This window comes from Mobula birostris, chromosome 9, assembly GCF_030028105.1.
Source record: "Mobula birostris isolate sMobBir1 chromosome 9, sMobBir1.hap1, whole genome shotgun sequence".
Classification (NCBI taxonomy): domain Eukaryota; kingdom Metazoa; phylum Chordata; class Chondrichthyes; order Myliobatiformes; family Myliobatidae; genus Mobula; species Mobula birostris.
This window is the reverse complement of record NC_092378.1, coordinates 87,121,616-87,370,436: the sequence shown is the minus strand read 5'-3', so window position 1 is coordinate 87,370,436 and position 248,821 is coordinate 87,121,616. Positions and strand designations below refer to the sequence as shown.

General features: G+C 41.4%; 2 protein-coding genes across 8 annotated transcripts; one reads left to right on the top strand and one right to left on the bottom strand.

Moving 5' to 3' along the window:
* Nucleotides 1–17,586: 17,586 nt before the first annotated feature.
* LOC140202867 (TOM1-like protein 2) lies at nt 17,587–198,285 on the bottom strand. 7 transcript variants are annotated; one of them, XM_072268366.1, is made up of 17 exons: nt 198,196–198,268; nt 176,986–177,218; nt 175,471–175,555; nt 167,904–167,982; nt 125,339–125,488; nt 114,386–114,520; nt 113,483–113,593; nt 96,513–96,671; nt 93,999–94,115; nt 92,191–92,324; nt 82,985–83,033; nt 82,740–82,863; nt 78,731–78,860; nt 78,496–78,571; nt 34,710–34,766; nt 22,804–22,840; nt 17,587–22,391 (listed from the first exon to the last, which is right to left on the bottom strand). In XM_072268366.1, exons 3-17 carry the CDS (start codon nt 175,506–175,508, stop codon nt 22,240–22,242), a joined length of 1,548 nt encoding a protein of 515 aa, XP_072124467.1. In that variant the 5' UTR covers nt 175,509–175,555; nt 176,986–177,218; nt 198,196–198,268; the 3' UTR covers nt 17,587–22,239. The 7 variants fall into 7 exon arrangements, with proteins under 7 accessions (XP_072124467.1, XP_072124464.1, XP_072124465.1 ...); XM_072268363.1 differs by lacking the exon at nt 176,986–177,218 and having other exon boundaries at nt 198,196–198,285; XM_072268364.1 differs by lacking the exons at nt 34,710–34,766; nt 176,986–177,218 and having other exon boundaries at nt 198,196–198,285.
* An 85-nt stretch (nt 198,286–198,370) lies between these two features.
* On the top strand, nt 198,371–248,453 carry drc3 (dynein regulatory complex subunit 3). Its single transcript, XM_072269470.1, has 13 exons — nt 198,371–198,649; nt 203,409–203,577; nt 204,138–204,254; nt 209,577–209,743; nt 209,850–209,996; nt 213,676–213,795; nt 215,655–215,770; nt 216,495–216,666; nt 230,206–230,337; nt 237,006–237,076; nt 242,874–242,997; nt 246,016–246,147; nt 248,008–248,453. The coding sequence occupies exons 2-13, from the start codon at nt 203,418–203,420 to the stop codon at nt 248,113–248,115; spliced, it is 1,566 nt and encodes a 521-aa protein (XP_072125571.1). The 5' UTR covers nt 198,371–198,649; nt 203,409–203,417; the 3' UTR covers nt 248,116–248,453.
* The last annotated feature ends 368 nt before the right edge of the window (nt 248,454–248,821 follow it).

Below are 248,821 nucleotides of genomic sequence, written 5' to 3'. Positions count from 1 at the left end.
GGGAATATCCTGTCAGGACCCGGAGACTTATCCACTTTTATATTCCTTAAAAGCGCCAGTACTTCCTCTTTTTTAATCATCATAGTTTCCAAAACTTCCCTAATTGTTTCCCTTACCTTACACAATTCAATATCCTTCTCCTTAGTGAATACCGAAGAAAAGAAATTATTCAAAATCTCCCCCTTCTCTTTTAGCTCCACACATAGCTGTCCACTCTGATTCTCTAAGGGACTAATTTTATCCCTCACTATCCTTTTGCTATTAATATAACGGTAGAAGCCCTTTGGATTTGTTTTCACCTTACTTGCCAAAGCAACCTCGTATCTTCTTTTAGCTTTTCTAATTTCTTTCCTAAGATTCTTTTTACATTCATTATATTCCTTGAGCACCTCATTTACTCCATGCTGCCTGTATTTATTGTAGATCTCTCTCTTTTTCCAAACCAAGTTTCCAATATCCCTTGAAAACCATGGCTCTCTCAAACTTTTAACCTTTCTTTTCAATCTAACAGGAACATAAAGATTCTGTACCCTCAAAATTTCACCTTTAAATGACCTCCATTTCTCTACTACACCCTTCCCATAAAACAAGTTGTCCCAATCCACTCCTTCTAAATCCTTTTGCATCTCCTCAAAGTTAGCCTTTCTCCAATCAAAAATCTCAACCCTGGGTCCAGACCTATCCTTCTGAAGGAGCCATTTATATATTTTCTGTCCGTTGGTGCCATGTATCTACTCTCCGTCTGTATTGTATTTTGTAATATGTTTATTATGTTAATCTATCATGTGGGTTGGGGGCGATAGAAGGAAATGAGTATAGTTTAGTTGAGAGGGGTTAAGCCTCGCGGTGATTTTTTTGTTGACTATTGGCAGGCTTAGTTACACTATTCAAATGTTAATATTGTTATTAGACCGTAAGTTAGACTGGTACATCACTAATTTAGCTTTGTTAGTTTTTTATCGCTACAATATTGTTCGCCTCTGCTGATTTCACAATGAAGGATTGAACATACCTTTTTGGATTTTGGAACTTCATTATTTTGGAAGAACATCATACATGTCATTCTCCCGGCTTAGTCTGTCAGTGGTCTTAGTTTGTTTTAAAGTAACCACTGCAGGAGTAACAAAAAGGCATTTAGAGAGAATCAAGGGGTCACTGTGTTTTATATTAGGGAATGTGTGAGGATGTAACGAGTGCAGATATAACGGAACCAGCAGGTGTAGTGCATTTATACTTTGAGAAGACACTCTGCAAATTTCAAAGAAAAGGTTATTATACTGGAGGTAATATGTTGGCATGGTGCAGCACACAAAATGCTGGAGGAATTCAGCAGGTTAGGCCCCAGGCAGCATCTAGGAAAAGAGTACAGTCAACGTTCCGGGCCAAAATCCTTCAGCAGGACATAGAAGTTTGTCATGCATGAAGGATTGACTAACTAAAAGGCAACAGATAAATAGATCATTTAAAATTGGTAAGATACAGAAACGATAAAAATTATAGATGGGGTAAATAGATGGACAAAAAACTGGCAATGGGATAAAATGTAAAAAAAAACATGAGGTTATAGAAGGAACAAAAGTACAAACCTTAATGCATGAGATATCCAGAAAGTTAATATGAATCATAGAAACATAGAAAATCTACAGTACATTACAGGCCCTTCAGCCCACAATGTTGTACTGACCATGTAACCTTCTCTAGAAACTGCATAGAATTTCCCTATCACATAGCTCTCTATTTTTCTAAGCTCTATGTACCTATCTAAGAGTCTTTTAAAAGACCCTATTGTATCTGCCTTTACCACCTTTGCTGGCAGTGCATTCCACACACCTACCACTCCCTGTGTGGAAACACTTACCTCTGACATCCCCCTTGTGCATACTCCAAGCGTCTTAAACCTGTGCCCCCTCGTGTTAGCCATTTCAGCCCTGGGAAAGAGCCTCTGGTTATCCACATGATCAATGCCTCTCATCATCTTATACACCTCTATCGGGTCGCCTCTTGTCCTCAGTCACTCCAAGGAGAAAAGGCCAAGTTCACTCAACCTATTCTCATAAGGCACACTCTCCAATCCAGGCAACATCCTTGTAAATCTCCTCTGCACTCTCCCTATAGTACCCACATTCTTCCTGTAATGAGGCGACCAGAACTGAACACAGTACTTCAAGTGGGATCTATGTGAAGGTATAGCAGTAATTGGGAAGGCTGAAGGATGCTGAGTGGTTCTTTATTCCAAGAGTTATGAAGATAAAAGTGTAAAACTTTGATGTGACTATTTTGTAACTTAGTGAGACTGTATGCAGTTGTGATCTCCATATTTAAGAAACCATTAACTTCCATTTAAAACCGTGCAGAGAAGATTCACCAGGTTGATTTCCAGTTTAAGGGTGACTGAAAGATTTTCTTATTTGGTTTGGAAGGATGAGAGGTGGTCTTATGGAAACATATCAGATTCTACATAGTACTGACAGGGTGAATGCTGAGAGGATGGTTTCTCTTGTGGGAACATTTGAAATTTGGGTTATAGTTCAGAATAAATTATCCATTCAAGATGGAGATGAGGAAGAGTTTCTTCTCTCATAAGCTGTGATTTTTTTTTGAAATTCTCTGTCCCAGCGCACCTTGGAGTTGAAATCAATAAATATACAACATGGAAAATGACATGTATTTGAACAACAGTAAATTTCCATTAAACCAGATTGCTGTGGGTTTTGGTTCCAGACCAACAGATTTTCTGAGCTACTGGTATTTCAATACACTTGTAATTCACATTTTTAAAATAGTGTTACACAGTATCATTTCAGCGAACCGAGTAAGTTTAAAATGTTAGTGGGATACAGAACAGGTATGTTTACTTCATAATAGCAGCAAAATCATAGCCATTTATTTCTGCTGTTAATTTCTCAGTTTTAGTAATCTGTTCATTAACTCACAATACCTATAGACAATTTGCCTCTCCTCTTCTACTTTGCTTCTATCTTGTCTCTTTTCCAGACAAACTGAAAGACACGGGTGATGATGGTGCTGGCCGAGAGGATGGGGAAAGCTTGCTAATTGTTAATCACCTCTGAAGGCACAGTACTTTCACTATCTTCATCTCTATTTGCCTGTCTTCAGTCAAATGCTGACACTTTTAGCCTTTCTCTTGCCTATTACATGAAATGTTCTAGATTTCTAATTTCCTGGTTTGAGTAAAACTGGTTTTCTTTCCACAAATGTGGCCCGGCCTGCTGAGTGTTTCCAATCTTATCCATTTCATTATCACTATTAAATGACTATAGCTAAGACTAAATAGTGGTGGTGGGAGCTTGCCACACATAAATTATGTTGTGTTTTCTAAGTTCCATAGCAACTTCTTTACAGAGGTATTTAATTGGTTAGTGGATCACAGTACCTTGGGATAACCTGATATTGTGAAGCTATTACATAAATTCATTGTTTAGAAGGCAAGCCTTTTGGCCTGGTCACAGAGACATGGTAATGGTGGAGGGTGATTCTTTGACTGGAAATTTGCAAGAATCAGTGCAGGGACCTCTGTGGTCTCTAATATAAATCTGGATTAAAATGTCAGTGGTCTGATTAGTATAATTGCAGACAACACAGAAACTGAGGTCTTGCATTTTGGGAGCTCACATGCAAGAGAATTTTTTAAATATTAAACGGCAGGACCCTTGGGAGCATTGATGTAGAGAGGGATCTTGGGGTGCAAGTCTGTAGCTCTCTGGAAATGTCAGCTAAAGTGGACAGAATAGTCAAGGCGTGCATTGGTCAGGGCATTGAATATAAAAGTTGAGAAATCACATTGTAGCTGTATAAAACTTCAGTTAGGCCACATTTGGAGTATCGTATTTGGTTGGAATCACATCATAGAAGAATGTGGAGGCTTTGGAGAAGGTGCAGCAGAAGTTTGCCATGATGCTTGAATTGGAGTGTATTAACTAAAAGGGGAGGTTGAACAAACTTGGATTGTGTTCTCTGGAGTATCAGACCGAGGGACAAGCAGATAAAGTATGTACAGTTATGATACACATAACTGGGGTAGATTGCCAGAGTCTCTTTCCTTGGATAAAAACATCAAATAGGTTTAAAGTAAGAGGGGAAGAGTTTAAATAAGACAGGTAAGACATGCATTTTTATACTCAAGAAATCTTAATTAGAGAGGTTGTAGAAGCAACCGAGTCTGATGCAGTTGTTTGGCTCAGATACCTTCATTAGCAATGTTCTGCACATAGATCATATAAGAGGACAAGATAGTTGCCATTTTTAAAGCATAGGAAGGTATGGGGTGATCTAATGGACATATTTAAAATGGCTCAAGGAGTTGCGAGGGCAGACAGTGTGAAAACGCTAAACTGCTGGAGGAACTCACCAGCTCAGGTAGCATCTATGGAGGCAAAGGTATAGTCAGAGTTTTGGATGGAGACCCTGCTATAGGACATGACCTGAAATGCTGACTATGACTTTGCCTGCATAGATGCTGCTGGACTTGCTCAGATCCTCCAAGTTTGTTGTTTGCTCCAGATTCCTGCATCTGTGATCTCGTGTCTCAGATAGAAGTGAAATCTGTTCCTCTAGTGGGCCAAGCCCAGAGAGTGCAAATCTAGATTAAACTAGGTTAAGACAAGAGGTAGGGCCCTGAACTGAAAATTTTACAATTGTTGCTGATAATCAATGTTAAGTAATGATTTCAAGGGAAATTGGGAAAGCTGGCAAGTTGAAGTTAACATATAGAATTTAAATTTTTCATTTTTGTAGCAGAACAGGCTCAAGGGATTGAATAGTCTATTGTCCATAAAAAGTATACCAGATGACAGGAAGAAATGTCTCCTATCAGGGGTAAGGTTTAAAAATATATTTAAATACATTTTAAATAGATTAAAATAGTAACAAAAGAACAAGAGAGAGAAAGTATTTTATGATCTGATCATTTTGTTCTGATCCTGGATGAGTGATGGAACTGAGTCAATAAGGACTTTCAGAATTTAAAATCAATGGAAAAAATTGGAAATTGAGACTAATTGTGCAACTTTCAAAACTCTGGTACAGACAGACTGAATGGCCTCTGGTGTAAGATCCCTGTCCTTATGATAGTTCAGTAAAGACCAATGGAACACTTCTAAAAACACAAGGAGAACTGCACATATAGGTTTGAGTGTTATTCCCTACTCTTTTATTGAATTTATAATCTAAAAGGTGACAATTCAGCTCACTGTATCAAAGCAAGTTGAAAGGGTTAACCAGTGCTGAGACCTTGTAGGTGAGCTCATCAAGTGTCTTTAATTGTTAATCAGTTACCATTCCATATAGAAACATAGAAAATCTACAGCACAATACAGGCCCTTTGGCCCACAAAGCTCTGCTGAACATGTCCTTACCTTAGAAATTACCTAGGTTACCCAAAGTCCTCTATTTTTTCTAAGCTCAGCACCTCTGCTCCGTCCGCCACAACAGACAGGATCTCCCGGTTGCAACCCACTTCAACTCTGCTTCACATTCCCATTCGGATATGTCCATACATGGCCTCCTCTACTGCCATGATGAGGCCAAACTCAGGTTGGAGGAGCAACACCTCATATACTGTCTGGGTAGTCTCCAGCCCCTTGGCATGAACACTGAATTCCCCAACTTCGGTAATTCCCTCCCCCTCCCGCCCCCCATCCCAGTTTCACTCTGCCCCCTTCTCCAGCTGCCTATCACCTCCCTCATGGTTCCGCCTCCTTCTACTACCCATTGTGCTTTCTCCTATTCCTTCTTCACCTTTCCTGCCTATCCCCTCCCCCACCCCTTGATCTTTCCCCTTACTGGTTTTTCACCTGGCACCTACCAGCCTTCTCCTTCCCACCCTCCCCCCACCTTCTTTATAGGCCCCCTGCCCCCTCCCTCTTCAGTCCTGACTAAGAGTCTCAGCCCGAAACGTTGACTGTTCGTTTCCATGAATGCTGCCCGACCTGCTGAGTTCCACCAGCGTGTTGTGCATGTAACCTATTCTGGAGTTTCTTAAAAGACCCTATTGTATCCGCCTCCACCACTGTTGCCAGCAGCCCATTCCACGCACTCACTGTTCCACATAAAAAATATTACCCCTGACATCTCCTCTGTACCTACTTCCAAGCACCTTAAAACTGTGCCCTCTCATGTTAGCCATTTCAGCCCTGGGAAAAAGCCTCTGACTATCCACACGATCAATGCCTCTCGTCATCTTATACACCTCTATCAGGTCACCTCTCATCCTCCGTCGCTCCAAAGAGAAAAGGCCAAGTTCACTCAACCTATTCTCATAAGGCATGCTCACCAATCCAGGCAACATCCTTGTAAATCTCCCTTGCACCTTTTCTATGGTTTCCACATCCTTCCTGTAGTGAGATGACCAGAATTGAGCACGGTACTCCAAGTGGGGTCTGACCAGGGACCTATATAGCTGCAACATTACCTCTCTGCTCTTAAACTCAATCCCATGATTCATGAAGGCCAATGCACCAAATGCTTTCTTAAACACAGAGTCAACCTGTGCAGCAGCTTTGAGTGTCTCTATGGACTCGGACCCCAAGATCCCTCTGATCCTCCACACTGCCAAGAGTCTTACCATTAATACTATATTCTGCCATCATATTTGACCTACTAAAATGAACCACTTCACACTTATCTGGGTTGAAATCCATCTGCCACTTCCCAGCCCAGTTTTGCATCCTATCAATGTACCGCTGAACACCACTAACTTTTGTGTCATCAGCAAATTTACTAACCCATCCCTCCACTTCCTCATCCAGGTCATTTATAAAAATCACAAAGAGTAGGGGTCCCAGAACAGATCCCTGAGGCACACCACTTGTCACTGACCTCCATGCAGAATATGACCCATTCCATATGGTGATAGAACTTTCCTGCTCTTTTTGAACTCTGAACTTGTGAGTATAATTTAGATGGACAAGGGAAAGAATAAATAAAATTGCATCTTTTTTATAACCATTAATTCAATTTCCTCAGGGTGTAAATAAATCCAATTAATTTCATCTTTCTTTGTAAGTAAACCTCCAGTCCTGGTTATGTTTTTCTAAATCACTTCTCCATTCTCTGTAGTGTAACCAGATTCTTCCAGTAGTGTGGTGACCAGAACTGTAGACTGCACTCCATTTGTATCCTCCTACAGTTCCAACATGAGCTCCCTCCTCTTACAGTACATGCCTCAGCTAATGAAGGCAAGTCATGCATGTGCCTTCTTAACTACATTATCCATCTGTCAAGGGATAAATGGATTCCAATGCCCGTCTGTTCTCAACATCTCTCAGTAGTCAACCATTTATTGTGTATCCTTTTGCCTCATTTCTTCCATCCTCCGCAATGCAAAACTTGAGATTTCCTCAATTTTAATTCCTTCTGCTGTTACCTTTTTCCTTATGTGACTTGTACAGTTTGTGCTTTCTGTAGAGACAACAAATTTAGGAGATGCTGTTATTGTAATGAGGGCGGGTAATTGCAGTACAAGTATCATAATGCATGAAATTCAAATGACTATGAGTGTAATCTGTTTCATTTACTTGCAAAATATTAATGTCAAGACCAACATTCATTGTAACACACTGCAACATTTCTAAATTCAATCAGAATACAATCTGTATCTGTGATATATAATAATAGAGTGTGACAGCACAGAACAAGGCTTTTCAACCTATCAAGTTCACATTGACCATTAAGCACTCATTCACACTAGTCCTATTTAGGGAAGTGATGCAGAGACCAAAGCTAGAGTTAGTGAAGAAAAAAGTAAGATTAGAGTGCATAAAAGTAAAAAGCAAAAATCGCTAGGTCACTAGATTCTAAAAGGACAATGAGTATGAGGGCACCTTATCTAAATGCCCGTAGTATTAGAAACAAGGTTAGTGAACTTGTGGCACAGATCAGTACCAAGGCATATGATTTAGTGTCCATTACAGAAACCTGGTTGCAAGGTGGAGATGACTGGGAATTAAATATCCAAGGGTATCAGGTAATACGAAAAGATAGGCAGGAAGGCAAAGGAGGTGGGATGGCACTCTTAATTAAGGATGAGATCAGGGCGATTGTGAGAGACGATATAAGATCTATGGAGCAGAATGTTGAGTCGATCTGGGTAGAGACTAAGAATAGTAAAGAGAAAAAATCACTGGTGGGAGTTGTCTATGGGCCACCTAATAAAAATATTGCAGTGGCAGAAGTGATTATCAAGAAATAACTGAGGCTTGTAAGAACGGAACGGCAGTTGTTATGGGATTTTAACTTCCACATAGATTGGGTTAATCAGGTTGGTCAAGGAAGTCTTGAGGAGGATTTCATAGAATGCATCTATGAACAAAAGTATATTCAGTCAAAAGTAAGGACAGTAAGTGTGGGGACAGCCAGCCTTGGATAACTAAGGAAATAAAAAATAGTATCAAATTAAAAGCTCGTGTACAAAGTTGCAAAGAGTAGTGGGAGACTGAAGGATTGGGAAAACTTTAAAAAGCAACAAAGAAAAACTAAACAAGAAATAAGGAAAGGGAAGATAGAGTATGAAAGTAAATTAGCACAAAATATAAAAACAGCAGAAGTTTTTATAAATATATATGAAGCGGAAGAGGGTGGCTAAAGTCAACGTGGGTCCCTTGGAAGACGAGAAGTGGAAATTGATATTGGGTGACAAGGAAATGGCTGAGGCATTGAACAACTATTTTGTGTCAGTCTTCACGGTGAAGGACACATCTAATATGCCAAGGAAGGATGCTATGGATGAAATGGGAGGTGAGGACCTCGATAAAATCACTATCACTAAAGAGAGAGTAATGAGCAAACTAGATGGCCTAAAGGTAGATAAGTCCCCTGGTCCTGGTGGGATGCATCCCAGGGTGCTGAAGGAATTGGCAGAGGTTATAACAGATGCATTGGTAATCATTTATCAAAACTTTCTAGACTCTGGGCAGGTCCTGGCGGATTGAAAGACAGCAAATGTCACGCCACTTTTTAAAAAAGTTTGTAGGCAAAAGACGGGCAGTTAGCTTAACATCTGTCGTCGGGAAAACGCTTGAAGCTGTCATTAAGAAAGAAATAATGAAACGTTTAGAAAGGACTGGTTCCATTAGACAGACGCAGCATGGATTCAGAAAGGGCAGGTCCGGCTTGACAAAATTACTGGAGTTCTTTGAGGACATAATGAGTGCAGGGGATAGAGGGAAATAGGTGGATGTCATATTCTTGGATTTCCAGAAGGCGTTCGATAAGGTGCTGCACAAGAGACTTTTAAATAAGATATGGATGCATGGAGTTGGAGGAAGTGTATTGGCATGAATAGTGGATTGGTTAACCAATAGAAGGCAGAGAGTTGGTATAAGTGGGTGTTTCTCCGGTTCTCCAGTCAGTGGTGAGTGGGTGCCGCAGGGGTCGGTGCAGCTGTTTACCATTTACATTGAAGATTTGGAAGAGCGGACCGAGTGTAGTGTAGCAAAATTTGCTGATGACACTAAACTGAGTACTGCGTCTGTCTAATGGAACCAGTCCTTTCTAAGCAAAGGATGTGGAGAATCTGCAGAGGGATATAGATAGGTTAAGTGAGTGGGCCAAGGTCTGGCAGATGGAATACAACATTGGTAAATGCAAGATCATCCACTTTGGAAGGAATAATAGAAAAGCAGATTATTATTTAAATTGTGGAAGATTGCAGCATGCTGTTGTGCAGAGGGACTTGGGAGTGCTTGTTCATGAATTGCAAAAAGTTGGCTTGCAGGTACAACAGGTTATTAAGAAGGCAAACGGAATGTTGGCCTTCATTGCTAGAGGGATTGAATACAAGAGCAGGGAGGTCATGCTGCAACTATACAGGGTACTGGTGAGGTCGCACCTGGAGTACCGTGTGCAGTTCTGGTCTTCATACTTCAGGAAGGATATACTGGCTTTGGAGGCAGTGCAGAGGAGGTTCATCAGGTTGATTTCAGGAATGAAGGGGTTAACCTACAAGGAGGGATTGAGTCACCTGGGACTATACTCTCTGGAATTCAGAAGAATGAGAGGGGATCTTATAGAAACATACAAAATTTTGAAAGGGATAGATAAAATAGAAGTAGAAAAGTTGTTTACATTGGTAGGTGAGACTAGAACTAGGGGACATTGCCTCAAGATTCAGGGGAGAAGATTTAGGATGGAGATGAGGAGAAACTGTTTTTCCCAGAGAATGGTGAATCTGTGGAATTCTCTGCCCAGGGAAGCAGTTGAGGCTTGTTCACTAAATATATTTAAGATACAGTTAGATAGATTTCTACATAGTAGGGGAATTAAGGGTTATGGGGAAAAGGCAGGAAGATGGAGCTGAGTTTATGGACAGATCAGCCATGATCTTATTGAATGGCAGGGCAGGCCCGATGGGCCAGATGACCTCCTCCTGCTCCTATTTCTTCTGTTCTTATGTTTTTTGTTCATACTTAATGAATACTTTGCTTCAGTATTCACTACGGAAAAGGATCTTGGCAATTGTAGGGATGACTTACAGTGGATTGAAAAGCTTGAGCATACAGACATTAAGAAAGAGGATGTGCTGGAGCTTTTGGAAAGCATCAAGTTGGATAAGTCGCCGGGATCAGATGAGATGTGCCCCAGGCTACTGTGGGAGGTGAGGAAGGAGATTGCTGAGCCTCTGGCAATGATCTTTGCATCATCAATGGGGATGGGAGAGGTTCTGGAGGATTGGAGGGTTGTGGATGTTGTTCCCTTATTCAAGAAAGGGAGTGGAGATAGCCCAGGAAATTATGGACCAGTGAGTCTTACTTCAGTGGTTAGTAAGTTGATGGAAAATATCCTGAGAGGCAGGATTTATGAATATTTGAAGAGGCATAAAATGATTAGGAATAGTCAGCATGGTTTTGTCAAAGGCAGGTCGTGCCTTACGAGCCTGATTGAATTTTTTGAGGATGTGACAAAACACATTGATGAAGATAGAGCAGTAGATGTAGTGTATATGGATTTCAGCAAGGCATTTGATAAGGTACCACATGCAAGGCTTATTGAGAAAGTAAGGAGGCATGGGATCCAAGTGGACATTGCTTTGTGGATCCAGAATTGGTTTGCCCACAGAAGGAAAAGAGTGCTTGTAGGTGGGTCATATTCTGCATGGAGGTCGGTCACTAGTGGTATGCCTCAGGAATCTGTTCTGGGACCCCTACTCTTTGTGATTTTTATAAATAACCAGGATGAGGAAGTGGAGGGATGGGTTAGTATATTTGCTGATGACACAAAGGTTGGGTGTGTTGTGGATAGTGTGGAAGGCCGTCAGAGGTTACAGTGGGACATTGATAGGACGCAAAACTGAGCTGAGAAGTGGCAGATGGAGTTCAACCCAGTTAAGTGTGAGATGATTCATTTTGATAGGTCAAATATGATGGCAGAATATAGTATGAATGGTAAGACTCTTGGCAGTGTGAAGGATCAGAGGGATCTTGGGGTCAGAGTCCACAGGGCGCTCAAAGCTGCTGTGCAGGTTGACTCTGTGGTTAAGAAGGCATATGGTGCATTGGCATTCATCAACCGTGGGATTGAGTTTAAGAGCCGAGGGGTAATGTTACAAGTACATAGGATTCTGGTCAGACAACACTTGGAGAACTGTGCTCAGTTCTGGTCACCTCACTACAGGAAGGATGTAGTGCAAAGGAGATTTACAACAATGTTGCCTGGATTGGGGAGCTTGCCTTATGAGAATAGAATGGGGGAACTCAGTCCTTGGAGCGGTGGAGGATGAGAGGTGACCTGATAAGAGGTGTATAAGATGATGAGTGGCATTGATTGTGTGAATAGTCAGAGGCTTTTTCCCAGGGCTGAAATGGCTAACACCAGAGGGCGCAGTTTTAAGGTGCTTGGAAGTAGGTACAGAGGAGATGTCAGGGTAAGTTCTTTACGCAAAGAGTGGTGAGTGCGTGGAATGGGCTGCCGGCAACTGTGGTGGAGGTGGATATGATAGGGCCTTTTGAGAGACTCCTGGGTAGGTACATTGAGCTTAGTAAAATAGAGGGCTATGGGTAAACCTAGATAATTTCTAAAGTACGTACATGTTCGGCACAGCATTGTGTGCTGTAGATTTTCTATGTTTGTAAATTTGGGGAATTTGGGTGTGGGTGATGGAGCCAAGGTCAAAAAGGGTTTTCATTCCTGTTAGCCTAGCCAGTAATTCCCACCTATACTATATTCCCATGAGAAAGGATCCATAGAAACTCTTAAATCACCATCTAATCAAATAATCTGGTGCTTCGATATTGCTACTCACTACCATACTGATAACATTATCCCACCCCTTTTTCTTTTTGCCTATTCTTTTGGAATACTGAATCAGTAATATTTAATTTTCAGCCTTGCTCACTTGATGTATCCATGTCACTGTAACAGATTTTAGGTCAAACTCATTTGTTGTTATTTCTGCCATCAACTTGTCAATCTTGCTACAAGTGTTATTCGCTTTCAGAGAAAAAACCTCAAGCTTTGACCTTTTACAATTTTTATTTCCTCTGTATTCACTTTCTGCTACTCACTTTTACATGCAGTATTTTCCCACCTCTTCCTGTCACATTTTGATTTTTATTCCCTACTTCACTTCCTTGTGTTAATACACTCTTATTATTTATGATTTATTAAATTCTTCCCACTTGAAAACCTCACCTATCATAGTCCCTCTAATTGGTTTAAAGTTTTAACTTTAGTTATGTTCTTACTTGGACACTATTTCCCAATGGCATAGCTCTCTCTTGCCCCATTACTGGTGCCAGTGCCATATGAAATGGAACCAGTTTTTTCCTGCACAAACTTTAGGGCCGCCCTGTAGCATTGGTTTATCTTTCAGAAACCTGGAGGAAATAGGCTGAGATGAGTCGAAATCCTACTACAGCCACAGAGGAATTTAAATTGAGTTCATTACATAAATCAGTAATTACAAACAGCTTGGAAGTAAACATTAAACTAATTTTATTGACATTAGAAATATTCTGCTTCACTAGCCTTTCCAGCTTTCTACTCTGATTCCCTGAAGTAGCTTACCACATCACTTACAATATGGTAGGATGAACACTGCCAATATCCACAATCTGTGAACTAGTAAGTTACTATGTAAAACTTTAGACAACATCTTATGCAAATGGTGTTACTGATCACTCTGTTATTAGTTATCTGAGTGGTGTACAAACATTGTCTGCTTCATTGTTAATGGGCACATATTTGTATGACTGTAGAAAAAGGGCCTTAGTAAAATTGAAATATTAATTTACATATTTAATATACAAAACATGAAAGGCAGTTGCCTGCCCTATGATTGATTCATTCATTCTAAGACTAAGATGGTGCAACAAATTTATTTACATTTTGCTAAACAAATATTAAAGACAGCGTTCAATCAATTTCTAAAATGGTCAGGTCACCACTGACATCTGTGGATGCCAAATTAAACATGTTCCATTCCCACTGCAATGCCCTCATGATCCAAATACGTGTGTGTGTTTATTATTCTGATTTACACTTTAAGGACCTGTTACTGAACAAGGGTTGGTAGTGTCTTTGGAACCAGAGGTAGAAGGAATAAAGGTAGTTGGACACCAAAAGAGAGAATAACATTGCAACATAGTTCTGCTCCAGTTCTCATCTCCAACTCTGCCATCTTCTGCCTGCTGTCCTTACTGTGTTGAAAGCTGCTTATATGAAACAAATACCAGCCTCTCCTCTGCACCCCACAAAGCCACGACTCTTGATCCCAGTTTTGTGAAACTCCCTCGGAGGAACAAGAAGCTTGAATATCTGGAGAAGTATGCAGTAAAACATTAACCACTGGTCTGTGCCTTAGGTGCAGTGTAGAGAACATCAGGGGAGGAATAAAAACACATATTTATACATACATCAGGAGTGTTTATTTATAGCATGCAAGGGTCATGCAAAATTTAAGCAGTAGAGACAGTTCAGTACAAACCATATATTCACATCATTCTTATACATATGGCTGACAAATTACACGTCTGCAGAAACACAAAGCCAATGAAATGCCAGAATTATTGGTACACAAGGAGTTTTTGTATGTGGAACATAAAATTAAATACTAATAAATATTAAACCATTCCTGTTCTGATTATCTAACATTAGGTTTATAGCTTACAATATTATGTATAATGTTACTGAAGATAGCATACTGTTAAGCTGCATTATTCAGAATTGGTTATGTGCATACTAAACCTTTGTAAATAGCAAATCAGTCCCAGCAGCAGCAACCCACCCCGTTTAATGAGAAATTTTGTATTTTTACTCTTAACTCCTTCAAAAAAAAGCCCCGAGTCTAAATTATATTTTAGTTAATCTCCCTCCTCTTTCAGTTTAATAAAGACTAATAAATCGGATTAAATAAATTCATTTTAAAAGTTGATTGCTAATAATCTCTTACACAGATCAAGCACTGGAACAGTTTCATTTTGAAACACACAAGGTGCTACTTTGCAGCATTGCCTGGCAAAATTATGTCTGAATCCCAAGACCGACATTATATTGCAATGGTCAGAGATTGCGACCATTGGGATTTTAGCAAAGGAATCTCTGCTATATTTTCTGCTGTCCACAGAGGTGCTTAGTGAGTTTGAGGATTTTTCAAAATGCATAGAAGGGGGACTATAAGTTCTGACAAACCTGTACAAGAGAAAACTCTCAATTTAAACACTTTATATATTGCAATCTGCTGGATAAACTCTAAGTTATAGGGATAATTTACCTCTTAAAATACAGGAAAAGATCCATACCTATAACTTACCATTATTATAAAATCAAAATTACATGCATTAACTGTCAGTGAAAGGAGTTAACAATGATTTCTCAATGTTGGGCATGGAGAGGCAGTAGATTGGAGAGTTCACAAGGCAGTATGGGGAATGGGAGGGGAGTAGCAAGGGAAATTTCACATTCTTGTGACTCCTACGTATCCTCTAATCTCTTCCTAAAATAAGTGGAATAACATATCACAACATTCATGTTCTTTGGCTAATAAGTATTTGTAAATTTTAACACCCACATCTTAATTTTATATCTAATTTTTATACACTATTTTTAACATATCATGACCACCTGACCAGCACTTTCACATTGGACTCTGAGGCAACAAGCAGAGTTTTATCTAGATATCTAGTCATGGTCATAGTCATACTTTACTGATCCCGAGGGAAATTGGGTTTTGTTACAGTTGCACCAACCAAGGAGATTCTTTCTTGGAATTTAGTAATAACAAATACTTCCAATGGATTCAATATAATTCAAAATGTCATTAACCATATCTTACCAGTTTTAGAAAAACTATTACCAGCTAAGATTTCTAACCACCTCGCCCATAATTTGAGTGTTTCTTTCAGAGGTTAAGTGTGTAAGAAATGTACTAACCCTCAGGTAGCTAAGGAGATTGTGGAGGCATTAATGGTGATCTTTCAAGAATCACTACAGAACTGGAACATCACAAGTGTCACTCCACTCTTTAAGAAGGGAGGGAGGCAAAAAAGAGAAAGTTATAGGCCGGTAAGATGAGTCCATTATTAAGGATGAGGTTTCATGATACTTGGAGGAACACAATAAAATAGGCAGAAGTCAGCATGGCTTCTTTAAGAGTAAATCTTGCCTGACAAATCTATTGGAATTCTTTGAGGAAATAACAAGCAGAATAGGCAGAGGAGGGTCAGTGGATGTTATTAACTTGGATTTTCAGAAGGCCTTTAACAAGGTGCCACATATGAGGCTGCTAAATAAGATAAAAGCCCATGGTATTACAGGAAAGATACTAATAAGGATAGGAAATTTGCTGAATGGCAACAGACAAAGAGAGAGAGTAAAGGGGGCTTTTTCTGGTTGGTTGCCAGTGACTACTGGTGTTCTGCAGATTTCGGTGTTGTGTCCACTACTTTTCTCGTTATACATTAATGACTGGATGACAGAATTGATGATGTTGTGGCTAAGTTTGTGGATGAAACAAAAATTGGTGCAGGAGCTAATAGTGCTGAGGAAGCAGGGAGTCAGCAAAAGGTCAAATTAGGAGAGTGAACAAAGGAGTGGCAGATGGGATACAGTGTATGGTCATGCATTTTGGTAGAAGGACTAGACTATTTCCTAAATAGGGAGAAAATTCAGAAACTGGGGATACAAAGGGACTTGGGAGTCATAATACAGGATTCCTTAGCTCAAATAAAGGAAGATAAATGCAATGTTAGCGTACATTTTGAAAGGTCTAGAATATAAAAGGAAGGATGTAATGCTAGGGTTTTATCAGACCACATCTGGTGTATTGTGAACAATTTTGGGGTGCATGCCTATGAAACGATGTGCTGACACTGGACAGGGTCCAGGGGAGGTTGGCGAGGATAAATTTGGGAATTAAATTAGATTATTAGATTAGATTATGAGGACATGCAGTGTTAAATGGTTATCATACAAGAAGCTATTAATGGTTCTGTGCCTGTACTTATTAGAATTCATAAGAACAAGTGGGATCTCATTACAAACTACTAAATATTGAAAGGCCTAGACAGAGTGGATGTGGAGAGAATGTTTCCAATAGTGCGAGAGTCTAGGACTAGAAGTCATAGCATAGATTAGAAGGATATCCCTTTAGAATGGAGATGAGAAGGAATTTCTTAGGTGGTAAATCCGTGGAATTCATTACCATAGATGGCTGTGAAGGCCAAGTAATTGGGTATATTTAAAGCGGAGGTTGATAGGTTTTTTTTATGTGTGTCAAAGATTATGGGGAGAAGGATAGAGAATGGGGTTGAGGGGAAAAAATCAGCTTTGATGTGATGAATGGCCTAATTTTGCTCCCATGTTTTATGGTACTGTTGTCATGACTGTTTTAAATACTGACAGCATATACATATTTGCCTTGTTATCCCACCCGCATTCCACCCCAATGTCCATAGAAATCAAAGGGAAGAAACAGACTACCATTATCTAACTAGCAATATAAACTCTTTGGTCCCAGTTAACCTATATAATAATTAGATTGCATTTCAAAGGGAGACTGTATATGTAAATGATTTCTCTACCTATCCCACCCCTAAGGTGGTCACAAAATACAAGTGAATAGTCTTTCCACCCTTATAATATCTATCTGACATTCCCTGATTATTACGCACAATTCCTTTGTGGTTAGTGCCATTACCCGAAGTATCGGTAACTTTTGTATTTCAGTACTGGGTGACAATTTACAACAGACTTAATGAAAGATAAAAGGTACCAACTCCAAATAAATGCATCTTAACAGATAGAAGTGGGGAAACAACAAACCATCTCACCAGGTTTCCAAGCTGAATGGCTGGTATATAAAGCTCACAACTATTCTCAGATGAGGTTTGGTAACATTTTAACTGTATGAAATGATCAAATGAAACACAGAAATAGCATTATTTAAGCAACACACATAAAAGTTGCTGGTGAACGCAGCAGGCCAGGCAGCATCTCTAGGAAGAGGTGCAGTCGACGTTTCAGGCCGCGACCCTTCGTCAAGATGAAGGGTCTCGGCCTGAAACGTCGACTGTACCTCTTCCTAGAGATGCTGCCTGGCCTGCTGCGTTCACCAGCAACTTTTATGTGTGTTGCTTGAATTTCCAGCATCTGCAGAATTCCTGTTAATAGCATTATTTAGAATAGTTGAGGCTAAAATAGCAACCATTCATTTGCAGTCTTCAATTATTATTAAACCATTTGAGATCATTAATACAGTGGTGTCAAAGACCATTGATCATAAATTTACCGCTTCACATATTATTATACACTATACTCTTCCACAACAATATCTGAAAACACAGTATCTGCAGTCTATTGTTTCTAATTCTTTGTGCAAATCACCTATTTGTTATATTAGCAACAATGTCAGATTATCAAATAATATATACCTTACTACCAACAAACTAATCCTTTCATAAGTAGATATTCAGAACTGATTTTGTAACTGTTTTATTTTTACAATAAATCTGATGAACTGTACATTAATATTCTTATTAGTATTTCTATTAACCATTTTATACATTTTTGAATAACATTTCTCCAGGATACCATTATACTCTATCCAGATATGCCAGGGTAATTTTATCCAATTTCTTTCCATTATAAACATGTTTTTGCAGCATCTGAACCAAAAAATATTTTTCTTTAAGCTCCAGGGTGACACATTCATCTGTAAAACTTAAATTGCCAAGGGGCCATGGCAATTGCAGGCCAAACTAGCTTAATTAATCTTGTTGACTTCAAATGAAAGGCAGTTGTACATGGAAAGGAGTAGGAAACAGGTCTAATTTCTCGAGCACTCATCTCTAATGAAAGATGCAAGGCAAGAATCTGCACAGTTCAAATGACCTGTTTAATAGATATTTTCACCATTGAGGTTACTTATGGTGTTTTATTTACCTTGACTCCCTTTTACCCAAATTATATCACCCATGACCCTCATAAATTAAACAGCACACAAAAAAGCAACGTACAGTCAGACCCTACATAAAAAGAGCTTTCCCTATCAAGTCTATGTTTCTTCAATTAGAAAAAGATCTTTAAACTTGCAAATTCTGTGATTCTTTCACATTATAAAGATGCTAAAAAACTTTGGCAGTCTGATTTCTTGGTCTCTAACACAATTACACACAGCAACTAAGAGGGAAATTTCAGGGTTCAAGCACAAAGCAGGACCTTGTGCAAAGAGAAGAGCTTGAATCAGTGACTTTCAAAAGATACTGCAGCTGCAAGTAGAGATGAGTAGGTTCAATTTGCACCATGTGCCTGTACTCCTCTGTTGTATGAACATACGCCTCAGCAAAGGAGCTGACATATGCAGCAAGAACCAAAAGAGTCAGAGACCCTCCACCCTCATCCCGAAGATGCCTATCATGCAGGTAAGTGTATTCACTCAAATCTAACAATTCATCGTTTATTTGAAAAGGGAAAACACTGATTTTTTAAAATTTTGTGTTTTTTGCTGTTCAGAATATTCTTGCAATGCCAAAATACTTAAGTCATATAACAAAACAATAAAGCCCAATTTAAAGTGGTCTAGAAAATGAAACCTGGAAATATCAGCAGAAATAATGGAAATTTAAGGCAAGAACAAAAATGTTTCAAGAAGATGACCTTGTGAAGCTAAGTTCCTCTCTCCAAAACTCTTGCTTGATCTGCTGAGTGTTTTTAGCATTTGTTTTCATTTTATTTTGAGTTCTCATGTTTTGGAACTGCAGCAATTTAACTTTTTATTACTATAAAGATGAATTATCTGGCTGTCGGCTTCCCCCTTCCCTTCCAGTCCTGATGAAGGGTTTTTGGCCCAAAATTTTGATTGTTTAGATGCTGCCTGACCTGCTGAGTTACTCCAGCATTTAATGTGTGTTGCTTTCAATTTTAAAGAAAATATTAATCTGTTCTTCCAATCCCTGCAATCTCCTTGTGGCTTTGCCTTTCTCCTTCCGAATAACAAAATATTCAGATCCTCAAGTTCCAGCCTCTTGTTCATCCTAACATTTATTCTTCAGCTGTAAAGGCTGGAGAAATTGTCAGTCCTCTCCCAAACCCTTCCATCTCTCTATTTTCCTAAGCTATCTTTAAAATTCATACTGTTGACAAAACTTATAACCATCTGCTTAATAACAAGTCAGTTAGTTTTTGCTAGATAACACTTTTGTGAAGCTCTAAAGGAGAGAGTTGTTTCATCACAGCACAGAAAAGTTATTTTGTTTTTTTTAAAAAAAGACCAGGGCATTTAAGGTTCTTTGCTTCTCATTTTGTTGAAGCATTTGACAAACCTGGTTGTACACAAAAAATGCTCAAAATATAGTGAACGCAGTATTATATCAGTACTGATTATGATCATGAACTACTCATCTTTCCAGTAACGGCCATGTAGACCTTACTATGAACAAACACGAGAACTGCAAACAAAGAATGAACTGCTTTCTATATCTATGCATCACTCACCACACATCCCCAACAATATGCCAATGTGTCTCTCTAATTGATCTGTGGAAACCCTTCACCTCACCACTAGTGAACCCAAACCTTTGTATCTCTGGCAGTAACTGCAGCAGTGAATTACTTAACGATATAAATTATATTCTCTCACAGAAAAGGAAAAGCTTTAAAGGAAAGAATAGGGACATGGGTTAGAACTGAGAAAATTTACAAATCTATTCGACGTCTATACCGAATAAAATACTCTGGATTTATCTGAGAATAAATTTAGTGCCGAGGCAGTGTTACACACTATCTTGCAGTTATATAGCATCTGTAACATGGAAAGCTTAAGGCAAAACATGATGCTTAATCAAAGGAAATAATGTAATAGCATGATTAATTTTAAGGAGGCTCTTATGGAGGAAGTGGAGATGGACAACTTAGGGAAGAGGATTCTGGAGCTAAGGATCGAAACGATCTAAGGTATGGGCAACTGTTTGTCTTTCAAGATGGAGTTCACTGATACTAATATACTATTGGAAGGGAGAAGCCAGAAAACTAACATTCCAGGATTAAATTACCTCAAGAATATCTTTCTTAATGTGCTCAGTATGCTGCCACTAATAATGACCAATATTTAAATTTGTTGATGTTCAGTTCAAAAATATTTCTGCAGAAAAAAACCCCAAGTTTGGGAAAGAGAAAACTAAATGCTAAGTGTTTTCTAATATTTTCAATCGGTCTTGAGGAAAAATTTCATACCAATTGTTAATTTTTATTCAGATTCCTTTTTGGTAAGATACTCAGTTCTAGGCAAGGTGACAAAGGTGGATCAGAAAGGCAAAATACAACTTGAAAGAATGTAAAAACCTAAATGTATTCTGGGCACATTTGAAAGCAAACTACAATAGTTAATTCCTTATTTTACCACTTTTACATCACATGTTCTCCTTTCTATTATGAAGGTTTTACCATATGGTCAACTTGTGCAAGGCACAAATTTAAGTAGCCAAATCTTTAAGCTGTAAAAATGTGTATAGGTTTGACTCTGGTACCGAAGTGATGAATACAAGTAAACACACACATACTAAATGTCTGGAAGGAAGCAAAACAAAAGAGGGCACCTTGTAGTGAACAGTGAAAACAAATCAGAAGCACCATCAGAGACTGCTAGACAGGTATATGGAGGAATTTAAGGTGGGGGGTTATATGGGAGGCAGGGTTTAAGGGTCGGCACAACATTGTGGGCCAAAGGGGCTGTGCTGTACTGTGCTGTACTATTCTATGTTCTATAATGATGCATTCATACAGGGACATACAAAAACAAGCAGCTTCCCTCATCTTTAGATAAGCTTTTAAAATTTAAAATGTAATTTTACAGACCGAAATAAACATCTTCTGTCAGCCTGAAGCAAGCATTAATATTTATACAGACCTGATTTCACAGGAAATAGAATGCAATGCCAACTTCCTGTGAAAATATTTATCCCCCTCAATAAACTGTCCAGGTGCTAGCAAGTCATTTCAACACTACTGTCTACCTCTAGGCGGCATAAACATTTTCGAATTAAAACCAAAGGCACCAGCCACAAACCTGGACTCCAGGGTTTAAAGAAAAGAAAAAAGATCTTTCTGCACATATGAACCAGAAATTATTATTTACCACTGTGTGATATAAATCACAAAAGTGGCTAGTTGAACAATGGTCAGCATTTTAACTACATTAAAATTCATCCTGCAATTAATGGCATATTTTCAAGTGCAGTTCTAGCCACGATACACTGCCTTTAGTGTTATACTGTTATACAATTAGTTAAAACACATTAAGGTATAGCTTAGAACAAACCTGAATTTTCCTAATGTCCTTCATAACATTAATAACCTCTGTGGTATCTGTTAAATAGTACAAGGTGCTTTGAGTCTTCAGTATTGAAATCCAGTTAGAGGAAACAGTTTACTTTGACATTAAAATGTATCTTCCCAAGACATACTTAATAAAATGTTATTGTTTTAAGAATAGGTAACTGCCATCCAATGATGCAATGGGTCAAACTGTTTGGTACATATGATACATTTTAAAGTCTAATGGCATGTGTGAATAATATTTAATTCAGTGGCAGCATTTTAAAAAGATAGTGGTTTGAAAAAGACATTTGCCAGTTTTTAGCCAAAGTCCACAGCAACTAAGGCAGTTTGAGGAGACAAGAGCATTAAAGGGAATGCACAAAACCATTCAGTGCATCACCATAAACACAGCACCTTGCCCAGTAACAGATGAACCTCACGCATGTGAACACACACACACTAAAGCACAGTTATTTACAAAGCAAAGAGGGCATCCTTAGATCGGTCCTGTTTCTTCATATTTGCACCTGGCAGTGGTGAAGGAGAGTTGTTGCTGGAGGTAGAGGGTGGCAGACTTGGGACTCTCTCTGCTGCTTTTGCTCTTTCTTCCAAAAACTTGTCAAATTCTACAATGCAAAACACAAACAAGATATAACAAGCTCTTGAAGACAGCTTGCTCCTTATAGATTGAACCTACTGAAATTTGTCAGCCCCAGTTGAGACAATGAGCAAATAACATGATTCTACAGCAGTGTACCTTGAAGCACCATCCAGAAAATCAGGGACTTGGAGAAGTTACCCAAGTAACCTGCTCTTTGTCATAGTCTCCTCACCATCACCACAGGAGAAATAAGATATTGGTGCTTTAACCTTTCTGCTATCACTGCTTATTTCTGGGTTTTACAAACAGACAAAATGATAAGGTATCTTGAAGTAACATTTAAACACATTTTATGAGTTTAGTATTTCAAAGGCTGATCCAAGACAGTTAGCTTTGCTAAAAAACTATATAAAGAAGATGCTGTGAAGCAAACTCACCTTCACTTGTCACCCCTTCTTCCGCCTCATCACCTGTCTGAAATTAAAAGCAAAATGTCATTTTAACTTCAGTCCGCTACAGCTAGAAAATACCCCTTGCATATTAACATAATAAGTCAAATCTGGAACAATTTGTTCTATTCTCTCAATAAGAATCATTGCTTGAAAAGAAGGCATGGAATTTGGCCCATAATTTATCTTTCTTGATTACATTAAAAAAAAAATTTAGACAGTGCGTAACAGAAGAATATAATGCCACCAAATAATTAAAATGTTTAAAATCATGCAGAAGCACACTGTAAGAAAACCAGTTAAGATAAATTTGCAGAGTTGAGAGATTGAGAAGAAACTAATAATGGCATTAAACAAATAGTTCACTCTCCTCTCCCATGCACTGCTCCACTGAAAGTCAATGAAACACTGATAATATTTTTTATTAGCTAGAAGTTTCTGATTTTGAAACCAGATGGTTTTTCCCCTCCCATATTTTGAAGTGTTATTCAGAAACTAAGTTAACCATAATGTTTAGAACGTCCTACATTGGAAGTCTTGATGAAGGATTACGGCCCGAAGCATTGACTGCTTTTTTCCATAGATGCTGCCTGGCCTGCTGAGTTCCTCCAGCATTTTGTGTGTGTATGTTGGGTCAGCTTAGTTTTTCTAATATAAAACTAGATTAACCACATCTCATTTCAATTGACCATATATTGCTCCACAACGGATAATGCTCTTGTTTATTTCTGCAGTGAAAAATGGGGCAGGAAGCAGCAACATTTTCTGAACATTAAAATGCTGCCAATCATGAGTTGTTAATATAGTGTTTTCCCATAACCTTGCACTACCACTACACCATGGTAAAAAATCAGTTATCATAAACTTTCCCAAGTGAAGTTTCAAGAGTTCAACAAACTACATATGACTAGGTAAGTCATTTTGTGAATATTAAGTGCAGTGGGAAAAGGAATGGATTTATATTTGGATCTCATGCACACTTTGTCAAGATGTATGTGAAAGTGATTACTAGAATTTAGGAGGTATATAGCAACAAGATGATATAGATGTGACATACATTTTAAAAAAAAACTTCTAGGGCTGTCTTTTAAAAAGAGAAGTCATGAAATAAGATGAATATTTTGAACAATGGAGTATATGAGGAATGAGAGGAATAAATCGGGCATTATTGTTAAGACCATAAGACATAGGAGCAGAATTAGGCCATTTGGCCCATTGAGTCTGCTTTGTCTTTCAAACATGGCTGATCCTTTTTCCCCCTCCTCAGCTCCACTCCCCAGCCTTCTCTCTGTAATCTTTGATGCCTGTCATTCTCCGCCATAAATACACTCAACGACTTACTTGAATCCACAGCTGCCTGCGATAACAAATTCCACAAATTCACCACCCTTTGGCTAAAGAAAGTTCTCTGCATCTCTGTTTTATCCTGAGACTGTACCCTCTTGTTCTTGACTCTCCCACCAAAGGAAACATGCTTTCCACATCTACTCTGTCTAGGCTTTTCAACATTCGAAAGGTTTCAATAAGATCACCCCTCATCCACCTAAATTCCAGCGAGTACAGGGCCAGAGCCATCAAATATTCCTCATATGATACCACTTTAATTTCCAAAATCAACCTTGTGAACCTCCTCTGAACCCTCTCCAATGCCAGCACATCTTTTCTTAGATAAGGAGTCCAAAACTGTTCAGAATACTCAAGATGAGGCCTCACCAGTGCCTTATAAAGCCTCAGCATCATATCCCTGCTCTTATATTCTAGACCCCTTGAAATGAATGCTAATATTGCATTTGCCTTCCTCACCACTGACTCTACCTGCAAGTTAACCTTTAGGGTGTTCTGCACAAAGACTCCCAAGTCCCTTTGCAACCTCAGATTTGTTGATTTTCTCCCGGTTTGGAGAATAGTCTGCACATTTATTTCTTCTACCAAAATGCAGAACCATTCATTTTCCAACATTATATTTCATTTGCCACTTTCTTGCCCATTCTCCTAATCTAAGTCTTTCTGCAGCCTTCCTGTTTTCTCAACACTACCTGCTCCTCCACCAGACTTGGCAACAAAGCCATCTATACCATCATCTAAATCATTGATATACATTATTTTAAAAAAGCGGTCCCAACACTGACCCATGCGGAACACCACTAGTCACTGGCAGCCATCCTTTTATTCCCACTCGCTGCCTCCTACCAATCAGCCAATACGCTAACCATGCTAGTAACTTTCCCATAATACCATGGGTTCTTAACTTGGTAAGCACAGTCATGTGTGGCACCTTGTCAAAGGCTTTCTGAAAATCCAAATATAGAACATCCATTACATTCCCTTTATCTATCCTACTCGTAACCTCCTCAAAGATTTCCAGCAAGTTCTTCAGGCAAGATTTTCCCTTAAGGAAATGCTGACTTTGTCCTATCTTGTCCTGTGTCACCAAGTACTTGACTTCAACATCTTCCCATCCACTGAGGTCAAGCTAATTTCCTCTCCTCTGCCTCTCTCCTTCCTTAAAGAGTGGAGTGACATTTGCAATTTTCCAGTCCTCTGGAACCATGCCAGAGTCCAATGATTCTTGAAAGATCATCATTAATGCCTTCACAATCTCTACTTCTACCTCTTTCAGAACCCTAACGTGCAGTTCATCTGGTCCAGGTGACTCATGCACCTTTAGGTCTTTCAGTTTTTTGAGCCCCCTCTCCCTTGTAATAGTAACTGCACTCACTTATCTTCCCGCACACACTTTAACATCTGGCACACTGCTAGTGTCTTCCACAGTGAAGACTGTCGCAAAATACTCATTTAGTTCATCTGCCATCTCCTTGTCCCCCATTACTATTTCTCTGGTCTCATTTTTAGCGGTTCTATATCCACTCTCATTTCTCTTTTATTTTTTATATACTTGAAGAAAGCTTCTTCTATCCACCTTGATACTGTTTGCTAGCTAGCTTTCAAATGTCATCTTTTCCTCCTAATGACTCTCTTAGTTGTTTCCTGTAGGTTTTTTAAAAGCTTCCCAATCATCTATCTTCCCGCTAATTTTTACTTTGTTGTATGCCCTCTCTCTTGCTTTTACATTAGCTTTGACTTTCCCTGTCATCCACAGTTGTGCTGTTTTGCCATTTGAGTATTTCTTCATTTTTGGAATACATCTACCATGCACCTTCCTCATTTTCCCCAGATACTCGAGCCATTGTTGCTCCGCTGTCATCCCTGCAGCATCTCCTTCCAATTTACTTTGGTCAACTCTTCTCTCATATCACTATAATTTCCTTCACTCCACTGAAACATTGTAACACCAGACTTTAATTTCTCCCCAAATTTCAAGTTGAACTCAATCATATTGTGATCACTGGTCCTAAGGGTTCTTTTACCTTAAGCTCCCTAATCGTCTCCGGTTCATTACATAACACCCAATCCCCTAGTAGGCTCAACAACAAACTGCTCTAAAAAGCCATCTCGTAGGCATTCAACAAATTCATTCTCTTGGGATTCATTACCAACCTGATTTTCCCAATCGACCTCCATGTCAAAATCTCCCATGACTATCACAACATTGCCCTTTTGACATGCCTTTTCTATTTCCCATTGTAACCTTCAGTCTGCCTTCCAGCTACTGTTTGGAGGCCTGTATATAACTGCTATCAGGGTCCTTTTACCCTTGCAGTTTCTTAAACTCAAACCACAAGAATTCAACATCTTCTAACCCTATGTCATATCTTGTCTAATGATTTGATGCCATTCTTTACCAGCGGAGCCATGCCACCCCGTCTGTCTACTTTTCTATTCCTCCAATACAACATATAACTTTGAACATTCAGCTCTCAATTACAACCACCTTTCAGCCACGATTCAGTGATGCCCACAACATCATATCTGGCAATCTGTAATAGTGCAACAAGATCATCCACCTCATTTCTTATACTCCATGCATTGAGATATAACACTTTGAGTACTCTAACTGCCACCCTCTTTGTTGCTGCATCCCTAATGCACTGATACTTACCCTGCTGGCTGCAATTTTGTCCTATCATCTGTCTGCCCTTCCTGACAGTCTGACTGTGCACTATCTGTTTTTTTTTCCTCATCCGTCCTATCCTGAGTCCCTTCATTCTGGATCCCACCCCCCTGCCAAATTAGTTTAAACCCTCACCAAAAGCTCTAACAAACCTGCCCGTGAGAATATTGGTCCCCTCAGGTTCAGCTGCAACCTGTCCCTTTTGTGACTTGCCTAATATTGATTGGCACCTGATTAGTTCCAATGATTTAGACGGGGCAGAGTTTGTTAAGTGTGTCTAGGACGGATTCCTGTCACAGTATGTTGACAAGCCGACTAGGGGGAATGCCATACTAGATTTAGTATTAGGTAACAAACCGGGTCAGGTCACAAATCTCTCAGTGGGTGAGCATCTGGGGGACAGTGACCACCGCTCCCTGGCCTTTAACATTATTATGCAAAAGCATAGAATCAGAGAGGACAGGGAAATTTTTAATTGGGGAAGGGCAAATTATGAGGCTATAAGGCTAGCACTTGCGGGTGTGAATTGGGATGATGTTTTTGCAGAGAAATGTACTATGGACATGTGGTCGATGTTCAGGGATCTCTTGCACGATGTTAGGGATAAATCTGTCCCGGTGAGGAAGATAAAGAATGGTAGGATGAAGGAACCATGGGTGACAAGTGAGGTGTAAAATCTAGTCAGGTGGAAGAAGGCAGCATACATGAGGTTTAGGAAGCAAGGATCAGATGGGTCTATTGAGGAATATAGGGTAGCAAGAAAGAAGCTTAAGAAGGGGCTGAGGAGGGGAAGAAGGGGGCATGAGAAGGCTTTGGCGAGTAGGGTAAAGGAAAACCCCAAGGCATTATTCAATTATGTGAAGAACAAAAGGATGACAGGAGTGAAGGTAGGACTGATTAGAGATAAAGGAGGGAAGATGTGCCTGGAGGCTGTGGAAGTGAGTGAGGTCCTTAATGAATACTTCTCTTTGGTATTCACCAATGAGAGGGAACTTGATGACCGTGAGGACAATATGAGTGAGGTTGATGTTCTGGAGCATGTTTATATTGAGGGAGAGGAGGTGTTGGAGTTGTTAAAATACATTAGGACAGTTAAGTCCCCGGGGCCTGACGGAATATTCCCCAGGCTGCTCCACGAGGCGAGGGAAGAGGTTGCTGAGCCTCTGGCTAGGATCTTTATGTCCTCGTTGTCCATGGGAATGGTACCGGAGGATTGGAGGAAGGCAAATGCTGTCCCTTTGTTCAAAAAACGTAATAGGGATAGTCCAGATAATTATAGACCAGTGAGCCTTACGTCTGTGGTGGGAAAGCTGTTGGAAAAGATTCTTAGAGATAGGATCTATGGGTATTTAGAGAATCATGGTCTAATCAGGGACAGTCAGCATGGCTTTGTGAAGGGCAGATCGTGTCTAACAAGCCTGATAAAGTTCTTTGAGGAAGTGACCAGGAATACAGATGAGGGTAGTGCAGTGGATGTGATCTACATGGAATTTAGTAAGGCATTTGACAAGGTTCCACATGGTAGGCTTATTCAGAAAGTCAGAAGGCATGGGATCCAGGGAAGTTTGGCCAGGTGGATTCAGAATTGGCTTGCCTGCAGAAGGCAGAGGGACATGGTGGAGGGAGTACATTCAGATTGGAGGATTGTGACTAGTGGTGTCCCACAAGGATCGGTTCTGGGACCTCTACTTTTCGTGATTTTTATTAACGACCTGGATGTGGGGGCAGAAGGGTGGGTTGGCAAGTTTGCAGACGACAGAAAGGTTGGTGATGTTGTGGATAGTGTCGAGGGTTGTCGAAGATTGTAGAGAGACATTGATAGGATGCAGAAGTGGGCTGAGAAGTGGCAGGTGGAGTTCAACCTGGAGAAGTGTGAGGTGGTACACTTTGGAAGGACAAACTCCAAGGCAGAGTACAAAGTAAATGGCAGGATAGTTGGAAGTGTGGAGGAGCAGAGGGATCTGGGGGTACATGTCCACAGGTCCCTGAAAGTTGCCTCACAGGTAGGTAGGGTAGTTAAGAAAGCTTATGGAGTGTTAGCTTTCATAAGTCGAGGTATAGAGTTTAAGAGTCGTGGGGTAATGATGTAGCTCTATAAAACTCTGGTTAGGCCACACTTGGAGTACTGTGTCCAGTTCTGGTTGCCTCACTATAGGAAGGATGTGGAAGCATTGGAAAGGGTACAGAGGAGATTTACCAGGATGCTGCCTGGTTTAGAGAGTATGCATTATGATCAGAGATTAAGGGAGCTAGGGCTTTACTCTCCGGAGAGATGGAGGATCAGAGGAGACATGATAGAGGTATACAAGATATTAAGAGGAATAGATAGAGTGGACAGCCAGCGCCTCTTCCCCAGGGCACCACCGCTCAATACAAGAAGACATGGCTTTAAGGTAAGGGGTGGGAAGTTCAAGGGGGATATTAGAGGAAGGTTTTTTTACTCAGAGAGTGGTTGGCGCGTGGAATGCACCGCCTGAGTCAGTGGTAGAGGCAGATACACTAGCGAAATTTAAGAGACTACTAGACATGTATATGGAGGAATTTAAGGTGGGAGGGGGTTACATGGGAGGCAGGGTTTAAGGGTCAGGCCAACATTGTGGGCCAAAGGGCCTGTACTGTGCTGTACTGTTCTATGTTCTATAAGTCATACCTCTCCCAGAAGAGATTCTAATGATCCAAGAATCTGAAGCCCTGCACCCTGCCCCAGCTTCTCAGCCATGCATTTATTTGCCCAATCATCCTGATTCTATCCTCACTGGTGCAAGGTAGCAATCCAGAAATTACTTCCTGGGAGGTCCTGCTTCTCAGCTTTCTGCTAGGCTTTCTATAGTTTCTCTCTTCAGGACCTCATTGCTTTTCCTTCCTATGTCATATGTACCAAGACATCTAGCTGCTCTCAGCCCCTCTCCAAAATGCTTTGGATGCAATTCAGGATATCACTGACCCTGGAACGGGTGTTCCGTTCATGCCCAAAGAATCTCCTGTCTGTTCCTCTGACTATTGAGTCCCCTATCACTACCGCTCCTGTCTTCTCCCTCTTTCCCTTCTGCACCATGGACCTATGCTCAGTGCCACTAACCTGGTTTCTGTGGCGTTCCCCTGGGAGGTCATTCCCCACAACAGCATCCAAAACAGTATACTTATTTTAGAGGGGAATGGCCACAGGGGTGCTCTGCGCTAACCGCCTATTTGCCATCACATTTCTTCTCCTGACAGTCGCCCAGCAACCCGCCTCCTGCAACTTAGGAGTTACTTTCCTGTAACTCCAATCGATGATCTCCTCACTCTCCCATACATAGAAAACATAGAAACATAGAAAATAGGTGCAGGAGTAGGCCATTCGGCCCTTCGAGCCTGCACCGCCATTTATTATGATCATGGCTGATCATCCAACTCAGAACCCTACCCCAGCCTTCCCTCCATACCCCCTGACCCCCGTAGCCACAAGGGCCATATCTAACTCCCTCTTAAATATAGCCAATGAACTGGCCTCAACTGTTTCCTGTGGCAGAGAATTCCACAGATTCACCACTCTCTGTGTGAAGAAGTTTTTCCTAATCTCGGTCCTAAAAGGCTTCCCCTCTATCCTCAAACTGTGGCCCCTCGTTCTGGACTTCCCCAACATCGGGAACAATCTTCCTGCATCTAGCCTGTCCAATCCCTTTAGGATCTTATACGTTTCAATCAGATCCCCCCTCAATCTTCTAAATTCCAACGAGTACAAGCCCAGTTCATCCATTCTTTCATCATATGAAAGTCCTGCCATCCCAGGAATCAATCTGGTGAACCTCCTTTGTACTCCCTCTATGGCAAGGATGTCTTTCCTCAGATTAGGGGACCAAAACTGCACACAATACTCCAGGTGTGGTCTCACCAAGGCCTTGTACAACTGCAGTAGTACCTCCCTGCTCCTGTACTCGAATCCTCTCGCTATAAATGCCAGCATACCATTCGCCTTTTTCACCGCCTGCTGTACCTGCATGCCCACTTTCAATGATTGGTGTATAATGACACCCAGGTCTCGTTGCACCTCCCCTTTTCCTAATCGGCCACCATTCAGATAATAATCTGTTTTCCTATTTTTGCCACCAAAGTGGATAACTTCACATTTATCCACATTAAATTGCATCTGCCATGAATTTGTCCACTCACCCAACCTATCCAAGTCACCCTGCATCCTCTTAGCATCCTCCTCACAGCTAACACTGCCACCCAGCTTCGTGTCATCCGCAAACTTGGAGATGCTGCATTTAATTCCCTCATCCAAGTCATTAATATATATTGTAAACAACTGGGGTCCCAGCACTGAGCCTTGCGGTACCCCACTAGTCACCGCCTGCCATTCTGAAAAGGTCTCGTTTATTCCCACTCTTTGCTTCCTGTCTGCTAACCAACTCTCCACCCACACCAATACCTTACCCCCAATACCGTGTGCTTTAAGTTTGCACACTAATCTCCTGTGTGGGACCTTGTCAAAAGCCTTCTGAAAATCCAAATATATCACATCCACTGGTTCTCCCCTATCCACTCTACTAGTTACATCCTTAAAAAATTCTATGAGATTCGTCAGACATGATTTTCCTTTCACAAATCCATGCTGACTTTGTCCGATCATTTCACCGCTTTCCAAATGTGCTGTTATCACATCCTTGATAACTGACTCCAGCAGTTTCCCCACCACCGACGTTAGGCTAACCGGTCTATAATTCCCCGGTTTCTCTCTCCCTCCTTTTTTAAAAAGTGGAGTTACATTAGCCACCCTCCAAACCTCAGGAACTAGTCCAGAATCTAACGAGTTTTGAAAAATTATCACTAATGCATCCACTATTTCTTGGGCTACTTCCTTAAGCACTCTGGGATGCAGACCATCTGGCCCTGGGGATTTATCTGCCTTCAATCCCTTCAATTTACCTAACACCAATTCCCTACTAACATGTATTTCGCTCAGTTCCTCCATCTCACTGGACCCTCGGTCCCCTACTATTTCTGGAAGATTATTTATGTCCTCCTTAGTGAAGACAGAACCAAAGTAATTATTCAATTGGTCTGCCATGTCCTTGCTCCCCATAATCAATTCACCTGTTTCTGTCTGCAGGGGACCTACATTGGTCTTTACCAGTCTTTTCCTTTTTACATATCTATAAAAGCTTTTACAGTCAGTTTTTATGTTCCCTGCCAGTTTTCTCTCATAATCTTTTTTCCCCTTCCTAATTAAGCCCTTTGTCCTCCTCTGCTGAACTCTGAATTTCTCCCAGTTCTCAGGTGAGCCACCTTCTCTGGCTAATTTGTATGCTTCTTCTTTGGAATTGATACTATCCCTAATTTCTCTTGTCAGCCACGGGTGCACTACCTTCCTTGATTTATTCTTTTGCCAAACTGGGATGAACAATTGTTGTAGTTCATCCATGCAACCTTTAAATGCTTGCCATTGCATATCCACCGTCAATCCTTTAAGTGTCATTTGCCAGTCTATTTTAGCTAATTCACGTCTCATACCTTCAAAGTTACCCCTCTTTAAGTTCAGAACCTTTGTTTCTGAATTAACTATGTCACTCTCCATCTTAATGAAGAATTCCACCATATTATGGTCACTCTTACCCAAGGGGCCTCTCACGACAAGATTGCTAATTAACCCTTCCTCATTGCTCAAAACCCAGTCCAGAATAGCCTGCTCTCTAGTTGGTTCCTCGACATGTTGGTTCAAAAAACCATCCCGCATACATTCCAAGAAATCCTCTTCCTCAGCACCTTTACCAATTTGGTTCACCCAATCTACATGTAGATTGAAGTCACCCATTATAACTGCTGTTCCTTTATTGCACACATTTCTAATTTCCTGTTTAATACCATCTCCGACCTCACTACTACTGTTAGGTGGCCTGTACACAACTCCCACCAGCGTCTTCTGCCCCTTAGTGTTACGCAGCTCTACCCATATCGATTCCACATCTTCCTGGCTTATGTCCTTCCTTTCTATTGCGTTAATCTCTTCTTTAACCAGCAACGTCACCCCACCTCCCCTTCCTTCATGTCTATCCCTCCTGAATATTGAATATCCCTGAATGTTGAGCTCCCATCCCTGGTCACCCTGGAGCCATGTCTCTGTGATCCCAACTATATCATAATCACTAATAGCAATCTGCACTTTCAATTCATCCACCTTATTACGAATGCTCCTTGCATTGACACACAAAGCCTTCAGGCGCTCTTTTACAACTCTCTTAGCCCTTATACAATTATGCTGAAAAGTGGCCCTTTTTAATGCTTGCCCTGGATTTGTCGGCCTGCCACTTTTACTTTTCTCCATAGTACTTTTTGCTTCTACCCTCACTTTACACCCCTCTGCCTCTCTGCACTGGTTCCCATCCCCCTGTTGTGAACTAACCTCCTCACGCCTAGCCTCTTTAATTTGATTCCCACCCCTCAACCATTCTAGTTTAAGCCAAAGGTCATCCAGCTTCTGCTCCAGATCTATCCAGTTTAAGAAGCACCTTTTAGTTTTGTAAGAAATACAGAGAAGATGAATAGACACCCCTGTGAAAATGGATTCAACATAAAAATATTCATCAACTTGATCTGCTGTGATTTGTTCTGCTATTAATTGTTATATGCTTTTAATCTGGTTGAAATGTTGTGCTATTTAGTTCCCTGAAGGTCCTTTCCATGCCATACATTTTTTTTTGGTAAAGAAAGCAGATGGGTAGTTTGCTCCCAAGTCTGGTTAGGCTATTAATTCATCATCAACATGAATGCAATACAAGAATAGGCAGTGCATTGTTCCCAGGAACAGCTTCCCCACTTCTGCACACCAATTCTTCCCCAAAACAACAGAAATATATCTAGTCAACATTACAGATATATTACTCTCATGTACCTCATTATTCTGAGTCACAACTGTGTTGATGTTGGTATTAGCCAAAAGCAAACAGGAATTTATCCTGTAACTCGTCAATATGAGGGGCAAGTAGTTATCCTTTGTTACCACTGCCAAAAGAAGCGTTGATCATCAACTGCAAACTTTTCATAACTTAAAAGGTGTAAGTGAACTGGAGCATAATCTAACTTCTCTCCTCAACTCTGCTCTCTGCTACAATTTTTCTGAAAAAGTATCAAAAACATTATAAAAATGTGTATTTATGAAGGCAGATTTAGAAAGATATGGAGAAGATTGAGCAGGTTGGGAATTTTTACACTGGAGCATAGGAAAATGAAGGGTGATTTTATAGAGGTATATAAAATCATGAGGGCAGAGATAGGCAAATGCACAGTCTTTTTCTCAGAGCTGGGGAATCTAAAACCGGAGGACAGAGGTTTCAGATGAAAAGGGAATGATTTAATAGGAACCTGAGAAGCAACTTTCTTACCCAGAAGGTGGTCAATTTATAGAATGAGCTGCCAGAAAAAGTGTTTGAGTCAGGTACATTGACAACATTTTAAGATACTTGGACAGGTATATTGATATGAAAAGTTTAGGTTTAGAGAAACTCTGGCAAGCGCAAGTATTTCAGATGGAAATCCTGGTCGTCATGGACCAGTTGGTTCGAAGGGCCTGTTTCCATGCTGTGTGACTCTATGACTATCTCCCTTCCGCCAACAGAAATTGGGGCAATATTCCAACAAATGACCAGACATATTGTGCAAGCCAAGGGACAGGATGCAATTCACATTGATAGGACAATGTCATACACAACTTGGTGATTTTTTAAAAAATTTTAAAAAGTAAATAGAAAATATAATTTTACAACAAGCTTTACAGTCGCTTCAAATGTAAATAGTATGAGAAGGTAGGGTGCAGCAGCATGGTGGGAAAATATAAAAAGGAAAAAAAAACAGCAAGTAAAATCCAATCCAAAACAGAAGTAAAATAGCAAAAGGCTCTCACCACATCAGTGCTGAGCCATTCCTCAACGTCGTCCATGAGAGATTGTGCAACAGGAATCTATAAAGCGATGGAAAACCCAAACCAGACAACCAAAGTACAACACAAAATAAAATGAAGCTTATAATGGATATGTAATAATTAAAAATTTACAAAAGGAAATACCGCACTGAAATATAATCAGAGAAATAACATGATCACATTTAAAATGTATCAACACACACTTTAAAAGTAAATGTACATGAAGCAAATGATGGCATCTTTTTAAGGCTACCAAATTGCATTGGATAAAATTTTATTCATGGCCAATTTGAAAAACTTAGGAGACTATATTACTACCATCAGGATAAATGCTAAGCTGTAACATTGATTGAGACAATACACATCAAAGTTGCTGGTGAATGCAGCAGGCCAGGCAGCATCCCTAGGAAGAGGTACAGTCGACGGTTCGGGCTGAGACCCTTCGTTAGGACTAACTGAAAGAAGAGCTCGTAAGAGATTTGAAAGTGGGAGGGGTAGGGGGAGATCCTAAATGATAGGAGAAGACAGGAGGGGGAGGGATGGAGCCGAGAGCTGGACAGTTGATTGGCAAAAGGGATATGAGCAGATCATGGGACAGGAGGCCCAGAGAGAAAGAAAAGGGGGACGGAGGAAAAACCCAGAGGATGGGCAAGGGGTATAGTGAGAGGGACAGAAGGAGAAAAAGGAGAGAGAGAAAAAGAATGTGTGTATATAAATAAATAATGGATGGGGTTCGAGGGGGAGGTGGGGCATTAGCGGAAGTTAGAGAAGTCAATGTTCATGCCATCAGGTTGGAGGCTACCCAGACGGAATATAAGGTGTTGTTCCTCCAACCTGAATGTGGCTTCATCTTTACAGTAGAGGAGGCAGTGGATAGACATATCAGAATGGGAATGGGACATGGAATTGAAATGTGTGGCCACTGGGAGATCCTGCTTTCTCTGGCAGACAGAGTGTAGGTGTTCAGCGAAACGATCTCCCAGTCTGCGTCGGGTCTCGCCAATATACAGAAGGACACATCAGGAGCACCGGACGCAGTATATCACCCCAGTCGACTCACAGGTGAAGTGTCGCCTCACCTGAAAGGACTGTCTGGAGCCCTGAATGGTGGTAAGGGAGGAAGTGTAAGGGCATGTGTAGCACTTGTTCACTTACAAGGATAAGTGCCAGGAGGGAGATCAGTGGGGAGGGATGAATGGACAAGGGAGTTGCATAGGGAGCAATCCCTGTGGAAAGCGGGGGGGGGGGGAGGAAAGATGTGCTTAGTGGTGGGATCCCGTTGGAGGTGGTGGAAGTTACGGAGAATAATATGTTGGACCCGGAGGCTGGTGGGGTGGTAGGTGAGGACAAGGGGAACCCTATTCCTAGTGGGGTGGTGGGAGGATGGAGTGAGAGCAGATGTGTGTGAAATGGGGGAGATGCGTTTGAGAGCAAAGTTGATGGTGGAGAAAGGGAAGCCCCTTTCTTTAAAAAAGGAGGACATCTCCCTCATCCTGGAATGAAAAGCCTCATCCTGAGAGCAGATGCAGTGGAGACAGAGGAATTGTGAGAAGGGGATGGCATTTTTCCGAGAGACAGGGTGAGAAGAGGAATAGTCCAGATAGCTGTGAGAGTCAGTAGGCTTATAGTAGACATCAGTAGATAAGCTGTCTCCAGAGATAGAGACAGAAAGATCTTGAAAGGGGAGGGAGGTGTCGGAAATGGACCAGGTAAACTTGAGGGCAGGGTGAAAGTTGGAGGCAAAGTTAATGAAGTCAACGAGCTTAGCATGCGTGCAGGAAGCAGTGCCAATGCAGTCGTCGATGTAGCGAAGGAAAAGTGGGGGATAGATACCAGAATAGGTTTGGAACATAGATTGTTCCACAAAGCCAACAAAAAGGCAGGCATAGCTAGGACCCATACGGGTGCCCATAGCTACACCTTTAGTTTGGAGGAAGTGGGAGGAGCCAAAGGAGAAATTATTAAGAGTAAGGACTAATTCCGCCAGATGGAGCAGAGTAGTGGTAGAAGGGAACTGGTTAGGTCTGGAATCCAGAAAGAAGCTGAGAGCTTTGAGACCTTCCTGATGGGGGATGGAAGTATATAGGAACTGGACATCCATGCTAAAAATAAAGCGGTGGAGGCCAGGGAACTTAAAATCATTGAAAAGTTTAAGAGCGTGAGAAGTGTCACAAACATAGGTAGGAAGGGATTGAACATGGGGGGATAAAACCATGTTGAGATACGCAGAAATGAGTTCGGTGGGGCAGGAGCAAGCTGAGACAATAGGTCTGCCAGGACAGGCAAGTTTGTGGATCTTGGGTAGGAGGTAGAAATGGGAAGTGCAGGGTGTAGGAATTATAAGGCTGGTAGCAATGGATGGGAGATCCCCTGAGCGGATAAAATCAGTGATGGTGTGGGAGACAATAGCCTGGTGCTCCTTAGTGGGGTCACGATCGAGGGGTAAATAAGAGGAGGTATCTGCGAATTGTTGCTGTGCCTCGGCAAGGTAGAGGTCAGTACGCCAGACTACAACAGCACCCCACTTATCTGCGGGTTTTATAGTAAGGTTAGGATTAGTGCAGAGGGAGTGGAGAGCAGAGCGTTAGGACGGAGCGAGGTTGGAATGGGGACAAGGTGCGGAGAAGTCCAGATGGTTGATGTCCTGTCGGCAGTTAGCAATAAAGAGATTCAGAGCAGGCAGAAGACCAGAGTGGGGTGTCCATGAAGAGTTTGAATGCGAGTTTGATTGTAATCTATCGGGATTTAGCTGTGTGGAGCAACAGAGCCCTTTGCCTTCTAATAATGGGCCTTTTAGAGTGTGCCACTGTCCTCCATGTTACTGGGTATTTTTATTCTAGGGTAATGCATCAGTGCTTTGCGGAAATACCCTGCTTCCTTAAAATAGTTATGTGGTGGTTCCCTCAGCTACCAGCAGAGTGAGTGCTACAAACTCGAGAGTTGTTAAGCATAAAATGGGCATTTGCACAACAGAACTTCAGAATTGCAAAAAATCACACAAAAGAATTCTCAAAAGGGAGTTTCAAGTATCAGCCATTGTGTCAGGACACATGGAGAGATTCAAAGTACTTTCTGACTGAAAGGAGATAATTTTGATTTGGAGAAAGATCGAACTAAAAAGCGTTCAATCTCGATAGACTGGAGAACTCATCTAGTGAGGCTTTATGGGAGGAACTGAGGAATAAAAAAGATATGACCATGTTAATGGGGCTATATTACAGACCACTCAACTGTCTGTGGGATTTAGGAGAACAAATTTGTAGAGCGATTGTGGACTTGCAAGAAACAGTTGTGATAGTAGGTGCTTTAAACTTTCCACATATTGACTGGGACTCCCATACTATAAAAGGACTAGGTGGGCTAGAGCTTGTCAGATATGTTTACGAAAATTTCCTTCATCAGTATGTAGAAGTTCCAATGAGAGAGTATGCAATACTTGATCTCCTATTAGGGAATGAGACCGGGCGGGTGACAGAAGTTTGTGTAGGGGAACAGCCGGTGACCATAATGCCATTAGTTTCCAGGTAATTATGGAAAAGGATAGGTCTGATCCTCATGTTGAAAATTTCAATTTGAGGAAGTCCAATTTTGATGGAATCAGAAAGTAACTGAGAAGTGTGGATTGGGAAAGGCTGAATCCCCATAGATCACAAAGGTGTACATGGGAATTGGGAGGCCTTCAAAAGTGCAATTTTGAGAGTACAAAGCTAATATCCTGGCAGAAATATTTAAAATGGGGCCCTGGCAGAAATATTTAAAATGTCCTTAGCCATGGGTATTGTGATGGAGGATTGGAGTTGTTTAAAAAAGGCTCCAAAAGTAAACCAGGTAATTATAGGCTGGCGAGCCTGACATCAGTAGTAGGTAAATTATTGGAAGGTGTTCTGAGAGATCGGATATACAAGTATTTGGACAGCCAGCATGGCTTTGTGCGTGGTAGATTGTATTTAACGAATCTTGTAGAGTTTTTTGAGGAGGTTACCAAGAAAGTAGACGAAGGAAAGACTGTGGATGTTGTCTACATGAACTTTAGAAAGGCCTTTGACAAGGTCCCACATGGGAGGTTAGCTCAGAAGGTTCAGACACTAGGTATCCATGGAGAGGTTGTAAACTGGGTTCGAAATTGGCTGTGTGGGAGAAGACAGAGAGTGGTAGTCGATGATTGCTTATCAGACTGGAGGCCTGTGACTAGTGGTGTGCCTCCACGATCTGTGCTGGGACCATTGTTGTTTGTTGTCTATATCAATCATCTGGATAATAATGCGGTAAATTGGATCAGCAAGTTTGCTGATGACACTAAGATTGCAGGTGTTGTAGACAGCGAGGAAGGCTTTCGAAGCTTGTACAGGGATCTAGACCAATTGGAAAAATGGGCCAAAAAATGGCAGATAGAATTTAATGCAGACAAGTGTGAGGTGTTGCATTTTGGAAGGACAAATCAAGGTAGGACGTACACAGTAAATGGTAGGGCACTGAGGAGTGTGGAGGAACAAAGAGATCTGGGAGTTCAGATACATAATTTCCTGAAAGTGGCATCACAGGTAGACAGGGTTGTAAAGAAGGCTTTTGGCATCCTGGTATTCATAAACCAAAGTATTGAGTATAGGAGTTGGGAGGTTATGGGGAGGTTTTATAAGACATTGGTGAGGCCAAATTCAGAGTATTGTGTACAGTTCTGGTCACCTAACTATAGGACGGATATCAGTAAGATTTAAGGAGTGCAGAGAAGATTTACTAGGATGTTGCTGGGTCTTCAGGAGTTGAGTTACAGGGAAAGATTGAACAGGTTAGGACTTTATTCCTTGGAGCGTGGAAGAATGAGGGGAGATTTGATAGAGGTTTACAAAATTATGAAGGGTATAGACAGAGTAAATGTGAATAGCCTCTTTCCACTTAGATTAGGAGAGATAAATACGAGAGGACATGGCTTTAGGGTGAAAGGTTTGGGGGAACTTCTTCACTCAGAGAGTGCTGGGAGTGTGGAACGAGCTGCCATCTGACGTGGTAAATACGGGCTCACTCTCAAGTTTTGAGAATAAATTGGATAGGTACATGGATGGGAGAGGTCTGGAGGGTTATGGACTGGATGCAGGTCAATGGGACTACCAAAATAATGTTTCAGCACAGACTAGAAGGGCCAAATGGCCTGTTTTCTGTGCAAATAGACAGGTACAAATGAGGTACTTGAGGAGTATAGGAAATGCAAGAGAACACTTGAGAAAGAAATCAGGAGGGCTGAAAGAAAGCATGAAGTTGCTCTCGCAGACCAGGTGAAGGAGAATTCTAAGGGATTCCAGAAATATGTTAAGAACAAAAGAATTGCAAGGGACAAAATTGGTCCTATGGAAATCAGAATGGTAATCTATACGTGGAGCCAAAAGATATGGGAGAGGTGTTTTATATCTGTATTTACTCAGGAGACAGACACAGAGTCTATGGAAGCAAGGCAAAGCAGCAGTGAGGTCATGGACCCTGTACAGATTACAGAGGAGGAGGAGTTTGCCATCTTGAGGCAAATTAGGAAAAATCCCCTGGGCCTGACAAGGTGTTCCCTTGTGCCCTATGGGAGGCAAGTGCAGAAATTGCAGGGACCCCAAGAGATATTTAAATCATCCTTAGCAACAGGTGAAGTACTAGAGGATTGAAAGATAGTTAACATTGTTCCATTGTTTACGAAAGACTTTAAACATAAACCAGGAAATTACAAGTCAGTGAGCATGACATCAGTAGTGGGAAAAATATTGAAAGGCATTCTAAGGGACTGGATACATGAGAGTTTGGATAGATAGGAAATGATTAGGGATAGTGAGCATGGATTTGTGCATGGCAGGTCATGCCTAACCAATGCTATAGAGTTTTTTGAAGAAGTTACCAGGAAAGTTGATGAAGTGGATGTTGTCTACTTCAGCAAGGCACTTGACAAGGTCTCTCAAGGGAGGTTGGTCTGGAAGGTTCAGTCATTCATCATTTAAGACGAGGTAGTAAACTGAATTTGATATTGGCTTTGTCGGAGAAGCCAGAGTGTGGTAATAGATGGTTGCCTCTTTGACTGGAGGCCTGTGACTAGTGACTCAGGGATCAGTGCTGGGCCTGTTGTTGTTTGTCATCTATATCAATGATCTGGATGACAATGTGGTTAACTGGATCAGCAAATTTGTGGATGAAACCAAGATCGGTGGACAGTGAGACAGTGAGGAAGAATATCAAAGCTTGCAGCAGGATCTAGACCAGCTGGAAAAATAAGCTGAAAAATGGCAGGTGGAATTTAATGTAGACAAGAGTGAGGTGTCAAAACATGAGAAAATCTGCAGATGCTGCAAGTCCAAAGCACACACACATGCTGGAGGAACTCAGCAGGCCAGGCAGCATCTATGGAAAAGAGTAAACAGTCAATATATTGCTGAGACCCTTCTTCGAGACTGGAAAGGAAGAAGAAAAGTGTGAAGTGTTGCACTTTGGGAGGACCAACCAGGGTATTAGGCCTTACATAGTGAGCAGTAGGACACCAAGGAGTGTGGTAGAACAGAATACAGATACATAATTCATTGAAAGTGGCATTACAGGTAGACAGGTCATAAAGAAAACTTTTGCTATACTGGCCTTCATAGATCAAAGTAGTGAGTACAGGAGTTAGGATGTTATGTTGAAATTTTATAAGACGTTGGTGAGGCTCAGGAGTATTGTGTGCAGTTTTAGTCATCTACCTAGAGGAAAGACATAAATAAGATTGAAAGAATATAGAGAAAACGTACAGGGATATTGCTGGGACTGGAGGACCTCAGTTATAAGGTAAAATTGAATAGATTAGAACTTTATTCCCTAGAATGTAGAAGATGGAGGGGAGATTTGATAGAGGTATACAAAATTATGAGGGGTATAGACAGGGTAAATGCCAGTAGGCCTTTTCCACTGAGGTTGGGTGAGACTACAAATAGAGGTCATGGGCTCAAGGTGAAAGGTGAAAAGTTTAAGTGGAACATGAGGGGAAACTTCAGAGGGTTGTGAGAGTGCGAAATGAGGTACCAGTGTAAGTGGTGGATGCGATTTTGACTTCAATATTTAATAGTAGTTTGGATATGTACGTGGATGGGAGGGTTAAGGGAGGTCTATGGTCCAGGAGCAGGTTGACGTGACTAGGCAGTTTAGATGGTTTGGTATGCCTAGATGGACCAACGGGCCTGTTTCTCCACTGTAGTTTTTCCTTCTTCTACGGGTTTCAGTTACATACCTTTTCCCACGTTACTATTTATTTTGAAACTGAACATTCTCAGAATATGACTACTGTACTTTCAAGTGAATCATACCTCTCCAAAAATTCAACTGGGTATTTCTGATGTATTAACACTATTGTTCCCTTACTAACTCTTCAGCTTGTCGATCAAGCACCACAATTGCAAGCTACACCTTGCTTGTATATCTGACGCCAGACTTTGATCCATGGGTAGGCCCTGTCCCATCTCAGCTTTCACTCCCACCCATCCCAACCCCGTTCCAGTCTTAGGCTACAATTTTTGACAATTAAAAAGTGCAAAGCCTCAGGCATCATTGGGGGGTACAGTGGTGTGTCCACAGTCAGAGATTTTTGTAATTGCTAGTACCACCACCACCACTTGGGTGTCCATTAATTTCTAAACTCCGTCAGACTTTTTTAAAAGTATTATTAGGGATATAGAGATGTTTTCTCCAACTACTATTTTATCCAATTTTCAGAAGGCTTTAATTAATTAATGGCATCAAAGAGGTAGAGCTTATTTCAAAGACTTTAATAAGCTACTACTCACACATGAGTTCTACTCAAGAATTAAACCCCTGTTTAGCAGTAATAAGAAAGAAAATTAGAAAGATTTCACTGACATTTGCCTTACTAAATCAGTAAGCTAGGCAAATATCAAATAGTGAATAAATCTATTTTCATTATTCCACTGAGTGATTAAATCATTTAACATAATTGCTCTTGAGCATTTGCAAAATAATTCAATCATACATTACCACAGTGTGAATTATTATGGTTCTTCTTGCAGCTTTTCATTGATGAGATTTCAGAAAAACAAGGATTAAATGACCATCACAAAGCCAGTCACTTCTTTGTGGCATGATAGTAATCCTTATTCTGTTTATTTATTTCTGTACTGAGATACAGCACGGAATAGACCCTTCCAACCCTTCAAGCCTCACCACCCTGCAACCCCTGTTTTAACCCTATACTAATCCACGGGACAATTTACAATCACCAGTTAACCTTCTAACTGCTACATCTTTGCATTGTGGGAGGAAACCAGAGGATCCGGGGAAAACCCACACATCCCGGGGAAGGAAGTACAGACTCTTTAGAAGTTACTTTGGAACTGAACTCCAAACTCCTATGCCTCCAGCTGTAATATGGTGGCGCTCCACTACACAATAATGTGTTGCAGTTCCTTTTATATGGCTGCACACTGAGGCAAGAAAGGCAAGACTTCCTGTAAAGATGGTGTTGGTGAGACATGATGATGCTTTACAAGCAGCTAACAAAACTACTAACTATTCTTTTAATAACACTTTTTCTGGACTACACAGAATCCACAGCCTGTAACTTCTCTTTGGGAGTTATATTTTGAAGAGTCTGTACAACCTGGCATTTTGTGGTATCCTGAAGGATTCAGCGAGTTGCACTCTCAAGAATGCAGGTAAGGCCAAGGCAGCCATTACTGGAGTAGACTTGAGGCTAGATTGAAGCAGTGAGGTTCAGGCTCTAGAGCATATAATGAACCAATGTTTGGCCAATTTAAGCACTGAGCAAGATTTAAAAGATCAAGGCGTTGAGGCTGAGGATGAAGGATGACCCAGTGTTCAGCTACTCCTTGAGGTTTACTCGCCTCAGCGCTGAATGACTCTACAGCTGTGGCCTGCAACCATGGCCAGTTGCCTCAGTGCTGAACTTGCCCCATGGCTGTGGCCTGCAGCACTGGGCTCCTGGACTGGCTTCGCTTGTCTCAGTGCTAAACAGGCTCCAGGAGAGAAATGTGAGCACGAACTACCATGAAGAGAAGCTCAGAGATGAGACAAGGGGCTATGATCAACTATATTTCTCACTGATAAAAGCGTAGAGAAAGATTGAAATATCAAGGCAAATGCGGAGGCAAAGGAGAGTCAGTGGATGCTGATTACTTGGATTTTCACAGGGCCTTTGACAAGGTGCCACACATGAGACTGCTTAAGAAGATAACGGTCCATGGTATTACAGGAAAGATACTAGCATGCATAAAGAATTGGTTGCTGGCAAGAAGCAAAGAGTAGGAATAAAGGCAACCTATTCTGGTTGCCTGCTGGTGATTAGAGGTGTTCCACAGAGGTGGGACCACTTCTTTTCATGTTAATTGTCACCGATTTGGATAATAGAATTGATGGCTTTGCGCCAAGCTTGTAGACGTACAAAGGTAGGTGAAGGGGTAGGTAATGTTAAGGAAGCAGGGAGTCTGCAGATTGGAAGAATGGATAAAGAAGTGGCTGAAATATAGTATAAGGAAGTATATGGTTATGCACTTTGGTAAAAGGAATAAAGGCATAGACTATTTTCTAAGTGGGGGAGGGAGAAAATTCAAAAATCAGAGGTGCAAAGGGACTTGGGAGTCCTTGTGCAGGTTTCTCTAAAGGTTAACATGCAGGTTGAGTTAGTGGTAAGGAAGGCAAATGCAATGATAGCATTCACTTTGAAAAGATTAGAAGAAAAGAACAAGGATATGAGGCTGAGGCTTTATAAAGCATTGGTCAAACAACACAGAGTACTGTGGGCAGTTTTAGACCCCTTTTCTAAGAAAAGATTTGCTGGCATTGGAGAGCATCTAGAGGAGGTTCATGAGAATGATTCTGGGAATGAAAGGGTTAATGTATGTGCTGTGTTTGATGTACTCACTGGAGTTTAGAAGAATGAAGGGAGGATCTCATTGAAGCCTATTGAATATTGAAAGGCCTAGATAGAATGGATGTGGAGAAGATGATTCCTATAACCGTCGTCATCGTGGCTATCCCTCGAGGTCGAGGATGATGGTCTTCGTTCTGCTGATCTACTTATGGGCTCTTAAGTGGCTTACGAGTCCTATCTTGGCTTTGAAAGTTCTTCTGCATTCAGGACAGGTAGTTCCAGATGTCGGATCGGGCTTTGGTTGTTGCTGCCTCTCTTTCCATTTTCTTCTCTTTTCTTCTGATTCTGCATAACTGTTGGCTTCGAAAGTTGCTGCTCCTTCTTGATGATGGTTTGCCAGAGTTTCCTGTCCTTAGCATTGGTTTCCCAATTGTTGATGTCCATGTTACATTTCTTTATGTTGGCTTTCAAGACGTCTTTGAATCTCTTCTGTTGTCCGCCTCTTTTACGTTTGCCTTCTTTAAGCTGGGAGTAGAAGATTTGTTTCAGCAGACGTTCATCTTTCTCCCGAACAACATGACCACTCCATCTTAGTTGGTTCTTGATGACATAGGCTTCAATGCTTGTTGTTTTTGCTTCATTTAGCACACTGACGTTGGTTCTTCTATCTTCCCAGCTGATACTTAAGATGTTTCGAAGACAGCGTTGATGGAACTTTTCAAGTGCCTTCAGATGTCGTCGGTAAGTTGTCCAGGTTTCTGATACATACAGGAACGTTGGGATTACCGCTGCTTTGTACACTAACATTTTGGTGTCTGTTTGGATGTCACGATCATGAAAGACTCTTGTTCGGAGACGTCCAAAAGCTGATGCACATAAATAGGATTGATGTAGACTGGCAAATAGGACATGGCAAAAATCCCATTTCTGCACTGTACAATTAGACCATAAGACAAAGGAGCAGAACTAGGTTATTCAGCCCATCAAGTCCGCTCCACCATTCCATCATGGTTAATTTATTATCCCTATCAACCCCATTCTTCTGCCTTCTCTCCATAATCTTTCACACCCAGACTAATCAAGAAACAATCAAATTCTGCTTTAAATATATTCAACCGGTCCTCCACAGATGTCTGAGACAATGAATTCCATGGATTCACTACCCACTGGCTAAAGAAATTCTTCCTCATCTCTGTTCTAATTGGACGTCCCTCTATTCTCAGGCTGTGTCCTCAGGTCCTAGGCTCCCCCACTATAGAAAAAAACCTCTCTACATCCACTCTATCTAGGCCTTTCAATATTCAATAGGTTTCAATGAGATCCCCCCCTCATTCTTCTAAACTCCAGTGAGTACTGGTCCAGGACCATCAAACGTTCCCCATATGTTAACCGTTTCATTCCCAGAATCATTCTTATAGTCCTCCACTGGACCCTGTCCAATACGAGCACATATTTTCTTAGATAAGTAGCCTAAAACTGCTCACAATACTCAAGTTAATACTTAAGTTAACATAATACTTGAGTATTGTGGTCTGACCAATACTTCAGCATTACATCCTTGCTTTTATATTCTAGTCTTCTTGAAATAAATGCTAACATTGCATTTGTCTTCCTGACCGGTGACTCAATCTGCAAGTTGATCTTTAGAGAATCCTGAACGAGGTCTCCCAATTCCCTTCAGTACCTCTGATTTTTGAGTTTTCTCCCCACTTAGAAAATAGTCTACACCTTTATTGCTACCAAAGTGCATGACTATACACTTCCCTACATTATATTCCAACTGCCATTTCTTCGCCTATTCTCCCAATCTGTCGTAAAGTCCTCCTGCAGAATCTCTGCTTCCTCAACACTACTTGCCCCTCCACCTATTTTGTAATGTCCGCATACATGGCCACAAAACCATCAATTCCATCGTTTAAATCATTGACATATAATATAAAAAGAATTGGTCCTAACACAGACCCCTGTCAAACACCACTAGTCACTGGCAGCCAGCCAGAAAAGGCTCCCTTTATTCCCAGTCTCTGCCTCCTGTCAGTCAGCCAAACTCCTATCCATGCTAGTATCTTTCTTGTAATACCTTGGACTTTTATCTTGTCAAGCAGTCTCATGTGCAGCATTTTGTCAAAAGCCTTCTGATATTCCAAGTAAACAATATCCACTGACTTTCCTTTGTCTACCTTGCTTGTTATTTCCTCAAAGAATTCTAACAGATTTGTCTGACAAGGTTTCTCCTTGAGCAAACTGTTCTGTCTCTAGCCTATTTTATAAAATGCCTCCAAGTACTTTGAAACCTCACCCTTAATAATGGACTCCAATATCTTTCCAACCACTGAAGTCAGTCTAACTGCTTTAATTTCCTTTCTAATGCCTTCCTCCCTTCTTAAAGAGTAGGGTGACATGGCAATTTTCCAGTCCTCTGGAACCACTCCAGAATCTAGTGACTCTTTAAAATGCAGACCAGATCACATAAGGATAATGGAGTTCCTTCCTTGAAGGATATTAGGTTCATTGACATTACAGCAGCTTTGTGGTCATTATTATCAATGACTCATTTTTGTAAAATGCCAGATTACTGACTTAATTTAATTTGACAGCCCTCATAAATCTCTGGATTGTTAGTCCAGCCCTCTGGATTACACATACTCAGTAACTAAACACTTGGTTCTTGGTACATTATATTTGACAGAATTGGTGGAATTGCTTTCATATACAGGATTATTTCCTTCATCACTTCTGAAAAAGGGATTAATTGTTGCTGAAAATCAGAAGCACAGAGGGGACATCAAACTTGTATCACTTTGGTCTACGTGTTTTAGAGAATGAAGGTTGTTTCAGCTATTACTGACCCACTACATGCTGAAGAGACTTCGGTAATGCTTTCCAAATTAATTCAATATTATGAACTCCAGCACAATATTATAAACTGCATCACCACAGTTATCCCACATATTCATACACATCACAAGGCTCTGTTCATACAATTATTCCAATTCTATTAAGTTGAATTTTATTTATTGCAGACATCCCACCCTGCAAAAACTCATTTCAGGGAGGTAGCACCATCAATTTGTGGGAGACTCCCGGAACTTCCGGGAGAGGTGGGATGTCTGCTCCTTAGCAGCTAGCCAGCTAGTTTAAATAACGTTAGCTATGCCAATGAACGAATGACACCTGTTAAACACACCTCAACATGTCTTTTACAGTCTTTATCCACCATGGGCAATAGAAAAGTCACTGTGGCAAACAGTGCAGTGAGCAACATTGTCATTATTTTTGACCCCTATTAGGCAGGGGTACAGTTTAGGGTAGTCTGGAGTGACGTACGTTTTATATTTTCTTTTTTGGTACACTCTGCCATGGCGCGCGCTCTCTCTTGCGCTCTCGCGCGCGCTCTCTCTCTCTCTCGATCTCACGCTCTCTCGCTTGCTCTCAAAAAAAATTGATTTCCGGGATACTGTATATAAGTTGCGGGCATCAGGGAGCCGCTATCAATATGCGGGAGACTGCTGGAACTTCCGGGAGAGGTGGGATGTCTGTTATTGAGATACAGTGTGGAATAGGCCCTTCCAGCTCTTTGATCCACACCACCCAGCAATCCTCCAATTTAATCCTAGTTTAACCACGGCACAATTTACAATGCCCAATTAACCTACCGACTACAAGGGGACCAATATCCTTGCAGAGAGGTTTGTTAGTGCTTTTGGGGAGGGTTTAAACTAGATTTGCAGGGGGATGGGAACCAGATTGCCAGAGCAGATAGTGGAGCAGGGGTGAAAATAATGATGTTAAAAGTTCATGCAAAGTCACAACTGGAAGGGTTGTGTGTGGTGGTAATAATCTTCTGAGGTGTGTCTATTTCAATGCAAGGAGTATTGTGAAGGCTGACGAGCTGAGGGTGTGGATTGACACATGGAATTACAACATTGTAGCCATTAGTGAAACTTGGCTGCAGGAGGGGCAGGACTGGCAGCTTAATGTTCCAGGGTTCCGATGTTTCAGATGTGACAGAGGGAAAATGTTACAGCAGTGCTCAGGCAGGACAGATTAGAGGGCTTGTCTACCGAGGCCATATGGGTGGAGCTGAGAAACAGGAAAGGTATGACCACATTAATGGGGTTGTATTATAGACCACCCAATAGTCAGCGAGAATTGGAGGAGAAAATCTGCAGAGAGATAGCAGACAACTGCAGGAAACATAAAGTCGTGATAGCAGGGGATTTTAATTTTCCACATATTGATTGGGATTCCCATACTGTTAAAGGCCTAGATGGGTTAGAGTTTGTAAAATGTGTTCAGGAAAGTTTTCTAAATCAATATATAGAGGGGATGCAATATTAGATCTCCTATTAGGAAATGAGTTAGGACAGGTGACGGAAGTGTATGTAGGGTAACACCTTGGTTCCAGTGATCATAACACCATTATTTTCAACTTGATCATGGATAAAGATAGATCTGGTCCTCAGGTTCAGGTTCTAAACTGGAAAAGGGCCAAATTTGAAGAAATGAGAAAGGATCTAAAAAGCGTGGATTGGGACAGGTTGTTCTCTAGCAAGGATGTGATTGGTAAGTGGGAGGCCTTCAAAGAAGAAATTCTGAGAGTGCAGAGTTTGTATGTTCCTGTCAGGATTAAAGGCAAAGTGAATAAGAATAAGGAACCTTGGTTGTCAAGGGATATTGGAAATCTGATAAAGAAGAAGAGAGAGATGTATGACATGTATAGGAAACAGGGAGCAAATAAGGTGCTTGAGGCGTATAAAAAGTGCAAAAAAATACTTATGAAAGAAATCAGGAGGGCTAAAAGAAGACATGAGGTTGCTTTGGCAGTCAAGGTGAAGGATAATCCAAACAGCTTCTACAGGTATATTAAGAGCAAAAGGATAGTACGGGATAAAATTGGTCTTCTTGAAGATCAGAGTGGTCGGCTATGTATGGAACCAAATGAAATGGGGGAGATCTTAAATGGGTTTTTTGGCGTCTGTATTTACTAAGGAAACTGGCATGGAGTCAATGGAAATAAGGCAAACAAGTAGTGAGGTCATGGAACCTATACAGATTGAAGAGGAGGAGGTGCTTGCTATCTTGAGGCAAATCAGAGTAGATAAATCCCCAGCACCTGACAGGGTATTCCCTCGGACCTTGAAGGAGACTAGCATTGAAATTGCAGGGGCCCTGGCAGATATATTTAAAACGTCAGTGTCTGCGGGCGAGGTGCCGGAGGACTGGAGGATAGCTCACGTTGTTCTGTTATTTAAAAAAGGCTCTAAAAGTAATCTGGGAAATTATAGGCTGGCAAGTTTGATGTCAATAGCAGGTAAATTATTGGAAGGAGTACTGAGAGGCAGGACCTACAAGTATTTGGATAGACAGGGACTTATTAGGGAGAGTCAACATGGCTTTGTGCGTGGTAGGTCATGTTTAACCAACCTATTAGTCTTTTGAGGAGGTTACCAGGAAACTGGATGAAGGGAAGGCAGTGGATGTTGTCTACATGGACTTCAGTAAGGCCTTTGACAAGGTCCCGCATGGGAGGTTAGTTAGGAAGATTCAGTCGCAAGGTATACATGGAGAGGTAGTAAATTGGATCAGACATTGGCTCAATGGAAGAAGCCAGAGAGTGGTGGAGGATTGCTTCTCTAAGTGGAGGCCTGTGTGCCACAGGGATCAGTGCTGGATGCATTGTTATTTGTCATCTATATCAATGATCTGGATGATAATGTGGTAAATTGGATCAGCAAATTTGCTGATGATACAAAGATTGGAGGTGTAGTGGACAGTGAGGAAGGTTTTCAAAGCTTGCAGAGGGTTTTGGACCAGCTGGAAAAATGGGCTGAAAAATGGCAGATAGAGTTTAATACAGACAAGTGTGAGGTAATGCACGTTGGAAGGACAAACCAAGGTAGAACATACAAGGTAAATGGTAGGGCACTGAGGAATGTAGTAGAACAGAGGGATCTTGGAATACAAATACAAAATTCCCTAAAAGTGGTGTCACAGGTAGATAGGGTCGTAAAGACAGCTTTTGGTACATTAGCCTTTATAAATCAAAGTATTGAGTATAAGAGTTGGAATGTTATGGTGAGGTTGTATAAGGAATTGGTGAGGCCAAATTTGGAGTATTGTGTACAGTTCTGGTCACCAAATTACAGGAAGGATATTAATTAGGTTGAAAGAGTGCAGAGAAGGTTTACAAGGATGTTGCCGGGACTTGAGAAAGTGAGTTACAGAGAAAGGTTGAATAGGTTAGGACTTTATTCCCTGGAGCGTAGAAGAATGAGGGGAGATTTGATAGAGGTATATAAAATTATGATGGGTATAGATAGAGTGAATGCAAGCAGGCTTTTTCCACTGAGTCTAGGGGAGAAAAAAAAGAGGACATGGGTTAAAGGTGAAGTGGGAAAAGTTTAAAGGGAACATTGGGGGGGGCTTCTTCACACAGAGAGTATTGGGAGTGTGGAATGAGCTGCCAGATGAAGTGGTAAATGCCGGCTCACTTTTAACATTTAAGGAAAACTTGGACAGGTACATGGATGAGAGGTGTATGGAGAGATACGGTCCAGGTGCAGGTCATTGGGACTAGGCAGAAAAATGATTTGGCACAGCCAAGAAGGGCCAAAAGGCCTGTTTCTGTGCTGTAGTGTTTTATGGTTCTATGGTTCAACTGGTACATCTTTAACTGTGGGTGGAAACCTGAGCACCTGGAGGCAACTCATGCAGTCATGGGGTGAACATACAAACTCCTTACATACAGTGGCAGGAATTGAATCCAGGCCACTGGTACTGAAATCCAATCACAAACAAGAGAAAATCTGCAAATGTTGGAGGAACTCAGCAGGCCAGGTAGCATCTATGAAAAAGAGTACTGTCCACACTTTGGGCCCAGACCTGTCATCAGGACTCGAGAGAAAAAAAGATGAGGAGTGAGAGTAAGAAGCTGGGGGGAGGTGAGGAAGAAACACAAAATGATAGGTGAAACCTGGAAGGAGTGGGAGGGGTGAAGTAAAGAGCTGAGAAGTTGGTGAAAGAGATAGGGCTGGAGAAGGGGGAATCTGATAGGAGAAGACAGAAGGTCATGGAAGAAAGTAAAGGGAGAGGAGCACCAGAGGGAGGTGGTGGGCAGGTAAGGAGATAAGATGAGAGAGGGAAATGGGAATGGGGAATGATGAAGGATGAAGTGTGGGGGGGGGGAAGAGATTACTGGAAGTTCAAGAAATCGATGTTACCAGAAGTTCGCCTGGGTAGCCTCCAACCTGATGGCATGAATGTCAATTTCTTGAATTCGGTAATGACCCTTCCCCCTTCACCATTCCCCATTCCCTTTTCTCTTTCTCACCATGTCCCCTTACCTTTCTTCCTTCCATGGTCTTCTGTCTTCTCCTATCAGAATCTCCCCTCTCTAGCCCTGTATCCCTTTCACTAATCAACTTCCCAGCTCTTTACTTCACTGGTCCCCACCCCTTCTGGTTTCACCTATCATCTTGTTTCTTCCTCCCCTCCCTCCCCCCACCTTTTTACTCTGCCTCCTTATCTTTTTTTCTCCTGCCCTGATGAAGGGTCTCGGCCTGATATGCCAACTGTACTCTTTTTCATAGACGCTGCCTGGCTTGGTGCGTTCCTCCAGCATTTTCTGTGTGTTCGCTGATACTGTAAAGAATTGTGCTAACCACTACACTACTGTGCTGTCCCTACTGACTAATACTTCCAGCAAAGTTCTTGTTGATCAGCTTTTACTTTTTTGTACTTCCAATACAAAACCAATAGTGGGTGCACATTACTTTATTAGGACAGGTTTAAAATGTAGAAGCAATTCCAGTGGCATTAGCTTTCAGAAATCAAATTTAGGTAAAAAATCATTCATGCAAAGATAACACACAATTAAAATGCAAAGCTTGTGCCTAAGTACAAGAAAGAAAATAGATTCTAGATTAATCTTTCAAGAAGGAAACAAAAAAAAGTTTAATTACATTGCTGAGTTGTGATGAACACATTTTTGAACAAAGAACAGGAAAGGGACAGGGCAAGGAAAGTTTAGAAATGGGAATGGGGGAAAGAAACCATCAGGGTCATAGTCATACAATTTAGATTCCAAAGGGGCGGGGGGAAGGTAAATAAAAGACTGCATTGAGAAACATGATTTTTTTCCAGCCAAATTGAGAAGCTGCAATGTAAAATAAACTACAGTGCTTTGAAAAATGTACTCAGCCCCCACAATAATTTTCATACTTTACAGTCTAATTTTCTAAATCATATATTGAAGTAGGATTTTTTGAACTAATTTACAAAACATTGTGCATCATGTCAAATCAAAAGAAAAATTCCAAATTCTGCCAACAATTTACCAAAAATTAAAAACCAAAATTGTGAAGCTGAAAAGGTATTCATCCCCTTTCCAATTACAATACTAACTTTCTTATGTTACCAAATCAGCAATTTGTTGATGTAGAAAATTGGAGGCTCACCTGTTTGCAATTAATTCATAAGAATAAATACCCACTGTCTCTGTGAGGTCCAACAGTATGGTAAATTTTCAACAGCTCAAACCAAAATTAAGACAAAAGAGCATTCAAAGCAAGTCAGGAAAATGATAATAGAGAAGCACAAATCCGGGGAATGGTACAAGACCATCTCAAAGGCACTGAACATACCTCAGAGCTCAGTGCAGTCCATTATGAAAAAGTGAAAAAATATGAAACCGCAGCTAGACTGCCTAGGTCAGGCTGCTCATCTAAAAGTCACTGAGTGAGCTGCAACTGGAGATGAGGTTCATGACTCAGCAATCTAAGGCCTTGCACAAAAATGGTACTTATGAAAGAGTGGCAAGAAAAAAAGCCTTGACTAAGCTTGCCTGTAAAGACTTTGCAAAGCGACACTTAGAAGATACTGTAAAGGTGTGGAAGAGATCTTGTGGTTGGATGAGACTAAAATAGAACTTTTTGATCTCAACACGAAGTGGTATGTGTGCATAAATATAATACTGCGCATTAGCCAGCAACTCCATCCCTACTGTAAAGTTTGGTGGAGGTAGCATCATGCTATGGGGATGCTTTTCAGCAGCTGGGATGGGAAATCTGGTCAGGATTGATGGGAAGAAGAATGTTGCTAAATACAGACAGATCCTGGATAAAAACCTGCTAACCTCTGCCAGAAAGCTTAAACTGGTGAGGAAATTTGTCTTTTAGGAGGACAACAACCCAAAGTACACTGCCAGAGCAACAATGGAGTAGCTTAAAATGAAGACAATTGATCCTTGAGTGGCCCAGTCAGTCCAGACCTTAGCCTGATTGAACATCTCGGCCAAGACCTCAAGGTTGTTGTCCACTGCCACTCCCAAATAACCTGGCACAGCTTGAGCAATTTTACATGGAGGAACGGGCAAACCTTGCTCCATCACTTTGTGCAAAGTGAAAAGAGCCTTATCCAAAAAGACTATTGGCTATAATAGCTGTGAGAGGTGGTTCAACTTAGCACTGAGCAAAGGGGGATGATTACTTCTGAATTGCTGACATTTCATTTTTTTGAATTTTTAGTTTTCTGTGTTTTACGATTTTCCCTGTTTTTGGGCTCTACTATGAAAAAGGAGCATGTCATTCACAAATAAAAATTCTCGGTTAAATTGGTCAAAATTCCTAGTTGTAATACACATTTATGTGAACGAAGGGTTGGGGCTGAATACTTTTACAAGGCACTGTAATTTAACCATTTGCTCTAGGAATTAGAATTTATTAATTGTTAATCCTACTGTGATAAAAGGAATCTTACTGAATTTCATTCCAAAACTGCACTGTATGAGACCATAAGATCATAAAATAAAGGAGCAGAATTAGGCCATTCATCCCAACAAGTCTATTCTGTCATTCCATCACTGCTGGATCCATTATCCCTCTCAACCCCATTCTCCTGTAACCTTTCACGCCCTGACTAATCAATAACCTATCAACCTCTGCCTTATATAAGGGGCCCAAAAGTGCTCACAATACTCCAAGTGAGGCCTCACCAGCACCCTAAACACCCTCAGCATCACATCCTTGCTTTTAGTCCTCTTTAAATGAATGCTAACATTGCATTTGCCTTCCTCACCACAACTCAACTTGCAGGTTAACCTTCAGGGAATCCTACACAAGGACTCCCAAGTCCCTTTACACCTGGGATTTTTGAATTTTCTGCTTGCTTAGAAAATAGTCTACGCTTTTGTTCGTTCTACGAAAGTGCATGACCATACACTTCCCGACACTGTATTCCATTTGCCACTTCTTTGCCCACTCTCCTAATCTATCTAAGTCCTTCTGCAGACTCCCTGTTTCCTCAACACTACCTCCCCTTCCACCTATCTTCGCATCATCTGCAAATTGGCCACAAAGCCATCAATTCGTTCATACAAATCATTGACATATATTATGAAAAGCAGTCCCAACACTGACCAGTCACCAAGAAAAGGCTCCCTTTATTCCCACTCTTTGCTACCTTGCAATCAGTCCCTTCAATCCTCTATCCATGCTAGTGCCTTTCCTGTAATACCATGGGCTCTTGTTAAGTAGCCTCATGTGCAGCACCTTGTCAAAGGCCTTCTGAAAATCCAAGTACACAACATCCACCATTTCTCCTTTGTCTATCTTGCTTGTAATATCCTCAAAGAATTCCAATGTGGTAAACCATATATATACGTTGTGACTGGGTTAACTGTTTGGACACGCCCCTCTGCTGACTGCTCCTGTGGCTCCTCCCACAGAGTCCTGTATAAAGGTGTTTCGCCTTGCCCCTCCCCCCCAGTCCGGGGGCAGACACTCACCGTGGAAGTCGTATTGTACAGCGAATAAAAGCCTTTCAGTATTTTACCAAACCTCAGTTATTTGGAGTTCTTGAAGGTGCTTCAATTTTATTCGCTGTACGATACGACCTCCATGGTGAGTGTCTGCCCCCAGACTGAGGGGGAGGGGCAAGGCGAAACACCTTTATACAGGATTCTGTGGGAGGAGCCACAGGGGCAGTCAGTAGAGGGGCGTGTCCAGTTAACCCAGTCACAACATATATATATATATGGTTTACCACATTCACACCACTACCACTTCAGTTATAAAAGCCCTGCGCAAGCTCTTCACTCTGTTCTGATACCCATGCTAATATCCACAGTGACAGAGGGTCCTCGTTTATGAGTGACGAGCTGCGCCAATATCTACTGGCTAGGGCAATTGCAACTAGTAGGACCACGAGCTATAATCCCCAGGGGAATGGACAGGTAGAGAAGTAGAATGGCACAGTGTGGAAAGCCACACTCTTAGCCCTCAGGTCAAAGGGACTGCCAGTCTCCCACTGGCAGGAGGTCCTTCCCGAGGCACTCCACTCCATCCGCTCCCTGTTATGCACAGCCACCAATGCCACCCCTCATGAGTGGCTCTTTTCTTTTCTCAGAAGGTTGACCACTGGAACCACCCTACCAACTTGGTTGACGTCCCCGGGGCCAGTGCTGCTCCGGAAACATGTGAAGAGCAATAAATACTCCCCGATGGTCGAGAGGGTTCACTTACTTCATGCGAACCCTCAGTATGCCTACGTGGTTTTACCTGATGGGCGGGAGGACACGGTCTCCATCCGTGACCTGGCGCCCGCAGGAGGACCAGACCCCTACCCTGAACACTCCGTGGTGACTATTGACCCCATACCCACCGAAGTATGTACCCACGAGACACCGCGCACTCCAAACCCTACACAGACACCACACGACTCTCCCATACCAGGCGCGACGCACACGCACGAGGAATTAACAATGCCTAACGTGCTGGCACCTCAAGTCAGGCCGGAACCAGCACAAGTGCCATCGCCGACGCAATCACCACTGGTGCTACGTAGATCACAGCGACGGACTCGACCGCCTGATAGACTTAACCTGTAAATATACTTGCTGTAAATATTGTCAGTCACTTCACCCCACGGGACTCTTTTTAAAAAAAGGAGGGGTGAATGTGGTAAACCATATATATATATATATATATATATATATATATATATGTTGTAACTGGGTTAACTGTCTGGACACACCCCTCTGCTGACTGCCCCTGTGGCTCCTCCCACAGAGTCCTGTATAAAGGTGTTTCGCCTTGCCTCTCCCCCTCAGTCGGGGGGCAGACACTCACCATGGAGGTCGTATTGTACAGCGAATAAAAGTCTTTCAGTATTTTACCAAACCTCAGTCTTTTGGAGTTATTAAAGGTGCTTCATCCAACAGATTTTTCAGATAAGATTTTCCCTTATGGAATCCAGAATCAGAATCAAAATCAGGTTTATTATCACCGGCATGTGCCGTTAAATTTGTTAACTTTGCTGACTTTGCCATGCTGACTTTCACCCATTTTATCATGTGCCTCCAAGTACCATGAGACCTCATCCTTAACAATCTACTTTAACATCTTCCCAACCACTGAAGTCAGGCTAACTGTCCTATAATTTCCTTTGTTCTGTTTCTCTATCTTCTTGAAGAGAGGAATAACATTTAAAATTTCATGTCCTCTGGAACCATGCCAGAATTTAGTGATTCTTCAAAGATCATTACCAATGGCTCCACAATCTCCCCAGCCACCTCCTTCAGAGCCCTGTTATGACTCTTGGATTTACTGAGTATCCCCTCAAGAATATGAATCTCAGGGTTGTAAATGGTAACATATATGTTTTTTGATAATAAATTCACCTTGTACTTTGTTGGTTCTGAAAAGCTTCCCAATCCTCTAGCTTTCCATTAATTTTTGCTATATTATATGCTTACTGTTTGGCTTTTATGCTGTCTTTGACTTCCTTCGTCAGCCCTAGTTATGTTATCCTTCCTTCTTCATTTTTGGGATGTACCTATTCTGCTCCTGGTTTATTTTTAGAGCCAGGAAATTATAGGCCGGCAAGCCTGACATCAGTAGTGGGAAAGTTATTGGAAGTCATTCTAAGGGACCAGATATATGAATATTTGGAAAGACATGGACTGATTAGGGATAGTCAGCATGGTAGGTTGTGTCTAACCAACCTTACGGAGTTTTTCAAGAAACTTACCAGGAAAGTTGATGAAGGCAAGGTGGTGGACGTTATCTACATGGTCTACAGCAAGGCATATGACAAAGTCCGCATAGGAGGCTGTTCAGGAAGGTTCAGTCACTTGGTATTCCAGATGAGGTAGTAAATTGGATTAGACATTGGCTTTGCGGGAGAAGCCAGACAGTGGTAGCAGATGGTTGCCTTTCTGACTAGTGGAGGCCTGTGATTAGTGGATTGCCGCAGGGACAGATGGTGCGTCTGTTGTTATTTGTCATCTATATCAACAATCTGGATGATAATATGGTTAACTGGATCAGCAAATTTGCAGATGAAACCAAGATCGGGAGTGCAGTGGGCACCAAGGAGACTATTAAAACATGCACTGGGATCTGAACCAGCTGTAAAAATGGCAGATGGAATTTAATGCAGACAAGTGTGAGGTGTTGCTTTTCGATAGGACCAACCAGAGTAGGTTGTATACAGCGAACGGTAGGGCACTGAGGAGTGCAATGGTACAAAGGGATCTGGAAATACAGGTCTGGGGCGTCACAGGTGGATAGGAACATAAAGAAAGCTTTTGGCGCATTGGTCTTCCTAAACCAAAGTACTGAGTATAGGAGATATGATGATATGTTGAAGTTATATAAGACATTGGTGAGGCCTATTTTGCTGTATTCTGTGCAGTTTTGGTCACCTACCTACAAATAAGATTGAAAGAGTACAGAGAAAATTTACAAGGATGTTGCTGGGACTAGAGGACCTGAGTTATAAGGAAATACTGAATAGGTTAGAACTTTGTTCCTTGGAACATAGAAGATTAAGGGGGGATTTGATATAGGTGTACAAAATTATGAGGGGTATAGATCAGGAAAATGTAAGCGGGCTTTTTCCACTGAGGTTGGGTGAAACTACAACTAGAGGTCATGGATTAAGGGTGAAAAGTAAAAAGGTTAAGGGGAACATGAGGGGAAACACTCAGAGGGTCATGGGAGTGTAGAGCCAGTTGCAAACACAAGTGGTGCATGTGAGCTCAGTTTCAATGTTTAAGAGAAGTTTGGATAGGTACAATTGCAAGAAAAAGTTTGTGAACCCTTTGCAGTTACCTGGTTTTCTGCATTAAATCTCATTTAATTCACAGTAATAGACAAACATAATCTGTCTAAACTAGTAACACACTCACACACAATTGTACTTTTCACGTCTTTAATGAACACATTGTTTAAGTATGTGAACCCTTTTATTTAATAAGTGGTAGAACCTCCTTTAGCAGCAAACCACCACCAAACATTTCCTGTAGCTGCTAATCAGACTTGGACAATAGCGAGGAGGAATTTTAGACCATTCCTCCATATAAATCTGTTTCAGTTCATCCATATTTATGGGATATCTTGCATGAACAGCTCTCTTCAGGTCAAGGCACAGCATCTCAACTGGTTAAGGTGTAGCCTCTAACTTGGCCATTCCAAAACATGTACTTTCTTGTTTTTAAACCATTCAATTGTTCATTGTGCTTCAGATCAGTGTCTTATTGCATCATCCAACTTCTATTAAGCTTTAGTTAACAGACTGTTACCTTGACATTCTCCTGTAAAATGTCTTGATACAATTTTGAATTCATTGTTCCCTCAACAACTGCAAGCTGTCCAGGTCCTGAGGCAGCAAAGTAGCCCCAAACCATGATGCTCCTTCCACCATGCTTCACAGTGGGATGAGATTTTGGTGTTGGTGTGCAGTCCCTTTTTCCTCCAAACATAGCGGTGTGCATTTCCGCCAAAAGGTTCAACTTTTGTCTCATCTGTCCACAAAACATTGCCCTAGAAGCATTATGGAACATCCAGGTGGTCTTTTGAAAACTTGAGACATGCAGCAATGTTTTTTCAGAGAGCACTGGTTTCCTCTGTGGTGTCCTCCTATGAACACCATTTTTGTTCAGTGTTTTTCTTTTAGTGAACACATGAACAGAGACTTCAGCAAGTTCTAGAGAATTCTGCAGGTCTTTTGCTATTACCCTTGGGTTCTTTTTCACCTCCTCCAACATTGCACATTGTGCTCTTGGTGTAATCTTTGCAGGACGCCCACTGCTAAGGTGAGTAGTAACAATATTGAATTTCCTCCATTTGTAGACAATTTCTCTTACTGTGGACTGATGAACACTTAGGGCTTTAGAAGTGCCTTTTCCAGCTTCATGTATTTCTACAATTCTTCTGCTAAGTTCCTCTGGAAGTTGTTTTGTTTGCACATAAACAATTTTTTCCTGAGAAGAGCAGGCTCTGTCAGTAACCTGATTTTATGCGTCTTTTTTTATAGGGCAGGGCGCCTCTGCAACCCACACATCCAATCTCATCTCAATGATTGCAACACCTGACTCCAAACAGCTTTTGTAGAAGGCACTAAACTGTGATTGTTTAAATGATGTACTCAGTATTGATAAGAAGTACAATTGTTTGTGTGTTGATTAGTTCAGGCAGATTGTGTTTGTCTATTATTGTGACTTAGATGAAAATCAGGCCACATTTTATGAGTAATTAATACAGAAAATCAGATAATTGTAAAGGGTTCACAAACTTTTTCTTGCAACTGTACATGGATGGTAGGTGAATGGAGGGCTATGCAGGTTAATGGGAGTAGGTAGTTTAAATGGTTTCAGCATGGATTAGATGGGCCAGATGGCCTGTTTCTGTGCTGTTCTTTTCTATGACTCTATTACAATGACACAAATTCTTCCCATACCAGTACAATCTTCAATACCATCTGACTAAAAGTAGTTTTAAACTGATGGAAAACAGATTTAGATCTATATACAGTATGTTACACTGTAAGGATACATAATCTGGTACTATTGTAAACTTGGTCTTTTACAGTGCAGATTTAGATTAAGAAGGTTGTGGTTAATGAAGAGAAATTGTTTAGCAGGGTACAGCAAATCAATGCGGTGAAAGCTCACCAGTCCTTGTGTCATGAGCCACTTGTCTATAGGCTCGATGCCTGGATTGTCAACTCTAATGTTCAGCTGCATCAGTTACAGAACATTCCCATAGGCCCCGCGGTAACAAAAATTAGAACACAGCCAAGAAAGGAAAAGACAAATTAAAAAGAAATCCACATGAGATTACTGTATCTTTAAAACAATTTGTTGCATTGCTGCTAAACTTCTTTTGAATGAATAGCATTGCCCAAAGCTTAAAAAGTTTACGCCGAAATAATACAAATAATGGTCATACACGGATCCAAAAAAAGATAGTTGATTATAGTTCAATGTAATAACATTTTCTATCTATTTCTAACATTCAGTGTCCTTAAATTAGTTTACTGATTGGGATAATGAACAGGTTACATAAAACAATGAATAAATTTGCAAACAGATGCATGGAAACTTCCAAAATCCATTAAAATTGATGCATATTTTGACACTAAAAATGAAATTATTTCAATGTGCATTTAACTGGAATATTTTTACACTTTTATTAGCAGCAACAAAAATGAAATTATTAACTTAGTTTAATATGTACTTGAACAGACTTAAATGGTGTTTTTTTTTTCCTAAAAGGGATTCCATTATTCTCTTCTGATATAAATCATTCTGTCGAAGGCTTCTTTCTGAAAGTAGAAATGCTGGTACTCAGTCTCTACTAAGAGAAAATAACTGCAAAACTCAATGGCACACTGATAAAGCTGGCACTACAAATACACCACAGATCTCAGTCCATCCGTAATGTTATCAGGTCATATTTCCATACATCAACATTTTTAAAAATCATACTTGAATAGAGTACTGCAGCTCTATTAATCATTTCTGCACCCCTGTTCAGTTTGTTAACTTATTTGAGGATGATTGCAAACAGAACAAAATACAAAATTCATTTCTCAAATTACTAAGATTTACATCCCCTGTTACTTATTAGGTAAAAGCTAATCAAGCAAATTTTCTACAAGTCTGTGATTCAACTGGCAAAGCAGTTCTAACACTATAATGATGTCAAGTGTCCAGTGTGGTCCTGAGTTTTATGGGTTGAAAAGGGTGAAGTAAGTTAGGTATTGTTCTGTTCTACTGCAAACACAAATGCAAGTACAATCTTGGGCTCTTCTGGGCTGACTTCCCCTTCACACATCATTAGTCTGTCTGTGTTCAGTCTACATAATGAGAAAATTGCTACTTGAGTAAGAGAAGTGGCACTACCTAACCCAGCAACATTTGAAATGTTTAGGATCAATGGTGTGTGAGCAAAGGAAGAAAGAAAGGTCAATAGTCCCTGCAAACTAGAAAAAAAACTAATGAGAGATTGTTGAATAACAATATTCACTTCAAAACATAATAAAGCAGTTCTAGAGCTTTGGTAGAGTTCACTGAAAAAATAACTAATGGACATTGCAACACACCAAACAACCTCATAGTTCAGGTAGTTATGTTAATGCTGCAAAACAGATTTTGGTGCTTTCTTCTAATATACTCCATTGCCTCTCTAATCAAATTCCAAACATCATTCATAAAAGAAAAAAGTATTTGTGAATTAGTACAATTGTAGTTATTGAATAGAAAGTGAATCAGACTTTTCCCATTAGCTCAAGAATTGTAATTACAGCATTATCATCAAGATCACTTTGAAATATCTGTCAGCCAGTTCAAAGTGAAGTTAAAACAGCCTCAAATTCCAAACTGCATTAATTTGCCCACCAAACTTGGGTGCATTCTCCCCAGAAGGGTCTATTACCATGTTGTATTTCTAAAGACACCAGGATCGCCTCAGTAACTCTGGCCTCTACCTGTCAAAAGTATTCTCTTTGCCTCATCCATCCTCCCACTCACCATCTGCAACTTCTGATGATGGATCTTCAACTTGAATTGTCAATTGTTTTCTTTTGCACAGATACTGCCATAGCTACTGAATGGTTCCAGCATTTTCTGCTTTAACTTACAAAGAAGTCAATTTAAAAAATTGTGACAATCAGAAAGAGATGAAAATGTCTGGAAAGTGTTGGATTTGCCTGTTTAATTTTAATTGTAATTTTCTTTGTAGATTAATAATTCATTATCTGCTTGTATTTTAAGTAGCATTTATATGCATAAGTTTAATTTGCCTCTAGTGGCTATACAAAGTATAATTCTGAAAGCTTCTCTGTACTTTCTTCTCATTGGTAATTTTACTGCAGTATTGAATAAGTATTTTCTAATTGGTTGTCTTTTAGCTACAGCAGGGGTCCCTAACCTTTTTTGCACTGCGGACCGGTTTATTATTGACAATATTCTTGCAAACTGGCTGACCGGTGGGGGGGTGGGGGGGGGTGGGTTGGGTTGCCAAAAGACAAGAGTAGCAGTCAAATAGATTGTGTTTACCCCGAAAAGACTACAATGGCCATGAAGCCTTGCGCGGGCACCAGTGCGCACGCGTGTACGTAACGATTTTTTTCTACAAATCGCTTTTGGCGATTCTGTTCGGGGGGGGCGGGGAGCGTTAATCACGACCGAAATATAGGTGATAAGTGGCTAATACACTCAATTTCGTTTCTAAAAGGGTTTATCTAATGAATTTACTATTAAACACACAGCGTATACTTTCCTCGCATGAATATAGCGATAAGTCAATTATCAGGGGAAGATAGGGGAGCTTGAAGTAAGTGTTGAACGAACTCCAGTAGAAGTGGTGGAGGCAGGTTCCATATTATCATTTAAAGAAAAATTGGATAGGTATATGGACAGGAAAGGAATGGAGGGTTATGGGCTGAGTGCAGGTCGGTGGGACTAGGTGAGAGTAGCGTTCGGCACGGACTAGAAGGGGTGAGATCACCTGTTTCTGTGCTGTAATTGTTATATGGTTATATAAGTCAATAGCATCTTAACATTTTAAGTAACGTTTGGATATTAAACACACAGCACACATTTTCCCTGTATGAACATATAAAATCATTGCAACACACCAATATCGCTGAATCAGTGGGAGCCCTGGGCTTGTTTTCCTACAACAAGACCGTCCTAGTGAGGGGTGATGGGAGACAGCGATACTTGAAGGGGGTTCCTTATGTCCAGTCTATTCCGCAATTTAGTTTTTGTTGCATTCATTGCAGAGATATGTTGGTAATGGAAGCAACGTTTTCAGTGCTTTCGTGGCTCTCTCAGGATATTCAGCCTTGACTTTGATCCGGAATGACGGCAGAGGTGTTATGTCAAACATACTTTTCAGCCCGCCGTCATTTGCAAGCTCGAGGAGTTGATCTCCTTCCCACGCTGACATGGACGATGCACGGGTAATGACCTCGCGTGCGTTCAAGCTCAACAGTGCGCATGACAGGGAATGAGGAAAGGTGCGGCTGACTCATATTGCCAAATCATATCGTTTCCTCGCGGCCCAGTAACACATGCTTTGCGGCCCGGTACTGGTCCGTGGCTCGGTGGTTGGGGACCGCTGATCTACAGATTTGAATGGAATTTCTCTTATATCTGGGAATAAAATCAGCTGGTTTATGCTAGGTACCATCTTTAGCTTCTCCCTTCTTCAAATAGCAGTGACCCCCTGCTACTGTTCTTTTCCATTCCCTTTGTTCTATCAATTCTTAATAAAACAATTGTGAAGTAACAAGTTTTATGCCTTCTTCCCAACTTCTAAAGGAAATCTGGACTTAGACACCAGAAGCCAACAATTGGTGTAGTCAGCAAAGACATTACTAAGTTCTGGATTTGTTACACTCAAAGTCAAAAAGGGTAAGAACTTCCTCTTATGTTCCTCCATTGTCTGAGAGAAAAACATGTTCTGACTTTAAGCATCGGATAGGAGTCAGGATTGAGGACTGCAACATAGCTAACTTTTAAAAAAACAGATCTGCAAAAGAGAAATACAAACTGGTAGAGCATCAAAAATTAAATTTGCACAAGCAGTGGAGGATGGATAAAAATAATTAAATGCATGCAACCCAGTGGAGTATTTGAAGAAACTTAAATACATGAAAACTAACAGAGTAGGGGGAAAAGGAATTAAATTTGGGTTGCAGCACAACCTGTTAAAATTTCAGCTGCAAATTATTAAAATTTCAAGATCACAGTAATAAAAAGTACGTATGAATTAAGACTGAATTTAAACAATGACCGAAGTCATGAAACCTACTAAAAACTCTTACCTAAATGAAACATTTAAGTTTGATAAGATTATTGAGGAAGTCTGGACTAAGTATACCATCAATATTCAATGTAATGACATGTGGCTCCAAGATGATATTGTGAAAGTATGGGATAGGAATCAGAAAATAGATGCTACTGACTCAGAGGTAAGACTGTATGGTCAGTTTAATCAAATATGTGAACAATTGAAGGAGTTAACTGGATGAGTAAAGTCTTTTAATAATCAAAAGAAATGTGAAATCTGCGATAAACTACAAAAATAAGCATGAGACAGCAAAAAGTCTAAAGAGCAAATCTTTGCATTAATGTAAGTGTGAAAGAACAACATGGTAATTCAATCAATATGCATTGTAAGGAGTTTGAAGGTAAACTGAAGCAATGTAAGAAAGTGCAGCTGTGACTTCAGACGGGCAGTCCTGCTCATGATGCTTCCAGTGAGCTGCTAGATCATGTTACTCCTGGTACTCTACCCAAGGAACTACAGCTCACATTGAACAATCTCCCTACACAGTGCCACCATCCAAACTCAGGAGAATTACAGCCTACACAGTCAGACTCCAGGAACAGCAGCACCATCTGAATGCCGAGGAATTACAGGATGGATATGAGAAGGATTGTACAGTGGCCACTGGCCACACAAGTGAAGATAACAGTGATGAAACAATAAGATTGACAGCTTGACGCAGATTGATCCAATAAAGACCAAGACACTGAAGACACACAGGACTGAATATAAAACCATTGTTAATCAATATACTGACAAGCTAGTGGCAGATTCATTAACAATTGCTCAACCACTCAACAATCTGCTGAAGGGCAGCAATTGCTTAGACAACCCTGTGATTCTTAATGAAGAACAACTGAAAACATTTCAAACTTTAGAGGTGACATTGTGTACTGCACCTGCATTAAGTATCCCTGACACAGGTTAATCATTTACCCTGTATGTCAATGACAAACACATGATAGCAGTCTTAATTCAAGTACATGGAGATTGTCAGCATCCTGTTGGTTAACTCTACCAAAGTTCTGATTTTATACACTGATGGCTCCTCAACGATTGAAGGGGTAGTTTGAATGATCGTTTCTGGAAATGAAATACCTGCATCAGGAAGCATGGCTTCTGGTACCTCTGTGCCATAGGCAGAACTGAAAGCTTTGACTGAAGCCTGTTAAGTTGGCAGCTGGACGAACAGTATCTACATTGATTTGCAACATGCTTTTGGAATTGTTCATGAGTTTGGGAACTTACAGAGACAAAGAGGATTTCTTACAGCTGTAGGAACTCCAATCAAGAATGGCCAACTTATTGATGTCATACAACAACAGTCAGTAGTTGTCATCGTATTAAAATGTAAAAGTTACTCCAACATGACTACACTGGAAATGCATTCTCAGTTGGAATTGCAAAAAAGGCAGCATGGGAAAGAATAAATGAAATAAAAGAAGTACCAAGAACATATGCAGTGAGCCTGATGTCTGGAATTATGGAAACGAAGTTGAACTCTGTATCACAGACAAACACAAAAGATGTCTGAGAGATGCAAATTCAATGCCTCAGATGGGAAAAGTGGTTCCAGATGGAGAATGGTGGTAAGTTAAATAGTGATGGAGTATCGAATCCATAAAGACTTGTAGCCCCAACTATGTTGCTTCCTTATCTGGCACAGCAAATATACTCCATGGGACATCAGAGAGCAAGAGATTATTGATAGATTCTCCCAATGGTGATGGAATCCAAAGTTCAGGGCACAAGCTTGACCAACATTTGAAAGATGCGTAAAACCATAAGACCATAAGACATAGGAACAGAATTAGGCCATCTGGCCCATCAAGTCTACTCTGCCATTCAATCATGGCTGATCCTCCTTTCCCCTTAGCAGCCCCACTCTCTGGTCTTCTCCCTCTAACCTTAGTTGCAGTGTCTAATCAAAAATCTATCAAGCTCTGCCTTAAATACATCCAATGACCTGGCCTCCACAGCTTCCTGTGGTAATAAATTCCACAAATTCACCACCCTCTGGCTAAATAAATTTCTCCACATCTCTGTTTTAAATGGACATCCCTCTATCCTCCCAACCATCAGGGTCAGGCTAACTGGTCTATAATTTCCTTTCTGCTGCCTTCCTCCTTTCTTAAAGAGTGGAGTGACATTTGCAATTTTCCAGTCCACAGGCACCATGCACCACAGCACCAGGTCCAACGATTTTTTGAAAGATCATTACTAATGCTCCTATTTCAAATGGTCTTATGGCCTCCACAATCTCTACCACTACCTCTTCCAGAACCCTACAGTGCAGTTCATCTGGTCCGGGTGACTTATGCACCTTTAGGTCTTTCAGGTTTTGAGCATCTTCTCCCTTGTAATAGAACTGCACTCACTTTTCTTCCCTCAAAGCCTTCAACATTTGGTACACTGCTAGTGTCTTCCACAGTGAATACTGATGCAAAATAATCAATTAGTTCATTTGCCATCTCCTTGTCCCCCATTATTATTTTTTCCAGACACATTTTCTAGCGGTCCTATATCCACTCTCATATCTCTTATTTTTTTACATACTTGAAAAAGTTTTTATTATCCATTTTGACATTGTTTGCTAGCTTGCTTTCATATTTCATCTTTGATTCTTTCAGTTGCTCTCTGTAGGTTGCAAAAAGCTTCCCAATCTTCTGTCTTCCCACTGATTTTTACTTTGTTGTATGCCCTCCCTTTTGCCTGAAAATGCATCCTGGAGAAGCAGAAAAGCTGCTACAATTAAGTGCTCCTGCCCCACCTGGTCTATGTTTACACTTGCAAGTGGACTACATTACTTTGCTGAAGGGTCAAGGAAAAACAGACATATTGGGTACAGTGGACAAGTTTTCAAGACAGGTGGAAGTTATCCCAGCAAGGAAAACCACTGTGACAAATACAGCAAATGCTCTGATCAAGGACTACATTCCTAGATGGGGACTGCTATGTCACATCGACTCTGACCAAGAAAAATATTTCTCTGGAGTGTTTGTCAGGAACTATGCTGACTGATAAACATTGAATGGTCTTTTCATTGTCCTCATCACCCAGAACATCAGGGCAAGTTGAACAAATGAATGGAATCATTAAACAATGACAAACTAAGTATCATGAGGAAGGCATACAATGACCTATAGCTCTTCCTATAGCCTTGCGTTGTATCAGAGCAAACCAAACAGGACAACTAAGCTAAGTCTAATTAAGGTGGTAATAGGACATCCTACCTCACTGACGAGAGCCCTTGATCGAGGAACGACTATGCAGGCGTGTGGACATCAGTGAGTTAGACCATCGGGAAGAGTTTAAAAAGAAGACAGCTTTATAGAGCAGGCTTCAGAGGAGTGGACGATGTAATAGAGGGAGTCAGAGTAGGAGGACTTTGGCTCAATGGGGCTTCAGCGATAACAGGTCGAGGTGAGCTAAGTTACGTGTGAAGAATAGAAATAGTAAGTATCTCTGTGAGGCTGGTGTTCTGTACAAGGGTGTTGGATGTGGGATGTCCAGGAGACTCCCAGTCTCCTGGAGGGCCACATCTGCGCCAAGTGTATCAAGCTCCAGCTCCTTAGGGACTGGGTTAGGGAACTGAAGATGCTCGATGACCTTCATCTGGTCAGGGAAAGTGAGGAGGTGATAGAAAGGAGCTATAGGCAAGTAGTCACACCGAGCCTCAGGATACAGATAAGTGGATAACAGTCAGAAGAGGGAAAGGCAAGAATCAGATATTAGAAAGTACCCCAGTGGCTGTCCCCCTTAACAATAAGTAGTTTGAGTACTGTTGGGGGGGGGGGGGAATGACCTACCTGGGGGAAGCAACAGTGACCGTGCCTCTGGTAAAGAGTCTGGCCCTGTGGCTCAGAAGGGTAGGGAAAGGAAGAGGACAGCAGCAGTGATAAGGGTCTCTATAGTTAAGGGGTCAGACAGACAATTCTGTAGACGCAGGAAAGAAACATGGATAGCAGTTTGCCTCTCAGGTGCTAGGGTCCAGGACGTTTCTGATCGCGTCCATGATATCCTGAAGTGGGAAGGTGAACAGCCAGAGGTCATGGTACATGTTGGTACCAACGACATAGGTAGGAAAAGGGATGAGGTCCTGAAAACAGACAACAGGGAGTTACGAAGTTGAGAAGCAGGACCTCAAAGGTAGTAATCTCGGGATTATTGTGACAGTGAATATAGGAATAGGGTGAGGTGGAGGATAAATGCATGGCTGAGGGATTGGAGCAGGGGGCAAGGATCCAGATTTCTGGATCACTGGGACCTCTTTTGGGACAGGCGTGACCTGTACAAGGATGGGCTGCACTTGAATCCGAGGGGGGACCAATATCCTAGCAGAGAGGTTTGCAAAGGCTGTTAGGGAGAGTTTAAACTAGAATTGCTTGGGGGGGGGGCGCGGGGTGGTGGGAACTGAACTGAAGGGATGGAGGAAGGGGCAGTTGGCTCACAAATTGAGAAAGCTTGTAGACAGTGTGAGAGGGACGATAGGCAGGTGATAGAGAATGGATAAGCTCAGACTGATGGTTTGAGATGTGTCTATTTTACTGCAATGAAAATCATGAACAAAGCAGATGAACTTAAGCGTGGATCAGTACCTGGAGCTACGATGTTGTGGCCACTACAGAGACTTGAATGCTTCATGGGGCAGGAATGGCTACTTAGAGTGCCAGGCTTTAGATGTTTCAGAAAGGACAGGGAGGGAGGCAAAAGAGGTGGGGGTGTGGCACTGTTGATCAGAGATAGTGTCACGGCTGCAGAAAAGGAGGAAGTCATGGAGAGATTGTCTACTGAGTCTCTGTGGGTGGAAGTTAGGAACAGCAAGAGGTCAATAACTTGATTGGATGTTTTTTATAGACCACCCAATAGTAACCGGGACATCGAGGAGCAAATAGGGAGACAGATTCTAGAAAGGTGTAATAATAACAGGGTTGTTGTGGTGGGAAATTTCAATTTCCCAAATATTGATTGGCATCTTCCGCGAGCAAGGAGCTCAGATGGGGTGGAGTTTGTTAGGTGTGTTCAGGAAGGATTCCTGACACAATATATAGATAAGCCTACAAGAGGAGAGGCTGTACTTGATCTGGTATTGGGAAATGAACCTGGTCAGGTGTCAAGTTTCTCAGTGGGAGAGCATTTTGGAGATAATGATCACACTTCTATCTTTCTTACCATAGAATTGGAGAGGGATAGGAACAGACAAGTTAGGAAAGTGTTTAATTGGAGTAAGGGGAAATATGAAGCTATCAGGCAGGAACTTGGAAGCATAAATTGGGAACAGATGTTCTAAGGGAAATGTATCGCAGAAATGTGGCAAATGTTCAGGGGGTATTGGCGTGATGTTCTGCATAGGTATGTTCCAATGACACAGGGGAAGTATGGTAGGGTACAGGAACCATAGTGTACAAAGGCTATTGAAAATCTAGTCAACGAGAAAAGAAGAGCTTACGAAAGGTTCAAAAAACTAAGTAATGATCGAGAGCTAGAAAACTATTAAGGCTAGCAGGAAGGGGCTTAAGAATGAAATTAGGAGAGCCAGAAAGGGGCCATGAGAAGGCCTTGGCAAGCAGGATTAAGGAAAACCCCAAGGCATTCTACAAGTATGTGAAGACCAAGAGGATAAGATGTGAGAGAATAGGACCAATTAAGTGTGACAGCAAAAAAGTGTGTATGGAACCAGAGGAGATACCTGTAGCAGAAGTACTTAATGAATACTTTGCTTCAGTATTCACTACAGAAAAGGATCATTGCGATTGTAGGGATGACTTACAGCGGACTGAAAAGCTTGAATATATAGACATTAAGAAAGAGGATGAGCTGGAGCTTTTGGAAAGCATCAAGCTGGATAAGTCATTGGGACCAAATGAGATATACCCCGGCTACTGTGGGAGGCATGGGAGGAGATTGTTGAGGCTCTGGCAACAATCTTTGCATCATTAATGGGGCCAGGAGAGGTTCCGGAGGATTGGAGGGTTGCACATGTTGTTCTCTTATTCAAGAAACTGAGTAGAGATAGCCCAGGAAATTATAGACCAGTGAGTCTTACTTCAGTGGTTGGCAAGTTGATGGATAAGATCTTGAGAGGCAGGATTTATGAACATTTGGAGAGGCATAATATGATTAAGAATACTCGGCATAGCTTTGTCAAAGACAGGTTGTGCCTTATGAGCGTGACTGAATTTTTTGAGGATGTGACTAAACACATTGATGAAGGTAGAGCAGTAGATGTAGTGTATATGGATTTTAGCAAGGCATTTGACAAGGTACCCCATACAAGGCTTATTGAGAAAGTAAAGGAGGCATGGGACCCAAGGGGACATTGCTTTGTGGATCCAGAATTGGCTTGCCCACAGAAGGCAAAGAATGGTTGGAGACAGGTCATATTCTGTATGGAGGTTGGTGACCAGTGGTGTGCCATTAGGAATCTGTCTGGGACCCCTGCTATTTGTAATTTTTATAAATGACCTGGATTAGGAAGTGGAGGGATGGGTTAATAAATTTGCTGATGACACAAAGGTTTGGGGTGTTGTGGATAGTGTGGAGGGCTGTCAGAGGTCACAGTGGGACATTGATAGGATGCAAAACTGGGCTGAGAAGAGACAGATGGAGTTCAACCCAGATAAGTGTGAGGTAGTTCATTTTGGTAGGTCAAATATGATGGGAGAATTTAGTATTAATAGTAAGACTCTTAGCAGTGTAGAGGATAAGAGGGATCTTGGGATCCATGTCCATAGGACACTCAAAGCTGCTGTGCAGGTTGACTGTGTGGTTAAGAAGGCATACAGTACATTGGCCTTCATCAACCGTGGGACTGAGTTCATGAGCCGAGGGGTAATGATACAGCTGTATAGGACCTTGGTCAGACCCCACTTGGAGTACTGTGCTCAGTTCTCGTCACCTCACTACAGGAAGGATGTGGAAACTATAGAAAGGCTGCAGAGGAGATTTACAAGGACGTTGCCTGGATTGGGGAGCATGCCCTTTGAGAATAGGTTGAGTGAACTTGGCCTTTTCTCCTTGGAGCGACGGAGGATGAGAGGTGACCTCATAGAGGTGTATAAGATGATGAGAGGCATTGATTGTGTGGATAGTCAGAGGCTTTTTCCCAGGGCTGAAATAGCTAACACGAGAGAGCACAGTTTTAAACTGAGAACTGAAATATCCATCTTCTCTACAGTTGTAAAAGAAAATTCCAGTTGCCTCTCTAGTCAAGAGACACTTTTCGCAGCATTCCTTTACATCATAAGTCCTACAAGTGGGTCAGGGTTCCCAACGGACATATTGCATTCAGCTGAAACAGCAGATATCCATCGAGTTAGCTCAGCTTGAAGGCTTTTCACCTCAGTCCTCAAAAGCTCCATCTCTGTGGCATCAGTGGTTACTTTAGCAGCAGAGGCTATCACTGAAGACACTACTCCACTTTTGGAAATGTTCCACTTCTCAATCATGCTTTCCTCCTCTCTAACTTCTCTGAGTAACTCGATAAAAGAGGGCGCATCTTGTGGGTCATTTGAATACGTAAAGCAATCACGTTATGTGACAGCATGCCCTTCACAACTTGCTCCATCCTCAAGCAATTTTTCTCAGACAGCTGAATGACCCCTGGGTGGCACAAACAATGCAGCAGTTTCTCCAACTTGAAAAGGTAGGCAGGCAGCTCCTCTCCTTTCTCCTGGAATATGCGCCTAAATTTCATCAGAAGATCAGCTGAACTTTCAGTAGTGCCAAAAGCAACTTCCAGGGTTTGCAAGTAATTAGCTAACGTGGCTAATGGGTTTTCCGCCTTTAGGAACCTCACTACATCAGCTGCTGGACCCTTTCAGCTGTTTACCAGTCTCTGTTTTTTCATATTATCTGGTATCCAGTAACTGAGATGTCTGCTCAGTCCAAGCCTCATATTCTTCTTCCCCATCGGGTGTGGGCTTGACTCCAGAGAACACTCCCAGCCTATGATAACTTTGGCTCTCTGCAGGTACACTTTGGCAATTATCAACCAGTGATGTAGTCGCCAAAACCAGCTCAGAATCTACATAAATCAACCACTGAAGGACCTATTAGACCTTTCACATATGACTACTCCTTTCCCTCACTTCACAGAAACGAGAACAACTTGTCTTTAAAGCCTTCACCCTCAGCTACATTCCCCCCATTCTCTAGAGATATAAACTGGTCATGGCCCCAGCTCTCCAGGTGCCTTTATCCTATTGGGCAGCGTGACTTCAGTTACATTACTGGTAGCCTGGACTAACATGACATCCATACCAGCTGACTGGTCAAAATGCCATTCAATCAGTGTAACTTTTCCCAACACTTTCACAGAACTCAGCGCTCAAAGTAGCAGTTTATCAGGAATTTGGACATCCACTCCGCTTGGAACGTAAGTATTACTTATGGATATCCTCTTCAAACTCCACCAAAGCTTAATGCCCACAGCATCCATGATAAAGTACCCTAAATTACAATGAACCTCACTTTCCACAAACACGAGTTTAAACACTGGCTTAAACAAACAAATTAACTGCTTAATCAATCCTTAAACAGCATTCACACAGCAGCCAACCTCAGACATGACTCAGCGGTGAGAAGGTCACCTTTCATAAACAATACATGTCTAGGGTCGGTATGATTTGGGGTTCAACCAAACAGGAAAGTTAGGATGATCCAATTAAGGAACGTAGGTTGTAGTGAATGCTGTGTACCCATACATAGTTATCAGTATCCCAGAAATGACAGATCGTACACCAGCATAAAATTATAAGGCATGTATATTTAACAAATTTTCAACTTTAAGAAACAGTTACAGAAAAAGAAAAGGAAAATAAAAAGGACCCATAACAGTTAAACCAGTCCAATGTGCACATAAACATTGGGGCTCATTTCTGGAGTAGTTGGGGGTGTATCGCTTTACTTGTGCCGGACTCATGGGCTGCGTGAAAGCACACACCACATGCTGAACTTCCCTCGAAGACCTTCTCAAACAAATTGGCTCTTTCAGGAGTATTGGCCCATCATCCTTGGAGCTATTCATCTACACAAAGCACTTCTTGCAATGGAGACTCTCCTTCCAACGGTACTCTGTGGCATCTTCCTTTATGTTCTGTTCCACAGCTCCCGCCAGAAGACCCCAAACCAGACTATTGTCTTTCAGAAATCTGATCCCTCCTACTTTCCCAAATCTTCCACTGGGCAGAAAGTTACAATTGGCTGACACAACATTCCTAAATTGGACAACATGGCTCCTTGTCTTTAGCTGAAGCCAAAACACTTTTACCAGCAGGACATACTGCTTTTACAGAAAACTGCTAAAATAAAATACCTCACAGCATAGCAGTAAGAATCTTAACCAGGGCATTATAACTGGATAATTATAACTACACAGACAACCACAGGCACAGCAGCGGTTATTTGCTAAAATACAAAAAACACAAATGCAACCAAACATTTGCAATGTTTTAGCACGAACAGGAATCTACAAACACAGTAAATTGTTATCAATTCTCAAATACCATAATTATTCTGAAACAAGCATAAAGAATTCTGTGTAAATTTTGCAAGTTCTCCCTGTGGCTTGTGGGTTATGTTTCATGCTCCAGTTCTCACCAAAATCCCAAAGATTAATTGTTGGTTAACTGCCTATCAGTTAACTATCCCTTAATATTTTGATGTAACAAAAGAATCAAAGGGCAATGACTTGTGGTTGATGGCATATGTTAAGAGTGATTTTTGGGTTTAGCATATTTACATTTAGCAATTGACTTCTCAGCCACCAATCTTCAAATCTGAATGTAAATTGTACATTTAAAATGAACAATAGGTTCCTAAAAGCCATGAATCACACACCAGACAATTGATAAAAAATAATTTAGATGTCTGTGGCGTGGGTGCGAATCAGATGGTGTGAAGCTTGTGTGTAGTTTCAAACAAAGCATTGTAGATATGGAATTATCATTTGATGTTTAACACATAAAATATCGGGCCCCATATTGGGCCCCTGGGACCTTTACACCAAAAATGCCTTGCTTTGTTGAATAAAGAGGTTGCTTCAGAGCTGCCAGTACTTTTCTCCGGTGACTTCATTCATGCAGCAACAGCATGCAAGGGAAAATAAGTTGTGGAAGGGAAAGGGGAAGGTGATTGAGACTGACGGGATAGCTCTGTTGGCATTTAGTATGGGCCCACTGAGCAGAATATCCTCTCTTTGTGCCACAGAATTAGGTATTTTGCTTGAACTCTATTTAAGAAGTTCAAATCTACTTACACAATAGCTATGCTGAAAAGTACAGTACTGTGCAAAAGTCTTGGGCACCCTAGATTTTTTTATGTAAAAGCTGTTTCAGATATGTTTTTGTGTTCTGGATTAGTAAAGATCAAATTTAAGATTTCCAAACATTCATTTTCCAAAATATCAAATGTTGCAGATAATTTCTGTACTTCATTAAAGAAAGTAACATATTAAGTAACAGACCACTTTTCAAATAAAAGCTAAATTACTTTGTAGGTATCTTGCCCAGTGAATGATTAAACAGAAATAACAAACAGGTGCTAATCATCAATGACATGAGTTGAATGAACTAAACTGATTAACTGAAACAGAAATGGTGTACAGGTGTGCGCCGCTTAATGTCCATTTGGACAACGTCTGATCGCATATCCGTCCGTAGTCTCAATCGGAGAACGTGACGTAGCGGATATAACCAATCTCGTGTATCACGCGTCTCTTCAGTGTAGTACCGTTATCTCTCTGTTTTAATTTTCTTTCGAAAATATTACCGTAAAGTGCATCATGGCTTCCAAACGCAGGTTATTCGACCTGAAACTCTTCCAGTGGAACACTATGAGGAAGTTGAGAACAGTGATGTGGATGATCCTGACCATCTCTGATAAATTGTGTGTGATATAGGCTCAGAAAGTATTTACATAAAAGTTTAAAAAGTGAAAAAAATTAAAAAGGTTAAAATGAAATAAAAAATTATAGTGTATGTATGTATTATAGTGTACAGTACACAATTTTAGTGTAAATTCTTGGCTATTTAGTCAATACAGGTACACTACAGTACTCCATATAGGTTTTCTAAGTATATAATATGGTGTTCACACAATGTCCAAATCATATAATGTCCAATTTCACAGAACATATCATGGACATTAAGCAACGCATACCTGTACAAGGAATCAAACTGGAACAGAAATGGGTGTATAAGGAATCAAACTGAGTGAAGGACAACCAACTAAAAGGTGAGGGTGTGGCAGATGTGACTGTTTAACCTTCAAATCATCAATTCTGACAACACGGCAAGAGTAAGCACAGCAACAAGACACAAAGAGGTCATCCTGCATCAGCAAGATCTCTCCCAAGAAGAAATTTTGCTACAGACAGGAGTTCAAAATGTGCTGTCCAAGCTCTTCTGAAGAATCACAAAGTAACAGGCAAGATTGAAGACCAGAAACACAGTGGTCGGCCACAGAAACTGAGTGCAGCTGATGAGAGATACATCAAACTGACATCCCTTCTAAATCAGAAGTCGTCCCACACTGCTATCGGTTCTGAACTCATAGGAACAAATGGAACCTAAGTACACCCCTCTACAGTCTGGAGAAGTCTTATCAGAAGTGTTCTTCATGGAAGAGTTGCTGCCAAAAAGCTGTTCCTCTGGAGTGGAAACAAGCCAAGAAATTTACCTACACAGAAAAACACAAGGATTGGGTGCTGAACAGTGGCAGCAAGTGCTCTAGACAAGTCATAATTTGATTTTTTGTTGGCTCAAACAGGAGGCATTTTGTTCATAGAAGATCTGGAAAGCACTACATGGATGAGTGTCTGCTGCCAACCATGAACATGGCAGAGGTCCCCCTGGCTGTATTTGTGCAAATGAAGTTGGTGATCTGGTCAGAATAATGGAATTCTCAGTGCTGAGAAATAGAAGCAGATTCTCATCTGTCACGCAGTACCCATCAGAGAGGCTTCTGATCAGTCCCCACTTCATTCTGCCACAGGATAATGACCCCAAACACTCTTCCAAGGTCATAAAGAACTATCTTTAGCAAAAAGAAGAACAAGGGTTTCTGCAACAGATGGTACGGCTTCCACAGAGCCCTGTTCACATCATCGAGGCTGCCTGAGATTACCTGCAGGGACAGAAGCAATCGAGACAGCCAAAGTCTTGCACAAGAACTATGGAGGTTGTCTAAGAAGTTTGGAGCAACCTAGCAGCCGAGTTTCTTATAAAACTACATGACAGTGTACCTGAGAGGATGGATGCAGGTTTAAAGGCAAAGGGTGGTCACACCAAAAATTGATTTGATTTAGTTCTTTACTGTTCACTGTTCTTTACAGTAATTTTGATATTTAAGAATGGCAGGGATACAAGGAGATCTGCGCCAAGCTTCGACAGAAAGGGATCGACTCGTTCCTCATATACCCGGTGATTTTGAGAGTGACTATCAAGGGCATAAAGATGTCGTTTAACTCGGCAGAGGAAGCGAAAGAAGCTCTGAAATCATCGGTGCTGGGAGATATGGAAGAAGACCCTGGGCAAAGTCCACCCGCCCTTCAGGAGGAGATGGAACTGCGTTAAGAGCTCAGGCCAGCCTGTATGCGCAATCTAACAGGCACGGGCAAGTTAACGTCCTAGGTGTGAAGTTTTCTGGTTATTCTTTTATTGGAAAGTCATTCATTGCACTTTTGTATTTAGTTAATTAAGGGGCCAATTGTTTCTGAGTATTGCAGGTCAGAGTTTTAAGGTAATGGCTCAATTAACTTGTTAGTACAAGGATAACATGGTAAGGTGATATAAGTCCGCCCAGATTTACTTTTTATCTTTTTCTTTCTACGGTGATACTCAATACACCCAAATGTCATACTTCATCAAGAATGAAGCTGAAAAACAGCAGTTTGTTCTGAATAACTTTAGAACATTATGTCTCCAGTAGACTTGATTACGTTCCTGGCCGCTAGATAAGACTTCACTGGCGCCATCACTAAGCGACGGTCTATTAAAACAACAGTTTCTCGCAAGAGTTCTGTTGGGGGTCTTGATTATGTGTTATACTATATTTGAGACGGAAATAGTTTTAATTATATAGGTTAACGGGTTTGTCCAGGTTTTTTTTCTTGTCTCTTTGGTATGATTGTCTATGAGAACTGCTTTGCCTTTCTAATTTGTTGCTGCTAGAGGGGGGTGGTTAATGTTGATGTTCGGTGTCTGACATTGCTAAGTGACACTCACAGATGTTACAAAGTAAAGGGTTGAATGCGAGGGGTGATGGGAGGTGGGGTGGGAACTTACAACAACAGATCCAAGGGAAGATGAGCAACACAGATAAATTAGAAACATCTAAATGATGATTCCCACCTTTCCCTTACGGAAAAAACACGCAAAGTCTGGCTGGCAGGCCTGACTGCAGCTAAGAAGATTGTAGTCCAGTGTTGGAAACCTCCCCGTGATATTTCAAATACTCACTGGCTTCGGACCTTTTTGGACATTTCTTACCCGGAACTTTCATCAGCAAGAGTAAATGATGCCCGACCAAACACAATCTTAATGTGGACAAATTTGATATCTAACTTAAAAGACCTTTTGTTAAAATAGGAATGCTTTGTCTGTGTATGCACTACTATTCAGTTGGTTGGTGGAGGAGGAGGGATGGGGGGGAGAGAGGGGTGGAGGGGGGATGGTGATAAAGGCTGGGGGGGTGGCTGGGATAAACAGTCAAAATGTAATTGTCAATTGGTTGTATTGAATGTAATTTGTTGGTGTTGCAATAAAAAGTTAGTAATAAAAAAAAACAAAGTTGAAGTTCTTACCTCTGTTGCATTATTTTCCTGATCTTCAAGAGTAGTTGCCAATCCTCCAGCTGACTGTGAGTCTGTGTACATTACACTACAACCAAGAAAATTATTTCAAATATTCAAAGTAGATTTGGTATCCAGTGGATTAACTCTTCATTGTAAGTAATAAATCATTAACTCTGCATTGTAAGTACTGCATATATTCACAGTTAGATGTCAAAATGCTCAGATACTGAAGCAAAGGACTTACTTTTGGTGCTGATCAGCCAGGGAACAGCTTCTAGTTTGTGGAAACATATCAAAGTTAGCAGAGTCATGAGTGTCCAGATGGCAATTGGGCAAAGAACTTAGGGTTCCACTAACACTATCTGTACCCAGATCTGGAAGAAAAATTACAGAGGCAGTTATATTAACACAGGGAAGTTCAAGTTCCAAGTTTATTGTCATTCAACCGCATACATACATACATACATACTGCCAACTCAAACGACATTCCTCCAGACCAAGACACACAACACAGTATATATAACTCACACATGACATACAAGGTAATATAACCACAAATAAATTATCAAATAATGTGCATTTATGACACAAGTCAAAAATTAAACAGTATACACTACTGATGCTTCATGCATGAAGAGACCTGGACCTGGGTGGTGGCAAGAAGTTCTGTAACCTCAGGGCCTGGGAGAAGAAGCTGTTTCTCATCCTAAGTCTTTGCCCTAATACTCCGGTACCTCTTCCCTAATGTTAGGGGTTCAAAGAGTTTACGAGACAAATAGTAGGGAACACTGACAATGATAAGGGCCCTGTGTACACAATGCTCCTGATAAATATCTCGGATGTGTGGAAGAGAGCCCCCAATGATCCTCTCAGCAGTGGTTGCAAACCTTTCTAGGGTCTTGTAGTCAGATACCTTGCAATTCCTGTACCAGACTGTGATGCAGCTGGTCAAAACACTCATTTAGTGCTCTTATAAAAATTGGTTAGAATGTGGGAGGCAGCCTGCCTCAATCTGCTCAGGAAGTGAAGATGCTGCTGTGCTTTCTTGGCCTAAGAGGTGGTGTTGAGGGTTGAGGTGAGATCGTCCATTATGTGCACACCCAGAAACTTGGTGCTCTTAACTCTCTCCTGGAAGTAGCAGTTTATGTGCAGTGAGGAGTGGTCAGCCTGTACCTTCCTAAAGTTCACAACCATCCTTTTAGCCTTGTCCACATTAAGAATCAAGTTGTTGTGCTCGCACCATTCTACCAGCCATCCTACCTCCTCTCTGTATGCCGTTTTGTCATTATTGTTAATGAGGCTTATAGTAGACATCAGTAGATAAGCTGTCTCCAGAGATAGAGACAGAAAGATCTAGAAAGGGGGGGGAGGTGTCGGAAATGGACCAGGTAAACTTGAGGGCAGGGTGAAAGTTGGAGGCAAAGTTAATGAAGTCAACGAGTTCTGCATGCGTGCAGGAAGCAGCGCCAATGCAGTCATCGATGTAGCGAAGGAAAAGTGGGGGATAGATACCAGAATAGGCTTAGAACATAGATTGTTCCACAAAGCCAACAAAAAGGCAGGCATAGCTGGGACCCATACGGGTGCCCATGGCTACACCTTTAGTTTGGAGGAAGTGGGAAGAGCCAAAGGAGAAATTATTAAGAGTAAAGACTAATTCCGCTAGACGGAGCAGAGTGGTGGTAGAGGGGAACTGGTTAGGTCTGGAATCCAAAAAGAAGCGGACAGCTTTGAGACCTTCCTGATGGGGGATGGACGTATATAGGGACTGGACATCCATGGTGAAAATAAAGCGGTGGGGGCCGGGGAACTTAAAATCATCGAACAAGTGCTACACATGCCCTTACACTTCCTCCCTCACTACCATTCGGGGCCCCAGACAGTCCTTCCAGCTGAGGTGACACTTCACCTGTGAGTCGGCTGGGGTGATATACTGCGTCCGGTGCTCCTGATGCGGTCTTCTATATATTGGCGAGACCTGACGCAGACTGGGAGATCATTCTGCTGAACACCTACGCTCTGTCCGCCAGAGAAAGCAGGATCTCCCAGTGGCCATACATTTTAATTCCACATCCCATTCCCATTCTGATATGTCTATCCACGGCCTCCTCTGCTGTAAAAATGAAGCCGCACTCAGGTTGGAGGAACAACACCTTATATTCCGTCTGGGTAGCCTGCAACCTGATGGCACGAACATTGACTTCTCAAACTTCTGCTAATGCCCCACCTCCCCTTCATACCCCATCCGTTATTTATTTATTTATATATACACATTCTTCTTTTCTCTCTCCTTTTTCTCCCTCTGTCCTTCTCACTTTCCCCCTTGCCCATCCTCTGGGCTTCCCCCCTCCCCCTTTTCTTTCTCCCTAGGCCTCCTGTCCCATGATCCTCTCATATCCCTTTTGCCAATCAACTTTCCAGCTCTTGGCTCCATCCCTCCCCCTCCTGTCTTCTCCTATCATTTTGGATCTCCCCTCCCCCTCCCACTTTCAAATCTCTTACTAGCTCTTCTTTCAGTTAGTCCTGACGAAGGGTCTCAGCCCGAAACAGCAACTGTACCCCTTCCTAGAGATGCTGCCTGGCCTGCTGCGTTCACCAGCAACTTTTATGTGAGTTGCTCAGAACACATGTACTCTGTCATCAAAGAATTTGAGAAAAGATGCATCTTTGTCTTATCTATAGTATTTAATTTGAAAGCATAAAAAAATATAATAAGGAATAGTTGCCAATATCTTCAGGACTCAAATATTACAGAAACAAAAATACCTCATTTTACAGGACTGTGGAGATCTATTAACTCAGATAAGTAAGGTCTACTTTGTATATTACACTTTGTTGAAGATGTGTTGCAATTATTAATAATTGACGGAGGATGAGAGGTGACCTGATAGAGCTGTACAAGATGATGAGAGGCATTGATCGTGTGGATAGTCAGAAATTTTTTCCCAGGGCTGAAATGGCTAGCACGAGAGGGCACAGTTTTAAGGTGCTTGGAAGTAGGTACAGAGGAGATATCAGGGGTAAGTTTTTTATGCAGAGAGTGGTGAGTGTGCGGAATGGGCTGCTGGCGACGGTGGTGGAGGTAGATACGATAGGCTCTTTTAAGAGACTCCTGGACAGGTGTATGGAGCTCAGAAAAATAGAGGGCTATGGGTATTCCTAGGTAATTTCTAAGGACATGTTCAGCACAGCTTTGTGGGCCGAAGGACCTAATCATGCTGTAGGTTCTATGTTTCTAAATGTAAACCACATATCATAGTGAAAAACTATGCTCCCGAACTCAGCCAAAATGAACAGTAGCCCAGTTTACTTTATACTTTATTGTCGCCAAACAATTGATACTAGAACATACAATCATCACAGCGATATTTGATTCTGCGCTTGCCGTGCTCTGGATTACAAATATTAAATATTAAAAATAGTAAAATTAGTAAATATTAAAAATTTAAATTATAAATCATAAATAGAAAATAGAAACATGGAAAGTAAGGTAGTGCAAAAAACCGAGAGGCAGGTCCGGATATTTGGAGGGTACGGCCCAGATCCCGGTCAGGATCCATTCAGCAGTCTTATCACAGTTGGAAAGAAGCTGTTCCCAAATCTGGCCGTACGAGTCTTCAAGATTCTGAGCCTTCTCCCGGAGGGAAAAGGGACGAAAAGTGTGTTGGCTGGGTGGGTCATGTCCTTGATTATCCTGGCAGCACTGCTCCGACAGCGTGCGGTGTAAAGTGAGTCCAAGGACGGAAGATTGGTTTGTGTGATGTGCTGCGCCGTGTTCACGATCTCCTGAAGCTTCTTTCGGTCTTGGACAGGACAACTTCCATACCAGGTTGTGATGCACCCTAGAAGAATGCTTTTTACGGTGCATCTATAAAAATTAGTGAGGGTTTTAGGGGACAGCCCAAATTTCTTTAGTCTTCTCAGGAAGTAAAGGCACTGGTGGGCCTCCTTGACAGTGGACTCTGCTTGGTTGGACCAAGTTAGGTCATTTGTGATTTTGACCCCGAGGAACTTAAAGCTTTTGACCTGTTCCATTTGCGCACCACCGATGTAAATTGGTTTGAGTTTACTTTATCTGCAGTCACCAATAATGACACAATCTGTACTTCCCAGAGTCAAATTCTTTCCACTTGGTTAGTTAAGATTTCAATACTTTTAATACTGAGACTCTAAATAAGAATTAGCAAATCTGGTCAAATTTTGGTTGGTTTAGATAATCTGACTAAAAATATAAAACAAAATAGTTTATTTACCTAGACCAGCAAGCTGTGAAGACAGACTAGGTGCAGCCATGTTACCAACCATTGGGCTGACAACTGCAGGGGACCCTGGACCCAAGTCTATTAGATTATCTGTATCTGTAACCTCATTCAAGACCTGAGTAAATAGGAAGGAAAGAGAATGTATGAACTTGTTAGAATTTCTCAGCCCATGAAAGTGTTTGCAATTATTTTCTCAGAACAATTAAATTTCATTAATTTGCATAGTGAGCACTTACACTGTCTTCTGTATTTGGACTTACACATCCCGTCCTGCATCGCTCAAATCTGCACAGAAAACAAAAATTACAAAAAGTTTATGTTATCTTCAAAGGCTGGCGCATCTCAATAATGCGTGCTTAGCCAACTGCTCTACTCTCTCTACATCCAAAATTGTGTGGCTAGGCACAGCCACCTATAATTGCCAATGACACAACTATAGCTGACAGAATTTTAGATGGTGTTGAGGAGGTGTACAGGAGTGAGATACATCAGCTGTTTGAGTGGTATCACAGCAACAACTTTGCAACGTCAGTAAGATCAAAGAATTGATTGTGGACATTATGAAGGTGAAATTGAAAGAATACACACCAGACCTCATCGAGGGATCAGAAGTGGAAAGGGTGAGCAGATGGGAATCAACATCTCTGAGGATCTATTCTGGGCCTAATATATTAATGCAATTACAAGGAAGGCATAACAGTGGCTATATTTCATTAGGAGTTTGAAGAGAATCGGGATGTCACCAAAGACACTCGCAAATTTCAGAATCAGAATCAGGTTTATTATCACTGGCATGTGATATGAAATTTGTTAACTTAGCAGCAGCAGTTCAATGCAATACGTAATCTAGAAGAGAAAAAAATAATAAATTAAATTAAAAAAAAAATAATCAGGTAAATTAATTACAGTATATGTATATTGAATAAATTTTAAAAAGTGCAAAAAAAAACTAGAAATACTGTATATCAAAAAAAAGTGAGCTAGTGTCCAAGGGTTCCATGTCCATTTAAGAACCGGATGGCAGAGGGGAAGAAGCTGTTCCTGAATTTTACATGGAGAGGATTCTAACTGGTTGCATCACTATCTATTATGGAGGGGCCACTGCAAAGGATCGGAAAAAGATGTAGAAAATTGTAAACTCAGCTAGCTCCATCTGGGGCACTAGCCTCCCCAGTACTGAGGATGCCTTCAAAAAGACAGTATCTATCATTAAGGACCCCCATCACCCAGGACATGTTTTCTTCTCATTGTTACCACAAAGGAAGAGATACAGGAGCTTGAAGACCCACACTCAATGGTTCAGGAATAGCTTTTCTCCTTCGCTATCAAATTTCTGAATGAATAATGAACCCATGAACACATAGTTCAGTATTTTTCCCTCCTTAGCACTATTTATTTCATTTTATATATATACACACACATAATGTTGTATATATATTGAATCTGATTCTGATCATCTCCCACCACATTTCCTCCATTGTTCTGTCCTGAATTCTGTTATGAATATCTCCCCATTAAAAAGAAAACAACAACAAAGCCTGCAGCTGGCTTCTACCTAGATCTGGAGCATCATTTATAGATTTGGTCTAAGTAAGTATTATAACAGTGCATTCCATTTACCACTGTTCTTCCCTCTATATCATTGGGAGAAACATCCAACTTCAATTTCATTTTAAAATCTTTTTTATTAATTATTATTGAAAATCAACAAAAATACATTAAAGGAATCAAGTCAACATTTCAATATGTACAATAAGAATTAAATTATCAAATAACTGATTAACAAAGCTAAACAATATATCAATAATAATAAGAAAAAATAAAATGTTAAAACTTTTTTTTTGGAAAAAGAAAGAAGAGAAAAAGAACTCCTAATAACTAAAACCATAAACACCCTATTAACAGAAAAAAACCCCCAAAAAAACCCATTGGGAGCACAACCCCGGAGCTATACGCCATACAAGCTTCCATAAAAGAAAAACATCAATCCGCCAACTCAAATCCATTTAAACAAGAATCAGAAGGGGACCATCTTAATGAACTCAAATCAAATGATAGTTGTGGGCAAAAGAACCCCACCTTTTCTCAAAGTCAAATCAAGGATCAAAAGTTCAACTTCTGATTTGCTCCAAATTAAGAGATAACATCACCTGAGAGAACCATTGTATCAAGGTGGGAGCAGAGGCATCTTTCCATTTCAATAAAATAGCCCTTCTGGCCAATAATGTGACAAATACAATTACATGTTGATCTGATATAGAAATACCATGAATATATTGAAGGATTATACTGAATAAAACTGTCAATTTATTAGGTTGTAAATTAACTTTTAAAGCTTTAGAAATTGTAGAGAAAATAGATTTCCAATACTGTTTCAATACAAAACACGACCAAAACATATGTGTCAATGTAGCTGTCTCAGTTTTACATCTATCACACTGACTATCAACATTAGGAAATATTTTAGACAGTCTCTCCTTTGTCAAATAGTAACGATGTACAATTTTAAATTGAATTAAAGAGTGACTGGCACAAATCGAAGAAGAGTTAACCAACTTCAAATTCGCAACCAATCCTCTGTTACTATTCCAAACAGAAGATGAAATAATAGAATCAACCTGATCAAAAAACTTCTTAGTTTAAAAAAAAGTATTTTGAAATACATATAAAAATTTTGGTAAAATCATCATTTTAACTGCATGAATTCGACCAGCTAACGAAAGTGTAAGTGGATTCCATCTACAAAATAATTGCTTCATAAAATCACTAAAGGAACTAAATTAGTTCTATAAAGGTCTCCATAATTTTTAGTGATGATAATACCTAAATATTTAAAAGAATCCGTAACTTTAAAAGGAATGTCATCATATATAGAAGCAGAATCATTTAGAGGAAATAATTCACTTTTATAAATAATTATATATATAATTCACATACATGGCCTCCTCTACTGCCATGATGAGGCTAAACTCAGGTTGGAGGAGCAACACCGCATATGCCGTCTAGGTAGTCTCCAGCCCCTTGGTACGAACCTAGAATTCTCCAACTTCCGGTAATTCCCTCCCCCTCTCCCTATGTCACTCTGCCCCCTCCCCCAGCTGCCTACCACCTCCCTCTTGGTTCCGCCTCCTTCTACTACCCATTGTGTTTTCCCCTATTCTTTCTTCACCTTTCCTGCCTATCACCTCCCTGCCTCCCTTCCCCCACCCTTTTATCTTTCCCCTTACTGGTTCTTCTCCTGGAACCTACCAGCCTTCTCCTTCTCACCCTCCCCCCACCTTCTTTATAGGGCCTCTGCCCCTTCCCCCTACAGTCCTGACGAAGGGTTCCGGCCTGAAACGTCGACCGATCTTTTCCACTGATGCTGCCCGACCTGCTGAGTTCCTCCAGCATGTTGTGAATGTTGCTATGGCCCCAGCATCAGCAGATTATTTTGTGTTCACTTTTTAAAGGTTTAGTTTATATCCCAAAAACTTTCCAAATTCATTTAATAATTTCAATAAACTAGGAATGGATTCTTCAGGATTCGAAACATAAACTAAGAGATCATCAGCATAAAGGGAGATCTTATGAATAGTCCCATTTATGGAAATTCTTTGAATATTCTTTGAGCTTCAAGAAGTGCAATAGCCAAAGGTTCCAACACCAAATTAAATAACAGGACTTAATGGACATCCTTGTCTCGTACCCCGCGAAAGTCGAAAAAAAGATCTGCAATTATTAGTAATAACAGTAGCAATAGGGCTTTTATATATCATTCTAATCCACTTATTAAAATTAGTACCAAAGTTGAATTTCTCTAAAACGTTAAATAAGTAATTCCATTCAACCCTATCAAATGCCTTTTCAGCATCAAGAGAAACAACACATTGGGGAGTCTTAGAAAGGGATGAGTATATAACATTTAGGGTTATACGAAGGATCTCGGCCTGAAACGTCGACTGCACCTCTTCCTAGAGATGCTGCCTGGCCTGCTGCGTTCACCAGCAACTTTGATGTGTGTTGCTTGAATTTCCAGCATCTGCAGAATTCCTGTTGTTTGAGTATATAACATTTAACAGTCTCCGAGTATTAGAGAGGGAATAACGGACTTTTATAAAACCTGTTTGGTCCTGAGAATTAATTTTAACTAGAATATCCTCCAGTCGATTAGCCATTATTTTTGAAAGAATTTTAGCATCCACATTTAATAATGAAATAGGTCTATATATGAAGCGCAGTCAGTAGGGTCTTCATCTTTCTTAAGAACTAAAGAAATAGAAGCTTCATAAAATGTGGGAGGTAACTCTCTGAACAAAAAGGAATCTTTAAGCGTTTCCAACATATATGGAGAAAGCAATTTTTCAATTTTTTTATAAAATCCTACAGAAAAACCATCCAATCCAGGAGCTTTACCAGACTGTCCTGAATTCTGTTATGAATATATCTCCCCATTAAAAAGAAAACAACAACAAAGCCTGCAGCTGGCTTCTACCTAGATCTGGAGCATCATTTATAGATTTGGTCTAAGTAAGTATTATAACAGCGCATTCCATTTACCACTGTTCTTCCCTCTATATCATTGGGAGAAATATCCAACTTCAATTTCGTGGAAATCTTCTTTCGGAACTTTTCTCTAACATCAAGTAAATTGTGCACGTCCGTACTCTTAAGAGATAGAATTAAGTAGGCACACCTGCATCTTCTCTCTTCATGCAACAGTAACACAATGATTTTCAGAAATATCTGTGCAAATGATAAGCAACTAATTATGGTTCTTCGGTGACATATTAACAATAAATACACCTAGAAATAAGAACAAATTGAATCTCTTTGTTGGAGTAGAGAAATAAGGTAAACATTTAAATAGGCACCAACAGCAAATTCACATTTCTACATGTCACTGTTCTGCAAATAAATTGGAAAATATTTTGTCATGGTGTAACATCTATGCCTTTTCCTGCCCCACTGAACTTGTGTCCACATATCTTGACTCCATTTTGTCCTCCCTGGTTCAGTCCCATCCCATCTACATCCACATTTCACATGCTCTCTACCACTTCAACAACTTTTCATTCCCTTGCCCTGAATGCCTAAAATTATGGATGTCCAGTCTCTACATATTTTCAGCCCTATTAGGAAAGCCTTCAGGCTCTCTACTTTTTTCTGGACAACAGACCTGACCAGTTCCCCCCTCTTCATCTGTGGAACTTCTACTTGGCCTCATCAATTTCTTCTTCAGTTCCTCCCATGTACTAAGAACCAAACATGTAGCCATGGACACTCACACAGGCCCCAACTACATCTGCCTTTTTACTGGCAATGTGGAATAGTCCATGTTCCAAAATTATGCTGGTAATGATCCCCAACTCTTTCTCCATGACATGAATGCTGCTTCCTGCACCTATGATGAGCTTGTCAATTTCATCAACTTTGCTTCTGACTTCCATTCTGTCCTCAAATTTACTTGGTCCATCTCTGACATCTCTCTCCCCTTTCTTGACTTCTCAGTCTCCATCTCCAGAGACATACTATCTATCAACATCTTTTATAAGCCCGCTGATTCTCACATTTATTTTGACCATACCTTCTCCCACCCTGCCTTTCCCTTCTCTTATTTCCTCTGCTACATCTGTTCTCAGGTTGGAGCTTTCCATGCCAGAATATTCTTTCTTTCTTTTTAAATCTTTTTATTGAATTAGTACACAAAAGGTAAAACATATAGAAACTAATACACTGTTGCGATATAAATTTACAAGAGATATTAATACATAAAAAACAATACAAACAGTGCAGTTTAGTTATGAAATAACGAGGTAATATAGTAGTATACTAATTTTCCATATATATCAATAAAGAGAAGAAACCCCCCCCCCCCCCAAAAAAAATCCCACCGTGCAACTAACCTAAAAAGCAAAGCAAAGCTAGCTAGGTACCAAGTAGAGTTAAACAACTTAAACAATCACGTCCTCAAACCCGACCTCCATTAATAACAGTTAAAAACCAAGACGGGAATGTGAATATGGTCAAAGAGAAAAAAAGAAGTTACATTAAATGAAAATGTTGAATAAAAGATCTCCAGGTCTGTTCAAATGATGCCAGAATATTCAATTGTCAGAAAATGTATTTCCCTTCCACCACTATTGATGTTGCCCTCACCCATATCTCCTTCATTTCCTGTAAGTATGCTTCACCCCATCACCCCTCAACTTAACAGAAATAAGGTTTTTTTATCCTCTCCTATCACCTCACAAGCTTCTATATCCAACGTTGTTCTCCATTTCCAATGACATCCCCAACACACCCCCTCCCCGTCTTCTGCTCTCCTGACCTTATGATCTGTCCATCACCTCCTCCAGGATCCCCACCTCCTTCCCTTTATCAGATTCTTTCTTCTGCAGTCCTTTACTTCTTCCACCTATCACCTCCCAGCTTCACACATCATCCCCCCTCCTCCACCCACCCAATGTCCCCCTCATTGGTTCCACTTATCATCTGTCAGTATGTACTTCTCCATCACACCTAACCTTGTTATTCTGGCCTCTGCCCCCTTTCTTTCCAGTCCTGATAAAGGATCTCCACTCAAAATGTTGACTCTTTATTTCTCTCCATAGTGTTGAGTTCCTTTAGCATTTGGTGTGTATTGCCCACATACCCACCACTCTGTGTAAAAAGTTCCCCCTCATTCAACTTTAAAACTTCCCCTAACTTTAAAAGCATATTCTCTGGTGTTTGACGTTTCTACCTTAAGGGAAATGATTCTGTCTACTATGCTTCTCAATTTAAAAACCTCTTCCAGGTCCCCCCTCCGGCATGATTCCTATGAAAATCAACTCAAGTTTGTCCAACTTTTCCTTATAGTACATATCCTCTAAGCCAGGCAACATCCTGATAACTCAGCTCAACACTCTTTCCACAGTCTCCACACCCACCTTGTAATGGAGTGACCAGAACTGCACACTATTCTCCAATTGTGGTCTGGCTAAATTTTTAGGCACCTGAGCATGAATTTCTTATAGTCAACCACTGAGCAAAACCATGACAAATGCCTTCTTTACCACTTTATCCACTTACATAGCCACTTTCAGTAGACTCCAAGATACCTCTGGACTTCAGTGCTGTTTGGGACAGACCATAAACTGTATACCTTCTCCTTTCTTTGACCATCCTAAGTGCCACACCTCACAATTGCCCAGATTAAATTCCACCTGCCATTTCGCTGCACATTTCTGCAACTGATCTATATCCCTGCATTCGTTGATTTGTCGTTTACATTCTCCAGAACTCCATCATTCTTACTGTCACCCGCAAACTTCTTAATCCACCCATCTACAGTACTGTGCAAAGTCTTGTATATAGCTAGGATGCATTAAGACTTTTGCACAGTATTATTTATTATATCTTTCTAATTCCAAAATAACACAATTGAATTGAATTGACTTTATTACTTGCTTCCTTCATATACAGGAGGAGCAAAAATATTTACATTATGTCTCCGTCTAAATGAGCAATGTGGAATTTATAGTAACTTACAATAAATAGTATGTACAGCAGGACAGTCAATATAACATAGAAATACAATTGCATCAGCATGAATTAATCAGTTTGATGTCCTGGTGGAAGAAGCTGTCCTGGAATCTGTTGGTCCTGACTTTTATGCTGCGGTACCGTTTCCTGGCTGGTAGGAACTCAAACAGTTTGTGGCTGGGGTAACTTGGGTCCCCAATGATCCTTCGGGCCCTTTTTACACACCCGTCTTTGTAAATGTCCTGAATAGTGGTAAGTTCACATCTACAGATGCACTGGGCTGTCCGCACCACTTTCTGCAGAGTCCTGCAATTGAGGGAAGTACAGTTCCCATACCAGGCAGTGATGCAGCCAGTCAGGATGCTCTCAATTGTGCCTCTGTAGAAAGTTCTTAGGATTTGAGGGCTTATACCAAACTTCTTCAACTGTCTGAGGTGAAAGAAGTGCTGCTGTGCCTTTTTCACCACACAGCTGGTATGTACAGACAACGTGAGATCCTTGGTGATGTGTATGCCGAGGAACTTAAAGCTGTTCACCCTCTCAACCCCAGATCCATTGATATCAATGGGGGTTAGCCTGTCTCCATTCCTCCTGCTCCTTTGTTTCTGCAACATTGAGGGAGAGATTTTTTCTTGACACCACTGTGTTAGGGTGATGACTTCTTCTCTGTACGCTAATACAAACCTAAGTACTCTTATTTGTTTCCCAACTATCTTCCTATTTTAACCAATATAGAGTACTGTGCAAAAGTCTTAGGCACCCCTTAGCTATATATGTGTCCAAGCCATATGCTCAGTACTGTACATTTTCATTCAAATCACTGACATATAACAACAGCACCAATCCTTGAAGAAAACCACCAGTTACATAACTCCAATCTGAATTACAGCCTTCCACCTCTACTCTCTGTCTTCTATGGGTAATCCATCACGAATCCAAACTTGCAATTTACCTTGGATGCCATGGATCTTTATCTTCTGAATCAACCTATCATGACAGACCTTATGAAACATCTTACAAAAATCCATATGTGCAACATCCATGAGGATGTTGTCACCTCACTGAAAAACTTAATCAAGTTAGTAGGACATGACTTGTCCCACATAAATCCATGCTGACTGTCCCCCACCAAGGCCATGGTTTTCCAAATGCACATAAATCCTTCCTCTAAGAATTTTCTCCAATAGCTTCCCTACCACTGACCTGAGGTTCACTGGCCTATAGCTACCTGGATTATTCCAATTTCTCTTCTTGAGCAAAGGTGCAATGTTTGCTACTCTCCAGTCCACCAGAACCTTGCCTGTTGCTTGTAAGTTCACAAAGATCCTTTGTCAAAGCCTCAGCAATGTTCTCACTTACTTCTTTCAATATTCTGGGATATATTGAACATTTCTTATTTAAAGCAAAAATCAATAGTTTTGGAGGAACTCAGCAGATCAGCCAGCACCTGTGGAGGCAGAGGGATAAATGATGTTTTAGGTCAAGACTCTGCGTCAGGACCTGCAATCAGCAGCTTGTTTTTAGTTCCAAATTCCAGTTTCTGCATTTCTCTTGTGTTTCTATCTCGTATTTCAGCTTGATCTATCATGGAATTTCTGATCATCTCTGATTACATTATTTTGCATTAATAATTCCTGATCATAGATAACCAATCAAGGGAAGTAATATTTTCCTGTTCTACAAGTTTAAAATCCTAAGTCTCTACTTATCCCTCTCTGCTCCAGATTGAGTAAACCCATAGCTGCTGCTTCTCTTGTAAATCAGTCTTAAATTCAGAAAGCTCAGCAATTCTAATGTCTGTAGTTACAAACCACATGACAGAATCAGTTAGTAGTGTTCAAGAACCACGATGAAGATATGCAAATTTTGATATTTTGACATCATGCTCACCTTCTTACAAATAAGAAAATTCTTTTGTACAAAACTACTCATTCACCTTTCATATCGAAGGAAAACATTATTAAGATCATCATTGACATGCAAAAGTTCCTTGGTGATCTCTTCATTGGTTACATTGGACAGAAGTTCAACGATTCTTTGTTGCATCGCTCTGCAGGTACGATTTAGTTCCTTGTTCAAAGAGCAAAAATATGTTTAATATTTCATTGCTACTTGAAATACAGTAAAACATCTTTCTATTTCAAACAGTATTTTACTAAATGAAGATCATCAATAGGGATGGGGGGAGGAGGAGGGTTTGAAAAGAGGTTTTGCTTTTCCCTTTTCAGTATTACAGCAAACAGTTGTAGCCCAGATAATGACCAAGTACCAAAACATCCCTTCAGGTTGTACGAATCATTTTTTATTTCTCATGTGAATCATGTTTTGACTTTTCAGTTAACTTGTCAATTCAACAGTTGACCTGTGGTGAATTACAGTGTATCTTTGCACAACGGGGCTAGAGGTCAAGACTGCCTGGACGCAACACTATGGGACCACGTAGAAGGCTGGATAACGATTTGAAAAGGATTAAAGTAAATTATACAGGTAAAAATCAAGGGTATGAACTCTGCGTAGATGGTACTAATTTTAAAGTGAGCACAAGTATAAACGTTGATTCAAGTACAACATTTTAGAGGACTATTTACTTCTTATAGGGACTGTATCCAGGTTGTCACAGACTCAAAGAGAGGGAAGCAGGCCACTCAGCCCACCATGTCCATGCTAACAAGTGGGTACTTCGCCATATTAATCACATTTTCCAGTATATGGTCCATAATCTTCCATGCCTAGGTGAATCAAGTGCTTATCTAGACACCTCTTAAATGTCCTAGTGTCTTGGCTTCCATCACTCTAGCAATTCATTCTGGGTTCTCACCACTCTCTTTGTGCAAAAGTTCTACTTCAGGTCCCCTGCGAATCGCTTACCTCTTAACCTAAATCTCTATTTTGTTGTTTTATTCAGCTCTGATAAGGAAGAAAGGTTATCACATTCTAAAATACCTACGCCTCTCATAACTTGCATCTATCAATTATATCCCCTCTTAACCTCCTCTTTTCCAGGGAAAACAAACCTAGCCTCCCTAGTCTTTACTCATGTTTAAGATGCTCCCAAACAACATCCTGGTGTATTTCATGTGCACCTTCCCCAGCACTATCACATCCTTTCTATGGTGTGGTGACCAGAATTGCATGTAGTATTCCAGCAGAGGTCTGACCAATGTTTTATATTTTCTTTCCAATATCTCCCCTATTACTAATGTGAGGCTCACAGGTCTGTAATTATTAGACTTTACCCCATTGCCCTTCTTGATAAACGGGAGCACATTTACCATCCTCCAGTTATCTGGTACTTCACTTTTGACCAAAGTTCTAAAAATCTCAGGCAGAACCAATAACCTCTTCCCTTGTCCTCCACGGCAACCCAGATAATTTCATCTGGTTACAGAGAAAAATGCTAATCCGCTCAAATAACCTCAATCACATGTTCAATCACAAGATCAGTTGTGGTGAAAAGTTAGCTAGTACTCCTAATAAGTTTCAAACAATTGAGATTATGTCTGAACTTGAAAACTTAGAAACTGAAACATTCTTAAAAGTTAGAAGTACTTGGGGTTCCCAACCCTTTTTATGCCATGGAACCCAACATTAACCAAGGGGTCAGTAGACCCCAGGTTGGGAACCCCTAGTTTAGACAATTTGGCCTGGAGATGAATAAAAATGGTTGTAAACTTTAAGGAAAAAGACCATACATTGTGCCATACAGTGATGTAAATGCAACTAACAAAATTTTAGTAATCTCACCTGAAGCAGCTCCAAGTCCGATTGATTTTCCTCCCCAGGGACTGTTTCAGTCAACATCTCAGACATTACTTTTGTATTTCCACGGACAACATCCAACTCACTGCGTAACCTGGCAAGCTGCCATACATAAATTCAATTTAAACCTCTTAGATTAGCTCAATGCAGCAAACACTGCTATGCAGAAATAGACTCACCCTCAAATTGAAAACACATGAGAATACAGAACATAGAACAGTCTCTTCAGCCCATGATGTTCTGCTGACCATTCAACCTATTTCAACATCAATCTAACCCTTCCATCCCATACAGCCTCCATTTTTCTTTTATCCTTGTGCTTATCTAAGGGTCTCTTCAATGTTGCTAATATATCTGCCTATATCACCACCTCTGGCGATGCATTCCATGCACTTAAAACATCTGTATTTTAAGGCTTAAAGGTCTGTGTGAAATACCTACCTCTGGCATTCCCCGTATATGTTCCTCCAATCACCTTAAAATTATGCTCCTTTGTATTAGTTATTTTTGCCCTGGGAAAAAGTCTCTGGCAATCCACTTGATCCATGCCTCTTATCATCTTGTACACCTCTATCAAGTCACCTCTCATCCTCCTTCTCTCTAAAGAGAAAAGCTCTGGCTTACTCAGCCTTTCCTCCTAATCCAGGCGGCATTCTGGTAAATCTCCTTTACACTCTCTCTGAAGCTTCCACGTTCTTCCTATGAGGTGATCAGAACCGAACACAATACCCCAAGTGTGGTCTAACCAGTTTTATGAAGCTGTGGCTTTTGAACTCAATCTCCAACTAATGAAGGCCTACAAACCATATACCTTCTTAACCACCCTATCAACTTGAGAAGCAACTTTGAGGGCTCTATGGATGTGGACCCCAAAATCCTGCTGTTTCTCCATACTGCTAAGAATCCTGTCATTAATCTTGTACTGTCTTCGAGATTGACTTTCCAAACTTTATCACTTCACACTTCTCTGGATTGGACTCCATCTTGCACTGTTCAGCCCAGCTTTGCGTTTTATCAATGTCCTATTGTAACCTATGACAACCTTCTACATTGTCCACAACACTACGAACCTTTGAGTCATCTGCAAATTTACTAACCCACCCTTTCATTTCCTCATCTAAGTTATGCATAAAAATGATAAAGATTAGGGGTCCCAGAGTAGATCCCTGTGGGAAATCACTAGTCACAAACCTCTAGGCAGAATATGCTTCATCTACTACCACACTCTGCCTTCTGTGGGCAAGCCAATTACAAATTCACGCAGTCAAGTTTCCCCGGATCCCATGCTTCCTGGCTTTTTAAATGAGCCTACCATGGGGAACCTTGTTAAACGCTTTACATATAAGCAACACACAAAAATTGCTGGAGGAACTCAGCAGACCAAGCAGCACTTATGGAAAAGAGTACAGTTGTCGTTTTGGGCCAAGACCCTTCAGCGGTTCTGGAAAAGAAGATGAAGAGTCAGTATAAGAATGTGGGGGAGGGTGATGTAACGAACTGGAAAGTTGGTGAAAGAGATACAGGGCTGGAGAAGGGAGAATCTGATAGGAGAGGACAGAGGGCTATGCAAGAAAGAAAAGGGGGAGGAGTACCAGAGGAAGGTGATGATCAGGTAAGGAGATAGGGTGAGAGGGGGAAATGGGAATGGGGAATAGTGAAGGAGGGGCTGAATTATCGGAAGTTCGAGAAATTGATGTTCATGCCATCAGGTTGGAGGCTACATAGACAGAATATAATGTGTTGCTCCTCCAACCTGATGACATAAACATCCATTTCTCAAATTTCCAGTAACCCACCCCTCTCACCATTCCCCACTCTCATTTCTTTCTCTCACCCTATCTCCTTACCTGCCCATCACCTTCCTCTGGTGCTCCTCCTTTTTTTCTTTCTTCCATGGCCTTCTGTCCTCTTCTATCAGGTTCCCCCTTCTCCAGCCCTGTATCTCTTTCACCAATCTATTTCCCAGCTCTTTACCTCACCTGTCCCCCACTCCTGGTTTCACCTATCATCTTGTGTTTCTTCCTCCCCCCCCCCCACCCATCTTCTAACTCCCACTCCACTTCTTTTTCTCCAGTCCTGATGAAGGGTCTTTGCCTGAAAAGTCAACTGTACTCTTTTCCAAAGGTGCTACCTGGCCTGCTGAGTTCCTCTACCATTTTGTGTGTGTTACTTAGATTTCCAGTAACCGTAGATTTTCTCTTGTTTGTGATTGGCCTTAGCACATCCACTGCTCTAGCTTCATCAATATTTTTGTTTGGTCACTTCCTCAGCAAAACAACCATTCCACCACACTATTCATATCCATTTTTTTGGCAGGGCATCTTAAGATAGATATGATAGGTTCAGAATCACACTGGTAGTTAGCCATAAAAGGAACAAGAATTGATACGAAGTATTCCATTATTTATTCCTTGAAGTGCAATCACCACAGGTAAAAGGTGGGTTAAGCCCATGTAAGATGATTATTAACTATAAAAACATTTATATAGATTTTCATACCTGCTCAACATTTGCAGTGATAGGTCTAGATAAAAGGCTTTGAGGGACTGAATAGCCAGTCAGGGTGCTGGGTGCCAATAAGAAGTTTTTTGTGGAACTGGCTTTCTGCAAGGATTGAGGTACTGGTTTGTTCATTGCAGGATCAACCTCAGGAACACACTACAATAGAAAAACATTCAGAATAATATGTGACGATGCTTAGAGGTTAATAGCTTCTATTTCTGCATAAACATTTTGTAAGTTCTAATAACTGGATAGCAGTGAAAGAAGCAACAAAAGGAAAAAGCATAATTGACATCCTGACGAATTATCTGCTGCAATTACATTGATCAAGAACAAGATTGATTAGATAAACCTCTGTACAGTCCTCCTGCCTTCACAATGATGATGCCCTCCATGTTGTGGCAATACCAAGCTAAGTAAAAGAGATTCAGAACAGATCTGACTGAGACAAAGGTTCACAACCACATTCACCCAGTCCATCCATATTAATTCCAGCTTCCAGGACTTAGCCCCTAGTTTTCTGTGCCTAGGGGATTTAAATGCTCATCTAGAAACGTCTCAGAGACACAGTCATGGACGCTGATTCCAGCACTCGCTCAAAGCAGTACATTCTAGATACAGTATGTTCCACTTACTAGGCGAAAAAGGTCTCCATTCCAGATCTCCTCTAGATCTCTTATCCCTCACCTTCAATCTGCCATTCCTCAGCCCCTGTCACGAACACAACATCACTTTTAGCCAAGTCCACACTGTCAACTCCTCTACCAGTTTTAGACACAAGGGATTCTGTAGGTATTTGAGATATTGAGCAACACACTTGAAATGCTAGAGGAACTCAGCAGGTCAGGCAGCATCTATGGAAAGAAATAAACAGTGGTCATTTCAGGCTGACATTCCTGATAAAGGGTCTCGGACTGAAATGTCATTTGTTTTTTTCTCTTCATAGATGCTGTCTGATCTGCTGAGTTCCTCCAGCACTTTGTTAGTGTTGCTCCACCAGTCTGAGGGTCCTCTATAAACTTGTTGATAGTGCCTCTTACATCTGCATCCAAATCATTCACACAAATTACAATGAGCAAGAGTCCCAATTCTTGTGGAACACCACTGGCCACAGGATCCATGCACACAAAAAATCCTCCACCATTGTTTTCCTGTTAACAAACTTTCTCAAAAACTTCAATCATATTGGTCAGTCAAGATATGTTCTCGACAAAGCTATGCTGGTCATCTCTAATAAACCTTTCTAAATCATTACTAATCCTGACCCTCAAAATTTTTCCAATAGTTTTTGTTCTATTGACGTTGGGCTCATAGGCTTTTCCCTGGTGTCCTCCTGGAAAAGACGTATCAAATCTGTTGATCTCAAGCCATATGATACCTCATTTATGGCCTGCAAAGATTTAATTTGTAACTAGCAACACATAATTTCACATGTATGAGCAGTGCAAAACCGTAACCTCACTTCTCTTACAATCAAACCAAAGTATTGATGAGTGTAGAACACGCAGAGCAACACTACGATGATCTAGCTCATCAAAGAAGCCAGTCTTCAGACAGTTTAGTTCATTCTATATAACATCAAGAAATGGCTGAACACCCTGGATACAGCAAACACAACAGAGGCAACATCAAGCAACACACACAAAATGCTGGGGAAACTCAGCAGGCCAGACAGCATCTATGGAAAAGAACAACATCATCACTATATTGATGAAGACATACTCCAGAACTGGATATCTAGCAGTTACAATTAAAACAGTAGCATTTTTTTGACATGTGGAATGCTTTTCAGCTTGTCATTAACAAGTAGACATCAGGTTTCACCAAGACTTCTTTGCAGCCTTAAGCAAAAAAACTGAGTGTCTTAACATTAAGGAAATATTTGATTAAATTTGGCTTCATATGTATAAAAATGGTTGTGGATGCACAGCAATCTTCTCAACACCTCCGCACATTCCCCCAACTCCTGGATGTCCCTACAGGTGGTATTACCATCTTCAGTTGCTTCACCAAGAACCACACCCACATTATAATATCAGGGATTCTTGCAAAAACATTAATATTGCAACCTCAGGAAAAAAAAGTATGTTATTGTCTGAACTTCATAACAGGGAACAGCACATGTAAAGCACTGACCATCTAACAGGAGAGCTTATGCACCCTATTCTTGATGTTCAATGATACTCTACTAAACCCTGAAAATTAGGGTTGCTAATATTATGACACAAGAATAAGGGGCAGTTGTTGCAGGGTTTTTCCCTAGTTGTTTCTCTGTACCATGAAACAGATTGTCCAAGCTTGACAGTATTTATAACTATCAGTATTTATAACCTTCTCAAACTGGAAACTATCTGGAAAGCTGCAGGTGCCTACCTATAGCTCTTCATCCTTCTCCTAACACAACCCAAGTCAGAGATCTTCTTACATCAATGAGCTCTCCAAAGTCTGAAAGTCAGCAGGGTCTCCTAGCTACCAGTACAGATAATAAACACAAAGTCCTGCTGAAAATTCTTGACCCAAAACGTCAACTGTACTCTTTTCCATAGATGCCACCTGGCCTGCTGAGTTTCTCCAGCATTTTGTGTGTTGCTTGGATTTCCAGCATCTGCAGATTTTCTCATTTGTAATTGTAGTACAGATATCTGATGATTGGTAGAGGCATGCCTGTGTCTTTTAAAATGCAAGCAAAATAGTAGTCTCATCCTTACCCTCCTGGCTTTCAAATTTATGCAGTCTTTGTCTCAAAAGTCTGGTGGCAGATGAGGGCCTGGCCTCTAACTTCTGGAGTGACTTATATGGCAGATACACTAGTGAAATTTAAGAGACTACTAGACAGGTATATGGAGGAATTTAAGGTGGGGGGTTATATGGGAGGCAGGGTTTAAGGGTCGGCACAACATTGTGGGTCAAAGGGCCTGTACTGTGCTGTATGTTCTATGTTCTATAAAAAAACGTTAAAAGCTTATGTCGAAAAGCCAAAGAAGAATGGTTAAACCAGGAATGTGAGCAACTAGAAAGAATCCCTATTACTGATCCAAAAAGGGTACATCAACAAATCAAGAATATCACTGGTAAAAAACTCCTCTGTTCTTCAGGTGGATGTTTGATTTGGAAAAAGATAAGATTATGAACAGATGGACTGAGTATATTCAGGAATTGTTTGAAGATGATCGAGGCGAAAAACCAGAAATTAAGAAGAACATTGAAGGTCTAAGTATTTTAAAATCTGAAGTTTGTAATGCAATAACTAAGATGAAGAAAGGAAAGGCAGCAGGTCCTGATTAATTTGTAATAGAACAAATTATCGCCCTTGAAGATTATGGAATTGAAAAACTTACTGATGTAATCAATGACATTTATGAGACTGGAATAATACCAGAAGAGATGAAAAAATCAGTATCTATCACTCTTCCTAAGAAACCTGGAGCAAGAGAATGAGAATTACATAGGACCATAAGTTTAATGAGTCATATCACTAAGATACTTCTAAGAATTTTGATGACAAGAGCTAAAAGTAAGATACAAGCTGAAATAGGTAAAGAACAATGTGGTTTTGTGAAAGGCAAAGGTACAAGAAACACGAGATAATATCAGAACGAGCTATTCAAGTGCAAAAAGATTTGTTTGTTTTATCGACTACACAAAAGCATTTGATAAAGTGAAGCACAGTAAGTTATTCAAAATAAACAGGAAACTCTAGATCTAGATTCGAAAGACCTCCACCTAATCAGAAATCTGTACTGGGAACAAAATGCCGCTGTAAGAATAGATGGAGAAGGGAGTTAGTTTACGAAAATCAAGAGAGGCGTTAGACAAGGGTGTGTTTTCTCCCCTGATTTGTTTAATGTGCACTGTGAAACAATATTACAAAAAATAAAAGACATCTTGGGAATCAAAGTTGGTGGTGAAAACATCAATAATTTCAGATATGCTTATGACCCTGTGTTAATTGCAAGTACGGAAGAAGAACTACAAAACTTAATTGATATAGTTGTTGAAGGAAGTGCAAAAATGGGTCTATCTATCAACTGCAAAAAGACAGAATGTATGGTGATATTCAAAGAGAAGGAGAATCCTATCTGCAGGCTGAGAATAAACGGAGAAGACATAAAACAAGTACAGAAATTTTGCTACTTAGGAAGCTGGGTGACATCAGATGGCAGGTGCAACATGGACATCAAAAGAAGAATAGTGATGGCAAAAGACATCTTTACGAGAATGAAGAGTATACTGACCAATACTAAACTAGGCATGACAACCCGCCTCAGAGTACTGAAATGTTATGTTTATCCAGTTATATTATATGGATCAGAATGTTGGACAATATCTAGTAACATGAGGAAATGAGTTGAAGCAGCAGAGATGTGGTTTTTGAGGAAGATGCAAAGAATATCATGGATGAAATGAATATCTAATGAGGATGTCATGAACAGAGCAAGCACAAAAAGAGAAATAATATATGAGATCATGAAAAGGCAAGGTAACTTCATTGGACATGTGATTAGGAAAGAGGAGTTAGAATGCATGGTAATTATGGGAAAGGTTGAAGGGAAGAAAGCAAGAGGAAGGCAAAGACAAATGATGATGGAGACAGCAGCCAGAGAACTGGAAATGAATACCAATGAATTGATCCACTTGACCCGAAACAGGAATGTGTGGGCCATGGCAGTCAAAGCTCAGTCTGGGCATGGCACCTGATGATGATGATGATGATGATTTAACATAAATATAGTGACACATGTGGAAGGTAAACACCCAGTTAAATTCCTCTCACATGAATAAAGGGTTGTCAGCTGCGCTATTCTGTTTGGCTCAATAATGAGGGATGAGGTTCATATAGGTATACTCTGCAATTTTATAGTCATTTCTGTCCAGAGAATAAATAACTTGCCTGTAATATGCAGATCAGGCAGTTATCTGTGGAAAATGAAACACTGTGAAGCAGTCATTTACAAGTACTTCATGAAATTTAGTATGCTGATGTGGTTTTTTTCTACATTTGACTTTTGTATATAGTGAATGGCAGGACACTGTCGAGTGTTGTTGAACAGATAGACCTGGGAGTAAAAGTGCAGAGTTCGCTGAAAGTGACTGTGCAAGTAGACAGGGTGGTGAAGTAGGTATTTTGTTAACACGTTGGACTTTACTGGTCAAGACATCGATTTTGCGAGTTGTTAAGTTGCAGTTATATAAGACACTGGTGAAACCACACTTGGAATATCATATACAGTTTTGGTCACCCTGTTACAGGAAACACATTGTAGAGCTGGAGAGGGCTTATAGAGAGATTTTCGAGGATGCTTCCTCGACTAGAGGGCTTGTATAGGCCAAACAACAGGAATTCTGCAGATGCTAGAAATTCAAGCAACACACATCAAAGTTGCTGGTGGAACGCAGCAGGCCAGGCAGCATCTGTAGGAAGAGGTGCAGTCGACGTTTCAGGCCGAGACCCTTCGTCAGGCCATGCTGGATCTTTGTTCCCTGGACCACAAAATCAATGAGGGGCATGGATTAGGTGGGTGGTCATGATCTTTTCCCTAGGGTTAGGAGTCCAAATCCAGGGGACAAAGATACAAGATAAGAAAGGAGAGATTTAAAAAAGACCTGAAAGTTAACCTCTTTACAAAGAGGGCAATGAGTACCTGAAATGGCTGAGGCAGCTACAATTGTAACATTAAAGAGGCATTTGGATAGCCTTTTAATGGAGGGAAGAGGTTTCAAGGATTATAAAACCATAAAATATAGGAGCAGAATTAGGCCATTTGGCCCATAAAGTCTGCTCCGCCATTTTATTATGGCTGATCCAATTTTCCTCTCAGCCCCAATCTCCTGCCTTCTTCCCAAACCCCTTCATGCCCTGACCAATCAAGAATCTGTCAACCCCTGTCTTAAATATACATAAAGTCTTGGCCTCCACAACTGCCTGTGGCAAAGAGTTCTAGATTCACCACTCTCTGGCTAAAGAAATTCCTCCTCATCTCTATTCTAAAAGGACAGCCCTCTATTCTGAGGCTGTCCTCTGGTCTTAGACTCTCCCACCATAGGAAACATCCTCTCCACATCCAGTCTATCAAGGCCTTTCACCATTCAACGGGTTTCAATGAGGTCACCCCTCATTCTTCTGAACTCCGGTGAATACAGGCCCAGGTCCATCAAATGCTCTTCGTGTGACAAGCCATTCAATACTGGAATAATTTTAGTGAACTTCCTTTGAATCCACCCAGTTTCAGCACATCTTCTCTGAGATAAAAGGGCCAAACCTAGTGAATGTGGGCAACTGAGCCAGCATTGATTGGGAGGAGAAGAAGATGGCGGCGTGACGCAGCACGCGCGGCCACCCCGGTGAATGATATCTGTTATGTGTCAAGAAGGGTACAGTGCACAATTCTGATTCGATGGAGACAGACGTGAGAGTATGGAGGAACATCTGGAGAAACTTCTGAAATGCCCGTTTCGCTGCCGCTGCTACTGTGTGGTCCGGAATCTCCGGAGGAGAAGGCCCCGAATCCTCGACTTTGCTTGTTTCGGCGGCCGGGGCGAGGTCGAAAGCGCTCAGCAGAGGGTGGCGCTCGGGAGGCTGTATTGGAGGCTCAAAGTTTTCGGACGGACAGACTCAGTGTCGACTGTGGTCAGGTGCTTCCAATGCATCGGCAGTTGTCGGTGTCTGGAGGTTTATACCTTTTGCTGCCTGCTATTGGGGTCTATCGGGAGTCGATCAAGACTTTGAGACTTTTTTTTTTACCATGTCCATGGTCTGCTCTTTATCAAATTATGGTATTGCTTTGCACTGCTGTAACTATATGTTATAATTATGTGGTCCTGTCAGTGTTAGTCTTTGGTTTGTCCTGTTTTTCTGTGATATCACTCTGGAGGAACATTGTATCATTTCTTAATGCATGCATGCAATAAACGAGGACTGAGTGTCCTCATAATCTAAACTAATCTAATCTAACTGGGACTAGCAGAGAAGACGCTGTGGTCAGCATAGACCAGTTGAGCCCCTTTTCCATGCAGTATTACTCCATGACTCAGAGAAACTAAATGCAGATTGGGCAAGTGATGAAAACTTCTGTTCCAATTGCCTGAGCTTGACGCTGAGCTTCCAGATACCTGCAATTTAATTTTATCATGAGCTGATCCATTCTCCCATTTAGTCCCACTCCCCCGCCTTCTCACCATAACCTTTGATGCCCTGGCTACTCAGATACCTATCAATCTCTGCCTTAAATACACCCAATGACCTGGCCTCCACTGCTGCCCGTGGCAACAAATTCTGTGGCGACCCACTTCCTAGCACACACGAACCGGCTCACGAAACAGCGCACGCAGGCAGAGGGCCGGCCCCAAAAAGGGCGCCAGGCTATCTTCACCAGCAGGGGGAGAATCCCGTGCACGGAAAGGGTCCAGGAATATGCATTCCCCACAGCAGTCCCGCCCCAGGGAGGGCGGGAACGAGAAGGCTTTAAAGCAGGCTGCGAAGTTTGAATAAATCTCTTTATCGCAACTCCAACTCACCGACTCCATGTGGTTATTCTAGTGCCATGTATAGCACACCGCTACATTTGGTGACCCTGACGGCCCAAACGATATTTGGGCCAGAGATGACTGACGCCGCATCTGTTCACGCAGTTTCGTTACAACTGCCAACCTTTTGGCCGCTGAGACCCCGTCTGTGGTTCAAACAGGCAGAAGCACAATTCCACATTCGGCAGATAACCTCGGAGTCCACTCGCTACTACTACGTGCTGAGCTCCCTCGACCAAGAGACTGCTGCACAAGTTGAGGAGTTTATACAGTCGCCCCCGGAGAACGGAAAATACACAGCAAAGCCCTGCTCATAAGGACTTTCGGACTCTCACGGCGCGAACAAGCACGCCGCTTAATGCACCTGGATGGTTTGGGAGACAGGCCGCCGTCAGCATTAATGAACGAGATGCTGGCCCTGGCTGAAGGACACAAACCCTGCCTCATGTTTGAGCAGGCGTTCCTAGAGCAACTGCCCGAGGACATATGCCTGCTGCTGTCCGACACAGATTTCAGCGACCCCCGGGAGGTGGCGGCCCGGGCAGATGTGCTATGGAAGGCCAAGAAGGAGAGGGGGGCATCCGTTGCACAGATCACCAAGCTGCGTGCCCAACAACAGACCAGACCAGGCCCGGAAGCAGAGCCCAACGAACAATGGTGCTTCTACCACCAGCGTTGGGGCACAGAGGCCCGCTGCTGTAGACCACCCTGCAAATTCCCGGGAAATGCCAAGGCCCAGCCGCCGCTGATTGCTATGGCGGCTGGCCATCAGGACAGCCTCCTGTACGTCTGGGACAAGTAGTCGGGAAGCGATTTTTGGTCGACACCGGAGCAGAGATCAGCGTCTTACCTCCAACGAGTTATGATACCCGCAACAGAGAACCGGGACCCACCCTGAGGGCCACAAATGGCAGCACAATACCAACCAATGGCACCCGCACGGTGTGGCTACAGTTCAGCTCCAGCCGGTTCATGTGGGACTTCACACTGGCTGCCGTGGCCCAACCACTCCTGGGGGTGGATTTTCTGCGTGCTCACAGCCTGCTGGTCGACCTGCAAGGGAAGCAACTAGTCCACACCAAGACTTTTCAAACGTTCTCCCTGGGTGAAGCAAAGTTGCCAGCCCCACACCTGGACTCCATCATGCTGTCCAATGATGAATTCATCAGGGTCCTGGCGGATTTCCCATCAGTACTGACACCGCAGTTCATGGCAGCCACGCCCAGACACGGAGTACAGCACCACATCCCGACCTGGGGACCACCCCTCCACGCCTGTGCTCGAAGGCTTCCCCCGGACAAGCTCCGACTGGCGAGGGAGGAGTTCAAGAAGATGGAGGAATTGGGGATCATATGATGGTCCGACACCCATGGGCCTCCCCCCTGCACATAGTGTCCAAGGCAACGGGGGGCTGGAGACCATGCGCAGACTGAACGAGGCTACAACGCCAGACTGCTACCCTGTGCCGCACATTCAAGACTTTGCAGCAAACCTACATGGCGCAAGGATCTTTTCCAAGGTAGACCTCGGCCGGGGATACCATCAAATCCCGGTACATCTGGACGACATCCCCAAAACAGCACTCATCACCGTTCCGACTTTTCGAATTCCTCCAAATGCCGTTTGGTCTAAAGAATGCCGCACAGACGTTCCAGCGGCTAATGGACGCGGTGGGACGTGACCTGGACTTTGCATTCATCTATTTGGACCACATCCTCATAGCCAGCAGTAGTCGTCAAGAGCATCTGTCCCACCTCCGCCAGCTCTACTCCCGCCTGAGTAAATTCGGCCTTACAATCAACCCGACCAAATGCCAGTTTGGACTTGACACCATCGAATTCCTGGGCCACAGGATTACTAAAGACGGGGCAACCCCTCTGCCCGCCAAGGTAGACGTGGTCCGCCACTTCCCCCGACCCAACACAATCAAAAGCCTGCAGGAATTCGTGGGTATGGTGAATTTCTACCACCGTTTCCTCCCCTCAGCAGCCCGAACCATGCACCCCCTGTTCACTCTGATGTCGGGTAAGGGCAAGGACATTACCTGGGACGAAGAGGCCGTAGCCGCTTTCGTTAAAACCCGAGAACGGACGTTCCTACTGCCCTCAAGGTGGACGCATCCAACACAGCAGTCGGTGGAGTGCTGGAACAACTCGAGGGTTGCTGGCAACCCCTGGCGTTCTTCGGCAAACACCTACGACCACCTGAACTCCAGTACAGTGTTTTCGACCAGGAGCTATTGGCACTATACCTGGCAATCCGGCATTTCAGGTACTTCTTAGAAGGTAGGCCCTTCACCGCATTTACAGACCACAAACCGCTTACCTTTGTGTTCACGAAGGTGTCCGACCCCTGGTCGTCCCGCCAGCAGCGACATCTGTCCTACATCTCCGAGTACACAACGGACATCCGGCATGTCTCTGGAAAGGACAACGTCGTGGCCGACGCACTATCCCGACCGACCATACAGGCCCTGTCCCAGGGGGTGGACTATGCAGCGCTGGCAGAGGCACAGCAGGCAGACGCTGAGATCCCCAGTTACAGGACTGCAGTCTCCGGTTTGCATCTCCAAGACCTCCCCGAAGGCCCAGGTGAGAGGACCCTACTATGTGATGTAGCTACCGGCCAACCCCGCCCCGTCGTCCCGGCAGCCTGGCGCCGGCAGGTTTTCGAATCCGTTCACAACTTAGCGCACCCCTCCATCAGGACAACCGTCCGGATGGTCTCCAGCAGGTTCGTGTGGCATGGGCTGCGTAAACAGGTCAGTGAATGGGTCAAAACGTGCATGCAGTGCCAAACGGCCAAGGTGCAGTGGCACACCAAGGCTCCAATGCAGCAGTTCGAACCCACCCGCCGGAGGTTTGACCACATTCATGTGGATATCGTGGGGCCCCTGCCAGTGTCACGAGGAGCACGGTACCTCCTAACTATGATAGACCGCTTCACCAAATGGCCAGAGGAAGTCCCGCTCACCGACACCAACTCCGAATCCTGCACCCAAGCACTGATCGCAACCTGGGTAGCACGCTTCCGAGTACCGGCCCACATTACCTCCGACAGGGATGCCTAGTTCACCTCCAGCCTGGGGTCAGCTATGGCCAGCCTTTTAGGATCGCAGCTACACCACACAACTGCCTACCACCCACAGTCGAATGGACTAGTGGAGCGTTTCCACCGTCACCTGAAGTCGGCTCTCATGGCCCACCTGGAAGGGCCTAACTGGGTGGACGAACTTCCCTGGGTCCTGCTCGGAATCCGCATGGCGCCCAAGGAAGATCTGCACACCTCGTCGGCCGAGTTGGTGTACGGAGCACCCCTGGTCGTCCCAGGAGAGTTCATACCAGCCCCAAGGGGGCAAGAGGAAGAACCCACAGCAGTCCTGGACAGACTACGGGAGAGGCTCGGTAACCTGATCCCCATACCCACTTCACAGCACGGACAGAACCCAACCTGCCTACCCAAAGACCTGCAGAACTGTAAGTTTCTTTTTGTACGACAGGGCGGACTCTGGGCACTGCTACAGCGGCCCTACAAGGGGCCGTTTAAGGTGATCAGGAACAACGGGTCCACGTTCGTGCTGGACATTGGGGGGTTTTCACGGTGGACCGACTCAAACTGACCCATGTGGACTTGGCGCAGCCGGTCCAGGCTCAGGCACCGCGGCGCAGCAGCAGACCTCCCAAACAGAGGCCAATCCAGACTGTGGACACTGGGGGAGGTATCACTGGTTCTGGGGTGGTTATGTGGCGACCCACTTTCTAGCACACATGAACCGGCTCACAAAACAGCGCGCGCAGGCAGAGGGCTGGCCCCAAAAAGGGCGCCAGGCTATCTTCACCAGCAGGGGGAAAATCCCGCCTGCGGAATGGTTCTGGGAATATGCATTCCCCACAGCAGTCCCGCCCCAGGGAGGGTGGGAACAGGAAGGCTTTAAAGCAGGCCACGAAGTTTGAACAAATCTCTTTATCACAACTCCAACTCACCGACTCCGTGTGGTTATTCTAGCGCTGTGTGTAGCACACCGCTACAATTCCATAGATTCTCTACCCTCTGACTAAAAAAATTTCTTTGCATTTCTGTTCTGAATGGGCGCCCTACAATCCTTAAGTCATGCCCTCTCATACTAGACTCCCCCATCATGGGAAACAACTTTGCCACATCCACTCTGTCCATGCCTTTCAACATTCGAAATGTTTCCATGAGGTCTCCCCTCATTCTTCTAAACTCCAAGGAATACAGTCCAAGAGCAGACAAACGTTCCTCATATATTAACCTTCTCATTCCCGGAATCATTCTAGTGAATCTTCTCTGTACCCTCTCCAACATCAGCACATCCTTTCTTAAATAAGGAGACCAAAACTGCCCACAGTACTCCAAGTGAGGTCTCACCAGCGCCTTATAGAGCCTCAACATCACATCCCTGCTCCTATACTCTATTCCTCTAGAAAGGAATGCCAACATTGCATTCGCCTTCTTCACCACCGACTCAACCTGGAGGTTAACCTTAGGGGTATCCTATACAAGGACTCCCGTTGCATCTCAGAACTTTGAATTTTTTCCCCATTTAAATAATAGTCTGCCTGTTTATTTCTTCTGCCAAAGTGCATAACCATACACTTTCCAACATTGTATTTCATTTGCCACTTCTTTGCCCATTCTTCCAATCTATCCAAGTCTCTCTGCAGACTTTCCGTTTCCTCAGCACTACCGGCCCCTCCACCTATCTTCGTATCGTCAGCAAACTTAGCCACAAAGCCACCTATTCCATAATCCAAATTGTTGATGTACAATGTAAAAAGAAGCGGCCCTAACACGGACCCCTGTGGAACACCACTGGTAACCGGCAGCCAACCAGAATAGGATCCCTTTATTCCCACTCTCTGTTTCCTGCCAATTAGCCAATGCTCTATCCATGTATGTAACTTTCCCGTAATTCCATGGGCTCTTATCTTGTTAAGTAGCCTCATGTGTGGCACCTTGTCAAAGGCCTTCTGAAAATCCAAATATACAACATCTACTGCATCTCCCTTGTCTAGCCTACTTGTAATTTCCTCAAAAAATTGTAATAGATTTGTCAGGCAGGATTTTCCTTTAAGGAATCCATGCTGAGTTCTGCCTATCTTGTCATATGCCTCCAGGTACTCTGTAACCTCATCCTTGACAATCGACTCCAACAACTTCCCAACCACCGATGTCAAGCTAACAGATCTATAATTGCCTTCTTGCTTCCTTGCCCCCTTCTTAAATAGAACATAGAATAGTACAGCACATTACAGGCTCTTCGGCCCACAATGTTGTGCCGACCCTCAAACCCTGCCTCCCATATAAGCCCCCACTTTAGATTCTTCCATATATCTGTCTAGTAGTCTCTTAAACTTCCCTAGTGTATCTGCCTCCACCACTGCCTCAGGCAGTGCATTCCACGCACCAACCACTCTCTGAGTAAAAAACCTTCCTCTAATATCCCCCTTGAACTTCCCACCCCTTACCTTAAAGCCATGTCCTCTTGTATTGAGCAGTGGTGCCCTGGGGAAGAGGCGCTGGCTATCCACTCTATCTATTCCTCTTATTATCTTGTACACCTCTATCATGTCTCCTCTCATCCTCCTTCTCTCCAAAGAGTAAAGCCCTAGCTCCCTTAATCTCTGATCATAATGCATACTTTCTAAACCAGGCAGCATCCTGGTAAATCTCCTCTGTACCCTTTCCAATGCTTCCACATCCTTCCTATAGTGAGGCGACCAGAACTGGACACAGTACTCCAAGTGTGGCCTAATCAGAGTTTTATAGAGCTGCATCATTACGTCGCGACTCTTAAACTCTATCCCTCAACTCATGAAAGCTAACACCCCATTAGCTTACTTAACTACCCTATCCACCTGTGAGGCAACTTTCAGGGATCTGTGGACACGTACCCCGAGATCCCTCTGCTCCTCCACACTACCAAGTATCCTGCCATTTACTTTGTACTCTGCCTTGGAGTCTGTCCTTCCAAAGTGTACCACCTCACACTTCTCCGGGTTGAACTCCATCTGCCACTTCTCAGCCCACTTCTGCATCCTATCAATGTCTCTCTGCAATCTTTGACAATCCTCTACACTATCTACAACACCACCAACCTTTGTGTTGTCTGCAAACTTGCCAACCCACCCTTCTACCCCAACATCCAGGTCGTTAATAAAAATCACGAAAACGAGAGGTCCCAGAACAGATCCCTGTGGGACACCGCTAGTCACAATCCTCCAATCTGAATGTACTCCCTCCACCACCACCCTCTGCCTTCTGCAGGCAAGCCAATTCTGAATCCACCTGGCCAAACTTCCCTGGATCCCATGCCTTCTAACTTTCTGAATAAGCCTACTGTGTGGAACCTTGTCAAATGCCTTACTAAAATCCATATAGATCACATCCACTGCACTACCCTCATCTATATGCCTGGTCACCTCCTCAAAGAACACTATCAGGCTTGTTAGGCACGATCTGCCCTTCACAAAGCCATGCTGACTGTCCCTGATCAGACCATGATTCTCTAAATGCCTATAGATCCTATCGCTAAGAATCTTTTCCAACAGCTTTCCCACCACAGACGTAAGGCTCACTGGTCTATAATTACCCGGACTATCCCTACTACCTTTTTTGAACAAGGGAACAACATTCGCCTCCCTCCAATCCTCCGGTACCATTCCCGTGGACAACGAGGACATAAAAATCCTAGCCAGAGGCTCAGCAATCTCTTCTTCTCGCCTTGTGGAGCAGCCTGGGGAATATTCCATCAGGCCCCGGGGACTTATCTGTCCTAATGTATTTTAACAACTCCAACACCTCCTCTCCCTTAATATCAGCATGCTCCAGAACATCAACCTCACTCATATTGTCCTCACCATCAAGTTCCCTCTCATTGGTGAATACCGAAGAGAAGTATTCATTGAGGACCTCACTCACTTCCACAGCCTCCAGGCACATCTTCCCACCTTTATCTCTAATCGGTCGTACCTTTACTCCTGTCATCCTTTTTTTCTTCAGATAATTGAAGAATGCCTTGGAGTTTTCCTTTACCCTGCTCGCCAAGGCCTTCTCATGTCCCCTTCTTGCTCTTCTCAGCCCCTTCTTAAGCTCCTTTCTTGCTTCCCTATATTCCTCAATAGACCCATCTGATCCTTGCTTCCTAAACCTCATGTATGCTGCCTCCTTCCTCCTGACTAGATTTTCCACCTCACTTGTCACCCGTGGTTCCTTCACCCTACTATTCTTTATCTTCCTCACCAGGACAAATTTATCCCTTACATCCCGCAAGAGATCTCTAAACATCGACCACATGTCTATAGTACATTTCCCTGCAAAAACATCATCCCAATTCATACCCGCAAGTTCTAGCCTTATAGCCTCATAATTTGCCTTTCCCCAATTAAAAATTTTCCTGTCCTCTTTGATTCTATCCTTTTCCATGATAATTATAAAGGCCAGGGAGCGGTGGTCACTGTCCCCCAGATGCTCACCCACTGAGAGATCTGTGACCTGACCTGGTTCATTACCTAGTACTAGATCTAGTATGGCATTCCACATATTGTCGGCCTGGTCGGTCTGTCCACATACTGTGACAGGAATCCATCCTGGACACACTTAACAAATTCTGCCCCATCTAAACCCTGGAACTAATCAGGTGCCAATCAATATTACGGAAGTTAAAGTCACCCATGATAACAACCCTGTTATCTTTGCACCTTTCCAAAATCTGCCTCCCAATCTGCTCCTCTGTATCTCTGCTGCTACCAGGGGGCCTATAGGATACCCCCAGTAGAGTAACTGCTCCCTTCTTGTTCTTGACTTCCACCCATATTGACTCAAAAGAGGATCCTGCTACATTACCCACCCTTTCTGTAGCTGTAATAGTATCCCTGACCAGTAATGCCACCCCTCCTTCCCTTTTTCCGCCCTCTCTATCCCTTTTGAAGCACTGAAATCCAGGAATATTGAGAATCCATTCCTGCCCTGGTGCTCTGTAATGGTCACTACATCATAATTCCATGTATGTATCCAAGCTCTCAGTTCATCACCTTTGTTCCTGATGCTTCTTGCATTGAGGTACACACATTTCAGCCCTTCTACCTTACTATCCTTACACCGTTTATTCTGCTTCTCTTTCCTCAAAGCCTCTCTGTATGTTAGCGGAGTGACATTTGCAATCTTCCAGTCCTCCGGAACCATGCCAGAATCTATCGACTTTTGAAAGATCATCGCTAATGCCTCCGCAATCTCCACAGCTACTTCCTTCAGAACACACAGGTGCATTCTATCTGGTCCGGGAGATTTATCTACCTTTAGACTATTCAGCTTCCTGAGTACTTTCTCTGTCGTAATTGTGACTGCGCACACTTCTCTTCCCTGCCACCCTTGAGTGTCCGGTATACTGCTGATGTCCTCCTCAGTGAAGACTGATGCAAAATATTCCTTCAGTTCCTCTGCCATCTCCTTATCTCCCATTACAATTTCTCCAGCATCATTTTCTATCAGTCCTATATCTACTCTCACCTGTCTTTTACTCTTTATATACTTGAAAAAGCTTTTAGTATCCTCTTTGATATCATTTGCTAGCTTCCTTTCATAGTTAATCCTTTCCATCTTAATGACCTTCTTAGTTTCCTTTTGTAAGCTTTTAGAAACTTCCCAATCCTCTGTCTTCCCAATAATTTTTGCTTCCTTGTATGTGCTCTCCTTTGCTTTAACTTTGGCTTTGACTTCTCTTGTCAAGCACGGTTGTATCCTTTTTCCATTCGAAAATTTCTTCTTTTTTGGAATATACCTGTCTTGCACCTTCCTCACTTCTCACATAAACTCCAGCCACTGCTGCTCTGCCATCTTTCCCGCCAGCGTCCCTTTCCAGTCAACTTTGGCCAGTTCCTCTCTCATGCCACTGTAATTTCCTTTACTCCACTGAAATACCGACACATCAGATTTCGGCTTCTCTTTTTCAAATTTCACAGTGAACTCAATCATGTTATGATCACTGTCTCCTAAGGGTTCCTTCACCTCAATCTCTCTAATCACCTCCGGTTCATTACACAATACCCAATCCAGTACAGCCGATCCCCTAGTGGGCTCAACAACAAGCTGTTCTAAAAAGCTATCTCGCAGACATTCTACAAATTCTCTCTCTTGAGATCCAGTGCCGACCTGATTTTCCCAATCCACTCGCATGTTAAAATCCCCCACAATTATGATAACATTGCCCTTCTGACAAGCTTTTTCTATTTCCTGTTGTAATTTGTAGTCCACATCACTGCAGCTGTTTGGAGGCCTATAAATAACTGCCATCAGGGTCCTTTTACCCCTGCAATTTCTTAGCTCAACCCATAAAGATTCTGCACCTTCCGACCCTATATCACCTCTTTCTAATGATTTAATATCATTTCTTACCAATAAAGCATGCCTCCCCCTCTGCCTACCTTCCGTTCCTTCCGATACACCGTGTATCCTTGGACATTCAGCTCCCCGAGACATACATCCTTTAGCCAGGTCTCAGTGATGGCCACAATATCATACCTGCCAATCTGTAGCTGTACGACAAGATCATCCACCTTATTCCTTATGCTGCGTGCATTTAAGTATAATACCTTAAGACCAGTATTTGGTACTTTTTGCTTTGATTTCACTGCAACTTTATTGCACTGCAACTCATCCCAATGGCTACAAATTTGCCCCATCACCTGCCTGTCTTTCCTGACATCTTTACTGGTCACTATCTCAGATTTATTTCTGTTTTCCCCTTCCTCTGCTCTGTCATTCCAGTTCCCATCCCCCTGCCAAATTAGCTTAAACCCTCCCTAACAGCTCTATTAAACTTTCCCGCCAGGATATTGGTCCCCTTCGGTTTCAGGTGTAACCTGTCCTTTTTGAACAGGTCATACTTCCCCCAGAAGAGATCCCAATTACCCAATTATTTTACATTTCACTTTGATCTCTATTTCCTTCATGTTCTAACAAAGTTCAAAGCAAGCTTGTTTTCAACGATGATTTCAACTATTTCACATAATCAATATTTCCACTATTTGTATTTTTCCCCATTTACATTACCTCCAACTTGTCTCATCCCTTTACCTCTCTCTTCGGGTTGTCACCTAATCACTGCTGCCTTCAATCCCATAAAGGACCTTCCCATTCTCTGCATCATAGAACTTATTATATTTTAACATTTCCCAGAGCTGGTTGTTGACCTATATAGTTCCAGCACTTTAAGCTGCACATTTAACTTCAACAAATGATTTCATCACCTTCAGAAGTACAAAACACATACAAGTCAATATATTACTTGGAAGCACCTAATTAATACGTTAACATATCACACTTACTCTTCCTGGTGTGTGTATTGGAGACAGTGCATCTAGGTCTGCCATTGGAAACTCCATTCCTTTTCTCTTTAACTCTTCATAAATATGAACTACACCAGTCAGATCTGGACTGCTTCTGAAAGCATCAGCCCATGCCTAGAAATAAAGACATCAAACAATACAAGAGGATCTTGCTAATATACATGGAAAGCTTATAAAAGATGCTGCACATCATCATATAATGATTTCTCATAGTTCTCTGCTGTTTTAAGTAGCCATGGAATTACAAAGAGCAGGACAGGCCCAGACTTTGCAGTTAACATTTTCTAGTTAAAGCCTTAGTGTTCAAAAACTAAAAGCTAGCTAAGCAGTTAGCACTGTGACCAACAGCAAGTTTTAGGTATTGCTCATTTTGGACACAGCAACATGCTTACACTCCATATCCTACCTGTCTAATACCTACAGAGAGAAATGGATTGCCTCTGCAGATGCACACAATTGAGATATCAGATGAGAAGGTAATCAGTTCTGAATGCAAGATCTTTTAGAAATGACATACCCATATACCCACTAACTTTGTACCTAGCTGTTGATTTGCCACTTTGACCATTCACAATATTCACTGCACTCTGAAAAGTCAAACTAATAAGCTCATTGAATAATGAGCCATATTTAAACTATGCCCTATATGTGGTTGTATTTGCAAGTCACAAGTGATATCGGTTCTACTGATGAGTTTTATCCCTCCACATCATTCAGTCCCACCACCCCAAAAGCGACAGTGAAGGTTACGCACAAAGTTCATTAGTCTTATGATAATTGTGGGAGATTTGAACATGTGAGTGGATTGGGAAAATCAGGTCGGCACTGGATCTCAAGAGAGAGAATTTGTAGAATGTTTGCAAGATGGCTTTTCAGAACAGCTTGTTGTTGAGCCCACTAGGGGATCGGCTGTACTGGATTGGGTATTGTGTAATGAACCGGAGGTGATTAGAGAGATTGAGGTGAAGGAACCCTTAGGAGGCAGTGATCATAACATGATTGAGTTCACTGTGAAATTTGAAAAGAGAAGCCGAAATCTGATGTGTCGGTATTTCAGTGGAGTAAAGGAAATTACAGTGGCATGAGAGAGGAACTGGCCAAAGTTGACTGGAAAGGGACACTGGAGGGAAAGACAGCAGAGCAGCAGTGGCTGGAGTTTATGCGAGAAGTGAGGAAGGTGCAGGACAGATATATTCCATAAAAGAAGGAATTTTCGAATGGAAAAAGGACACAACCGTGGTTGACAGGAGAAGTCAAAGCCAAAGTTAAAGCAAAGGAGAGGGCATACAAGGAAGCAAAAATAAGTGGGAAGACAGAGGATTGGGAAGTTTTTAAAAGCTTACAGAAGGAAACTAAGAAGGTCATTAAGAGGGCAAAGATTAACTATGAAAGGAAGCTAGCAAATAATATCAAAGAGGATACTAAAAGCTTTTTCAAGTATATAAAGAGTAAAAGACAGGTGAGTGTAGATATAGGACCCATAGAAAATGATGCTGGAGATATTCTAATGGGAGATAAGGAGATGGCGGAGGAACTGAATGAGTATTTTGCCTCAGTCTTCATTGAGGAAGACATCAGCAGTATACCGGACACTCAAGAGTGGCAGGGAAGAGAAGTGTGCGCAGTCACAATTACGACAGAGAAAGTACTCAGGAAGCTGAATAGTCTAAAGGTAGATAAATCTCCTGGACCAGATGGAATGCACCCGCGTGTTCTGAAGGAAGTAGCTGTGGAGATTGCGGAGGCATTAGTGATGATCTTTCAAAAGTCGATAGATTCTGGCATGGTTCTGGAGGACTAGAAGATTGCAAATGTCACTCCGCTATTTAAGAAGGGGGCAAGGAAGCAAAAAGGAAATTATAGACCTGTTAGCTTGACATCGGTGGTTGGCAAGTTGTTGGAATCAATTGTCAAGGATGAGGTTTCAGAGTACCTGGAGGCATATGACAAGATAGGCAGAACTCAGCATGGATTCCTTAAAGGAAAATCCTGCCTGACAAATCTATTACAATTTTTTGAGGAAATTACAAGTAGGCTAGACAAGGGAGATGCAGTGGATGTTGTATATTTGGATTTTCAGAAGGCCTTTGACAAGGTGCCACACATGAGGCTACTTAACAAGATAAGAGCCCATGGAATTACGGGAAAGTTACATACATGGATAGAGTGTTGGCTAATTGGCAGGAAACAGAGAGTGGGAATAAAGGGATCCTATTCTGGTTGGCTGCCGGTTACCAGTAGTGTTCCACAGGGGTCCGTGTTAGGGCCGCTTCTTTTTACATTGTACATCAACAATTTGGATTATGGAATAGATGGCTTTGTGGCTAAGCTTGCTGACGATACGAAGATAGGTGGAGGGGCCGGTAGTGCTGAGGAAACGGAAAGTCTGCAGAGAGACTTGGATAGATTGGAAGAATGGGCAAAGAAGTGGCAAATGAAATACAATGTTGGAAAGTGTATGGTTATGCACTTTGGCAGAAGAAATAAACAGGCAGACTATTATTTAAATGGGGAAAAAATTCAAAGTGCTGAGATGCAATGGGACTTGGGAGTCCTTGTACAGGATACCCCTAAGGTTAACCTCCAGGCTGAGTCGGTGGTGAAGAAGGCGAATGCAATGTTGGCATTCATTTCTAGAGGAATAGAGTACAGGAGCAGGGATGTGATGTTGAGGCTCTATAAGGCGCTGGTGAGACCTCACTTGGAGTACTGTGGGCAGTTTTGGTTTCCTTATTTAAGAAAGGATGTGCTGATGTTGGAGAGGGCACAGAGAAGATTCACTGGAATGATTCCGGGAATTCCGGGAATATGAGGAACTTTTGTCCGCTGTTGGACTGTATTCCTTGGAGTTTAGAAGAATGAGGGGAGACCTCATAGAAACATTTCGAATGTTGAAAGGTATGGACAGAGTGGATCTGGCAAAGTTGTTTCCCAAGATGGGGGAGTCTAGTACGAGAGGGCATGACTTCAGGATTGAAGGGCGCCCTTTCAGAACAGAAATGCGAAGACATTTTTTTAGTCAGAGGGTGGAGAATCTTTGGAATTTGTTGCCACGGGCAGCAGTGGAGGCCAAGTCATTGGGTGTATTTAAGGCAGAGATTGATAGGTATCTGAGTAGCTAGGGCATCAAAGGTTATGGTGAGAAGGCGGGGGAGTGGGACTAAATGGGAGAATAGATCAGCTCATGATAAGATGGCGGAGCAGACCCGACGGGCCGAATGGCCGACTTCTGCTCCTTTGTCTTATGGTCTTATGGTCTTGGCCGTTGGCTCTCTGCTTGTTGTCTGAAGTTGACAGCAAGAGAAAAACAAGAGGAGTTCCGCCTGCAGCTCAATGGAGTAACACCTACATTTTGTGGCTGCCTTTAATTCCTCCTTTTCCCCAGTCTAAACTATTATTCAAAAATTATTCAATTTTTATTTTTTGGATCTTAGAGGGAAATAGTGGTCATTATGTCGTATCCTTTAAGAAGTGGAAAACAGCCTTTTGAACCCAGCAATAGAAAGGAAAAACCTTCGAAAGAAATATCAGAAGATATGCCTGTCTGGGCTGAGCGTTTGGAACGTATGTTGATGGCTCTCAATAACAAAATGGATAATAACAGTTCTGAGTTGAAGTCGTTCCGACAGAGTTTACAGACTATTGAGGAAAATATTCTTTCCTTGAATACTGAGTTTAAAGAATCGAAACGTCAGATTGCGGATATTTCAACCCGACTGGAACAGGCTCAACGCAAAATTGTTGATTTAGAGGCAAAGTCTCATCGAAATAACATTCGTATTTTAGGTCTTCCGGAACACTCTGAATCTGGGAATCTATTGGATTATTTCGCCAATCTATTTCAATCTCTGTTCCTGGATATGCTATCTCAGCCTCCCGAGACTGAAAGAGCTCACAGAATTTTTATTTCGTCAGGTAAAGCTCGACCAATTTTAGTCAACTTTCTTCGCTTTAAAGTTAAAGATCAAATCATAAAATGTGCAAGAAAACAAAGTTTTTAAATTTAACGGTTCCGAGATCCGTTTTTATGAAGATTATCCACAGGAAGTTATGGAACAACGGATCAAATTCATACCGGTCATGAAAATCGCTTACGAGAAAACTCTTTTTCCACCCTTGAGATATCCAGCGAGATTAAAGCTATTCCCTAAACACTCTACCCCTCGTGCCTTCTTGGATCCCCAAACCGCATTGGATTTTGTCAGTTCTATTGTGGAATCGGCTGAAGCATGAAGGATATTAGAGTCTCCGAATAATTTTCTGAAAGAAAATAGGTTTTGAAGATTTCGGTATGCTGAAGATATCTTTTGATTGATGGATTATTAAAGAAGAGATGGCCTTCTTGGTTTGATTAAAGAATGACTTTTTTTTTGAAGACTGTTTAGTATACGGAGTGAATTAATACAGCGGATAGACTGAACTGGTTTGATTATCTGTTTCTATTTTTCTTTTTCTTTATTAATTAAGTGTCAGTTTGCTTGCAGTTTATATAGATTTTTTTCCTTATATTATGGAGTGTTTAGTAATAGATAATTAGCTTTAATTCTTTTGTTAAATAAGGTAGTAAATTAAAGAATAATGGCGTTGATTTTCTCTCTTTAGAGATTAAACTGTTTGGGTTAATAGTATTGTTTTGGTGTTTTTGGAGACTGTCTCCACATTCCTTTAGCCTATTTTCAATGATTAAGTACAAACATTTTTTTCTTCGCTGGGCTTTCTTAGTTTAAGGTTACGTATTTTTGTTGTAAGCGGGAGGGGGGAATAGGGAGAAAAAACTTTTAATCATTATTTAAATTAAGCGGCACGCGGAATTCCGTTCTTATGTCTTTTCTTGGGGATGCGTTCTGGCCTTTCTTTCTTTTGCCGGATTTCCTTCTTTGGGGATGGTGGGAGATTTGGGGGTACTTTTGTATTTTGGGGTTTATTGTGGGATTTTTTTTTCCACACGCACTTTTTGTATTTTTTCCCATTATGGAGTTCCGGAGCATGCGCGTTTTCTATTTGGTTATATTCATCACCGCCATCTTTGATTAGCCCGCGATGGTATGCGTGTATTGTTGTGTTTAAGAATAATATCCAATGGTACTCAAACAGATAAACGTTATTAGTTGGAATGTACGTGACTGGAATCACCCTATTAAGCGAAAGAAGACATTTAAAGTTTTTAATCGATTCCAGCCCAATATAATTTTTGCTCAAGAAATGCATATCAGAACGGGCGATCAAAATAGGTTTTTTAAAACATGGAAGGGCCTTCAATACCATGCTACTTGTCAAAATAAAACAAAGGGAGTATCTATTTTTATTAAATCTAATATTTTATTTATTCAAGAAGATATTGTTTCAGATAATAATGGTAGATTTTTAATTATTAAAGGAACAATTTGTAATAGAAAAATTGTCCTGGTTAATCTCTACGGACCTAATGTAGATGATCTTTTTTTTAAAAACGTATTCGGTTTATTACCAGACTTAAATGAATATATGCTGCAGATGGGAGGTGACCTCAACTGTTGTTTAAACTCTTTGATTGACAAAAGTTCAACCAATCAGCAGCTTCCAAGTCGTTCGGCAACGCTTATTAATTCATTTTTAACTGATTATGGTTTGATAGAAATCTGGAGAAATTTACATCCTAATGACAGAGTTTATTCTTTTTATTCACATGTTCATAAAAATATTCGAGAATTGATTATTTTATAGCTGATTTCCGATTTTTGTCCAAAGTCCAGAAATGTGAATATGATTCTATTGCAGTCTCGGACCATGCGCCTTTAAGCTTAACTTTTGAGTTAAATGATGTTAGCAATGTAAACTTGCCTTGGCACTTCCCAGAAAATTTATTACAAAGTTCAGACTTTGTTAAATTTATAGAGATTCAGATAAAAGATATCTCTCTTTTTAATAATACGGGAGATGTTTCGAAATTGATTATATGGGATACACTCAAAACGTATTTGCGAGGTCAGATAATATCTTATTTGGCTAAACTTAAGAAACAGACAAAAATAGAGTTAGATAGAATTTTCAAACTCAAAAAAGATCTGGATAACACTTCTGCAGTTTCTCCTAATGTTGAATTATTTAAACAAAGGGTTGAACTTCAATCACAATATAATTTACTATTAACTTATCCTATTGAAAGAAATTTGCTTAAATTAAAAAGTCAATTTTATATGTTTGGAGATAAAAGTAACAAGCTAATAGCATCTCAACTAGATAGAGCTAAAAGACAAATTTTAAAAATTCGTAGGGAGATGGTAGTTTAGCTAGTAATTATGAAGATATTAATAACATTTTTCAAGACTATTACAGTGAACTCTATAAATCTCAGTTTCCAGCTGACCCTTCTAATATGTATGCCTTTTTACAAAAGATTGATTTTCGTAGAACAGCGGTCCCCAACCACCGGGCCACGAGGAAGCAATATGATTTGGCGATAGGAGTCAGCTGCACCTTTCCTCATTCCCTGTCACACCCACTGTTGAGCTTGAACGGATGCGAGGTCATTACCCGCAGGTCATCCATTTCAGCGCGGGAAGGAGATCAACTCCTCGAACTTGCAAATGACGACGGGCTGGAAAGTATATTTGACATAACATCTCTGCCAGCATTCTGGATCAAAGTCAAGGCTAAAAATCCTGAAAAAGCCACGAAAGCACTGAAAATGTTGCTTCCATTTCCAACATCATATCTCTGCAATGAATGCAACGAAAACTAAATTGTGGAATAGACTGGACACAAGGAACCCCTTTCGAGTATTGCTGTCTCCCATCACCCCTCGTTAGGACGGTCTCGTTGCAGGGAAACAAGCCCAGGGCTCCCACTGATTCAGCGATATTGGTGTGTTGCAATGATCTTATATGTTCATATGGGGAAAATATACGCTGCGTGTTTAATATCCAAACGTTATTTAAAATGTTATGATGCTATTGACTTATATAACCATATAACAATTACAGCATGGAAACAGGCCATCTCTCCCCTTCTAGTCTGTGCCGAATGCTACTCTCACCTAGTCCCACCGACCTGCATTCAGCCCATAACCCTCCATTTCTTTCCTGTCCATATACCTATCCAATTTTTCTTTAAATGATAATATCGAACCTGCCTCCACCACTTCTACTGGAAGTTCGTTCAACACTTACTTCAAGCTCCCCTGATAATTGACTTATCACCATATTCATGTGAGGAAAATATGCGCTGTGTGTTTAAAATTAAATTCGTTAGATAAACCCTTTTAGAAAGGAAATTGAGTGTATTAGCCACTTAGCACTGATATTCCGGTCATGATTAACACCCCCTTTCCCTCCCCCGAACAGAATCGCCAGAAACGATTTGTAGAAAAAAATTGTACACGCATGTGCGCTGGTGCCCGTGCAAGGCTTCGTGGTCATTGTAGTCTTTCTTGGGGTAAACCCAGTGTATTTGACTGCTACTCTTGTCCGTTGGTAACCCTACCACCACCCTGGTCGGCCGGTCCGCAAGAATATTGTCAATATGAAACCAGTCCACAGTGCGAAAAAGGTTGGGGACCCCTGTCCTAGAATATCTATTGAAGATCAGCAAATTCTTGATGCTCCTTTCACTGAAAGAGAAATTCAGAAAGCTATTCTTTCAATGCAACCTGGTAAAGCTCCTGGATTGGATGGTTTTACTGCAGGATTTTATAAAAAAAATTTGAACATTTGCTTACTCCTTATATGTTGGAAATGCTTAAAGATTCTTTTCTGTTAGGAGAGTTACCTTCCACATTTTATGAAGCTTCTATTTCTTTAATTCTTAAGAAAGATACAGATCCTACTGACTGTGCTTCATATAGACCTATTTCATTATTAAATGTGGATGCCAAAATTCTTTCAAAAATAATGGCTAATCGGATGGAGAATATACTAGCTAAAATTATTTCTCAGGATCAAACAGGTTTTATAAAAGGCCGTTATTCTTTTTTTAATACTCGGAGATTGTTAAATATTATATACTCATCCCTCTCTAAGATCCCCCAATGTGTTGTTTCTCTAGATGCTTAAAAGGCATTTGATACAGTTGAATGGAAATATCTATTTAAAGTTTTAGAGAAATTTAGCTTTGGTACTAATTTTAATAAATGGATTAGACTGATATATAAAAGCCCTATTGCCACTGTTATCACTAATAACCGTAGATCCCCCTTTTTCCAACTTTCCCAGGGTACGAGACAAGGCTGTCCATTAAGTCCTCCGTTATTTAACTTGATGTTGGAATCCCTGGCTATTGTACTTCGTGAAGCTAAAAATATTCAAGGAATTTCTATAAATGGGACTATTCATAAGATCTCCCTTGATGCGGATGATCTTTTGGTTTATATTTTGAATCCTGAAGAATCTATTACTAGCTTATTGAAATTATTAAATGAATTTGGATTGTTTTCAGGATATAAATTAAACCTGCATACAAATGAATTATTTGCTTTAAATGATTCTGCATCTATATATGGTAATATTCCTCTAAAAGTTACGGATTCTTTTAAATATTTAGGTATCATCATCACTAAAAACTACGGAGACCTTTATAGAGCTAATTTAGTTCCCTTAGTGGATTTTATGAAGCAATTTTTTTCTAGATGGAATCCACTTACACTTTTGTTAGTAGGTTGAATTCATGTAGTTAAAATGGTGATTTTACCAAAACTTTTATATGTATTTCAAAACATTCCTATTTTTCTAACTAAGAAGTTTTTTGATCAGGTTGACTCTATTATTTCATCTTTTGTTTGGAATAATAAAAGACCAAGAATTGGAAAATGTCATTTACAAAAATTAAAAAAGGATGGAGGTCTTACTTTGCCTAATTTAAGAATGTACTATTGGGCGGTTAATATATGTTATGCATGTTCTTGGTTATATTGGACTGATAAAAAGAAACAGCCATCTTGGGTTGATTTGGAATTGAAAATTGTGAAACAATTTCATTTAAGTTCATTATTAGGAGCTCCTTTACCTGTATAATTAGCCAAAATTTCTATTCTAAATATAAATCCTATGATTAATCAATCATTATGAATGGGGTACCAGTTTTGTAAGTTTTTTAATCTTAAAAAATTTAACCTTTTTAGTTTATTTTATCAAACTATTTATTTAAACCTTCACTTAGTGATCCTACCTTTTCTCTTTGGAGGAATAAAGGAATTTTTTCCTTTATGGACTTGTTTCAATAAGGTTGATTCATGTCCTTTGAGAAATTAGTAACTAAATACTCTCTCTCATACTCACATTTTTTGCAATATCTTCAGGTCAGACATTTCTTACAAAAATATTTAAGTAATTTTTCATATATACAAGACTCTGACCTGTTAGACATTATTTTAAAAATGAACACTTTAGTGAAAGGTTTTATTGGGAAAATTTATAATTTATTATTACAACAGGATAATTATCCTTTACTTAAGATTAAGCAAGATTGAGAAAGAAAGCTTAATATGACCTTGAAAACAGAGGATTGGTTGTGAATTTTGAAGCTGGTTAACTCTTCTTCGATTTGTGCCAGTCATTCTCTAATTCAATTTAAAATTGTACATCGTTATTATTTGACGAAGGAGAGATTGTCTAAAATATTTCCTAATGTAAATAGTCAGTGTGATAGATGCAAAACTGAGATAGCTACATTGACACATATGTTTTGGTCATGTCCGGTATTGAAACAATTTTGGTAATCTATTTTTTCTACAATCTCTAAAGCTTTAAAAATCAATGTACAACCTAATAAATTGACAGTTTTGTTTGGTATAATTCCTCAACATACTCACGGTATTTCTATATCTGACCAATACGTAATTGCATTTGTCACATTACTGGCTAGAAGGGGTATTTTATCAAAATGGAAAGATGCCTCTGCTCCCACTTTGATACAATGGTTCTCTCAGGTGATGTTATGTCTTAGTTTGGAAAAAATTAGAAGTCGAACTTTTGATCCCAAATTTGACTTCGAAAGAAAGTGGGGTTCTTTTGCCCGTTATTACCATTTGACTTGAGTTAATACAGATGGTCCTTCTCTGATGCTTGCTTATATGGGTTTGGTTGGCGGTTTGATGTCTTTTTTTAATGGAAGCTTGTATGGCGCATAGCTCCGGGTTTGTGCTCCAAATGTTTTTTTTTTCCTTTTTTTTAGATACTAGGAGGTTTCCTCTGTTTTAGTTAGTAAGGGTTCTTTTTTTCTTTCTTTCCTTTTTTCCATAAAAAAACCTTAATACTTTGTTTTTTGATTATTATTGATATATTGCTCGGCCTGGTCGATAGTTTAACTTTTACTTTACATATGGACATGTTATCTTGATTATTTTGATATATTTTTTTCTGTTGTTGATTTTCAATAATAATTAATAAAAAGATTTAAAGAAAGAAAAACAAATTTATCTTCATGCTGTTTATGTTCACTGTAATTTGCTGATGATTTATACTAAGAGCGCCCTGTCATATGGACTAGGGAGACCTTTTTAATGTTGGGATGAAAGTGGTGCCATGCCAGCACATGAAAGCTGCTGGACTTCTGTAGTGATGGCAATCTAACAGAATATTTATTTGCCATAACATTTGTAATTCCACTGTTCATACAAAACCCACAAGAACACTGAAGCTCAATATAACCAGAAAATAAGGCCTGCTTTTTCATTTGTTAAAAGCTGCTTTCCTTTGTCCTCTCCCTTGTACCTGGACAGTAACTGGATAACACCTTTTTTTAAAGAAATGGTGCTATCTCCATCCTTTGCAATGAAGGAGTTTGCAGAGGAAATGCATATTTATTATGCAAATCCCCTGGGGCTATGGGCTAAATTTGACCCAATTGCTACTGTTCATGTCTCAAACACAAAATGTAACATTTTGAAACTGAAGAATCTGAAAATTTTACAAGATATTTATAAAATTAAGCAGCAAAAGTTAGAAGAAATACACACACCTGTATCAGTCCAAGCACTTTATCCTGTACGATAGCTGGCGGGTTATTCTTGGGTAAGACAATTTTGACCAGAATGCCATCGATGAAGTCACGATTAGCTACCAGGACGTGGAAACGATGACCACAGTTCTTAACACAAGTCTCTAAAATCTAGTTATGAAAGTAAGACAAATTACTTTTTTTTTGTTGATTTAAGATGAGGTAAAACATGTTTCTTCCACTAACACTATATGACATGTAGTATTTTATATTCTGCTTCCAAAATGCTTCTGGGAGAATTGGCTAAATTAATACTAAAACAAAAACAGAAAGTGCTGGAGATATTCTGCCATTGAGCCAACTAGGGAGGGGGAAGAGGTAAAATGTTAACACTTCAAGCCAAATACTTTCCAACAAAATCAGAAGTGTGAACGTGTGTGTTAAAATTGGCGAGAACAGAAGTAATGCCTATGATAGAATGAAAACTGAGAATATTCAGTTAACGCAAATTTTGTTGAAGGCATCTAAGAGATGGTGTGAAAGCTTAATGATTGCAACTGATGTGTCAGGATCAGCATAAATGAGGGAGATTAATGAAATCAACAGAAAAATTGCTAGAACTGTGAAATATATTTCACAGAATAGGCTTAACACCGGAGGAGGTCATTCCTCCACTGTCAGTACTGGTGCCACAGAAGAACACTCCTGCTAGTTCACTCCATTATTGCTCTATGTTGAACTACAGCAATCTTTCTTTTCAGATGTTTTCAACACTGTAACTGAATTTGCCTTCAGTACCACCCCAACAATGCAGTGCAAACTCAAAGTATTCTCTGTATAAAATATTTTTCTTCCTGACATTTTATGTCCTTTTGCCAATCACCTCATTCTACATTCACTAGCTCTTGATTCTTCCATCCATGAGAACATCTTTCTTTGGAGAAATTGTTTTTGGAAACGTTCAGTAAATTTCTTCTGCACCCTCTGAAGCTTTTACCTTTTTCCTAACATGTGGCATTTAGAACTGGACAAAATGCTCAAATGTGACTACACCATTTTATAAAGGTACATCATGCTTTCGATGCTCTTGTATTCTGTACATCTACTTATAAAATCCGGGAAGCCATACTCCACTTTTAAGTGCATATCACCCCACTGACATTATGAAAAGCTGAGAGGAGTGAGGCAGGGGCTGTCAGGTGATAGGTAAAATTGGGGGAGGAGGAGAATAAGAGACAGGTGAAATCAGATGGCAGAGGGGTGGAGCTGAGATACTGCTGGTGGGTAACAAATAAGGAGGAAGGAAGGGAGAAAGGGAGACAGAGGTGGGGGAGGGAAGGTAGAGACAGAGGCTGGATGGTGATATGTCTAGACAAGAGACTGCAGATCCCGGAATCTGATAAGTAGGGAAAGTGATAAGTGGAACCATATAAGGGAGGAGGATGGGCAGATGTAACTAGTTGGAGGAGGGAACGGGAAACATAGTAGGTCAAGTGTGTGGGTGATACATAGGCGAACCAGTGAGACAGGGCAACTTGGTTATGGATTGATGCTGTAGCCACAAGTGTTCCTTCTCTTCTGGTTGCAGCAGAAAGTGTTTTGGGACAGCGAGGGGTGGGTGGAGAAGGATGAGACAACCATGTAGTCACTGAAAGCAAAGATGGGTTGGTGAGGGGAGGTGTAACTGGTGGTGGATCGTATCATAGTTGGCAGTAATGGTGAAGAATGATGCACTGAATGCAGAAGCTAAAACCGAGGGAACTCTTAACTCTGTCTAGGAGGGCTGTGGGGGAATATCTGAAAGCAAAAGTCTAGGAAAACTAGTGAGGAGTCCATCAGCCACAGTAGAGGGGAAGTCACATTTCCTGAAAAAGGACGCTTCAGATTACGTAGAACGGAAATGCTAATCTTGAGAAAAGATGCAGTTGAAACAAATAAACTGAGAAAAGTGATGTCATCATTTAAGAAATTCGGTGAGAAGGAGTGTAATTGAAGTACTGTAGCTGTAGAAGCAAGTGGCTTTGTAGTAAATGTCAATACATAGTTTGTCTTATGAGATGGAGACATAGAAATTCAGAAATAGGAGAGTGGTGTTGAAAATAGTCCAAGTGAATTTAGATTATGAGAACACTCAGTCCTCTTTTATTGTCATTTAGAAATGCATACATGCATTAGGAAATGATACAATGTTTCTCCGGAGTGATATCACAGAAAATTTCAGGGTGGGGTGGAAGTTAGTTGCAAAGATTATAAGATTGACAAGTTCCACATGAGTGCAAGAAACAACACCAATGTAATTATTGATGTAACAGAGTAACTGAAAGAGTTGCAGAGTTAGGTTTGGAACAAGGACTGTTCCACATAGGCAATGAAAAGACTGGCATGATTAGGAACCATGAGTGCCACTTGTGATTATAGATTTGTGAAGGAATTGGATCTAAACCAGATGAGGCAATTTAGAATGCATTTGCTTTCTCTTCTTTAAAAATCACACCAGTGTCTTTCGCTGTCTCCTGCTAACTGACAGTCACCTACCAAAAGACCGAAGGTTGTTAGAGGGATACAGAAGCTGATTGTCAAATAGTTTACCACAGAAAACCCTAAGAAACTTAAAAGGTTTATGTAGGTTGGTGAATTGTGGAAACTCCTCTTTGATACCGATCCAGAGGTGGACATCAGCAAAGACAAACACTGATCTTGCTCTTAAACCATAAGGCTATTCAGAAAGCAAGAGACATGTGCCCACTTATCAATCCTTGTTCCTGACAGCCCTGCTGGCAGCCGATGGGGTAACATCTTTTTGAACTTGCTCCTACCTTATCTAAATTTTTGTTTCCTGCCAGTTTTTTGAAACCTTATTACAAATCTCAATATTGCTCTATTATGTCTATGAGAAAGACCAGAGCCTCTGCAAAAGAAAAAGAAGATGATTCTCCAACCACTTTGGAATCAATTGGAGATTTCCTTAAAAAGCAAAGAACAGAACTTTCTGAGGAATTTCAACATCTTAATGTCAAGTTGGACACTATTCAACAAACTTTAATCAAACACGATAAGCGAATTAAGGAGAATAAAGAAACTTTGTCGATACTGGAAGCGGACTTAGAAGACATAAGTAAGCTCTGCAAAAAATTATCATTATCTAATGAAAAACTAGCAAAGAAGATTACCAACCTGGAAAGCAGAAGCAGAAGGAACAATCTACGTATTCTGGGTCTTGAAGAATCAAGTAAAGGTGCCTACCCCATGGAGTTCTTTGCAAGCTTTCCGAAGAAGCTATTCCCTGATTTACTGCCTTCTGTGCCTAAGCTGGACCGCACCTACCGGTCACTGGCCCCAAAACCAAAGTCAAGGGAGCGACCTAGGTCGGTTATTTTATGTTTTCATGAATTTCATTCTAAGGATCTTTTAATCTGTCATACCCGTCGAGTAGGAACGATTGATTACAACAGGAAGATGATCAGATTCGTGGAAGATTATACACCGAAGGTTATGGCTGAATGTGCCAAGTATAAAGAGGTTATGTCGCTGCTTTATAACAAAGGGTTTAAGCCCTCCCTTTGCTTCCCAGCACGTCTTAGAATCGTTCAGGAAAATAGTGTGCAGAAATGGCTGGGATTGGTTGAACATGTATAGAAGTTTTTGAAAGCAGAAGATTGATTGTGTTATATCTCTTATAAGAGCAATTATCATTTTAATGTTGGATAGAATAAGGTTTTAATAAACTTAAGTTTTGACCATTTATATATCTTGCTTTTTGATATTTTCTTTGCTATTTTTTATTACTTTACTCTTTTTTTGAGGTTTTTCTATATATATTTTTTGGAAATTGTTAAAATGAATCCTCTTATGTTTTGGATTTCTGATCTACGTTTATTTTGTCTGTTTTCTCTTGGTAGGAACAAGGTTATTACCTCGAATGATTGGAGTTTTACCAGCAGGATTTCTTTGGGAGGGTTGTCTTTAGGGTTTAGCATGCCGACTGTCCTTTGGCGGGCTTTTTGGCTTTGGAAGGGGGAGGGGGAGGGGGGTGGGGTTCCTTTTTTTTTCCCTGGAAGCTGGGTTGGGCTACCATCCAAATTTTCTGTTTGAGTACCTTATTTTATGGTTCTTTCTCTGATTCTAATAATGTATGGTCAGATTGTTTAACTCTTCTGTTAATTAATATTTAAAATGGATCAAAATATTAATTTACTTAGTTTTAATGTGAAAGGATTAAATCATCCTGTGAAACGGAATAAGATTTTTGCTTATATTAAAAAGGGCCCCCATTATTTTTCTACAAGAAACGCATGTACGTAGTTGTGACAACGCACGCCTTTTTAATCAGTGGAGGGATTTACAATTTTGTTCTTCATTCAGAGCAAAATCTCAAGGGGTCTCGATTTTTATAGACAATACAATTTCTTTTGTTCAACATAAAGTTGTCCCTAACCCTAATGGGCGATTTGTCATAGTGTCAGGGAAACTAGATAATAAATTAATTGTATTTGTTAATGTGTACGCCCCCAAAGTGGATGACCCAGGATTTTTTGAGTGTTTCTTTTCATTCCTGCCAGGTTTGAGTCTTTATTCCTTAGTGATGGAAGGAGATTTTAATTTTTGTGTAGACCCAGTATTAAATCATTCTTCCTCTAAATCAGCCACACCTAATAAATCAGCTTTATTTATTCCATCCTTTCTAATGAAATGTGATATTGTTGATGTCTGGCATTTTTTTCACCCGGCAGAAAGGGAGTATTCATTCTTCTCTCATGTCCATCATTCCTATACCAGGATTGATTTTTTTTAAATTGATAGTCAAATGATTCCATTAGTTCGATCCATTGAATATAAAGAAATAGCTATATCCAACTATTCTCCTGTATTTCTATCTTTAAATCTTCCTCGTTTTATTCATATGAACAGATCCTGGCATTTCAATTTAACTTTGTTATCTGATAAGGAACATTCTAAAATTTCTGGAGAATCAAATTACTCTTTTTTTTGAAGAAAATACGTTGGAAAAGACTTCTAGTCTTATCATTTGGGACGCTTTTAAGGCATATATTAGAGGACAAATTATCTCTTATACTGCATATGTTAAGAAAAAAGCTAATAAAGAGAGAGCTGACTTAGTTAATCAATTAAAACAATTAGACCAGAAATATGCTTTGGCACCAGACACTGAACTATACAAAAGACGTATTGAAATTAAAACTAAATATGATCTTCTTATAACGTATCCAATTGAAAGCCAACTTTTAAAAGATAGAAGCCAATTCTATATACATGGAGAAAAAACTGGTAAACTATTGGCTAATCAATTTAAGACCTTTATAGCTAAACAGCAAATTAAAGAAATTCGCAAAACCAATGGTGATTTGACAACTGACCATTTTGAAATAAATGACACTTCTAGAGAATTTTATTCTAAACTACAGTTCTGATTTTGTTAAAGATAATACTGCAATGAACAAATTTTTAGACCAATTAAATATTCCTGGACTTTCGGTTGATAATCAACCTATTTCTCAGGAGGAAATCACTGAGGCTATACGATCATTGCATTCTGGGAAATCTCCAGGACCTGATGGATTTTCTGGAGAATTTTATAAGGCTTTTTCTTCATCACTTATACCTTGTACCTTACTGATTCCTTCAAAGTGGGTAGGTTGCCACAGTCTTTTTATGAAGCTTCCATTTCACTTATTCTTAAAAAGAATAAGAATCCCAATGTTGATGCTAAGATCCTATCTAAAGTTTTGGCCCGTAGACTCGAGAATATTACACCTTCTATAATATCTGATGATCAGACAGGATTTATTAAAAATCGATATTCCCATTTTAATATACGGCAATCGTTAAATGTTATACATTCTCCATCCAAGGAAATATCCCATGTGTGATTTCTCTGGATGCGGAGAAGGCTTTTGACTGAGTTGAATGGAATTACCTATTTAAAACCTTAGAAAAATTTAATTTTGGGCCCAATTTTATTCTTTGGATTAAATTACTTTAGTTATCTCCATCCGCTCGGGTCCTTACTAACTTTCAGAATTCTAAACCAATTAAACTCCAATGTGGAACCAGACGAGGATGTCCGTTGAGCCCTCTGCTTTTTGATTTGGTATTAGAACCCTTAGCAATTGCCTTTTGAGAGCCTAAAGACATCACCGGTATCTTAAGGAAAGGTACTACTCATAAAGTTTCGCTTTACGCTGATGACCTATTGCTTTTTATATCTAATATTATAACTTCTTTACCCTCTATATTTCTTTTACTGACTAATTTTAGTCAGTTTTCAGGATATAAATTGAATTTACATAAGAATGAATTGTTTCCTTTAAATAATTTGATACCAACCTTCCTTTTAAAATTGTAAGAAAACAATTTACATATTTGGGTGTAATATTCACTATGAATTATAAAGACCTACTCAAAGAAAATTTTCTAACCTTAATGAATTATGTGAAAAAGACACTTTCTAATTGGATGCCTCTCTCTTTATCATTGATTAGTCAAATTAATTCTATTAAAATGAGTATTTAACCTAAATTTATATACCTTTTTCAAGCCGTACCTGTTTTTATTCCTAAGTCTTTTTTTGATTCTTTAGATTTGATTCTTTCTTCCTATATATGGAAGAACAGAAAACCCCGATTAAATAAAGCCCACCTTCAAAAAATTAAAAAGAATGGAGGCCTTGCTCTACCCAATTTTAGGTTATATTATTGGACAATTAACATATGAAATCTTACGTTCTGGATATATTATATTAATTGTGAGGATTGTCCAACACGGGGCTTTTTGGAAGCCAACTCAGTTACGAAATTTTCTATTATTTCTCTTCTCGAATCCTCTCTTCCTTTATCTTTAAATAAATTAACTGACAGTTTGGTGGTTAAACACACTTTGAGGATCTGGCTAGTTTAGAAAACATTTCGGTTTATTGAGATTTTCTCTTTCTAGTCCTATTTTTTCTAATTTTTTTTAAACCATCTACGACTCATCTGTTTTTCAGAGAATGGGATACATTAGGCAATAAACAATTTCAGGATCTGTTTGTTGGAGGGTTTCTTTCTTCTTTAGAGCAGCTCTCAAATACCCACTTCTTTCGATATCTACAGATTAGAGATTTTTTAAGATCTAAACTACATATATTTCCTACCAGCCCGGATAAGAACATAATAGATGTAATTTTTAATTTGAAACCTTTTGATAAGGGCTGAATATCTTACATTTATTGTGTGTTGTTGGGACTGAGAATGGCTCCTTTAGACAAAATTAAAAAAGACTGGGAAAAGGATTTACAGACTTCATTATCTGATGAGACCTGGAGGGCTATTTTCAAAATGGTTAATTCTTCATCATTATGTGCTCGTCATTCCCTCCTACAATTTAAAGTAGTACATAGGGCTCATATGTCTAAAGACAAGCTCTCTCATTTTTTTGCAGATATATCTCCTTATTGTGACAGATATAATAATGGAGAGGCTTCATTAATTCATATGCTTTGGTCATGTTCGAGCCTTGAAAAATATTGGAAAGATGTATTCCAAACTTTTTCTGTACTTTTTAAAGTTAATTTTAAGCCCAATCCTTTGACTGCCTTATTTGGTATTGTTGAGGAAAGAGCTATAATTTTGGAGCCTTTGGTACTGGATTTTATTTCTCTTATGGTTAGGAGGGTGATCTTGCTTAAATGGAAGGAGGTTGCCCCCCCCACACACACATGCTCAATGGTTATGCAATGTTATGTCATATTTAAATTTAGAGAAGATTCGTTGTTCGATTTCTGATTCTAATCAAGATTTTCAAACTATTTGACAATCTTTGAATTGTTACTGTTATTAAAATATAGATCTGGGCTATTATTATAAAACACTATATGGTAAAGTACTCTTTTTTTTCTTTTGTTTTTTTTACCAACCAGCTTTGTCTTGGAAGTGGGTGTAGATTTTAATAGTAATATAATTAACCATACTATTGTATTTCATAATTCAATTTATTTTATTTGATTGATCATGAATATGGGATACCGTGATTGTATCAGTGTGATTTATCTATAGTACACTTTGTGCTACCTTATTTTGATTTATAATAAGTATCCTTACAAATTCTGTATTTGTGTATATGAAATGTAATGAAAATATTGGAAAAAGAAAAAAAGAATCTTGTTCCTTGCCTCTGAATCCTTCAACATTATCTTTAGATCCAGTTTGTTCCACTGGAGCAGGGCAAGATAGGACTGTGCTGTTTCTACCAAGAGGAATGCAGAGTGAGCTAAGTGATAAGCAAGAGTAAAGGAGATGAATCAGTAGATTCCGAGCAGCCTGATATAGTAAGGATCTCCAATTTCTTGGGATGCTAATCTGCTTAATCTTAATCTCAACAATGCAGTTATCACAGACTTTAAAATTTCATTTTCTTTCTCAGAGATTTTTGGATAAGAGTTGGGAGGGTCTGAACTAACTGTTGATTCTAGGCAGGTTGTCAAATTCGGCATGCTCCTTTAAGCTAAGCAAAAGGTGAGGAAGCAACTATTGTCAGAGAAGTTCGTGTGGTCTTTACCAGCCCAGAACTATTGGAAGTACGTCTCTAGCTAACATCACCTTCGTCTACAATGTATGAAGGGGGGGAGGGGAGAAAGACGAATTGAGAAATTGGCAACCCTATTATGTATGGATTTAAAGGTTCTGCATGAAGATCCCCCTGAGTCTTGAAATGCTCAGAATACAAATCATCCAAATGGAAATCACTTACCCAGTTATCTTTGATAAGGTGGTCTTTGACAGAATATCACATCATGGTATACGCTCCAAATTGAGGTTTGATGAAAGAATATGTAATTAGTTATGAGTGCCCCACAGTACATGTCAATTTTTGAGGGGAAAAATCTTTTCCAATCCAGTCTGGTATTCTCTACTTTGTCTTGTTTGTGCGCTGTATTCAGCCATTAGCTGAGTCCATCAGGAAGAACGTGGACATTGGAGGCGGTGATGATTGCAGGTACTGGAGGAACTCAGACCAAACCATCTGTGTACAACGGATGACGGCCCTGTCTTCTGCTCAGGTTCATGTTGCGTATTGGTGACCAGTTTAAACAGGTTAAATGGGCTAAAATCAATCAAAACAAGGCGATATTCATCTGTATTTTTGCAGTGCTCCACCTGAAGCATTACTGCAGATGTTGCATCATTTCTCATCTACTAATATCTCTGGACATCAAAGATTTTGCTTCCTGAATAGTTTTGGGTGTATCTTATGGAGATTGGACTGCTGATTGTGAAAATTGTCATGAAATTTCCCTCTCATTATGGAAATCGTCTATATTTGTTATTTCAATTCTAAATTCAAGTCAATTAAAATGTTGCCCACAATGTAAGCTAAAAAGTTTTCTATCTTGTCCAAGCATCCCTACGCAGGGTGGATGCTGCATAGCAGGACAGGTTTTAGAAAGGCTATAAAATCATCATGCACACACTGTTCTATGCATTGTGTATACATGTATATCAGTTTGTGATCACGCTGATGCTCAGAGCATATTGTGTGTACTCATTGTAATAAAGTAATTGTATTTTCAGTAGTATATGGGATAGCAAAACGTTTGCCAATGTTGCAACAGCTGCGATACTCATATTCGTGATGAGTATATGCTTAAATCTCAAAGACACAGCATGGCTCCCCTTATTAAGAAAACCTATGAGCTCTACCTTGGTTGTAAAATTGGCAACTAAGACCAAGCCTGGACTCCTCACAATTTTTGCACAATATGCACTGTCAATCTTAGAGCTTGGCTCAGAGATACTCAGAAATCAATGCCATTCACTGTCCCAATGATACGGTGAGAGCAAAAGGGTCATGTGATAAACTGCTACTTCTGTCTGACCAGTGCGTCTGGTTTCTCTGCTAAAAACAAGAAATACATTGAATACCCCAATCTCCCTTCAGCCATGAGACCTGTGCACATGATGATAATCTTCCAGTACCAAAGCCACCAAAGACATGGGAGTCTAGAGAAGGCAGGCAAAGATGCCATGATGCACAAGCCAGGAATGGAAAACCATACTGATACTGATATTGAACCCTTTATATCAAGTGAGCCTCATCTGATAACTCTGTCTGAGTTAAATAATCTGGTCAGAGATATGGGTTTGTCAAAGGCAGAAGAAGAATTACTGGATTCACGTCTGCAAGGATGGAATCTGCTGTCACCAAGCACAAAAATTTCCATGAAAGATTTCAATATTTGAGACAGATGCTTCCCAGAATAACTGATGCCAAGGTTAAGCACAGCATTTTTGTTGGTCCACAAATCAAACAGGTCATCAATGCAAACACGAGGAAGTCTGCAGATGCTGGAAATTCAAGCAACACACACAAAAAATGCTGGTGAACGCAGCAGGCCAGGCAGCACCTCTAGGAAGAGGTACAGTCGGCGTTTCGGGCTGAGACCCTTCGTCAGGACTAACTCAAAGAAGAGATAGTAAGAGATTTGAAAGTGGGAGGGGGAGGGGGAGATCCAAAATGATAGGAGACAGGAGGGGGAGGGATGGAGCTAAGAGCTGAAAGTAGATTGGCAAAAGGGATACGAGGCTGGAGAAGGGCGAGGATCATGGGATGGGAGGCAGAGAGAGAAACAAAGGGGAAGGGGGGAAACCCAGAGGATGGGCAAAGAGTTATAGCGAGAGGGACAGAAGGAGAAAAAAAAAGGAAAAAAAAGAGGAAAAAAAGGTGTGTGTGTGGGGGGGGGGAATAAAAAATAAATAAATAAGGGATGGGGTACGAAGGGAGGTGGGGCATTAACGGAAGTTAGAGAAGTCAATGTTCATACCATCAGGTTGGAGGCTACCTAGATGGAATATAAGGTGTTGCTCCTCCAACCTGAGTGTGGCCTCATCTTGACAGCAGAGGAGGCCGTGGATAGACATATCAGAATGGGAATGGGATGATGGAATTAAAATATGTGGCCACTGGGAGATCCTGCTTTCTCTGGCGGACAGAGCGTAGGTGTTCAGCGAAACGGTCTCCCAGTCTCTGTCAGGTATTGCCAATATATAGAAGGCTGCATCGGGAACACCGGACGCAGTATATCGCCCCAGCTGACTCACAGGTGAAGTGTCGCCTCATCTGGAAGGACTGTCTGGGGCCCTGAATGGTGGTGAGGGAGGAAGTGTAAGGGCATGTGTCGTACTTGTTCCGCTTACAAGGATAAGTGCTGGGAGGGAGATCGGTGGGAAGGGATGGGGGGGGACGAATGGACAAGGGAGTCGTGTAGGGAGCGATCCCTGCAGAAAGCAGAAAGGGGTGGGGGGGAAGATGTGCTTGGTAGTGGGATCCCGTTGGAGGTGGTGGAAGTTACGGAGAATTATATGTTGGGCCCGGAGGCTGGTGGAGTGGTAGGTGAGGACCGGGGAACCCTATTCCTAGTGGGGTGGCAGGAGGATGGGGTGAGAGCAGATGTGTGTGAAATGGGAGAGATGCGTTTGAGAGCAGAGTTGATGGTGCAGGAAGGGAAGCCCCTTTCTTTAAAAAAGGAGGACATCTCCTTTGTCCTGGAATGAAAAGCCTCATCCTGAGAGCAGATGCAGCGGAGACGGAGGAAATGCGAGAAGGGGATGGCGTTTTTGCGAGAGACAGGGTGGGAAGAGGAATAGTCCAGGTAGCTGTGAGAGTCCATAGGCTTATAGTAGACATCAGTAGATAATCAATGGGTCATTAATGACAAGTTTTGGTGACATGCCAAATCTACGCAGATTTCTAAGAAAGTAGATACACCGTGTGCCTCCTTTGTGATGACATTTATATGCTTGCCCTAGGATAGATCCTCTGACATGTTGACACCAAGGACTTAAAATTCTCTACCTCCGTTCCTCTAATGAGGACTGGCTCTTGTATCTCCGGCTACTGTAATCAATAATCAGCACCTTGGCGTTGCTGATAGTGAGTGAAAAATTGTTGTTGTGGCACCACATAACAAGATTTTCAGTCTCCTTGCTATTTGTTCATTCATAATACCTTTGATTCAGTCAGCAACTGTGGTATCATCTGCAAACTTAACTATGGCACTGAAGCTATAGTTAGCTATGCAATCATAGGTATAAAGTGAGTAGAACAGAGGACGTATGTTCTTGGTGAGTGTGGAATGAATGCTGTTGCCAATCTTTCAGTGAGGAAATAGAGGATACAGTTACCAAGCGCTTAGCCTTAAAGCTTAATGATGAGTTTCAAGGGATGATAGCACTGAATGCTGGCTGTAGTCAATGAAGAGAATTGTGCAATGAACCAGAATTGATTAGAGAGCTTAAGGTAAAAGAACCCTTAGGGGAAATGCTCATAATATGATCGAATTCACCCTGAAATTTGAATAGGAGAAGCTGTCAGATGTATCAATATTACATTCAAGTAAAAGGAATAACAGAGGCATGAAAGAGGAGTTGGCCGAAATTGAATGGAAAAGAACACCGACAGGGATGACAGCAGAGCAGCAATGGCTGGAATTTCTGGAAGCAATTTGGTAGACACAGGATATACACATCCCAAAGAGGTAGAAGTATTCTAAAGGAAAGTTGACACCACCATGGCTAACAAGAGAAGTCAAAGCCAACATAAAAGCCAAAGTGAGGTCATATAATAGAGCAAAAATTAGTGAGAAGTTAGAGGATTGGGAAGCTTTTAAAACCCAACAGAAGGCAACTAAAAAAAGTCATTAAGCAAGTAAAGATAGAATATGAAAGTAAGCTGGCCAATAATATTAAAGAGGATACCAGAAGTTTCTTCAGATACATAAAGTGTAAAAGCGAGATGAGAGTGGATATCGAACCACTGGAAAACGATGCTGGAGAGGTAGTAATGGGGGCAAGAAAATGGTGGACACACTGAGTAAGAATTTTGCACCAATCTTCACTGTGGAAGACACCAGGAGTATGGTGGAAGTTCCAGTGTCAGGGGCATGATGTGTGTGAAGTTACTATTACTAGGGAGTAGGTTCTTGGGGAAACTGAAATGTCAGAAAGTAGATTAAGTCAGGGATCCCCAACCTTTTTTGCACTGTGGACCGGTTTAATATTGACAATATTCTTGCGGACTGGCCGACGGGGTGGGGGTGGGGGGGGTGTTAATCACGACCGGAATATAGGTGATAAGTCAACTATAAGTCACTTATCAGTGGCTAATACACTCAATTTTGTTTCTAAAAGGGTTTATCTAATGAATTTAATATTAAATATATATGATAGGAGATGCCAGAGAGTAGTGGTGGATAACTGTGGTCCAGATTGGAGGACAGTGTGTAGCAGTGTGCCACAAGGATCTGTACTGGGTCCAATGTTGTTTGTAATATATATTAATGTCTGGATGATGGGGTGGTAAATTGGATTAGTAACTATGCAGATGATACTAAGATAGGTGGTGTCGTGGATGATGAGGTAGGTTTTCAAAACTTGCAGAGATTTAGGACAGTAAGAAGAGTGGGCTGAAAGATGGCAGATGGAGTTTAATGCTGAAATATATGAGGTGCTACGTTTTGGTAGAACTAATAAAAATAGGACAATACATGGTAAATGGTAGGGCATTAAACAATGCTTTAGAACAGAGGGATCTAGGAATAATGGTGCATAGTTCCCTGAAGATGGAATCTCATGTGGACAGGATGGTGAAGAAAGCTTTTGGTTTGCTGGCCTTTATTAATCAGAGCATTGAGTATAGGAGTTAGGATGTAATGTTGAGTTTGTATAAGGCATTGGTAAGGCCAAATCTGGAATATTGTGTACAGTTCTGGTCACCGAATTATAGGAAGGATGTCAATAAAATTGAGAGAGTACAGAGGAGATTTACTAAAATGTTGCCTGGGTTTCATCTCCTAAGCTACAGAGAAAGGTTGAACAAGTTAGGTCTTTATTCTTTGGAGTGTAGAAGGTTGAGGGGAGACTTGATAGAGGTGTTTAAAATTATGAGGGGGATTGATAGAGTTGACGTGGTTAGACTTTTTCCATTGAGAGTGGGGAAGATTCAAACAAGAGGGCATGGGTTGAGAATTAGAGGACAAAAGTTTAGGGGTAACATGAGGGAGAACTTCTTTACTCAGAGAGTGGTAGCTGTGTGGAATGAGCTTCCAGCAGAAGTGGTTGAGGCAGGTCTATGTTGTCGTTTAAAGTTAAATCGGATAGATATATGGACAGGAAAGAAATGGAGGGTTATGGGCTGAGTGCAGGTCGGTGGGAATAGGATAGGGTAAGAGTTCGGCATGGACTAGAGGGGCCAAGATGGCCTGTTTCTGTGCTGTAATTGTTATAAGGTTATAAACACACAGTGCATATTTTCCTCACATGAATATAGTGATAAGTCAATCATAAGGGGGTTCCTTATGTCCGTCTATTCCGCAATTTACTTTTCGTTGCATTCATTGCAGAAAACTCCGCTTCGCAGAGATATGATGTTGGAAATGGAAGCAACGTTTTCAGTGCTTTTGTGGCTATCTCAGGACATTCAGCCTTGACTTTGATCTACAATGCCGGCAGAGATGCTATGTCAAATATACTTTTCAGTCCACCGTCATTTTTAAGCTCGAGGAGTTGATCTTCTTCCTGCACTGACATGGATGATTCACTGTGGACATTCACAAATGGGTCATGGACCCATTCCTTTGCACATCTTAGGTCATTAGCGGTTGGCAAGTAATGCTCGAATTCTGTCGACAGCGAAGATAGGTGATCGCACACCAGCTGTGAGAAGGACGGTGTAGCCTCAGTTTCTCCCAAAATCCCAGTTAATGTTGGGAACATGTCAAATATGCCCCTGTCCACTCGTCGTCCCCACAGTTCCAGTTTGGCTGTGAAAGCAGACATTTTATCTGCCAAGTTGAAGACATAGAAACATAGAAAATAGGTGGAGTAGGCCATTCGGCCCTTCAAGCCTGCACCGCCATTCAGTATGATTATGGTTGATCATCCAACTCAGAACCCTGTACCTGCCTTCTCTCCATGCCCCCGATCCCCTTAGCCACAAGGGCCATATCTAACTCCCTCTTAAATATAGCCAATGAACTGGCCTCAACTGTTTCCTGTGGCAGAGAATTCCACAGATTCACCACTCTCTGTGTGAAGAAGTTCTTCCTCATCTCGGTCCTAAAAGGCTTCCCCTTTATCCTCAAACTGTGACCCCTCATTCTGGACTTCCCCAACATCAGGAACAATCTTCCTGCATCTAGCCTGTCCAATCCCTTTAGAATTTTATACGTTTCAATAAGATCCCTCCTCAATCTTCCAAATTCCAGAGAGTATAAGCCTAGTCGATCCAGTCTTTCATCATCTGAAAGTCCTGCCATCCCAGGAATCAATCTGGTGAACCTTCTTTGTGCTCCCTCTATGGCAAGAATGTCTCTCCTCAGATTAGGGGACCAAAACTGCACACAATACTCCAGGTGTGGTCTCACCAAGGCCTTGTACAACTGCAGTAGTACCTCCCTACTCCTGTACTCGAATCCTCTTGCTATGAATGCCAGCATACCATTTGCCTTTTTCACCTTCTGCTGTATCTGTATGCCCACTTTCAATGACACACAGGTCTCCTTGCACCTCCCCTTTTCCTAATCAGCCACCATTCAGATAATAATCTGTTTTCCTGTTCCTGCCACCAAAGTGGATATCCACATTAAATTGCATCTGCCATGAATCTGCCCACTCACCTAACCTATCCAAGTCACCCTGCATCCTCTTAGCATCCTCCTCACAGCTAACACTGCCGCTCAGCTTCGTGTCATCCACAAACCTGGAGATACTGCATTTAATTCCCTCATCTAAGTCATTAATATATATTGTAAACAACTGGGGTCCCAGCACTGAGCATTGTGGTACCCCACTAGTCACTGCCTGCCTTTCTGAAAAGGTCCCGTTTATTCCCACTCTTTGCTTCCTGTCTGCCAACCAATTCTCTATCCACATCAATACCCTGTGCTTTAAGTTTGCACACTAATCTCCTGTGTGGGACCTTGTCAAAAGCCTTTTGAAAATCCAAATATATCACATCCACTGGTTCTCCCCTATCCACTCAACTAGTTACATCCTCAAAAAATTCTATGAGATTCGTCAGACATGATTTTCCTTTCAACAATCCATGCTTTGTCCGACCATTTCACCACTTTCCAAATGTGCCGTTATCACATCTTTGATAATTGACTCTAGCATTTTCCCCACCACCGATGTCAGGCTTACCGTTCTATAATTCCCCGGTTTCTCTCTCCCTCCTTTTTTAAAAAGCGGGGTTACATTAGCCACCCTCCAATCCTCAGGAACTAATCCAGAATCCAAAGAGTTTTGAAAAATCATCACTAATGCATCCACTATTTCTTAGGCTACTTCCTTAGGCATTCTGGGATGCAGACCATCTGGCCCTGGGGATTTATCTGCCTTTAATCCCTTCAATTTACCTAACACCACTTCCCTACTAACATGTATTTCCTTCAGTACCTCCATCTCACTAGACCCTCGGTCCCCTACTATTTCCGGAAGATTATTTATGTCCTCCTTAGTGAAGATGGAACCAAAGTAGTTATTCAATTGGTCTGCCATGTCCTTGCTCCCCATGATCAATTCACCTGTTTCTGACTGTAAGGGACCTACATTTGTCTTAACCAATCTTTTTCTTTTCACATATCTATAAAAACTTTTACAGTCAGTTTTTATGTTCCCTGCCAGCTTTCTCTCATAATCTTTTTTCCCTTTCCTAATTAAGCCCTTTGTCCTCCTCTGCTGGACTCTGAATTTCTCCTAGTCCTCAGGTGTGCCGCTTTTTCTGGCTAATTTTTACGCTTCTTCTTTGGAATTGATACCATCCCTAATTTCCCTCGTCAGCCACGGGTGCACTACCTACCCTGGTTTATTCTTTTGCCAAACTGGGATGAACAATTGTTGTAGTTCATCCATGTGATCTTTAAATGCTTGCCATTGCATACGCACTGTCAACCCTTTAAGTATCATTTGCCAGTCTATCTTAGCTAATTCACGTCTCATACCTTCAAAGTTACCCTTCTTTAAGTTCAGAACCTTTGTTTCTCAATTAACTACATCACTCTCCATCTTAATGAAGAATTCCACCATATTATGGTCACTCTTACCCAAGGGGCCTCGCACGACAAGATTGCTAAGTAACCCTTCCTCATTGCTCAATATCCAGTCTAGAATGGCCTGCTCTCTAGTTGGTTCTTCAACGTGTTGGTTCAGAAAACCATCCCGCATACATTCCAAGAAATCCTCTTTCTCAGCACCCTTACCAATTTGGTTCACCCAATCTATATGTAGATTGAAGTCACCCATTATAACCGCTGTTCCTTTATTGCACGCATTTCTAATTTCCTGTTTAATGCCATCCCCAACCTCACTACTACTGTTAGGTGGCCTATACACAACTCCCACCAGCGTTTTCTGCCCCTTAGTGTTATGCAGCTCTACCCATATTAATTCCACATCCTCCCAGCTAATGTCCTTCCTTTCTATTGCGTTAATCTCCTCTCTAACCAGCAATACCACCCCACCTCCAGAATGTCTCCTGGGCAGTTGTCATCCTCCCCTGAAGTGACAAATTGAGTTCATTGAGCTGGTTGAAGATGTTACACAGATAAGCAAGTTTTGCTATCCACTCCTCGTCACTGAAGTGTGCTGCCAGTGGTGACTTTTTTCCTAAAAGAAATCTCCGTAGCTGCTCTCTTACCTCAAGAACCCTGGCCAGGGCTCTCCCCCTTGATAGCCACCTGACTTCAGTGTGTAAGAGGAGGTGTTTGTGCTCTGCATCCATTTCTTCGCAAAGCTGCTCAAACAGACGTGAATTCAGGGCTTTTGCTTTGATGTGCTTGATAACTTCAACAACGTCACTCAATACGTTGTTAAGATCAGGTGACATTTTTCAGCTAGCCAGCATTTCCCTGTGTGTGACAATGTGTAGACTGGCATTTAGGAGCAATCTCTTTGACTTGGGTAGTGAAACCAGACTCGTTAAGCCGTTCCAACAGCTGTGCTTCGGTGTCCTCCGCTATGTCATCGATTCTCCTTGAAACTGTGGTGGCTGAAAGAGAAACCTGTGCCATCTTGTTAGCTGCAGCTTCTCCTAATAGTTCACAGCACATGTCCTTGGCAGCAGGCAGAATCAATTCTTCACCAACAGTGAAAGGCTTCCTAGCCTTAGCAATACGGCTAGCCACTAAGTACGACACTCTCAGAGCAGCAGCATTTGTGGAGGTGGTGGTTCTCAGCACTTGCTTCTGTTCCGCTTGCTCACGATTTTTCCGCTGAAAAAACTCAATGGGTTTGTCTTTAAGTGCAGGGTGCTTGGACTCAAGGTTCCGAAGCAGTTTTGAGGGCTTCATTGCCTCATTAGACAGCTTGTCTCCACATATCACACACAGGGCACTTGGAGCGTGCGAGTCACTGGTCACAATAAAGCCATATTTTATGTACGATTTGTTGTATTTTCTGTTGAAGGAAGCTTTCTTTTTTTTTGCAGTCTCGGCCTCAGCTGTCTCTGTGTTATCATCATCGTTCGGCCTTTTACGTCCCATACCATCTCTTCCAAAGAAACTCTCAAGCAATGTTTGTTTTTTACTCATCAAGTAGTTGCAGGTTAATGACCGACTGTTCAAGTTCAACAGTGGGCGTGACAGGGAATGAGGAAAGGTGCAGCTGACTCATATCGTTTCATATTGCCAATTCATATTGTTTCCTCGCAGCCCGGCAGCACATACTTTTGGGGACCACTGGATTAAGTCACCTGGACCAGATGGTTTACACCCCAGAGTTCTGAAAAAGGTGGCTGAAGAGATCGTGGCAGCATTAGTAATGATCTTTCAAGAATCATTAGATTTTGGAATGGTCCTGGAAGACTGGAAAATTGCAAATGTCACTCCATTATTCAAGGGAGAGAGGGAGAAGAAAGGAAACTCTCGGCCAGTTTAGGCCAGATGTTGTAGTCAATTATTAAGAATGAGATCTCAGGGTACTTGGACGCACGTGATAAAATAAGCATCAGGCAGCACAGTTTCCTCAAGGGAAAGTTTTGCTTGACAATATCTGTTGCAATACTTTTAAGAAATAATGAGCAGTACAGACAAAAGTATATTGCAAGTACGGAGGAAGAACTACAAAACTTAATTGATATAGTTGTTGAAGAAAGTGCAAAAATGGATCTATCTACCAATTGCAAAAGGACAGATTGTATGGTGATATCCACAAAGAAAGAGAATCCTATCTGCAGGCTGAGAATAAACAGGGAAGACATAAAACAAGTACAGAACTTTTGCTACTTAGGAAGCTGGATGACATCAGATGGCAGGTGTGACATGGACATCAAAAGAAGAATAAGGATGGCAAAAGACACCTTTACGAGAATGAAGAGTATACTGACCAATACTAAACTAGGCATGACAACCTGCCTCACGAGTACTGAAATGTTACGTTTATCCAGTTATGTTATAAGGCTCAGAATGTTGGACAATATCTAGTAACATGAGGAAACGAATTGAAGCAGCAGAGATGTGGTTTTTGAGGAGGATGCAAAGAAAATCATGGACGAAACGAATATCTAACGAGGATGTCATGAACAGAGCAAGTACAAAAAGAGAAATAATGTATGAGATCATGAGAAGGCAACGTAACTTCATTGGACATGTGATTAGGAAAGAGGAGTTAGAATGCATGGTAATTATGGGAAAGATTGAAGGGAAGAAAGCAAGAGGAATGCAAAGACAAATGATAATAGAGACAGTAGCCAGAGAACTGGGAATGAATACCAATGAACTGATCCACTTGACCTGAACCAAGAGTGTGTGGGCCATGACAGTCAAAGCTTAAACTGGATGATGATAGACAAAAGAGAATCGGTTGATGTTGTACTTGGATTTTCATAAGGCCTTTGACAAGGTGCCACACATGAAGCTGCTTAACAAGCTACGAGCCCATGGTATTACAGGAAAGATTCAAGCATGGATAAAGCAGTGACTGATTGGCAGAATGCAAAGAGCGGGAATAAAGGGAGACTTTTCTGGCTGGCTGCTAGTGACGAGTGGTATTCCACAGGGGTCTATGTCGGGACCGACTGCTTTTATGTTATACGTCAATGATTCAGATAATGGAATTGATGGCTTTGTTGCAAAGTTTGCAGACAATATGAAGAATAGTTGGAGGGGTAGTTAGTTTTGAAGAAGAGAGGTTACTGAAGGCCTTGGACAGTTAGGAGCACTGCACATGTAGCAGCTATAGTCAGAGAGCTACTTAACCACATCACTTACTGGCAACTTAATTTGTTAAAATTCACTAGTAATGAATTTGGACTTTAATAGGGCACATAACAACAATGGAATTCTCTAAAGAAACACAATTTGTATCCATACCAGAGGCTACAACTAAACACCATCTTAAGTATAAACATTAATTTTATGAAAATACGATGTGCAATAATCTGCGTTTATGAAGCAGCCTAAAAACTATGATGGAGCAATATTTATGTATACTTTCCATAGAGGGCCAATGCTTCTGTGCATTCATCGCACAAAGGCAGTAAAAGTGTTTTTAAAAATTCTATTCAAGATTTGTACAATGCATTAGCATACTTATGTAAAGCTCTTTTTGCATCCCTCATTGAAACTCTAACACATTTGGCTGATTAAGTAACATTGTGTGTCATTTTCAGCTGTGAACCATCTTTTCATAGCAGCTTCACTATTCAAAGGCTACTTAACTACTATTCACTTAGCCACACAAGAGTTTGAAAAGCTGTCAGACACGACAGAAATGAAGATCAAGCTACAACTCTTCAGCTTGGACACAATGGACATTTATTCAGTTTTCATCACATCTTTAGTTCTTCTGCAAAATTCTGCTGAATATGTTGTACACAGGGGGAAGACAGATATGGCAGAAGATTCCAAGTCAGACTGAAGTAAAGTTAATAGCTGTACACCCAATCCTTCAGGAATATAATGGGATGTCTCAGTTCCATTTCCAGATTCCAAGGAACAAAGCTTCCAGAAGCAAACCTTTTCAAAAGGTAGTGTGTATTCCTGCAGGTAAAGTGCCAACCATGAACCTTTACCTGATATGCTTTGTCTGCTCGACAATACGTCCTCAGTTATGATTTGATGTCCTCCATCAGGCAGCTTATAGGAGAACAATGGTGATGCAGCAAGACTACTAAGGATACATGAAATCCTCCTAGCCCAGCTATTCTTGTAACTGTGAAAATACAGCTATAAATCAGAATCAAGTTAATTATCACTGACATATGTTACTGACATTTGAAATTGAAATTTGTTGATTTACGGCATCAGAGCACAATACATTAAAAATTACAAAAGGTTATAACAAGGAATACAGAAATAAATAGTGCAAAAAGAGAGCATAATAGTGAGGTAGTGCTCATCAAATATTCAGAAATCTGATGGCAGATGGGCAGAAGCGTTCTTAATGTGCTTAGTGCATGTCTTCATCCATCTTCCATCCTTGACACCACACACACACACATGAATGAGGCATGTGAAAGTGATATTTCTGAATTACTATCAGAATGACGGACAGTAATCAAGGACGGATGGTAAAAAAGTAAAGATAGTCAGATTGTCAAGAAGGGCAGGCAGGTGATGGGACTTAGTTGTAGCTAACAGGCTGAGTATCAAATCATTAGGGATGCAGAGTCAGAAAGGACATCAAATACAGTACTCAAGGTGTTGTATCTAAATGCACGTAGTATAAGAAATAAGGTGGATGATCTTGTTGTATTACAGATTGCCAGGTATGATGTTGTGGCCATCACCGAATCATGGCTGAAGGATGGCTGTAATTGGAAACTGAATGTCCAAGGTTACACGTTACATCAGAGGGATAGGAAGGTAGGCAGAGGGGGTGGTGTGGTTCTACTGGTAAAGAATGGCATCAAATCAGTACAAAGATGTGACATAGGATCAGAAGATGTTGAATCCTTGTGGGTTGAGTTAAGAAACTACAAGGGTAAAAGGACGTTGATGGCAGTTACATACAGGCCTCCCAACAGTGGCTGAGAAGTGGTCCACAGATTACAACAGCAAATAGAAAAGGCGAGTAAAAGAGCAATGTTATGGTAGTCATGGGAGATTTTAACATGCAGGTCGATTGGGAAAATCTGGTTAGTAATGGATCTCAAGAAAGTGAGTTTGATGAATGCCTAAGAAATAGCTTTTTAGAGCAGTTTGTCACTAAGCCTTCTAGGGAATCAGCTATACTGAATTGGATGTTATGTAATGAACCAGAGACGATTAGGGAGCTTAAGGTAAAAGAACCTTACCATGCTACATGGTACATGGAGCTTAGAAAAATAGAGGGCTATGGGTAACCCTAGGTAATTTCTAAAGTAAATACATGTTCAGCATAGCATTGTGGGCTGAAGGGCTTGTATTATGCTGTAGGTTTTCTATGTTTTTAACCCTTAGGAACCAGTGATCACAATATGATTGTGTTCAACTTGAAATCTGACAGGGAGAAAGTAAAGTCTGATGTAGCAGTATTTCAGTGGAGTAAGGGAAATTACAATGGTATGAGGGAGAAGTTGAGAGGAGTTGGCCAAAGTAAATAAGAAGGAGCTGCTGGCAGGGATGTTAGCAGTGCAGCAATGGTATGCATTTCTGGGAAAAATGAGGATGGAGCAGGACATGTGTATTCCAAAAATGAAGAAATACTCAAATGGTAAAATAGTACAACCGTGGCTGACAAGGGAAGTCAAAGCTATTGTAAAAGCAAAAGAAAGGGCATACTACAAAGCAAAAATTAGTGGAAAGATAGAGGATTGGGAAGTTTTTAAAAACCTACAGAGAGCAGCTTAGAAGGGAAAAGATGACATATGAAAGAAAGCTAGCAAATAATATCAAAGTGGATAGTAAAAGTTCTTTCAGTATGTTAATAATAAAAAAGAAATGAGAGTGGATATAGGACCGCTAGAAAATGAGGCCGGAGAAATAATAACGGGGGACAAGGAGATGGCTGATGAACTAAATGAGTAGTTTGCGTCAGTCTGCACTGTGGAAGACACTAGCAGTATACCCAATGTTGTAGTGTGTGAAGGTAGAAAAGTGGGTGCAGTGGCTGCTACAAGAGAGAAGGTGCTCAAAAAGCTGAAAGACCTGAAAGTACATAAGTCACCTGGACCAGAGGACCTGCACCCTAGGGTTCTGAAAGAGGTAGCATTAAAGATTGTGGTGGCATTTGAAATGATCTTTCAAAAATCATTGGACTCAGAGGACTAGAAAATTGCAAATGTTACTCCACTCTTTAAGAAAGGAGGAAGGCAGTAGAAGGGAAATTATAGAGCAGTTAGCCTGACCTCAGTGGTTGGGAAGATGTTGGAGTGAATTGTTAAGGATGAAGTGATGGAGTACATGGTGACACAGACAAGATAGGACAAAGTCAGCATGGTTTCCTTCAGGGAAAAATCCTGCCTGACGAACCTGTTGGAATTCTTTGAGAAGATTATAAGTAGGATAGATAAAGGGGATGCAGTGGATGTTGTATATTTAGACTTCAACAGGCCTTTGACAAGATGCCATACATGAGGCTGCTTACCAAGTTAAGAGCCCAGGTATTACAGGAAAGTTACTAACATGGCTACAGCATTGGCTGATTGGTAGGAGGCAGTGAGTGGGAATAAAAGGATCCTTTTCTGATTGGCTGCCAGTGACTAGTGATGTTCCACAGGAGTCAGTATTGGGACCATTTCTTTTTATGCTGTATTTAAATGATTTAGATGATGGAATAGATGGCTTTGTTGCCAAGTTTGCAGATGTGATACAAAGATTGGTGGAGGGGCAGGAGGTGTTGAGGAAACAGGTAGGATGCAGAAGGTTGGGCAAGAAAGTGGCAAATGCAAAACAATGTTGGAAAATGCATGGTCATGCACATTGGTAGTAGAAATAAATTTGCAGACTATTTTCTAAACGGGCAGAAAATCCAGGTATCTGAGATGCAGAGGGACTTGGGAGTCCTTGTGCAGAACACCCTGAAGATTAACTTGCAGGTTGAGTCAGTGGTGAGGAAGGCAAATGCCATGTTAGCATTCATTTCAAGAGGTTTATAATACAAGAGCAAGGATGTGATGCTGAGGCTTTATAAGGCACTGGTGAGGCCTCACCTTGAGTATTGTGACAGTTTTAGGCCCCTCATCTTTGAAAACATATGCTGGCATTGGAGAGGGTCCAGAGGTGGTTCACAAGGATGATTCCAGGAATGAAAGGGTTATCATACGACAAACGTTTGATGGCTCTGGGTCTGTACTCACTGGAATTCAGAAAGATGAGGGGGATCTCACAGAAACCTTTCAAATGTTGAAAGGCCTAGACAGAGTAGATGTGAAAAGCATATTTCCCATGGTGGGAGAGTCTAGGATAAGAGGGGCGCCCTTTCAAAACAGAGATGCTGAGAAATTTCTTCAGCCAAAAGTTGGTGAATTTGTGGAATTTGTTGCCACATGCAGCTGTGGAGGCCAGGTCGTTGGGTGTATTTAAGGCAGAGATTGATAGGTTCTTGATTGGACATGGTATCAAAGGTTATGGGGAGAAGGCCAGGAACTGGGGTTGAGGAGGAGACAGAAAAAAAGGATCAGCCATGATTGAATGGTGGAGAAGACTCGATGGGCCAAATGGCCAAATTCTGCTTCTATGTCTTATGGTTTATCATAATCAGAATCAGGTTTGTTATCACCGGCATGTGTTGTACAATTTGCTAACTTAGCAGCAGCAGTTCAATGCAATACTTAATATAGAGAAAAGGGAAAAAACTAATAAATAAGTAAATCAATTACAGTGTACGTTTATTGAATAGATTAAAAATTGTGCAAAAAGACAGTATTTTAAAAAAGTAAGGTACTGTTCACGGGTTCAATGTCCATTTAGAAATCAGATGGCAGAGGGGAAGAAGCTGTTCTTGAATTGCTGAGTATGTGCCTTAAGGCTTCTGTACCTCCCACCTGATGGTAACAGTCTATGTCCTGGCATGTCCTGGGTTCTGAAGGTCCTTAATAATGGATGCTGCCTTTCTGAGACACTGCTCCTTAAAGATGTCCTGGGTACTTTGTAGGCTAGTGCCCAAGATGGAACTGACTAAATTTACAATCCTCTGCAGCTTCTTTTGGTCCTGTGCAGTAGTCCCCACGGCTCCATACCAGACAGTGATGCAGCCTGTCAGAATGCTGTCCATGGTTTATCTATATGAGTTTTTGAGGGTATTTGTTGACACACCAAATCTCTTCAAACTCCTAATGAAGTATAGTCACTGTCTTGTCTTCTTTATAACTGCATCAATATGTTGGGACCAGCTTAGGTCCTCAGAGATCTTGACACCCAGGAACTTGAAACTGCTCACTTTCTCCACTTCTGATCCCTCTGGGTAGGAGGATTGGCATGTGTTCCTTTGTCTTACCCTTCCTGAAGTTCACAATCAACTCTTTCATCTTACTGGTGTTGAGTGCAAGGTTGTTGCTGCGACTCCACTCCACTAGTTGGCATATCTCACTCCTGTATGCCCTCTCGTCGCCATCTGAGACTCTACCAACAATGCTTGTATCATCAGCAAATTTATAGTTGGTATTCAAGCTATGCCTAGCCACACAGTCATAGGTATAGAGCAGGGGTCCCCAACCTTTTTTTGTACCGCGGACCGGTTTAATATTGACAATATTCTTGCGGACTGGCTGATGGGGGGGGGGTGTGCAAGTAGGGTTGCCAACTTTCTCACTCCCAAATAAGGGACAAAAGTAGCAGTCAAATATGGGACACGTGTTTACCCTGAGAAAGACTACCATGACCATGAAGCCTTGTGCGGGCACCTGTGTGCGCATGCCTATACTTGACGATTTTTTTTCTACAAATCAGGTTTGGCTTAATCTTCCCGATTCTGTTCAGTGAAACTACACTGTACATACATTATTTCTACTTTATATAGGCTGTGTATTTATCATATCATTCCTGCTTTTACTATATGTTAGCGTTATTTTAGGTTTTATGTTTTATTTGGTATGATTTGGTAGGTTATTTCAAGTTCAACAGTGCATGACAGGGAATGAGGAAAGGTGCAGCTGACTCATATTGTTTCATATCACCATTTCATATTGTTTCCTCACGGCCCGGTAGCACATGCTTTGCGGCCCGGTGGTTGGGGATCACTGGTATAGAGAGGGTAGAGCAGTGGACTAAGCACACACCCCTGAGGTGCACCAGTGTTGATCATCAGCGAGGAGGAGATATCACCAATCTGCACAGATTGTGGTCTTCCAGTTAGGAAATCAAGGATCCAATTGCAGAGGGAGATACAGAGATTCAGGTTCTGTAACTTCTCAATCAGGATTGTGGGAATGATGGTACTAAATGCTGAGCTATAGTTGATGAACAGCATCCTGACATAGGTGTTTGTGTTGTCCAGGTGGTCTACAGCCGTGTGGAGAGCCATTGAGATTGCATCTGCCATTGATCTATTGTGACGATAGGCAAATTGCAATGGGTCCAGATCTTTGCTGAGGCAGGAGTTCAGTCTAGTCATGACCAACTAACTAACTAAAGAAAGCTTTTCCAGAAATTCTATTAATTTATTCAGTGTAAGTATATGACCCCACTGAATTCTTTTAAACACCAAAAATGGGCGGAGCTTAGGAGGATGATGGCACCTATAGGCGACTTCTTTGCTTGCATTTTCAGAGACAGCTCTATTTCTATCTTTGATTTCTCTTTTCTTCCCCCTTTCAAGGTTCTTTTGAAGACCCTGACCTGAAGTTACATGCTGAATTTGATCCTTTGTGGAAGTGGGACCTGCTCTCAGGGCCTCACGACTGGCCACTTTTCTGCCTGGAAGACTAGCACACCTTCAGGGTGCTGGATTTTCCTTCTCTAGGGGCGGGCAGATTCAAGGCTGGTGCTGTCACATGATGCATCGTAGGAGACAGAAGATCATAAGCAGCAAGCTGGCTATGTGCCAGAGACCTGAGTTGTTTCGTCACAGAGTTCAGAATAAACAACGCAACAGATTTTTAATTAAAATCAGCGAGTTGCTTTATGTCTCCCCTCTCACTGTGAAACAGGGACAAATCCTCTTCCCTTATTAGGGAGAGTGAAAACCTGTGGTATGTTGAATTACCAGGTAAACGAGTTGCCTTTGAGATACTACAAGCCTGTGTCTTTATTGATGCTTTGCTGCACACTCAAGTGCTCGGTGGGGGTGCTGATGCTTCATTTTTTGCTGGTGAGGGAGGGGGATTGTAGGTTTGCCACTGCTTATGCGTGGGGGGGAGGTGGGGAGGAGCTGGGGAGGCTTTGGTGTTCTACCATTTAACTGTCATTCATTCTTTGGGGCACTCCTCTGTTTTCATGGATGGTTGTGAAGAAAAAGAATTTCAGGATGTATATTGTATACATTCCTCTGACATTAAATGTACCTTTGAAATCTATTGAAATAAAGTAGAAACATCCATTGTAAAGTAGAAACTGCAGTTGAGTGTCACATCTAGACACTCAGCTGCCTGAATGCTGCTTTGAAGTAGACCGCTCTAGAAGTGCTTCCTTCACAGGCACAACTCTCTCCACTATCAAGGACATCTTCAAAAAGGCACTGCCTCAAGCAGGCAAAATCCATTATTGAAGACCTCACCAACTAGATCAGGGTTTCTCAACCGGGGTTCCATGAGAGGTCATTTAGGGTTCCACGCGAGATTATGATTTTAAAAAAATAAACATTGCTTTTTGAAGTGTCGTGTGATGCTACTGCTCACAGTGGTGGGCAGTGACCTAGCAGACCCATTAGCAATCTCTCAGCCCAGTATGGCAGTGCACAGTAGGACTGTGTTTATTTGGTTGAGTAAATTCTTGGTTTTTGACATGAGATAGGGGAGGCTGTTGATAACTGATGAGTGCTGTATTACACAGAAGGGAGGACGGTAGGCCGATCAGCGTGAAGTGCATTTTCCAAGTGCTGAGTGGACTTGCCTACTTTAATACTTTATTAAACCCTGCTTTACAGATATGTCTAACGGTCCAATGTGGCTTTTTTGAAATACAATCTTCTGCGTCATTTCACTGCATTAGTGCAACAACAGACATAAAAAAATCTGCCTCTACAGTAAATGCTACTTATCAATAGGTTTTACATGGATTGGTGATCCCAGTTGTCATATTCCTTTGTGCCTAGTCTGCAGCAAACAACTTACAAATGTAGCAATGGCTCCAGCAAAATTGAAAAGACACTGAACTACAATTCACAGCCATATGACACATTAAAGTGCTGATTATTTTAAACGGCTATTGGAATCTCAAAACGGAGTAAAACTTTTGTTAATAAAGGCACAGTCATTAAAAGGAACAACTGGTGAGAATAATAAGGCCAGCACGTAAAATTATAGTGGGTAAAATGTTAAGACAAGATGCAATATGAGAAATTGAAGAAGTTTCATGCTCAATGATGATGATGGCTGGTTCTTCACTTGCGAAGATCAGGAGGAAAGAAGAGTCCTCAGGAGCGCCGGCACAATCGTTGGCGGATCTACAGACTCAGGAGCAGCCGGGACAAGGGAACAGCTGGGATCTGGGCGCTTGGGTTTAAGATCCTTCCTGTGTCTCCTCTTCTCTTCAGCCGCTGATCAGTGATCAGTGCTGGGTCCATTGTTATTTGTCATCTATATCAATGATCTGGATGATAATGTGGTAAACTGGATCAGCAAATTTGCTGATGATACAAAGATTGGAGGTGTAGTGGACAGTGAGGAAGGTTTTCAAAGCTTGCAGAGGGTTTTGGACCAGCTGGAAAAATGGGCTGAAAAATGGCAGATAGAGTTTAATACAGACAAGTGTGAGGTATTGCACTTTGGAAGGACAAACCAAGGTAGAACATACAAGGTAAATGGTAGGGCACTGAGGAGTGTAGTAGAACAGAGGGATCTGGGAATACAGATACAAAATTCCCTACAAGTGGCGACACAGGTAGATAGGGTCATAAAGAGAGCTTTTGGTACATTGGCCTTTATAAATCGAAGTATTGAGTATAAGAGTTGGAATGTTATGGTGAGGTTGTATAAGGCATTGGTGAGGCTGAATTTGGAATATTGTGTACAGTTTTGGTCACCAAATTACAGGAAGGATATTAATAAGGTTGAAAGAGTGCAGAGAAGGTTTACAAGAATGTTGCTGGGACTTGAGAAACTGAGTTACAGAGAAAGGTTGAATAGGTTAGAATGAGGGGAGATTTGATAGAGGTATATAAAATTATGATGGGTATAGATAGGGTGAATGCAAGCAGGCTTTTTCCACTAGGAAAAAGCCACTAGGGGAGAAAAAAAGGCAGAGGACATGGGTTGAGGGTGAACGGGGGGGAAAGTTTAAAGGGAACATTGGGGGGGGCTTCTTCACAGAGAGTGGTGGGAGTGTGCAATGAGCTGCCAGATGAAGTGGTAAATGCGGGCTCACTTTTAACATTTAAGAAAAACTGGACAGGTATATGGATGAGAGGTGTATGGAGGGATATGGTCCAGGTGCAGGTCAGTGGGACTAGGCAGAAAACTGGTTGGGCACAGCCAAGGGCCAAAAGGCCTGTTTTTGTGCTGTAATGTTCTATGGTTCTATGGATCTTCTGGATTCCTCAAAATCCTTGGCTGCACCGTGGATCAGTGTTCTCCAGTGGTCTCAGCAGCATGTCAGCTGCAGCCATTCGTTAACCTCAAGACTTGACAGAGAGGGGCTGCTTACGTTTATCTTTGTACTTCTTGCGTGAGGTACCATGATCTTTTTTGTCCTAAGAGAGCTCTCCATAGAATACCACTTTCAGTACCAGTACCAGGTGAAACATGTGGCCTGAGCAACAAAGTGACATCAATGCTTGGAAGTTGAGCCTTCTCCAGGGCCTTGTTGTTGGACACATGATGCTGCCAGCTAATGCCCATGATGGAGTGGAAGCAGCACTGATGGAAGCACTCGAGCAACCGGATTTGCTTGTGGTACAAGACCCAGGCTTCAGAGCCGTATAGCAGTGTTGTGACGACGGCAGCCCTGTACACCTGGATTTTTGTGGGCAGACGCAGCTGGTGATCGTCCACACACGTTTCTGGAGGCACCCAAAGGCACTGCTAGCTCTGGCAAGTCGATTGTCAACATCCCTTATGGATAGTGGCGTTGGAGTTGACGTTGCCCAGGTAGGTGAACTTCTCTACCATGGTGAGAGAGTGATTATCGATGGTGATCCGAGGTGGGTTGTAAATGCCATAAGGGGGCTGCTGATGGAGGATCATTGTTCTCTTCAGATTGACCATTAACCTGAAAGCCCTTGCAGCCTTGGCGAACCGTGACTGTAACCTGTTGCGTGTGTACGTGCATGTAGAGCACAGTTGCCCACTTATAGTAGCCCGAGATGTGCTCTTGCACGGTTTTTGTTCAGGTAAAGAGGCAGCCATTCTCAAACAGTACAACAAGTTGATGTATTGATAACATGAAAAGGTTTTGTGTGATTAAATGAAAAACAACAGCTTCTCCATTCAGGCTGATGAATCATGAGATTTCATCAATGTCATGTTGTAACACTTGTAAGATCTGAAATTCAAGAAAACTTATTTTATTGCAAAGAGCTGCCCAAAATAAGCAAAGGTCAATATATATTTAATGTTTTGTCATCATATCTGGAAACAAAAGATCTGTCTTGAAGGAACTGTGTTGGCATCTGTACTAATGGTATTTCAACGGTTGGCTCCATGAGAAGTTTCGTTTCTTTTGTAAAAAATGAAATTCCTGATGGTGTCACAACACACTGTTTTCTTCACAGAGAGGTGCTGATGTCTAAAACTCTTGGAGATGAAATGAGAAAAGTTCTGGATGATGTTACAAAAATGGTTAACTTTATTAAACAAAGACCAGTTCACTCAAGAATGCTTTTTTTAAAAAACTGTAAAAACCTGGAAAAAGAGAACACAAGAAATCTACTACATACAGAAATCCAATGGCTTGGCAGAGGAAGAGTTCTCAACAGGGTGTCTGAGCTGAAAAGTAAATTACAGGAGTACTTCCAAGAAAACAGTAGGCTAGATTTTGCTGAGAGCTTTGAAGATTAAGAATAGCTACAGAAACTAGCATTAGACATTTTTCATCATATGAACTAGCTGAACAAGTTGAGCAAGGCCTCAGAGAAAATGTTTTGACTTCAAGTGACAAAATTCTGGAATTTAAAAGGAAACCAAATCTTTGGAAAAATCATGCTGCATAAGGAAATTTTAAAATGTTTCCATTTGCTGCTTGAGCATGAGAATGAGGAAGGATCAGAATGGTCTTATGAAAACTACCTGGAAGAACTGCAGAACAAAATTGAACAATATCTTTCCTCCGTTTAAACACGTGTATGACTGAGGAACCCTTTTCTGAATCTTCTGCTCAGCCTCAGAACTTCATTTTGAGGGAAGAGGAGGAACTTTGTGAGATGCAGTCTGATAGTTCACTCAAGTTGAGATTTACTGACCTGCCTCAGACAAGTTCTGGATTTCTGTGAAAGAGTATCCTGCCGGGTTGAGTGTCGAGCTAGCAACTCGACCTCATAAAAAGTACTAATGGTGTCAACATATAAGATTATTAAGGGATTGGACACGCTGGAGGCAGGAAGCATGTTCCCGTTGATGGGTGACTCCAGAACCAGAGGCCACAGTTTAAGAATAAGGGGTAGGCCATTTAGAACTGAGTTGAGGAAAAACTTTTTCACCCAGAGAGTGGTGGATATATGGAATGGTCTGCCCCAAAAGGCTGTGGAGGCCAAGTCTCTGGATGTTTTCAAGGAGATGGATAGAGCTCTTAAAGATAGCGGAATCAAAGGTTATGGGGATAAGGCAGGAACTGGATACTGATTGTGGATGATCAGCCATGATTACAGTGAATGGCAGTGCTGGCTCATTGTCTATTGAGGTCTTCATCGATGACGATGGACGAACCTTAAGAACATAAGAATAGGAGGAGTAGGCCATCTGGCTCATTGAGCCTGCTCTGCCATTCAATAAGATCATGGCTGATCTGACCATGGATTCAGCTCCACATACCTGCCTTTACCCCATAACTCTCAATTCCCCTACCATGCAAAAATCTATCCAAATCTTGTTTTAGATGTATTTACTGAGGTAGCCTCCACTGCTTCACTGGGCAGAGAATTCCACAGATTCACCACTCTTTGGGGAAAAGCAGTTCCTCCTCATCTCCATCCTACATCCACTCCCCCAAATCTTGAGGCGATATCCCCTAGTTCTCATCTCACCTACCAGTGGAAACAACTTTGCTGCCTCTATCTTATCAATTCCTTTTATAATTTTATATGTTTCTACAAGATCTCCACTCATCCTTCTGAATTCCAGCGAGTACAATCCCAGGCGACTCAATCTCCCCTTACAGTCTAACACCCCCATCTCTGGAATCAACCTGGTGAACCTCCTCTGCACCGCCTCCAAAGCCAGCATATCCTTCCTGAAATAAGGAGGCCAGAATTGCATGCAGTATTCCAGATGCAACCCCACCAGTACCCTATACAGTTGCAGCATAACATCCCTGGTCTTAATTTCAATCCCTTTAGCAATGAAGGCCAACATTCCATTTGCCTTCTTCATAGCCTGCTGTACCTGCAAACTAACCTTTTGCAATTCATGCACAAGCACCCCCAAATCCTACTGCACAGCAGCACGCTGCAATCTTTTACCATTTAAATAATGATCTTTCATTTTTCCTTCCAAAGTGGTTGACCTTGAATTTATGAACATTGTACTCCATCTTCCAGACCCTTGCCCACTCACTTAGCCCATTTATATCACTCTGCAGACTCCTTGTATCCTCTGCACAATTTGCTTTTCCACTCAATTTGGTGTAATCAGCAACCTTAGATACACTACAGTCGGTCCCCTCTTCCAGTTCATTAATGTATATCGTGAATAGTTGTGGGCCCAGCACCGACCCCTACAGCACACCACTCACCACTGATAGGCAACCAGAGAAACACTCCTGTATCCCAACTCTCTGCTTTCTAATGGTTAACCAATCCTCTATCCATGCTGATACAGCACCCTCAACTCTGTGCATCCTTATCTTATGCATAAGTCTTTTACGTAACTACATTTCATTCATATTGCTTTGGCTTATGGTTTTTAGCCACTTTACTATTCAACATTGTCAACAAATTCTCCTGTTGTAAATAGCATCAAATAAAATTTACAACCTTTATTTAAATTAAATCTACCAAGTCTACCTTCGAAAAATCAGATCCCATTTTAGCTTAAGCCAGTTATTTTAAGCCAGAAATTTATTATGTCTGCATTGAGTTTTTAACATTTATGAAAGGGAAAGAAAGATTAATTTCAAGAAAGGCAAGCTAAGCTTAACTACCAGTTTTCTCTCCTCTCTCCCCGCCACCCCCCCCCAAGAAAGGTTGGCTAAAAGTTCATTCTTTACTGAAAAAAGCAGTGACAATTATTTTTGGATTAAAAAAGTAGGGCAAAAGGTTGAGAAAGGCTGATCATACTGACTTCTCAATACTATCATCAGGGAGGACAGCAAGTCCCCAAGACCCATACTCGACATCTTAGGAACTGCACTTTCCCCTTCACCACCAGATTTCTGTAAGGCCCATGAACACTACCTCGCTATTCCTCTTCTGCACTATTTACTTTTTGTAACATCACAATTTTTATGTCTAGCACTGTACTATTGTGGCAAAACAACTATGTTGTGAAATTTAACCCCATTCTGATTGAGGTCCATGATAAAATTCACCAACTGAAAGCAACATGGAGGCGCAGCAAGCAGAAAATGGGATGTTGACAATAAGCAGAAAATTTTTGAAATACATCAATTATTTTTCTTTCCACAGATGCTGCCAGAACTGAGTGTTTCCAGCATTTGCTGTTTTTGATTTTCATATGATGTTTATTGGCTGTATATCCATAGATTTTTGAATATAGGAGCAAGGATGCCTTTGACTTTAATTATAAAGGATCTTGGTGTGAACACATCTAGATTATTGTGTAGTTTTCATTTTCTAGCAAGAAAAGATAGATACTCTACACAGCAGGTTCAACAAAGGTTCACCAGCTGATTCCTGGTATGTCTAGATTATTGTATGCCTATATTCATAAGAGTTTACAAGAATAAGAAATCTGACTGAAATGTATAGAAACTATAAAAAGCTAGATGAAGGGGTGATACTTCCTCTGACTGAGGTTTCTTGAACCAGAGCTCACAGTCTATTCAAGGCTATGATGCCTAGAACTCAGATGAGAACAATTTCACAAGAAAATGTATCTGTACAACAGAAGGCTTTGGAAGACATATCACCATATTTAAAAGGTGATAAATTTCTAGCCATAAAAGGCATCAAAAGGTTTGGGAATATGGTAGTGACACAGAGGAGATTGTCCTAAGAGACTTCAACAAGCTAAGGATGATAATGATAGAATAATAATGTTGACATAAAAACAGCAACACACACAAACAATGCTGGTGAACGCAGCAGGTCAGGCAGCATCTATATGAAGAGGTACAGTGACGTTTCGGGCCGAGACCCTTCGTCAGGACTAACTGAAAGAAGAGATAGTAAGAGATTTGAAAGTGGGAGAGGGAGGGGGAGATCCAAAATGATAAGAGAAGACAGGAGGGGGAGGGATGGAGCTAAGAGCTGGAAAGTTGACTGGCAAAAGGGATACAAGGCTGGAGAAAGGAGAGGATCATGGGATGGGAAGCCTAGGGAGAAAGAAAGGGGTAGGGAAGCCCAGAGGAGCTATAGAGGAAGCCCAGAGGAAGCAAGGAGTTATAGTGAGAGAGACAGAGGGAGAAGAGAGAGAGAGAGAGAGAGAGAGAGAGAGAGAAAAAAAAGGGGAGAAAAGAAAGAGAGAAAAAAGGGGAAAAAAGTAAAAAACAATAAATAAGGGATGGGGTACGAAGGGGAGATGGACATTAACGTAAGTTAGAGAAGTCAATGTTCATACCATCAGGTTGGAGGCTACCCAGACAGAATATACAGTGTTGTTCCTCCAACCTGAGTGTGGCTTCATCTTGACAGTAGAGGAGGCCGTGTATAGACATATCAGAATGGGAATGGGACGTGGAATTAAAATGAGTGGCCACTGGGAGATCCTTCTTTCTCTGGCGGACAGAGCGTAGGTGTTCATCAAAATGGTCTCCCAGCCTGCGTTGGGTCTCGCCAATATAGAAGGCCGCACTGGGAGTACTAGACGCAGTATATCACCCCGGCCGATTCACAGGTGAAGTGTCACCTCACCTGGAAGGACTGTCTGGGACCCTGAATGGTGGTGAGGGAGGAATCGTAAGGGCATGTGTAGCCCTTGTTCTGCTTACAAGGATAAGTGCCAGGAGGAAGATTGGTGGGAAGGGAAGGGGGGGACGAATGGACAAGGGAGTCACATAGGGAGCAATCCCTGCGGAAAGCAGAAAGAGGGAAAGGTGTGCTTGGTGGTGGGATCTCATTGGAGGTGGCGGAAGTTACGGAGAATTATATGTTGGGCCCAGAGGCTGGTGGGGTGGTAGGTGAGGACCGGGGAACCCTATTCCTAGTGGGGTGGCGGGAGGATGGGGTGAGGCAGATGTGCGTGAAATGGGAGAGATGCGTTTGAGAGCAGAGTTGATGGTGGAGGAAGGGAAGCCCCTTTCTTTAAAAAAGGAAGACATCTCCTTTGTCCTGGAATGAAAAGCCTCATCCTGAGAGCAGATGCGGCAGAGATGGAGGAATTGAGAGAAGGGGATGGCATTTTTGCAAGAGACAGGGTGGGAAGAGGAATAGTCCAGGTAGCCGTGAGAGTCCATAGGCTTATTGTAGACATCAGTAAATAAGCTGTCTCCAGAGACAGAGACAGAAAGATCTAGAAAGGGGAGGGAGGTGTCGGAAATGGACCAGGTAAACTTGAGGGCAGGGAGGAAGTTGGAGGCAAAGTTAATGAAGTCAACGAGCTCAGCATGTGTGCAGGAAGCAGCACCAATGCAGTCGTCGATGTAGCGAAGGAAAAGTGGGGGACAGATACCAGTACAGGCTTGGAACATGGATTGTTCCACAAAGCCAACAAAAAGGCAGGCATAGCTGGGACCCATACGGGTGCCCATGGCTACACCTTTAGTTTGGAGGAAGTGAGAGGAGACAAAGGAAAAATTATTAAGAGTAAGGACTAATTCCACTAGATGGAGGGGAGTTGTGGTAGAGGGGAACTGGTTAGGTCTGGAATCCAAAAAGTGGAGAGCTTTGAGACCTTCATGGTGGGAAATGGAGGTATATAGGGACTGGACATCCAAATAGAAGTGGAGAGCTTTGAGACCTTCCTGGTGGGCAATGCTCAGGTCAGGCTGCATCTATGAGAAGAGAAGCAAAACTCTGACCTTAAACATTCCCTCTGCTACTCTTCCTATATGTGGCCTAACTTGATGAGTACAGATAACTCCACATTATTGCCATTTGGATAACAGAAATTTGCCCATACAGAAATCACAAATCATTACCCAAAAATTTGAGAAATGAAATAAAATTTGCTCAATGAATGTGAAAAAACGCAAATAATTTTTTTTTAAATTAAATTTTTTTTACACACCCCCAACTCATGTCTCTTGACATGCACATTTGACATTGCCTCCGATTACTGAAAAATTGCAAAGCAAATCAAGCTGTTTATGGAACACAATCCTACCCTCCCTTTCCTCCCCCCAAATAATGTGGGGATTGCCATGCATTTTCCATCTTTTATTTGAAATATTTATGGCAAGCTACGTACTTTTTTTGCCCCTTTAGAAACCCCTTGGAATATATGGGAATCACACCTGCATTATGCACCTGCATCTTGAAGAACAAGCCAGAGTTAGTGAACTACAGCCTGAGATTCAGACACTGCAAGACATTAGGGAGGGGATAAGTTACCTCGCTACCCCTCCCCCCAGAAAGCAATCGCACCCCTTTGATTTGGTACAATAAATTTAGTTAATCAAGACTGTGTGACAATGAGTGACATAAATGCAATCTAGAAGAAAGCACTGGTGAAGCCTCAGCCTTTGCATTTTAAATGGGAGATTCTCATAGCCTGAATGAATGACAGCAGCCACTGCTGTGGCCATTTTGGAGATTATTGTACAAAAATAGAATAGACAATATTAGGGTAATTTACTACCATGGACTGTTGATGGGTTAAAGGACAGAAAATAGGTGGGGTTAGGAGGCTACGGGGTGACAGAAGGATCAGTGCTCAGGACCTAGCTATTCACAATCTATATCAATCAATGAAAAGAAGTGTACAGGCAGTCCCTGGGTTACGAACGAGTTCCGTTCCTGAGTCCGTCTTTAAGTTGGGTTTGTACGCAAGTCGGAACAGGTACATCCGGTATTATTTAGCGCCAGTTAGTCAAACGTTTGTCTTAGTATATACAGTATACTTTACCTTTCTATGCATATAAAACACTTAAGAAACGTATGTATTTCAATAATTAAACCACTGCGTTGCTTAGTAATAACTGTAGCTTTCATCGGGGTAGGGCCTTTCACGTGCTCCATTATTCTCACTTTATCCTTTAAAATTGTTCCGATCGCTGACTGACTGTAGCCTAATGCTTTTCCAATGACTGATGGCATTTCACCTCTTTCCAATCGCTTTATTATTTCCACTTTATTTTCAATCGTGATCATTTTCCGTCAACGGAACAGAAACACTGCAGATTCAGCAGCAGCCGCAGGCGCCAGGTCCTAAAGTCCACCTGCACTGAGACAGGTTAAATGGGACATGTGGGGGTGGTGCTGACTGGAAAAGGGGGGTGGGGTCAGGGTGAATCTTGCTAAGAAAAATTTCAGCCAAATACAAAATTATACACTCAGCACAGTGTGAACAGCAACATGATCCAACTTAAAATGGCAGATGAATGGCAGATGGCTCCTTCCTCGAACCGATGAATTTTTAATATAATAAGCTTTATGGCAGATCATTCGTAAGTACGAGTTGTTCGTAAGTCAGACGTTCGTAACTCGGGGACTGCCTGTAATATATTCAAGTTGTGAAACCAAGCTGTGGGCTATAGGTGGATGCAAAGAAGTTACAGTGGGATAAAGATAGGTTAAAAGAATTGATGACAATGGATAGAATATAAAGGATATGGTGCCTTACCAGAGTATATGACGAATAAACTCCTGTCAGGCTTCCAGCCGGCTATAAGAATTAATTTTTGCCGATGTTTCAATGACGAAGTCTGCCATCTTCATCAGACATATCTAGTCTGGTGGTATTTATACCCCCCCCATCATTCATCCCTCCTGACTGGATGAGGACTAACCAATCATATTTCCACTGTCCCACCTTGTTTACAATCAAATTTCAGCTCTTACTTAAAGCCAGACCTTCATCTTTGTTAAAAACTAGAGGAAAAGAATTTTAACAAAGGTGAAGGTCTCGCTTTAAGTAGGAACTAGAATTTGATTGTAAACGAGGTGGGACAGCAGAAACCTGATTGGATGAGGACTAAGCAATCAAGAGGGACGGACAGATGGAAGAACAACGGGGATATAAATACCACTGGACTAGACATGCCCAGGCATTATCACTGCTGAAGATGGCAGAGTTTGTCATCAAAACGTCAATTAAAAAAAACACTTGTACTCAACTGGAAGCCTGAGAAGAGTTTATTTGATTGAACATAAGAAAAAGGAAAGATTGTGTACATATATATTGGAGGGGGAAAATGTTTTTCTTTAAAATAGTGAGAGATTGAAAAGCACAGATTTGAATATTCCTGTACACAAATCATTACAAGTTAATATGCAGAGTTAGTAAACAATTAGTAAACCATGTTTGCCTTTGATGCAAAAGTATTTGAGTACAAGAATAGAGGTAGTGCTCTCCAACTTTAAAGGACCTAGTGAGACTGCATCTGGAATGACATGTACAAGTCTAATCTCACTACACGGGAAGATAAACATGACAGAGGGAGTACAAAAAAAGGTTCATCACATAAATTTTTGGAATGGTGGATCTGATTAAATAAATAGTGTTTGAAAGATCCCACTGAAATGTAGGAAGTTCTGATGGGATTTGAAAGGATTGGTGCAAAGATGAGGCAAAGCTCAGAGTTTTTATAATTAATGGAATCAAGAGACAAGAAATTAACAGGAAAGGAGAACTGAACAAAAAGATCAGCCATGATTTGTTAAACAGCAGAGCATGCAAAAGCGACCAAACTGTCCACTCTTTCTTCTAATTCTTATATTCTTAAGATCTGTAGAATTTTGCTTTTGAACTGCATTACCGTGCTTATGTATCCAGAATCTTTACTACTGTTCATTAAAACTGAGAGCCAATTCATTATAAATTAATGAAAATAAATGCTTACAGACAACCGAAACTTACAAATTATGATTATAATTTACACTATCCACTCTTACATTTTTCCTTAAGTGAACACCTTTCCAATTTGGTTTGTGCGGCTACTGGAAAATACCTTTGGAGGGGCAGTATGGGGGTCAAAGAAATGCAGACGAACCAAGTATTTAACATTAGTCTTTACTGTGGAAGACACCAGCAGTATGTCAAAAAAACTCAAAGGTGTCAGGGGCAGAAATGAGCGCAGTTGCTACCATTAAGGAGAAGATGCTTGGGAAGCTGAAAGATCTGAACATGCATACAAATCACCTGGGCTAGATGATCAAGGGTTCCAGTGTTCTGAAAGAGATAGCTGAAAAGATTGTGGGGGCAATAGTAATGATCTTTCAGGAATCACTAGACTCTGGAATGGTTCCAGAGGACTGGAAAATTCCAAGCTGTTGAGCCCACCTCTCTACTATTTAGTTAAAAGCCCTGTCCACAGCCCTTGTTATGTTATTCCTGATCCCAATATGGTTCAGGTATATCCCGTCCCATCAGAACAGTTCCCTCCTTTGCCAATACTGATGCTAATGCCCCATGAATTCAAACCCACTCCTCTCACATCAGTCTTTGAGCCACACATTTAGCTCTCTGATCTTATTAACCCCGTGTCAATTTGCACATTGAATTGAATTGACTTTATTTCTTACATCCTTCAAATACGTGAGGAGTAAAAATCTTTGTTAAGTCTCTATCTAAATGTGCCGTGTACAATCATAGTAATTTATAATAAATAGAACAGTGTAATATAGAGTACACTCAAATCAGTGTGAGCTCATCAGTCAGATGGCCTGGTGGAGGAAGCTGCCCTGGAGCCTGTTGGTCCTGGCTTTTATGCTGCGGTACCACTTCCCAGATGGTAGCAGCTGAAATAGATTGTGGTTGGGATGGCTTGGGTCCCTAATGATCCTACAGGCCCTTTTTACACACCTGTCCTTGTAAATGTCCTGAATCATGGGAAGTTCACAACTACAGATGTGCTGGGCTGTCCGCACCACTCTCTGCAGAGTCCTGCGATTAGGGGAGGTACAGTTCCCATACCAGGCAGTGATGCAGCCAATCAGGGTGCTATCAATTGTGCCCCTGTAGAAAGCTGTTAGGATTTGAGGCCCCATACCAAACTTCCTCAACCGTCTGAGGTGAGGGAGGCACTGTTGCGCCTTTTTCACCACACAGCTGGTGTGTACAGACCACGTGAGGTCCTCGGTGATGTGGATGCCGAGGAACTTGAAGCTGCTTACACTCTCAACCCCAGATCAATTAATGTCAATAGGGGTTAGCCCGTCTCCATTCCTCCTGTAATCCACAACCAACTCCTTTGTTTTTGTGACATTGAGGGAGAGGTTGTTTTCTTGACACCACTGTGTCAGAGAGATGACTTCTTCCCTGTAGGCCACCTTGTTATTGTGAGATAAGGCCAATCAATGTAGTGTCATTGGTAAATTTAATTAGCAGATTGGAGCTGTGGGTGCCTCACGTAACAATTCAGAGATTGTTATCCTTTAGGTTCTGCATTTAATTTAGCCCTTAGCTGCTCAAAGTCCCTCAGCAGTACCTCCTTCCTTGTTCTTCCCAAGTCTTGATACTCAAAGACCACGACAATTGGATCTCTCCCCTCCTACTCCAAATTTTTCTGCTGGTCAGATGCAACGTCCCAAGCCCAGGCACACAACACAGCTTTCGGGACTCTTGATGTGTGCAACAGAGAATTGTGTCTATTCGTCCAATTATATTTTCCTCAATTACAACTACATTATCTGTCCTGGAAGCTGAGTTAAGATGGCACTAAACAGTGACTCCTTTGCTTGCATCGTCAGAAACAGCTCTATTTCCATCTTTAATACCTTTATTTTTCCCTTTCAGGGTTCTTTCGAAGACACTGACCTGGAGTTACACGCAGACTTTGGTTCTTTGCGGGAATGGGACCCATTCTCGGGGTTTTAGGACTGGCCATTCAGGACTTGCCAGGGAGAGAGAGAACCTGTGGTTTGTCAAATGCCAGATGAAATGCAATAGTCTTTGGGGGCAACTGCAAGTCTGTGTCTTTGCTATCGCCTAGCTCACGCTTGTGCTCGGTAGCGGGTGCACTTTTTTTTGCTGGGGGATGGGATCATTGCTTGCTGCCCCTTATGCACAGGGGGGAGGGAACAGGTGGGGGAGGACTTTGGGGTTCTCACGTTTAACTGCCATTCATTCTTTGGGACACCTCTGTTTTCGTGGATGTTTGTGAAGAGAAAGCATTTCAGGATGCATATTGTATACATTTCTCTGACATTAAATGGGACCTTTGAACCGCTGAATTTCTCTTCCCTCCTCTTGAATAGCTCCCTGAAATATGGTTCTGTTGCTCATCCTTCCTACAGACCCCACTCTCATCCTCACAGGTAGCAGCAATCTCAGACCTGCTGGGCAAGCTCAAGAGCTGAGACTCCTCCAGTCCTACCTCTCTGATTTCCCTACTTGCCTCACTCAGTCACACCCACTTGATCCAAGCCACAGACGAAATTTGAAGTAGTTAATCTAATGTGAGCAACTACCTCCGAAACAAAATGCCCAGGTAACTCCTCCCCCACCTGATATATTGCAGTGTTTTAGGCTCAGATTCTAGATTATCAACTTTGAACTCAAGCAGCCAACACTTGCTGTACATATGCTCACCAGGTACCACAATGGGGCTCACCAGCCCCTATATTATGCAGCTACATCCCCATTTTATTTAATTTGTTATCTCTTTAGTTATACAAATACTATATTTAAAAAACCTTACCTGTTCTTTCCAGCTACTCCCTCCGTGCTCCTTTGTAAAGCCTCTCAAGCCACAGCCTCAGATCTTAAGATTCCTCCACTGACCCACTCACACAATGGCTGATCCAAAATGGCCTCCTCTTCTCACCAAAGGCTCAGTTCCCTACTCTCACTCTGCCCACTCCAACAATGGCCACTCTGCTTAAACCCAACTTCCTTTTATTGGCTTGAGTGAAACTCAACCAGACTTCCTGCTTTTAAATGATTCCTGCTCTTGCATAGATCTCGCTCTTGCTACTCCACAGTCAAACTCACATGCAACAAAATCTGTTTTTTTAAATAAAATCCTTGCTAAAATTGATCATGATGCTCATCTATTCTGTGATGACTGCACTTCAAAAATAGTTTGTGCTGGATACTTCAAAACATTTCTCAGATGCACATACCTGCAATTATTTTCTTTACCACTCACCGTTAAAGCAAGCATCACTTCACGGTAGTTTTTATTTCCACTCAGCCTTTTCTTCAGAGCCTTGATTGCATCTTTAGGTCTATAAAAGACAATAATTTAAGTTACGCCATATTTACCTAAATTAATGCCATATTTAAGTTTGCTAACTACACCACTGTTGCAGAAACAAATGTGGTGACGAATCAGCATATAGCAGTAAGATTAAAAATTTGGTTGAGTGGTGTCACAACAACCTCTCACTCAGCAAAAACAAAAGAGATGATTATCAACTATAGGAGGAAGAGGCCAGAGGTCCGTGAGCCAGTCTTTATCATGGCAAAGGAGGTGAAGAGGGTCAATAGCTTTAGCTTTAGCTTTAAATTTCTTGGCCTCAACATATCAGAGTATCTGACCTGGAACTAGCACATAAATGTCATCACAAAGGCAGCACGATAGCACCTCTACTTTCTTTGAAGGTAGCGTACATTCAGCACATCACCGAACTGTATCCTAGCCGTTTGCATCACAGCCTAGTATGGAAACACAAATGTCCAGGTGCAGAAAAGGCTGCAGAAAGTGGTGGGCACAGCCCTGCCCATCGCAGACAAAGCCCATCCCACCAGCAAATTTATCTACATGGAGCACTGCCACAAGAAAGCAGCATCCATCAAAGACCCCCACCATAAGACATGTTCTCTTCTCACTACTATAACTAGCACAAGGTACCGAAGCCTTAGGTCCCACACTATCAGAAACAGTCATTACCCCTTAACTATCAGGCTCCTGAACCAGCATTGATAATTTCAATCACCACTACTCTGAACTGCTTCTATGATCCAGACTTCCTTCCAAAGGCTCTTTAGAACTCATGTTCTCAGTATTGTTCACAGCTCATCTTCTTTTGCACATTAGTGTTTGTCAATTTTAAGTATACTTTTTCTAAATTCAATTGTATTTTTCCCCACAAATACCTGAAAGAAAACAAATCTTAAAAGTAGTAAACATGAGGAAATCTGCAGATGCTGGAAATTCAAGCAACACAGACAAAAAAATGCTGGTGAATGCAGCAGGTCAGGCAGCATCTATAGGAAGAGGTACAGTCGATGTTTCTGGCTGAGACCCTTCGTCAGGGCTAACTGAAAGAAGAGATGGTAAGAGATTTAAACGTGGGAGGGGGAGGGGGAGATCCAAAATGATAGGAGAAGACAGGAGGGAGAGGGATGGAGCCAAGAGCTGGAAAGTTGATTGGCAAAAGGGATACCAGGCTGGAGAAGGGAGAGGATCATGGGACAGGAGGCCTAGGGAGAAAGAAAGGGGGAGAGGAGGGAAAACCCAGAGGATGGGCAAGGAGTTATAGTGAGAGGGACAGAGGGAGAAAAAAAAAGAGGAAAAAAGGGGGAAAGAAAAAATAATAATAATAAATAAATAAGGGATGAGGTACGAAGGGGAGGTGGGGCATTAACGGAAGTTAGAGAAGTCAATGTTCATGCCATCAAGTTGGAGGCTACCCAGACGGAATACAAGGTGTTGCTCCTCCAACCTGAGTGTGGCCTCATCTTGACAGCACAGGAGGCCGTGGATAGACATATCAGAATGGAAATGGGACGTGGAATTAAAATGTGTGGCCTCTGGGAGATCCTGCTTTCTCTGGTGGACAGAGTGTAGGTGTTCAGCGAAACGGTCCCCCAGCCTGCGTCGGGTCTCACCAATATACAGAAGGCCTCACTGGGAGAACCAGACGAGGTATATCACCCCAGCCGACTCACAGGTGAAGTGTCACCTCACCTGAAAGGACTGTCTGGGGCCCTGAATGGTGGTGAGGGAGGAAGTGTAAGGGCATGTGTAGCACTTGTTCTGCTTACAAGGATAAGTACTGGAAGGGATGGGGGGGGGGAACGAATGGACAAGGGAGTCGCGTAGGGAGCGATCCCTGTGAAAGGCAGAAAGGTGGGGGGGGGGGAGGGAAAGATGTGCTTAGTGGTGGGATCCCATTGGGGGTGGCGGAAGTTACGGAGAATTATATGTTGGACCCAGAAGCTGGTAGGGTGGTAGGTGAGGACAAGGGGAACCCTATTCCCAGTGGGGTGGCGGGAGGATGGGGTGAGAGCAGATGTGCGAGAAATGGGAGAGATGCGTTTGAGAACAGAGTTGATGGTGGAGGAAGGGAAGTTTGAGAGCAGAGTAACATATACAAACCCCATTTCCAGAAAAGTTGGGATATTTTCCAAAATGCAATAAAAACAAAAATCTGTGATATGTTAATTCACATGAACCTTTAACTGACAAAAGTACAAAGAAAAGACTTTCAATATTTTTACTGACCAACTTAATTGTATTTTGTAAATATACACAAATTTAGAATTTGATGGCTGCAACACACTCAACAAAAGTTGGGACAGAGTTAAAATAAGATTGAAAAGTGCACAGAATATTCAAGTAACACCGGTTTGAAAGACTCCACATTAAGCAGGCTAATTGGTAGCAGGTGAGGTATCATGACTGGGTATAAAAGTAGCGTCCATCAAAGGCTCAGTCTTTGCAAGTAAGGATGGGTCGTGGCTCACCCCTTTGTGTCAAAATTCGTGAGAGAATTGTTAGTCAGTTCAAAAGGAACATTTCTCAACGCAAGATTGCAGAGAATTTAGGTCTTTCAACATCTACAGTACACAATATTGTGAAAAGATTCAGAGAATTCAGAGACATCTCAGTGCATAAAGGGCAAGGCCGGAAACCACTGTTGAATGCGCGTGATCTTCGAGCCCTCAGGCGGCACTGCCTAAGAAACTGTCATGCTACTGTGACAATTATAGCCACCTGGGCTCCGAAGTACTTCGGAAAACCATTGTCACTCAACACAGTCCGTCGCTGCATCCAAAAATGCAACTTGAAACTGTATTACGCAAGGAGGAAGCCATACATCAACTCTATGCAGAAACGCTGGCGAGTTCTCTGGGCCCGAGCTCATCTCAGATGGACTGAAAGACTGTGGAAGCATGTGCTGCGGTCAGATGAGTCCACATTTCAGCTAGTTTTCGGAAAAAACGGGCGTCGAGTTCCCCGTGCCAAAGATGAAAACAACCATCCAGATAGTTATCAGCGAAAGGTGCAAAAGCCAGCATCTGTGATGGTATGGGGGTGCATCAGTGCCCACGGCATGGGTGAGTTGCATGTATGTGAAGGTACCACTGACTCTGAGGCATATATTAGGGTTCTAGAGAGTCATATGTTACCATCAAGGCGACGTCTCTTCCCAGGACGTCCATGCTTATTTCAGCAGGACAATGCCAGACCACATTCTGCACGGGCTACAACAGCGTGGCTTTGTAGACACAGAGTGCGTGTGCTTGACTGGCCTGCTGCCAGTCCAGATCTATCTCCTATTGAAAATGTATGGCGCATCATGAAGAGGAGAATCAGATGACTGAGACCACGGACCGTTGAGCAGCTGAAGTCTTATATCAAGCAAGAATGGACAAAATTTCCAATTGAAGATCTACTACAATTAGTATCCTCAGTTCCAAATGATTAAAAAGTGTTATTAAAAGAAAAGGTGATGTAACACAATGGTAAACATGCCTCTGTCCCAACTTTTGTTGAGTGTGTTACAGCCATCAAATTCTAAATTTGTATGTTTACAAAATACAATTAAGTTGGTCAGTAAAACTAGTGAAAATCTTTTCTTTGTACTTTTGTCAGTTAAGTAAAGGTTCACGTGAATTAACATATCACAGATTTTTGTTTTTGTTGCATTTTGGAAAATATCCCAACTTTTCTGGAAATGAGGTTTGTATATACTTTGATAATAAAGATACTTTGAACTTGAGTCCCACACCACTGTTCAAGAACAGCTACTTTGCTTCAACCATTCGGTTCTTAAACCAATCAGCACAACTCTAATCACTACAGTTTCCCACACTATGACCAATTTGATCACTTTGCACTAAAATGGACTTTTCCTTCTAACTTGTGCTTTCTTGTAAAATTGCATTCAATGTATGTCTTTATTGTGAAGCTGCTGCAAGTAAATTTTTCATTGCATCTGTGCACACATGTATTTGTGCATATGACAATAAGCTTGACTTTGATTAATTTGAGAGGACACATTTCTCCAAGGATGCAACCTGGCCTCCTCTACACAGGTGAGACCTAACATAAACTGGGGAACTACTTCTTTGCACCTTTGCTCCATCCACCACAAGGGGAGGGGGGATTTCTCGGTGGTCACCCATTTCAATTCGACTTCCCATTCCAACATGTCAGGAGAGGAGGCCTTAAACAAAGGCAGGGGTTTCCAACCTGGGGTCCACAGACCCATCAGTTAACGGTAGGGGTCCATGCAATAAAGAAGGTTGGAAACCCCTGCTCGAAGGCCTTCTCTACTGCCACAATGAGGCCCCACTCAGGTTGGAAGGACAACACCTCATATTCCATCTCGGTAGCCTGTAGCTTGACAGCATGAACAGTAATTTCTCCCTCTTCTTTCTTTTCCATTCCCCTTCTGGTTCCCCTCTCACCCACTTCTCTTCTCCTCATCGCCCTCTGGTGCCCCACCTCCTTTCCTTTCTTCCATGGTCCACTATCCCCTCTTACAAGATTCCTTCTTCTTCAGCCCTTCAGCTCTTTACTCATCACCTCCCAGCTTTTTCCTTCATTCTCCCTCCCTCAACCACACACCTTCACTCTTACCTAGTCTCACCCATTACCTGCCAGCTTGTACTGCTTCTACTCCCTCCACCACCTTATTCTGGCTTCTTTCCCCTTCCTTTCCACTGTTGATTAAGTGTTTCAGGTTGAAACACTGACTGCTCATTTTCCTTCTTAGCCTGACCTGCTGAATTCCTCCAGCACTGTGTTAAAAAAAAAATCAGCCATTCCTTCAATACTGTGGCCCTAAATTAAGAAATGTACGTATCAGTGATTTCAGGTGCAAGATAAAGATTATTACAGGAGTTCGTTGATTAAACAAAAAATGTGCACATTTACGAATAATAATTTAAACCACTAAAGCATGCAGCTTTTTACTGTTTTGAACAATTGGCCTTTATGGTAGAATGTGTTAAAATTAACATTAAAATGAATTAAAAACAGGACAATTTTGATTTTTTTTTCCATTAACCTCCAGTTATAACTCAAACTTGCACAATCAAGGACAAAGAATGACCATCTTATTTTTTTGTACTATAAGAATTCCAATATTTTCTTTTTGTTCTGTGGAAAAGTACTTACCGCAACCCCCCCCCCAAAAAAAACATTTCTTCTGATGCAGGCTGACCAAGTGAATACATAAAATTTTTTACCTTTACTGCAGATTTACAGAATACATTTCACTGTGACACTAAATATTGGTAGAACTAATGATATAACAGCCAACTATTCTTTTTGTTCTCTTTATTTAGCAAATGAATTTCCACAGTGCATTTGGAAAGTGAATGAGGGAGATTGTTGCATGTAGGTATTCTTTCACCACAGCCATTATCTTTAAGCATTAACATTCTTATAATCAATAACTGGAAACTGTCTCAGGGAGCTGCATTGTGCATCCTTGATACCAAAGTACTGCATGTTGTGACCCACGACTTGACTTGTATGTTCAATTCAACAGTTAGATTGTACAGAGTTGAGCCATTATACAAAGCCAAGGTTTGCATACTACAAGCAAACATATCAAGTACAAGTAAATTAGCAGGTTTCTTTGCTCGCAGAAAAGTTCTTTTAGGACTAAACGTGTCACTTAATTAGTAAGAATAAGGAGGAAATTATATATATTTATTTAAACGATCATTGTTTAGACCCAAGGCCAGAGTTTCATATTGGAGACGAAGGGAGTACAAAGTGGAACAACTGCTGTAGTTTCAAGGATCGGTTTGCTGGAACTTTAGTTACTGTTGCAAGTGATGGAAATAGTAATTGGAAGATTGTTTCTATATGTAACTAATATTGGATATACAGTGGATTCTGGTTAATTGGGACAGATTTATGTGATTATTGGACTGTAGTTTACACTGCTCTTCTTCAGTATTTCTTCTTGTTGCTGACTGGCAAGTTGAGATTCCAGGTGGGCTATATTAGATTATGAGGATACTCAGTCCGCATTTATTGTCACTTAGAAATGCATGCATTAAGAAATGATACAATGATTCAATGATATGTCAGTTTTTGTGAGATGAAGTAGTTGGGGATTTAGGGTCTGATGTTCTTGTTGGGTTTTTTTTGTTAGTTTTAGTGTACAAGAAAGGGGGTTGAGGGTTTGATGCTATTGCCGCTGTTCTTTTCTGCGAGGGAAGGAACTGGGGGATTTGATGCTATTGTCGCTGGATTTTTTTGAGAGGGAGGAAGTGGGAGTTTGATGTTATTGTTGCTTTTTTTTTTGCAAGGAAGGGGGTTGGGGTTTGGGGTTTGATGTTCCAGCTGCCGTTTTCTGTCTGGGCCATCTGTTAGCTTTTGTGTGAGGGAGCGGGTGGGGGATTTGGGGTTTGCGAGCTTTGTTTCTTTTTCCTTTTCATGCAGGGAGGGGGCTAATGTCTTTTCTTTCAACCACTCCTGTGTTTTTTTTCTGCATTTCATGGCTATCTGGAAAAGACGAATATCAGAGTTGTATTGTATATGCATACTTTGACAATAAAGTGAAGCTTGGAACATCAGGATCAGTACATTTGGCCCAATTAAGCCCCTGCTCCAGTTAGCTGGTTTCATGGAAATAGTTAAAAACGTATACAAATTATAAACTACCATTCAAATGAGTAACAAATTATATATTTAAATGAAATATAGAACAAATCAGAACACTACTATAACAAATACAGTACTATAAAACTGTAGATTAGTTCCTTATAGTATCAAGAAAGGATACTATTCATCCTGTAGATGCTGCCCTGTCCTTTCAATTGACTAAGTTAATAAAATCAATGCAGACACCTCATGTAGATAATGGACTGCCTTCATTGCATTCCTGCATTGCATTATTCAACAATAAATTTCCTGGCACAACATTTGTTAAAAATCATTCTTTTTTAATTGACAGCCGTCAACCCAAATGGGTAATTTAAACGCAAACACACACAACTAACACTATTCAAAAACTGTTTGTTCTAAGCATGGTGTAGTGTCTAACAGCCACACAAGTGCATTTGATTCATGCTAGTTGGAACCTGCTCAACAACAGTCTCCTGCCCCAAATAAACAAAGGGAATCCTGGTTATTTTCTCAATTATTGTTCTTTAAGAGCTGTTCCAAATAAGTGGCTGCTCTGATTAACCGATGGCCCATGAAACCAGAATCCACTATATTTAGTAATTTCTAGTCTAATCTAGAACTGTGCTGCCTTACCCAAAATTGGATGGGAAAAAGCCATTAGTGGAAGTAATTAATGCCGTGGATATAGTGGATGCACTGTTATCTTGCAAAATTCAGAAGATTCTTAAATAGTTTACACAAATTGGAAATCAGTAAATGTAAAAGGCTAGTTGGCAAACATCACTAACAGGGAAAAAGACTATTGGACTGACATGGATAGGAAATGTTTTGAGGGATATGGGTGAAAGGCCTGTTTGCATGCTGCATTACACGTGGTATCACACTTAGTTCTTACCCTTCTTCAGTCTCATTAATAATGTCACAGATTTCCATATTTAGAGTCCAGTCCTCCGTCTGCAAGGATCCATCCGTAGCTCGTTCTGTTATTAAGGAATGACAACAGGTCAGAACTTTGCATAAAACTTTACAAAAACACACAGACTTCCCTGTGAAAAATCCTGGCAAAACAAAACAAAAAGTTTTAAAATTGTGCATTAAAAAAAAACCCCGCCTAAGTGAAGTTGGGGAAAAAAAACAAAACCCTGTTGCTTAAAAGTTTAAAAATAGAGCAGTTGTCTCAAAAATTGTCAAAACAAAATCACTGGAGTCTATAAGGACAAGGTGACTGCATAACTTGAAAATAGTAATTCAACATGGTTTACATGTATAGGATAGGATATGTTTGGCATTTTTTGTAGAAGAGACTAAAGTGATAGAAGGACTTGTGCAAAAATTTTTGATAAATCTTTTATAAGGGTGCAAACTGAAGCTTATGGAACTAAAGGCAAATTATTAACATGGTTCTAAGTTCATCAGTGGCAGTAACACATAGCAGAATCCAACTAGTGGTGACACATGATCTCATTTGGGGTGCAATTATTCACATTATTTTAAAGTAAATTAGATACGAGTTTGGGGAGCAGCCCTATAGATGATCCAACTCCTCGCTGACTGAAGTGTCATGGGAGACTGACAACAGGCGGCTTGATCTGCTGTTGGAATAAGGCCCCCGTACTCGTGCAATCCTCCTCTCTCGATGGTGAATGACAGCCTGTCAGTCCAAATGAGGGGGCTTGAAGAAGATTGTGACATTGGAACAGCGAGCTGCTGGTCTCCTGCTCTCATTGTATCCCTCCTACCTCGCTGGTGAGAGACAGCCTGTCTAAGATACTGAAGTAACACACACAAATTGCTGGTGAATGCAGCAGGCCAGGCAGCATCTATGGGAAGAGGTAGAGTCGACGTTTCGGGCCGAGACCCTTCGTCAGGACTAACTGAAAATGATTTTAAAGTGGGAGGGGGAGGGGGAGAGGGAGATCCAAAATGAATAGGAGAAGACAGCAGGGGGAAGGACGAAGCTAAGAGCTGGAAAGTTGATTGGCAAAAGGGATACAGGCCGGACAAGGGAGAGGATCATGGGACGGGAGGCCTAGGGAGAAAGAAAGGGGGAGGGGTCCCCCATGATCCTCTCCCTTCTCCGGCCTGTATCCCTTTTGCCAATCAACTTTCCAGCTCTTAGCTTCATCCCTCCCCCTCCTGTCTTCTCCTATCATTTCAGATCTCCTCCTCCCCGTTTCAAATCTCTTTCAGTTAGTCCTGACGAAGGGTCTCGGCCCGAAACGTCGACTGTGCCTCTTCCTATAAATGCTGCCTGGCCTGCTGCGTTCCACCAGCATTTTGTGTGCGTTGCTTGCATTTCCAGCATCTGCAGATTACCTCGTGTTTAAGATACTGAAGTGCTGGGTTACAGACTGTTGTTTTTGATGGACTCTAGATATAGGTCTCTTTGGGGGCTTTTGCTATTACTTACATGGTTAGGGGATGGGAGGGAGTCGGTGCTTTTGCTGGTGTAAGTGGGTGGAGGGGAAGAGTCGATGCTTCTGCTGCTGCTCGTACATGGGGGGTTTTGGGTTCTGATGTTACTATCATTTGTTCTTTGGAGTTTTTTTGTTTGTGGTTGTCTGGGTGAAGAGCAAGAATTTCAGGTCTTATCCATTCTCCCATATTAAATTGAACCATTTGAGTTCAAGCAGTATCTGAAATCTAAAAAAGTAGAAATTAGAGAGGAAATCAATCAGATCTGACAAGTTCTGATGAAAAGTCAATCACAAAGAATTATTTCCAAATAATTACTTTGGCATCATCTATTTGCTGGGGGGTGGGAACCGAAGTGACGAGACAAAGGAAGGGGTGGTTGGCTCTCAAATCAAGAGCTTGCAGACAGTGTGAGGGGGAGGATAGACAGGTGATAGAGAAGGGATACACTCAGACTGATGGCTTGAAATGTGTCTATTTTAATGCAAGGAATATCATGAACAAAGTGGACAAACTTAAGAGTGTGGATCAGTACTTGGAGCTATGATATTGTGGCCATTACAGAGTCTTGGATGCCTCAGGGGGCAGGAATGGCTACTTAAGAGTGCCAGGCTTTAGATGTTTCAGAAAGGATAGGGAGGAAGGCAAAAGAGGTGGGGGCGTGGCACTGCTGATCAGAGATAGTGTCACGGTTGCAGAAAAGGAGGAAATCATGGAGGGATTGTCTACTGAGTCTGTGGGTAGGAACCACAAGGGGGTCAATAACTCAACTGGGTGTTTTTCATAGACCACCTATTAGTAACAGGGACATCGAGGAGCAGATAGGGAGACAGATTCTGGAAAGGTGTAATAATAACAAAGTTGTGGTGTGAGATTTTAATTTCCCCAAATATTGATTGGCATCTTCCTAGAGTGAGGGGTTTAGATGGGGTGGAGTTTGTTAAGTGTATTCAGGAAGGTTTCCTGACACAATATGTAGATAAGCCTACAAGAGGAGAGGCTGTACTTGATCTGGTATTGGGAAATGAACCTGGTCAGGTGTCAGGTCTCTCAGTGGGAGAGCATTTTGGAGATAGTGATCACAATTCTATCTCCCTTACCATAGAATAGGAGGGGATTAGGAACAGACAAGTTAGGAAAGCATTTAATTGGAATAAGAGGAAAATATGAGGCTATCAGGCAGGAACTTGGAAGCATAAATTGGAAACAGATGTTCTCACGAAAATGTAGCATATGTTCAGGGGATACTTGCGTGGTGTCCTGCATAGGCACGTTCCAATGAGACAGGGAAAGGAGGGTAGGGTACTGACACCATGGTGTACAAAGGCTATTGAAAATCTAGTCAAGAAGAAAAGCTTACGAAAGGTTCAAAAAACTAGGTAATCATATTCATCTAGAAAATTACAAGGCTAGCAGGAAGGAGCTTAAGAATGAAATTAGGAGAGCCAAAAGGGACCATGAGAATCCTTGGCAAGCAGAATTAAGGAAATCCCCAAGGCATTCTACAAGTTTGTGAAGAGCCAGAGGATAAGACGTTAGAGAATAGGACAGTGGAAAAGTGTGTATGGAACCGGAGGGACTTAATGAATACTTTGCTTCAATATTCACTGCAGAAAAAGACCTTGGTAATTGTAGGGATGACTTACAGCGGACTAAAAAGCTTGAGCATATAGACATGAAGAAAGAGGATGTGTTGGAGCTTTTGGAAAGCATCAAGTTGGATAAGACACTGGGACCGGAGGCAAGGGAGGAGATTGCTGAGCTTCTGGCAATGCTCTTGGCATCATCAATGGGGACGGGAGAAGTTCAAGAGGATTGGAGAGTTACAGATATTGTTCCCTTATTCAAGAAAAGGAATAGAGATAGCCCAGGAAATTACAGACCAGCGAGTCTTACTTCAGTGGTTGGTAAATTGATAAAGATCCTGAGAGGCAGGATTTATGAATATTTGGAGAGGCATAATATGAATAGGAAGAGTCAACATGGCTTTGTCAAACGCACGTCATGCCTTACGAGCCTGATTGAATTTTTTGAGGCTGTGACATTGATGAAGGTAGAGCAGTAGATGTAGTGTATATGGATTTCAGCAAGGCATTTATAAGGTACCCCATGCAAGGCTTATTGAGAAAGTAATGAGACATGGGATCCAAGGAGACCTTGCTTTATGGATCCAGAATTGGCTTGCTCACAGAAGGCAAAGAGTGGTTGTAGACGGGTCATATTCTGCATGGAGGTTGGTGACCAGTGGTGTGCCTCGGGGATCTGTTCTGGGACACTTTCTCTTCATGAGTTTTATAAATGACCTGGATGAGGAAGTGGATGGATGGGTTAGTAAATTTGGTGATGACACAAAGGTTGGGGGTGTTGTGGATAGTGTGGAGCACTGTCCCGCTGTAACCTCTGACATTGATAGGATGCAAAACTGACTGAGAAGTGGTAGATGGAGTTCAACCCAGATAAGTGTGAGGTGGTTCATTTTGGTAGGTCAAATATGATGGCAGAATATAGTATTAATGGTAAGAGTCTTGGAGAATCAGTGGGATCTTGGGGTCCGAGTCCATAGGACACTCAAAGTTGCTACGCAGGTTGACTGTGTGGTTAAGAAGTCATACAGTGTATTGGCCTTCATCAACTGTGGGATTGAGTTCAAGAGCCGAGAAGTAGTGTTACAGCTATATAGGACCCTGGTCAGACCCCACTTGGGAGTACTGTTCTCAGTTCTGGTCACGTCACTACAGGAAGAATGTGGAAACTATAGAGAGGGTGCAGAGGAGATTTACAAGGGTGTTGCCTAGATTGGGGAGCATGCCTTATGAGAATAGGTTGAGGCACGGAGAATGAGCAGTGACCTGATAGAGGTGTTTAAGATAATAAGAGGTATTGATCGTGTGGCTAGTCAAAGGCTTTTTCCCAGGGCTGAAATGGTTAACATGGGAGGACAGTTTTAAGGTACAGGTTTCCCCCGCCATCCGAAGGTAGAGCGTTCCTGTGAAACAGTTCGTAAGCTGGAATGTCATAAAGCGAAGAAGCAATTACCATTTATTTATATGGGAAAAATTTGTGAGCGTTTGCAGACCCAAAAATAACCTACCAAATCATGCTAAATAACACCCAGAACAGCCCAGATCAGAGGCGACGCAATCGGCAATCGCCTCTGATCTGAGCCAACATTTACGTGCTGGGCGGTACCTAATTAATTAGCTTGTTTATTTCAGCTTTTTTCTTAAAGATGTGCTGGGTGCATTCCCGCTACCGCTGCATTCTCCGCAAATTGGTATCTGTCCGCGTCCCGGGGTTGGGACCACTGGGGTGGTGAGACACGGGGGTGTCATGTCATCGTCGATCAGGGCAGGCAGGTCATCTTCTTCTATCTCTGCCTGCCTTGATGTCGAAGATCGAGATTCGTCGACTGCTGTGGCTGATGTGGAAGGCTTGAAAAACGACAGTATGTTGACTGCTTAGCCTCGCGCATTTTTCTATCATACAGTTCTTTGTAAGCACTCAAACCATCTTGCAAACATGCCCTAAACCAATGTACCCTTTCAAAATTAAAGTCATACTTTATCATTACAGCAAAAATCTCACGCAGTTGCTTCACGTTCAGTTCCTGGACGACTTCACTTTCGCTACTGCATTCGGTTGTGATTGTTATCCTTTCCTCTTCCAATTTCATCAGCTCTTCATCTATCAGTTCTTGGTCATGGGATGCCAAAACCTCTTCAACATCATCTTCGTCAACTTCCACAAGCCAAACTCACTTCGTCCTTACTTCGTTCACCACAATCGAAACGCTTAATTATGTCTAGTTTTACACTAAGTTCAACACCATTACGAGTTCTTTTAGGTTTTTCCGATACCTTAGAACTCATCTTGCAAACGGCTGCTCACAGGAATGTGTTTAAGCAATGCCGGTGAGAATGCTGTTTCGAACCGGGGGAGAGTGGCTGCTCAGGGCGCGTGGCGCGCTGCTTTTATCGCACACTGCTTTTTCCGCGCGCTGCCTTTTTTCATAACAGTGAAAACACCTGTTAGCGAAAACAGGTAACTAAAGTAGGTCTTTCGTAACAGTGAGGTTTCGTAAACGTTCGAAAAGCGGGGGACACCTGTACTTGGAAGTAGGTACAGAGATACACGCAGAGAGCAGTAAGTGTGTCGAATGGGCTACCAGCGACTGTGGTGGAGGCAGATACAATAGGGTCTTTTAAGAGACTCCCGGAGAGGTACATGGAGCTTAGAAAAATAGAGGGCTATGGGTAACCCTAGGTAATTTCTAAAGTACATGTTTGGCACAGCATTGTGGGTCAAAGGGCCTGTATTGTGCTGTAGGTTTTCTATGTTTCTATGTTACTTTTCCCCCATTTCCATCACCTACAACTTTTTTCTTTTGCAGATTACATCTCATTTCTCTCCAATTTTCATTCATCACATCATAATTACAACCACTGGAGGCAGATAATCTGTGATGTACAAGTATTCATCAACATTTATTACCACCACTCTTTCTACCATTTAGTATTGGTTGGGCTATCTTTTCATGGCCATTCTGTCACAGGGACTGCTGATCGAGCCTCCAGATGGCTATGGATTAAGAGGTGTGACCCGTGGACCAATGCTGCTGGGACACAAGCCACGGCCTGATCAAACCTGGCTGGGTTGTCTGGGTGAGGGTATCTGACATTGAAAGATCCGCAACACCCGATGACGTGTCCCAACACATTCTAGGATGCATCTTAGCATCACCACCTCTCCGCCTTCTTTGCAACTAAAATCACATTTGATTTCTGCCTCAGTTTTTAATGAAAGATTATCAACCCAAGATGTTGATTGGTTTTCTTTTCGCAGAGGCTGCATGATCTGTTGAGTACTTGCGATGTTCCCTTTTTATTTCAACTTTCAAGCATCGGCAGTCCTCTCCCCCACCCCACCCCCAATATGATAGAATTAGTCTGAGGAAAAAGACACAATAGTTTACCTTTTCCACAGTAACAAGAATAACCAAAGATAAATGAAGATCAGATTTTCATTTATAATACACAAGTTGTTAATATACTATCACCATGCAGTAATACCACAACTTATGTATATTGGGTCTATGAATAATGCATATAATCTTCTGGGCTTTAACAAATACAAAGATCTACAACCTGCAGTCCATTTTGGCAAGAATAATAAACTACTCAGTAATAAATCTGTTAAGGACTATTAGTACTGTGGTCAATTAAGGGAATGGTGGATTATCCAAAACAAATGTAAAGAGAATTTGCAGTGAGATCCTAGCATCAATACATTCTAGCAGCAAAGATCTTACTTTATTTTAGTGTTGCCAAACAATTGATACTAGAGTGTACAATCATCACAGCGATATTTGATTCTGCGCTTTGCACTCCCTGGAGTACAAATCGATAGTAAATATTAAAAATTTAAATTATAAATCATAAATAGAAAATAGAAAAGGGAAAGTAAGGTAGTGCAAAAAAAACCGAGAGGGAGGTCCGGATATTTGGAGGGTACGGCCCAGATCCGGGTCAGGATCCGTTCAGCAGTCTTATCGCAGTTGGAAAGAAGCTGTTCCCAAATGTGGCCGTACGAGTCTTCAAGCTCCTGAGCCTTCTCCCGGAGGGAAGGGGAACAAAAAGTATGTTGGCTGGATGGGTCGCGTCCTTGATTATCCTGGCAGCACTGCTCTGACATATGCAGTGTAAAGTGAGTCCAAGGACGGAAGATTGGTTTGTGTGATGTGCTGGCCTTTGTTCACGATCTTCTGCAGCTTCTTCTGGTCTTGGGCAGAACAACTTCCATACCAGGTTGTGATGCACCCTAGAAGAATTTAAAGGAATATCCCCACTAAGGGATACACCAATTTCTGGAAATTCATTTGAGTTGGAATTCATTTTGTATTCTCTTTCCCTCAACTTTAGGAGGCAAGACCACAAACAGAGGCACAATTCCATGGGTCCTAATAGAAGAAAAGAAGAAAGCCCTTAACTTCGAGTGGAGTTATCGGGATGCTGTTCATAACGGCGTTTTTTTAGCAGGCTCGACGCTCAACCCAGCACAGATGGAAAGCATGCAAAGGAGCCGGCTGGATTCGAACTCAGGAGCCTTTGCTCTGAAGTCCAACGCTGATGCCACTACACCACCAGCCGGCTGGGTCCTAATAGTCCTCTTTTAATTCATCCAAATTTTAGGGATTATGGAGTTGTTGAATTATGTGCATATATCAGATTAACTCAAACTAGAACCAGTCTTCAGTTCTTAATGCAAATTGCATGCAGTAATCAGTTCCAAGTTAAGAGACACCTTCACAAATAAACAACACTGTCGATGGAGCACAGGCTACAGCAGGGGGCCAGCTGCAAAAGAGATATGGCTTGCAAAGTGAAGCGACCAAGAGGCATTACCATGCACCTCTGCCAAATGTCAAACACTAGGGTTATATTATTTGGCCTGCATCAAGCCAGGCAACTATGGCTTCAAGTAATTTGCACCATTATAAACAAGTTCAAGAAAGCTTTCAGATTGGACTGATATTATCACTCATCACCTTCAAATAGCTAATCTATCAATAGTTGGGAGATTAGTGTATTTAGAGAGTTAGCCCTCATAACACTAATCCTGGGTGTCTGTCTCACTGTCCTCAGAAGCCAGTTTAGACTAACTGTACGAATTAGTTTGTGCAGCAAAGGAGTTTGAACTTTCAGAGGTGTCCTTTGAACTACAAAGGACTCCCACTATAAATATAAACCTTAAAGGAACCATTTGTCAGGCACAAAATATTGAAGTAAACGATGTCATTTTAATTATGGAAATTATATTGAATCACCTGCTGTACTTTGCTCTTAAGAGTATAAGAATGTGATGTACTTTGAGCTTGAGACTACCGACAGGGTCTCCATGAGAATATCTGTCATGATGAATAATCCATTCATATCCACCAACTTCTCCAGTGACTTAGTTACAGTTACAACACAAGGACGTATGCTCTATGCCTGACTGAAGCAGTAACAGGAAAAGTAAAGTGTTTGCCCTTTCATGCTTGCTCCACTATTCAACACAGCTGACATTTTACCTCAGCATCACTTTCATGCAGTAACCCACAAATGCCTCGATTCCTTAATATCCAAAATGTGTCCACCATCGTCTTACGGATACGCCGCACTTACGCCACAGCCCTCTTAATTAGTGAATTGCAAAATTTCACCACCCCACTGGTTGAAGAAACTTCTCCTCCAGTCCTCAGCGTATAGTATCAGGCAATTCAAGGGCAATAACTGTCACTGATTCTCCATCTGACTCTGATCCTTTTATCTGTCAACTCCTGTCCTCTGCTACAAGGCCCAACAATAACTTGAAGAGCAGCACCTCGTGCTGGGATCTAACAACCTTTAACTCAATGTATCAGAACTGGCCAGTATTGCTTGTGGTCAATTATCTATAATATTAAACCAGTTTTCCTCTTCACTTGGGTAATACTTTCTAACATGCTGGTAATTTCATACAGCTTGGTTTGGTTTTCACAGTTTTGTCCCTTTGGTTTCCTGTTCTTGAACTTCTCTCATTACCTGCAAACCAAATGCACTACAACGACCTTGGCCTCACTCTATTAGAGATATTCCCTAATATTAAGGAATGCATTCTCCCCAACCCTTTCTCTCTACAGCTCAAAACAAACTTGTTTTCTCTTCTTCCGGGTCCAGAAAGCATTTTTGACCTGAAATGTTAACTGTTTCTCTTTCCACAGATGCTCAGAATGAGAACCAGGTTTATTATAATGATACTTTGAAATTTGTTGCTTTGTGGCAGTAGTACAGTGCAAAACAAAACAAATAACACACAAAATGCTGGAGGAACTCAGCAGGCCAGGCAGCATCTGTGGAAAAAAGTACTGTTGAAGGGTCTTGGCCCAAAACATCGACTGTACTCTTTTCCATAGATGCTGCCTGCCCTGCTGAGTTCCTCCACCATTGTGTGTGGTGTTGCTTGGGTTTCCAGCATCTGTTGTTTGTGATATAACAAATAGCGCAAAACGAATAGCAAGGTAGTGTTCATGGACTGTTCAGAAATTTATACCAGAGGGGATGGAGCTAATCCTAAAATGATGAGTGTGGGTCTTCAGACTCCTGTACTTCTTCCCTCATGGTAGTAATAAGAGGCCATGTCCCAGGTAGTGAGGATCCTTATTGAAGGATAACACCTTTGACACACTACCTATTGAAAATATCCCCCATAATGGAACTGGCCAAGTCTATATCCCTCTCTGGAGCCTCATTCAATCCTGTGCATTGGAGCTGTTGGATCTGACTGTTTAATTTTAATTGTTAAAACTAAACAAATTGTTAACAATCAATTATCTGCTTGTATTTTGAATGGCCTTTATATACATAACAGTTTAACGTGCCTCCAGTAGCTATGAGGAGTATAGTAGTCTTAGCTCCTTTGTTATGAAGGAGTACATTTCATTGACTGTTTTTACTACAATATTTTAAAGTATTTTCTAATTGTGTTTTTTTAATCTATGGAATTTTCTTCTCTTTGGATATAAAAGTAGCTGTATTATGCTAGGTGCCATCTTTCTGATTATCTCCTTCAAGTAGCAGTGACCCCTTATCACTGTTCTGTTTCTGTTCTCTTTGTTCCACCAACTCTTAATAAAATGATTGTGAAGCAACAAGTTTTATGCCCCTTTCCTGACTTCAAAAAGAACTTGGACTTAAACACCAGAGTCCAACTCCATGGTAAATAGAAATTTGCTGTAATCTTTGGTGACCTACCAACTTGCCTCGAAGTCCTAATGAAGTATAGCCATTTGTGTGCCTTTTTCACAACTGCATCAATATGTTAGGCCTAGACCGATCCTCTGTGATGGAACTTGAAGCTACTCAGACTTTCCATTGCTAAACCCTCCTTCAAACAAGGCTGGGTGCACGTTTGCTCAACCTACTCTCCCTAAAATCCACAATCAGTCCATTGGTCTTGATGATGCTGAGTGTGAAGTTGATGCAACACCACTCACCTACTCAACTGACCTACTGAATGTTTCCTGCATTTTCTGTTTTTATTTTACAACAACAACAGTTTTAAAATTTTAATTGAATTGCTCGTTCTGTTCATCATGGATAGTATGTTGCATCCCAGCTGCCAGGGACATCTCAGATCAAGTCCTTAGCATTCTTAAGTGGGAGGGTGATCAGCCAGAAGTCATGATCCAGGTATACAAGATATTAAGAGGAATAGATAGAGTGAATAGCCAGCGCCTCTTCCCCAGGGCACCACTGCTCAATACAAGAGGACATGGTTTTAAGGTAAGGGGTGGGAAGTTCCAGGGGGATATTAGAGGAAGGTTTTTTTACTCAGAGTGGTTGGTGTGTAGAATACACTGCCCGAGTCAGTGGTGGAGACAGATACACTAGTGAAATTTAAGAGACTACTACACAGGTATATCAAGGAATTTAAGGTGGGGGGGGGTGTATGGGAGGCAGGGTTTGAGGGTCAGCACAACACTGTGGGCCGAAGGGCCTGTACTGTGCTGTACGGTTCTATGTACTATGTTCTATGTTCAGATACCATTGATGTAGGTAGGAAGAGTGATGAAGTTCTGCAAAGGGAGTTCAGTGCTGTTAAAAGGACAGGACCTTCAGGGTTATGATCTCAGGACTGCCACACAGTGATGAGGCCAGAAAAAGGAAGATCATACAGTTTAACACATGGCTAAAGAGATGATGTAGGAGGGAGGGTGCCAAATTTTTGGATCATTGGGCTCTCTTCCAGAGAATGTGGAACCTGTACAGAAGAGATGGTAGAGTATTAATATCCTAGTGCTGCACAGAGGGGGTTAAACTAGGATTGCAGGGGGGTGGGAACAGAGTGCCAGAACAGACCTCAGCGAAAGCTGCGAATCAAAAGGTTGAGCTGGTGTGAATAACGAACTGGGCTGCATATATTTCAATGCAGTAAGTATTGTAGGAAAGGTAGAGGAGTTTAGCATGGATCAACACCTGGAATTAAGATATTGTAGCCATTAGTGAGACTTGGTTGCAGGAAGGGCAGGACAGGCAGCTCAATATTCCGGGATTCCATTGTTTTAGATGCAACAGAGCAGGAAGAATTAAAGGGGGAAGGGGTGATGTTACTAATCAGGGAAGATATGGCAGTGCCAGTCAGGACAAAGTGGAGAACTAGTCCAGTGAGGTTTTAATCAGTGGAGTGGAGGAATAAGAAAGGTATGAGCACCTTAATGGGGCTGTATTATAGACTCAGCAGTCCCTGGGATTTAGTGAAAAAAAACTGTACAGAGATTACAGACTGTTGTAAAAAACAAAGTTGTTATAGTAGTTGATTTTAAGCTTTCCACATGTTAACTGGGACTCCCATACCGTAAAAGGACTAGATGGGATAGAGTTTGTCTGATGTGTTCAGGACAGTTTCCTTAATCAGTACATAGAAGTCCCAACAAGACAGTGCACAATACTGGTCTCCTATTAGGGAATGAAACAGGCAGGTGACTAACTCAACATCTGCCTCCACTATCTGTCCTGGCACTCTGGTTCCCATTCCCCTGCAACTCTAGCTTAAAACTCCACCTCCCAAGTAGTACTCTTTGGAGAAAAGCTAATTTTGATGGTGTCAGAAAGGATCTGGCAAATGTGGCTTGGGACAGAAACATGAGAAAAGTATGCAGATTCTGGAAATTCAAAGCAATATACACAAAATGCTGGAGGAACTCAGCAGACCAAGCAGGATCTATGGAAAAGAATATTCAACTGAAGTTTTCAACCGAGACCCTTCATCAGGGCTGGAAAGAAAGAGAAAGGAGATGGAGGGTGGAGAGGTGGGGAGGAAGAAGTACAAAGTGATAGGTGAAACCAGGAGAGGGGAGGAGTTGAAATAAAAAGCTGGGAAGTTGATTGGTGAAAGATAAAGGGCTGGAGAAGTTGGGAATCTGACAGGATAGAAGAGCATGGAAGAAAGGGAACAAGGTGGAGCAGCAGGGAGGTGATGGGCAGATAAAGAGATAAGGCAAGAGGGGGGAAACGAATGGGGAACAGTAGGGGGGGGGGAGACAATTACTGCAATTTCTCCTTCGGCTCCTTCCACTTCCTTCAAACTAAAGGTGTAGCCATGTGCAACAGCATGGGGCCCAGCTATGCCTGCCTTTTTGTTGGCTATGCAGAACAGTCCACTTTCCAAGCCTACCCCAACTCTTTCTACGCTACATTGACAACTACATTGGCGCTGCTTCCTCACGTCGTCTTCATCAACTTTGCCCCCAACTTCCAAACAGCCCTCAAATTTACTTGGTCCATTTCCGACACCTCCCACCCCTTTCTCGATCTTGCTGACTTGATCTCTGGAGACAGTTTATCTACTGAGATCTTTTATAAACCCACTGATTCTCAGCTACCTGGACTATACCTCTTTACACCTTGTCACTTGTAAAAATGACATTCACTTCTCTCAGCTCCGCCATCTCCGCTGCATCTGCTCTCAGGATGAGGCTTTTCATTCCAGAACTACTGAGATATCCTCCTTCTTCAAAGAAAGGGCTTTCCTTCCTCCATCAATGCTGCGTGCCCTCATCCACTTCTCTTCCTTATCACGCACCTCTGCCCTCACCCCATCCTTCCTCTGACATACCAGGGACAGGGTTCCTCTTGCCTTACCTACCACACCACTAGCCTCCACATCCAGCACACAATTCTCCATTAACTTACATCATCTTCAAAGGGAACCCACCACTAAGAACTCCACTTTCTGCAAGGATCGCTCCCTGTGCAACTCCCTTGTCCACTTATCTCCCTCCTGGTACTTTCCGCTGCAAGCTGAAAAAGTGCCACACCTCCCCCTTCACTACCATTCAGGGCCCCAAACTGTCCATCCAGGTGAGGTGACACTTAACCTGCAAGTCTGTTGGGGTCATCTACTGTTTCCAGTGCTCCCAATCTAGCCTCCTATATAACCAGTGAGACCCAACATAGACTGGGAGACCATTTCACTGAGCACCTACGCTCTGTCCATCAGAAAAAACAGGATCTCTTGGTAGCCACCCATTTCAATTCTACTTCCCATTTCCATTCCAACACATTAGTCCATGACTTCCTCTACTGCCGTGATGAGGCCACATTCTGGTTGGAGGAGCAACACCTTGTATTCTGTCTGGATAGCCTCTAACTTGATGACATGAACATTGATGCTCCCTCCCCACTGTTCCCCATTCTCACCTTATCTCCTTACCTGCCCAATCCCTTTTCTCCAGCATTTTATCTCTTCACCATTCAATTTCCCAGCTTTTTTAACTCCTCCACCTTTCCAGGTTTCACCTATCACCTGCCACCTTCTACTTCTTTCTCCCCTCCCCGGTATTATTCTAACTTCTCTTCCCTTCCAGACCTGATGAAATGTCTTGGTCCAAAACATCAGCTGTTTACTCTTTTCCATAGATGCTGCCTGGCTAGCCGAATTAATCTAATATTTTGTGTGGATTGGGACAGGCTGTTTTCTGACAAAAGTGTACTTGGGAAGTGGGAGGCTTTCAAAGTGAAATTTTGAGTACAAAGCTTGTATGTGCCTGTCCAAAAAAAGTAAAAATAACAGGTTTAGGGAACACAAGGAAATCTGCAGATGCTGGAATTTCAAGCAACACACATAAAAGTTGCTGGTGAACGCAGCAGGCCAGCCAGCATCTCTAGGAAGAGGCACAGTCGACATTTCAGGCTGAGACCCTTCGTCAGGACTAACTTCAGCCTGAAACGTCGACTGTACCTCTTCCTAGAGATGCTGCCTGGCCTGCTGCGTTCACCAGCAACTTTTATTTAGGTTTAGGGAACCTTGGTTTTCAAGAGATATTGAGGACCTGGTTAAGGAGGTGGAGGAAAAAAAAAGGTCAGCCTGACATCAGTAGTGGGAAAGTTATTGGAAGGCATTTTAAATGGACCAGGTATATGAATATTTGGATAGGCATGGACTGATTAGGGTTCATCAGCATGGGTTTGTGCATGGTAAATCGTGCCTAACCAACATTATAGAGTTTTTCAAAGAAGTCACCAGAAAAGTTGATGAAGGCAAGGGCGTTGTCTACATGGACTTCAGCAAGGCATCTGACAAGGTCCCACATGGGAGGTTGGTCAAGAAGGTCCAGTCGCTAGGCATTCAAGATGAGGTAGTAAATTGGATTAGGCATTGGCTTTGCGGGAGAGCCAGAGAGTCGTAGTAGATGGTTGCCCCCTGACTGGAAACCTGTGACTACAGGAATGCCGCAAGGATCACTGCTGGATCTTTGTTCTTTGTCATCTATATCAATGATCTGGATGATAATACTTAACTGGATCAGCAAATTTGCAGATGAAACCAAAATTGGGGGTGTAGTGGACAACGAGGAAGACCATCAGAGCTTACAGTAGGATCTGAATCAGCTTGAAAAATGGGCTGAAAAATGGCAGATGAAATTTAATGCAGACAAGTGCAAGGTGTTGCACTTTGATAGGACCAACCAGGGTAGGTCTTACACAGTGAACATTTCAGCACCGAGGAGTATGGTAGAACAAAGGCCCATAATTCATTGAACATGGCAACACCATGTTATAGGGTCATTAAGCAAGCTTTTGGCCTTCATAAATCAACGTATTGAATACAGGAGATGGGATGTTATGTTGAAGTTGTATAAGATGTCGGTGAGGCATAAATTGGAGTAACACACATAAAAGTTGCTGGTGAACGCAGCAGGCCAGGCAGCATCTCTAAGAAGAGGTGCAGTCGGCGTTTCAGGCCGAGACCCTTCGTCAGGACTAACTGAAGGAAGAGTGAGTAAGGGATTTGAAAGTTGGAAGGGGAGGGGGAGATCCAAAATGATAGGAAAAGACAGGAGGGGGAGGGATGGAGCCAAGAGCTGGACAGGTGATAGGCAAAAGGGATATGAGAGGATCATGGGACAGGAGGTCTGGGAAGAAAGACGGGGTGGGGGGGGGCCCCAGAGGATGGGCAAGGGGTATATTCAGAGGAACAGAGGGAGAAAAAGGAGAGTGAGAGAAAGAATGTGTGTATAAAAATAAGTAACAGATGGGGTACGAGGGGGAGGTGGGGCATTAGCGGAAGTTAGAGAAGTCGATGTTCATGCCATCAGGTTGGAGGCTACCCAGACGGAATATAAGGTGTTGTTCCTCCAACCTGAGAGTGGCTTCATCTTTACAGTAGAGGAGGCCGTGGATAGACATGTCAGAATGGGAATGGGATGTGGAATTAAAATGTGTGACCACTGGGAGATCCTGCTTTCTCTGGCGGACAGAGCGTAGGTGTTCAGCAAAGTGGTCTCCCAGTCTGCGTCGGGTCTCGCCAACATATAAAAGGCCATATCGGGAGCACCGGACGCAGTATATCACCCTAGCCGACTCACAGGTGAAGTGTTGCCTCACCTGGCAGGACTGTTTGGGGCCCTGAATGGTGGTAAGGGAAGAAGTGTAAGGGCCCTGAATGGTGGTAAGGGAGGAAGTGTAAGTGTAAGTGACCATGACCCACATAAATTGGAGTGTTTGGTGCAGTTTTGGTCACCTACATACAGGAAAGATCTAAATAATGTTGAGAGAATACAGAGAAAATTTTCAAGGATATTGACAGGACTGGCAAATGTGAGCTACAAGGGAAGATTGAATAAGTTAGAACTTCATTCCCTCAAACATAGAAGATTGAGAGAGAGTTCTGATAGATGTATACAAAATAATGAAGGGTATAGATAGGCTGAATGCAGCAGGCTTTTTTTCCATTGAGCTTGGGGGGACTACAAAGAACTGGGTTAAGAGTGAAAGGGGAAAGGTTTAAGGGGAACATGAAGGGAATCTTCTTCATTCATAGGGTTGTGAAAGTTGTTGAACAGGCTGCCAGCACAAGAGTTGCATGTAGGCTACATTTCAATGTTTAAGAGATGCTTGGATAGGTACATGGATGGCAGGGTTATGGTCTGGGTGCAGGGAGACAGGTGTAGGTAGTTTAAATGGTTTGGCATGGCCCAGATGGGCCGAAGGTTTGCTTCTGTGCTATGTGTCAATGCAACCAATTCTCTCCCTACCAAAAGATGAGATCAACTAAAACAGCAAAGGGGTTGATTTGCTTCATCTGAGCATTTACACATATACACTTTTGTTCAACTTCTGAAAGAGTATTGATACTTTTTCTTTTAAAAGCAACACACACAAAATGCTGCAGGAACTCAGCAGGCCAGGCAACATCTTTGGAAAAGAGTACAGTTGACATTTCTGGCTGAAACCCTTCATCAGGACTGGAAAAAGAGATGAGTAGTCACAGTAATAAAGTGGGAGGAGGCAAGGAAGAACCACAAGGTGGTAGGAAAAACCAGGCGGGGAGGGAGGTGAAGTAAAGAGCTGGGAAGTTGATTGGTGAAAGGAATATATGGCTGGAGAAGGGGGAATCTGATAGGAGAAGACAGAAGGCCATGGAAGAAAGAAAAGTGGGAGGAGCACCAGAGGGAGGTGATGGGCAGGTAAGGAGATGAGAGGGAAATGGGAATGGTGAAGGGGGGGGGGGAGAAATCGATGTTCATGCCATCAGGTTGGAGGTTACTCAGACAGAATACAAGGTATTGCTCCTCCAACCTTAGTGTGGCATGATAGCGACAACAGAGGAGGCCATGGACTGATGTTTCATCATGGGACTGGGAAGAGGAATTAAAATGGGTAGCCACTGGGAGATCCTGCTTCTTCTGTTTCAGGCTGAGACCCTTGAGCATTGACTGTACTCTTTTCCAAGGATGCTGCCTGGCCTGCTGAGTTTGTCCACTATTTTGCGTGTATTTTTTTGATTTCCAGCATCTGCAGATTTTCTCTAGTTTATGATTGATGCTTTTTTTTGTTTATTATCTCATTCAATCACATCCATCACCATATATTGCAGCACCAACATGCATGCCCACAATACTCTGAAAACAAAAAATAAACATACAAATGGCGACAGATATCTTGGCTCTGATGTGGAAACAAAGTACGGGGATTATATTCACAGCTCAAATTGATTTTGCCAGCTGCATTCAAGTCTGGGTCACAACACAATAGATTCAAACTTCCCAATGGGAGCTGAATGCTGTCTTTTAGGCTTGCACTGTTAATTGGCATCAGGAAAATTGGTATCAAAGTATCAAAGAACCGTCAGAGGCATCATCACTTCAAGGCAATTTAAGTGGAGCTACAACTATACATACCATAAAATCCTTAATAACATACTTCAAATTAGGGTGTGGACCACAACCTGAACTCCAGTATGCAAGATAACTTGAGGGCGCCATAATAGCATAATGGTGAGCACAACACTATTACAGTTTAGGCTAGAGCTCAAAGTTTAATTTCAGTACCTCTCGATGTGGAATGCAGGGATTTGCTCCGGTTTCTTCCCACAGTCCAAAGACTTACTGGGTAAGTTAATTGTTGTTGTAAATTGTCCCATGATTAGGTTTGGGTTAATCGAGGTTGTCGGGGGTTGCTGGAATGGTGTGGCTCGAAAGGCCTATTCCGCGCAGTATCGCTAAATAAATTTTGGGATACTATTAGCAACAAGTCAAACCCAAAGAAGCAAATTTTACTCCTTCACATAAATTAGAATTTGCAAACATGTTTTACCAGCAAAATTTCATTTTGTATTTATCATGTAATAATAGCACTAAGAAACCAAGCCACTTTGAAGTGCCATCTTTCCAAACAAAAAGTTCCCTATACTTCTAAATTAATACTCATTTATTTCAAAACAAAATCAAACAGATTCCAAAAGAAATAGATTCCAAAAAGAAATCATCACAGAAATAGCCATGTAAACTGCTGACCCAGCAAACCCTATTAATTTACTGTCATATTTCCTTTAAACTAGTGGGCAAATTTACTGGGCTAAATCATTCCTATTGATTAAAGATTTCTGGTAAAGGCTTTACTCTACAACAAAATTCTACAGATAGATATGGTACAATAAATTAATCTCAGTCCATTACAGCATTATCTTTCACTGGCTATGTAATTTTTTTTGATTATATATCTGTTCCAAGGTCACCTCTTACAGCAAATGAGACAGACTTGACTGCTATTACACTGTTAAAACATTACACTGTTTAAAAACAATTTGCAATCAATTACACATATTTTGGCAAAATAGCAAGTAAATAAAAATCATCTTCCAACAAAATTTTTAAAGGTTGTTTCTTTTTTCTCAATTTTATAAATGAGTATTATGTAAGTCATTCAAAATGTTGAATAGTCACATCCCATGATGATACCTTCTGCACCCGCACAAATCTGGGACATCAATAATTAATAAATCACATGGAATCATATTAAAATAAGTAAGTTGGATTTTTTCCCTCCAACCTGTGCAAACTTGCTATTCAGGCAGTTGTCCAATTAAATCTTTTTGTCATCACCAGCACTATCTATACAAAGTGCCAAGATGATCCCACCCATAAGACAGCCAGAGAATCAAACTAATCAATTGCCACTGGAGGCAGAAGCTTCCTCTCATTTTAAAGCACTAAAGAATAAGATACGTTATAATCTTCTTAAAATGACTAGTGTTGTTAGTTGGTAAGTGTCAAGTGACTGACTAATTTCTAAATCAGTGTTGTCTCAGAAATGTTACCTGGAAAAAAAAATCAAAAGACTCTGGTATGAAATCTCACCTGAAACATCAGGGCAGTTGTGGGGGAAAAATTACATTCATCTGGATAGGAACACAATAAACTGGCCTTTACTTTTTCCAGCACTTCCTCAGGATCCAAGGTGTCATGCTTCTTTTCTGGTTTTGAGCAGACTGATGAGAATAATGTGCAGTGATAGAATAGGTGCTGCCCAGTGCTGTGCATAACTGAGAGGTGTTACACTGCGTTCTTGATCCAAAGACAGGGCTTTCAAAGCCATCTCCTCCTCCACTTTAAGCAGTCAATAGCTGGGATTTCCAGCAACCATTGGGAATCCTTTATTTCCTCAAGGAGGTTTTGAGCTCATGCTTGATTTTTTTTTGGTCCACCTAGTAATCTCTTCATGTGAGAAAGGTCATAATCTGGTATTGGGCATATGGATGATGCAACTTTCAAAAAAGCACTGACTGAGTAGACTTCAATGCTGGGTATATTGTCCTGGGAGGAACAACTGAACCTGGTATGATTATCCTTCAAGAGAATGTAGAAGACTTCAAAGGGAAAGCAAAAAATAATTTTATATTTTCCTCGATATTGATGAAATGAAAATTAATTACATCTGGTTGCTCTGTAAATAATCTGTCACTGTTTTGACAAATAAAGTTGATAATTATATGGAGATGAATTTGGGTATTGCATTACTACCGATAGCACTTGACATAGTTTTACAAAAGAAGTTTCTAGTGCAAATGTAATGCTAGGAAGACAGCATTCCATTGGCAGTTTATTAGCTGAATCACTTTTAGATGTGTTGGAATCACTAAAGGAGCTAAATAAATGCAAGTTCATTAATTGCAGAAAAATTACTGAAAATTATAACCCAACATGGTTGAGGTCTTCTTGGCGGCCATCATGAATCAAGCTTGTTCTGCATATGACTCAAACATGTCTTGTCATTTGTAAGGAGCCAAAGATTTAATATGGCTGAATATACTGAAGTGAGAAAAAGTTATTTCACTCTTCAAAGAGTCAAGTACCTCTCATAAGAAATATCTATTTCTCACAATTGTGCTACTATCTCCAAAGTTAATAGTCAATATGGCATTTTTAGCAGAAGGGATTGCTTTTCCACTCTGAAATACAATTTATTTGGAGGTTTCACATTAAAAATAAACAACTTCTTTAACTTAACCATGTTCTTAACAAGCACAAAAATACAAAAAAACACATTAAAACAGCTGATACTTTCCTGAGCGCTCCTTTTGCCTGAGATTTTCCTCAATCCTATTTCAGCAAATCATGCTTACATTCTTTTGCCAATGAGTAAAGAACAATTTAATTATTAGAATACAATTGGAAATTTTAATCCAACCAGAGACTTAACATTGACTTTATACAAAAAGAGTTTTTAAAATTGCATGCAAAGCTACATACAGTATATGTGAATAATTTGAAAAGGTGAACATACAGAGGGAGTATCAACCAATATTATTGTATTACACTTAGGATGGAATTTATTTTAAAACAGCAATTCATATGTACATTTACATCAATGTAGTGACCTGAGCAGCTAACAAAATTGCCAGCACTCATTATTGGCTCAAATTTTTTGTGGCTGTAGAGAGGACAAATGAATCTATGGAAACTTATGTACACCAATAAAAGAACATCTTCAAAAGAAATGGGAACAACCTCATGTGATGGAGAATCAACAAAATATGCCAAAGCAAAATGCAAATTAAGGTCCATAGTTTGTATCAAAAACAGAGCCAGAGTCAGAAAGGAATACTGATATGAAAGTTCCCATGCACAGGCTTTAGAGCAGGGGTTCTCAACATGGACCCCTCAGTTAGTGGCAAGACTCCATGGCATAAAAAAGCTAGGAACCCTGGGTTTAGAGGGATGTAGGTTCAGCCAGCTTCATCATGGCCACAACCATGCTGAAAATTCAAAGACATCTTTACAAGTTGGTGCCTCAAGAAGGCAGCATCCATTACTAAGGACCCTTACAGCCTAGGGCATGCCCTCTTCTCATTATCATCAGGGAGGAGAAATAAGAGCCTGAAGACCCACACTCAATAGTTCAGAAACAGCTTCTTCCTCTCCACCATCAGACTTCTGAACAGCCTGTGAGTCCAAGAACATTACTGCCTTATAACTTTTGCGCTATTAGTTTATAGCATTTTTAATGTCTTTTCGTTACTGCTTGACATACAAGTCAGTGATATTACATCAGATTCTTATTCACATGGTGATGCTTTGATATTGCAAGAGGTTGAGTAACAAACTGTCCTTTCACTTACAGCCCTAGTCTGAATCCCATATAGGTCATATACAGCTTTCTTACTGTAGGCACTGTAGCAGGTCCAATTCCACCATTTTGCATGATGAGAAAACACATCAGTACCCTTTTAGAAAAGTCTGGTAAGAGGTTACTCTCCATCAAACTCCATAATTCAGTATTGTGCACACTGTAGTCAGACTACAACACAAGAAAAATGTAACAATACAGCAATGACAAAATCCTCAATAATTCTCCCCAGAGTTAACATTTCAAATATATCAACTTTGAGTGTGGCATTTTCTTTAACATATACTGATTTATACTCAGCTTAATCCACTGTTCATAGAAATACCGCATTACTATCACATGTAACTACATACAACAGCCAATCCTGAAAAATTATTTGTATTACTTAACAGGCTTTAGAGGCCGAAAATTTTGCTAAATAAAGCTGAAATGCGATACTCATCATGAGTCTGCATCTTGAAACCTGCAGTGCCCCATTAATTTGGTGATGTTTATCAAAGTTGATAGTACCTTTTCAGTACCTAGTGAAGGAAACATCTGCCAACCATTTTAGTTTTTTTTTAAAAAAAAGTTTCTTTATTTTACAACCAACTAAAACAAATCTATCATCCAACTGCGTCACTTAGGACAACTCATGATTCCTCAATACTGGAGAAAAATTGATCTTGTGTATTGCAATTCTCAACTGCAATATATGCATTGGTTAATTCGGCTTATAAAACTGATACAAACTTTGGAATGTACTGTTTTGGACTGTTTAAAGTTGACGCAGATAAAGGAATTAAATCACGTCGATTAAAAGAATGAATTGACACAAACAGTTCAAGCCGGTGCCAGGAGCGTCAATACCCAACAAGGGCTAAGAGGCTGTCTTGTCTGATTGTAACTTCCATTCACTTTAAACATCATTGTAACTATAAAATTCAATAAGTCAATTAATGGAATCAAAATATTAACGAATTAGTTCGGACTATTCCGTTTTGGAATGACACTGCATAAATGTAAACAAACATCTTTCCCCTTTTGGGCGGAAACGCTCTAGGTTACGGCACAGGAGACAAAAAAAATTATTCATGTACTCGCTTAATTAATGACGTTCTTCATTACTTTTTTTTAAAAACCCCAAATACGAAAAGATCTTCAAGAAAATTAAGTGGCAAAAGATAACTGCGACATTCGCGCGATAGATGATTTAAAAACAAAAAACGCCTATTTCACGTCAAGGATTCAGTAGATGTCAATGACACAAGGAGGACTACTCGGTCTGAAAGACTCACCTATACATTGTCCGACAGGAGTACTAAATGGGCTCCCGATGAAGAACTCCATCTTGATGCTTCCCCTCCCCCTCCCAACATCTGACGGCCGGGCGGCCGGGCGGGCGCAAAGGGCAGAGCAGCTCCTCCCATCCTTCATTCTGATTGGCTCCTGCCCCTTCCGCCCGCCTCTACCCTCGCGATCCCTATTTCTGTCGGGCAATATCCATCTCAACAAATGTTCGGTTTTATCGAGGGTAGTAATAAATTTTCCCAACCCCAATTCATGAACTTCTTTTAACAGTAGCTTTATTTTTAACGAATTTACCAATTAAATATGATGACGATGGTGCGGGTACTGCGATCGCGTGATATTTATCCTAGCAACCGAGCGAAGCCGGGCTCGGGCAGGATTCACTGGAAGAATTCACATCATGCTTGCCTCCGAATATATTAAAAGTAAACAATAGAGGAGGTAAGTGTTAGTTTAAATGCTACTATTTCTGGATATTCTGAATGCCTTCATTATTTTTTCGGCTTACAAATAGGTGGTAGATAAATGTGTGCCTTGATAAAACGCTTATTCTCATAACACTCTCTGAACAAATCAGAAAGCATTGCAGAGTATGAAATATGCACTAATACCACTGTGGTAAAATAATCGGTTTTTAACATTGTTGATTAAGGATAGATATGGGTCAGAATTGCTCTTCAAAATAGTACTATAGACTTTCACATCTGCGAGGGAAGACAGACAGGGTTTCAGAATGAACTCTTGTTCAAAAGACCACTGTGATTATTACAGTCATATAGCGCCTGTGATGTAGTAAGGCATTTTATGGTGCTGCACAAGGCGGTTATCAAATTTTACATTGCTTAACCGCTGACATAGGTTATAAAAGAGCAGGGTGATAAATGGATGAATTAAGGGACAGAATTTCGAAGTACGAGGCCTGAGTTATCAGGGGTTGCTGCTATAGAAGATGAGAGAAGCACACAATTGCGGAGCTACAGGAAAACGGAAGTAAGGGAGGATTAACAGATCGACAGATATAATGGAAGTCGTGATTAAAAACAAGAATGAACATTTTTAAGCTAAACTTTGCTGGACTTTTTTTGGGCCAATGTATATAGAGGCACGATATATTATATTGGGGAATAAGAAAATGGCAAACAAATCATCTTTTCCCAGAAAGAAATAATGGAGAAATGAAAGTGTAAAACAAATGAGGAACAAAAGCAAAATGGTATTATTAAAAATTAATGCTTAAGAAATTAATAGGTGATAAATCCCCAAGAGTAAGTGTTACAAAGTTCTTTTTCGCTTGTTAGACACAGCAGAAATAAGAGACTTAATTTTCCAATGGTGTAGCCTGTCCTACAGATACCATCATTTATTTTCAAATATTGAACTGAGTTCTTAAATGACTTTTACAAAGTGATTACTTTTAAAGCATCATTTAAACACAATAATGTGTTCCAATTGTCTTGTACACATTCTGAACTATGATTGATACTGTTGCGTTAATAACTTTGTTTCAAACTTCATTGATTTATTGAAATGCAAAAAATCTGTAGCTTTTGGAAGTCTGAAATAAAAGCAGAAAGTTCAAGATATACTCAGCAAGTAAGGCAGCATTTTTGTAGCTGGCATTACAGTTTGATCAACTTGGAAACTAGGAGACAAACTGGAAATATAAGGATGGAGTTAAAGGGAAAGAGAGAATAAATAAAGTTAAGAAAGACAACAGATTAACGGGGCAGAAAGCTCAGGAAGGGATTGGAGAGTACTGCCAAGTGCAATAGGAATCGATGTGAAAGGTGAGGGGAGTAATGGATTAAAACTATTATATATGAATGCACGAAGTATAAGAAATAAAGTGGATGAGCTTGAGGCTCAGTTGGAAATTGGCAAGTATGATGTTGTGGGAATAACAGAGACATGGCTGCAAGAGGACCAAGGCTGGGAAATGAATATTCAAGGGAATCAAAAGGACAGATAGGTGGGCAGAGGGAATGGGGTGGCTCTGTTGGTGAGGAATGAAATTCAGTCCCTTGCGAGGTGTGACATAGAATCAGGAGATGTAGAGTCATTATAGATGAACTGAGAAATTGTAAGGGCAAAAAGACCCGGATGGGAGTTATCTACAGGCCCCCAAACAATAGCCTGGATATAGGGTGCAAGTTGAATCAAGAGTTAAAATTGGCATGTTGCAGAGGTAATGCTACGGTTGTTATGGGGAATTTCAACATGCAGGTAGACTGGGAAAATCAGGTTGGTACTGGACCCCAAGAAAGGGAGTTTGTGGAGTGCCTCCGAGATAGATTCTTAGAGCAGCTTGATACTGGAGCCTACCAGAAAGAAGACCATTCTAGATCTAGTGTTGTGTAATGAACCGGATTTGATAAGGGAACTCGAGGTAAAGGAGCCATTAGGAGGTAGTGACCATAATATAATAAGTTTTAATCTACAATTTGAGAGGGAGAAGGAAAAATCGGAAGTGTCAGTATTACAGTTGAACAAAGGGGACTATGGAGCCATGAGGGAGGAGCTGGCCAAAGTTGACTGGAAAGGTGCCCTAGCAGGAATGACAGTGGAACAACAATGGCAGGTATTTCTGGGAATAATACAGAAGGTGCAGGATCAGTTCATTCCAAAGAGGAAGAAAGATTCTAAGGGGAGTAAGGGGTGACCATGGCTGACAAGGGAAGTCAAGGACAGGATAAAAATAAAAGAGAAGAAGTATAACATAACAAAGATGAGTGGGAAGCCAGAGGATTGGGAAACTTTTAAGGAGCAACAGAAGATAACTAAAAAGGCAATACGGGGAGAAAAGAAGAGGTACGAAGGTAAGCTAGCCAGGAATATAAAGGAGGATAGTAAAGGCTTCTTTAGGTATATGAAGAGGAAAAAATTAGTTAAGACCAAAGTTGGGCCCTTGAAGACAGAAATGGGTGAATTTATTATGGGGAACAAAGAAATGGCAGACGAGTTGAACAGGTACTTTGGATCTGTCTTCACTAGGGAAGACACAAACAGTCTCCCAGATGTAATAGTGGCCAGAGTACCTAGGGTAACAGAGGAACTGAAGGAAATTCAAGTTACGCAGAAAATGGTGTTGGATAGACTGGTGGGACTGAAGGCTGATATATCCCCAGGGCCTGATGGTCTGCACCCCAGGGTACTTAAGGAGGTGGCTCTAGAAATTGTGGATACATTTGTAATTATTTTCCAATGTTCTATAGATTCAGGATCAGGTCCTGTGGATTGGAGGGTAGCTAATGTTATCCCACTTTTTAAGAAAGGAGGGAGAGAGAAAACAGGCAATTATAGACCAGTTAGTCTGACATCAGTGATGGGGAAGATGCTGGAGTCAATTATAAAAGATGAAGTAGCAGCACATTTGGATGGCAGTAACAGGATCGGTCCGAGTCAGCATGGATTTATGAAGGGGAAATCATGCTTGACTAACCTTCTGAAACTTTTTGAAGATGTAACTATGAAAATGGACAAGGGAGAGCCAGTGGATGTAGTGTACCTGAACTTTCAGAAAGCCTTTGTCATAATCTCATATAGGAGATTAGTAGGCAAAACTGGAGCACATGGTATTGGGGGTAGGTTATGACATGGATAGAAAATTGGTTGGCAGACAGGAAACAAAGAGTAGGGATTAACGGGTCCCTTTCAGAATGGCAGGCAGTGACTAGTGGGGTACCGCAAGGCTCGGTGCTGGGACTACAGCTATTTATAATACACATTAATGATTTAGATGAAGGAATTAAAAGTAACATTAGCAAATTTGCAGATGACACAAAGCTGGGTGGCAGTGTGAAATGTGAGGAGGATGTTATGAGAATACAGGGTGACTTGGACAGGTTGGGTGAGTGGGCAGATGTGTGGCAGATGCAGTTTAATGTGGATAAATGTGAGGTTATCCACTTTGGTGGCAAGAACAGGAAGGCAGATTACTATCTGAATGGTGTCAAGTTAGGAAAAAGGGAAGTACAATGAGATCTAGGTGTCCTTGTTCATCAGTCACTGAAAGTAAGCATGCAGGTACAACAGGCAGTGAAGAAAGCTAATGGCATGTTGGCCTTCATGACAAGGGGGGTTGAGTATAGGAGCACAGAGGTCCTTCTGCAGTTGTACAGGGCCCTGGTGAGATTGTGTGCAGTTTTGGTCTCCAAATTTGAGGAAGGACATTCTTGCTATTGAGAGAGTGCAGCGTAGGTTCACGAGGTTAATTCCCGGGATGGCGGGACTGTCATATGTTGAAAGATTGGAGCAACTGGACTTGTATACACTGGAATTTAGAAGGCTGAGAGGGGATCTGATTGAAACATATAAGATTATTAAGGGATTGGACAAGCTAGAGGCAGAAAATATGTTCCCAATGTTGGGGGAGTCCAGAACTAGGGGCCACAGTTTAAGAATAGGGGGTAGGCCATTTAGAACGGAGTTGAGGAAAAACTGTTTCACCCAGAAAGTTGTGGATCTGTGGAATGCTCTGCCTCAGAAGGCAGTGGAGGCCAATTCTCTGGATGCTTTCAAGAAAGAGTTAGATAGAGCTCTTAAAGATAATGGAGTCAAGGGATATGGGAAGAAGGCAGGAACAGGGTACTGATTATGGATGATCAGCCATGATCACAGTGAATGGCAGTGCTGGCTCGAAGGGCTGAATGGCCTACTCCTGCACCTATTGTCTGTTGTCTATTGAAATATTAGAAATAAGTATTGCAGAAAAGGGTGGAGAGAACAAAGGGAATCCACGTGATACAGAAGGAATGATGCAAGTGATAATGATGCTAGCCAAGAGCCGTGATGATTACATTAATCCTTTAAATTAGCTCTGAACAGCCATTGGAGTGTTTTCTCCTGAATTCATATTAATTTCAGTTTTCCCAAGACTCCTTGATGCCACAAGCAGTCACTCTTCCTCAGGAATTTAGTATTTTTGCGGGGTTCTGTAGACTCTAGAGCCAACTGTTTTTAGGAAACCCAAACTAGGTATCAGTGAGAAGGCTGCTGCTGTGTAAGTGCTACAGATTTGTGCAATGAAGGCTGTGTGAGAGCAGCTGAGGGTGATCCACTTTCGACTCCACCACTTTTGCTGAGGTAATGAGCATATTCTAGCTGACAACTTCTGATGGTCACAGTAACATCAAACATTTCATTTTCAATGTTGTTAAACAAAATTTTAATATTTTCCTGTTTTCCTTTTACGTGAACATAGCAATTCACAATGAGCCAACCATATAAAACAATTGAGCCCAGTGTCATAGATGATAAAATGCTTGAAGAGGTGGTGAAAAAACAAGGACCACCAGGAAGAGCAGGACGGATAGCCCAATCAGAAGCAATTGACTTCAAAGATGTATATCATCTTCAACTTGATTACCAAAGTATGTTTTAGGATTAAGCCAGTGACATGATATATATGTAGAAGATAGTTTGTCAAATTTTTAAAAATATATTACTGATATATTGTTAATGAATCTGCCCTTGTATGTATATCCTTAAATCTTTTAAGTCTGTGTTGCTAAAAGATGTTTAAATCTGCATGGCTGGTGATAACCATTTGATTGTTAATAACAACTTGTATTTCACAGTAGACAAACTATAGCAAAGTGGTTTAAATACAGAGGAGGAAAGGTTTGACTGAGGAAGATGCTCATCATTTTTCTCCTTTTGCACTAATTTATTTTTGTATACCTTACTGTATCTTGTAATTATGTTTGTGTATTGTAATTTTTAAATTATTTTATGGATTTTGCTGCCGCAAAACAACATATTTCACAACACTGGTTGATGATAATAAACCTAATTTTGATTCTGAAAAGAGTCTGAATAGTAGTCATGGAGAGAATCATGATGATAGAAGTCTTGACTTACAAAAATTTTAATGAGGCTGCCTTAAAAAGGAAGATTGGTATAAAATGTCAGGCTTTTCTCCTTGGTGCAGATGTACTGAAGATTGATAATCTGTGGCAATTTACATCATTGACTAAACTCCAGCTCGATAATAATGTCATTGAAAAGATTGAGGGACTGAACACGCTAGTCAACCTGGTATGGCTAGGTAAGATGTCAAGAACTCTGAATATTAGCATTTTGTTTTATTTCAGTTATATTTTTGCATTTATTGTATTGAATTGACCTTATTTCTTACATCCTTCACATACATAAGGAGTAAAAATCTTTACGTTACATCTCCTCTAAATGTTCAATGTGCAATCATAGTAATTTATAATAAATAGAACAGTCAATGTAACATGGAAATACACTCCAATCAACGTGAGTTAATCAGTCTGATGGCCTGGTGGAAGAAGCTGTCCCGGAGCCTGTTGGTCTTGGCTTTTATGCTGCGGTACTGCTTCCCGGATGGTAGCAGCTGGAATAGATTCTGGTTAGGATGACTCGGGTCTCCAATGATCCTTCGGGCCCCTTTCTCATACCTATCTTTATAAACGTCCTGAACCATGGGAAGTTCACAACTACAGATGTGCTGGGCTACCTGCACCACACTCTACAGGATCCTGTGATTGAGGGAAGTACAGCTCCCATAGCGGGCAGTGATGCAGCCAGTCAGGATGCTCTCATTTGTGCCCCTGTAGAAAGTCCTTAGGATTTGGGGGCCCCATACTAAACTTCCTCAACTGTCCAAGGTGAGAGAGACACTGTTGTGCCTTGTTCACCACACAGTTGGTGTGAACAGACCACGTGAGGTCCTCAGTGATGTGCTTACCCTCTCAACCCCTGATCCATTGATGCCAATAGGGGTTAGCCTGGCTCTATTTCTTCTGTAATCCACAACCAGTTCCTTTGTTTTTGCGACATTGAGGGAGAGGTTATTTTCTTGACTCCACAGTGTCAGAGAGATGACTTCTTCCCTATAGGCCACCTCATTATTGTTTGAGATTAGGCCAATCAATATAGTGTCATCAGCAAATTTAACAAGCAGATTAGAGCTGTGGGTGGCGACACAGTCACGGTTGTACAGGGAGTAAAGGAGGGGACTTAGTACACAGCCCTGAGGGGCTCCTGTATTGAGAGTCAGAGAGGTGAGGGAGCCCACTCTTACCACCTGCCGGCAATCTGACAAGAAGTCCATGTCCAGCTGCACAAGGCAGGGTCAAGACTGAAGTCTCTGAGCTGCCCGTCGAGCCTGGATGGAATTATGGTGTTGAATGTTGAACTGTGGTCCAAGAACAGCATTCTCACATAAGCATCCTTCTTCTCCAGATGTGTAAGGACAGTGGCTATTGCATTGTCTGTCCTTTGGTTGTGTCGGTAGGTGAATTGTAGGGGGTCCAGTAAACAAATCATTTAGTGAGATGACATCACAGCTGTGATTGAACTGTCAAACAAGACTTAAGGTTCTGAATAACATGTCTACTGTTCCTATGAGCTGCATTCAGGTTCTGTTGATCTGCCCCTGCTGGAAAATGAGTAAACTTTCCTGTTGAATAAAGACTGAAATAGGCTTCACTGGTGATGCTGTGATATACAACTGCCTTTCACTGGCAAGGAAGACCTCCCAGAGTCTGGGAAGTCTTCTAGTCATTTCTTTCTAAGGAATTGGTTTCATTTTTACCAACAAAGCCTCCCACCCCTCTGCCCACCTGTATCCTTGAATGTTAAGCTCCCAGATGCCAATCTCTAGCTGCACTGCAAAATCATCTACATTATTTTGTAACTGTGAGCATTCAAATATAACACCTTCAGTTCCATATTCACCATTCTTCAAGTTTGTCTCCAGGTTGCCTGAAGTTAAATTCTTACCCCTTTATAAACTTTTTGTTTTTATCTTTATTCTGGAAACTTTAGTAACCTCTCCTGCACTCCTTCCCTTTGAATTTATCCATACTTTTCCATGCTGTTGAACCCACCCCTCTACTAATTAGTTTGAAGCCCTATCAACAGCCTGACTTGTGTGATTCACCTGGATTCTGATCCCAGCATGGTTTGGGTGGAGTTTGTTCCATCAGAAGAGCTTCCTCCTTCCCCAGTATTTGTATTGCGACTAGGATGTTGCCAGGACCAGAGTGCTTGAGTTACAAGGTGAGACTGGATCGGGTGGGATTGTTTCCCTGGAGTGAAGAATGCTAAGGGGGGACTTTATTCAGCTTATAAAATTGTGAAGGACATAAATAAGATATTCCCAGAATGGCGGGGGGGGGGGGAGGGATCTAAAACTAAAGAGCATAGGTTTCAGTTGAGAGGGGAAGAGATTTAAAGAGGACCTGAGGGTCAGGGATTTCACACAGAGAGCAATGTAGAATGGGTGTTTTTCTGACTGGGTGTCTATTACATGTGGTGTACCACATGAATCGATGGTTGGACTTCAGTTATTTATATATAAGTGACTTGCAAGAGAATATAGATTGTCTAATTAGTAAGCTTGTTGAAGTTAGATAGTGAAGAATATCTAAGATTATGAGAACACTCAGTCCTCTTTCATTGTCATTTAGAAATGCATACATACATTAAGAAATGATACAATGTTTCTCCAGAATGATATCACAAAAAATAGGACAAACCAAAGACTAACACTGACAAAACCACATAATTATAACATATAATTACAGCAGTGCAAAGCAATACCATAATTTGATGAAAAACAGTCCATAGGCACAGTAAAAAAAAAAAATCTCAAAGTCCCCGAGTCGATCGACTCCCAAGTCCCCGATAGCGGCGGCACAAGGGAGAAACTCTCTGCCATAGACCTCCAGGCACCGTCAACTTGCCGATACCTTAGAAGCAGCCAACCACAGCCGACCCCGAGCCCATCTGTCCGAAAACTCCAAGCTTCCGAGCAGCCTCTCTGATACAGCCTCCTGAGCGCCTTCGACCTCTCCCTGGCAGCTGAAACATGCAAAGCCAAGGATTTCGAGGCCTTCAGCTCCAGAGATTCTGGTTACCGCACAGTAGCAGCGGTAGCAAAGCAGACATTTCAGAAGTTTTCCAGATGTTCCACTGTGCACTCACGTCTGTCTCCATCAAATCAGAATTGTGCACGGTCCCCTACTTGACAGATAACAGATATTCATCACCGGAGAGGCCGCACGCGCTGCCGTCGCACCACCATCTTCTAAGGGTGTATTCCAGAACGTAGATCAGCCAGAAAGTTGAGAAGACTGATAGCAAATGAAATATAATCCAGACAAGTGTAAGGTAATGCACTTTGGGACATAATAATCTGATAGAACAAGTAAAGTAAATGTCAGTGACTTTAGAAGTTTTGATGGACAGGGGGACCTTGGAGTTCAAGTCAACAAGTCACTGAAAAGGACAACACAGGTGGATAAGGTAGTGAAGAAAGCATTTGATGTGTCTGCCTTCATAAACTGAGGCATTGAGTATAAAAAGTTGAGATGGTATGTCCCAACTATACAAAACAATGTTTAGACTGGACCTACAGTTTTGTGCACAGTTCTGGTAACTGCATTATAGGAAGGATGTGTAGCAATCGATAGTGTGCAGAAGAGATTCATCAAGGTGCTGCCTAGGATGGAGGAGATTGAATAGGCTGTGTTTATTCTTACTGGAACATATAAGACTAATAGGTGACACTGGAGAGATTTATAAAATAATGAAGAGAATAGAAAGGACAGAGTCTTTGTCCCAAGGCTTTGGAGTCCAGAGCTAGAACACACAGGTTTAAGATGAGAGAGGAGAAAATTAAAGGAGATCTGAGGAGTAGGTTTTTCTCATGGAGGGCAATGGTTATCTATATTGAATTGTCAGAGGAGGTGTTAGAATGCAATGTGTAAAAGGCATGTGCATAAGTGCTTGGATAGGAAAGGGATGGAGGAAAATTGGTCTAATGCAGATAAATGGGGTTAGCAAAGATGGGCATCATGAATGGCACGGACGGGCAGGGCTATAAGGGCCTTTTTTATTTTCCTCTGTGGCTTTATTATATGATGTTTCTAGGATATCTTCTCTCATTTCTGCACTAAGGAATCTTTAATCAATATTACAATGCATCATTCTCTTTTACATTCCACCTACCCCTGTCACACCTGGAAATTCTGAATCCTGGAATGTCAGTCTTGCCCTTCTTTCAAACACATCTTTGACAGCAACATTACCACATGGTTAGGTGCTGTTTAGTGGTCTAAGTTTACTGCTTAACTAGTCAGATTCCTTGTATTAAAATAGTTGCAGCTTGGCCTTCCATTCCTCCCATATGCCTTATTGCACCCATGTTTTTCTGCCTACTAGACTGACTTAGCTTTACCACCATATTTGATTGGACTTATCTGCCCCCACCTCTCCAACTGTATGTCTGTGGTGTCCAATTTCCCTGCTAAATTAGTTTTGAACCTCCCAATGGCATGAACAAACCTCTTTGTAAGGCTGCTGGACCTATTCAGGTCCTATTTTGTTCATGCATCTAAAGTGCTTCTCTGACATAATCTCTTTAGCCATTTATTTCTGACCTATCCTCCTATTCCTATACTCGCTTGACGTGACAGTGGAAGTAATCCAGAAATTCTAACCTTCAAGGTTTTTCTTTTAATTTGTGACCCAACTCCTGAAAATCTTGTTTCAGGTCCATGTCCCTTTTTACACCAATGTCAATGGCGCTATTGTGAACCACAACCTCTCCTCTCCTTTTACAATTTCCTACAACTGTTCTGTGGCATCTTGGCCTTCACACCAAGAAGCTAACATTCTTACTTATGACCACATAGGCTCTTACTATTCTCCTCACTATTGAGACTCCTACCACTGTTGCCTTTGGACTCTTATGGACCGTTATTCAGATGAGCCACCCTGAGTGCCATGATTCTCAGAAGGTACATTCACTCTCCATTTTCCAAAATGGAGAATGGTTTTGGAATGAGATATACTCTGAAGTTTTCCTGACAGCCTCCCTTCCTCTGACTGGTGGTCACCCATTCTTTCCTAAACTCTGAGATAATTACCTCTAAAATTGTGTTAATTGTGTAACTTTTGTTCTCATAGATGCACTACGGTGCCTCTAGCCAGACCACATCTCTGAAACATAGCATTCAGCCTAACAAAACAGGGGCACTTCCCACAAATGTAGTTACTCAGACTGAAGAGAACATCTCGGAGATGGCACGTGCTATAAGGCATAAAACTCACCTGGTATATTTTTAATTTAGAAAGGACCCTTAAAAATATAATTCAAGTTGATCCTACACTTTATCTCTTTAACATAAATCATATAATATGACTGGCAGTAATGTTGCACTGTCCTTTGGAGGTCACTGTTGAGAAGATCCCACAGAATGCTACACTCTTAGCCTCCAATTTATATGCTTTGTCTAGTCTGCTCAAAATAATTGACCTCACTTGAAAAGATCACAATTCTAATTACAAAGGAGGTCCTTTCCAGATGAAATGAAATACAAATTTTCTTTTCTAGATTTATCTTTTAACAATATTGAGATGATTGAAGGCCTGGAAGAACTGGTTAAGCTAGAAGATCTCAGTCTGTACAGTAACAGAATTTCCAAATTTGAAAACATGGACTCATTGGTAAACCTGCAAGTTTTCTCCATTGGAAAAAATCATATCGGCAACCTGGAATCTGTAAGCAACTTAACTGGAGTGGAGCTCACTTTTCACCAGTTTATTCTGGTTTTCTTTTAAATTTTCAGTACTTTATATTTCTAAATTAGACATGTTATTCTTCCAGATTACTTATTTAAGAAGATTTAAGAGACTGCGGACATTGAATCTTGCTGGCAATCCTGTTAGTGAAGATGATCGATACAGTATGTACGTTCCTGCCTTTCTGCCCGATCTGATGTACCTGGACTTCAGATTAATAGATAAGACTACAGTAAGTATTTTATCAGAGTGGACAAATAGTAAAGTTGATATAATTCACAGTTTAAGAATTGAACTGCATGGAAACAGGCCCTTTGACCCAACTGGTCTGTGCTGACTTGTTTCATTGAATATATGCTTTGCATCCATCTTTGCAAGTGTGAAGAATTATTAAAATAGTAACATGCAGCAAGATTTTGGTTAATAATTTACCTGTCCAGTATTCTATACTAGTTCTTTACAGTTCCTTAAGGTTGTTATAGCTGGGGGTGGTAATGTTCTCACTACCAAGTCCAGCTCCTGTGTGGCTTAGCTACTAAGCACGGCGGAACAGTTTCTACTGACAGGAGAAGGTGCAACAGTGGGTTACTGGCGCCTTAAAAACAGTCACTTCAAGCAGATAGTCTGCTGTAGTTGGCAGCTCATCTTGCGGCTATACCCACTCATAGGGAAAGCTTCAGGAGTTGGCCCTGAGTGGAAAAATCCAAAACCAGGGCCCCTAAGGTAGGCCTGTATTAAGTTCAATGTTGATTGGCAACTCCTGTGATGCTGCTGGTGCCAAACTGTATCAGCCATGTGCTCTTCCTTTGGGTTCACCAGATTGCTACATGGGCAACAGTTTGCTCTCCATATTGTACTGCTCAGACCTACGTACAGTATCTATACAACTAGGACGCAATATCCCTGAGTGAAGGAGCCTCTCACATTCTATGCTGCACACTAACATGGAAGTCTTCAGGTGTTTGTCTCCTCATGTGGATTCCAAACTTATAACATTAAGAGGAAGTGATATGAAGTTTATTATATTTGAGAATATTCCTTGTAACCTTTGAGGATGTTGCAACATTACTTGACAAATATGATTGTTCCAGGTTATAAGAAAACTCTTAGAGAGAGAGTGCAGAGGAGATTTACAAGGATGTTGCCTGAATTGGAAGGCGTACCCTCTGAGAATAGATTGAGCGAATTTGGCCTCTTTGGAGCGACAGAGAATGTTAAGGGGTGATCTGATAGAGGTGTATAAGATGATGAGGGGCATTGATTGTGTGAATAGCCAGAGGCTTTTTCCCAGGGCTGAAATGGCTAACACGAGGGGGTGTAGTTTTAAGGTGCTTGGAAACGGGTACTGAGGGGATGTCAGGGGTAAGTTTTTCATGCAGAGAGTTGTGGGTGTGTGGAATGCACTAGCAGCGGCAATGGTGGAAGTGGATAGAACAGGGTATTTTAAAAGCCTCTTAGATAGGTACATGGAGCTTAGAAAAATAGAGGCCTCTGTGGTAGGGAAATTCTAGGTAGTTTCTAGAGTAGGTTATATGGTCGGTACAACATTGTGGGCTGAAGAGCCTGTAATGTGCTGTAGACTTCTATGTTCTGTCTTCTTATTACTGAAGAAACAAAGCTCCAACCAATTTTCTCTCCCTTCTTCCTCCTTTTGAGTTGAATCTTTGATGTGTCACAAATCCAATAAGAAGAATCATTTGGTTTTTCTACTGTGAAAACAAACTGAGGGTGTAAGCTGACTAGTTGGATGCTTGATTGTCAAGATGCAAGGAGTGATGTGCCACAGGGATCTGTGCTGGGGCCTCAACATTATACACTGGCACCTAATGTATGGTTACAATAGGTACATTTAATGTCAGGCAAACATATACAATATACATCCTGAAATTCTTTTTCTTTGCAAACATCCACGAAAACAGAGGAGTGCCTCAAAGAATGAATGACAGTCAAATGTTAGAACCCCAAAACCCCCCACATGCAGCAGCAAGGCAGTGACACCCCCACCCCCACCAGCAAAAAGCATCAGTCCCCTCCATCAAGCACTGAAGCGTGCAGCAAACATCAATAAAGACACAGACTTGCAGTACCCCAAAGACTACTCATTCACCCAGTAATTCGACATACCACAGGCTCCCTCTCTCCTCCTAACAAGGGAAAAAGTGGTGTCTCTGTTTCACAGTAAGAGGGAAGACATAACAAACAACTCACTGATTTACAAAGTTAAAAGACTATTGCATTGCTTTTTTTGAGCTCTGCGCCCAGAGATTTGGCCCCACAGCTTTCCGGACACACAACACACGGCAACTAACCCGTTGCTCCCGATGATCCATGTTCTCCCGCGCCCCTTTAGATAGGGGTACCAGCTGAGAATCAGCACATCTCCAGAGCCACGAGAAACCGGCACCCTGAAGGTGAACTTGTCTTCCAGGTCACCTCCATGGGATATCAAAAAGTGGCCAGTCATGAGGCCTTAAGAGCAGGTTCCATTCCCGCAAAGAACCGAAATCGCAGTGTAGCTCCAGGTCAGGGTCTTCAAAAGAACCTTGAAAAGGGGAAAAGGAGATATCAAAGATAGAAATAGAGCTGTTTCTGAATGCAAGCAAAGGAGTTGCCATTTGGCCCCATCATAACTTTGCTTCGCCCCGGAAATTTTGATGAGGACATTTGGGGCATCATTTGGGATTGTTGGTGGGCAAAAGTCTGCAAATGGAGTAATAATTTGAGAAAATGTGACATTGTCAATATTGGCAAAGAATTTTAAAAACACACGATGAATGTTGACAGATTGCAGATCTTTGAGATGCAGAGAGATCAGGGTGTCCTAGTGCATGATTTGCAAAGGGCAATATCAAGTAATTAGGAAAGCTAATAATGTTGTCTGTTATTGCTTACAGAAGTGGAGAGGTTATGCTTCAGTCACATAGGTCATTGGTTAACCACCTCTGGATTACTGAAAACAAGATCCTGCAGATGCTTCAAATCTAGAGCAAAACACTCAAAATGCTGGAAGAACTCAGCAGGTCAGGCAGCATCTATGAAGGGGAATAAGCAGTAGATGATTCAAGCCAAGACTGAAACAGAAGGGGGAAGAAACCAGAATAAGGAGGTGAGTGGGGGAGGGGAAGGAGAAGGAGTTTAAGCTGGCAAGTGATAGGTGAAGCCAGGTGAGGGGAAGGTGGGAGGGTGGATGCTTACTTTCCTTCATAGATGCTGCTTGACCTGCTGAGTTCCTTCAGCATTTTGTGTGTATTTCTCTGGAGTACTGTGTATATTATGGTTTCCTTACTTAGTGGGTATTTGCTTTTACAGGAGAATTTAGAACCAGGGATCACCGTTTAATACAAAGGCCATCACCCATTTAAGATAGGGATGAAATGTACAGTTTTCCCCCTAAGATAGTTAGTCTTTAGAACTCTCTTCCTCAAAGGGAAGTGGAAGTGGAATCTTAGAATATTTTCAAGGCAGGTTTAGATGGATGTCTGATAAGAAAAGGGGTGAAAAGTTAGCATGGATAAACTGTAATGCAGAGTTAAGCTTGGAGTCAAATCAGCCATGATCTTGTTAAAGAGTGGAACAGATCTGATGAAACAAGTAGCCTACCACTATTCCTAATTTTATGTTTATTTTGGATATAATTGTCTTGATAGTATCATTGTAGAAACTTTGGAGTAATTACCTCCTTGCTGCATTGGGAGAATAACAGTAGCTGATTAAGAGAGAACAAAGAAAACAGAACACACTGACTCATTTCTGAAAGGTCTTCACAACAGGTGTGGCGCAGTGATGGTTCAGCAAACTGGGTTCAATCCTGACCTCTGGTATTGTCTGTTGCATGTTCTCCCAGTGACGACATGAAAACAAAGAAACCATTCTTTTACAAGTATCATAAAACATATTTCTGTTTGTTAAAGAAAGAACAGGCTTTACAAATGCATTACAGTTCTATTGAGAATTTGGTACACCAAGAAGATTTGGAATTTAAATCCCTTGAAAAGATAAGGTTGGAAGAAGAAGAGCTGGCTTTACACAAGGTAAACTTTTAATACCATAAAGCAACATAAACAGCTATTAAATCTTCACTTAAGTATTTAACAGAAGCTCATTCCTCATAAGTTACATTATTAGATTTTTTAAAATTGGATTCAGCCACCCTCCAAAAGCAAACATCAAAATCAAAAAAAAAAACAGAAAATGTTGTTCTGAGGAAAATTCTAACACTAACTGGTTTCTCTTTCCACAGATACTGCTTAAGTGGTTGTGTTCTTCCAGCATTTAGTTTTTAGGTTTCAGATTCCGCCATCTGCAGTTTAGTTTTCCATAACATAAAATGCATTTCTTCAAGCACTGTTTAGATCACTGCTGGAAACTATTTGTGTCTGTGGATGTTGTATGAAATTAGGATAAGATGTAATCATACCATGTTCTCACAATTAAGCAACCAGTCAGTTTCGGCTTATCATTAATCATTTGGGAAATCTGACTATCCAATCACGATATGACACCCGGAGTAACTAAAGTGAGATATTCGGAATTAGCAGTAGCTTACTGTAAGTCAGGACAAATGCACAATTACTCTTACTCATTCACTGTACAGTAAAGAAACTAGAGTCCAATTTGTTTCAAGCATTCCCAGTGTATTATGATTACATTATTGGATACCCCATGATCACACAGAAAATTTATCACCAAAGGCAGGAAGTTAGCTTAATTTTGAATTTCATCCTTTGCTTGTAGAGTCGTACATTAAAGAAACAAGCTCTTTGGCTCATGTCCATGCTGACCATCAGGTGCCCATTTACCAACTCTGTGCCTTAGTTATTCCAGTGTTTCACTGGATTTTTGTTTAATGTGTGAGAATACCCGCTTCCAGTAAATTCTTGGGCAGTGTATTCCAGAATCTAAATGCTGTCTGGATGAGAAAGTTCTTCCTCAATTCCATTCTAAGTTTCTTACTCCTTTCTCTAAAACCATGCTTTAGACAACTCTGTTAAAGGAAAACTTTCCTACTATCTACCTTTTCTATGCCCTTCAAAATTTTGTATACTTCTATCAGGTATTCCCTCAGCATTTTCTACCTCAAGGAAAACAAACCTAGTCACTTCGCATAACTGAAACACTGCATTGCAGGCAACATCCAGGTGAATTTGCTCTGCACTGTCTCCTGAGGAGAACAAAAATCTGTTTACTTGGGCAAGCATTATGTTAATCTTGGTTCTTCAGTTCTTCAAGTGAATTTTGAACGTAACAATACCTGATGCGTTTCCGTTCAGTTAATGAAAAATTGTTCCTCCAATATGATCATATAGATAAAATTCAACATGACTTGTTTAAGATCAAGAATGTTCACATTTTCAAAGCTAGTTCAGAGCATTAATTCCTTTAGTACTCCTTGAATGATGAGCTGCACCCACCTGACTTCAATTTCAGTGAAATGTGTCATGGTACTTCTCATGCCTTTCCAAGCTCTCCTTTTAGTTGTCAGTTATATTGTTGGATTCAAAGTTAAGAATAAAAATGGAAAAAGAAAGAAGACTCCATAAAATTGAAAATTTAACATAAAGGGATCAATTTCATCCATGTAATTTGAAATGGATAATGTCAATTTGTAAGACTTGCTGCTAAAATTCAGGTTAAATTTGTGTAAAAATGAACAGTAGGATGGGAGAATTATGCAAGCATTGCATAGTAGGTGGACTAGTGGTTTCCATTATACTGGAATTGTACTTGAGTGAGGCCAAGCCAGAATGTAATTGCAAATACTTAAAATGCACTGTAATTCTTTGTTCATTTCATTGCAAGTTGAAATTGTTTGCAGAATAGATGTGTAGTTACCTATAGTGCTGTGCAGTGAGGTCTTTTTCTAAGTTTAATGTTCCCTTTCTATATTTAGGATGCATATGTAGAATATCTGAATGGGCCTGGTCTGTTTAACAGCATGTATGCAGAAGATCTTGAAGCACCAAGACTTTTGCTGTTACCTGGAGTATCAGAATTCGTGGAACAATATCCTTTCACAAAGGTTTTAAGGATGTATGAAGCAATTTAAAAGGGCACCATTGTTGCTTGAGCCTCACAACAATTTTTAACATACTGAGTTTTCAAATTTGAACACAAGATCAATTTTGTCCTGGTTAGTGCTATCAGAGAAATCCCAAGCATTACTCTTGAGGCCAAACCTGCATACTAGCCATTCAACATTGATTATCACCAAGGCTTCACTTTTCCCATGCTGGAATGTTAAGAGGACTTGTTCTGGGTTAGTACTTGCCTGCGTTCAAACTTTCTGAGCCACTGGGATATTCTTCAGAGTTGAAATATTTATTCTTTTTATAAAAAAAAAGGAGGAACCAGATGTAATTTTAATGTAGCAACTTGTCAGTGGCTTTTAAACTTGAAAGTTAGGCCTTTTTAGGAGGTTAAGACCAAGGACGGTATAAAATTACTAAACAAAAGATTCCATGGCAGAAAACCCCTGTGTGGTGATTGTATCATTGAGCAATTTGTCTCTGGCCTTGGGGTCCTTCGTTTGATTATGAGTAGATTTTGTATTTGACAGGTCAGCAGTGGAATTAGTTGCAGGCATCCATTGTCTGGACTTTGGGTGTTGGAAGGTGAATAGCAGGGGCAAAATTAAAGAATTGAACTTCATTATTGGCCAAGTCCACATTATAGAAAATGCGATATGCCATCCTTTATGTACATGAGAACATCTTTGACCATTTGCCACATACAAGGTTGAGTTCACCGAGGTTTGCCAGAAGCTCTTTAAATATGGACTTGAAGCGTTCAATACACGCAATAAAGAAGTGGGCTGTTTTTTAGAATGCTTGCAAGAAGCAAATGAAGAAAACCAGAAAAATGGAATAAAAATTATCAAGGAATTTGAGGACAAGAACAAAGAGGTGAGATGAAAATTAAATAGTAAATATTGAAAATGCTAGAAAACTTGATGATGGAACAGATTTTAGAAGTATTCTTTAAAGGGAATGGCTAGGGAATGTTTATATTCTTGTCCTCACAAATGAATGTTAACATTGCATTTGCATCCCTACGACCAACTCAACCTACAAAGTTAACTGTCTCCCAAGTACCTTTGCACCTCCATTTTCTGAAGTCTCTCTCAATTTAGAAAAGCCTACGCCTTTATTCCTTTCACCCAAACACTTGACCATATATTCCCCTATGCTATATTCCATCATCCACTGCTTTGCCTATTCTCTCAACCTGTCCAAGTCTTTATGCAGACTCTTCATTTCCTCAACACTAACTGCACCTCCACCTACCTTTGTATCATCCATAAACTTGGCCATCACACCATCAATTCTGTCATCCAGGTCATTAATATATAACCTTAAAAGCAGCAAGCTCAACACCAACCCCTACAGAACACCACAAGTCACTAGCAGCCAACCAGTTGGATTTGTGTTTGGACTTTTACTGATTTTCTTTGTTACTTAAATAAACGTTGTCTGCAGTTTCTATGAGCTGGGGGTTGGAGGGCAGGGGTTAGTAGTCAGATATTAATGATTGAACCTCATTAATGCAGAAAATACAGGAAGCATTTGGCAGGCCAGGCAGCATCTGTGGAGAAAGAAACGTGACTCAGTTATACCCTTGGGCAATTTATGGTGATAAATTAACCTACCAACCTTGTGATTAATGAGGAAATGTGAGTATTCAGAGATGCACACACGATCACAAGGAAAACATACAACACGTAATACTTGAGGTTAAGATTGAATGCAGGTCACTGGAGCTGTGAGACAGCAGCTCTACCCACTATGCTGCCCCTGTTGAAGACTTACTGGAAATGCAAGAGTCATTGTGTGAGGGAGTAAGCAGAGTAGTTCTTCGCACTGATGGTCCAGGTTAAAAAGATGCAGTAAAGGTTGTGGTATGCGAAATTTAGGAAGAGCCTTGATGCTGCAGTTCCCTTATGAGACTTTACCCATATAAGAATGTAAATATACAACCATTGTTGCTAGCTACACAGAATAAGTTTTATAACAATGCTATTTCTGAACATAAGCTAATGCTTAATTAGCCCCATATTTTCCATTAATATTGCACTCCATCTATTGATAAGTGCCCTGCTATTATATGGATTCATTTAATTGGAGTTTAAGGGAACTTATTCTTAAATTAGCTTTTCCAAGGCGTTGGGTATATTTACAATCAAAACATTGTGGAAAATAAAATCAATTTGACTTCTAAGATACTGATAGGCAATTACCCACTTATTCCTGTCAATATACTAATAATATTGATTGTTCCTCTGCCTCACACATGCTGCCTGATCTGTTGAGTTTTTCCAGGAGTTTGTTTTTAGTCAACTAATCCAACTCCATTCCTCTAACAAGTTATCTATTGCTGAAGTTCTCATCTGGGGATTTGTTACACCGGCTGGCTGCGCTTATTATTTCTCTGTAAACATGCCAAACACTGTTCCCTGTGTCCTAAGTTGCATCAAATCATCTTCACTCATCATCCCTGTATTTGATGATCCACATTGGCTTTAATCTAAGCTTTGTAAGTTTTTAAATTCTCTTCCATGCTCTCAAATCATTTGTTCTTACCCTTTCCTATCTTTGTAATTCACGACAGCTACACCCTTCCTAGATAGCTTCACACTTATGCTTCTGGTAGCTTTAGCACTTTCCAAACCCACAGCCTCTACCAACTAGAAGACAATGCAGCAAAAACATGGGTACACAACCACTGGAAGTTGCCCTCCAAGACGCTCACCACCTTGACTTGGAAATGTACTGCTATTCCTTCACCAGCTCTGGGTCAAAATCCTGGAGCTATCTCCCAAACAGCATTGTGGTATACCCATACTACAAGGACTGTGGTGGTTTACATAGGCAACACACCACCTTCTTAAGGGCAACTAGAGATGAGTAATTAAAGAAACACATCTGCCTACCTACCTGAACTTAGCAGGTCAGGCAGCATACGTGGAAATGAATATATAGTCGACATTTCAGGCCATGATACTTCTTCAGGACAGAGAAGGAAGGGGGACATTACCAGAAAAAGTGCGGGAAGGGAAAAGAGGCTAGCTGGAATGTGTTCGATGAATCCAGGTGGGTGGGAAAGGTCAAGGGCTGGAGAAGAAGGAATCTGATAGGAGAGGTGAGTGAACCATTGGAGAAAGGGAAGGTGGTGGCGGCCCAGGGGGAAGTAATAGGCAGGTGACAAGAAGTAAAAGGTCAGAGTGGGGAATAGAGAGGGGTGGGGTATGGAAATTTGTCTGCCGGAAGGAGAAATTGATATTTATGCCATCAGGTTGGAGGCTATCCAGACCGAATACAAGGAGTGGCTTCTCCACCCTGAGGGTGGCCTCATCTTGGCATAACAGGAAGACATGAACCAACAGGTTGGAACGGGAATTGTAATTTAAATGTTGGCGACTGGGAAGTCCCGCTTGTGGTAAATGGAGCAGAGGTGTATGACAAAGCAGTTTCCCAATTTATAGCAGGTCTCACCAATGCAGAGGAGGCCCCATTGGGAGTGCTGAATACAACAGGTTCACAGGTGAAGTATTGCCTCACCTGGAAGGACTGTTTGGGCCCCTGAATGGAGGTGAGGGAGGAGGTGTAGGGGCAGGTGTGTAGGTTTTTGCAAGTAAAATAGTGGAAGCATTTTATATTTTAGAGGAGCCATGCCAACTTATTGAACACCAAAAAACTGAACTCAAAATGTGTTTAAAAAGCTTTCACTTTGTTATGTCAGACCAGCCTCTTAAAGTGAAACCACAACTCAATGCCAGTGATTGTGAATTAAGGACATTTTCACCAATTGCACTACCCACAGAGGCCCCCCCACCCCCCAGAATTCACTAAAACCGGCATTGTTAGCCTGTCTGAAGCTTGGACGAGCAGCCCAGCTCGGATCCTATCCTCCTGGATGGAGGAACAGCAGGTGCTTCTGGCTCGCCAGCAGCAGTATTGACACACTCATGGTCTCGTCAGGGGCATAGTAGCAGAATGCTCTAAATCTTGGTAGGTTGCTGTAAGGCAATCTACTGAAATACATTCAGGTTTACCCCTCTTATCTATGATAAGTCTTTCCTCCTTGTTCCAAATACGGAACGGACCACCGTAAGGGGGCCTAAGGGGATGTTGTTGTGCATCATGGCAGACAAAAACAAACAGGATGAATGTAGATCAACAGGAACCCAAGAGTGCTATATGGCATGATGGGAGATAAGAATAGGTGCAAAGGAATTGAATTTACTGAGGAGGGTAGAACGCTGTTGTGAGGCCAACCAGGTGATTGGATAATTGTGGCATCAGGAATGGGATCACCTGGCACTCATAATGTCTGTCCGTACACCAACTCAGCCACAGACGACTATAGATCCTCTTTTTGAGCTGTTTTGAGCCCCACCAGTACCTACACGAGACGATCATGCCAACACTCATCAGTAAGGGAAACCCTCAGAATAGTCTTTAAAGGAGAGGTGAAACCACTTGCATAGGCCATTGGACTGTGAGTGATGCCATGGTGTGATGTAGCCTAACACCAAGGATCTGGGCTATTGCAGCCCATAGATTTGATATGAATTGTGGATCGCTGTCAAAGGAAATATCAGATAGGGTGCCAAACCAAGCAACCCAGATACTGATGAATGCCCAAGCTATGTCTGCGACCATCATTGACACTAGGGGGCAACCTCTGGCCACCTGCTGGTATGGTCCATCATGGTAAGGAGGTGCATGAAACTGCGGGATGGGTGGGAAGAGGGCCCACAAGATCCACGTTGACAGGTCAGACCATCAGGGACCTCAAAAGGTGCCAATGGCGCATGAACATGACAGTTAATTTTTGCCCTCTGGCACTTCACACAAACTGCAGTCTAATCATGCACATCCTTTCTGAGGCAGTGCCAAATAAACTTTAGTGCAATCAGATTGTGTGAGGCCTTCCAGCCCGGATGTGACATGACATGTATGGAGTCTAAATCGGTCCACCTCCAGTTTGCAAGCATGATGAGATAAGGGCAACTGGTTGCGACATCACACAGGAGAGAAGCCCCAGCTTCTCTGAACTTAACGGCAGCCAAATGCAGGCCCGTGACTGCTGTTCTGTCAGCCTGGGTTAGTACCTTGGTCAGCTGCCATGCCGGCATAGTTAACCCTTATGTGTATGGCCTTGATGGCTGGCCGTGAGAAGCAATAAGTTATGCCATTATTTTCCCCCTTGATATATGGCATATCAGTTGTGAGCTCAGATATGTAGGGCCACCTGCTGCCATACAGACCAAGGGCCTGATCTTTTGGCCATCACATGCATGATGACTATTTCAACGCGTGCTATGAAATGGTGACTCTCTAAAAGAAAACAAAAACAGTGGGCAGCCAGATAGAGACAGAGAAGCTCATGGTCAAATATGCTGAACTTCCTTTCGGGGGATGGAGCTGGCGGTAGAAGAGGGCGATCGGCTGCCACACAGCTCAGTCAGGTTTATTATCACCAGCATGAGACGTGAAATTTGTTAACTTAGCAGCAGTGGTTCAATGCAATACATAATCTAGCAGAGAAAAAAAAATAATAATAAATAAGTAAATCAATTACGTATATTGAACAGGTTTTTTAAAAAGTGCAAAAACAGAAATACTGTATTTTCAAAAAAAGGTGAGGTAGTGTCCAAAGATTCAACGTCCATTTAGAAATCAGGTGGCAGAGGGGAAGAAGCTGTTCCTGAATCGCTGAGTGTGTGCCTTCAGGCTTCTGTACCTCCTACCTGATGGTAACTGTGAGAAAAAGGCATGCCCTGGATGCTGGAGGTCCTTAATAATGGACATTACTTTTCTGAGACACTGCTCCCTTAAGATGTCCTGGGTACTTTGTAGCTCTGACTGACTGTTCATGCACAGCACCCACAGCACAGTCTGAGGCGTCAGTAGTAATGGCTATAGGTGCATTGGGAGCAGGTGTTTCAGTTAGGGTTGCATTAGAAAGAGCTCGTTTGGTATCATCAAATGTCCTGGTCACGTCTGCTGACCAGTCTAACATTTAATTTAGGGGTATTGCACACTAAACAGGGAAGCACAAGTTCGGCAGCTTGCAGAATGAAGCTGTGATAGAAATTCACCATACATAAAAACTTCTTGTAGTTTTTTAGTAGTGTAGTGTGGTGGGAAATCCATAATAGCAGCTACATTTGATGGGAGGGATTTCAAACCTTTTGCAGAGGTGTGATGGCCAAGAAACTCAATGACTGATAACCCAGACTGGAATTTTGCAGGGTTACTAATCAACCTGTGTTGGCTTAAGCTCTCAAAGTGTGTGGAGATGGGATACATGGTCTGATTTGGATGCACTGATGACAAGTATGTCATCCAGGTAAACAAAAAGAAAACCTATCAGCTATTGGAAAGTCTGTGCTGAATTTTTCAGCCCAAAGGGCATGCACAGAAACTCAGAAGCCAAATGGGCTTATCACAGCTGTTTTGAGAATGTTCTCTGAGCACACAGGCACCTGATGGTAGCGCCTAACTAAATCTGCTTTGGAAAAAAATAGATTTTCTGGCTAAACGTCCTGAAAAGACTTGGAAGTCTGGGACCGGGCAGCATTCTGTGGTGGTGAGTTCAGTAAGGTGTCGGTAATCACCACATGAGAGGCAACCAGCATTGGACTTGGGGATTATATGGGGGGGGGGCAAAGCCCAGGGGCTATTCAACTGTCATACAATGCCAAGTCTTTCCATGTTGGCAAACTCAGCCTTCATGGTTGCCAGCTTCTCTGGGTCCTGTCTACGCAAGGGCATGGACAGGAGGACCAGTTATGGAAATGGTGCTCAGCCCCTTGTTTTGTGACTGTCGTGGAGAATGTGGAATTGGTGTGGTTTGAGAAGTCACCCAGCAGTTGAGTAAACACATGTGGTGGTACATGCGCTTGACAGAGTCGTTGTGCGGAACTTCATGGGGGAGCAGGGCACTGACCCAAACTCCTTGACATTTACAAGCTGGCAGTTCTTAAGATCAACCAACAATTCTGAAGCACACAGGAAATCTGCACCAAGCAGAAGTCTAGCCAGTTTAGCCAGGATGAAGTTTTATGTGTAACGTCACCCACTGAAGTAGGGAGTCACCCACCATGTCCCACAAGTCATGGATCTTGCTGCTGTTGACAGCCTCCAGCGAGGCTCCATCACTCTTTGCCTTCTCATCAATAGTCATAGTCATACTTTATTGACCCCAGGGGAAATTGGTTTTCGTTACAGTTGCACCATAAATAATAAATAGTAATAGAACCATAAATAGTTAAATAGTAATATGTAAATTACACCAGTAAATCATGAAATAAGTCCAGGACCAGCCTATTGGCTCAGGGTGTCTGACCCTCCAAGGGAGGAGTTGTAAAGTTTGATGACCACAGGCAGGAATTACTTCCTATGACACTCTGTGCTGTATCTCAGAGGAATGAGTCTCTGGCTGAATGTACTCCTGTGCCCACCCAGTACATTGTGTAGTGGATGGGAGACATTGACCAAGATGGCATACAACTTAGACAGCATCCTCTTTTCAGACACCACCGTGAGAGAGTCCAGTTCCATCCCTACGACATCACTGGCCTTACGAATGAGTTTGTTAATTCTGTTGGTGTCTGCTACCCTCAGCCTGCTGCCCCAGCACACAACAGCCACCACAGACTCGTAGAACATCCTCAGCATCGTCCGGCAGATGTTAAAGGACCTCAGTCTCCTCAGGAAATAGAGACGGCTCTGACCCTTCTTGTAGACAGCCTCAGTGTTCTTAGACCAGTCCAGTTTATTGTCAATTGACATACCCAGGTATTTGTAATCCTCCATGTCCACACTTACCCCCTGGATGGAAACAGGGGTCACCAGTACCTTAGCTCTCCTCAGGTCTACCACCAGCCCCTTAGTCTTTTTCACATTAAGCTGCAGATAATTCTGCTCACACCATGTGACAAAGTTTCATACCGTAGACTTGTACTCAGCCTCATCTCCCTTGCTGATGCATCCAACTATGGCTGAGTCATCAGAAAACTTCTGAAGATGACAAGACTCTGTGCAGTAGTTGAAGTCCGAAGTGTAGATGGTGAAGAGAAAGGGAGACAAGACAGTCCCCTGTGGAGCCCCAGTGCTGCTGATCACTCTGTCGGACACACAGTGTTGCAAGCACACGTACTGTGGTCTGCCAGTCAGGTAATCAAGAATCCATGATACCAGGGTAGCATCCACCTGCATCGCTGTCAGCTTCGCCCCCAGCAGAGCAGGGTGGATGGTGTTGAACGCACTGGAGAAGTCAAAAAACATGACCCTCACAGTGCTCGCTGACTTGTCCAGGTGGGAGTAGACACGGTTCAGCAGGTAGACGATGGCAACCTCAACTCCTAGTGGGGGCTGGTAGGCGAACTGGAGGGGATCTAAGTGTGGCCTGACCATAGGCCGGAGCAGCTCCAGAACAAGTCTCTCCAGGGTCTTCATGATGTGGGAGGTCAATGCCACCGGTCTGAAGTCATTGAGGCGATGTTGGCAGCACACTCACTTGAACTGTGTCAGACAGGAAGCATCACCCTGAAAGGTTGTCTGTAATGAACAGTAGATGACCCTGGTGGCTGGAACCTGTAGTGTTCACAAACCTCCGATGTCCCAATACACTGGCACTGTTGAAACTACAAGGCGGTCAGCACTTCCTAGCTGTCACACTAAAGCGAACGTGGTTGAAGCACAGGCCCGATGGCATCTGTTTCACAAGTGCGAGCATCCTTGCGTTGGAGACCTTGCTGAAGGGCTTAATGAGGTAGAGAAAGGAGAAGGAACGATGCATTCCTGCCTGGCTAATTGTAGGCTAGCAGCCATTGTAGCAAGCTCTCTATCGTCTATCACGAGTGCATTAGTGAGGGCTATGCGAATTTGACTAGGCATTTGCTGCATGAAGAATTCCTTAAAAATAAAAGAAGGATCGTTATTTCCCAATAGAGACGGCATGTGGGCCATTAGCTCAGAAGGCCAAGCATCGTCAAGACCAGGCAAGGAGAGCAACTGTTTGGCGCGCTCAGACTCCCAATAATCCATGAATTTTCAAGATGAATTTTCAGCAATTGGTATTTATCATGTTCAGGAAGGTGTTCTAGTAAACTCACCACTCTCACAGCCGTGGGGTTGCTGAGCGAAACCACTACATAGAAACATTTAGTGTTGTCGGCAGTGATTTCTCAAAGTGAGAATTGAGCCTTTACTTGAATGAACCAAGTAATGGCATTTTGCACCCAAAACTCTGGCAGTTTCAAAGCAATTGTGTTAGCCAATATGTTTAATAACTCTAGAATGGTCCTAGAGCATCAGGGTCACCAATATAGAATTTTGCAGAGGAGTTTTAAGTTTTAGAAAAGCTGTAGCAATTCACTTATTAAGCACAAAAAAATTGAACTCAAAGTGTGCTAAAGGCCCTTTACTTAATTACGTCATCACGTCAGACCAGCCACTCGATGTTGGTGGTCGTGAATTATGTACATTTCCACCAATTATGTTGCACTTGGGCCTTGCAGGGAAAAGTGGCTAGAGAGAGACTACTGGGGAGGGACAAATAGATGACAAGGGTTTCTGGGAGGGAGCAATCCCAGTGGAAGTGGGGTGGAGGGGAGGTTAAAGATATGTCTTGTGGTAGGGTCCCTCTGGAGATGGCAGAAGTTGTGGAGGATGTGGGGTGGTAGGCAATGACAAAAGGAACTCAATCACTAATATGGTGGGAGGGAAGATGGAGGAGATGTGGGTGAGGGCAGCATCAATAGTAGGAGGAGGGAAATCTTGTTCTTTAAAGAAGGTCATCTCGGATATTCTGGAATAGAAAACCGCGTCCTGGGAACAGATGTGGTGGAGGCAAAGAAACAGAGAAGGGAATAGCATATTTAACAAGTATAGTCAAGATGACTGTAGGAATCAGTAGGTTTATAAAAGATGTCAGTTGACAGTTTGTCTCCAGAGATGGTGAATTTAAGGCCAAGGTGAAAGTTAGAGGCAATGTTGATAAAATTGACCAGAGGAAGCGATAGAAACATAGAAAACCTACAGCACTATACAGGCCCTTCAGCTCACAAAGCTGTGCCGAACATGTCCTTACCTTAAAAATTACCAAGGGCCAAAAATTACCATAGCCTTCTATTTTTCTAAGCTCCATGTACCCATCCAGGAGTCTCTTAAAAGACCCTATCGTATTCGCCTCCACCACCCACACCGGCTGCCCATTCCATGCACTCACCACTCTGTGTTTTTCAAAATAAGACGTACTCCTGACATCTCCTCTGTACTTACTTCCAAGCACCTTAAAACTGTGCCCTCTTGTGTTAGCCATTTCAGCCAGGGAAAAAAGCCTCTGACTATCCACATGATTAATGCCTCACATCATCTTGTACACCTCTATCAGGTCACCTCTCATCCTCCGTCACTCCAAGGAAAAAAGTCTGAGTTCACTCAACCTATTCTCATAAGGCATGCTCCCCAAACCAGGAAACATCCTTGTAAATCTCCTCTGCACCCTTTCTATGGTTTCCACATCCTTCTTGTAGTAAGGCCACCAGAACTGAGCACAGTACTCCAAGTGGGGTCTGACCAGGGTCCTAAAGAGCTGCAACATTACCTCTCTGCTCTTAAACTCAATCCCAAGGTTGATTTTAAAAAAAAGGTTTGTCCATCGTCATTGATGAAGACCTCGACAACTTTAGTACTTTTTACGAGGTCAAGTTGCTAGCTCAACACATAACCTGGCACGGATGGAAAGCGTGCCCGGGAACGACTCGACTGGATTCGAACTTGGGAACCTTCACTCCTGGAGTCTGGTGCTGATGTCACTGCACCACCAGCCGGCTTGCCTGATGCCAAGACTAGCACTTGATTTGGTTTTAAGTGAGGGAGAGTTGTGCAGTGTCAGCTTCACTCTCTCTTCCCAACTCTCATCTGGATCCAGTGGCAAGACAAGAGTCGAGATGGCTGGAGATGGGACTAGGCACAGTGGATGACCAGGACTTCTTTTGTGTCTTGTTGTGCCCTACGCATTCCACGACGCTTGCAGAGACTGCCTTCTTGACCATTAGACCTTCCATTGGTCTTGTCCGCTTAATCCGCCGGAGTCTGTCTTCACATGCCGGGATAGACAACTCCCTATCTCACTGAGAGTTTGATACCCGTCGGCTACCCTCACCTGGTTTAGCCGGCTTGTTGAATCCGTTGCCCGGGGTGTGGCTGCTGTTGCATGCAAACAGCTACGGGGAGCCACAGGTGAGAACTGAGTTCCAGCTGGGGACCAAAGGTGGACAAACTGCCCTGAAAAGGATGTGACATGTTCCACTGCCAGAGGTGCTACCCCTCCCTGACACCTGCGAAGCAGCTTTGAGTGTCCTATGAACTCAACCCCAAGATCCCTCTGATCCTCCACACTGCCAAGAGACTTATTAATTAATACTATATTCTGCCATCATATTTGACCTACCAAAATGAACCACCTCACACTTATCTGGGTTGAACTCCATCTTCCACTTATCAGCCCAGTTTTGCATCCTATCAATGTCCTGCTGTAACCTCTGACAGCCCTCTACACTATCCACAACCATTGCATCATCAGCAAATTTACTAACCCCTCCCTTCACTTCCTCATCCAGGTCATTCATAAAAATCATGAAGAGTAGGGGTCCCAGAACAGATCCCTGAGGCACACCACTGGTCACCGACCTCCATGTCTGCATCTACAGCCACTCTTTGCCTTCTGTGGGCAAACCAGTTCTGGATCCACAAAGCAATGTCCCCTTGGATCCCATGCCTCCTTACTTTCTCAATAAGCCTTGCATGGGGTACCTTATCAAATGCCTTGCTGAAATCCACATGCACTACATCTAAGGCTCTACCTTCATCAATGTGTTTGGTCACATCCTCAAAAAAAATTTAATCAGGCTCGAAAGGCATAGATAGATAGATATACTTTATTAATCCCGAGGGAAATTTGGTTTCGTTGACCTGCCTTTGACAAAGCCATGCTGACTATTCCTAATCATATTATTCCTCTCCAAATGTTTATAAATCCTGCCTCTCAGGATCTTCTCCATCAACTTACCAACCACTGAAGTCAGACTCACTGGTCTATAGTTTCCTGGGCTATATCTACTCCCTTTCTTGAATAAGGAAACAACATTCGCAACCCTCCAAACCTCTGGATGCTCTCCCATCCCCACTGATGATGCAAAGATCATCGCCAGAGGCTCAGCAATCTCCTCCCTCGCTTCCCACAGTAGCCTGGAGTACATCCCGTCCGGTCCCGGTGACTTATCCAACTTGATGCTTTCCAAAAGTCCAGCACATCCTCTTCCTTAATGTCTACATGCTCAAGCTTTCCAATCCACTGCAAGTCATCCCTACAATCACCAAGATTCTTTTCCGTAGTGAATACTGAAGCAAAGTATTCATTAAGTACCTCTGCTGTCTCCTCCAGTTCCATACTCACTTTTCCACGGTCACACTTGATTAGTCCTATTCTCTCACGCGTTATCTTCTTGCTCTTCACATACTTGTAGAATGCCTTGGGGTTTTCCTTAATCCTGTCCGCCAAGGCCTTCTCATGGCCCCTTCTAGCTCTCCTAATTTCATTCTTAAGCTCCTTCCTGCTGGCCTTATAATCTTCGAGATCTCTATTATTACCTAGGTTTTTGAACCTTTCATAACCTCTTCTTCTTGACTAGATTTACAACAGCATTTGTACACCATGGTTCCTGTAGCCTACCATTCTTTCCCTGTCACATTGGAATGTACCTATGCAGAACCCCATGCAAATATCCCCTGAACATTTGCCACATTTCTTCCGTGCATTTCCATGAGAGTATCTGTTTCCAATTTATGCTTCCAAGTTCCTGCCTGATAGCCTCACATTTCTCCTTACTCCAATTAAAAGCTTTTCTAACTTGTCTGTTCCTATCCCTCTCCAATGCTATGATAAAGGAGATAGAATTGTGATCACTATCTCCAAAATTGCCTCCCACTGAGAGATCTGACACCTGACCAGGTTAATTTCCCAATACCAAATCAAGTACAGCCTCTCCTCTTGTAGGCTTATCTACGTATTGTGTCAGGAAACCTTCCTGAACACAGCTAACAAACTCTACCCCATCTAAACCCCTCGCTCTAGGGACATGCCAATCGATATTTGGGAAATTAAAATCTCCCACCACGACAACCCTGTTATTATTACACCTTTCCAGAATCTGTCTCACTATCTGCTCCTCGATATCCCTGTTGCTATTGGGTGGTCTATATAAAAAAAAACCACCCAGTAGAGTTATTGATCCCTTCCTGTTCCTAACTTCCACCCACAGAGACTCCGTAGACAATCCCTCCATAACTTGCTCCTTTTCCGCAGCCGTGTTACTATCTATGATCAACAGTGCCATGCCCCCACTTCTTTTGTCTACCTCCCTGTCCTTTCTGAAACATCTAAAGCCTGGGACTTGAAGTAACAATTCCTGCCCTTCAGCCATCTAAGTCTTAGTAATGGCCACAACGTCATGGCTCCAAGTACTGATCCATGCTCTAAGCTCATCTGCTTTGTTCATAATACTCCTTGCATTAAAATAGACACATCTCCAACCATCAGTCTGAGTGCATCCCTTCTCTATCACCTGCCTATCCTCCCTCTCACACTGTCTCCAAGCTTTCTCTATTTGTGAGCTAACCACCTCTTCCTCCACCACTTCAGTTTGGTTCCCACCCCCAGCAATTCTAGTTTAAACTCTCCCCAGTAGCCTTTGCAAACCTCCCTGCCAGGATATTGGTCCCCTTGGGACTCAAGTGTAACCCGTCCTTTTTGTACAGGTCACACCTGCCCCAAAAGAAGTCTCAATGATCCAGAAATCTGAATCCCTGCCCTCTGCTCCAATCCCTCAGCCACGCATTTATCCTCCACCTCATTCTCTTCCTATACTCACTGTCACGTGGCACAGGCAGTAATCCTGAGATTACTACCTTTGTGGTCCTGCTTCTTAACTTCCTTCCTAACTCCCTGTAGTCTGTTTTCAGGACCTCCTCCCTCTTCCTACCTATGTCGTTGGTACCATTATGTACCACGACCTCTGACTGTTCTTCCTATTTCAGGATATCAATGGGGAGTATGACCAGGGAAGCCTTTGAACATGGACTGTTCTACATAACCAATGATGAGCAGTTAAATGCTTGTTCAGCCTTCAAAGCCCACAGCCCTTGAACAAATAACAAAAAATACCACTTAGAGCATGCTTTCTTGATTAAACTTTCAGTCTCTTTCCTTAATATCAGCTTGCCTCAATTATTTTGTTTGAAAATGCTCCAGTGGTATATGTTGAGACATTTTTGCTGTGTTAAAGAAGCTATAAAAGTTATTGAAGGTAAATTAATAGCTATTGCATTTAGCAGTCAGTGGTTACCTTTTGGATTATTTGTTCCCTGTAGCAGTTGAATGAATTACAACGTATCACTGACAGCTTCCTCATGGAGAATAAGATCCAACAGTTTAGAGTGAAGATTGATAAACTGTGGAACAGTCTGATGAACCTGGAAATGCAATTAGTTGACCAACTGGAGGTAAGAAGTGATAAATTTTCATTGCCAAAAAGGTATAACTAATCTACAGGAATTTAAAAATGAGATCAACACTCAGCAAACCAAACAGCATATGTGGGGAATGAAGCAGAATTAATGTTTTGGGTCAGAACAAGAAAAATAAATTTCAGATTTTATAAGCCAATGCAGAGGGGGAGAAGGTTTGTAGTTAGGTGGAAGATGGATAACAACAATTTAAAACTCCTTAGTGCCGATTGGTTGTTGTGTTCCTCAGCACCATAGGTACTAGTTGGACTCCTGTACCAGATTAGTGTGTGTGTTTTCTTCAAGCATCAACATAAGCAGACTGAGCAAAACTCAGTCAGCCAATTGTGTGGAGACACTTCTAACACACACATAAGTGAATTTTGATGCCACAACTCTAGGAAAACAATGAAGAACTGGATTTCTCATTTATTTTTCCCTCTTCAGCTCAGGATCAGTCAAATATACTACAATCTAGAATTTGTTGTGGAGTTTATAAAACAATTGCCAAATATGATAGCAAATTAATGCCTGACCATTTATTTTCAGCACTGCACATTGCCATTGCTGAAAACAAATTTCTCATATGTACGCAAATGTGGGAATAGGTCACTAGGCTCCTCAAACCTGCCCTGCTATGCAATAAACCTAATCTGATAATAGCATCAATTTCACATTCTCAGCTCTTCTGGTAACCTTTATCAAATATCTATCCACATTTACCTTAAAAAAAAACAAAAATTCTGCATTCACCACTTTTTGAGTAATAGGGTTCCAAAAGCTCATTACTTTCTGATACAACATTTTACCATATCTCTTACTTAAATAGATGAACCTCTTATTTTTGGACAGTGTGACCACCCCGGTTCTAGATATGCCCACAAGAGAGAATATCCTTCCCACCTTTACTATCAAGATATCACCCACTATAGTTTGTGTGTCATTCAAACCAACTCTCATTTTTACAAACCCTAGCAGATGCAAGCTTAGCCCCTCCAATATTTGTGATATCTTTTCTGGATACCAATACAGAAAACCTTTCAACTGCTTCCAAAGCATACACATCCTTCCATCAGTAAGGAGATAGTGTGGTGTCATCAATGAACTATATAACTGAAGCATGATCTCTCTTTTGTATTCAATTTTCCTAGCAGCAAACAATAACATTGTTAGTGTTTCTCAGTACCTGGATATAATTTATGAACCTTGCATGAGAACTAGATAGGAAAGGGATACTGGGATTGTACGTCGCCTTCCCGGTGCTTGGGTCAGGGATACCTTGGGTCCATGGCATTCTAAAGAGGGAGGGTGAGCAACCAGAAGTCTTGATACATATTGGCACCAATGACATAGCTAGGAAAAAGAATGAGGTCCTGGCTGTTTTGGTTTAAAAAAAAAATCAAATCCTTAGAAAGAAGTGACATTGGATCAGAAGATATAGAATCCTTGTGGGTAGAGTTAAAGAACTGCAAGGACAAAAAGACCCTGATGGGCGTTATATACAGGCCTCAGTAGCCAGAATGTGGACTACAAATTACAACAGGAGATAGAAAACATGCATCAAGAGGACAATGTTAAGATAGTCATGGGTGATTTCAGTATGTGCTTTTTACTGTGCTCATGGACTTCTTCATCAAGTTATGGTATTGTTGTACTGTTGTAACTATATGTTATAATTATGTGGTTTTGTTAGTTTTTTCAGTCTTGGTCTGTCCTGTGTTTTGTGATATTATACCGGAGGAAATATTGTATCATTTCTTAATGCATGCGTTACTAAATGACAATAAAAGAGGACTGCGTGTCTTCATAATCTAAAATATGCGCATAGTTTGGGAAAATCAGAGTGGTGCTGGATCCCATGAGAGGGAATTTGTGGAATGCCTATGGGATGGCTTCTTAGAGCAGTTTATGGTTGAGCCCACTAGGAGAAAGGTTATACTGGATTGGGTGTTGTGTAATGAACCAGATTTCATTAGGGAGCTTAAGGTAAAGGAACCCTTAGGAAACAGTGATCATAATATGATAGAATTTACCTTGCAACTTGAGAGGGAGAAGTCAGATGTATCAGGATTCCAGTGCAGTTAAAGGAATTATAGAGGCATTAGAGAGGAGCTGGCCAAAGTTGATTGAAAGTGGACACTACCAGAGATGACAGCAGAACAGCAATGGCTAGAATTTCTGGGAGAAATACAGAAGGCACAGGGTAGGTACACCTCAAAGAAGTAGTATTCTAAAGCCAGGATGATACAACCATGGCTGTCAAGGGAAGTCAAAATAAAAGCAAAAGAGAGGGCACATTTAATAGAGCAAAAAATTAATGGGAGGTTAGAGATTTGGGAAGTTTAAAAAAAAACCAACAGAAAGCAACTAAAAAACCATAAGGAGGGAAAATATGAAGTATGAAGGCAAACTCACCAATAATATCAAAAAGGATACCCTAAGTTTTTTTTAGATATATAAAGAGTAAAATAGAGGTGAGAGTAGATATCAGACCACTGGAAAATGATGCCAGAGGGGGACAAAGAAATGGTGGATAAACTAAATAACTTCTACATCCATCTTCACTGTGGAAGACACTAGCAGTGTACTGCCCTTGCTGAGATGCTGTGACATCAGCTAGACAGTCAGCCAAACTCCATTCAAAAATGACATAAGAGGCAGGGTCAGGGTATAGCATCCTAGCTCCATGGGCTTATTGTATACTCAATGGCATGGCATAGTGAACAAGGAGTGAAACTGAAAAACATCAAAATACAGAATAGCTATTCACATGAATAAATATGCACAGTTAAGTAAGAACTTAAGTTTCCCGTAGGTAAGTATTATAAGATTCCAGCAAGCAAGTACTACAGGTACTGTAAATAATGTGTGTAAACCATTAGCGCCTAGGTTAGTGTCTAATAAACTCAGATTACATTCTTCAGCAAAATCATATTGATACCTTTAGATGAACTTCTAAACAATATAACATCAACTTACAAACAATGCTTCTGTTGGGGAAGCAACAGGATGGCTTTAGATAGAAACTTCTTTCTTTCGTAACATAAACCCCTGGTCCTGCTCCCGGTCCTGGCCCTCCACCACGATGATGGGTAGAGAATTGGGAAATAAACCTCCTACTAGTTCTTTATCAACTGAAAGCTAAATTACCCCATAAAGCCCTATAGTTTTTAAATAATGGAGACAATGTTGTGAATTAAATTAAAGTTACTTTCATAACTTAAAGTGTTTAAATGAAAACTGTCAACCCCCAAAGCTAGTATTGCAGCCTGCATCTGCTTTCTTTCAACCTTGTATGCTTCACTTTGTAAAAGAATGTGTTCAACTGTTTCATAATGATGCCAACACCTACACAACAGAGTGATGTTTTCCAACAACATACAAGGAATAATTAAGTATATTATGCCCAATTCTAAGTCAAGTCCATATAATTGCTTCCCTTCTTGTTTTACCCCCTTCTGCCATCAATCCCACCGTTTTATGTATTCTGTAAAGGTTTCTCCTCTTGCGCCAATTATCCCACAGGTCTTGCCGTATTCCATTAATTCTTAGCCCTTAGCTTCTGAATTGCTGAGTGGAAGGTCCATATCGACAGTTGAACTTTTAACAGCTTTTTTTGACCGAACAATCAACCTGCTCATTCCCCTCAACACCTCTATGTGCAGGGACCCATAAGAAGAGGACATGGAAACCAATACTTAAAATATCAAATAAAGTTTGAAGAGCGTCCAGCAGTAAATCAGAAAATCAGACCTACTGCTAGAACAACCTGTTTTAAGACTAATCAAAACCAAAAAAAAAAGAATCTGTGCAAATTATAACTTTGCAAGGATAGATTTCTTCCATCCACTGTAAGCCCAAAATGATGGCAACCAGCTCAGCAGTATATACTAATAAATAGTTAGGAAGACATTTCTTTATTGTTACTGTAATTCAGGCACACAAACAGCCACACCAACATTCCCTGTTAAATTATCTTTTGATCCATCAGTAAAAATGATTAACATATCACAATAATTCTCCTTAACATACTGATGAACCAACAGACTCTCAGGCATATCAGGATCCACCTCTGGCTTCCTGCCAGCCAGTGTGCTTTTATTCTTACTACTTCCTGTCTGCACAGAAAGTGCCCGAATACAAACCAGAAACTGCTCATTGAAATAAAAGCTGAGTGTGCTTAATCACATAGAAAAACATGTGAATTGCCAGAAGGACAGAACACTCAGTATACCGGAACTTCAAGAGTTTCAGGGGACAGAAGTACAATTGCCAATACTAGGGAGAAGGTGCTTAGGAAGCTGAAAGGTATGAAGGTAGGTAAGTCACCCGGACCAGATGGACCAACACCCCAGGGTTCTGAAAGAGGTAGCTGAAGAGATTGGGAGGGCATCAGTAATGATCTTTCAAGAATCGCTAGATTCAGGCACAGTTCCAGAGGACTGGAAAATTGCAAATGTCATTCCACTCTTCCAGAATGTAGGGAGGCGGAAGAATGGAAATAAGAGGCTAGCTAGCCTGACCTCAGTGGTTGGGAAGATGTTGGAGTCGATTGTTAAGGATGAGGTTTCTGGGTATTTGGAGGCACATATAAAATAGGTCAAAGTCAACATTGTTTCCTTAAGGGAAAATTTTGACAAATCTGTGGAACTCTTTGAGGAAATAGCAAGCATGACAGAGAAAGGAGAATTAGTCGACATTGTGCACTTGGATTTTCAGAAGGCCTTTGACAAGGTGCCACACATGGTTGCTTAACAAGTTAAGATATTAGCATGGATAGAGGATTGGCTGATTGGCAGGAGGCAAACAGTGGGAATAAAGGGAGCCTCTTCTGGTTGGCTGCCCATGACTAGTGGTGTTCCACAGCAGTTGGTGTTGGGACCACTTCATTTTACATTATATGTTAATGATTTATATGACAGAATTGATGGCTTGTGGCCAAGTTTGCAGATGATACGAAGATAGGTGGAGGGGTAGGTAGTGTTAAGGAAGCAGGGAGACTGCAGAAGGACCTGGATATATAAAGAGAAATGGCAGGTGGAATACAGTGTCAGGAAGTGTATGGTCATACACTTTGGTAGAACGAACAAAAGTGTAGACTATTTTCTAAAAGGGTGCAAAGGAACTTAAATATTAACTTGCAAGTTGAATTGGTGGTGAGAAAATTCTCATTTGGAGTATTGTGAGCGGTTTTGGGCTAAGAAGGGATGTGTTGATATTGGAGAGGGTTCAGAGGAGATTCACGAGAATGATTCTGGGAATAAAAAGGTTATCTTATGAGGAACGTTTGATGGGTCTTGAGCTCTACTTGCTGGAATTTAGAAGAATGAAGGGGCTTCTCATTGAAACTTTTCAAATGTTGAAAAACATAGAGCAGATGTGGCATGAATGTTTCCTATAGTGGGGGAGTCTAGGACCAGAGGGCACAGCTTCAAAATAGAGGGACATCTATTTGAAATGGAGATAAGGAGGTGTTGAGTTCATTGCTGTAGGTGGCTGTGGAGACCATGCCATTGGATGTATTTAAAGCAGAGGTTGACAGGTCCTTGATTAGACAGGGCGTGAAAGGTTATGGGGAGAAAGCAGGAGAATGGGGTTGAGAAGGAAATGGCGGGACAGAATCGATTGGCCAAAAGACCTAATTCTGCTTCTCTCTGTCTCTGTCTCTCTCTCTCTGTCTAACTTCCTGATCCTCTGCCTTTTAGAATTTTTTGCAACTCTCTCCATTTAGGAAATATGCCTTTTGTCTATTTTAGCAAGGAAAATAACAGTAATTTAACATTTTTCCACATTATATTCTATTTTCCAGATCTTTGCCTGTACACTTAATGTATCAATATCCTCTTTGTAGTATCATCACCACATTTTACATTCCTGTCTTTCTTTGTTTCATCAGCAGCTTTAATAGTGATGCCTCCAGTTGCATCATCCATGTCATTTTATAAATTGTAAAAGGTTGAGGCCCTAGCAATGTTCCCTGTTACATATCATTCTTTACATATTGCCAACCAGACAAATGCCCATTCTGCCAATTTCACCAGCCAGTTTTGTATCCATGCCAACATATTGCATGTTATACCATGAACTTTTATTTTCCACAAAACTGTATTGCACTTTATCAGATGTCTTCACTGTTAACACTCAATCTTGGCTAAATCACTTTGCAATTATGTTCGTGGTTTAAGATGGTGTAATGAGTTTCTGGTACATTAAAAAGATGCCATTTTCATTGCCTCAAGGATTTATCTTCCAAGGTTGTAGAGGAAATCATGTACACAAGGTGGTACAGGAAAATCACAAGATTTTTCCAAGTTACGGAACACCTGTTCTTTGGCCATCAGTTTTAGTTTAGCCTTTTAAAGTTTGCACTGTATTTGGAGATGTTTTTTGTCTAGTGCTTTTTTTTAAGAATAAGTTGGCTATCAATACCTCTTGCCCTAATTCAGGAGTGATCCAAAGATAACAATTAGATTAAACCAGGCTCTAATTTTAAAGCTGGATATTATAGGATAAAGAAATGGGCTGAAAGAGGTGAAGGGGTTCCACAATGTTGAAACCCTGGAGGTGAAAGAAATAGAAGTTACTTCTGGGAACTGATTTCAATGCTGTGAGACTGTGTGTCAGTCAATGCTGTTGGTTTTAACTTTTTAAATTTGGTTTTTCAGGAAGCAAGCAGAGAATTTGAACGAAATATTTCAGAAATGGTTACAACTTATATTGAAAATGTCCAGGCTTTATATCCTTTTATATGAACATTTCATTCTCAGTGCTTTAACCTGGGGAAATCAGAGAAGTTTATTGATCCTATAAAACCAAACGTAGGTGACCTATCATGGACTGCATCCACTTCATTTAATTACTTCAGGGAACACTCTATCGATGCACAAATGATATTGCAGTAAAGCTTTAGGATATTTATCCGTTATCCCATCTACTGCATGAGTTATCTGAATCTCACAAAATGATCATCTTGCAACCTTTAATGCTAAAGAAGTGCTTACATAGAAACATAGAAGAACTACAGCACAATACAGGCTCTTCGGCCCACAAAGCTCTGCCGAACATGTCCTCACCTTAGAAATTACCTAGGGCTACCCATAGCCCTCTATTTTTCTAAGCTCCATGTACCTATTCAGGAGTCTCTTAAAAGACCGTATCGTATCTGCCTCCACCACTGTCGCCGGCAGCCCATTCCACACACTCACCACTCTCTGTGTATAAAATAAAACTTACTCCTGACATCTCCTCTGTACCTACTTCCAAGCACCTTAAAACTGTGCCCTCTTGTGTTAGCCATTTCAGCCCTGGAAAAAAGCCTCTGACTATCCACATGATTAATGCCTGTCATCATCTTAGAACATAGAATAGTGCAGCATAGTACAGGTCCTTCGGCCCACAATGTTGTGCCGACCCTTAAACCCTACCTCCCATATAACCCCCCCACCTTAAATTCCTCCATATACCTGCCTAGCAGTCTCTTAAATTTCACTTGTGCATCTGCCTCCACCACTGACTCAGGCAGTGCATTCCACGCACCAACCTCTCTCTCAGTAAAAAACCTTCCTCTAATATCCCCCTTGAACTTCCCACCCCTTATGGTACCACACCGTGTAGCTAGATGAAGTCCTAGCTTTCATCCAGTGTTGTGTGAGCTAAGAGCAGACACATCAGGAACAGCTAGCAGTTTAATCAACTTGCGATATGAAGACGACAAAAAAATTACTGATTCAAGTTGGCAACCTTCGATCAGAACAGGGAATATTAGAAATTACATGTTTTACGTGGCAATGTAGAAGAAAACAAAGAAAGTGTCTGTGATCGGGTGGAGACCATAATACTCTTTGCATCAGGGGTCAATACTCTTTGTATCAGCCAATCTTCTATTCATGCTAGTATCCTTTCTGTAATACCTTATATTGTTAAGCAGCCTCATGTGTAGCACCTTGTCAAAGGCCTTCTGAAAATCCAAATTCGCAACATCCAGTGATTCTTCTTTGTCTATCCTGCCTGTTATTTCCTCAAAGAATTCCAACAGATGTCAGATGTCATTCTATCATGTGCCTCCAAGTATCCCAAAATTTCATCCTTAATAATAGACTCCAACATCTTCCCAACCGCTGAAGTCAGGCTAACTAGCCTGTAATTTCCTTTCAATACACACTACATGCTGGAGGAACTTGGCAGGCCAGACAGCATCTATGGAAAAGAGTACAGTTGACTTTTGAGCCGAGACCCTTCATCAGGACTGGAGGAAAAATGATGAGGAGTCAGAGTAAGAAGGTGAGGGGAGGGCGGGAGAAACACAAGGTGATGGGTGAAACCAGGAAGGGGGGAGGGTGAAGTAGAGAACTGAGAAGTTTGATTGGTGAAAGAGATACAGGGCTAGAGAAGGGGGAAGCTGATAGGAGAGAACAGAAGGCTGTAGAAGAAAGAAAAGGGGGAGGAGCACCAGAGGGAGGTGATGAGCAGTTAAGGAGATAAGGTGAGAGAGGGAAATGTGAATGGGGAATGGTGAAGGGGGGAGGCTATACCGAAAGTTTGAGCAATCTAACTATCAAGTCTCCTATCGCTGTCGTTCTCCCTGACTTTAGCCTTTCCTGCCGAAACTCAGAGGCACTGGCCAGACAGCTGCTCCCTGATAGGTCATTTCCCCCTCCCCCCCCAGCAATATCCAAAGGGGTATACTTGTTGCTGAGAACATGAGTTGTAGAGTCCTTGAAAATGAGTCCATAGTATGCCCACTGTGAAGAAGTTTTCTCTCTCTCTTCAACAGTAGTTCTGAGACCTCCCTCTCACTCTGTGGTTTCTACTTCTCACCTGCTCATGAGGTCTTGTACACCTCTTATCAGGTCACCTCTCATCGCTCGTCACTCCAAGGAAAAAAGGCTGAGTTCACTCAACCTATTCTCATAAGGCATGCTTCCCAATCCAAGCAACATCCTTGTAAATCTTCATTGCACCCTTTCTATGGTTTCCACATCCTTCCTGTAGTGAGGTGACCAGAACTGAGCACAGTACTCCAAGTGGGGTCTGACCAGGGTTCTCTATAGCTATAACATTACCTCTCTGCTCCTAAACTCAATCCCACGACTGATGAAGGCCAATGCACCGATGCTTTCTTAACCACAGAGTCAACCTGTGTAGCAGCTTTGAGTGTCCTACGGACTAGGACCCCAAGATCCCTCTGATCCTCCACACTGCCAAGAGTCTTACCATTAATGCTATATCCTGCCATCATATTTGATGTACCAAAATGAACCACCTCACACTTATCTGGGTTGGACTCTATCTGCCACTTCTCAGCCCAGTTTTGCATCCTATCGATGTTCTGCTGTAACCTCTGACAGCCCTCCAAACTATCAACAACACCTTTGTGTCATCAGCAAATTTACTAACCCATCCCTCCACTTCCTCATCCAGGTCATTTATAAAAATCACGAAGAGTAGTGGTCCCAGAACAGATCCTGAGGCATGCCACTGGTCACTGGCCTCCATGCAGAATATGACCTGTCTACAACCACCCTTTGCCTTCTGTGGGCAAGCCAGTTCTGGATCCACAAGCAATGTCCCCTTGGATCCCATGCCTCCTTACTTCCTCAATAAGCCTTGCGTGGGGTACCTTATCAAATGCCTTGCTGAAATCCATATACACTACATCTATGGCTCTACCTTCCTCAATGTTTTTAGTCACATCCTCAAAAAATTCAATCAGGCTCATAAGGCACAACGTGCCTTTGACAAAGCTTTGACAATTGCTTTCATTGTTATCAGTGGTGGTTTTCATTTAGCTGCATTGCCATTGGGCCACTAGTCCAAAACAAAAGCCCTTTTCATCTTTTGACATTCTTCAGTTCAGTTAACTTTGAGCTTTTAATTAACTTTAATTCTGCCCTTGTCATCTGAATCAGCATTACACCACTTTAAAATTTAGGTATGTAATAACCACCTCCAAAACTCTCTATAACTATTAGATATCCAGCTTATATTAAGTCATTTTAATTCAGCAGTGTATTTGGCTGAATGCTATTCTCTGAGGAGTGTCATATTTAGTTCTGATTGAATTACAGCTTGGGAACATATTTTTGTTTTTTTTTTCCCAATACAACTATGTTAAAACTCATTCAATTTAAGAGCATTTGAATCCAACATCATTTTGGTTCCATGCAAGTTTTATCTTTACCCAAAATAAAAAGTATAAATGCATTTATTTTTCTGTGTGCCTGCTGTTTAAAGCCATTCTGTTTAATGCAGCTTTTATTACAAAGTGCTGAAGCAGTACAGTAAAGTATGTGTAATCAGAAAATTTTAAAAATAATCAGCCTGTGCTGGAAATCTGAAATACTGTTAGAAAGTGTTGGAAACACTCATCACATCAGGCAACTTCAATGCAGGGAGAAGCACAGTTCAGGCCTGGGACCCCTTTGGTGAAAGAGAGGACGAACATTACAGTATTTAATCACACAGGAGGTAGGAGTGCTGGGCGGCGGGTCGGTGGGGGGTGGGGGGTTGGATTGGATAGGCAAACATCTGATAATGTGAGACCAGGGCTGCATGGGGTTCAGCTGTAAATAAAGTCATCTACATTGGTTTTAAAAAAAAATCTTTATTCAGACCAGAGTACTGAGAACAAGGTGGGTCCCTTATTTTTAATCAATATACACAGCTCTAATTCTCCCCCATCTACTCGACTCCCTGGCTAGAGATGGTTCTCCACAATCAGAATCAGATTTAGTATCAATGACATATCATGAAATGCATTGGGTTGAGACAGTACAGTGCAATACAAATTACTATGGGTTACAGTAATAGTGCAAAAAAGAGTAGTAAGCTAGTGTTCATGGACCAAAGATCTGATGGCAGAGAGGAAGAAGCCATTTCTAAAATATTGAACATCGGTCTTCAGACTTCTGTACATACTCCCTGCTGGTTGTAATAAGAAGGGGACATGTCCTGGATGGGGAGGGTCTTCAGTGGTGGAGTGGACTGGGCTGTGCCAAATCTGCCTATGTCTACATCCTTCTGCAGCCTCCTTCAATCCTGTGCCTTGGAACCTCCATACCAGGCAGTGATGCCCTCTGACTCCTGCTCCTGGCCGTGGTGGAGAAGGAAATTGGCCAATCAGTCCAAGCTTTTTCCACTATTCAGAGCATAGTCAGAGAGTTACAGCTTAGACAGGCTGAGCCCTTGCTGAATAAGATCCCCATCTAAGCTACTCCCATTTGTCCACATCCCTCTACACCTTTACTATTCCTATACTAGCCTCAACCACTTACTCTGGCATTTACTGACCTCCCTCTGGCTAAAAGAATTCCCCCTAAGGTTGCAGGTTGGTTGTTTGTCTGCACTGTAGGTGTGGTCTTTCGTTGATTCTGTTGTGTTTCTTGAATTTACTGTGCAGGCCCACAAGAAAATGAATCTCAGGGTTGTACATGGTGATCTACAAGTCCCTTGATAATAAATTTGCTTTGAATTTTAAGGTTTCTATGAACTCTCAATATTTTCACCAACCCCATGTCCTTTCATTCTCAAAGCTCGTTCCCTTTCTCCAATGCCTCAATAAAGTTCCAACCTTCTCAACGTCTCCATAACTCCAGCAATATCCGCAAATGTCCTCATCACTGATCATGGTTCATGAAATCTTGGATTCATTTTGCCCAAATCCTGCATTCTCATTGTCAAATGACAGGACAATCCACCTCCATGGGTCAGTAACCCTTCACCTTAAATGGGGTCAATTAGAGGGAGAGAAGAAACATAAAAGCTATGGCATTATTGGGTGATCTAATGGAAGAAGGATAATCCAATATCCCAGATGGAGTGGCCATTTTCAATACAGATAAATTGAGCTGCCTTAAATTGTAGAAATCAGAACAGTCTAGAAGCAAGCTTACAGTGTGTCCAGATTGAAGGTGAGGTGCTTTTCCTCAGGTTACATTGTAACAGTGCAGGAAGTCACAGACAGAAAGGTCAGAGTGGGAGTGGAACAGAAAGTTATAGTCGCAGGTAGCAGGAAGCTTAGGGTTACCCTGTGAAGCAATCATCATTTGCAATGTAAAAGAGATCAGATTGTGAAGATTGAAAGCAGGTCATCAGTTGATAAGTGGAGTACCAGGATTCTTCCAGAAGATTAAAACATACACGAATCATAGATCCCCATCTTGTAGCAGAAGCCTGCTATATTGAACCTGAATAAATAAAGTTCTATTTCATTAAAGCAAGAGTACAAATCTACAACACACACACAAACTGCTGGAGGAATTCAGCAGGCCAGGCAGCATCAATAGAAAAGAGCATAGTTGATGTTTTGAGCTGCTGAAGGGTTTTGGTCCTAAACGTCAACTATACTCTTATCCATTGGATACGTGCTTCCTTCATGATCAGTTTGAAGATGGCACTGTCACCTATTTGTGACAATTAAGATCTGTTGCCCAAGACCACACCACTAAAAATCAATTCATTTAGGAAAAAAAATGTAACACTGTTTTTTGAATTAAATAATAATTTATTGTATTTGCAACTTTAACATAACCTACAATAGCCCAGTGCCGGGACATGGAAAACCGTAACCATGAGAACATGTTAGAAATTGCTATGAGCAGTTACGACAAGATGGGAAAGAGTGATGGGGATGAGGAAATGCCAGAAGAACTTCGAGCTGTAAGAGTACTTTCATGTTTATTTCTGAAAAAAAGCAAAAGTTCTATTTTGTACAGCTTTTGTTACTAAATATTAATCATAAAATTCAATGTTTGATGTTCTCTCTTCCATTCCCTTGAATATGGGTGACTTATATTTACATGCCTCTTATGATGTGTGAATACACTTAAAAGTGCGGCACAGTGGTTAGCACACACTTTACAGTACCAGTGACCGGGTTCAGTTCAGGAGGTTGTACATTCTCCTTGTGACTGTGTGGGTTCCCTTGGATGCTCTGGTTTCCTCCCACAAGTTGAACTGGTTGGTATGTTAATTGGTCTTTATAAATTGTCCCATGATTAGGCTAGGATAAAACTGGGAGACTGATGGCCAGCAAAGCTCGAAGTGCCAGAGGACCCACTCTGTACTGCATCTCAATAAAACTTTAAAAAAAGAGTGCACCATCTTATACCCCCCCCCCCCTTTCCATAGCATCACTCTAACACAAGAGTCCACAAATTGGTGGGTTAATTCACTACTGTAAATTGTCCTTGGTGTGCAGGTAAGTGGTACAACCCAAGATGGGTTGATGAGAACGTGGGAAGAATAGGAAATAGGATTTATGTGGGATTGGTATAAATTAGTTCTTTATGGCCAACGTTGACTTGATCAGTCAAAGGACTTGTTTCTGAACTTGTCTGTGACTCTGAACATTAAATAGTGACTCCAATCATATTAATCAATTTACTAGGGGAAACCAGGAGAAGCTTCTTTCTATAGAACAGTGAGAATGTGTAAACTATTATTAGTGTAACACACATCAAAGTGTCCTGACGAAGGGTCTCGGCCCGAAATGTCGACTCTACCTCTTCCTAGAGACGCTGCCTGGCCTGCTGCGTTCACCAGCAACTTTGATGTGTGTTGCTTGAACTTCCAGCATCTGCAGAATTCCTCCTGTTTGCAAAACTATTATTAGTAGTAAGTTGAGGCTAATGGCAATAGATGCTCTGTAAGGAAATCTAAAGGAACTGTCACGGTGATAAGAGAAGTGTTTGCTGACTACATTAGATGAAAAAGGGTGAAGGGAGGTTCATGTTGAACAATTTGAACACCTTGCAGAGAAATGTGTGCTTTGTAACTTTTCAGCTTTTCAAATCCAGCCTCATTCTCTCCGAATCAGTCAGATGTAATATCACAGGATCTATAAGTAAACACTTTTACTCTATTCCTGTACTGTTATATATTCAAGTCCATCCACCCTATTGTCCATTGTTGTCCTAATTACACACACGTTCCCACTGAGCAACAACACAATATTGCAGCTGTAACTACTACCTATGATCTTAATTCAGATTCCAGGGCTTTCAGAAGCTTTTGAGTAAGGTTAGCCAGTTGAGCCCTACTGAAGATTAGTAAAAGGTAAAGATTGGGTGACCATTCAAATACTGTTTAATTAGAGAGGAGGAGGGATTGGGTGTAAAATGTTGGCCATTACAAGGATGGCTGGTTAGTCACTGGTAATTATGTGATCAAATTAATTGCCAGTCACATGGTAAGCATCAGAATCAGGTTTATTATCACTGACTTGTTTGATGTGAGATTTGTTGGTTTGCAGCCGTATGGTACAAAGACATAAAATGACAACAATTAATAGCACATGGGAAAGAAATAACAAGATAGTTCAAGGGTTTGTGGACCATTCAGAAATACGGCAGAGGGAAAAAGCTATTTCTGAATCGCCCAAGAAGAGCAGAGTATACTGCCTCAATGCCTATTACCCTGTAGCAATGTGATGGCATGCTTTTGAAAGGCTTGTAATGGCTTGAATTGATTCCTGTCTGAGCAAGGACCTGGAACTACTACATTTTGCCTATTGCCTCAACAGGTTCACAGCAGAAGCAATCTCACTGGCTCTTCACGCGACCTGGGAAGACCTGTGCAACAGCAATACCTAAACAAGGCTGCTGTTTAGTAATTACCATTCAGCATTCAACACCATCATCCCTTCACTACAAATTAATAAGCTTCCAAATCTGGGCCCCTGCAACGGGATTCTTGACTTCCTTATCATGATATGAGTCAGTGTGGATTGGTAATAACATTCCTTGCTGACAATCAGCACAAATGCATCTCAAGGATGCATGCTTAGCCTACCACTCTACTCTTTCTATACTCATGACTGTATGGCTAGGCACAGTTCAAATGCTATCTATAAATTCGCAGATGACACCACTGTTAGCAGAATCTCAGGAATGAGATGGATCAGCTGGTTGAGTGGAGTTGTAACAACAACCTTGTACTCAACGTCAGCAAGACCAAGGAATTGATTGTGGACTTGAGGAAGGGGAAGTCAGGAGAACACATGCCAGGTTAATAGAGACTTATCCAAAAAGACTACCAGCTGTAATAGCTGCGAGAGGTGGTTCAGCTAGGTACTGAGCAAAGAGGGATGAATACTTTTGAACTGCTGGCATTTCAGTTTTTGAGTTTTAATTTTACATGCTTTGCAATTTTCCTTGTTTTGGGGCCCTGTTGTTGAAAAAGGAACATGTAATACACAAATAAAAATTCTCAGTTAAATTGATCAAAGTCCCTGGTTATAATACTCAACACCATCATCTCCTCACTACTAACAAAGAGTTGAGGTTCAAGGCACTGTAAATAATTTGCATGTGGTATATATGCCTTTGAAACATCAGTAACACTCACTTTCTTTATGGATAACTGTTGATATGAAACAGATTGCTTCACCACTAGCAATATCACAAAACATGCTCTAACATAAGATTTTATTCACGTGCCTTGATTTTGAATGAATTACCATGATAAGTATTGTTCAGATTATTATTGGTTCCTGTGCAGGTTAACAATTTATAATGAACCCAACTATCCTCTCTTTAATCCCATAGCCAATGGCAAACTAAATAGAATATACCAATTTCCAGAAAACACCTATTGGGACTTGATGTTTAAAAATGCAAGTTTAGTTGAACTTGGCAAAGATGCTTTCTCAACACATTTTGATTTTTTTTTATGTAGCTGTTTATTGATAAAGATACAGTTATGAATACAATTAATGCATCACATGACTTGCATCTGCTTAAGATTGACAACCAAGAAGACAAAATGGTTACAAAGGCAAATGCCTGGCTCAGAGACATGATTGAGAAGGTAAGGATGGATAAAATACTTTAGTTCTGCAAGTTATTTTTCTAGAGTTAAATTCAGATGAACAGAAAACACTGAGGATAGTGAGTGGTAATGAAAGCTTAATGTAATTTGTTTCATTTACAGTAATTCCTATGACAAATCAGCAAAATATACAGAAATATGCATTTTAACAAATTCCTTTCACAATCTATAGACTTCTAAAATGAAATTCTCTTTTAGTTACTTCTGTAAATATATAAAACCGGTTTCCATATTGTTAGATCCCACGGCAATATGGTACTTGATCAGATGTATTTGAGAACCTGTTAATTGAGGAATGGATATTGGCATGGAACTACAACTCTGCTTCTCTTCAGAATAGTGTGTGGAATTTGTTAAATCCCATTTCTCAATTTAGTTTGTCTGAACTTCAGACAGTACATATATGACAGGTAGCACTCCCATAGTTCTTTATTCAAGCAGAAGATTCCATGGTGCAAATTTAATGCAAAAACTTTTTGATGATAATTATAGCTGGTTAATGTAGTATCAGCAGGTTTATGGGGGAAATACTTATTCCAGGGCTTCACTGGACAAGGAACAGCAAAACACTCATTCTCTTAAAAACTATCTTGGTAGAGCCTTGGTAGAGGAACTTATCTCAGGTGAGGATAAAATCAGATCGGGTTATGACACCTCATATACCTGAATAGTCCTTCCACTCGAGCTGTATGTTGGGTGTGCTGGTGGAAAAAAAACATACAGCATCTGTAACCAAATGTGCAGTCCATTAGTTTCAAGGGTTAAAAGAAAATTGAGGATAGGGAAAAGAAGGGAAAAAACTGATCTGGGGCCAAAGGGCAACTCAAATGTTCAAACAGATGAGAGAAGAGTTCAATGAAGCAAAACTAGAAATTGCCAAATTTGTTACCTTCATGTCTTAGAGCTAAGGTGCCCATTATAGCACTGTATTAGTCTGCTTTCTGACAGGATGTGAGGGCTTAAACTCAGATTCCACAGTGAGTGTACTTGACATTCTCCAATTCTGTCCTGCTGTTTTTCTTCCATGGCCAGTTAATTTCTAGTCTGAGCTAGGAACGTTTGCTTACCATGGTGGGAATAAAGGGGCAGGAAAATGAGAAAATCGGGGCAATTATAAATAATTGGGTATCTCTTACTAATTTATAACAATTTTGGTAGTACATGGCACATACCAAATTGAGGAGATGCTCCATCAAATCTCAAGATGTTTAGTCTTCTTCCCCCTGTAACCTTCTAGAAATGTTAAAAGATACAAGGCTAGTAACGCAAAACCGCTGAGGATCACTTGGCCTACCTTCTCAAACAGGTTAAAGAAAATTAGGTGGGAGGAATATACAGTTGGCCCTCCTTATCCACAGGTTCCACATGCGCGGATTCAACCAACGCGGACGGGAAAACCCGAAAGTTCTCTCTCCAGCTCTCGTTGTTTGAGCATTGTTCGCCTCGCGTCTCGTTCGGTCGCTACTTTTGTTGTGGAGGAGAGGAAGGAGTTTAAAGCTAGTAAGGGATGGCTGGCTGGCTATGCAAAGCGCTACAGCCTCAAGAACTTAAAGATCACGGGAAAATCGGGATCGGCTGATGCCGAGGCAGCATCAGCATTCCCAGAAGAGCTATGATGGTTGTGTCTGTACTGAACATGTACAGACTTCTTTTCTCGCCATTATTCCCTAAACAATACGGTATAACAACTATTTACATAGCATTTCCATTGTATTAGGTATTATAAGTACTGTAATCTAGAGATGATTGGAAGTATTACTCGTTGTTTGAGCATTGTACCTCAGAAAACAACAGTGATATTTGAATTTGCAATGTAGTAACATACTTCTTGTTTGGCAGCTGCACATGGATGAAATAGCCCGCAATCGTAAACGAGTTCTGGAAATTAATGTTTACGTCAATCACTGGCGGGATGAACTAGATTTCCTTGAGCTTCAAGATGTGTAAAGTGAAGGAAGAGTGGTTTGTATTTTTGTGAGAGTTGTATTCTTTCAATTTTCTCAGATCACCTCAGATCATTTAATCAGAAATATTGTGATTTAAGTGTGTTTCTACAGCTAGATAGCTTCTCAACATCCATTATTGCCTCTGATTGTTTGCAACCATTGTGTCGCAAGATCAATCTCTACAACCTAATGATGCAAAGCAAATTTATTACAGGTGCCCCTCCAATTAGTCAGCCAGTACTGGATTATTTCCTGAAAACTTGTTTTACAAAACGTGTCTGGTTTACTTTAAAGGTTCAATTAGAATGTAATAAATAAGCACGCTACATCTTTTTTAATAAAACCATTCTTTTAAAGAAAGTGCAGTTACTTCCTTTCAGTGACCTTACCAACTTATTTTTCAAAATTATACATGACTGTGTGTGTGTGTGTGTGTGTGGTCCCTAGTCAAGATGTGAGGTGGTTGAGAACACTGGCAAAGATCTTGCTGCGATAGACAGCAAGGATACTCCCTGACAGTTGTCGCAGGACCGTCGGTTTTGCTTTCTGTTATACAGGTGGATGATGGATGCAATTTTAAATTCCTGAGGAATTGTCTCTTGCTGCCACATGAGTTGGAAGAGCTGGTAGAGCTTTTCTGTCAGCACTGCACCATATTCCTCAGCTAGTATTTTGTCTTTTCATGCAGTGTAGAAGTTCTTTAAATC

Bases quoted from the DNA above. Each gene is read 5' to 3' on its own strand.
- LOC140202867 (XM_072268363.1), bottom strand. From the start codon at position 198,247: ATGGAGTTCTTCATCGGGAGCCCATTTAGTACTCCTGTCGGACAATGT. The intron at 113,594-114,385 runs GTAAGTGTGATA...CTTGTCGTACAG, and splicing joins CAATACACACACCAGGAAGA to CTACAGATTGGCAGGTATGA. The intron at 83,034-92,190 runs GTGAATGAGTAG...TTTTCTGTGCAG, and splicing joins GTTTTCCTTCGATATGAAAG to ATTTGAGCGATGCAGGACGG.
- drc3 (XM_072269470.1), top strand. From the start codon at position 203,418: ATGAGCCAACCATATAAAACAATTGAGCCCAGTGTCATAGATGATAAA. The intron at 216,667-230,205 runs GTGAGATGAAAA...TGTTCCCTGTAG, and splicing joins TTGAGGACAAGAACAAAGAG to CAGTTGAATGAATTACAACG. The intron at 242,998-246,015 runs GTAAGAGTACTT...TTTTTTATGTAG, and splicing joins TGCCAGAAGAACTTCGAGCT to CTGTTTATTGATAAAGATAC.